Source organism: Castor canadensis, chromosome 3 (assembly GCF_047511655.1).
Source record: "Castor canadensis chromosome 3, mCasCan1.hap1v2, whole genome shotgun sequence".
In the NCBI taxonomy this organism is placed as follows: Eukaryota; Metazoa; Chordata; class Mammalia; order Rodentia; family Castoridae; genus Castor; species Castor canadensis.
Genome location: NC_133388.1, coordinates 175,277,430 through 175,565,787, shown reverse-complemented (window position 1 = coordinate 175,565,787; position 288,358 = coordinate 175,277,430). Strand labels below are relative to the sequence as shown.

Here is a 288,358-nt window from a genome sequence, read left to right as displayed (position 1 = left end):
CCATTTTGAGTTAATATTGGCATAGGGTGATATACATGGATCTAGTTTCAGGTTTTTGCAGACTGCTAACCAGTTTTCCCAGCAGTTTTTTTGTTGAAGAGGCTGCTATTTCTCCATTGTATATTTTTAGCTCCTTTGTCAAAGACAAGTTAGTTATAGTTGTGTGGCTTCATATCTGGGTCCTCTATTCTGTTCCACTGGTCTTCATGTCTGCTTTTGTGCCAGTACCATGCTGTTTTTATCATTATTGCTTTGTAATATAGTTTGAAGTCAGGTATTGTGATACCTCCTGCATTGTTCTTTTGACTGAGTATTGCCTTGGCTATTCGTGGCTTCCTGTGTTTCCATATAAATTTCACTGTAGATTTTTCGATCTCTTTAATGAATGTCATTGGAATTTTGATGGGAATTGCATTAAACATGTAGAATACTTTTGGGAGTATAGAAATTTTTACTATGTTGATTCTACCAATCCATGAGCATGGGAGATCTCTCCACTTTCTATAGTCTTCCTCAATCTCTTTCTTCAGAAGTTTATAGTTTTCCTTGTAGAGGTCATTCACATCTTTTGTTAGGTTTACACCTAGGTATTTGATTTTTTTTGAGGCTATTTAAATGGAATTGTTTTCACACATTCTTTTTCAGTTTGCTCACTGTTAGTGTGTAGAAGTGCTAATGATTTTTCTATGTTGATTTTATATCCTGCTACCTTGCTGTAACTATTGATGATGTCTAGGAGCTTCTGAGTTGAGTTTTTTGGGTCTTTAAGGTATAGGATCATGTCATCTGCAAATAGGGATATTTTGACAGTTTCTTTACCTATTTGTATTCCTTTTATTTCTTCTTCTTGCCTAATTGCTCTGGCTAGGAATTCCAGTACTATGTTGAATAGGAGTGGAGATAGTGGGCATCCTTGTCTGGTTCCTGATTTTAGAGGGAATGGTTTCAGTTTTTCTCCATTAAGTATAATGCTGACTGTAGGTTTGTTATATATAGGTTTTATAATGTTGAGGAACTTTCCTTCTATTCCTAGTTTTCTTAGAGCTTTTATCATGAAATGGTGTTGTATCTTATCAAAGGCTTTTTCTGCATCTATTGAGATGATCAAGTAGTTTTTGTCTTTGCTTCTGTTAATGTGGTTTATTACGTTTATTGATTTTCGTATGTTGAACCACCTCTGCATTCCTGGGATGAAGCCTACTTGGTTGTGGTGAATAATCTTTTTGATGTGTTGTTGAATTCGGTTTGCCATTATTTTGTTGAGGATTTTTGCGTCAATGTTCATTAAGGAGATTGGCCTATAGTTCTCCTTTTTGGAGGTGTCTTTGCCTGGTTTTGGGATAAGTGTAATACTGGCTTCATAAAATGTGTTCGGCAGTTTTCCTTCCCTTTCTATTTCATGGAACAGTTTAAGGAGTGTTGGTATCAGTTCTTCTTTAATAAAGGTCTGATAGAATTCAGCAGAGAATCCATCAGGTCCTGGACTTTTCTTTTTGGGGAGACTCTTGATTGCTGCTTCAATTTCATTTTGTGTTATAGATCTATTCAGGTGATGAATTTCCTCTTGGTTCAGTTTTGGATGATCATATGTATCTAGAAATCTGTCCATTTCTTTTAGATTTTCAAATTTATTTGAATATAGGTTCTTGAAGTAGTCTCTGATGATTTCCTGGACTTCCATGGTGTTTGTTATTATCTCCCCTTTTGCATTCCTGATTCTACTAATTTGGGTTTTTTTCTCTCCTCATTTTAGTCAGGTTTTCCAGGGGTCTATCGATCTTGTTTATTTTTTCAAAGAACCAACTTTTTGTTTCATTACTTCTTTGTATGGTTTTTTTTTGTTTCTATTTCATTGATTTTGGCTCTTATTTTTATTATTTCTCTCCTATTTGTTTTGGGATTTGCTTGTTCTTGTTTTTCTAGGAGTTTAAGATGTATCATTAGGTCATTGATTTGGGATCTTTCAGTCTTTTTAATATATGCACTCATGGCTATAAACTTTCCTCTCAGGACTGCCTTAGCTGTGTCCCATAGGTTCCAGTAGGTTGTGTTTTCATTTTCATTGACTTCCAGGAACTTCTTAATTTCCTCTTTTATTTCATCGATGATCCATTCTTCATTAAGTAATGAGTTATTTAGTTTCCAGCTGTTTGTATGTTTTTTGTCTTTACTTTTGTTGTTGAGTTCTACTTTTACTGCATTGTGGTCAGATAGTATGCACGGTATAATTTCTGTTTTCTTATATTTGCTGAGACTTATTTGTGCCCTAGGAGATGATCTATTTTGGAGAAGGTTCCATGCGCTGCTGAGAAGAATGTATATTGTGTAGAAGTTGGATGAAATGTTCTATAGACATCAACTAGGTCCACTTGATTTATTGTATATTTTAGATCTAGGATTTCTTTATTGATTTTTGTTTGGATGACCTAAGTATTGATGATAATGGGGTGTTAAAGTCTCCAACAACCACTGTGTTGGTGTTAATATATGCTTTTAGGTCTTTCAGGGTATGTTTGATGAAATTGGGTGCGTTGACATTGGGTGCATACAGGTTGATGATTATTATTTCCTTTTGGTCTATTTCTCCTTTTATTAGTATGGAATGTCCTTCTTTATCTCGTTTGATCAATGTAGGTTTGAAGTCTACTTTGTCAGAGATAAATATTGCTACTCCTGCCTGTTTTCGGGGGCCATTGGCTTGGTAAATCTTCTCCCAGCCTTTCATCCTAGGCCTATGCTTTTTTCTGTTGGTGAGATGGGTCTCCTGTAAGCCACAAATTGTTGGATCTTCCCTTTTAGTCCATTTCATCAAGCGGTGCCTTTTGATGGGTGAATTAAGTCCGTTAACCTTAAGCATTAGTACTGATAGGTATGTGGTGATTCCTGTCATTTAGTTGTCTTAGTTGTTTGAAGGTTTGATTGTATGTACCTAACTTGATGTTACTCTCTACTGTCTTGCTTTTTCTTTTCCTGTGGTTTGGTGCTGCCTGTCTTTTCATGGTTATGTTTGCTCTCACTTTCTGTGTGCAGAATCCCTTGAAGAATCTTTTGTAGTGGTGGCTTTGTGGTCACATATTGTTTTAGTTTCTGCTTATCATGGAAGACTTTTATTGCTCCATCTATTTTGAATGCTAGTTTTGCTGGGTAGAGTATCCTGGGGTTGAAGTTATTTTCATTCAGTGCCCGGAAGATCTCACCCCAGGCTCTTCTTGCTTTTTATGTTTCTGTTGAGAAGTCTGCTGTGATTTTGATGGGTTTACCTTTGTATGTTACTTGTTTTTTCTCTCTTACAGCCTTCAATATTCTTTCCCTAGTTTCTGAACTTGTTGTTTTAATGATAATATGTCGTGATGTAGTTCTATTTTGATCTGGTCTGTTTGGTGTCCTGGAGGCCTCTTGCATCTGTATGGGAATATCTTTTTCTAGATTTGGGAAATTTTCTGTTATTATTTTGTTGAAAATATTATGCATTCCCTTCGCTTGCACCTCTTCTCCTTCTTTGATGCCCATGATTCTCAAGTTTGGTCTTTTGATGGTCAGTGAGTTCTTGCATTTTCTTTTCACAGGTCTTGAGTTGTTTAATTAATAGTTCTTTGGTTTTTCCTTAATTACCATTTCATCTTCAAGTTCTGAGATTCTGTCTTCTGTTTGTTCTATTCTGGTGGATTGGCCTTCCGTTTTGTTTTGCAGTTCTGTTTCATTCTTTTTTCTGAGGTTTTCCATATCCTGGGTTGTTTCCTCTTTAATGTTGTCTATTTTTGTCCTGAGTTCATTTATCTGTTTATTCATCATGTTCTCTGTTTCACTTTGGTGTTTTTACAGTGCTTCTATGGTTTCCTTTATTTCTTCTTTTGCTTTTTCAAATTCTCTATTTTTGTTGTATTGGAATTTCTTGAGTGTCTCCTGTACATTTTGGTTGACCCTATCCAGTATCATCTCTATAAAATTCTCATTGAGTACCTGTAGTATGTCTTCTTTTAAATTATTCTTGTGGGCTTCATTGGGTTCTTTGGCATAGTTTATCTTCATTTTGTTGGAGTCTGGATCTGAATATCTGTTTTCTTCATTCGCCTCTGGTTCCTGTACTAATTTTTTGCTGTGGGGAAACTGGTTTCCCTGTTTTTTCTGTCTTCCCGTCATTGTCCTTGGTGTTGTTACTGTCCCTGTACTGTGTGCAATTAAGTATTTTCTAGCTTGTAATAATAACAATGGTGATATTTAGAATGGAAGCGTGAGAGGAGAGGGAAAGCAAGAGGTTGAAGAAAAGGGAAAAACAAATAAACAGACAAGAAGGAGAAAACAGAACAAGGAATCAGACAAGAAAGTTTCAAAGGTATAAACAGGGAGCATTAGTATACTAATCGACAGTAAGCTGAACAGACATTAGAGAGATAGAGAGAAGATTGAAAATAAAAAAAAAATAAAAAATAAGTAAATGAAAGAAATATATATATATATATAAAAATGAAATAAAATAAAATTAAAAATAGAAAATAAAAAAAACCTCAAAAAACCAAAAAACCTCCAAGTTCAAATGCAATGAAGTTTCAGTCGTAATAATTTGGGTGTCCATCTCAGTCTCCAATCCTGGAAATGGTGCCTCAGATGTTGTTCTGTAGTTGTCTCATCAAAGGGGATGCATAAAGTAGAAGAAAACTACACACACACACACACACACACACACACACACACACACACACGCACAAACCCCACCAAGTGTCCCAAGTTCAAATGCAATACAGTTTCAGTAAGTTTTTCTGCATGCAGGTGTAATTCGGTTTTTCTCTCATCAAAGGTAGGGAGAAAAAGAGAAAAAAAAAAAAAAGAGTCTGGAGACAGTTCTGAGAATGGTATCTGCGGCTGTGGCTTGCCTGCCCACTGCTGTCAGCCTGCTGTTGCTGGGGGCTTTATTTATGCAGATCTCTGGGTTGAGCTTAGCACTCACCTGGCACTGCAGGCTTTGTTTACTCAGAGTTCTCCTGTGTGTGAGCCTCTGCTACAAGCTTTCCCCTTTCTAAGCACACTGGGGAAGCTGACACTACACCCGTTTTCTCAGGCCTGCGTGTTTATTTACAGTTCATGTGGGAGGTGGGTCTTCCCCCCTCTCCTGTGCAGTTTTCCTCCCAGTGCCACTTTTACAAGCTTTCCTGCTCCTGATTACTGGGTGGTGCTGCTGCTCCTGCCAGTCGCCGTGTTTGTTTACAGTTCACGTGGGAAGTGGGTCTTCCCTCCTCTCCTGTGGAGTTTTCCTCCCTCCACCACTCTCACAAGCTTTCCCGCTCCTGGTTGCTGCGTGCATGCCCCAGCTCCTACCAGAGCCTCTCCAGCCCGCCCGGCTTGTTTATTTACAGTCCTGGGAAGGATTCCCTTCCCCCAATCTTTGGCGCTCAGTGTGCACCACCCTCTTTCCCGCATGTCTTTATTGTTCTTATTGCTAATAAGAACAATAAATAGTCAGTTTCTCTTTTTTTTCCCTGGGCAGAGGTTGGTCTGTCCAGGGGGCTATGCTGCTCTGGCCCAGGCTTGTCTGTGGGAGTACCGCGGTACCGCGAAGCTCACCTTGTCTGAGTCTTCCTAAGCCGTCTGGGCGTTGGCGACTGGCGGCCCGGGGGCCCTCCTTGTTTCTCCGTTTAACGCGAAGTGGAGATTCTTTGCGCTGGCTGGAGGTGTGGAGGGGTCAAAGTTTTGCCTCTTCTCATTGATTATGCCTGCAAAGTGTGTCTCCAGCGTCTCTCCAAGATTTCACTATAGGAGGCTCGCTTTCTGCTTCCTCCCTCTAGCCACCATCTTGGAATCCCCACTATATGCTTTCTAAAGAGTATATAAACTAGGATCCCAGGGCACGTAAACTCAAGAATGGTGGATAAATTCAATTGTACTTCTTAACTAGAGGGTGATAACTGAGAATAAAACAGGCTGGAAAGGAGAAGTGCAGTAAGAGTGTTTGTTTTTAAAACCATTTTTGGGAGGTAATTGTCTATTGGAGAAGATAGTCCAGTCAACTGCAATAGTGTAATTTGTACTACAATGGAGTTAATTTCAGGAAAAAGTAGAAGCTTAAAACAGTACTTGCTTTGTTGAAGAAGAAGAAGGTAAGGATGTAACCCCATTATGTCTCTGGCTCCATTTTGCACTCACTGTATAGGAGAGATACACATCACTACCCCACCTGACTCCAACTCCTGAGATGAGAGAGGAAGGACCTGTAATGGGATCTGCCTGTAAATCTGGATTGTCCCATAGCAGAACTAAATCCTCAGGTACCTGGAAGCAAGTAGTGAGAAAACCCCAAGAAGGATGAAATAAAAGGTTACCTCCCAAGTTTATAATCCTGTCTCAGGCAATGCTCACTACCCATAGCTGTAGGCTCACTCACTGGACCATCATAGTCTACGTGTGCTGCCTTTGGAGTGAGGCAAGGTTGCAATGACAGCTCTCATAGTATAGGGAAATCTGGGGTCAAACTCCTAACTCTTTTTCTCCTTAGCTGTGTGATCTTTGACTTTTCACTTAAACTCTCAGAGCTCAGTGAATAGTTTCCATGACATGCTTTATATATACATGTGTTTACGTTTCATAAATGTGGATCACTTAAGCCTCTATGATATTATCAATTTTAACTGTTGATATGAAAAAGACTACATGATAACAAATTCATATTATAACTTTGTTACCAAAATATCAATACACTTTATTAAAGCTGGAAATCCACAGAGTTTTTTTTTCCACAAAGAAAGACTTATTGGTCAATGCAAGAAAATTACTACCTCTGAAATATATTTAATAAAGCATGTATTAAAGAGCATGCTAATTACCATGTGCTGCAACTCTGAATAAGGCATACTTTGAATAAGAAAAATTGCTCAAATGCACTGTAGTGTCAAAGTCTTTTCTTCTTAAAGTAAACAACTCCTGGCTTCAGTGCAGCATTTGGGATGAATCACAAAAAAAAATCTTTGTTTATTTTTCTCTGCAGAGACACTATTAATGAGCATGCTGGGAATTGAGGCTTCACCATGGTCATATGATAACCCCATGAGGCTCATTTCTTTGGGTCTAGAATTTTAGGCATATGGCAGGGAGGAAGGTATCACTTTCAGAGCCAGATTTGATTCTCCCAGAAAACTGGCCTCAGGATGAGATTAGGTAGGAAGATTGTGCCTATTTCAGGGCAGACTCATGGGTCTTGTTTGATCTGAGAAATGAGGGAAATTTTTAGATTGAACCAGCTCATCTGGAGATAAACTAGGTGCCTCCTTTTCCAGACGTGTCCATACATAATGTCAATCTTCTTCTGTATTCTCTCCATAAACCAACTCTAGCTGCACATTCTCCATATCCAACCTACCTAACCATGGTGTTTAAGACCCTCTATGCATGTCCCTAATCTATGTTTTCTCCTTCTTACACCTCTGATTAGCTTCACAACACACAATCACTATCATACCACATGACATGCTTTTCCCTTGAGGAGCCATTTCTGTTTTCCCCTCCACACCTTTGCTTATGCTATGCTGTCTTCATGGAATTCCCCATCTTCCACTCCTACCTTAATTTCTCAGCATTTGAAGCACTGCTGTAACAGTATCATATTCTCTGAAGCTTTTTTGGGACTGCACTGAAAATTAATTACTCTTTCCACAGCACTTCCTTTATATATCACAGTACAAGAGGAAACTCAACCCCTCCCCACCTATGATTAGTTTATGGGCTTATTGAGGTCAGGAGTGTGAGGCCCACCGAGTTCAAGGAAGTACAGCCTGGGGACCATGCTGTTAAGGTGCACTCATTTGTTTTTGTTCATTGAAAGAGAGAATGAGGAGAATGAGAGAGGAAGAGAGAGAGAGAGAGAGAGAGAGAGAGTGCACAAATTGGAGATGTGCAGTTTGATTTGCACCATCCAAAAGAAGATATGCAGAACACTGTGAAAATCCAAACCATGATCCTCTGGACATTACCAGTGAATCACCTCCACTTGGGTTATCCACTATGCTGACTTCTATTACCTATTTTTGAACATTATATAGTATATACTCTTCTGTATATCACCTTTTTCACTCAACATTGTGTTTTTGAAATGCAGACTAATATAATAGAATGGAGAAGACCCAGAAAGAAGGCCACAGAACTACAGCCATCTCAGTTTTGACAAAGGTGCCAAAAGCAATACTTGGAGAAAAGTCAGCCTATTCAACAAATGGACTTAGGAAAACTGGATATCCACATGTAGAAGAATGCAACTTGATCCCAATCTCTCATCCTGTATAAAAATGAATTAAAAATGGATCAAAGATCTTAATGCAAGACCTGAAACTTTGAAACTTTTACAGGAAACCATGGGAAAATCACTTCAAGATACAGCAATAGGCAATGGCATAGCTCAGGAAATAAGATCAGGAAATGACAAATAGGATTGCATAAAATTAAAAAGTTTTTGCCCAACAAAGAAGAGGTAGTCCACAAAATGGTAGAAAAATCTTTGCTAGCTATTCATCAGACAAGGGATTAATAGATAAGGAGCTCAACTTAAACACCAAAAGAGCAAATAATTCAATTAATAAATGGGCAAATAAATTGAACAGTCATTTCTTAAAATAAGTACAAATGGAAAATAAAAACATAAATAAATGTTCAACATTCTTAATCATAAAGGAAATGCAAAAGGGCACTGAGATTCCATCTTATTCCGGTAAAAATGGCTGTCATCAAGAAACAACAATAAGTGTTGGCAAGTATGTGTGTGTGTTGGAAAGAAACCTTTATACACTATTGGAAGTGTAAATTAGTGTAGCCAGTATGAGAATCAGTATGAAGGTTCCTCAAAAAACTAAAGCTAGAACTACCATGTGATCCTGCTATACCATGCCTGTGCACATATCCAAGGGAATGTAAGTCAGTATACAATGGAAACACCTGCATCCCTGTGTTTATAGTAACAGTATGCACAATAGCCAAGATATGGAATCACATATCACCTGATGAACAGATAAAGAAAAAGTAGTATATATACAAAATGGAGGTATTACAGAGCCATAATGAAGAATGAAATTATATAATTTACAGGAAAATGGATGGAATTAGAGATCATCATGTTAAGTGAAATAAATCAGACTCAGAAAGACAGACATCACATTTTCTCTCATGTGAAATCTAGACTTAAGAAAATGACATGTGTGAAAATAGAATAATGAAATTCATTAAAACGTTTTTAAAAGGGGAGAAGAAGATAAAAAAGTAACAGAGGGAAGTGCATATGATCAAAGTGCATTAAATGCATGAACAGAAATATCACAATGAAACCTCTGTGTAGTTAATATGCTAATAGAAAAAGGAAATAGGGTATTCAGTCATGGATGGGATAATTGATGTTTTTTGTTGTTTTGGTGGTGGTACTGGGGCTTGAATTCAGGGTCTCATGCTTGCTAGGCAGGCACTCTACCACTTGAGGCACTCTGCCAGTCTCCCCTCTTCCTTTTTTTTTTTTTTTTAACCTATTGAGTATTTTCAGGACAGGGTCCCAGGAACTATTTGCCTTGGCTGGCCTGGACCCATGATCCTCCTGATCTCTGACTTCTGAGTAGCTAGAATTACAGAAGTGAGCCACTGGCACCTGGCTTATTATTATTATTTTTTTGGTGGTACTGGGGCTTGAACTCAGGGCTTTATGCTTGCTAGGCTGGCACTGTACCATTTGAGCCACACCTCCAGCATAATTTAGTTCTTAAGAAGAACAAAATATAAAACGTATGTGTTTTAAAAAGTAAAAAATATGACTAAGATTTGTCCATGTTGATCAATTTATCAATTGATTTATCAATTTTTATTGCTTAGTATTATTTCACTATGTGTCTATACTACAATTTATTTGCATTTTCCACTTTTTATGGACATTCAGGTTGCGTCTAAGTGTTGTCTTCTACGAAAAGTGGATATGAGCATCCTTCTTATGTATGTGTTTGATGGACACAAACACTCTTCTTTGGAGGAGCTAGATGAAGCAAAGAGTTCCTGGATAAGGGACATATGTATCCTTACCTTTAATTGGTTCTACAAATCATTTCCTAAAGTGATGATACTGATTTACACTCCTCTCACAAAATATGAGAGTTCTAGTTGTCACATTCTTGCTGTCCTTAGCTGTGGTTAGGGCTTTGCATTTTAACCATTCTGGTGAATGTGTTGCAGTATCTCATTGAGATCATTGTGGTTTTAATGGGTTTTCCCCTGATGACTGATGAAGCTCAGCATCTTTTCATATGGCTATTGGCTAGTCCAATATCCTCTCTTGTGAAGTCTCTTTTGTTCAAGTTTTTTTGGGTCTACAGTAGGCTGGTGTGTATACCTACTTCTGGATCTATCAATAGCACTACTTGGAAGGCTTCTTTAACATACCATCTTACACCATGTAGAGAAAGTATATGTAGTTTAATATACATTAAGCATAATTAAGTATAACAATTAGAGTGAGAACTTGATAAAAATTCCTAATCCCTTCTCACTATAAATCTGGTGAAAGCCTTTAGCCCAAGATACTCATCTATGAGTTGGATGTAACTTGTTTCAAGTTAAGATTTCTTTTCTTAGGGTTCAAATTCTACTGACCCTTCTGTGCATTTTAGCAAATGTATATCAGGCTCACTTTTTGTACTGATGTGTTAGTCACTGCTACTGGTCTTAGTCTTCTGGCCATCATTTTCCAAGTTGATGTTTTAAGGACTGGAGTTTTATCAAATGGATTCTGCTGAAAGAAGCTCTGTTCCTTAGGTTTTCATTGCATAATATTGCCATGAATTATTTCTTTTCTCTTGAGGCATTGAGTTTGTCATCATCTGTCTTTCTGGGCCTTGCCTGTTGCCACTATATTCTTTCTTGCTTCTCATATTCTGCTCAAATTAGAGCCATGGGAAATCTTATTTCACCCCTTATTTTGTCAGAATGTGTTTATGTTAAACTGGATCCAAGGTAATAATGCCATTTTCCCTATTTGGTGGAAAATTCTTTTTCCTGCCATATTGTTAAGCAATCTCCCTGACTATAGCTGAACAAAAGTTTTGCTCTTTAGCTACTTGACTTTCAATATCTTGTGGGCTTTGGCTTATAAGTGTTTGGTGCTCAATAATTGCTAACTAGCATTGAACTGAGATGTAAGTGATATGGAATGTGATCTGTACTGGCATTTGTCTAGAAGGTCTGCCTTCATGAGAGAGAAGCAGGGCCAGACATGGACCTCTGTGGCTGACTCAAACAGTGACAAGAGCTCTCTTATGCCAAATATGCACCTTTTTCGGATTCTCATTGGCCTAGAAGTTCTCTACCACTGGAATGCACTTTTGAAGAGACTGCCTTTAGACAGTCTTTATTAGATTCTTTTTATGGTACATAAAAGGAGGAGAATAGAGACTCAGTGGCACACATCAACATTTAGTAAGGTTTTGTGCTGGGCACCAGTGGCTCACACCTATAATCCTAGCTACTCAGGAGGCAGAGATCAGGAACATCCTGCTTGAAGCCAGCCTGGGCAAATAGTTTGCATGATCCTATCTTGAAAAAAAAACCATCAGAAAAAAAAAAAAAAAAAAAAAGGACTGGTGGAGTGGCTCAAGGTGAAGGCTCTGGGTTTAAACTCCAGTACTGCAAAATAAATAAATAAATAAATAATTAAAAAAAATGGATTTGTTGTGAAGCGTCACAGAGAAGGGTTATAAAGCACAGGACAAGGGAGGTGAGTGTGGACATGGAACCCATTTCTCACACCCAGGAGAAATATTGCCAGGACAGATGTACACAGTATTCAGCCAGGATTACTATAGGAACCGTGATCAAATTACAGATTGTTGCTTTACTGGGCAACTTCAGATAACTCACTTCTTTGCAAGTTGGCTTTTTATTGTGAACGTAAGGACAGCGCCTCCTCTGCTTAGCTCACAGGGTAGTTGTGAGGACCAAATGGAATGGTGTAGATGAAAGTGCCTAGAATGATTTTGAGAGCTGATCAGGTATGTTTTAGTTTTTGTAAGTATTATTGCAGTGTGGCAAAAAGTGGAGGGATGTTGGAGACAAAAATTACACTTTTGCTCTGGGCTATTGCTTATAAAAGTAAAGACTGGCTGATAAGCCTTTTTTATATAATATTTTGCAAATCAAAGCAGAAATGTTAAAATGCATGTGCATGGTGGGACAAGTGAGCCCATAGTGAAAGATTACTTTTATTAAAAACCAATTTAATCAATGAGGTAGCTTTATTTTTAAATATATACAAATAAACAACAGTAAGCTTTTTCCTCCTATGGAACTGATAATGCTCATCTCTTGGCATGGGTGGATTCTGAACAGAGCACATTTGCCTGAGGCTGGTGAATTGGTTCCATCTTATCCCTCTTCAATTTAGTTTGGACATTGTTGATCTCTGGAAGAGGGGGTACTTTGAACTAGGCTGGACCTAGCAGGCATTGCTGGCCTGGTTAATTTTATATCAATCCGATGAACTTTAACTGAGTGAAGGAAGCACATAAATTTCAATGGAAGACATCTGTGTTTTGGACTACTTGAAGGGTGTGTTCTTGCTTTTGTTAAGAAGAAAGACCTATGCTGATTTCCTAAGTGCTGGCAGGATTGTTGAATGTTGGAGTGTGAGACTGTACAAGACATCTAACCCAATGCCCTTGTTTTATATTTGGGGGAACCGAGATATAAAAAGATTTAATGACTTGCTGAAGTACATTGTCAGGGGGCGTTAAAGTTGAAACAGGAAGCCAGGTTTTCAGTCCTCAACCACGATACTTTGACAGCCTGATGGATCGAGGAGTGGAAAAGTGAGAAATATTTTTACTAAACAATTGCCACCTTGTAGACTTCCATACAAAAGATTAATTTTAAATATCATGGATGCTACTTTTAAAAAGCCAAGAGTCCTGTGAATTCTTTGTAACTGTTCAATCTGGGCCTGTAAAGCTGAGGGAAGTCACACTTAATATCAAGGCTTCTCACTGACGTCTTAGCTTGTGGTAATGCAGGCTGGAGTGATACCTGGACCAAACACTGTATCAGAATCCTGGGGGTGATGGTTAAAAATGCAGGCCCCTCGGTTGTAGCCAATGCGACTAAGTCAGTTTTAACAGCTCTAACCTCTGTATGTGCATAACTAACACAGTATTTAGGTTTCTTTTTGGTGTTCTAATGTTTGAAATTATTAGTCTAAGACCTTCTTCTTAAGTTCCTAAGGCTCTAGACCCATAGATTCTAGCTGGTCATGTGTAAAGAAATGTTTCAATTTCTGTGAAAACTATTAACCTAAAAAATTAAAGTAGGTGAACGTTCTCTAGGTTTAGCACTTAGATCGGCACTATGTGTTTAGGGCACACAGTCTTCCTTCATGGATCATGGACAGTAGTTACAGCATCTTGGATGACAGTGGCAACTTTTTAGTGCAGATGCTGACAATGGCGGCCTGCAGTTGTTTCTAGGGTATTGCTACACAGTGCCTTTTCAAGCAGTAAGATTTACTTTTATAAATTTTATAAAGCCACACACATGTTTATTTTTTTTAAAAAAAGGACCAGTGCATGCACAATAATTAATTGTATGTATCAACTTGGCCAGACTGTGGTGCCCAGCTGTTTGGTCAAACCTCAGTCTAATGTTAGGTGTAATTAATATTGACATTATTAGACTTTTAGTGAGGCAAATTGCCCTCCAAAATATGGATGGGTCTTATCTAATCAATTGAAAACCTTAAGAACAAAGACTGAAGGAACGCAAGAGTGTGACATAAAAATCCTGTACAAGTTTCAGTCTGCCATACTTGAGACTAAAATACCAACCCTTGCTGAATTTCTAGGCTGCTGGCCTGTTTCACAAGTGTCAGACTTGCCAGCCTTCACATAGTATTTAACACATACCTAACTATGTAAATTATAAAGAACAGACATTTATTTCCATAGTTATGGAGACCAGAAGCCCAAGATCAAGGTTGCAGAAGGTTCCACAAGTGGTGAAGGCCTTTCTCTGCTTCCAGGATGGAGCCTATTGCTGTGTCCTCTGCAGGGAGGAGTGTTGTATACTCACATGATGGAAGACAGATAAAAAAAAAACGGGGTAAATTGTCTTCAAAGTCTCATTTATAAGGGTGTTAATTCATACACAAGGTCAGAACCCTCATGACCTAATCATTCCCCAAAGATCCCATCACTTAATAGGACTACAATAGTGATTAAATTTCGGCATGAATTTTGGAGGAGACATATTTATTTATTTATTTATTTTATTTTTAAAACTAAGTCAGATTTTAATTTTTTTCCATAGACTACATCATTTAATAATAAAAAAAAATAAAAATTGAACAAAAGGAAAAGGTGGATATAAAGGGGAATCAGTGGGCAAGAGGCAAAGGCTGCAGGACAGAAGATTCTGGGAACTGCAGGGGCCCGGGGACTCAGGAGGAGATGCTGATTCAGCTCATAGGTGACCCAGTCCTGGCCCCGGCTGTTCCCAAGTGGCTGTTGGAGGAGACATATTTAAATGATAGCACTGCCTCATCAGATTAATGTGAAGCCTTGAAAATAAATAAAATGACTTTCTCTAAAGAAAATTCTTGTAGAGAAATAATTTTAACGATTTAAGTTTAGAAACCAGATTGTGCTTTTGTCTCCAAAATCAATTTCATGTCTTTGTTTATATTAAAAAAATGGAAACAGAATTTTTTAACCTGCTTGAAAGTCTAGAGTTTCATTGAGTTTTAACCCATATGTGAAAAATTTAAAGGCACAGCATCTTCCAATCAATTTGCAAACGAAAGTGAGTGGCAAAGGGAAGATGAACACTTGCCAGTTAAATTTCAACCAAAAACTTTGTACAATTAATACTTAACAAATAAGCAGGACACTAAAAGGGCAGCCAGTGATGCTTCTCTTGAGAGGTGTGCATCTGTGTGGGACATCCTTTTTAATTCTGATGCCAAAGATTGAATATTCAAATAAAAAGAATTGAAAAATGCACCAAATTGAATCATGGTATTGCTAAGATTTTCAAAAGTTATGCTAGATATTCAGTCACTTTGTTTGCACTAAAATATTTTTAATAATTATTTTGTTTTATTGTTAAAATATAACATGTTAAAGTTTATTTTAGTTTCTCTTTTTTGATTCTGTCTGATGAAGTTATGAACCAAGGATGTAGTTTGCAAATAAATATAGGTACATTGAAGACACATGCTCAACGTGTTTGTTTGGGGTGAGTAATTAAAGATGTTTGAAGTGCATGCTTAAATTGTTGATAGTAAATGACTGAAGTATGCCCTCATGTGGTGGGGGGAAGGTCACAGCCCTCAACTGTAAGCCTTAGGGCAATACTTTCACTACTTTAGAACAATCTGAGCCCAGTGGAAATCCCCGGGGGCATGAAGTGAAGCTAAGGGCAGCTGTGCCAACTGGACTCTGTCTAGGAGGCTAGTGCCCCTCTTCTTATAGCAATGCCATGGGACCTAGAGAGGCAGTGGGAAGGAGAATAACTTGGAAGTCTATCAGGAAATACAGGAAATTTAATTTTAAAATTAGAAAAAGTTTTCATTTAATGGGATTAAGGAGAGCATTGGGTAAGTACTGTTTAAAAATGTAAAAATGTGCACAGAATGGCAGCCTGCCAACTACCTATAGTAAGTCCTCTCCTCTCCTTTCCCTGTTATCTAGAATGGCTCTTTGTATTTATTTTTTTTTCTTTCTGAACTATTAAACTTCTTGGTTAGTTGGTGCATTTTAGCACATGCTTCCAAATGGAAGAGATAAAACATGATTGTGTGTTTATTCTTTTGTTTAGAGTATAACTTTGGTTCAAACTATTGAGATCTGGTTTAGGGTTTGGAGTAAAAGATTCTCTTTCTCAGTTAGCCAGAGTGTTTGCTAAGAGAAAAGAACCTATAAGGCTCAAACCAGGTAGGAATGGAGCCAATTCTTTTTTAAAATTTCTATTGTCAGAGTAATTACTGCCTATGAATAGACTTGGTTAAGGCACATGTGTGCAATGTGGCCTTGAGAGGAACACAGCAAGGGATGAAGTTTTCAAAGAGTATATTGCCTTTAGTTGCACAGTTCTCACCTTCCTTTTTGGTAAATATTTGATGATTATGCAGGGGTCTCAGGATGAGGAATAGGAAGAGATTAGACAGGGAACACATATAGCAGAATTCACATTTAGAGACTCTGTGGGTTTAAGTAATTGAAGAGCTTTTAATGCTCATCTTTCTGTTCAGAAGATGGTATTTTCCAAGTCCAAGTTTCTACTTCTTCAAGGATTTTTTTCTAAGCTTGTCTATGGCTCTCTTCTGAATGAGGGGCAGCTAGGCTTTGAATTCCAGAGGTCCATGGAAGGGTCTGGCCCTGCCAGAATGTTAGGAAAGGAGGTATGAATTTTAATCATGTCTGGGAGAAGTGGCTGGTGGAAACTTTCTGCCTCCAGAATACAGTCGTCCCTTGGTAGCCCTGGGGGATTGGTTCCAGGATGTTACTCCCAGCCAATTTGTATCTACCAAAATCCATAGATTCTCAAGCCCTCCTAAAATGGCTTAGTGATTGTATATCCTACACATATCCTTCCATACAGCTTAAATATTCTCGATTACTTATAATACCTGATAAAATGTAAATGCTATGTAAATATTGCTATACTGTATACTTAGAAAATAATAAGAAAAACGTCTGTATATGTTCAGTACAGTTGTGAATTTTTAAGAAACATTTTTATTCGAGGTAGATTGAATCCATGGATGTGGAACCCATGGATACAAAGGCCAACCGTGGATCCAGAATCCAATCACTTTTCAAACTTTCATATTATTTCCATGTCTGAGCCACCATCATTTTCTCCTGGACTATTGCAGTGTCCCTTAGCTGTTCTCTTTGCTCCCACCCTTGTCCCATTGGGCTCTGTTTTCAGAGCAATGTCACAGTGATCATTTGATGGGTTAGGTGAGGTCATGTCCCTCCTCATTTCTCTCAAAGTGAAAGCCAACGTCCTTGGACAGAGCTTAGGACTCTGCAGGGCTAACCTCCTGCACTTATCCCATCTCCCTTGTTCCCTTCCATCCTGCTGCTTTCTCAATAGCCTACGTACAGGCTTTGCTTTTGCTGCTCCTGCTGTCTGGAAAGTTCTTTCATCAGCTCTCCGTAAGAGTTGCTCTTGGCTCTCATCTTTTGTACACCTCTGCTGACCATATCACCAGATATAACATGGAAATACTCTGTTCTATTTGCCTTAAAAGGACTTAGGTGTACAGTGTTTATTTTTGTATTATGTAAAGATGTATATCAGAGAAACTATGCATGGTGTTCATGCCTGTTGGGACTGGAAGTGCAACTTCTTAACAACAGTTTATTTACTAGCTAATGTTAGGAATGTACTTGACTGTCATAAACCCAAATTTCCTTAATTTGGGCAGTTATATTGACTCATCGAGGAATTTCTGTATAGATTGTTGAAGTGGTATTGAATGATTGAGATTTGGCAAATATCTCCAGATTCCAGTTGCTGTGGACTGAATTGTATCCTCTCAGATGTCATAGGTTATAGACCTGACATCTAAATGAGATTATAAGGGTGAGTCCTAACCCAAAAGCATTGGTTGTCTTAAAGAAGAATTTTCTCTCTCCCCACTAGGGAAGGGCCAAGTAAGGACATAGTGAGAAGGTAACCATCTTCAAAACCAAGAAGATAGTCCGGGTTTAAAGAGAGTCCTACTGAATCTGTAGGCGTCTTTACTTCATACTTTCCAGTCTCTGAAACTGTGGGAAATAAATTTTCTATTAAGATACCCAAACTGTGTTATTTTGTAATGACAGCCTGAGCTAACACACCAGTACAGCACAGCAATGCAAAAAATTAGATTATCTTGAGGAAGTGGTAGATGTCATTTGGCAACCCAATATTGTCAACATAAATTCTTTATAATGTTTAATGGCTGTGTATCATTACATCAAATGGAATTGGGTTAGGCTTTTTTTTTTTTTTTGGTGGTACTGGGGATTAAACTTGGGACCTTGAACTTTCTATTATTGTAACAAAATATTCAAGATAATCAGAAGAAAGTTTTATTTTGGCCAAGTTTTGGAGGTTTCAGTCCATGGTTGGTTGCTGTTGTGCTTTGGGGCCTGTGGCAAGGCAGCATGTCATGACAAAAGTATGTGGTAAATGGAGCTGCTCACTTCATGGTGGCCAGGAAGCAAAGATAAAGGAAGAGGAAGGGCAGGAATACTAACATCCTCTTCAAGGGCATGCTTCCAAAGACTTGACTTCCTTCCATTAGGCTGTACCTCTTAAAAGTTCCATCATCTCTCAGAAGGTCCACAGGCTATAGACAAAGCATTTACTATACAGGCGTTTGGAGCACACTAAGGAACAAATACACCCTGTGACCTCTTTTGTGTTTTAGTCTGATGGAGGCAGTAAAATGGAATGATTTCAAAAGAGAAGTGTATCTACTTGTGTTTTAAATTCCCTAGGATAGGAGGATGCATTTAAGAGAGGCTTCCCAACCCACTGAAAGATATAAGTGGTTTCCATGGAATTTCATTTGGTTTCTGAATACAACATTAGGTCATATGTGCGGCAAAGATAGTTTTGACATTTTAAATGATTGTAACTTGAAACCAAAACCTTTTTCCATTGGAGGTAGGAAACAGACCGCAAACAAATGTCTGTTTACAGTGGTTAGCATTCAGGTTTTGATAGAACTTCCTTCTGAGATTTTAACAGGAAGCCCTTGAATGACCCTATTACCCCATCCTTACTGAAATTGACACAGAAAGTTGTTGCTTGGGTTCCGGAGAGCAACATGATAGTGTCTGTCTTAAAAATGTGCTGCTGGCCATTGTGCTCAACCAACTTCATAAAAAGACAAAAAGAATGAAGAGATAATCCATGAAGAGATATTACATCACAAGAGCATTTAATTGAGAGCCTCCCATTGGCTGAGAAAATAATTTTGATATCATTCATAGTAATATAAAAGTTAGGAGGGCTTTCACTATATTTAAATCAATTTTTATTTGATGCTTGAATCTCTTCAATAACATTCTTATGAAGTGGTCATTAAAAGTTGTCTGAAAACATTGCTTACAGTGGCAGTGTATTTTTTTTTTACAGGATAACCATAATTGTTAGAAAGTTCTTTATATGGAACAATAGACTATCTTTTCAGTTATTGTAATTTCTTGCCTGAAGCCATAGAATAAGTCTAGAATTTCTCCCATATGAATAACATTTTGATTATCTAAAGACATTTGGTGTGAACACCTTTTCTCCAGGTAGTACATCCCAGTTCTTCCAAACATTTCTCATATTCCTTTAATGTCAGCTGAAGGGGTGATCTTAAAATACAGTGGGAAGCCAGCCATGCAAGAGTCATACAAGGGCCAGTGAGTAAAAAAATAAAGTTCAAAACCCAAGGCCATTAACAAGGGAGGAGCTGATGCCAGGGAATTGCTGGAGAAGTCGGGTCATATCAAAAGGAAAACTTAGCAGAGGATTAGAGTTTGATATTTAAGGTGATGGCAAAGATTAGTAATGAGTTCCAGAAAAAGGGACTGGTTGAAGAAACAGGGTAAGAGTCAGAGTTCAAGAGAACTCTGGAGGCCAGGCAAGATATACCAGCTAAGAGAACAACTCTACCTTTTGTCAGTTCCCTGGCCTGTGTATTAGTGGAAAGAAGATATGGACTTTGATAATGTGAAGTGTCTTTGTAGTTCCTCATTATCCTATCCTTTCTCTAAAAGACAGCCTTGAGTCCAGCTCACTTTGATTTGCATGTAATATGCAGACTACAAAAGAGAAAATTTTGTCTTCTGCCAATAGCTGCTGAAAAATCTTATAACACAGACTGGCAGTTTATTGAAACACAGATAGATAACATTTTTATTGACAGATTCATGTCTATTAGCTCTTTCCACACTTACTTATAACACAAATAAAAGTCCTAGAGAGAGATGGCCTGAAGAAATTTGAAACATTATCTTTCTATTTTAAATAACATTCTCTCCATTTCTTCCAATTCAGTTCATCTTTCTCTCAGATTGTGCCCTATGGACTAAGGCTGGAATTAGGACTTCTCTCATTATCCATTTGGTTGGGTTGAGTTTTCTCAGCTCAGGAGCTGAGCATATGATTTGTGATTTTGCCAGTGAGCCTGATACTTTTGCTGAGAAATCAGGTAGATCTGAGCTGTACCACTTCTAGGGAATGGACAGGTCTCAGACAAATTTCCTAGTCTCTCTGAGTTTCAGTTTTCTCATTTGTGGTACATTTTTTTTTGGTGATGCTAGGGTTTGAACTCTGGGCTTCACATTTACTAGGCAGGTGCTCTACCACTTGAGCCATTACGCTAGCCCTCAGTTTGCTCATTTGTAAAACAGGGATAATCATGATTTATGTTATTTAAGTGAGATGATGTGTCTTGAGTGGGTTTGGGCAGCAATAACCAATTATCATGGACTTGATGGTTTAAACAACAGAAACTTATCTTTCACAATTCAAGAATGAAAGTCTGAGATCAGTATCCCAGCATCATTGGGTTCTGAAAAGGGACTATTGATTGACTTCTCCCTGTATCCTTACGTGGTGGAGAGTTAGAGAGCAATCTGATTTTCCTTTTATAATGGCACTAATCACACTTATATGGCCTTCATCCTCAGGACCCAATTACCTCCTTTTATGGTTTAGATATGACATGTTCCCCAATAAGGCTCATACAGTCAAGGCTTGCTCTCCATGCAATGTTCAGAGTTGGGGCTTTGGGCAAGTGATCGGATCATAAGATCTGTGACCTAATCAATTAATGAATCCATTGATGGGTTCATATTGGGAGGTTGTGGAAAATGTGAAAGATGGGGCTTAATTAGAAAAAGTAGTAGCAGGAAGTGTCCCTTTGAAGAGTGTATCTTGTTGTAAGGCCTCTTCCCCTGTCTCTGCTCTTTTAGTTTACTTGCTGCCATGAGTGAGAAGCCTCCTCTGTCATACTCTCCCACCATGATGTTTCTGCCTTGCCATAGGTCTCAGAGCAATGAAGACAGATGACTCTAAGCTAACACCTCTGAAACTATGCACCAAAATAAGCCTCCTTTAAGTTGTTTTCTCATGTATTTTTTCACAGTGATGGAAAGCTGCCTAGTAAACCATCCAAAGGCCTCATCTCTCAATACTATCACATTGGGAGTTAGGATTTTAACATATGAACGTTGGGAAGACACATTCAGTTTGCTGCATGAGGAATATAATGTGTTTACACAAAATTTGGCAGAGAATACATGCTTTATGCATCTAGATTTTGTGGATTCCAATTGAGTTGCTCTTATTTACACAGACAATCAGTATTTTTGAGATAACAGGTGAATGAATATCCTCAGTGGTCAGCATCCACAGTGAAATATGGACATCTATTGACCAAAGATGTTGTCCATAATATGGCGAGGGTTATGTATGTAGGTTAAAGGACATGGCAATACATGTGAACTGATCTGTTTATCTAATGTACATGTTAGTAATAACACCTTGAGAGAATTGTAAGAGATAGGAACTAGGTTTAGTGTATACTAATTCTGTTTCTCAAACACAAAATCTGTGAGGTTGATATTATTGCCCTATTTAAGAAGGAAGCACACTTAGTCAAGTTAAATAACTTACCCATAGGACTCACAGCTAGAAAGTGACTGAGTTGGCAGGTAAATCTCATTTCAAAATTTCCTTTAAACCCCATGGAGAGGGGCTGTGGGAAGGACTCGAGCTTGTGTTTACAAGTGTTTTGTGGAAGGCAGAGACTCCTCTGGGCCAACCAGAGTCTAACTAATGTTGGACTCCAGAAGAAGCAAACTGTAAGGGCCGGGAGGGGATGCACATGATTTGGAGGGGAAGTCAGGGGCTAGTGTTGGTATAAAATGTCCCCAAGGCAGCTGAGAAAAATCATTTGAATATTTAGGGTGCCTTTTTACTCCAGTATGAAAGGAGATCCATCAGTCAAGTTGCCTAGAAGAGCAGCATTCCCTGAAGAGATCTGAGCATGCAAAGGCCATAAGGACGTGGACCTCATCTCATTCATACCATGAACTGTGCTTGGTCTACAGTGGGTACCTAATAAACATTTTATTGTATGAATGACTAAATGGTTTAAAATATTTAAGACCTGAATTCTGACTTAGGGAAAGTAGTTGGCTCAGGAGAAAGGCCTCCATGTGCTGTTTGCCCTGCAAAGATCCTGCTTCATTAACACTATTGAGGAAGATAGGACAAAAAATAGTGTTTACTCTCTGACTTCAAAAAGGAACATGGCATAAATATGATGCTTACTGTCTCCTTTTAGGCTTAGGTTTGTAAGACAGACCCTTCTAAAGTTATTGATTTCTTGTTGGATCTTTGGCCTGTACAGTAGAAAAACCCAAACCAAAAAGCAACCCCTTAATGCAACATACAAATTAGACCTTTAAATGGAAGCGGAATGTTCTTTACCAAAGTTGGAAATGATTTCATCAAATTAGGGAGAAGAGGACATGAAACAGCTGAGCCTATTGAAATGCATTTTTTCACTGAGGGTTCCTGCATTTGTACAAACTATAGTTCAGAAACCTAGATATGTCTAATTGCATAAAGAAGAGTCAAATTCCATGCTAATTTCCAAGCCTCTCTTTTCCTTTAGGCTACTTAACATTGGCTACCATCTCTTATACAGTGTTTGTTTTTCATGTCTCCTTGGCTTGTCAACATTTCTTATTTATGTATCAGCCTGGTGGTTTTGGGGTGGGGTGGGAAGAGAAATGGAGAATAGAAAAGGTTGTTTTTGAATGACAGAACTTGTGGGTTTCATGTTGACCTTTTACCCTTTCACATTCATCTTTGGATCTTGTCTTTCATCTTGTGTCAAACGACTCCTTTATAGGTAGCATCTTAATACTTTACAAAAATGTATATTTCACATAGAAAAATCTTTAAAAATCTCTTTTATTGGGTTCTGTAGTAACAAAAACCTTTCTTTATTTTTTCATGCTCAACACACAGTCAATAGAGTAGACAATGTAAGACTTTTAAAAAAGTTGTCCCAAGACAACATGAGGCAGGGCAGCTTGTCACTGGTGTATATTTAACTAGAATATTAATGAAGGGAAAAGCCTCAGTATTATTGTGGTTACTGCAGTGTTTTAAAACTTCACAGCTTAAGACAACATGTTTTACATTACTGTTTACCTCCTCGAAGGAAACGGTTGTTTTAAGGCGACATTGTGAGACCAGTCTCATTATGCACCACCATGACGGTTCTCATATCTCCTAGAAATCTGAAATGCTTTAAACACATCCACATATTTCCACGGTGAGGATTTCTTTGTGCAGTGCTGCCAAGCATGGCTGTAGCCACAGTATGAGATTCATTATTTACCAGAAATCTCTGTTAATTTCTGAAACAATATACACTTTTTTGGGGGAGGGGGATATGTATGACAGTATACAACCAAGGATCATGAAAACCTTATTCTAATATCTACAATTTTAAAGGTTTCTTTTTTCTTCTGTAAGAGTTGGAAAATAAGCTTTTGCTGGCATCTTAGTCCTTCTTTTTTCACTGCAGGAGTAGGTAGGGTAGATGATATGCCTTGAGACTTGAACAGAAGAGTCAATTCTGTTGGATCCCACCCACACCCATGGCATTCAATTGTACCTGAGGCTACTTACTGGGAATACTGGGAATCTCCCCATAGGAGGAGATTCCTTTCTGATTGCAGAAACGCTCTTGATTTGTAGGACAAGTTGGAGGTTCTAGGGAACTGATGCCTAAGGGGTAGCCTCAACCAATGAAAGAAGGGAAATTGGGGAAAAAATAACACAGTTTCCTTGCTCTTTGGTGTGGCTCATCTTGAGGCAGGATCCTGAGGGTCTCCCTGTGTTTCTCAGAGGTATGGAGCACCAGGCACTAACTGGTTATATCTTCGCTGTTTCTTTGCCTTGCCTGTCCCAGTTCCTTAGTCAGTGTTTCTAGAGCACGCCTCTCAACTATTGCACTCATAGTTGAACCTCAGAATCTATTTCTGAAAGAATTCAGAACCCCCCAGGAAAGGTTTGTGAACTAAGCAGAATGTAAAACTTTATGCCACATTGTTTTCTTTTTTAAAAATAGACTTTATTTTTTAGAGCAATTTTAGATTCATAGCAAAATTGAGCTGCGAGTAGAAGAAATTCCCGTATGCCCCCTACCACTGCAGCAACACAGTCTCCTCCGCTGTCAACATCCAGCATCAGAATGGTGGATTTATTGTAACAGAAGACCCTATCCTGACACATCATTATCTCCAGAAGTCTGTAGTTTCTATCAAGGTTTATTCTTAGTGTTGTATATATGACGAGTTATGACAAATGTTGAATGCCCTGTCTCTACCTTCCCCTTTGCCTTTTCTTAATGATCAATTCCATGTTGTTGTTTATTTTTAAATCCTGAATCAATTTTTAAATCTCTTAGCCTTCCATCCCAAGCTGCTGCCAAGTTGAGTGCCTGGTGATAATTTGCTGTATGTCATCTGTGTTGCACGACGGGAAGGGCATTCCTAGGCCAGTTGTCAGGGGTAGTTCTGCATACCTAAATTGGTAAGTATTGTTATATGTCTTGGGAACCCTCGTTGAGACAGGCTATGTAAATATTATCTATTATTATTATTATTAATAATTACTGGCAGCTGTAATGGTGATAAAGCTAGAGTGCTGCAAGTCCCAGATGGGAACCTCTTGGGCCTCTGCGTTCACAGTGATGTGAACTTCAGTGAACTTGTCTTGTCAGACTGCATCTCCATGTAGAAAACAAAATCCCTGTTGCTCTGAGATGATGGCCTGTTGTGCTTTACTGCAACTCAATCCTCATTTGCACTTCCGAGAAGTTCTTCCCTCCTCCTTTTCTTTTTTAAAAATGTAGAATGCAATAATCAGCCATAGTTCTTGGTGGGAGGTCCCCTGTGTTCTGCCCTAGATTTTCAAGCTGGCTGTCAGACCAAGCCAGATTGTAGATGGAGAAGGTTTTTTTTGGGTTGTTGTTGGTGGTGTTTTTAGTTAGCAATTTTCTTTCCTTTCTTTTCGTTTTTTTTTTTTTTCTTTCCCTTTTTCCTTTTTCATCTCTTCTAAATCACAGTGTTCACAGCTGCACAGCTTTAAAAACCATACATCCTCCCTGCTGGGCCGAAAGCAGTGAATTATCTCCTTGGGAACAGTGATGGTCTAGGACGCAGTAACCCAAAGTGTGGCTGAGGTCCTTTTAAGTTTTATGCTCCAGTTCTATATACTGTCCATGAGTCTAGGAGCATATGTCTCTTTTTTTCTTAAAGAAGTCTCTATTTGTTTCATTTAAAGCAAATTTTATCTGGAATGCATTTATTGGCTAATTCACTTTGTCAGTGACTTGCCACCTTGCTGACTTTCAGTGCCATCACTGTCAACTCCACGTTCAGCACTATTCCTGGCACCCAGTGATGCAAACTAAAAAGTGTCCCAGTTGTCATGGGGTTCACTTGCTCTCATCCTTGGAGGAGAAAATCTGAGGTCCAGTGAGGAAAATGGTTTCTTAAAAGTTGTGGAGCTAAGTAAGGTCTAACTTCTAACAAAGGAAATGTTTGAAAATTACAATATGCTTTAGAAATAGAAAATCTGCCATTTTTCTTCAGGTGGTAAACTGGGCAAGGGTCAGCATGCTGATGTGAGAACAGACTGTGGAAACCTACTGAATGTATGACTCAGGCCATGCCACAGTGTTTACCAAGTCTGCCAGGCTGCCTAGACCAGCTTCAGGGTTTTTTAATGGGTTCATTTCCAGGGCAGATAAAGGCATTGCCAGTCTGTATTTCAGCCCAATTTCCATTTAAGCTCTCACTACTCAGCTGAATGTTCCATAGGCTGACTTTCAAATAACGATTTCTTTAAATTGCTGCTGATTTCCCAGGAAGTTGTATCTTTATTGACTCCTGCCCTACCTAAAAAGGCTAATGTGCTCTGTGCAAATATTGGTTTCTATGAAATATGGTGGGAGGACTGGTCAACAGTGTCTGGGGTAGGAGCTATGGGCATATAAGGATATTAAAAAAATGTCTGGGGGCTAGATGTGTACAAAATGGAGAAGTGGCTTCAGTAACACCACTTTATTGGAGTGAGGTGGGCTCTTGTGATTGAGATTAAGGACCAGGTGCCAAGGCTTAGAATGCCAATTAGAGAAAGAAAAATGCATTCGCTATTATTTCAGTCTGGCAGGCTCTAGACAGACACATAATAATGACATTGCTGTACTGTGAAGCCAGTTACATGCTGGGGACATAAGTTCAATTTTAAGAATCCATCCTTCTTCCCAGGTGGATTTATTTCCTCTTCTCCACTGTTTCCCGTTTATGAAATACTAATGTGTGCTTTTTAAAAAAAACCCTCAATATCCATGGTCAAATAAGTTTTGAAAAGGTAAGTTTCTGCCAAAGTTAAACAGGTTGAGTTAAGAAGGAACTTTTAGAAGTCTCTGCTATGGTACTATTCTTTGGGAATTTCTGAGCAACTATTCTCTGTTCCAAGCTTCTGTGACCAAGGCTTACATTTTGGCAGAGCATTTAGGAGGATTCTAGTTCCGAGAAGCGTATCTTTGGAAACAATCTTTTGATGTTCTCCCAGGGCTCAACCATTTGCGATTTGAATGTCTCCTTGACTCCCTTGGGTAAATTTGTCCTGTCTTGAGAACTGGAATTCTCATGGAAATTTTTTTACCACATTTGTTTTTTTTACATTTATCAGAATGGGCTGTTCCATAAGAGTTATCTGCTAGCATGTTAATTTTAGTACATCCAAATACTATTTGGAAGTTGAAGAACTGAATGTCTAAATAGGTCAAATAATTTAATCATGATCAAATAATCATCATTATTGTTATTGTTATTTTGCTGTCTGGGAATATATGAGTTCTTCCATGCCAGCCATGGTGCCACATACCTGTAATCCCAATATTCAGGAGGCTGAGGCAGGAGAATTGTGAGTTCAAGGACAGCCTGGGCTACATAGTAAGACCCTGTCTCAAAATAAACAAACAAACAAACAGATTTTCTCTATTCACCATCTTACCAATTTCCTCTCTGATGCCTATCAGGGCATCATCAGGTAAGAACTTCTTCTCATACTGAAACAGAGCAGAGCAGGTGTGGCCCAGGGGCCTGAGTGTCTTTGTTTAAACTCAGAGAAAGGGATGATCCTTTCTGAGAAATTTTTGATATTACAGTGGAGCTCAGAGAGGGTGATTTTTTTTTTCTTGATTGTTTGCTTCTTTAACCTCACTTGCTTTTGAATCTTGACTAATGCAGAAATAGAAATACCAAAGAGGAAGAGGGAGATTACAGAAATGTCCGGCTCTTCTGAATAATAAACCTATGTTTTCCACAGTCCAGTTAGTTGCTGGGACTTGTGGACTAGGAAAGCTTTCACCTGCCTGATGGAAAATGCAGGCTGAGAGGAGCTCTGTTCCACTTCTGCTTGGTGGGAGGTCCTCCTGGTGTATTCTTCTTTCCTGGCAAAGAGAGGATAATTTTGTTATCAGCAGTGGGGAGGCTATGGTGAATTTCGGTTTGGTTTTAAAAAGAGTGATTAGCATCTCTCTAAGAAGGTCAGAGAGGATGCTGCTTGATGGTGGTGGGGAGGGATGAGGGACAGATTTGACATAGATGTCCCTACCTCCCAAGGAGGCCCCAAAGGGCTTGGAAATCCATCAAAGCAGGAATTCCCCAAAGTGCGTGGTCAGGAAATTCTTGAGAACAAAGTTTTGTTTGGAGAATTGGATTATAAGACATCATTGACTGAACAATAAGATTCAGGTTGCCAGGAGTCTATTAGAAGCAGGGTTTCATTGAACTAGAATTGTCTTGTCAATGGCTTCTGCTATTGTCCAGAAAAGCTAAATGTCTCAGATGTGCAATATATAATTCAGAACCAGGCACCTGTGTTTCATGTGTGTGCCTTACACAGTAAGCAAGCTCACTTGTGAAACCCAAGTACTTACCACAGTCCTTTGCATGAACTAGGAACCTAATAAATATTTGCCGAATGAAAAAAAAAAAAAAAGTTCTGATGTTGCAACTTCCTGGTTTTGGGAGCCGGGTAAGTAACCCTAAGGCCTTTGAGCCTCTCCTTTCCTTTTTACCTCTTATAAGTCCTACTAGAAATCTTATAATTCACCAGAACATCCTTTTGTTCTTCAACAGAGGAATCTGGCAACTTAAACATCTTTGTAATTATAAAGATAAACTTGATGTTCCAGAGCTTTTGAGAACAATGGTGAGGCCATAATGGCCTCCTCTGTGTGACAGAGAAGGAAATTTAGGGAAGGACCCTGCTGGCCGAACTTGAGCAACTATTTGATAAACATGTTACTGTAGACACTATAGCTAGTTGCCTCAGGGAAGAAACTCATCTGTGATGTGGTTTTGAGAACATTCTGGTTTTTCATGGCATTTCCTCTTACGCATTCCAATAGCACCTTCTTTGTACTTTTCTTATGTCGCCTAAGTTGGGAAAATGCAAAGGGTTCAGAGATGGGATTCCTGAATTCAAGGCAGATTGTTGTTTCCTTGCTGATGGGCATCCTCAGGAAAGTCATTTGACTGGGCCAGCTTCAGAGCTTTTCCTGGTAAAATGGGAATGATAGGAATATTCTCTCATTTCTTAGCATTTTTCTAAGAATGAAACAAGATAATAAATGAGGACATACTTGTCAAGTCACAAGACAACTTGCAAATATTAGTTATTATGGTGGTATCTTATTTCATACTTAATTTTAGATAGTCCTGCTAGATTGCTCATACTTTGGAAGCAGGGGCTTATAGATGATAATTTTTGTAAAAAAAAAAAAATCAGCCAGGAGATTTACATTAAAAATTGCTTATTGAATTGGAACCCTGATGTGGTTGACATATTAACAAGACTTAATCAGGTACCAATCTTCCTTTGCCAGTTCAGAAAAAGTTATGGCAGTAAGGAGAAGACTTTAGGAGATTGGGAGGTTAGGGACATGTAGGGGAGAAGAGAGTGCTGTCAGAGGTTCAGTAAGGTCTCTGTCATTCCTTCCTATAGGGACAAAGAGGAAAAAAATGACTGGCAGGCCTGCTGAAGGGGCTCTTGAGAGTGTGAGTTCCTTCTGTTGTGGATGACCAGGTTTGCATTTAAGCTGATCATGAAGACAAGCAGGGCTTCAGAAACTGGGTTTAGAAGCCAGCAGTGGCCAATGAGAGGAATAATCTGAGGATTTGAAAGAAACAAATTGCCTCAATCACCATGGACGTTTGAAAGCAAATTAAAGGTTCATTTGCTAAGGGCAGATGTTATATTCTGTCCAGCCAGCAATCAGGGTGACAAGGGGAGAGCTGAGGCAGTTCCATTTATGTGGCTGAGTTCCATTTATATTTTACAAGTATGCATTTGGAAAACCTGATGATCTTAGAAATGCATTTGAAGGCCACTGAGTTGTGTTTCCAGTTTTAATGAAGGTCGGTGTGATCTATTAAAGAGCTCAAGTGCTCAAGTGCTTCTTCTGTCTTGCAAGGCAACTCAGGGATGGTTTAATCTTTGATGACAGTCATTCCCTGAAGCTCTGAACCAGGCATTACTTGGCCTCATTAATGACTGTCATAGCCCTGTCTGTCTGACCAGCTCTTTCTTCTTTTTCCAGAATCTTGTTTCTATATGTGTGCCATTATCCTTTGTGTCTGAGGTTGGCATCTCTGCCTGGGAGTTCTGTAGTTGTGGGTTCGGGTGTGGCTACAAAGACAAAGATGAACATCCCCCTGGCTGCCTCCCAACTGCCTGTCTTCTTCCAGTGCAGCAGAAGAACACCTGTGGGAAAGTCACTGACAACTAGACAGGGTTGGGAGGGAGGTGAGTTTGTCTCAACACCTCCCTGCCCAAACTTTCCCTTCCCTCTACACTCTGCATTCAATTATCTCACAAGATAATCACATCCGTTTGTTGGTCTCAAAGGCTGCTCCTTCCCTTGATATGAGTTCAGCCTATTTATTGAGTTGTTTCTGCTTTCTTTTGCACTTTTGTCTCTATTAATATCTTTCACCTGTGGTAAGCCCACAGCCACAAAAATCACCTTTGGCTTGACTGTTTTTATTGTAATGAGCATCTTGAGGGCAGGGAGGAGGCTTAGGTATGATGGCATCCGTGGATCCTAGCAATGAAGTTGCTGCTTTGAGACTATGCGTAGTTGTTGCTTAATAAAGATTTGGGGGATTGGAAATTGAATAATGCCAGGCTTATATGTGTGCCAGGAAAGTACAAAACAGAGTTCATGAATCATGAATGTGTTCATTAAAGACCCAGCTGGAAATTTAGAATGGTCACATGAGTGGAGGCCTGCTGACATCAGCTAAGACAAGTTTCTGCTTTGCTTTTGAGTCTCTTATCTTTGGCAGGACCCACATTTTGACTGGTAGCAAATGGAGGCTTGGGATCTATGATTTATTTTTGAAAGAAAGGACCTGAGCAGCCCAAACCAGATTGTGAATAGCTATGTCTTTGGGAGACCCAGAAAGCTGCCCAGGAGTCAATGTGAAGCCTTGGAATTGTGTTGGGCAATCTTTTCCATAGTTTCTTTGCTGGCTTAATAATTCCTCTTTAGTTGTGTATTTCCCTCTAATAAATCTGCCTTTCTCCCTAATAAATCTGCTCATTATGTTGTGTATGCATAGTTCTTTTAATTTCTGACTAGCTCAATTATTCCTTAGAACACTGTATAATTTCTATTGTGAATTGTTATTGCTTCAAGAGACAGACTGGAATGCATTTGCCTGCATATCCTCTCCAAGCTAATGCCACCCTGTCAACACACCACTAATTCATGACCTAGATTTTTTTTCTTTTCTTTCTTTTTTTTGGTCAGCAAATAAAGGTCTGCTTGACCCTACCTCGTGGACGCTGCTCTTTTTACACAGGAACTGAAGGATCACATCATTAGGGACGCTATAGGAGAAGGAAAGGCCTACTAATCCTGAATTTTCTCTCTATGTCCAGAGATGGCATTGATGGGGTGAGCCAAAGGTCATGTTTATAGTGATGGCCAAAGATAGAGATTTAAAAAGCAATAACTTAGGTAAATACTATCTAAGGTTATTCTAAGCACTGTCTACTCTATACCAACTTAATATCGAAGAAATAACAGCTCACAAATGCCCATACTTTGATCAGCCTGAAAGGTTGATTTACACCAGTTTATTTTAACATGTAGTAAATGAACAATTATTACAATCCCAGGCAATTTACTAGGCCATAAGCATACAGAGCTATGTGACACAGACTCAGTCTCCAAAGAACTCACCAGAAACTCTGTCACCAAAAAGGAAGACTTCTATATTTATCCCTTAAGTAGTTCTGAAAAAATCTAGGCTTCAGACCAAATGTACAGTATGGGCACTGTATTCCCTTATATTAATAATTGTCATTAATATATAATTTTCACTTTTGTGTTCTGGTAGTGCCCATTGGTATCTGCAAAACTGCTTACTAGCATTTGGTCCATCTTAATCTAATTGTTGCTTAATATAAAGGTTACTTCTTTTTGTAGGGGTATTCATAAATAAACATTTTTAAATAGTTTTCAATTAGAGTTAAGGAAAAGAAGAATATATGTAAGCTAATTATGATATTGTCAGATTTAACAAGAATCATTTTTACATGTTTATCTGTTGCCATGAAATTCTGTTTTCTTTTTGTCACTGGTATGAGTTTCTTCTTCTCAGGTTCAGTTCAAGTTTCATTTGTTTCTTTAGCTTTTCTTAACTAAGGGAAACCCTTCTCCAACTCCTAAAAAACTGATTTGTCTGACCATATTTTCACATTTAGTTTGTATTTTATTGTTATTACTTCCCATCTCTGCTCTTCTATTAGCCCAATAAGAAACTTAGGGTGAAACCATATTACCTAGACTTTTGTGTCCTTTGAGCATCTAGCCTGGTACTAGAACACCAGGAAGTACTGAATAAAAAGCTCTCTCTGCTAATAAACCTTACTTTATTCTACTTGAAGTGTTTGTTACCCATATTAATTGGGGGTAATTGTGTGATAACCCAAGGCAAAACATGTGAGAGTTACTTGTGCTGATTTAAGAAAAATAAAAATCAAAGCAAACCCTTGAAATCTGAGAGTTTAAAGCCTCATCTTGATAAGGGTAAGAACAGTTTTATGAGCTCAGTCTTCAGTAAGGATTTTGACCTCCCTTTCATGAACTGGCACTGCACCACACCACAGAGAAATTTGTTTAATTCCTAGGACCCTGGGCTGGGGTTATAGTGCTACCAATGGCTGCTTTTGTCGTTTTTCATGTTCGGCAACTGAAACTGTTCTAAATAAAATCTTATTTGCAAAAGAGTTAAAAATGACCACTGAAAAGAAATTCTGTTTTGAGTAGGGAGAATCTATTTATCTCTTGTTTGGTTTTCACACCCAGATTGGTAAGCTTGATGGTGTATTGGCACATGGCTGTGCACTATGCAGCTTCTCATTGGAATAATTAAAGTGGTAGAGAAAAGTCACAGTGGTGTTGCTGAGGCTGGGAGTTTCCTGGGAACCACTGAAGATTCTTGGCAGTTTGTATCAGACAGGCCTAGGCCATATGTAGGCAAATAACCATGCATTAAGCGAATTTTAAATCTCTACATAATCTCTCTTGGACATCTTTTTTCTCTTATTTTCAAAGACACAAAAAGAAAGAGTGTCACTGAACATCAATTATCTTCAATTGCTCGGGGATGAGATAATACAGGTCAAGAAAAGATGGGGTCTAGTAGTGTAGCAACTTCCCCCAATTTCCTCCATGTCTTCTAGTCCACACTTCCTTCTGATTCTGTTATGTGCTATAAGTTTGCAGCCTCTGCAACCGAAACTTGTGTATATACTTGACAACTTATAGCAAACTTTTTTGGAGGATGGTGGGGAGAGAAAGCAGTAGGTGAATCTTGTTGTCTCTTTTAGCACCAGACCTTCTTTCTATATCTTTACTTTGAGAATCCTTTTACGGTTGGAAATCAATGGAGAATTCTAGTATTGCTCCCTTTCCGAGGAACAAAGAGCTGTCATGGAATCAGAGCCCTTAGAATTTATTTGTGGCCACAGAGATAATCCTTCTCATAGGAAGAATGAACTTACAATTTCTAGCCATAGTATGTTATGTCTTACCTAATCCCCCCTTTTTCTAGTTATATATTATAGAGTACTCTTTTCTGAAAAATGAATTTGCTTTTCAAGTGACTCTCTCCTTGTAGCATTGTGCTTTGAATTTTTGAGGTTGTTAATTTGAATTAAGTCTGGCCTAATGCTTCAAAGTTCTTGTCTGGAGGAGACTTGGGTTATTACCAAGCTCACCCAAGCTATGGAGGAAAGATCTCAGTTCAGGTTAAACTGCTTATGTTTGCCCACAAATCCACATTTGCATTTCCATCTTAGCCAGTCTGCATTTCTTGGAAAGCATTTTTCACACATGCTGAGCCTTGGTGGGAAAATATAAACTCCTGGCTTTGAAGGGTGCCATGTATGCAAATGTAAAAACATGGTAAGATAAAATATATTTGCCTACTGGGCCAAGTTTGGCTTTATAAATCTCTCAGTTCAGTTGGCATTCATGGTTTTCACTATTCTGAAAAATGTAAGTAACTTGTGGGGTGAGGTTTATCTAGATAATTTTCCTGTGTAGATATCTAGACCATTGGACATCCATGTTAATATAAAAAGGGCTTTGAGACTTTGCCTTTCAGGAAGCAGCATTACTGTTTCCAATAGGATACCCCTGTAGTGGTCCAGCACCTTAAGAGTTTGTACAAGGCCAAAGGATAAAATCTATAAGTAAGAAGTAAAGTAGTAGAAGTGGTTTTGGGAACCTTATTTTCTCCTCCACTTTAATTGTACTATGGAAAGTATGAAAAATGAAAACAACTACTATTAAATGGTGTGATCTATTCAGGAATTTCATATGACAAAAATGGCCATTACAACTCAGTGAGTTGTAGCCAGTCCTCTAAGGATGTCCTAATGAGTGTCTGCATCTCAAGGGCATAGTCATGGAAAATCACAGTAAAGTAAAGAAGGGTCACAAAAGTTCACTCATATAACAAAACACACCAACAAAAATGGAGAACCAATTCTGAGATGAGAATATTTCCTTTCTACCAGAATAATATTTCTGACCTTTAACTATAATAGTCTGGAATGTCTAGATATGCAGGCCTTTTCTATGTTGCATTTGAATTATTTTCAAAATTGGGCACTAATTGTTGATGCAGGCAATGAAGCCCAGAGAATTTTGCTAACTGTTCCTTTTGCCAGACAATGTGTTAGCAAAGGTGATGTGTACCCCTGGAGCCAGAACTTAGGGAAGGTACCTAACATTGTGTCTGGCATACAGCAAGTGTTCAGTGTAGTAGTTACTGGCTCATTTGAGAATCCTGTCATCCAGAAGTAAAAAGTTTTTAAAAAATCAGAAAGTAGGCATGAAACTGTTATAAATGATACAAGGCAGCAGTGTCTGTCATTTTATTTGCAGTACGGTTAGTCAGACTGGGTTTTGGTGGCCCAGACAGGAGAGACACTGATACAGACTTTGGCAGTGGGAAAGGCCTCATGTAACAGAAAGGTTCTGAACTATAGCTGGGGTTACAGAGGACTTTGACAGGCAAAGCAAAGAGAAGGGAAATGAGAGGTTGAGAACTAGAAATTGATATGGCATGATGAAGGAAATTAAGATCAAATGGTAGTAGGGTAGTGGGCTAGAATTCAATGAGCTTTGAAGGTTATCAACTGAAGTTTGGTCTTTTCTTGTGGTTGGTGGGAAACAGCTGGTCACTTTTGAGCAGGAACATGACTGAATGAAATTGATTTTTGGGGAAAATTACTTTGGTTAGTGGTTGATTGCAAGGGTTGGTTGCTGGAGAGAGACTAGAAACAAAGGCAGATGAGCCCTTGAGAGGCTTCTGCAACATTATAGGCAGACAGAAAGAACCAGCACTGGAATGGCACAATGGGGAATAAGAGCAAGAACCAGATAAGAGCAAACATACTTTGTAGGAAGAGTTGGATAGGGTTTGGTGATTAGTATATGTATAAACTAAGAGGTTCTGAACTACAGGGAGATTTGGGGTATCTGTTACCATTAATTGGGAAAGGAGATAAAGGTTTTGAGCAAAAGACCGTGAATTCATTAAGGTTAACATTTTGATCTAGTTGTTTAACTTAGTTACCTAGACACTGTTCAATCACCCCTACACAATTTCCTCTTGCTCCGAATAGTTGCTGAATTAGCCATTTACTCAGCAAGAAAAAAGGTGTGTTATTCTGATTACCCAGTTTTTCTTTGAGGATAGAAGCTATAAATAGAGCCCTCATGGATACTGCTCAAATTTATGAATTATTTGCTACTGATGGTAGCAAGACATTCTTTTGCCTAGGAGACAGCTTTGGTGGGACATCCCTTTACAGAAAGAGGACCTGTTTTCTACATGTTTTTGTGTTAAACCTTAAAACTCAACAGTTTGCTATGTGCGGTATAGATTCTTTTAAGGATCTTTTGATATTGGCATTCTAGAATTTTCCTTTTCTTTTCCGCTGTAAGAAATTCTCAGAAGACAGCTAAACTTTGTGACAGAGAAATCCAATTATCTTTCTTCTGAGATATGCTCTATATGCACTAGGTTCCTGAAAGAAACAATATTTTTCTTTCTTGGCTAGTCACATTAACCTATTTTTTTTTCTCTTACAAGGAAAGAGGGCTTAATCTATTACCTTGGAGGAGGCTGTGTAAATTTACCTGAGAACAGTGATTGAAATGAGTGGCTTTCCTGGTCACACAAGCTAAGGTGAAATATCTGAGGAGATATTTTTTGTTTGCTTGTGTGTGTGTGTGTAGAGTTCCCAGGATATCTGTCCTTTGTCTAGGTAATAAAACTGACATTCCACGTTCGAGTTAGATTGTTTCCGTTTATGGGTCTAATGCTGCCCTTTTAGGTGGTTCTTTTGAAAAATACTGGTTTCCGAGCACATATTCTATATTTTATTGTGTAGGGCAAATGTTATGGGTCCACAGCCTAGGGTAGGATATCATAAAAGATACTTGTTCAGAGTTTAATTAATATACATAAGACTCCAGCAGAGTGATTTCAAAGCCTCTTTGAATGACTGAATATTCAGTTTTCTGTGCCCACAGCTGTCTATTCTTATGCTTTATAGTGGTCTTCCATTCTTCCATTTGCCGAAGATATAAAACCACATCTCAAAACCCATGTAGAAATACTATAAAAAGCATCCATGATTAATAGAACATTTTCAACATTAACTGTCTCAACCAATTCTATTAAAAGAAAACTTAAAGAATATCTCCCCCCCTTTTTTCTCCTTCCAAGTTTCAGGGGGTGTTCCAAATATGGAAGCCTTCTGTCAGATCTCTCTTGGATCAACAGGAGGTTTTGGAATTGTGATATAAAAAGACAGAGGTTTCTTGTTTTTACCCCCCGCATTGTTGTTTTAACCATTTTACAACTGAAATATGCTGAAGAGCTTGGTACACTTATGAAAATGGAGGTACCTACTTGCTCTAAGACCATTTCCATTTCAAAAGAGGCAGGAAAAAAATGAGTGCACCTTTGTTGCTATATTAACTGAGTTTCAGGTTCTCCCTTCTCAGTGGCTACCCTGTATCCCAGAACTTCCTCCCCTCTCTTCCCTGCACTATTCACCATGGTGACCCTTCCACAGGCTTCATTTCGCTGACTACAAATTGAAATGACAACATAACCGAGATGGTCAGGTCAGGTTTCAAAGCACAATACAGCACATTGATGAGAAACAATCACCAGAACACAAGTACTTGTAAGAAGCCCAAGATAAAAGGACCTTCTTTTCTTGGCAAGTCCCGTAGATGTTCTGCAATGACGAATGATATGACTGTTATCTTGACACCATACTCTCCCATGTTGAAACTGTTTATGAGAAACAAACATCATATGAAAAACAGATTGCCAGACACTAAAGTAAATCACTGTAAAGGGTAGTGAGTCAAGTATTGCCAGTTTTACCCACATTGTCATTGTTATGATGTAACACATTCCTTAAGACTGATATTGTATCCAAATTTGGGCACAAAAGCCTCCTCTTGATCAGTTGGCTGAAATTCTCTACCCCATAATATGTCACACACAGACACGCAGACCCAAACATTCGGATTAGACATACACCCAACCTGAATTAAGCACAAAGAACAATCTAGAAGGGATAGAATATTAAAAAGGTGTGCAGAGATTATACAAACTGTAAATTTCAGCTCTTGCCCAGGCAATAAACCCAGTAATCCTGTAAGCTCTGCTAGCAGTGATTAATAAACAGTGGGTGTGCTAAACATATGGAAAAATCATCCCATCTGGACCATTTAAAACTAGGACATAGACTTTATCTTTGTTTATTTCATCCTTAGCTAAAAGGCTTATTATGAATTGCAATAATCCAAGAAGCCAACCATGGAAGACAGACAAACTCTTTAGATAAAACCAAAAAAGCAAGTTCTGTAACCGAGGACCAGATGTATTTTTGGGTTTAGCCCTTGTACATATTTAGCCGAGCTTTTCAAGTGGTGAAGATTTGCATGTTTGTTTTGCAATACTAATGAATATGTTTTTGATTTACATTTTAGAAAATGGAAACTTTTATCTTCTTGGGGCTTTGTAACTTAATGACTTCCAGAGGGTGGTTTGGTGTCCTCTTTTAACCCTTCACCACGAGAAACGTATCTTGTTCAGAGGCTCAGCATGCTATCTTGCTGAACAAAACCCCTAAGATAATGTGGTTCTGCCTTTTGTTGCCGGGATAGTAAGGGTTGAAGAGCTTTTGACTTTCAATCTAGTGAAAACATATGTAAATGGCAAATTATTTTTAAACCAACTTTAATGTGAATCTTGGGGGTATAAAAACATGACTCCAGAGAATGATCTTTATGTTAGATGAATAAGGACAATTCTTGTGGACAGACATTGCTTTGGGAGGTTGGATTTTGAGTGTCGGTTCAATTTCCTCAGAGATAAAGATTGTTTTAGGAGGATGAGGGAAATTTTTTTTCTTATGGAAGATCTCCTTGGGATCAATTTTTTCCTTCCTTTAAATTTCTTTGAAGATGTTACGTGGAAAAACAAATAAACACATTTTCCCCCCAAGACTTCCTTTGCTTATAATTTGGGTTGGACAAGGACCTTATCAGAAATGGAAAAATTTATGCTCAAGGGATAGCAGTGTTTTAGAAGAGATAAGGAGAGCTTTGAACTCTCATTATTTGACAAGTTGGTCCAAAAAGATTGCTTTTCTTTCAGATTCTTCTAGTAGTATTCTTAAGAATAGCATATGATAGAAAAGTAAGTATGCCTTTAAAAGTCTGGGTTGGGGCCATGAAATCTCTTAAATGCTTAATTTTCTGGGACAAACAAGTGAAGGTGTAATATCACACTGAGCATGAAATGGGGACATTTTACATTAGTTCTACGATGATTTGCTGTGTTGGGTTTCAATAAAAATGTGCTAGTGAGGGCCAAGTGGTTGTATGATAAGGAACCCAATGGTGTTTTTATAGGTCACATCTGAAAGGCATATGATCAGAAGTCCCTAAGCTCTGTTCTTCTCATGGGAAATCATTTCACCCCTAGAGAATATTTTTCCCACCCAGAGTCTGTTAATAACTAGTTTTAACTTTCCAGAACAGTTTTATAGTGTTGTATTAAAATTGGATACATATTTGCTGTGAGTTCTTGGATAGCAAGAATTTTCTAACACAATTTCTTTAAATCAAGAAAGGGTTGAAATGTCGTGTAAGAATCCCTTATTTTCCCTTAAAAATTCCTCCAAACTTTCAGTTCTAGTCTATTTTAGACTGTCTAGAAAAACTACCTACATGTCTTTTAAAAATAGATATTTTTCTTATTAGTCTGAATCCAAGCCTAGAAAAACACTTTTTTAAGTGTGATTTTGTTAGATCTCAAATAGTTATTTACTCAATTTAGACCTTAATTTATCCTTTCTTTTCCTTTAAGATAAAGAAGAAGAGAATAGGTAATTAATTAATTCTATAAACACTATATGCCATGAATTTTATCCTTGTTATTTTATTATCACAAAAGCCTTACAAGTAGTTCTTGTTACAGGGGAGGAAATTGAAATACAGAGAAACACAGTTAGATAGATAAAAAGCTAACATTCAAAGTCAAGTCTTTCTGCTTTCCCAGGTCATTTTCTTAGTCCAACATCATGCTTTTTTTTATTCCTCTCTCTGAGTCATTAATCTCTCTCTCTCTCTTTTTTTTTTTTTTGGATAAAACTCCTTAAAATGAATATGTCTAGTATTCTAGGTACATGGAGTAATAGAAATCTGGTTGGGCAGAGAAAACCAATTGCTGGTAAGATAGCTGGATGAATGTCTCAAGAAAAGTTAGTGAGAGAGTGGAGAAGAAGAATGGAAGAAGAATAGTATAATTTACAGTAGAATGGTGGCAGCTTTGGCCTATTGTTCCTAATTTTGCATAGATTCTTTGAAACTCTGATAGGTGTTATGAGCCCTTTCCCTAGAAAATTCCATACGCATAAACATTTGCTTAAAATTTCAGGAATTTTCAAGTGTGATGAAGCTGCTTAGGTTGATGGATTCTGTGCTGAGTTCCTGCCCTAAGTCCTTATTATCCTAAAGTCTACCCCACAGACCAATAGCATCAGAAATCTGTCTGGAAGATCTTACAAGACCAGAAGCTCAGGTCCCATCCAGACCTACTAAATTAGAATCTGCATTTACAAAAGCCTCAGCTGATTCCTAAGCACATTAAAATCGAGGAACATTGATCTAGGTGAACAACAGCCAAGGGGGAGTGAGGATAGTCATTGTTGTGAGAGGTATTAAGGCACAGAGGAAAGGTAGTGCACATAGTGGTTGAGCAGGAAGAGTGGACAAGAGAGAACACATCTCAGATTTGTCAGGGTGAGATAAGAGGATTGTTTGCTGGTCATGGACTGCTAACTGTGGACATTGTTATCTTCAGTTGTGAGGTAGTAGACAAGATGTGCAAGCATGAGCTTTCTAATTCTTCTCACTCACAACCTATACTTGCTGAGTTTCAAATGACGGAAGTAGGATTCACATGGGCCGTCATAAATCCCTGATAGCAAGGCTGGAGGAGGGGTTAAGGTGGGAGAGCACCTGCCTAGCAAGCATGAGGCTCTGAGTTCAAACTCCAGTACCACCTAAATAAACAAATAAATAAGCAAACAAGTCCATGATAGCTGGAAAGTAGGAGAATGTAGGAAATGATGAAACTAAAGATTTGACTGCTACTCAGTCACAAATTTGAGTTTGATCCCCTTAAAACAGTAATATTTACAGATGCATTTTGTATTGTGTGAAAAAGTAGCTTCAGTGATTATCTTTTAATTAAGAGTCCTAAATTGACATCCACACACTTATTGAAGTTTCGGGGCTAAGTTATCCTTCTTAACCTTGGCAGGAAGCAACTGAGCAAGGTGTCTTGCATATTGTAGTCACTAAGAGCATTTTTTAGCAGGAGGGTGGAAAGTGCATGGGTTTACTTGTAAGGGTTGGCTCTGGCAAGATTCCTCTGGAGACTGGCATCACCAGGATGCTTTATGAGAACTCACTTCACCTAATCCAAATTGAGAACCTTGATATGTGAGTGGTGGCCAAAAGACAGTTTTGGTGTAAACGGACATGCCTGTTTTTAGTGGCCTCTTATGGAGGTACAACCTTGGTGAGTAGTACTTAATTGCTCTAGCCCTAAAAATCCCTTTGTGATAAGACAGCATATGAGTACATGAGCAATCCTTCAGCATGTGAGCATGCTCCCATTGGGAGCATGTGCTGAGTTAAAAAAGGACTTGAGATTCATAAAATCCTATGAGTAGGAAAAGTGATGTATCGCTGGTCAACCTGTTTCCAGGTGCAATGAATTTCTGAGGAAGCACAGCCGAGTTTTCATTAAGAAAGTAATTAACTCATTTAACACATTCATCGAGAACTGGCTAGGCTGCAAGCCTTGCATTCATGATGGATAAAGAATTTTGACAAAGACATAGACATGCTATTCCCTGCCCCTAAGGAGTTCATAGTCATGTAGAATAAGTATATATATATACTTAAACATGTAGGGATGTTCCCTTAGCGGAATTTATCAGGACAGTGAAGACTGAGAGGAAGTAAAGAAACTGAAGGGATTGTCATGTGAGCTCATATTTGAAGGGGCAAAGGGACAGAAGAGTGCCCAAGTGCGAGAATGATGTGTGCAAAGGTGAGAGAAAGGATAACACTGTCAGGAGCAAGAAATACACCAACACCAGGAGTATGCTCACCTGGGATCTGAAATAAACCTTAGAATTTGGAGAGGTTTTCCAGTGCAATCCACCCAACATGTCTTAACGCATGATTGGTTACTCATTGTCTCTTGAACACCCTTCTGGGAAGGAAAGCTTCCCAAAGTAAGTCTGTTGTTCTCTATTAGTCTCTCAAATCAAGTTTTTCCATATGTGGAAATGAAATCTGCCTCCTCCCCTTCAAAAAAATTTTTTAAATCACAGGTCCTAGTTCTGCCCTTTCTGCTCATCAGGACAATGTGAAGCTTCTCCCTTGGTAAGGAATCATCTGGTGAACATTTCCTTATTTTTCAGGAACTGCATGCTGTCAGACACAAGGTAGAGTCAAACTTGAATAAGTCACACATGTAACAAATACTTGTACTTTGTTCATTCAAATTCTACACTATTTCTGAAATGCAATTTCATATAAGCTCTCAGTCATTCACAGTATTGTGTGCAGGGAGGAAAGGCCAAATATTTGGCTGAAAGAGTTCACATTATTAAGATTACATTAAGGATTCAATTTTGTGCAAGAGTCTCACACCATGCCACGCTTGTGCTAGCTCGAATTGTCAGCACACCTGTACTTTTTTAATGATTGTGGCTAAACCTCAGTGCCAGCTAGAGAGAAAGGTCACATTTCACGGTGGTGTAACTGGAGAATGGTGTTTCTTAGGGGTAGAGGTGCCAGAGCCTTGTTGGAAAGTTTGAGAACATAGACCTATTCAAAAGCCACTTACCTTTGGTAGTGAATTATCTTTTAAATACCTGATTGCATTAGAAGTTTTATTGTGACTATTCCCTTATATACCTAGGGATTAAGTTAGTGGCCAGAATTAGATAGGTCCAAAAACCCAGGTAACAGAAGAAAGGGCTGCAGGTAATTTGGTCTGATGTGTAATATGGGGTCAATTACACACTTTTCACACCTCCTCCATATATGATTGAATGGATGGTTTTTCTCAGCAAGTGCCCCGAATCATCTGTCTTAGTTAAAGCCATGTTTGCTGTTCTAATAATAATAAAAAAGTAACTCATATTTGTGAAGTCAGTCTGTTCCCTGAAGCAGCCTGCTGATGGAATGCAGACATGGGAAAGTATTATCAGTGCCTTTCAACTTGAAAATAATGCTTTTAAAGAAAAAGACATCCATGTATGTATTCACAATGCTTAAATTGTAGAAATTAACTTGGTTTCAAAGGAGATGAAGGGACATCTAAATGTTGAAAAATGCATAGGACTCAAGTTTAGAAAATGTTAGTTTCAATTGCAGAAACAGTGAAAATATCCAAGATCTAATCTTAAAATAAAACTTGGCTCTAAGAGACATGTGTAATAAATTAACAGATTAAAGTTGTTTACACCTTTGGCATTTTTAATCTCATATTTCTGCTTTAAATAGCTTTCCTGGCAATTGTATGCTAGATTTTTTCACCATATAATTCCAAAAGTTACATGTTGCACATTTTTTTAATATTTATCTGTACCACTTCTTTTACAGCCCCCAGTCCCTATTATCATTAATGATAATAACCAATAAAATATTTTCATTTATGTTTGATTTAACATTTAGGTGAATAAATACAGTACTTGGTCAAACTATTTCCTGTCTCTTTGGAAAATATTTTTCTTAGATATTATTTTGATACTTTGAAATGATAAATATATGAATTAATTCAATAAATTTAAAGAAATATTTGTGTGGGCCTCAGTGAGTTAGGCACGATACCTACAAAGGATATGAAGCTGAGGGATTAAATTTTTATAATCTTACAGATAATTTAGGACAGAGACTCAAATAGTATGACAGAAAGGCATGAGTGATATTCAGAGAGAACACTGAATTCAAAGAAGAGAAAGAAATGTCATTTTGTGCTAAACATAAGATTTTCTTTTTATTCTAGGACCTTATCAGATAGTTTATTTATTTTGTTATTATATTATTGTTGTACTGGGGTTATGTTGTGATATTTTCAAAAGTTCTTACAATATATCATAGTTGAATTAACCCTCTTCATCATTCTCCTTTGTCCCCCCAGATAGTTTATTAAGGATATTTTTCTTGATAGCCGTCTCTAACCCCCAGGAAATGGGTCAAATTTCTTGCTTTTAAAGAGCTATGAATGTTTTCTATTTTTTAAAAACAGCTTCTATGTGGTATATTTCACATACTATAATGTCCCCCATTCACACATGTATGTTTTCTTGTGTGTGTGTATGTGCTCATGTGTATGAGACAGGTGTATATGTGCAAGTGTATTTGCATGTATATGTGCATATACATGTGTGTATGTGTGTGAGACAGGGTATGTTTATGTACAAGTGTGTTTGTGAGATACAGTTGTGTATGTGTAAGCATGCTTATATATGTATGTGCATGTACATATGTGTATGGGGAGACATACTGTGTATGTACAAGGGCACTTGTCTGTGTGTGCATGAATGTGTGTGTGTGTGATTGTGTGTGCACACACCAAGACTGACCTAAGTCTGTGCACACTATCCCTGCAGCTCTCTCCAGTGGTGGCTGTTCCCTCCTTGACTTCTCCTACCCCCAGGTCTGGAGCTGTGGTTTGGTGTCTTCCTAGTCATTATCTCCATTTCCAGACCATTCTATCTCCCTCTCCCCTAAAACCATGCAGATCTATCTCCCTTGTTACAGACAGCCCTGTCCATCACTTTCTTTGTTATAGGCTTCTATGGATTCCTAGCTCACTCCTCTTCATTTGATGGTTTTTACCTCCTGGCTTACAGCCATTCTCTACTTTCTTAATTCTTCCTCATTTGAATATATAGATGGTACCTCCAACATCCTGACTACTCAGTTCCTTGAACTCCTTTTCTCCAGGATCTCATGGAACACCACTCCTCCAACCAGCTTCCATTGTTCTCTTCCCTGTTATGCTCCAGGCTAGAATCTAGACTTTGTGCCACCTTTCCATCTGACCACCACTTCCTATTTCTTCAGCTTAATTCCTCTACCAGCTCCATGCTATCCCTCCTTGCACTTTCTAGGATGTTCAATCTATCAGTCCTATTGTGCTCCCCCTCTGCTTCTATCCAAATCCTAATTCCTCCTGCAACTCTTTGATCCTACTACCTTACCCCTCTCCCTACCTTCTAATCATCTGCCTTCCTTCCAAATAAATACCATGCTGAGTCGTTGTAGTCACATCACCTTGCATTCACCCTCGACGTCTTTGCCCCTCTTGTTTCCTTGTTCTCACTTGGCAACATCCTCACCTTGGTTAAATTAAATCTAATTCTCTGCCTACTCTGCACCTGTACCTGTGCATTGAATTTGTCTAGTACACAACACAAACATAATGACTTGCCTTACTGTCAAATTTCTGACCATAAACCTTATCAAAGTACTTATGCTCCCCAGGAATCATGCTACATTTTCTTCTTTCATTTACCCTGCTATTCTGGATAGCCATTTTATATTTCTTTTTTCTTTTTCAAACCTCCACTACCTTTGTGTCACTGGAGATGACTTTGCTTCCTCTCTTTACTAGAAACTCAGAAGCAATCAAAATATAACTTCTCACTGACTACCTGCTCCCCAGCCCCTGTCTTGTTATACTTTCCTTTCCCTACTGTGATCATATGGAGGAAATGTTCACGAGCCTATCTTAGGACAGCCACTCAATGTGTGTATGGTTCCAAGGACATTTCATCAGTAATTCTCTTTCTCATACCGTTAATTTTTCCTCTTCTAGATTTTTCCTATCAACATACAAGTATACTATATATGTCTCTAATAGAAGCCCATCACAGAAACTGTTGTTCTCACAGTTTCAATGACAACATATGGTTAATCCATTGGTCAGTTTTTAGTGCTTATCCCTGACCTATGGGAAGCATGAGATTCAGTGATCACTTCGTTCTCCTTGAATTTGTTTCTCTACTTAATTTCCAGAGTATTCTACATTCCTGTAATTTTCCACACTCCTGGCTCCTCCCAGTTTCTTTGCAGAATCTTCTTCATCTCCCCAGTTTCTAGTGGACTTGGTCTTCTTTGGTAACCTGCATTCATTGCCTTAGTATTCTCATGCAGTTTCATGACTTAAATGTTGTCAAGATGCTGACAGTTCCTAAATTTATGTCTTCAACTCAAGATTTGTATGTACAGCTGCTTTCTCACACTCCCCCACTTGGATGTCAAATAGACATCTTCAACAAAACATTCTCAAAGTGTGCTGCTGATCTTTGCTTCCAGAACTGCTGTCCCCTTGGTCTCTCTTATCTTAGATAAAGATAATTGGAAATAGATTTTGCCAATAGTTCAGGCCCAAATCTTGGCTATCATTGTCAACTTCTTTCCTTCTCTCATATTCTACATTTAATCTATCAGCAAATATTATTGGCTCCTCCATAAAAAATATTTTGTGGCTCAGAATACTTTTCTTACCTCCATCTCTTTTACATAGAATGTGGCAATGAACATCTAACTAAACTCGGCTCCACTCTCAATTCACCAGGGAGTTTCCTTCACATTCTTAGATGGTATTAATCTTATATTTTAAACAAAAATCACCATGGTTCTGCCTCTGATGCTAAAAAAGAAAAGTCAAGGTCCTTACATGATTCATGGGACTGTACCGAAGCTAACTCCATTCCCTGTTTACCTCTCTGAATGGTACTTCTTTCCCCTCACTTTCTCCATTTCAGTCACACTCCATATACCACCAAAATCCATTTAGCTCAAGGCCTTCATTTTTGCTATTCCATTTGTCTAGAGTATTCCTCTCTTAGCTGCCTTATAGCTTGTTTACCCGATTCCTTCAGGTTTTTTGTCAAATATCACTTCAATGAGGTCTCTCTTAAGACCTCATTGGGTTTAAAAACCCAACTTCTCTGGTCCCTACCCCAACTTCCTATTTTATTTCCTTCTGCACTATTTAGCTCATTCTCATATACAATATAATTTGTTTTATTTAGTTTGCATTTTTGAGTTTCCCCTGACTAAGATGTATACCCAATGAAGGCAGGAACTTACCTGTTTCGTTCACTGCTGTATCTATAGAAAAGTCCTGCCTGGATAACTAAATGCTCAGTGATGTTTACTTTTAAAAAATGAATGAATTCCATGCAAGCTTAGCTAAAATGAAGTGATGGGATTTCATGAAGCTATGATTACCTTCTTCAAGGGCATGAATTCCAAAGTCTGCCTCTACCTTTGAACTTCTCCTTTCCTTAAAGATTATTCAAAGGAATCCAGATAAAACTGAATGACTGATTTTCCTGAGTTGAAGGAAAAAGATGTGAAGCCTTAGAGGAGAGGATAAAGAGTTAAAGTGGCAGAGGGGGCAAAGAGACAGAACAGAGCAGGTCTAAAGGAGGTGATTCATTCCTTTGAAACACATGTGAACAGCTGCTGCTCACAAGATAGCCCAAGGCCTCCTTTCACGTCAGGATGCACCCCCATACCTTTGGGCATCGGAGGCTTGTCATACTTTCCCAGGCCTTTTCTTGAAGTTGTAAATTGAAGCTTCTGTACAAGTAGTGGGGAAAGGGAAGGAAGCATAATTCATTTTTATAAAGCACTCAGATTCTTGCATGAGAGGTGCTAAACATACAAACTGTTAGATTTTATTTTTAAATTGTTGAAGCTATATATTTTCCCCATTAAGTGTTCACTTGCCAGTTATCTTCTTTCTGCCTGAAAAATAAGAAAACCAAATCATATATTATTCAATTCCTAAGATATATTTGAAATATAAAAATATCATTCTTCTTTGTTAATGGGAGCAAATGCTCCAGTCACTTAAAGGATCACATTATCCTCGATGGCTTCTACACCTTCATTGCCAATGTCAGCACCAGCCAACCATAAACCACTATCTCTGAATCAAATAATAAAAGAATTGAGTTTTATGACATGAGAACTGCCTCTCTCTCTCTCTCTTTCTTTGTCTCAATCTGCCCTACTATGTTACTTGATGCTTTTCAAAGTCAAAATGTTCTTGTCTATTTTCTTTGTATGATTTAAATAAAAAATAATCCTCCATTGGTGGGGAAATTAGTTCCTCTTTTCAACACTTGTGTTACCTCCTTCCTATTGAGAAGACCTACTCCAATCTAATCCATATATTGTTTCTTGACAATTTTTCTTGCCCAGTCATCATTTGGATTCTACCCAGGGTGTTTATGATCACTCTTTAACTCTAAAATGAGATTGTGATATTTATGACTCTGGGCTTTCGTCTTCTGCCACTTACTACATGGAGAATCTTGGCCAAGTTACCTAGTCCTGCTGAAACTTATGATCCTCTGCTAGTCAGTAGAGATAATATGACATGCTGTACAGGATGTTTGACTAAATGAGAGGTGTCCATCTGCTTTAGCCAAAGATCACTAGGTATATAAACACCTGTAATTAGACAAGTTTAGTTTATCACTTGTCACATCAAGAATAACATAATCTATGGGCAACTGTAGGGTGTCTCAAGAAGAGGGTGTTAGGAAGAGCCTATGGTAGGATCTGGGCTTTGGGTGAATTATTCAGAGAAGCGTTGTTCTGTACTAGATGTTTTTAGAAAGCCAGGGACAATTCTATGGTGGTGTATCTCAATAAATCTGACAACATGGAATAGAGACTAGTAAATAATTGTTAAATTAGCAGCTGTCATTCATTTTGAAAAAGAAAGGAGGTGATTGGTATCGGTGACTCAATGACATCACTTTTGGCTTTGCTTATTTTATTCTGGTATCAGCAACCTGGTCTGAGGTTGGTATTCTGTGAGATGGCTTATATAGCATAGAACAGCACGGGCAGCCATGAGTGCCAGGTCAGCTTCTGAATGTTGGAGGCTGCTTTAAAAAATTTTTCTTTTTAAACATAAACCTTTGGCACAGCATGTAGTCCCTGAGGACTCCATACATTGTGGTATATTTTTTTTTCATCATGAAAATCTAAATTGTGCACTCTGCCATCTCAATTCCAGAATAAATAATTCCAGTTTCTTCAGCTGAGACTCTGGGTATAGAGGACAATATGGACATTTCATAGTTCTTTAAGCTTCATGCCGGCATCCTGCTAAACACTTTAAACAGATGATCATGTGTAATCTTTACTGTGATCTGATAAGAGAGCTAGTGTTATTTTCACATTGCTGCACACAGGAGAACACGGATTTTGAAGAGGTTAAGGTCACACAGAGGGAAGGACAGATCCCCTTCCAGGAAGTCTGTCTTTAGAGCCCCGCTTCTTCACCATCACACGATGATGTTTTCTATTTCCTGAGTCATTGTGGAAGCTCTAATCCAGGGCTCTCACATCGATTACATTTCTTTCCCTCAGATGAATTACAACTAACTTTCTATTCCTTGCATTCATTTTACAACCATCCTGCCATAGCATCCATTAGCTGATAGCAGCAAAGCAGGCAGCTTTAATTCAACCCAGCCGGATTGTGCCTTCTGCATTAATTGAAAGACAAATCTGGTATCATTTTAAATTAGAAATTTTAAAATCTTCTCTTTGGAAGGGAGGAGACTGGTGATCTTGGATTGTGAATTCAAAACACATTATGGTCCCAGTGCTACCTTTTAAAAAATGAGTTTACGATGTGTAGGCATAATAGTTTTTGGAGATTTAACAGAATGGTAACACAAAACAATATGTACCAGCCTGAAATTGGCATTTGCTCGGCCTTATTATAATGTTGCTGTATCAACATTCAGCCGATGAGAATTCAAGTTTTTGGCATCCACATTTACATGTGTTCTCTCTGCCTACTAGAGATCTCGTGGAAATAGAACTCCATGGCAGCACAGAGCTGAAAGAAGAGAATTAAAATATTTTGAGTATCTATTGTATGCCGGGAATTGTTCTAGATGCATTTATGTTATTTCACTTATTCTTTATAACAATTTGGAAAAGGAAAGAATGGATTGCAGGATCCTGTCCTGGATTACTGCATCATTAACTTTCTAATTGTGTTCATTTACTTTTGCTTTCTTATGGTAAGTCTGAAGTGAAATCATCTTTTAAAATGGTAAATCAAAGCCCATCCCTTCCCTGCTTAAAACTACATATTGACTTTCTTTTGCACTTGGAATCATATCCAAATTCTTTACCATTACCAATAAACCCACTTAATTCGGCTCCTACCTGCTTTTCTGACTTCATCTCAGCCACTCTCCAGCTTCCTGACTGCAGACACACTGTCTTCTTTCTTTTCTTTACACCCCTACCTTGTTCTGACCTCAGGGTCTTTGCAGTTGCTCTTTTCTGTTCATTTTTTTTCTTTAAGTTACTTCCTGTTGCCATTCAGTTTTTAGTACAAATGTCATTTTTCTCAGGAAAACTTGCTTTGATCATAGATTTTTCAGTAGTTTTCTGTTTCCTACCAGTTGTTCTTCAATACACTGCCATGTTTTTCTTCATAGTACCTCTCACCATCTGAAATTGTTTTACTCATTCACTTGATATTGTCTGTTCATTTTTGTTTTTGTTTTGCTTGTTTTTTGAGACAGAGTCTGACAAGGTAGTCTTGGATGGCTGCAAACTCTCAGTCCTCCTGCCTCTGCCTCCTGAGTACTGGAATTTCAGGTATGCACCACCACACCTGGCTTGTCTTTCCATTTTTGGAATTAAGTTCAATGAGAGCAAGAGCTTGTCTGTCTTTTTAAACACTGTATCCTCAAAGTCTACCTCAGTGTTGAATGAGCAAGTGAATGAATATCTTTTCAGATGATGAAACTGAACAACCACAACAATAGTCATGACAAGTACAACCACCCCATATTGAATGACTTCAATGTGCCAGGCTCTAATCACGGATCTTTAAAAACAATGTTTGACTCCCTTATTTCATCTTCAAAGTAACTTTCTAAAGTGGGTGCAGTTTTCTTCATGGAGAAAGACATGGAGTTATAAAGCTGGAACTGGTTGGGCTCATTTGGGAAGGATGGACCCAGGAGGGTGTGGTTTTACCGCTCACTATAGCTCACAAGACTGCAGGAATAAGCCAGGAGCCTTAATGCTGAAGATTTTTCCCTTTGCATGGAAAAGAAGGCAAAATTCCACTTTCCATATGATGGAAAGCCTGTAGCATGTAGGAATGCTAAATCTCAGATGGTATTTCATTTTAATTTTTTTTTGTAGTACTGGGATTTAAACTCAGGGCCTAGCATTTGCTAGGTAAGTATGCCCCTAGCCTTCAGAAAACATTTTATGAAAAGGAACCAAATGTACTCTAAGCCACATTGGCAGAGGCCTGGCAGAGGAGCAGGGCCTGTGGGTGAGGCCTGAGCAGGTTCTGTGCCAAGGATACAGGAGTGTGTGCAGGGAAGTGGTAGAGCAAGACCCTGACATGTGTGGGCTACTGAGAGCAATGGAAATCTGTCTTTTACTTTATCAAGGGCCAGCACCATAGGTATTTGCCTATTTCATTTTAATTGACACACAATAATTAGCATATTTATGTATATGGTGTTATGTTTCAATATATATACACATTCTATAATGACCAATTCAGTGTGTTTAGAATACCCTCACCTTGCACATTTATCATTTCTTTGGAGAGAGAATATTCAAAGTCCTGTCTTCTAGTGTTTTACTCTTAACTATAGTCACCCTCCTCTGCAATAGAACTCCAGAACTTATTCCTCTTAACTGTAATTTTGTACCCATTGACCCATCTCTTCCCATTCCTCTTCCTCTATCATCCCTAGCTCCTGGTAACCACTATTCTACTCTCTATTTCTATGAGATCATCTTTTTATGATTCTACAAGTAAGTATGATCAGGTGGTATATGTGTTTCTGTGCCTGGATCATTTCATTTCACACGTCCTCCAGGTTCTTCCATGTTGCCACAAATGACAAGATTTCATTCTTTTTTTATGGCTGAATACTATTCAATTTTGCATGTGGATCACATATTCTTTATTCATTTGTTTGTTAATGGACACTTCAGTTGATTCCGCATCTTGGCTACTGTGATAGACATGCAAGTGCAGCTGTCTCTTCAATATATTGATTCCATTTCCTTTGGCTATATACCCAGTAGTGGGATTGCTGGATCCTATGTAGCAAAGACTTGTCTGGGAAGACTATTTCAAAAGTTCTTCATAAGCAATTCCCAGATATTCTAGCTCCTTTTTCTCAGGAAAGTAGCACTATTTCAAGTTTCCAGGAAAAATAATTTGCTGTTGACCTTTTGGGCCTGGTGCAGCCTGGCATGCTCAGTACATTGGATTCTATCAGATCTTTAGGTAGGCTCAACCCCAGGACCCAATCCTATCCTACCCTTTGGACTAGGACTGACATGGGCCTGACTGAGCCCATCAGGACAGCTCTGTGTTCTTCTTGATTGGCTTCAGAGTCTCTTTGCTGATCTCCAAAGGTGCAGATCTTCTCCATAAGGGAAGTCTGACTCCTGGGCTGCAGAGAAGCACATGAGAAAGCATGAGATAGATGCTAGGAATGAAAATGGTAGGAAAAAAGGACAGGTAGAATCTTATCCTGAAAAGTATTTAGGAATATCAGTGTGTCCTCCAAAATTGTCAGCATGTTACCCTAGTTTATAAATCAAAGGGAGTGGTAGAATGGTAAGACTCAGGAATTGTGTAGTGGCCTAAAATAGAGAAGATAATTACCGAGACTATGGTGGAGACAAAGGCACGGTTTCTATTCTGGACTTGTCCAGGCATACAATGATTCATGCAGCAATCAGTTTGGGAGACCATACAGTGATTTGTTATGTCATTAAAACAATTGAAATAACCACATCATACTAAATCTAGTCCACCTATTTTAGTCACTTTGACAAGATCTGTAACTTAGAAAAGTGAAAGCTCGTCTCCAAAATGGCTACTTCTTTTAAGGTGCAGGTATGATTTATATATCTTCTCAATTGCTATCAGGTTACTACAGGGTCAGTATTTTAATTTCCAATTAGAGAAGAGGGCAAGAAGACGTAACCAAAGTTACATATTTAGTTCAAGGAAGATTTAGGATTAAATGCTGGTTTGTCCAATGACAAAGCTTCTGTTTTAATCCTTGGGTTTCAGAGCTTTTCTTTTTGAACCATTTTCCATGAACCATCAATTAGGGTGTCTAGAATAATGTGAAGCAGGACACAATGAGTGGGGAATCAGGATGCCTGGGATACAGATCAGAGTGTAATAGAGTTGAGAGTTTGGAATCATATGAACCTGCTTTAAATTCAGTGTCTTGCTCTAGGACCTTGGCCAATTCATGTAATCTCTGTGTATATGTATGTAATGGTAATGATAATAATACTGAATTCATGCAGGAGAAAGGCCTTCATTATGAACTATAGTCAGTACTCAAACCGTAGCCATTCTTTTTAGATGTGAAATAAACATCAGGCAAATATATTCATTATTCTGAACTTGTTTGTGCTATTGGCATGAGGGAGGTGGATTTGATTAATGTTGAAATCTTTTCCAAAGAGGCTGTTTTCTAGGTGATGGTAAGAATAATGAGATACTGTGCTAGTTGGGCCCCCTGTAAATAGTATATGCACGTGTCTGTGTGTACAGTGGAGACATGGACTTTCTAACCTGACCTCTTAATTTGGCAGAAAACCCATAAATTTGGGTTGTGTTATGTATTTCAGTAATCTTGCTGCTAATCTATGCATATTAGCAGTATTTTATGTGATTTTTATATCTCCCATAGCTTTAAAATTTGAATGAACATATGCACTTATAGATACATATGCAACTAATATTTACTAAACACTTTTGATGTGCTATACTGTGCTAAGAACCCTCTAGTGAAATATCTTTTAATCTGCACAAAAATACAGTGAAGGATATGCTGTTATTATCTCCATTTTATTACTGGACTGAGGCCTAGTAGATTTAAGTTGGTTACCCAATGTCACACAGATGATAAAGAATTTCTGTACAGATTTGGTAGACCTGAATCTGTATTTCTCTCTCTTCTTTTACCTAATTATGTGCACATCTACTGTTATATTGCTTTTCTCATCTTAAAATTCTGACTGGATTCAGTGCTTTTTTTTTTTCCCGAAAAATAAAATAAAAATGTTCTCTTTTCTAAACCTCATTCATAGTCAACTTGACTATTTTGGCTCAATATTGCTAGTTAAAGTTAGGTGGAGTTGATTTTTGAATTAGCGAAGCTATATGTTTACACCAGTTTTCTAGCATGAGCCAGTCACTTAGCAATATCGTCACAGAGTAAGTATTATCTGTCAGGCATTGGGCTTATGTAATAAAAGTGTGGGCTAGCGTGGAAACATGCTAGCTATAAAGTAATAGTTTCCAAACATTTTTTTAAGCAAGAAACTTTTTAAAAAATATAAATTCTTACATAGGACCCAATATATAAAATCAATGAATTTGGAGCTACAGGGTTGTGGAAGCAGAGCCAGAGGTCAAGGGCTCTGCCTTGCTACCATTGAGTTAGAGGAGACATCCTTGTGGAACCTCAGGACAATTTGGAACAAGATTTGAAACCCATAGACCTACAGCAAAACTTGGTCCTTCTATGTTCAGATGCCAGCTGCCATTGGCCACTTCTGTGTTTCCTGTGTCATCGCTTTCTCCTGGGTCTCTTCATGAACATGTCTGGTGACAAGACACAAACAAGTGATGGCAATATGTTGTCCTTTTCCCTGATGGGTTTGCTAACTTTATTAGCTAATTAAAAATAATCACCCTGACAATTAATTACTCCTGTGTCTGAATGAATGCCATTCATCACAATCCTGAACTAAGGTCAATTTTGCTGCTATTTTTCAAGACGTTCAAGGAATTGCCTTTGAAACCTTTGTTTTCTAAGAAACTCTGCCTTTTTATTTTATATTCACACCTTAAATTAATAATATTTTCTTAGTGTTGGCTATTTGCCACATAAGATCCATGTTGACATCAGTGTTCTGTTAAAGAAATAGGATTTCATGACTATCTGGACTTCTTTATTTCTAATGAATATGTAACCAAGACTAATGTCTCTCTCATTCATTAACATTTGTATTTGTGTAAGCTCTAAGTATGGACTCAATGGGGACCTACATAGTGAGTAATTTCAATTTGGGTCTTTAACAGATTTTTCTGATATTCAGAAAAATTGATGCTGTAGTATGGATGCTCAATGCCCCCAAAATCTATGTGTTACTATATGTTAAATGCTTGGTCCTCAAGGTGTTGCTATTGGGAATCGTTAGAAGGTGAGGCTTAGTAGGAGGTCTTTAGGTCATTGGAAGTGTGCTCTTAAAGTTATAATGGGACCCTTGTTCCTTCCTGTTCTCTTACTTCCTGCCTATAAGGTGAACACTGTGCTATACCATGTGCTCCCTGAGATTGCCAGCTGACAACCCCACAGAGATCTAGAAGCAGTGGTTCTATCTGATCATAGACAGGAACTTCTAAAACTGTGAGCAAAATAAATCTTTTTTTTTGCTTGTTACTTAATTATCTCAGGCACTTTGTTGTAGTATTAGATAAGCTGCTTAACACAGTTGGTTAACATGCTACTAATCAGGGGTGTAAGGGAATGTGACCTCAGGAAGGTTGGTTCCTGAACCTCATGCTCATCCATTCTGTGTCCTTTGCAATGTTCAAGAATTGTTCAGAGATTCCAAGATGGTGGCTAGAGGTAGGAAGCAGAAAGCGACCCTCCTATAGTGAAATCTTGAGGGAGGGATGAGGATAGGTAAGACACCTAAAAAACTAGCTAGCATTTGTTGCCCTTAATGCAGAGAAACTAAAGCAGATACCTTAAAGCAACTGAGGCCAATAGGAAAAGGGGAACAGGTACTAGAGAAAAGGTTAGATCAAAAAGAATTAACCTAGAAGATAACACCCACGCACAGGAAATCAATGTGAGTCAATGCCCTGTATAGCTATCCTTATCTCAACCAGCAAAAACCCTTGTTCCTTTCTATTATTGCTTATACTCACTCTACAACAAAATTAGAAATAAGGGCAAAATAGTTTCTGCTGGGTATTGAGGGGGGGAGAGGGAGGGGGTGGAGTGGGTGGTAAGGGAGGGGGTGGGGGCAGTGGGGAGAAATGAACCAATCCTTGTATGCACATATGAATAATAAAAGAAAAATGAAAAAAAAATGAATTAAAATAAAATGGAAAATAGAAAATTAAAAAAAAAAAACACCAAAAAACTTCCAAGTTTATATGCAATGCAGTTTCAGTCTTAATAATTTCGGTGTCCGTCTCAATCTTCAGTCCTGGAGTTGGTGCCTCAGATGTTGTTCTGTAGTTGTCTCATCAAAGGGTATGCATAAAGTAGAACAAAACTACACACTCACACACACACACACACACACACACACACACACACGCACACACACACAAAAAGCTCCACCAAGTGTCCCCAGTTCAAATGCAATATAGTTTCAGTAAGTTTTTCGGCTTGCAGGTGTAATTCGGTTGTTCTCTCATCAAAGGAAGGGAGAAAAAGAAAAAAAAGCGTCTGGAGACAGTTCTGAGGGTGGTATCTGCAACTGTGGCTTGCCTGCCTGCTGCTCTCAGCCTGTAGCTGGCGGCGTTATTTATGCAGATCTCTGGGGTGAGCTAGCACTCACCTGGTCCCACAGGCTTTGTTTGCTCAGAGTTCTCCTGTGTGGGAGCCTCTGCTACAGGCTTTCCCCTTTCCAAGCACTGGGAAAGGTGACACTGCCCGGCGTTGTCAGGCCTGCATGTTTATTTACAGTTCATGTGGGAGGTGGGTCTTCCCCCTCTCCTCTGAAGTTTTCCTCCCACTGCCACTTTCAGCAGCTTTCCTGCTCCTGCTTACTGGGCAGTGCTGCTGCTCCTGCCGGCAGCCATGTTTGTTTATAGTTCACGTGGGAAGTGGGTCTTCCCTCCTCTCACAAGCTTCCCCGCTCCTGGTTGCTGGGCGCGCGCCCCGCTCCCGCCAGAGGCTCTCCAGCCCGCCCGGCTTGTTTATTTACAGTCCCGGGAAGGATTCCCTTCCCCCAATCTTCAGCGCTCAGAGCGCCCCACCCTCTTTCCAGCGTGTCTTAACTGTTCTTATTGCTTATTACTCAGTTTCTCTTTTTTTCCCGGGTGGAGGTCAGTCTGTCCAGGGGGCTATGCTGCTCTGGCCCAGGCTTGTCTGTGGGGCTACCGTGGTACCACGAAGCTCACCTGGTCCGCCTCTTCCCAAGCCGTATGGGCGCCGGCCACTGGCGGCCCCGGGGGCCCTCCTCGTTTCTCCATTTAACGTGAAGTGGAGATTCTCTGCACCAGCTGGAGATGTGGAGGGGTCAAAGTTATGCCTTTTCTCAGTGATTATGCCTGCAAAGTGTGTCTCCAGCGTCTCTCCAAGATTTCACTATAGGAGGGTCGCTTTCTGCTTCCTCCCTCTAGCCACCATCTTGGAATCTCTGAACAATTCTTGAACATTGCAAAGGACACAGAATGGATGAGCATGAGGTTCAGGAACCAACCTTCCTGAGGTCACATTCCCTTACACCCCTGATTAGTAGCATGTTAACCAACTGTGTTAAGCAGCTTATCTAATACTACAACAAAGTGCCTGAGGTAATTAAGTAACAAGCAAAAAAAAAAAGGTTTATTTTGCTCACAGTTTTAGAAGTTCCTGTCTATGATCAGATAGAACCACTGCTTCTAGATCTCTGTGGGGTTGTCAGCTGGCAATCTCAGGGAGCACATGGTATAGCACAGTGTTCACCTTATAGGCAGGAAGTAAGAGAACAGGAAGGAACAAGGGTCCCATTATAACTTTAAGAGCACACTTCCAATGACCTAAAGACCTCCTACTAAGCCTCACCTTCTAATGATTCCCAATAGCAACACCTTGAGGACCAAGCATTTAACATATAGTAACACATAGACTTTGGGGGCATTGAGCATCCATACTACAGCATCAATTTTTCTGAATATCAGAAAAATCTGTTAAAGACCCAAATTGAAATTACTCACTATGTAGGTCCCCATTGAGTCCATACTTAGAGCTTACACAAATACAAATGTTAATGAATGAGAGAGACATTAGTCTTGGTTACATGTTCATTAGAAATAAAGAAGTCCAGATAGTCATGAAATCCTATTTCTTTAACAGAACACTGATGTCAACATGGATCTTCAGTACTAATGCTTAATGTTAACAAACTTAATTCACCCATCAAAAGGCACCACTTAATGAAATGGATTAAAAAGGAAGATTGAACAATTTGTTGCTTACAGGAGACACACCTCACTAACAGAAATAAGCATAGGCTAAGGAAGAAAGGCTGGAAGAAGATTTACCAAGCCAATAGCCCCTGAAAACAGGCAGGAGTAGCAATACTTATCTCTGACAAAGTAGACTTCAAACCTACATTGATCAAACGAGATAAAGAAGGACATTCCATACTAATAAAAGGGGAAATAGACCAAAAGGAAATAATAATCATCAACCTATATGCACCCAATGTCAACGCACCCAATTTCATCAAACATACCCTGAAAGACCTAAAAGCATATATAAATGCCAACACAGTGGTTGTGGGAGACTTTAACACCCCATTATCATCAATACATAGGTCATCCAAACAAAAAATCAATAAAGAAATTCAAGATCTAAAATATGCAATAGATCAAATGGACCTAGTAGATGTCTACAGAACATTTCATCCAACTTCTACCCAATATACATTCTTCTCAGCAACCCATGGAACCTTCTCCAAAATAGATCATCTCCTAGGGCACAAAGCAAGTCTCAGCAAATACAAGAAAATAGAAATTACACCGTGCATACTATCTGATCACAATGCAGTAAAAGTAGAACTCAACAACAAAAGTAAAGACAAAAAACATGCAAAGAGCTGGAAACTAAATAACTCATTACTTAATGAAGAGTGGATCATCGATGCAATAAAAGAGGAAATTAAAAAGTTCCTGGAAGTCAATGAAAATGAAAACACAACCTACCAGAACCTATGGGACACAACAAAGGCAGTCCTGAGAGGAAAGTTTATAGCCATGAGTGCATATATTAAAAAGACTGAAGATCCCAAATCAATGACCTAATGATACATCTCAAACTCCTAGAAAAACAAGAACAAGCAAATCCCAAAACAAATAGAAGGAGAGAAATAATAAAAATAAGAGCTGAAATCAATGAAATAGAAACAAAAAAAAAACCATACAAAGAATTAATGAAACAAAAAGTTGGTTCTTTGAAAAAATAGACAAGATCGATAGACCCCCTGGCAAACCTGACTAAAATGAGGAGAGAAAAAACCCAAATTAGTAGAATCAGGAATGCAAAAGGGGAGATAACAACAAACACCATGGAAGTCTAGGAAATCATCAGAGACTACTTCGAGAACCTATATTCAAATAAATTTGAAAATCTTAAAGAAATGGACAGATTTCTAGATACATATGATCATCCAAAACTGAACCAAGAGGATATTAATCACCTGAATAGATCTATAACACAAAATGAAATTGAAGCAGCAATCAAGAGTCTCCCCAAAAAGAAAAGTCCAGGACCTGATGGATTCTCTGCTGAATTCTATCAGACCTTTAAAGAACTGATACCAACCCTCCTTAAACTGTTCCATGAAATAGAAAGGGAAGGAAAACTGCCAAACACATTTTATGAAGCCAGTATTACACTTATCCCAAAACCAGGCAAAGACACATCCAAAAAGGAGAACTATAGGCCAATCTCCTTAATGAACATTGACGCAAAAATCCTCAACAAAATAATGGCAATCCAAATTCAATAACACATCAAAAAGATTATTCACCATGACCAAGTAGGCTTCATCCCAGGGATGCAGGGGTGATTCAACATATGAAAATCAATAAACGTAATAAACCACATTAACAGAAGCAAAGACAAAAACTACTTGATCATCTCAATAGATGCAGAAAAAGCCTTTGATAAGATACAACACCATTTCATGATAAAAGCTCTAAGAAAACTAGGAATAGAAGGAAAGTACCTCAACATTATAAAAGCTATATATGACAAACCTACAGCCAGCATTATACTTAATGGAGAAAAATTGAAACCATTCCCTCTAAAATCAGGAACCAGACAAGGATGCCCACTATCTCCACTCCTATTCAACATAGTACTGGAATTCCTAGCCAGAGCAATTAGGCAAGAAGAAGGAATAAAAGGAATACAAATAGGTAAAGAAACTGTCAAAATATCCCTATTTGCAGATGACATGATCCTATACCTTAAAGACCCAAAAAATTCTACTCAGAAGCTTCTAGACATCATCAATAGCTATAGCAAGGTAGCAGGATATAAAATCAACATAGAAAAATCATTAGCATTTCTATACACTAACAATGAGCAAACGGAAAAAGAATGTATGAAAACAATTCCATTTACAATAGCCTCAAAAAAAATCAAATACCTAGGTGTAAACCTAACAAAAGATGTGAAAGACCTCTACAAGGAAAACTATACACTTCTGAAGAAAGAGATTGAGGAAGACTATAGAAAGTGGAGAGATCTCCCATGCTCATGGATTGGTAGAATCAACATAGTAAAAATGTCTATACTCCCAAAAGTAATCTACATGTTTAATGCAATTCCCATCAAAATTCCAATGACATTCATCAAAGAGATTGAAAAATCTACTGTTAAATTTATATGGAAACACAAGAGGCCACGAATAGCCAAGGCAATACTCAGTCAAAAGAACAATGCAGGAGGTATCACAATACCTGACTTCAAACTATATTACAAAGCAATAATAATAAAAACAGCATGGTACTGGCACAAAAACAGACATGAAGACCAGTGGAACAGAATAGAGGATCCAGATATGAAGCCACACAACTATAAGCAACTTATCTTTGACAAAGGAGCTAAAAATATACGATGGAGAAATAGCAGCCTCTTCAACAAAAACTGCTGGGAAAACTGGTTAGCAGTCTGCAAAAAACTGAAACTAGATCCATGTATATCACCCTATACCAAGATTAACTCAAAATGGATCAAGGATCTTAATATCAGACCCCAAACTCTTAACTTGATACAAGAAAGAGTAGGAAATACTCTGGAGTTAGTAGGTATAGGTAAGAACTTTCTCAATGAAACCCCAGCAGCACAGCAACTAAGAGATAGCATAGATAAATGGGACCTCATAAAACTAAAAAGCTTCTGTTCATCAAAAGAAATGGTCTCTAAACTGAAGAGAACACCCACAGAGTGGGAGAAAATATTTGCCAATTATACATCAGACAAAGGACTGATAACCAGAATATACAGGGAACTTAAAAAACTAAATTCTCCCAAAACTAATGAACCAATAAAGAAATGGGCAAGTGAACTAAACAGAACTTTCTCAAAAGAAGAAATTCAAATGGCCAGAAAACACATGAAAAAATGCTCACCATCTCTAGCAATAAAGGAAATGCAAATTAAAACCACACTAAGATTCCACCTCACCCCTGTTAGAATAGCCATCATCAGCAACACCACCAACAACAGGTGTTGGCGAGGATGCGGGGAAAAAGGAACCCTCTTACACTGTTGGTGGGAATGTAGACTAGTACAACCACTCTGGAAAAATATTTGGAGGCTACTTAAAAAGCTGGACATCAATCTACCATTTGATCCAGCAATACCACTCTTGGGGATATACCCAAAAGACTGTTACTCCAGAGGCACCTGCACATCCATGTTTATTGCGGCACTATTCACAATAGCCAAGTTATGGAAACAGCCAAGATGCCCCACCACTGACGAATGGATTAAGAAAATGTGGTATCTATACACAATGGAATTTTATGCAGCCATGAAGAAGAACGAAATGTTATCATTCACTGGTAAATGGATGGAATTGGAGAACATCATTCTGAGTGAGGTTAGCCTGGTCCAAAAGACCAAAAATCGTATGTTCTCCCTCATATGTGGATATTAGATCAAGGGCAAACACAATAATGGGATTGGACTATGAGCACATGATAAAAGCGAGAGCACACAAGGAAGGTGTGAGGATAGAGGCAAGACACCTGAAAAACTAGCTAGCATTTGTTGCCCTTAACGCAGAGAAACTAAAGCAGATACCTTAAAAGCAACTGAGGCCAATAGGAAAGGGGGTCCAGGAACTAGAGAAAAGGTGAGATCAAAAAGAATTAACCTAGAAGTTAACACACACTCACAGGAAATCAATTTGAGTCAATGCCCTGTATAGCTATCCTTATCTCAACCAGCAAAAACCCTTGTTCCTTCCTATTATTGCTTATACTCTCTCTACAACAAAATTAGAGATAAGGGCAAAATAGTTTCTGCTGGGTATTGAGGGGGTGGGGGGGAGCGGGAGGGGGTGGAGTGGGTGGTAATGGAGGGAGTGGGGGCAGGGGGGAGAAATGACCCAAGCCTTGTATGCACATATGAATAATAAAATTTAAAAAAAAAGTTTTGACAAGTAGAAAAAAAAAACAAAACCTATCTTGTTTTATTTGTAATTTCAGTCTCTGACACTATTTGCTATCACATTTATATAGGCATCTTAAAGATATACTGCTAGGTTTATGTTTAAATGGCTTTGCAGGCACTCCCTTTAAAAGAGAGCACTTCCTTATTGGTCCTTAACTATGCCAGTCCTGCCATTGCCACCATTATTCTTTGAAAGCCCTTCCCCAGAGTGATGTTAACAACAGTCTTGAAACACAACAGTTTAAGGCCATCTATTCCTTAGAATCCAAGGAAATGCAATTGAATCTATTTACCCAGCTCTATGGGAGTTCATGGATTCCCTTCATTCATCTTAACAAAAGTAGAAAGGCTCATGAAGATGCCCAAACAAAACCACTTTCTTAGTTTCATCTCTACCCCAATCATTCTCCCCACCAAGTACAGTGCTCCTTAACTATCCTCTATAACTCACAACGAATTAGGGGCATTAGGCAATGAAAGGAACAGAAAGATTCATTTGAAACATGGGTCATTACGAGCCATTCTTCTTCATATCTTGTACACCATCGTATTCTGATCACTTTCTCTTGAGTTTCCAGTTTTCATACAAGTATTGAGAGCACAGTATGCATAAAAACCTGCTATTAAACGCAGCCTTAACCTGCACTAGCTGAGGAATAGTTTCTCACCACACACTCATTGCTAGCTCAGTCTCCACACCCCTGACACCCAAATGCACACCCCTCTGGCCCCTCAGGTTGTGTAAGCCCTCACCAAGCACCTGCAGTCCCCAGGCATCTATCAAACTGCCCTGAGGTTCCCAGGGCTCTGCACACTGATGTGGACTTGAGTCAAAGGGACAGGCTGGTGTGCCAAGCAGCCGGTTTTTATTCTGGCATTTGCCAGAAGGGAAATTGCTAAAATGTTTTAGGGCCCCCTCAGGAAAATAAAAATGTCACACTGCCTTTAGCTTTTATCCCTCACTAAAATCAATGTTTTCTAAAGGAGAGAAGCTTTTAATACTCATAAGAGGTTTGCTTCAGATCCAGCTTATATTAATTAGGCACATACTTTTGGCTAGAGTTTTTAATAACTTCATTCCCAGAACAATCGTCTGTGAATCATCCTTACCTCACAATTGTGAAAACTGGGGCTGGGGGATGAAGAGGCCTACCCAGATCACAGAGTGTAAGGGCAGAAGCAGAATATGAACCTAGCTCCTGGGACTCGAACTTGACTGCCTTCATCATTCTATGTTACTATTCTCTCCATATCATGTGTGTCTGCAGGGGAAAAGAGGTGAGGCCAACATTAAATACACCGTGCTTGAATCCTATGGTCACTCATTCCTTCTTTCAACATTTATTGAAAACCAAAATGTTGCAGGCACTCTTTCAGGTGCCAAAGATAGAGATCAGACAAAACCCCCTGCTTCACAGAGCTTACATCTACTTTGGATCATAGTCAGTAACCAAGATGCAAAATATATAGTATTTTAGCAAGCATTAAGTACTAAGAAGAAAGCACCAATTAGGAAACAGAGACAGAACTGTTAGGTGGGTTGAAATTTTTAGTAACATTGCCAGGAAGGGCCTCCCTAAAGAGGGAACTCTTTTGTACTTTTTGGTGTTTTAGTTGCATTCAACTATCATATTTGGTTTAGTTCTTTGGGGTTGTGTTACAGAATCCTATCACCTCATTTCTAAGAAATACATTGTAAGAATCAATTTGATGTTGTCAATCAACTATCCTCTTACCTCCAATAACTTTGCTTTAGCTAGTGATTTAGGATGCATCTAAAGATCAAATGCTGTGGATATGGTCTGAACAATTCTTTTTTTTTTTCTTTCATTTTTCTTTTATTATTCATATGTGCATACAAGGATTGGTTCATTTCTCCCCACTGCCCCCACCCCCTCCCTTACCACCCACTCCGCCCCCTCCCTCTCCCCCCCCCATTAATACCCAGCAGAAACTATTTTGCCCTTATTTCTAATTTTGTTGTAGAGAGAGTATAAGCAATAATAGGAAGGGACAAGGGTTTTTGCTGGTTGAGATAAGGATAGCTATACAGGGCATTGACTCACATTGATTTCCTGTGCGTGGGTGTTACCTTCTAGGTTAATTCTTTTTGATCTCACCTTTTCTCTAGTACCTGTTCCCCTTTTCCTATTGGCCTCAGTTGCTTTAAGGTATCTGCTTTAGTTTCTCTGCATTAAGGGCAACAAATGCTAGCTAATTTTTTAGGTGTCTTACCTATCCTCACCCCTCCCTTGTGTGCTCTCGCTTTTATCATGTGCTCATAGTCCAATCCCCTTGTTGTGTTTGCCCTTGATCTAATGTCCACATATGAGGGAGAACATATGATTTTTGGTTTTTTGAGCCAGGCTAACCTCACTCAGAATGATGTTCTCCAATTCCATCCATTTACCAGTGAATGATAACATTTCGTTCTTCTTCATGGCTGCATAAAATTCCATTGTGTATAGAGACCACATTCTCTTAATACATTCGTCAGTGGTGGGGCATCTTGGCTGTTTCCATAACTTGGCTACTGTGAGTAGTGCTGCAATAAACATGGGTGTGCAGGTGCCTCTGGAGTAACAGTCTTTTGGGTATATCCCCAAGAGTGGTATTGCTGGATCAAATGGTAGATCGATGTCCAGCTTTTTAAGTAGCCTCCAAATTTTTTTCCAGAGTGGTTGTACTAGTTTACATTCCCACCAACAGTGTAAGAGGGTTCCTTTTTCCCCACATCCTCGCCAACACCTGTTGTTGGTGGTGTTGCTGATGATGGCTATTTTAACAGGGGTGAGGTGGAATCTTAGCGTGGTTTTAATTGGCATTTCCTTTATTGCTAGAGATGGTGAGCATTTTTTCATGTGTTTTTTGGCCATTTGAATTTCTTCTTTTGAGAAAGTTCTGTTTAGTTCACTTGCCCATTTCTTTATTGGTTCATTAGTTTTGGGAGAATTTAGTTTTTTAAGTTCCCTGTATATTCTGGTTATCAGACCTTTGTCTGATGTATAGTTGGCAAATATTTTCTCCCACTCTGTGGGTGTTCTCTTCAGTTTAGAGACCATTTCTTTTGATGAACAGAAGCTTTGTAGTTTTATGAGGTCCCATTTATCTATGCTATCTCTTAGTTGCTGTGCTGCTGGGGTTTCATTGAGAAAGTTCTTACCTATACCTACTAACTCCAGAGTATTTCCTACTCTTTCTTGTATCAAGTTAAGAGTTTGGGGTCTGATATTAAGATCCTTGATCCATTTTGAGTTAACCTTGGTATAGGGTGATATACATGGATCTAGTTTCAGTTTTTTGCAGACTGCTAACCAGTTTTCCCAGCAGTTTTTGTTGAAGAGGCTGCTATTTCTCCATCGTATATTTTTAGCTCCTTTGACAAAAATAAGTTGCTTATAGTTGTGTGGCTTCATATCTGGGTCCTCTATTCTGTTCCACTGGTCTTCATGTCTGTTTTTGTGCCAGTACCATGCTGTTTTTATTGCTACTGCTTTGTAATATAGTTTGAAGTCAGGTACTGTGATACCTCCTGCATTGTTCTTTTGACTGAGTATTGCCTTGGCTATTCGTGGCTTCCTGTGTTTCCATATAAATTTCACTGTAGATTTTTCGATCTCTTTAATGAATGTCATTGGAATTTTGATGGGAATTGCATTAAACATGTAGATTATTTTAGGGAGTATCGACATTTTTACTATGTTGATTCTACCAATCCATGAGCATGGGAGATCTCTCCACTTTCTATAGTCTTCCTCAATCTCTTTCTTCAGAAGTGTATAGTTTTCCTTGTAGAGGTCTTTCACATCTTTTGTTAGGTTTACACCTAGGTATTTGATTTTTTTTGAGGCTATTGTAAATGGAATTGTTTTCATACATTCTTTTTCTGTTTGCTCATTGTTAGTGTATAGAAATGCTAATTATTTTTCTATGTTGATTTTATATCCTGCTACCTTGCTATAGCTATTGATGATGTCTAGAAGCTTCTGAGTAGAGTTTTTTGGGTCTTTAAGGTATAGGATCATGTCATCTGCAAATAGGGATATTTTGACAGTTTCTTTACCTATTTGTATTCCTTTTATTCCTTCTTCTTGCCTAATTGCTCTGGCTAGGAATTCCAGTACTATGTTGAATAGGAGTGGAGATAGTGGGCATCCTTGTCTGGTTCCTGATTTTAGAAGGAATGGTTTCAGTTTTTCTCCATTAAGTATAATGCTGACTGTAGGTTTGTTATATATAGGTTTTATAATGTTGAGGAACTTTCCTTCTATTCCTAGTTTTCTTAGAGCTTTTATCATGAAATGGTGTTGTATCTTATCAAAGGCTTTTTCTGCATCTATTGAGATGATCAAGTAGTTTTTGTCTTTGCTTCTGTTAATATGGTTTATTACGTTTATTGATTTTCGTATGTTGAACCACCTCTGCATTCCTGGGATGAAGCCTACTTGGTCGTGGTGGATAATCTTTTTGATGTGTTGCTGAATTCGGTTTGCCATTATTTTGTTGAGGATTTTTGCATCAATGTTCATTAAGGAGATTGGCCTATAGTTCTCCTTTTTGGAGGTGTCTTTGCCTGGTTTTGGGATAAGTGTAATACTGGCTTCATAAAATGTGTTTGGCAGTTTTCCTTCCCTTTCTATTTCATGGAACAGTTTAAGGAGGGTTGGTAACAGTTCTTCTTTAAAGGTCTGATAGAATTCAGCAGAGCATCCATCAGGTCCTGGACTTTTCTTTTTGGGGAGACTCTTGATTGCTGCTTCAATTTAATTTTGTGTTATAGGTCTATTCAGGTGATGAATTTCCTCTTGGTTCAGTTTTGGATGATCATATGTATCTAGAAATCTGTCCATTTCTTTAAGATTTTCAAATTTATTTGAATATAGGTTCTCGAAGTAGTCTCTGATGATTTCCTAGACTTCCATGGTGTTTGTTGTTATCTCCCCTTTTGCATTCCTGATTCTACTAATTTGGGTTTTTTCTCTCCTCATTTTAGTCAGGTTTGCCAGGGGTCTATCGATCTTGTTTATTTTTTCAAAGAACCAACTTTTTGTTTCATTACTTCTTTGTATGGTTTTTTTGGTTTCTATTTCATTGATTTCAGCTCTTATTTTTATTATTTCTCTCCTTCTATTTGTTTTAGGATTTGCTTGTTCTTGTTTTTCTAGGAGTTTGAGATGTATCATTAGGTCATTGATTTGGGATCTTTCAATCTTTTTAATATATGCACTCATGGCTATAAACTTTCCTCTCAAGACTGCCTTAGCTGTGTCCCATAGGTTCCGGTAGGTTGTGTTTTCATTTTCATTGACTTCCAGGAACTTTTTAATTTCCTCTTTTATTGCATCGATGATCCACTCTTCATTAAGTAATGAGTTATTTAGTTTCCAGCTGTTTGCATGTTTTTTGTCTTTACTTTTGTTGTTGAGTTCTACTTTTACTGCATTGTGGTCAGATAGTATGCACGGTATTATTTCTATTTTCTTATATTTGCTGAGGCTTGCTTTGTGCCCTAGGATATGATCTATTTTGGAGAAGGTTCCATGGGCTGCTGAGAAGAATGTATATTGTGTAGAGGTTGGATGAAATGTTCTGTAGACATCTACTAGGTCCACTTGATCTGTTGCATATTTTAGATCTTGGATTTCTTTATTGAGTTTTTGTTTGGATGACCTATGTATTGATGATAATGGAGTGTTAAAGTCTCCCACAACCACTGTGTTGGCGTTTTTATATGCTTTTAGGTCTTTCAGGGTATGTTTGATGAAATTGGGTGCGTTGACATTGGGTGCATACAGATTGATGATTATTATTTCCTTTTGGTCTATTTCCCCTTTTATTAGTATTGAATGTCCTTCTTTATCTCGTTTGATCAATGTAGGTTTGAAGTCTACTTTGTCAGAGATAAGTATTGCTACTCCTGCTTGTTTTCGGGGGCCATTGGCTTGGTAAATCTTCTTCCAGCTTTTCATCCTAAGCATATGCTTATTTCTGTTGGTGAGATGAGTCTCCTGTAAGCAACATATTGTTGGATCTTCTTTTTTAATCCATTTTGTCAAACGGTGTCTTTTGATGGGTGAATTAAGTCCATTAACATTAAGTGTTAGTACTGATAGGTATGTGGTGATTCCTGCTATTTAGTTGTCTTAGTTGTTTGAAGGTTTGATTGTGTGTATCTAAGTTGAGGTTACTCTCTACTTTCTTGCTGTTTCTTTTCCTGTGGTTTGGTGCTGCCTGTCTTTTCATGGTGAAGTTGGGTTTCACTTTCTGTGTGCATAATCCCTTGCAGAATCTTTTGTAGTGGTGGCTTTGTGGTCACATATTGTTTTAGTTTCTGCTTATCATGGAAGACTTTTATTGCTCCATCTATTTTGAATGCTAGTTTTGCTGGGTAGAGTATCCTGGGGTTGAAGTTATTTTCATTCAGTGCCCGGAAGATCTCACCCCACGCTGTTCTTGCTTTTAATGTTTCTGTTGAGAAGTCTGCTGTGATTTTGATGGGTTTACCTTTGTATGTTACTTGTTTTTTCTCTCTTACAGCCTTCAATATTCTTTCCTTAGTTTCTGAACGTGTTGTTTTAATGATGATATGTCGTGGAGGCCTCTTGCATCCATTTTGATCTGGTCTGTTTGGTGTCCTGGAGGCCTCTTGCATCTGTATGGGAATATCTTTCTTAGATTTGGGAAATTTTCCGTTATTATTTTGTTAAATATATTACGCATTCCCTTCGCTTGCACCTCTTCTCCTTCTTCGATGCCCATGATTCTCAAGTTTGGTCTTTTGATGGAGTCGGTGAGTTCTTGCATTTTCTTTTCACAGGTCTTGAGTTGTTTAATTAATAGTTCTTCAATTTTTCCTCTAATTACCATTTCATCTTCAAGTTCTGAGATTCTGTCTTCTGTTTGTTCTATTCTGCTGGATTGGCCTTCTGTTTTGTTTTGCAGTTCTGTTTCATTCTTTTTTCTGAGGTTTTCCATATCCTGGCTGTTTTCCTCTTTTATGTTGTCTATTTTTGTCCTGAGTTCATTTATCTGTTTATTCATCATGTTCTCTGTTTCACTTTGGTGTTTTTACAGTGCTTCTATGGTTTCCTTTATTTCTACTTTTGCTTTTTCAAATTCTCTATTTTTGTTGCCTTGGAATTTCTTGAGTGTCTCCTGTACATTTTGGTTGACCCTATCCAGTATCATCTCTATAAAATTCTCATTGAGTACCTGTAGTATGTCTTCTTTTAAATTATTCTTGTGGGCTTCATTGGGTTCTTTGGCATAGTTTATCCTCATTTTGTTGGAGTCTGGATCTGAGTACCTGTTTTCTTCATTCCCCTCTGGTTCCTGTACTAATGTTTTGCTGTGGGAAAACTGGTTTCCCTGTTTTTTCTGTCTTCCTGTCATTGTCTTTGGTGTTGTTACTGTCCCTGTACTGTGTGCAATTAAGTATTTTCTAGCTTGTAATAATAATAATAGTAATATTTAGAATGGAAGAGTGAGCTGAGATGGAAAGCAAGAAGTTATTGAAATGGGAAAAACAAATACACAGACTGGAGGGAGAAAACAGAACAAGGTGTCAGACAAGAAGATTTCAAAGGTATAAACAGGGAGCTTTAGTGTACTAATCGACAGTAAGCTGGTCCGTGTCTTCCCAAGCCGTCTGGGTGTTGGTGACTGGCAGCCTGAGGGCCCTCTTTGTTTCTCCATTTAACGTGAAGTGGAGATTCTCTGCACTGGCAGGAGGTGTGGAGGGGTCAAAGTTATGCCTTTTCTCAGTGATTATGCTGGCAAAGTGTGTCTCTGGTGTCTCTCCAAGATTTCACTATAGGAGGCTCGCTTTCTGCTTCCTCCCTCTAGCTGCCATCTTGGAATTCTTCACAAGATAGGTTTTTAAGATTGTTTTATCTCCATAGCTATTCTCTTTAAAATGCCCTGAGAAAAATGTCTAAGCAAGGATGGCAGAGAATTGTACATTATCTTGAAAATATGCAAATCCAACCTGCCACAGACAGGCTATTCATTGATTTCCATCTCTTGTTTGAGTGTGGGCCTGGAGAAGTTAGGAGGATAGAGTGGAAGGACAAGGACTGAGTTAGAAATTGGGAAGTCTGTGTCCCATTCACTCTTGACACCTTGTGAACTTGGTGCGGTTTCTTGACTGCTCTAAGTTTTAGTTTTGTCTTCTTCATCATATATATAATACGCACCAAAAAGCCTTTTGTAAAATCAAATAAAATATTGTCTATGAAGGATGTCGTGAGGTTGTAAAGTGAGATGAAAGCACACGGTAGAGTAATGTTTTTACATAGTTTAAACCCCAGTCACCTCTTGCCTTTTCCTACAATTCACAGACATCATTTAGCAGAACCATACATAGATAAGACAGAATGGGAATTTGAGCCATTGAAGTTACTTGGGCCTGGCTGGGACAGAGCTGATAACATCCAACAAGAAAAGAAACAGGGTTAGGACTGGTGTGGTAGCACATGAATGTGTGTGCACGCATCCACGTGCATACACATACAGAGCTCCATAGTGGGTCATTCTTTCTTTGAGCATTTGTTTGTATTATCTGGAATACTGTTCCATTTATGGATAATGAGTTTACTGTCATTTGGTTTGGATGTGGTTTGTCCTCCAAAGGTTAATACATTCGAAACTTAGTCCCCATTGTGGTGATGTTAAGGTGGTGAAACTTTAAGAGATGGGGTTTCATGTAAGTAACTCCTCAAAAGGAATTCATGCTTGTCTCACAGAGTGAGTTATTTCCTGTAAGTGGGTACTGTTTTAAAAAGACCAAGCCTGGCTGAAGAATCTCTCTTGCGTGTGGTATCGCCTTATTGCTCATACTCCTACCATGATGTTATCCAGCATATTGTGATGTGGTTAGAAGGCCCTCACCAGAGCCTAACAGATGCTAGTGCTCTTGAATCTCCAGAACTGTAAGATAATGAAATCTCTGCATTATGGGATATATATATATATGCCAAACCTCAGGTGTTTTGTTGTAGCAACAGAACTCGACTAATATAGAGTTATAATCTTTTTTCATTAGAAGACTAAAATTTTCATCTATGAAAACACTTCTCTATAACAATAATCTAAAAAAGGGAAAAGGTTTGGAATAATATTGATTGAGTGAATGCAATAATATACCTTATGTTTATATCCCAATAATAATTTGTCATCCACCTCAGAAGACCAACAGTGAGGGGTAGAGGGTTGTGTGCCCTCTGTGAAAAAATTCTGATTCCCATCATGCCTCTGGACCCAAGACTAAGGCTGCGGAACAGAAACAAGGGAATCATATAAAGTACAGAGTATTTTAATCCTCATAGGCCTGAACCTTCTGTTAGGTTCTGCCAGGTTACTGAACAAAGCTTAAATGCCATGTGTACATTGACCAAATCTCACTGAATATTTCAATAAAACAAAACGTGCATATTTTCTGTTATAAAAACATTAATACACATACTTTTGAACATGTATGAATGAAGATGTTGCTCATATGTACATAAATATGAGATAAAACTGAAAGCCAAAACAAGAGAATGGTAAATTTTGGATAGTGATTTCCTCACATGGGAGAAAAGAGGAAATAATAACTTATGTATAAATTATTGTCAGTGTTGCATTCTGTAGCTGGGTGTTGAGATCAAGAGAATTCATTACATTCTTAGAATAAACCAACAATAAAACAAAATGAAGATGAAATAGAGCCATACCTGAAACAAGGATGATGACACATTATCAACTCAGTAGTAGGATTAAGCCAATTACATATACTTGATTATTGTAAAAGTAAATGAAGAAACAAAGAAACGAATAGAAGAATAACCAATGGAATGAATGAGCCAATAGTTAAATTGGTGAATAAATGAATAGCGTATCTCTTTTAGCATAAGAGTCTTTTATTCTAGTGAAGGATCTGATGACCAGGATCTCTTGGGAACAGATAGAATCTAATTTAAGATATTGGAATGAGTAAGGATATCACAATTAGATAATAGAGCAGCCTCAACTGTTGTATAAAGGATGTCAAATGATGTCCAATCCTTTGCTCATCTCTCAAAGTCATGGAACTGTCACTGCTAAGAGCAATGAGTGATGGAAGTGTAACATGCCATCTGAAAATGTAGATGTTACTACATTTTCTTTTCTTTTTAAAGTATTAGCTTCTTCATGTAATAGGCATTTATTTAGCTATTTAGCGTTTTAAGTCTCATAAAGCTGAAAACAACCCAGATTTTACCTTTAGGAACTCATAGTCTTGTCAGGGCGATTCATTCATAAGCAGTTCATCTGCACCAGGAAGGGAAACAGATCACAAGCCAGGTGAGATTGGGTAATAACAGACTCAAGAAAAGATGAGAAGCAAAGACCAGGGAAGTTTTCAAGGAGTTATGTGGAGGATGAATGAATTTTTGGGGACTTAACCCAGCTATTTTCATTGTCATGTCTTATGTGAATGGCTGGGCATTAATTCCAAATTAACAAATTAGCTCCTCATTAATTAACTAATTGTTAGGTCAAATACAGTCTGTGTTATGAAGTTGGGAGTGCTTTAGAGAACCTAGAAAAATTGGTTGCTGATTCCTTGGTGAAAGAGGAGAACATGACTGCTAAGAAATAATTTCCTTTTACCATAAACTTACAGTGATTAATTTCTACTTTTTTTCTGGTAGCTGGTTTGTAAGATGAGATTGCTCATGATTCTTTTGAAATTCTTAAGAAAGTAAATCAACTTTTCATGGCGTTTAAAAGACATTTTTCAAGCAAAACTTGAAGAACTTGGCTGAATTTTCCAATTTTAATATTTTGACACATTACACAAGCAAATAAATTTCTAATTTTCATATACAGAGTCTCCCTCTATAGAAGTCTACTTGTCTGTATATAGACACACACATATATATATATCTATAAATGTATGTGTAATAACCAAAATTTTATTCTGGCAAGTAGTAGTATGCATAAGGTACTATAAGAGCAGTATTTCAATGTCAGTTAATGTTTATTTTTTAACAAATCTATACAAAAGCTTCCAATTATCTCTTTGGGTTAAAAGACATTGAAGTATATTTAGGATGACTATAGCAACATGCCTTGGAGAGAAAGGAACCCTAAGAATAAATATGAAAGTGATGGGACTAGGCACTTTAGATCTATAGTTTACAGTTTGGAATGCCTAGCAGGTTATAGTTTATTAACTTTGGGAAAAATTGTGGAGGAGTTTGGTTGTTATCTGATGGAGCAGCTCTTGTGACTTCCTACAAAGTGAAGAAACTTCCATTTGATATATTGCTCATTTCTTTGTTGATTTTACTGAAGCTGTTATCTAATCTTCACAGAATGGTTTCCATTTAAGCAGAGAAAATCTTGGGGGAATTTATTCACCATTTAATTGTCTCTCTCTTTTCCTTTCTCTTAGATGTTTCCTTGGTTAAAAATCACCATGAGTCTCCTTCATCAACTCTTTCTGAGAAAAATCTCTCTCACTCTCTTTTTTTTACCCCCTTACTGGGGCTCAAACCCATCACTTCCTGCATATAAGGCTCAAGTTATACCATGAATTACATAACCAACCCTCCCAAGCCTCCTCTTTATTCTAATGGACTCCTAACGAAATAAGCTCAATTAGAATTATTGATTGTGTAAAAATACTAATTAGTGTAATCTACTTTTGGTGATAAGCACTAGTTTCATTTTGACTTCTTTATACATGATGTTTAAATAACACAAGTAAGTTGCAAACAAGATGGTACTTTTGTAAGTCTGGAGTAAGGTATTTTCACCTCATGGGGAGATATCACCATATTTTTGAGGATTAAGGACTATTAACTCATGGACACCTAGTTGACATTTGTAATGGTTTGGATTGGGGGAGGACTGTTCTATAATGTTAGGTTTGTGAGAGCTTCCTGACTAAACAAGATTGAGAGTTAGGTATCCTCAGAGCATCTCTTTGATTGTGGGTCAATTTTCTCCCAGGTGTATAGTTTCTTGGGCAAAGGTGAATGGTCAGCAAGTAGTGGAAGGAGTTGACCACTTGCCTGTTCATCATTCTGAAGTGGCTTGCTCTGTGTCATGCCTCCCCTGTCTTTGAACTTACAAAGAGAAGTTTCTTGTAATGAATAAGGCTAGAATTGTGATAAAGGCAGAAGCATGTAAGGGAGTTACTTCTCCTCCTCTAGATCCGCTGCACACTGTACCTTGCAGAAATTATAAGGAGTAAAAGACTTAGGTTGAATGCTTTCATACAAGTTTTTAGTGCATTTGCAAAATCCCCTAAAGGACAGGGATCTTGCAGAAGGAAACTATGTTCCCGCAGTGAAGCCAGTGGACAATGGTGCACCTTCATTATGGTAAACAAATTGGATTACTTCTGCCATGGGACACACAGAAAATACGGAAGTTCCACTATCACTGTGGGGTTATAATATGCAAGCCTAAAATTGTGGTAAAGGCAGAAACTGATGTGAGCCTGAAAAGTCTCACCACAACTTGAAGTTTGCTGATGATAGCTTCATTTAGGGTTCAAAGCCAGAGATGAATTCTAGCCACAGCTGCCTGGCTTTGCTCCTGAGTCCTATAGAGTGAAAACAGTCCATATACCACTCTCACCAGTGGCCAAATTGCTCAAGATGAGGAAGGAGTTTTGGCAGTGATGAAATGTGCAGGGAGAAAGCGGTGAAGAAAGAGGACCACCACATAGATCTGTGGGAGGGTGGAAAAAGATGACGATAAGGAAAGGGGACAAGTCCTTCACTTACTCATGCAGCAAGTATTCATTAAGCTTTTCCTATGGTGTCAGGCTCAGGTTATGTTCTGGGGGTTCAGAGGCAAATGACACAGACTAGCACTTTGGGAGATCAGTCTGGTGGCATTAGTGGTAGAAACAAGGAGGTTGAGGAAAGAATAGCAATATCAAAGATGACAGTATAATGTGGATAGCGATGGTGCCAGTGCTTTTCAGGGTGGTATGGAAGATGATAGTTAGTGGGTGGATGGAGGCTGGTTTCCAAAAAGGATGATGTCTAAGCTTATTTCTGCCAAAGACAGATGAAGGGTGATAGTGGTTGAGTGCAGCACAAGGAAAAAATAAGTGGAGAGAATTTCAGAATGACAATCATGAAAAACAGGAGGCACATATTTGGGAGGGCAGAAGAAAGGAAAGGTTTAAGGCATGTGACTTCAGAAGGGAACACAGAGTGGGAATATTTGGAGGAGATTCAGGAAAAAGGGCACAATACAAGGGACATTAAAGTTATACTGTAATTACAGAGCTACACCCGTAATTACCTAGCAAATAAGCAGTCCTGGGAATTGATTCCTGAAAGGACTAGAACTTTGATTCTAAACATTGGCTGCCTGCCTGAAGACCTTCAAAAACCACAGAGCCTTGGGTCCCCTGTCTTGCCCCAGAGATCCTCATCCAAGCATCCTGGATACCACCTGGGCATTAATGTTTTATAAGGTGTTTCTACTACATAGCTAAGGTTAAGAGCTATTCACTGTTAACGGGAGGTGCTATTGTTAGCTAGTGGGCAGAGGTCAGCGATGCTGCTAAATGTCCCATAAAGCACAGGACAGCACCACAAAGAAGACTTATCTGGCTCTCCATGCCTTTTGTGCCAAGGTTGAGAAGTACTGGGTAGTAGTAAACACAAGGCTGTGGAGACAGTTTGCCAGTATTCAAATCCCAGCTGCCCCATGGAATACTGCATCCCCTTGAGTACTGGGTGAGTCAATACTCTACTTGTTGCCTTAGTTTTGAGATAAGTTAAATGAAGGAAATAATATTGTCCAATTCATAGGGCTTAAATGGTTAATACATGTAAAGACAGGGCAATCTCTGGCAAGCCCCTTAATAACTACATCCTACTCCTCAAAATTTGGAATTTGAAATTTTAGAATTTACTTTCCTAGATCTTTGGGTTTAGGTATATTTGAAGTAAGGATTAAATAGAAATTATGATGATCATTGTTTATTAAGAGGTCACTAACTCAAGCACTATGTTAAGTAACATTGCAAAGTGCCATGTAATGTGATTTTATAAAAGATCTCATTTAATCTTTGCAATAACCCAGATAGTGTAGGCGTTACTAATCCCACTGTACAGAAACAAAACAGAGGCTTGAAAAGTTAAAGATCTTGCCCAAATTCATATAGAAATTATGGACCTGTCTGGTTGTAAAACCTATGAACTTAACAGGAAGTTTTATGGAAGAACAACAATGCAGTTATAAAGAAAACATTAGGTAGGAAGTGGTCAGTATATCAGAACTTCTTACTCCTTCCTGCCTGGGTTTCACCTCCTGCTTTAGCTCCACCATTTTTTTTCTGGATCTCAAGTTGCCACGGAAACTGACAGGATACTGTTAATCTTTTTGGGCAGTGGTCTTCAAACTCTTTTCATCATACATTTCTCAGTGAAAAATTTCAATCAGGAACCCAATATATGGGTATTTGCTTTACAATACACACATATTTCAGTAGATTTTATATTACATGCATTTTAAAGCATACATGAAAGGTAAATGTTGTTTAAGAGGATAAGATTAAGCAAACATAAAAGTTCTAATGTTTTCTTACTGCACCATCCCCTGGGGAGAGTGAATCCATTGTGGAGACCACCAAACTTGAGGGTTCCTCCTGCTTTTGTTGTGTACCAGGAGATCCTTTCCCCTTTATTTTCACAAAGGTAAGTCACATTTATTCTTAAAGAAGTTATCAGCTTGGAAACTAAGAACAAAAACTACCAAAACATGTAATCTCTTCATCCGATTTAATTAAAGCCCAGCCATAGCTAGCTTGATGGGGGTGGCTTACAGGACTCTTGTATCCTGTTCCTTTTCTGCATCTCAGATGCTTGGGTAAATAGGGCAAAGCTCAGGAAAAAAAAATGCAGATGGATCACCAGCTGCACCTGTCTATGGTACACTTCCTTCAAAATAACAGTTGTGTGTTCTGTAAATGTTTGGGATGCCATAATTTTCTACTTTTTGTCTTTATTCTTGGTTTCCTAAAATACTTTCCTGGAAGGTTTTATTATAGTTTTGATAAATGAGTAGGAAAGAGGATTTCTTATATTGTCATTCATTAAGGATGTTATTGGTCAAAGATAACAGCTGTGTTGGTAGCTACAGTAATTCTGTTCAGGATCCCAAGAATTGTTGGAGCAGACTCAAACGATGAAAACCAGAGTCAAAGAGTTAAGCAAGCAGAGGTAACAACATAGCTTTTTGTTACAAGGTCACACTACTTTTTCAGAAGTCTGGATTCTCCCTTGTTCATCTAGTTGTATTTGACACTTTCAAATATCATATTCTATAATTCCTTTAAGCAGTGAAATGCAAGGATAGAAAATTTTATTTCAATTCTAAGAGAGCAGTTTTGTTATTGTTGATGTTGTAATTGAAGAAATTCACTTGATACTTTTGCATTCTTGGGAAGTTAAGAATATATAAACAAAGCTGAGGAATAGAAAATTCTAAAGCTTTTTATTAAAACTGAACTGTACAAAGATATTTATGCAATCAGACAAGCAGTTAGAGGCAGCAAAATGATTAGTTCTCTGCATATGTAGTCATCTTTTATATTTGAGGATGAAGAAGCAGATGGTCTTGTTATCAGTTTGCATATTTGTCTGCAAAAAAGCAAACAGCACAGGTGTAGGACCCACATTTGATTCCACATGGCACACTCATAAGAGCCTGGGTCTGGCTTTGTGATGATAGATGCTTCATATACAGCCTGACATCAATTCACTATACTCTGGGGTGCACTGAATCTTTGAACAAGAACCCACCTCATTTCTAGTAACCACACTCCAAATTCATTTGCCCCAGACCTTGTTGATGTTGTACTTGGAGGGTGTCCACCAATGGTTATTTGACTTCATTTATTCAGAAATAATTATCAAATAAGAACCATTGCCAGGTACCTTGCAAGGCACCTGCTCAGTAAAACATTTTTTGATCACACACCCTGAATGGGCTCTTTGTCTCCAAAGAAAAGAAACATAATGTTTGTATTGAGTGACTGATATCTGTGAATTTTAAGCACTACCTTTCCAGCATCCAAAGGAGGCAGTCACAGAATTCAAGTGGGTTTTCTTTTAGCCCATTCAGTATACACACAAAGTTTGCAATCATGAATGAGCTGGTTGGTCTGTTCTTTGATTCTTGTCATAAGTTTTATCTGTTGGAGTACACACAGGAGATAGACTTTCAGGAGTGGACTCACTGCTCTGCTCTACTGGACACATATCTGGTTTCTTGCAGTAGTACTTGCCCTCATCCCTCAACCTTATATTCCCTACTTGGCTAGCCTCTGGACTCAGCACCTGGCCTTCTGCTCTGTGGACCTTCCGTCTCTTTTTCTCCTTCTCTATAGCTACTGGGTCTTTCCATCTCATCAGAAACTTATCCCCAAAAGCTTGCATCTTGTGATGGCTTGCAGCCTTTGACTCTGTCTGTTCTCTGCTGGATGACTCCAGAGGTCTCTCCTGGAAGAGGGAAGAGATAATCCATATTGGATTGTCTGTTGTCAGTCTGTGGTATCCACATGATAATCATACTGGCTAGTTATAACCTAATGGGCTTCTGTTAATTTTATGCTAAAACAATGTTAATGCCTTTTGATTATTCTATTAGGTATTGAAACTCATGAGGAAGAAAATGGAAAAAAAATCTGGTTCCAAAAGTTGTGTGGCTACCTTAGTGTTAGGGATAGAGCACACATAATAATTTTGTTTATTATTATTTCTATTAGTCTACTAATAACAAGGAACCACAGTCTAGAATGGCTAAAATAGCAGAAATTTATTATTTCACAATTCTGGAGGCTGGAAGTCTGAAATCAAGGTGTTGGCAGGGTTGGTTTCTTCTGAGGCCTCTTACCTTGGCTATCTTCTTGTGTTTTCATGTGGTCTTCCCTCTGTGTGTCCAAATTTCCTCTGCTTATAAGGATACCAGTTATATTGGATTAGGGTCTATCCTAATTACCTTGTTTTAATTTAGTTATATCTTTAAAGATCTTATCTTAAACCATAGTCACTTTCTAAGGTATTCGGAATCAGGACTTTAGTAAATAAACTTTTTTGGGGGTGGGGGAGCAACAATTCAGCCCATACATTATTGTTACTTATAGTCCCACCTTTTCAAAGAGTGATATTCAAGATAAGGATACATACATACAAGCAGATAACTTAATTTAAGGTAACTTGTGTATTTACCCTACCAGTGGATGAGGCACTTTCATTCATTACTTAGAGTCTGACAAATGTTGCTCTTATCTGTCTCAGCCATGAGAACCAGTATATGAACAACATAGGATTAGTGTTTACTGGCTTGGTTTAGGGATATGAACTCATTGGAAATTCTTTTTTTGGCAGTATGGGGTGAACTGAGGGTCATTCTTTTGTTAGTCAGCACTCTATCACCTGAGCCACACCTCTAGTCCTGTTTTTGCTTTAGTTATTCTTCAGATAGGCTCTCATGCTTTTTGCCTGGTGCCAACCGTGGTCTTTGATCCTCCTACCTAAGCCTCCAGTGTAACTGAGATTACAGAAGTATACCACCACACTTGCTTATTTGTTGAGATGTGAATCTTGTAAACTTTTTGTCTGAACTGGCCTTGAACCACAGTCCTCCTGATCTCTGCCTCCCAAGTAGCTGGGATTATAGGCTTGCATTCTACTTAACTTTTTGGTATGAAGTGATTACTGTTGAAGAAGACACAGTGATTGAAGAATTTTTCATAGTAGAAGAGGAAGTTCAATTCCTTGACTGTTTTTAGGGCCCAGTTGAAGTCTGCACTAGGATAGCACTTGCCACTTACCCAGTGGCTCAGAGAATGCTGACATCCTATAGAGCAATCTGGAATTTGACACTGCAGAGCTACCTGGCATGTGTCTGCTTCTGTGAAGACTCTAAGCTTTCTTTCTCAACTAACACATGCTTATGTATACCTGGGAAAATCTTTGGCTTATCTACACCTTCTTTGATGGAAAAAAGGAAACACATAAATCTTGATTATTGCGTGTGTACATCTGCCATGTAGATGGTTGCAAAATAGTTTTATAAGAAAATTACTCATAATTCAAACTCAGGTGTCAGGGCACAATAATAACCGATATTTAGGAACAATACATCTGTTGGAAGGGTAGTTTACAAAATGGCTGTCCATAGCCAAATTCAACTTGCTGCTGTGTTTTGCTTGGCAAACAAAGTGTGTGTGTATTATGCTTCAGGTGTTTGTAGATAAGCCTTCTCTAGCTTTCCACAGTCTTTATCACATGCTGTTATCTTACTCTTGCTTGATTTACACATTTGCCTTACTGGGTCTTTGACTTTGAGAGCTCTGATAGACATGGGAGAGAAACAAAAGACCAAAAGGCAGCAGGAACACACAGAGTAAACAGGACTAGTACTGTGTTCAGGAGGTTAATCCTGCAAAATCCTGAGGGCATCAGACTGCTGGCTCTGGCCTGGAACAGGGGAGCCACCAAAAATAACACAGGGGTGTGAGTAGGGGGACAGAGGATGGAGTGGGAGGAGAAAGGTAATGATGTCGGCATTACATAGCAGGCATTTTCTGTACATTACAGCATTTAATAAACTCATGGACATCTCATCAAGGTGGTATTCTTTACCATTTATAGTTTAGGAAAAAAAGGTTAAGAGGTTAAAGAATTTTCTCAATATAATGAGTTCTGGCAACAGAGTGAGGTCTTAACACTCAGGGCTTTGTGGCTCCACAGCCAAAATTTTATATCTTCCCATTATACTCCTTGTTGCTACAAGTTTGTTTGTTTGTTTGTTTTTTGGTACCAAGACAAATCCTGGGGCAAATAAAATATTTTTGGCCACATTCATTTAAGCTGAAAATTAAATCAGCTCTCTCAGTTACCACAGAAGAAAATGTGTATCATTGCAATTTAAATTACCTCTTTCATTGAGTAGAAGATTGCAATGAGGAAATTGAAATTACTTTTAGCTACTAAGAATATTAACCACTCAGATGTAGAAATATAGGTCAACGAGCAGGTTTAGGTGCTCACATATACAATACCAGGCTGAAAATTATAGATAGAATCAACATTACATCCCTAAAGTCAAGTTAAAGATATAGAAGAGGAGGCACATCATTGCTTTGGTTGCAAATGGAACTTCTCAGTAAAGCCACTGAACAGCTATTTAAAGTAGAATACATGATCTAACCCAGGTTACTAAGGAAAAGGAAAGAGAGAGAGAAATAGAGAGAGAGAGAGAGAGAGGGAGAGAGAGAAAGAGAATGAGAGAGTTAATGATATACTAAGCATCATTTATGGTAGAGGTTGCATTACAAAGCAGGAGAGAAATGTTGAGATGGGAATATTCAAAATGAGAAAGTAAGAAAAAGATAGGTTCCAGCAATAAGTCTATAGAAATGACAAACTTAACTATGTCTGAAATCACAAAGATAGGGAATTTTCTTTTAATGTATGGCTATTAAGCCACTGTCATAAAGGAAAATGCAAACAATTAGGACATAATTAAGAGCCCGTAAAAGTGGCTCTTGATAAAAGATAATTTAAAGAACACTTAGAATGTTTGGACACACGTATGCCAGGAATGTGTGTTTCTAAAATGTTGGTGACAACCGCAGTTAACAGTAATTGTTGGTCTCTGAGGACTCTCATGAAAATGCGTAAGAAGTGAAAGTTATAACAATCTTGTTTTACTGGTGAGCTTTATAGTTGTATGGGAAACTCAGGAGAAGCCTGCTTTACATCAAGCATTTCTTTGCACAAGTTGAACATCTTGAGTAACCCACTTGTGCTGGGCAGGCTGTCTTTTCTGCTCCCCATTGACTTTCTATCTTCTCTACCATGATCTCTGCCCTGAGAGTACTCTAGTGAGTACAGCAGCAGGAGAGAAGAGAAAAGGAAGAGAGGGCGGTCAGAATGTTCATTTCCTTCTCTACCTTTCTATTTGTTTCTTTACTGAAGGCCATAGCTCCTGTGTGTGGACAGGAAGAGGGTACTTTCTAGATGGCTCATGATGGAGTTCATGAAGTTGCCCTAAGGGCGGGAAGAGCAACAGGCTGTTGTTAATTCCAGGAAGGCTTCACATTTATTCTCCCTGTGTCTTTTTCTCTCCTTCCTTTATAATGCTCTTCTCAAATCCTTTGTTGGAGGGTATCCTGTGTTTCTTGACTAAATCACTGAACTTCATCTTTAATCTCTGTATAGCAGGTTTTTAAAGGTCAGCCTACTTCCTACAGCTATGCTAAGGCTTACCGAAATAATTTAAAATAAAATTTTAAGTTAGAGTCAATTAGAGCAATAAAGGCATCATAAATATTATCAGACAGACAGACCAAATATGGGGAGTCTTTGCTCTCATTTCCAGCATGGGGGATAGGAAATGTTTCTCTCTGTTCCTTTCTCTGCTCCCCCTTGTCTATACTTTATCCTGTTATATTAAAGTAAATCCTTGCTAAAACTTAAAAAAAAAAAGGAAAACCAAATATGAAAACTACCTTGAATGAGAGGAAGAAAAAGCCATGAGGGTCACGACAGAGAGTCTGGAGAATGGGTAGTCACAGGAGAACGCCCAGCTGGTCTCCAGCAGCAGAATTATCTGGCCCCTTTCAAAGACTAATGCTGGGTTGGCCAAGGATAGGGTCAGTGTCAGGCTTTTAATCATGCATGGTGCAAGGCAAAAGTAAAGAAGATTCTGGTGGTAAAAGTTCTGGTTAGCACCAGCAGCTTTTGCTGCTTTTATGAATTGTAGTGAGGGCCTATATGCACAAAAGATCTTATTGTGGAAGTATTTTTTATTTGGAGATGGTATAGATGAATGCTTTTTGTCCTCTCCAAATTTCCTAAGCTGAAACCCTAAATCCCAATGTATTTGGAGGGAGGGCCTTTGGGAAATGATTGGGTCATTAGGGTGAAGTTCTCATGAATGGGATTAGTACCCTTACAAAAGAGACTTCAGTGAACTCCCTTGGCCTTTCTGACAGTCTTGCTATAAGGACACAGCAAACCAGGAAGCAAGTCCTTTCCAGACACTGGATTTGCTGGTGTTTTGACCTTAAACTACATAGGCTCCAGAAGTATGAACAATAAATGTTTGCTGTTTATAAGCCAGCTGATCTATAAACAGTACCGTATTATGTCTAAACAGTACAAATAGATGAACTCAAATCCCTAGACAAGGGACCTATCAATATCAGATCAACATACTCAATTCCTGTTTGAGATGCTGGTTGCAGAACAGTGTTGATTTTCACACACATTGTGACATTACATTGTCATTTGTTACTTTCATTCAGCAAGATTCCAAAATACTGTCCCCATTCAGCAGGCAAATGGGCAGCTATTGCAAGGGGGATCTCAGGCTCTTTGAGGTGAAACAGCTTGGGAGGTGAAATAAGGATAGCAACTTCAAGGGCACATTACAGCACTGCTCAGCAGGCAAGGAATGATGCTGGAAAGAAAGGCCCTCTTCTCCCCACCCTTCTGGAACCCCACAACGAATCAGAGGCAACATCTAATAAATGCTTCACTGGTCCTTAGCCAGAGTAGCAGGGTTAACACCTTTTCACTGCTTTTGGCCACCAGAGGAAACCACATGAATTGTTGCTGCCATTGCTCCTTCCTGGCATCTGTCAGCCCCAGGGAAGACCTCAATGCTCTCCGGTTCTATTCTATCGCAGGCTGCCCAGGTTTTGTTTTTACATACGGGCTTAGGGCAAAGCTATTATTAGGAATCATCACATACAAAAATATGAAGTTCCAAGTTAAAAAGCAGCCATAAGAAAAGAAAATTCAGTTGTGCTTTGGATATGCTGAGTGAGGCTGCTTCCCCAGGCAAAGAATTTCAACGTTTCAGAACCTCAACCTATATAGTTTAATTATTGCAATGCGTAGGAAGAAGGCTGTGGGACAACCAACACATCAGTGCTGGGAGATGGTCTGAGTCATTACCACCCTCTATTTTTCACGCAACAGGGAGGCCAGTGAGTAGACATTAAAATCCCAGGGCTCTTTTCAAAAGAATCATAAGACATATCCTATGTGGTCCTTGATTTCAACGCCTTCCTCAAGGGAAAAGTAGGTAGACAGCTGAGAATGTTTTTACATCTTAAAAATACAAACTGCATGAATGAAGGAATTAACACTGTGAGCCATATGACCCTGTGTATCCTCCTGCATTCTTCTGGAGAAACAGGGCATAAAAAGGCAGAGAAGCTGCTGGCTGTGGAACAGAAACAGTGCTAGACCCCGCGCTGCGTGTCTTCTTGGAGGCAGTCTTATCGTCACATCTTTTCACATTTTGCAGGCTTTGCAGAATGCTGCTCAGGTCTGAACAGCCCATATGCAGGCAACGCTCTTCCTGTAATCCCCTATTTAGTAAGAAAATAAGAAATTGCTTTTGCATGATTTGGTAGCCTCTGCCATAATATCAAATTACTGAAAAACATAGTATAGTTTCCTTTTCATAGTCCCAAATTGTCTTGCTTAACAATTTAAGGAGGAATTTAAACTAGCTCTTAACTCAAACTTAAAACAAATATTAGCCTAGTTAGGATTTAAAGCCAAATAATCTGTCTTAATGCATTTCCCTTGTGGGAAGGTACAGAACAATTTAAAGAGATTTTTACAAAAATAATAAATTCTACCTAAGAGAAACGGAAATCTAAATCCTTTTTCAAGCAATTTACATTTTCAGGGGACTGAAGGTGGGAGTCACAGAGGCAGACATGAACCACAGCATGACCTGGCACAAAGAGGCGATCCAAAAGTACATATGTCAAGTTTTGATGTATTCTGAGATTTTTTTTTTTTCTTTTTTGTGCCCTAAAACAATACTCGAATCAAGTCATGGCTGAATGGATGTATTACTCTGGTATTTTAATGTATTTCCAATTTATGGCAGTATTTACTTCAGTTCTTGGTTTGCTGACACTAAAATTATCTTAAACAGGAATTATAACATAAAATTAGATTAGATATACTTCAACAAGTTTATCTCTAACAATAAATATATACAAATTCTGAAATGAAGTACCCTGCAATTTTCAGCCAGTGCTTAAAGTAATTACACTTTCTGTGGTGATAACACATTGCGTTTTTTATTGTGCCACAAGCTGGTGAGGTACCTCCACCAGCATGTTAATGCTAATTAGCAGATAAAGTGTAAATCTGAGGAAGTCGTGGATTCTGTTGCTTTGCCAGTTTTCCCTTGATTGAAAATTGCAAGCCGAATTTCCTCTCATTCCGGCTTGGCCTCTTTAGGTCTGGCTTGAGATGTCTTTCCCCAATGCATTTTAATCCATCAGATCTGCGCCTTGCTGAATGCCTCACTGTTTTTAATTCAGCAGGCTCCGACAGTTCCCTCCACAACTGCCTTTTATAATCAATCATAGGAGAATTTAGACTCTGCAGAACAATAGGTAGGGATGACATGTTTACTCCACGCTCCCTCATCCCTGTCCAAGAGGTGTTTTTGTTTAGCTGTTAATAAAGTAGCATTTTGAAATATGTTCCTGTACCAAGAGGGAGGGAGCTGTGCTCTGGAGCGAGCTTTGTTTCTACTTAGGCAGCCAGTGCTGAGGAATTGTGCCTGCTTGTGCCCAGGGACTAAAATGAGCTCTCAGCGGAATGCCATTGCATCTTGTCCTGGGAGTCTCTTAGTCCAAGAGGCTCTGTGTGCTCAGTAACCTGCAGGGTTTCAGAACTCTGCAGTGGACCCTACGCAAGGGTTCAGGCACATTCCATACTCTCTATGCCTCTCTACCCAGTGGCCCAACCCTACCTTTGAAGTCAGTGAGAGATCATTTATGGGGAGGTTTTGCTTTGAGCTCTTGGGCTTGATTTAATTTGAATTTACATTTTAGGCCCCACAGCAAATAACTTTCATGAATTAAGATGTACTACTCATCAAGGCCCTTCCACATGCTTTTATTTCCACTTGCCTTTTTTTATTGTTGTTTTGTTCTGTTCTGTTCTTTTTTGAGACAGGGATCTCACTGTGCAGCCCAGGCTTTCCTTGAACCCAAGGCCCTCTTTTCTCAGCCTCCTGAGTGCTACAATTACAGGCATGCACCACCACACCCAGCTCCACCTTCTGTTTTGATATCTGCTTTTACATCAATTACCAAAAAAAAAAAAAAATTCCCTGCCCCCTCCCCCATGTATCCTGCTCTCTGTTCATGTTTACTAAATGCTTACTGCATTCTCCACCAACTGTGTGAACCACTAGCACCCCAAAGAGAAGCTGGCAGGGTCATCAGCAGAGTGGGGAGAAGAATCCAAAAGCTCTAGAAGGAAAAGTAGCTCTAGAAGATGTGGGACTTAAGTGATGCCTGTCTCTTCTGCCATCTTTTGATGGCAGTGGGCAAAGGTTATTGAATGTCGCTTCTGAGCTTAACTACTTATGCAAGCCAGCAAAGATAATTTTGTTGGACCACAATGTTTGTATTTATCAGCATGATTATCATAACAAAATATCTTTGAAATTAATTTTCCTAACAGTTCTGATGGTCAAGGTGCTGGCCAATTCAGTTTCTGGCGAGGGCCTGCTTCACGGCTTGTAGATGGCTACCTTTTCAAGGTGTCTGAGAGAGAAAGAAAGAGAGGTGGGGTGTCGGGAGGGAAAACTAAGCAAACTCTGATGTTTCTTCTACTAATTCCAGTGGATCAGGGCTCCTCCTCCATCACCTCACTTACCCTTATTCATCTCCATAAAGGCTGTGTTACCAAGTACAGTAAGGTTGGGGGCTGGGGTTCTGGGGGACAAAAATATCCAGTTCATAATGGTATTTTTATAAGCACCAAAGGTACAGAGTCAGTGTGGATCCTGAATGTAAAAAATTCATTTTTTCCTGGACATGCTTCCATTTTTATGACATTTTAAGAGAAACAAGTAACCTCTTAAGTTTTGTCTCTATTAAAGTTCTGATTTCACTAAACAATTTTTTTACATAATTTTATTTATTTATTTATTTATTTTGTGGCACTGGGGTTTGAATGCAGGGCCTCATACTTGCTAGGTAGGTGCTCTAACGCTTAAGCCACTCCGCCACCACAGAAAAAATATTTTAAGGTTAAAAATAAAGGGGGAAATATCTCCAGAGAACTTATCACCCAAAGAGAGACCAATGTCCTGGGGTTTCCCCATGCAAGTACAATGTACCCATGTAGGTACACATGCACACTGTATTCTCTATTTCCAAATATGAGCTCACATTGTGTTTGTGCTTTGGAAATCTGCTTTTACCCTCTACCAATATATCTTGAATATTTTTCCATGTCATTAAATGTTCCCTTTTATAACATGTGTTTCTATTTTTTTTTTTAATGAAGAAAAAAAGTGGTTTGTGCTGCAGAATTTCATGGCCAACTTGTTTAAATTTATGGCAAAAACACTTTTAATTGAAAGTGTATCAGAATGACATGCCCAGTTCTGGGAAGGAAGTAAAAGAGCAGTGAGCAAAGTGATATAATCCAAAGACCTGGAAACACTCTGGGAACAAATCACTAAACAAATCAATACTTGAAGAAGGGAGAAAGTGTGAGGGCCCCTGCTTCCAAGCAAAATTCACTCTGTTTCTTGGAGACATTATTTGCAACATGTCAGGGGCTCAATAAAGTTTGTGTTCACTGATATGATATGACATTGATTTAATAACCAAGGATCCTGCAATTTTTACTCAGCTGGCATAGAAAAGCTGGCCCTGTGATAGAGCAAATGTGTGAATCTGTTGGAGTAAGTAGCAATCAGCTGCTGTTTAAGTACTTATAGGGATCACTTGCCATCTCTTAAAATCAATTATCTAAAAACACCTTGTAAATTTACTTTCTGAACACCCCTCACAAGAATGTTAATTTGGTGATGGGCCAGAAGGTGGCTGGTAAGAATTTCAATAACAATGGGGACAGACAAATTGGGGCTAAAGATATCAGTTGGTTTAGGATGTGTGAATAAAGGAATGAAAATCTAGGAAGCAGAAGAAATCAAAGGTGAAGAAAGGACCGTGAGCCTGGTGAATATAATTTAGAAAAGCTAAATGGGATATCCAGTCATGTGTCTGGAATACTGTATTTATTTGGCAGGAGTCAGACATTTTTGGGACCATGATGCACTTGCAGTTGAGAAAAGACACGAAGGTGAAGTGCCTGCAAGCCATGGTGTATTAAGAGCATCTGAAGAGCAGTGGGCATTTAATGGGGAAAAGGAGAACGTGGTCAGTGACGTTTCCTTGGTTTAAAGTCTGTTGAGGTATGTGCATATATTTATTCTGTGTTATAACAGATGGCTTAACTGGGACCATGCAAAGGAAACTTTTCTAACAAAAGTTCCTCATGATGATCTGGCATTGGTGGGGTGGTTATTCTGGGTGTCTAAAGCATGTCTGCATTTGTAGCATGTTCCAGGAGAAGACGGCCAGGGTTTCAGTGAGGAGGAAATCATTTTGTGTGAATTAGAAAAAGCTCTTTGGTAGGGCAATCTACTCGAAGCTTATATTCTCCTCTGCATCATGTGTGTGCTGCCAGGAGGGAGTTGCCCAGCTAGGGACTCTGACTTCCATTCTCTCTTCTAGGTATATAGCCAGATGTCACTTGTCACCAGTGGAATAAATCCAGGGGGATATGACTGACTTTTGGGTTAGGATTTCAAAGATTCAAGCTAGGCTTCATCTTTCTCCATTTCTCTCTGTCTGTCACCAGGTGCTGAAATCTTTGAGGCTCAGGAGTTGGGGAGCCCCAGATGGAGGGAGCAAGTCCCTTAATCACATATATAGCTTTGGACTATTATGTGAGGAGTCAGCTTTCAAGGTGTTAAGTTGTAAAAACTTGGGGGTTTATTTGTCATAGCAGCTAACCTAATGCTGTCACTTGAGCTGATGGTGGGTGGCTCCCTGGAAGCTTTTGATGAGTTCTCTATATGGGAACAGGGAAGAATGGAGAAAACAGTTCAGTATTTCAAATAAAACAACTGTAGAACAAGCACATGGGGCCTGAGTAGGCAATTGGGCACAAAGAACCTCAATTTGCTTAGAATTAGAAAGAGGTAAAGAAGGTGAAGCAACAATAATAATTATCGGTTAACATGTGCCAGCTCTATACTCAGTAATTTAGATTCAGTCTTCATAATAAGTCTGAAGTAAGCAACAATTTCCCCATGATAAAGATGAGGTTAAGTAGCTTGCTCAAATTCACACAGTAATGTGTGGTTGGATCAAGACTTGAGGGGATTTATACAATGGCACCATTAAATTCTAAGCCTGTGGTTTGGAGAAGAGACACCCCTTCACACCTGGGGTCATTCTACCACCTGAGGAGGAACTGCCTGCACAGATCTTTCTGTTTTGCAGCCGTATTGGACTTTATGCCACAGTGAATTTACTGCTGAATCTCTTTTGAGGACATAAGAATATTTGCTTTGCAGCTGCAAGACAAACCCTGCAATGCATTGTGCAAGAAAACTCATCTGGACTCCCTGCAGAGGGTAAAAAGCGCAGCCTCGGCCTGAAACACTGCTTCTGGCTGCTTAGGAGCCCATACAGAATCCGGAACCTCCTGCCCACCCCACTCTCCACGGCTGATCTTCAGTCTGTAGGAATGGCTGTCTCTCTTCATACTGAATTGTACTGAACTATACAACTTTTTTCTGCCCTCAATCCTGTTCACATAGAACGCACCTTTGGCTTTAAGAGAAAAACTTCGATGAGAGATGAGAGGAGCCCCTTTTTACCTGCATTTAACTGGTGGCTGGAGGGTCTCCCAGAATATACAATTTAAGGAATGTTCCAGTTAAGGATTGTAAAAAGTTATCTTTCCTGTATGGATGTCTACAGAGAACTAAAAGTATGTAACTATAAAATAATTATTTTTGATCACAGTAACTTTATATTTGTGAGGAGAGAAGAACTAAATGCATTAAGTTAGTAGAAAGACATACTGATATGTACTCATCATTGTTAGCTCAATATCTACGCATTTGACAAATATCTATTGATTAAATGACAAAATGTATTAATTATGTGATTATAAAAAATTCTGCTAAAGGAGTGGTTGTTATATAAGCAATCTTTTCTGAGGTTTCTCAATCTTGCATCACCTGGAGAATAAACAAACAAAATCTGACCATGAGGCTGTACCCCAGACCTATTGATTGAATCAGCATCTCCAGAGATGGGATTCAGGCAGTGTTCCCTCCAGGTTTTAGTTTCGGTTTCAGTCTCCTTTCCGAGAAGCTGCACCTTGGGTGTTAGGAAGGTGTGTGTTTCCCAGAGACACCCATTAAACAGGCAGCAGGGTTTCCATTCAGATCTAATCCAAGGGCACATACTTGGCTTTCCATCTGGGATGCCAGGTCCAACTCTTTAATTAGGCTTCCCTCACGTCTGCTATTGTATCTCACTGTAATTATAGCAAGTTGGCATGACTTGCGTTGGGCAAGACTTTGAGTGATGTGAGCCTGTCCTCTGAAATTTAAATTACAAAAACCAAATTTACCAAAAGCAGAATGGAGGGGCTAGCAGAAAGCCCTGGACAAAATAGTCTATCTTCAGAAATATCATTTCCTATTTGCTTGCATGAAGCATTTCAGGAAGCATTAGGTGTTGGAATGATGAGAGAGGTGTCAAGTGGTTCTAACAGCCACCCACAGGTAAGATGTTAATTATGCCTGGTGAGAGCCCAAGGCCAGCTGAAAACTAGATCCATGAATCCTGAGACGGGTGAATTTCCACTGAAAACATATTTTTTCCATTCTGGGGATTACGCAGCTGACCTGAGACAGTTAGCTTATACTAGATTTCTTTCTTGCCCAGGACTTTCTCAGAGTCCAGGCTCAGCTTAGGGACAGAGGGCTGGCTTGGAACTGCAGGGCACTAGTGTTCTTTATTATTTGCACGTTGTCGTGCATGCCAGTCCACTTCGGCCTGGGTGGTCCTGGTCTCTGCTTGTGTTAGGGCAGCTGCAGAGGTTCCAGCAAGCTCAGAGCCTCTGACGCAACCCTTCCTCGTGAAGACTGATTGACCAAGAGCTGGCAGCTGGCCATGGCTATTTTTTTGATTTCCAGTGTTTGCACTTTTATGCCTAAGCTGCTACCTTTGCTGAGCTGAATGGAGGCAGTTTTTAGCTTTATTTTCAAACCCTGGAAGAGGCTGTGAGCAGAAGAAAGTGGTAGAGATCTTGACTTTTTTTTTTTGGTGAGCATTTATAGATTTCACATATCTAAGAGGTTTGTTATTTCTTTATTTCTTACTTTATTCTTCTAAAAAAATCACTGGTCAGAATAAATTAAAGGCTGAAATAAAGAGACAATGTGGTTTGCTCATCTTACGTATTCTTCCAAACTGCTCCCACAAAACTAGTAACCTATGTGGAGAGAGTCCCCCTCAATTTCAGAGACAAACCAAACTTGCTACTTCAGTATGTCTTGTCTTTATGTATTTTAATTATCACCAAAGAACTTAGGCAGGACAAGGGAATGGAAGAACTTGTTACTTTGTTGCATTTCCTGTATGTTGCAGGCATTTTCAACACTTTGTAGCATCTAATCCTCACAATAGTCATCTAAAGTGAGTAATGTCAGCATGCTGATCTTATAAGAGAGGAAACTGGAGCTCACAGAGGTTTAGCAAATTGGCTAAGGAGGCAATCTTGGGATGCCAGGAGCTGAGCCCTGGTTAATATGACACCAAAGTCCATCTGTTATCTTTGCTGTCAACTTGCCTCTTGTTCCTAATTGATTCATAAGACCAGTGCTCCAACCTAAATGTCATCTTCAGTACAGGGCTACTTTGAACCAGTAGCACTTATCACTTATTCTACTCATTCCTGTATTCTCAGAGCCTGGAACAAAACGTGATACAGAATGCCCAGTAAACACTTTTTAAATGATTGAATGCTTTTCTTTCAATCTGAGTTCTTCCAGCAATAGTGCTCCTGAAATGTGTTTGTTCATTATGATTTTATTTTTGGTGTTGAATTTAGAAAGGTCTCTGTAACTTTCTGAATTATGCTTTGGAGGGAAAGAGGGATCCCATTGCTTGGCTCTAACTAGTGTACTAGATTGTCAGCAACTTGAGCCCTTTCTGTTGCCCCCAAGGAAACCAAAGATTGAACAAATACCAGTGAGCTGGTGTCTTACCTGATTCAAAAGTCTTGTCTTGATATTCAGAGGCAAGCTGTTGTCGTCCTGCCACCACCACATTCAGTGAGCTCTGTTTAAGGTAAAACTTATTTAAAGAGACACTGCTTGCAATAGGAACGCCAACAGTCAACACGCATAATGCCAGCTTTGTCGGGAGGCAATATTTTCCTGACTTATTTTATGGAAAAGCAGCACAACATATGTCTCGAGGGTTGAGAATCTGTGATGGCATCGAATAGCAAACTAGATCAAGTTTGGCATCATCAAGCCCTTGTATAATAGAGCTCACTTATGCCAAAATAGATTTGCTTCATGGAAAATGGAAGGTGGGAGAGCAATTCACACGATCTTTTCTTTTCCTTTCTTTTTGCAATATGGGAATTTGAACTCAGGACCCTATGCTTGTTAGGCAAGAGCTCTACCACTTGAGGCATGCCTCAATCTTTTTTGCTTTAGTTGTTTTTTGGGTAGGGTCTTGAGTTTTTACCTGGGGCTGGCCTTGGACTGAGATGAAGACTTTGTTTCTGTGAAACAAAATAATTGGTCTTGCTACTAGTATTTTTCTTCTGTCTGTTCTCATGAAATATGAAATTGTTATGGTAAAGATATTTTTGCAATTTGTTATAACTTCTTCTAATCCCATCTTATAAACTTTTTTTTGCAAGAATATTTAAGATGTCATATGGAAAGAGTATGAGTAATAATTATAATAATAGTAACAATGTAACACAAAATTCTTTTGGTCCTAATCATTGATTGAAAAAGGAACTTTGTATTATCTCAGAATGCCAAGTTCTGTAAGATGTCAGATCACACAGACAGCAAGTAGTGTAAATGGGATTGGAATCCAGGTTTCTCTGAGAACCAAGTTCATGGTAAGTCCTTATTCATTGGGGATACTACCTCTTGGTGAAGAAGTAAAAGCTTTACTGAAGTTTCCTTGCTATTGTCCTTCCTAAAGTATAATCATGCATGTGATAGATACAAATTATGCTTCTCTAACTTAATTAGTTTGTGTACTTACTAATTAAATTACTTTGTCTCTGCGTAGTGGGGGAAGCCATTTAAGTGAGTATGCCCTATTGTATTTTGGCTGAGGACAAAAAAGAATTCGAATATCATTTTGATTAGATCTTGGGCCACTGAGGCCTGTATTTAGAGAAGGAGACTAAAGTAACCCACATAGGAAGATGTTCTACTTCATGACCAAAGATGTGACTTGAGAGTGCCACATCTTGGGAACATTCTTTTCTCCTTCCCTTCCTCCCTTCTGTTCTTCCTTCACATCTCTCTTCCTTCCCTCCCTCCTTCCTTCTCTCCCCTTTGGTCCAATTTGGAAATAAATTACAGTGAGGTATGGAAATAATGTGATAAAGAAGAATGTGGAGTCTAGGGTAAAACTGCCTGACTTTGAATTTCATTTCACAATTTAATAGCTGAGAATGTTCCTTTAACTCTCCTTGTCTCAGTTCCTCATCTGTAAAATGCTGATCATATCCACCTTATAGGGTGACTAGGAAGATAAAATGAGATGATCTTGGAGGTTATTTTTGCCTACCGCATAGTAAGTGGCTCAACAAAAAGAGATAATTGTTAAAATTATTTTCGTTTATAGTTTCAGGGAATAAGGCTGGTTCTATTCATATCGTGATTCTAAGTCAACTGCATATTTCTAAGAATTACCTTCAGCAGTCTTGGAAAACCTAGCTAGTGATTTTTCTTCACTATAGAGAAAAGATCAAAGGACTGGAAACCAGTGTCTGGCACAGAGTTCACACTTGTTTGGCCCAAGCTAAAAAAGCATACTCACACTCTCTTACTTGCACTTTGTGTTTTTCTGAGAGTTTTGGCCAGACTTTTTCCTCCCAATATCAGTAACAGACTGAAATTCAACATTTGTTTTCCAATTTTCCATTTTCTACCCCTGCCTCACATTCTTGTTGCTGAACTGTGGTGCCCCTGTTTATCTTATATGCATGGTAATTCTCAGTGGCATTTGATAATATTTGTTCCTTCCTGACATCCGCCTTGGCACACACTTTATTTTGGATCTGTAATAACTATAGTCACACCTTATAAAAGGCTTATTGCCCAATGAGGGAAGTTGCTTTAGCAGCTCAATTATTCCCTGGATTTTTCATCACCTGGTATGATACTGTAGAGTGATGCTTTTTTTCTCTACTACTTTAAGTCGTTTTCTTTCCTCTCTCCCCAGATTTCCATTTTAGAATTACTTGATGAATTTTTGGTCACAAATACTTTTTCATATGTACAGTAAAATTTCATTAATACCATTTTTCAAATATTGAGTGACAGTGAGATTTCTGCAGTTTCTAGACTTGATGCAGTAGTTTAAAACAATAAAGTATTTTTAAAGATTTCTTAAAATTTAGACCTTTTCTAGTTCAGACAAGACTCTTTTTCTTCATTTGAGTTAAAGTACTTTATTTTCTTTGTACTTTGATGACAGATAAAAATATGCTGAAAGAGATTACGTTATTACTTCAAATATTTAGTTAATTATTGTTGATAGTAATCACTGAAATTTATGTAAATTATATCATTTGACAGATTAGGAAATGACATTGAGTGGTGGCTAGTAAGTGTCAAAACTATAATGGCAAACGGGATCTTCCTAACTCTAGAATATATTTTTTTCCCACATACCACAATGGTTTTTTGAGAGCCAGACTGTATTTACACAAAAGTAAACATAGGAAAGTCTCATGGAGGGCTGTTAAACTGAGTCTAAGACTCTCTCTTTAACAAAAACCTAACATGTTTTGGGGCTCACGTTGCATATGGTGCTAGTACAGATATGGTTATCCTCTTGGAGTGATTATGCTTCTCTCTAAGATGAGCAGTTCTTAATTTCTTCCCCCATTTTGTTTTGATCTATTAAAAGAGCAGAAGAATTGTAGTCTGTGACTTCCTGTGATCTTATAAGCTTTCTAAACTTGTTTTCCTCATTAAATATAATATCACAGTGGCTGACTGTAGATTAGGAATGACATGTAAAATGTGATGTAAAGTACTGTAAAAATGTCATTTAATATTAATGTTGTATATTATTTATGGGATCAACTTATATGGGTTATGAGATTGACAATTCTTGTGTTATTCAGAAAGCAGTTCACTGTGTTACTGCATGTTCAAAGCATCATTCCAAAGATTTTGGTCTTTGGCTTAAAGAGAGCAGAGAGGTCCTTCAGTGAGCTGTTCAATTAGTTGACTAATATATTTAAAACTGTCAACTCTATTGTAGTTCAAATTAAGAAACTAAGCCCAGAGAAATATAAGTGAATTCACAAAGCAAGGTACATGACAGGGAAACAAAGTAGAAACTGGTCTTCTGATTTCAAATTAGTGGACAATATCTTCAGTGAAAAGAGCATGGGTATAAAAAAATCACAGAACATGTCCTGGCTCAGAGGTAACTCAATCAACATGTTTATTTTCAGGGATTTCACACCTATTCCCAAAGTGGGAACTTACAAGTATCCCATGTGAAAGGTTGTCTGTGCAGAGACGAAAACAACTTTTCAGAAGTCTATGCTAAATATTCTGGACCATTCTTAGCAGCTGTGAACATTTTCTGGTTGTTGTTAGTGGCAGACTTTCAGTTATCCCCTCTTTAGGGACCTCGTGGCGCAATGGTAGCGCGTCTGACTCCAGTTATCCCCTCTTCTCCAGGAAGGGAATGAGTTCCTGATAGCAAAGACTTCCCTACATCAAGACACCAACCATTTGAAGATGGTGTGAACTCTGTCAATAATTTTCCTTTAATTTTTAGGGTAGGAAAGTGGTTTGCATGAAATTAATGTTAAATACACATTTGGATTTATCCATCAGTATTCACCTGTGCACTGATGCAGTTTACATAGGCAACTGAGCAGTTTGATGCAAATAATGTTAGGATCACCACACAGAGACTCTCATGCATGATTAGCAGTCCTCAATGTTTTAGACAAATAAATAGAAAAGTATGCCAGTTTGCTTCTGTTTTTACCCTAAGGCTGAATTGATAAATTTCATGAGAAGAAAGTACTGATTTATTTTATTCCTCTCTGGAGATTGATCCTTTTTCATTAAAGTCGGGCATTCATTCTTCCTTGTTCTTGTATTTGTTTTTGGCAATCTTGGACACTGGTTCTCAGTTACTAGCACATCTGTCTTTAATAATAAAGAGTGATATTGATTCATGACAATTGTCCAGCATTGATTTTAGAATTTTCATAGTAGGTGCATTTAGTATCATTTGCTTTTAAGAGGATTGAAAGTAAGATGCACTCAGGAAGGGGGCAAGAGGATTTTTAAATGATTATTATGAGTGATTCCAGTCTTTGAGATAGTTTTATGAAGGGTTTGACTGTGACAGGTGAAATTCCAGTCAACTGAAAAGGTGATCTTTTAACTTGGATATAGTGGGAATATCTTAATGGTTTCTTTTCCCTCCATGAACCTTTGCAAAGTATGTGAGTCCGCATAGAGAAGAAACATCTCCATAGAAAACACGTTCAAATGACAGGTTTTTATGGTCTAGACATTCCAGAATTTCATAAGATTTACAAGGCTCCAATAAAATGTGGTAGAAAACCCATAAAACTCCAGTGGCTTGAAATGAAACATTTTCACAAAGTGAAAACCAACCTGCTTTGATTAAAACACAGTTCAAAAGGAAGTAAACTGATGTGATATAACAAATTCAGTTAACATGGTGCTTTCTCCCCATTCTCCATCACTCTCTTCCACTTCCTTTTCATCAGTGAAAAAATACTGAGACAGCATACAAAGGCATCAGTAATTATTTGTCTATGACCTGTGATGATCCTGAGATGACTGACCCAGATTGCGTATATTAAGAAAGAATATTGCCATTGTGAAACAGTGGTTCGGAAACACCAGGAAGGAAAGGGAGAGAGAGACTTGAGACTTTCTGTGGGAATAGAAGGTACACACACACACACACACACACACACACACACGTGTGTATATATGTATGTGTACATGCATGTGTATATAATTTTAGGGGGATGTTATTTTTCAATTTAAATGTAGTTTTAGTGTTGGATCATAGGCATGTTTTCAATTCAGTTGTATATTTTTCTATTGACTTTATTGTTCACTGTGACTTTAGAAACAGATGAAGAGGATAGAGTTAGCTTTGGTTCTTCTTGGTCTAAGACTTACAGAAGACTGTAGTTGAGTTGTGGCAGTGGTGTTGAGTCACAAATCTTTTTGCTCTGTTCCTGCTGCTTTAGTGATTTTTTTTTTTTAAAAACACTTTTACTAGCATATATTAGTTGTATGGGGGGGTGATTCATGATGACACTTCCATATATGCTTATAATGTGCCTTGGTTAGGTTCTCCCATACCATCACCCTCCTTCATCTCTCTCACCCTTAGTTAAACCTATTTCACCAGCTTTAATTGTTCAATTTTCATGTAAGTATATAAGTACATTGACCATATTCACCCTCCTTTATCCCCTTCATTCCCTCTCCCTCCTCCCACTAATATCCAGACCCTTACAGGACATGTTTTTTAAATATATATTCATTGTTCAAAGGTGTTCCACCATGGTACTTCACCTATGAATAAACTGTACTTTAATCAGATACTGATGTCTTAGGCCACAAATGGAGCCTGAGCATTTGTACTTCAATTTCCCAGGTGATGCTGATCCTGCTGCCTAGAGGCTCATCTTAAGGGTCACTGTTCTCTGTAAGTAATGTATTATCCAAGTTGTGTTAGAGCTTTGTGCATTAGTTCTTCTTTGTTAAAGAGTACCATTTCCTAATGACTATAATACTTGTGTCCATCAAAGGTCATCTTTTCCACTTTAAACAATGCTTGATAAGTACTAATAAACTATTTTTGACCAATACTTTTCCTACATCTGTACTTGGTAGCTAATGTTATAGCAGAGTTGAGATGATCATAACTTTTTATTATTACATACCAATTATACCTTTTTGAGCACATTCTTCAGGTTCCTTGCTTTGGTTGGTGTTATGGCATTATGGTTTGAATATGAAATGTGCCCCACAGGCACCAGCTGGTGGTGCTATTTTAGGAAGTTCTGGAACATTAGGAGGTGGGGCCTAGCTGCAGGAAGTAGGTCACTGGGGAGGGTCCTTGGGGATATCTTGTTACTGGCCCCTTCCTGTCTCTCTCCCTGTAGGTGAGGAACCTGTGCTACATACTTCTGCCATCATAATGTTCTTCCTCACTATGGCCCAGAACCAATGAAGCCAAGGACTACAGACTGAAAATTCTGAAACTGTGAGCTAAAATAATTCCTTTTTCCCTTGAGTTGAATTTCTCAGGTGTTTGGTCCCAGTGACAGTTAAGTATTCAACACAATTGGAAATTGGGAATAGGATTGATTTCCTAAGTAGAGTTCTGAGAATCTGAATTTTCTCATTAGAAAATAATTTACAAAAGAGATGGAGCTCTTTCTCTAGACAGAAAATATCTTCTACTACATGTTATTCCCACTTGCTTCAGTTCCAGAGGGTGCCATTTTCCCTGGTGGTGTTCTCCAAATTAAGTAGAATGTACACTTTGTAGTTTCTCCACCTACATTTATAATTTATATTTACTGGGAGCTTATTATGTCAGGAGTTACTCTATGCACCTTATATATACAAACTCACTTAATCTTCATAACCATATGAGAAATGCATTTCTATTACCCCTACATTAAAGATGAGGAAATGGAGACAAAGAAAGATGAAGCAGTTTGTCTTAGTTCATACTGATACTATGTGAACAAGCTAAAATTTGAACACCAAGGCTAGATGTTTGCTTGTCTGTTACTTTTGCTTCTCCCAATGTAGGTGGTGGAGACAGAGCTTTAGTCACATATTTGTAAAAGTTGGTAGGGCTTCCACTGCTGCTGTGCAAGTGAGATTAATAAAGAGGAACTGGGATGGGAGACTGAGAGCAGCTGAAATTCAACCATGCTCATTTAACTAGCTGTGCCTACACTAGTGTAGGCTGTGTCATATAAGCTGTGCTGTCTCCAACCTCTCTGTATAGCAGTAGGTAGAAGGGACTCTCTTGTTCTGATCCTTAGAGAGTGGAAAATATGGGGGAAATCTCTTGACTCTTTCTGATCTCCTTTTCTTCCTGGAAACCAGCAAATTCTTGCTGGTATCCAGCTGTTCCTGTGATTGAAGTTGTGGTCATGAGGTTAACTTCAAGGTGTTTGTATGGGTGGTCAAATAAAAAGCCTGATTATAGCATCCCATCTAACCAAACAGCATAAGTAAATTCTCTAGAAGAGCGTGAGGAAGGGATTCAAGTGTATGTGATTTATTAAGAGAGTGCTTTTCAGGAAAACTCACAGTGGGTAAAGGGGAACAGAATAGGGAAAGGAGAATCACTGGACAAACAAAGATTTGACCTGAGGCTAAGTGCATCTGACTTACAAGGGAAACTCCAGCACACACAGGTAACAGCATTATTTGCCCTTGAGCCAAGCATACAGTAGTCTGTGGGGGATGGGTGAGGGAGTTGATGGTAGACTTGTAACTTCCCAGGTACATTGTCCCTGTCAACTGAGGACATCCTTCAGATAAGAAGGACATCTATGACATGTTGGGTAATTAATACTCCTAGCAGCTGAATTGGGTAAACTGGCCTTAGAGGAAATCTGGGTGTGATATTAAGCTCTGCTTTCAAATTTGTCATTAACAGAAATAAAGCTTATATTTTTATCTTCTGCTACTTGACTCATATATCTACTCTTCACTTAGGGGAAGAGATTTGATTATCATTCTAAAACCCCAGCAGTAGGCTTCCAAGCTTTACTCTGCATCAATAGCAGATTGAGATGGCTTATTTATAGAATCATCACACATTTACTTAAGCTTTTCATCACAGCAATATATGAGTGAATTTGTTTGGAAGAAGGAAATGAAAATAATAAGTTGTTTGCTTTGTTTATTTTTCTTTCTAATAAATGAAGGGGTATACTTCCTAGTGCTATATTGTTTAAAAAAAGCAAAGAAAATAAGTAAAGAAAACAAATAAATGGCATTCTTGGTTAATATTGCTCTAGCTTTAAGGCTTTACAACATATTGGAGAATATCCAAAGCCAGGCTTTGAGAAAGGCAGAAATTGTTCAAATCGAGATTCTGACCTCTGTAACTTTAACAACTCAGAAGAGGAGATTCATTCTTCTCACTCATACAATTGTGGAAAGATTGAATAAAATACTTTTAAAATTTTTCTTATGATGCCTGATGTATAGTCTGTGTACAAAACATGGAGACCACTCATTCAGTAAAGATTAATCGCTCCTATTATTATAATATACCTTGAACTGGGCACTGGGCACTGGAGCTATCAGCATGAATCATGACCCAGTCATTTTCCCCAAGAATTCTTTAATCTACAAAGGGAGAAGACATATGAGCAAATAATTACAATATTAAGTGGGATAAAACCAGTGTAGCCTTGGTAGCTAGATGAGGAAGTAACTGGGTGTGAGGAGACTAGAAGGTATTTGATTGAATTGGAATTAATTGTGAAAAATCTTGCTAAAGGGTAAAGAAGGCCCAGGGAGAGGAAAGGGATGTGCTATTTAAACACTATGTAAAGGTCACCAACAAACAAATGTTCAATAAGGGTTGTCTTATTGATATTGGCAATTCTTGTTAAAAACCAGTACTCACTTTCTATTTTTGTCCTATAAACTTCTGAACTATGAATGACACTAAGTCCCACCCCTAAATCACAATTTCTATAGTTAAGCATGAACCCTCAATGAATGACGATGAGGATTATTGTGATACATCAACATGGGTATACAGGGTGCAGTGGCATTATGTTGAAAAATCAGTATGAATGTTTTAGTTTACTTCACTGAATTACAGTCAAATGAATTAGAGTCTCAATGTTTACATGAATATAATGTTGAACTTTTTAAATGAAAAGACATTATATATATTAAACAGTAGTTTCTTTTTTATGATTTAAATAGTGATTTCTATTAATCTATGTAAATCAACATTTTCTGTATGGGATAGTTTAACTGGAAAAAATTATTAATTTGGGACCTTTTAGCTACTAAGAGGGAACATCTATACTGAGCACTTACCATGTGCAAGATTTATTACAGTATTATTCAAGCTTCTCAATACCCTTGGGAGACATTTGGAACAGTCTCTAGTGCTTTCCTACCCACCTTGTACATTCCTTTTTATGAACATAGTTCTTTTTTTTGTGGTACTGGAATTTTAACTCAAGGCCTTGGCTTGCTAGACAGGCTCTCTACCACTTGAGCCACTCTGTCAGGCCTTCATTGGGTTGAGTATTTTTCAAGATGGGGGTCTCACCAACTATTTGCCCAGGTTGGCTTTGAATGGCAATCCTGTTGAGTTCTGCCTCCGGAGTAGCTAGGATGACAGGTTGGTCACCAGTGCTCAGCCTAACAGAGCTGTAGATTTGTTGGGATATGTGGTGATGTGAGCCCTTTTCCAGACCCCTAGCCTAGGCTTGGAGAATAAACAATGACTCAGCCATGGTATCATGCCCCTTCACCAGTGATTGGTTTAGGGTAGTCATGTGACTCAATGCTGGCCAATGGGACTGATGGAGACATTTATGGGCTTCTGAAGACTTACTTTGTAAAAAGGCAACTGCACAAGAGGAAGCCTTTCCTAATTCTTTGTGTCTTTGGGTATTCTGACGTGAGAATACAATTCTTGGAATCATTGTAGCTATCTCATGGACATGAGGGGAGAACTGTAGTGAACCAGATCAATTTGTGAGAGATTAAGCTGCAGAACCAAACCTGCAAGTGACTATCTCTGGACTACCTGACATCTTAGAAAAATGAACCACAATTGCTTGAGCAAGTTGTAGCCAGGTGTTCAGCTACTTGCAGCCAAAAAAAATTCTAACTGACTTTATATCCACATTTTACCAAAGTGTAGGGTAGCCAAACCATTTGTTCAAGATCTTACAGATACTGAGTAGGGAAGGAAAACCAAGTCTGTCAGAATCCAAAGCCCAGGCTCTGTGTTCTGTGAAAAACAACCTAAGTTTTAAAAAGTATCTTTTCCCTTTCTCACATATTAGACTCTTTTTCATTGATTTCCTGCCTCTCAATCCCTAGGAATCTTCAGTAATTGCCTTTGGTCAAGCATCAGGGTAACACAGCAGCTAAAATCACCTCACGTTTCACCAGCCAACCTTACTCTATGACAGCTAATGGTTACCACTTATTGGCAATGTTAAGCACTTTGTGTGCATTATTTTATTCTCACATAACCTGTGAGGTAGATTTTTTCAGATGAGTGAATAAGCTTTAGAAAGTTTAAACAAAATCATATAACTCCTAAGAGGCAGAGCCATTATTACCAGCATTTTTAACTTTGTGTATCCCTACAACCCTGTCCCACCATAAGCCATATCTGAAAATCCTGAGGTGAAAATAAAGTTTTCCCAGATTCTTTGCCTTTTTTTTCACAAAGCAACTGCACTGCCAATGGAAGTTTCTGCAAGAATACAATTTACTTTTGCCAAGACAAAAAAGAAATTAACTTAATATGGTGCCCAGCTGTTTGCCAATAAATTATAATATCTTAGGTTGGAAGAGATTATAGAAGTCATGTTTCCAGCTTTTCCTTCCCAGAATGGCCACCCCAAGGAGAGTTTATTCAACCTTTGCGTGGAAACTTCCACTAATTTTGGAATGTCTCACATTGGCATAGTTCCAGTTACTAGAGAACTCCTTTTTTAATGGATTTTCTTTTTTGCAACACCATTTTAGAGAGTCTAGGTCTATCTTCTCTACAAGTATAGTCTTTGATGCTACAGTAATCCAGGTACACATCTCCCTAATAAGGAATATAATTTGTCCCTGCTCAGCTCCCATTTCCTCATTATTAAAGTGGGGAAGATAGTCTCTAGTACTTTCAGTTCAAAATAGGGACTGGAGGAGAAACTCATGTCTCTACTAAAAATTCAGGAGGGAATCTGAGCAGTCGGTTTAATTACTACTTTAAGGATAGAACTTTCTAGTCAAGGTGTCCTCATAGGCCAATGGACAGGAAGTAGTTTGTCTATGTATCACCTGGTACATTATAGGATATACTATTTTTGCATGAATGTACCTCATCAGGGACTACATGTATACAAGGCCACAGGCATAGCAATAACTTATAGAATAATGAGTTCTGTCTGGTAGTCACACTGAATTTAGCATATAAATGCTGAGTAAATGGTAGTTTATTTCATCATTTCCTTATTTTGCTTGAAAAACCCTTCAAATTCTCATCCATTTAATTCAGGAGATACCCACTGAACACTTCATGTATTACATGTTTCCTACCTCTGCTATAACTATCCCAATGCAGGAATTTGATCTTCTATTTTTTTTGTCTTATCTTAGAGTTCTTAGATAACTGTGGATACCAAAGTGGGAAAGTCTTCAAAGTTTGATAGTCATCTCAATTGATTAAGATACTGCTACATGAAATTTTTATTCTAAAATGAAAGATGCAGAATTATTTCAGCCAAGTTATTTCTAGTCCCCATCTTCATTTGATGGTGAATGGTTGAAAAATATATATGTGTGTGTATATATATATATATATATATACACACACACACACACACACACACACACACACACACATATATAAAAAGTAAAGGTTGAGGTTAGAGGTCAAAAATCAACTGACTCCCCATCTTTCTGCAGTTTCTGTTGCCACAGTGGAGTCCTCATGACATAGGCTGATGTAGCCTTTACTCTAGTTGTCCCCAAAGTTTAATGTTTGCTAAGAACCTCCTGGGGAACATTTTCCAGATTCTTAAACCTTATCTTCAACTATTTTGATTCATATGAAGCCTCAGAATTGACTTTAAAAAATAATAACCCCCAGGTGAAATGATCATTTTGAGAAATATGCAGAAGGGGAAACCAACAGCTGGCCATAGTGTTGTGTGCCTGTGGTCCAGCTAGGCAGCAGCCATAGGTAGGAGGAGAACTCTTCCAGGCCGGCTCTGGGCCAAAACACAAGAACCTATCCAGAAAAGTACCTAAAAAAGAAAAAAGAATTGCTGAGCAGTGGCTCAAGTGGTACAGCACCTGCATAGCAAGCACAAGGCCCTGAGATCAAACCTTAGTACTGCCAAAAAGAATCCTTGGGTCATGAACTCTGAGGCTTTCCTTGAAAATAAACTTGTCATGAATTCTGCAGTGGCCATCTTCTGGAATTCAGATGCTGGACTCTTATCTGATCCTTATGAGAAAATACTGCCCTTTGCCCCAGTGTGGCCCTTGTCTTATAACCATTCCCTTGCCTTATCCCTTAGAACTGGAGACTTGCCACTGAATCCTGGTCCATTATGGTTGGGTCTGTACTCTCTATTCTCACTGAAAACAGATTTCTGGACCCACAATCAGGTAAGGGGCAGGTAATTAATTCTGTAACCATCTCTGGTGATAAGGTTGAACCAAAAACAAAACAGCTGAACTAAGGTACCTCTGGAAAGTGGTCATCCCTAGAATTTTCTTCATTGCTTAAGTTGCCGTTTGTGTTCCTAGCTTATATTATACTTGTTTTTGGTTTTCTGTCTCTGGTTTTTGAACATGTAAACTACCATTTCTGACTCTCTTGCCTGACCTTGCACCATTTCTAGGCTATTACCTAACATTGTATCATATATTCCTGTTGATAACATAATGATAATAATAATAATAATAAACATCTACAGAGCACAATGTATTATTTTTTATTATGCCATTAATCATTATAGCAAACATATGAAGTCAGTCTTACTCTTATCCCCTTTCCCTTCCCTCCCCTCCCCTCCCCTTCCCTTCCCTTCCTTCCCTTCTTGTAGTATTGGAGTTTGAACTCAGGGCTTTGCTTTTGTGAAGGAGGCACTCTATAGCTTCCTTTTTGTTCTGGTTATTTTGGTCTTGCTTTTCCCCCAGTCTGGCCTGTGCTACAATTCTCTTATTTCAAGCTTCTTTGAAATCACAGGCACATGCCACCACTTCCAGCTTTTTTCCATTGTGACTGGGTCTCACAAACATTTTTGTCTGGGTTGACCTTGAACCTTGATCTGCTTGATCTTATCTTTGTGCATAGTTTGGGATGACAGGCACATGCCACCATGCTGAGTTATGGGGTCTCTTGAACTTTTTGCCCAGGCTGGCCTTGAACTGCAAGCCTCCAAATCTCAGCCTCCCAAGTAGCTAGGATTATAGGCATGAGCCACTGGCCTTTGACTTATTTTATTTTTAAATTTATCATGGAATAGGTGTTACCATGTTAATATTCATATGGCAAAATATTAAGGCTATCAAATTATACACACTTATTACCAGCTTTAAATAAAGAAACTGAGGCACAGAGAGGTGAGAGTTACACAGCTGTTAAGTGGGAAAGCCAGAATTAAGATGCAGGGAGTCTGGCTCATGGTGCTGAGCTCTTGAACTCATCCTACTGCTATATTCCATCTCCATGGAACCTTCCATTGCCCACAGAGTGACAACAAAGCCTCTGGGAAAGTCTCCTTTTTCTTTAATGCTTGTAATATCATATGGAGGTGGGAGGAGGGGCTAAACGTCCCAGTAATTCCTCTTTGGAACTCCTTGAGCAACATTTAATTTCAACAATCTTCCCCCCAAAAGAACATTTTTGATGCTATGACATTCCCTGTTATCTCCCCTAAATGATGAGGTCATCTCAGTGATTCTGGGGGGGCTAGTTGTATTTTATCAGTGGTGCCTTTGTTGCACAATTTACATTTTTGCTCTTGAAGATACAATAAAAGATTTATGTCTGATGGGCTGTGATGTGGTTTGCATCTAAGAGAAAAACAATTCCTTCCAAAAAATACCATATCCCCAAATGAATCCATAATTGCAAACAGTGTTGACGAGCTCTTTGGCTTAAATAAGTTTATAACATATTTGCTGTGTTTTTGTGTAGATATGTTTTGATGTGCTTGCTAAGGAAAAATAATTAAAACCCCTCTGCCATTTCTAATTGAGAAGAAAGAAATGCAACCCATTAGTTGATGTCTACCATCGTAAGATTTTTTTTTTTTTTACTCCCTCATTTCATTCCAGATTTGTTTCAAGGATTAACTTGCGTTAAATAGTTTCAGGTCTGAACATCAGCCATGTTTCTCATTATTGGAGATCAAAATGGTTTAATTCCCTTTGTGTGTTGGTGCCACTAAAACACAAGGGAATCTTAAAACTACAAACTTCTGATAGAAGCACCACATTTTCTTAGTCAGTATGCCCAGCAGAGCTTGTATGTTTTTCTGTATTTACTGATGAAACAGTGCTTTGTACTGACAAATTTAAAGGTTTTGGTATCTTGCACAACTAAGCAAGGCTTTTTTTTTAAATTGTTTTATTATTCATATGTGCATACAAGGCTTGGGTCATTTCTCCCCCCTGCCCCCACCCCCTCCCTTACAACCCACTCCCCCCCACCCCCTCAATATCCAGCATAAACTATTTTGCCCTTATCTCTAATTTTGTTGAAGAGAGAGTATAGGCAATAATAGGAAGGAACAAGTGTTCCTGGTTGAGATAAGGATAGCTATACAGGGAGTTGACTCACATTAATTTCCTGTATGTGTGTGTTGCCTTCTAGATTAATTCTTTTTGCTCTAACCTTTTCTCTAGTTCCTGGTCCCCTTTTCCTATTGGCCTCAGTTGCTTTTAAGGTATCTGCTTTAGTTTCTCTGTGTTGAGGGCAACAAATGCTAGCTAATTTTTTAGGTGTCTTACCTATCCTCACCCCTCCTTTGTGTGCTCTCGCTTTTATCATGTGCTCAAAGTCCAATCCCATTGTTGTGTTTGCCCTTGATCTAATGTCCACATATGAGGGAGAACATATGATTTTTGGTCTTTTGGACCAGGCTAACCTCACTCAGAATGATGTTCTCCAATTCCATCCATTTACCAGCAAATGATAACATTTTGTTCTTCTTCATGGCTGCATAAAATTCCATTGTGTATAGATACCACATTTTCTTAATCCATTCGTCACTGGTGGGGCATCTTGGCTGTTTCCATAACTTGGCTATTGTGAATAGTGCCGCAATAAACATGGGTGTGCAGGTGCCTCTGGAGTAACCTGTGTCACAGTCTTTTGGGTATATCCCCAAGAGTGGTATTGCTGGATCAAATGGTAGATCAATGTCTAGCTTTTTAAGTAGCCTCCAAATTTTTTTCCAGAGTGGTTGTACTAGTTTACATTCCCACCAACAGTGTAAGAGGGTTCCTTTTTCCCCCGCATCCTCACCAACACCTATTGTTCGTGGTGTTAAGCAAGGCTTTTAAGAGAGATATTTTGGCTCAAAAATCTTGCTACCCTTTTACCTGCAAATAGGTCATTGTTGAATTTTGCATTTTAATACTTCTTAAATCAACTATTGTGTTTTGCATTTAAGCAGGATGTGGCCATTGGTTAGATAGGATAAGAACTCATCATCTAAAATAACCCAGGGTCTCTGGATTCAAACAACCCGGTTTTAAATTGGGATTCTACTACTAGCTATATGATTTGGGTGTAGTGTGAAAATGTTCCTATCTGCCAAATGGGATTAATGGTAGTGCAAATTTACTGGCTATAGAAAAGCTGTAAGAGTTGATACACATTAAGCAGCTACTGACAGCAGCAAAGTGCCCGGTTAGTGCTATTGTGTGTTACCCTGTGGTGCTGAAGGACAAGTGATTTTGTTCAAAGGCTTCGGGAGAGTCTTTCCACCTCTAGCATTTCAGTACTACACTTTTAGACTAGTAGATCTAAATGGTTAATACTGAAGGACAGTTGGGGAGCATAAGGGCATGGGGTAAGAAGTAGTACTTCTCTTCCCTTAAGATCTGAACCAATTGAGAGAGAAGACCAAAATAGTACTTTCATGACTAAAGAAACCAAGAGTGAAGACTAAAGCCTGTGTCAATGACTTCCTCATGGGGAACCCCAGGAGGAGTGAGGCTTATCTGTTCAGTGGGCCTGGGGCCTTGGCCTGCCTCCTGGGGGGCAGAGAGCATGTGTTCTCACCTGATAGCTTGTCCCCAAGAGGAGATGAAGAGGTCTTCATGATCATCCTAATCTTACCCATCAAGCAGAGGAAGTGAGGGATGCTGAGGAGGCACAAGCATTATGCCAATGACTGCCCTCTACCTAGAAGGAAGCATCAGGATGGAAATGAGTATTTCCCTCACAGGACTGTCTGCCTCGCCTCTGTATAGATCAAGAAATAAGTGATCCGCATTTGTCACTTGGTGAAGACAGTTTGTGGGAGACAGGGTCAGACAGGCATTTTACTTTTTTTTTTTATTGTTTTATTATTCATATGTGCATACAACACTTGAGTCATTTCTCCCCCCTGCCCCCACCCCCTCCCTTACCACCCACTCTGCTCCCTCCCTCTCCCCCCCCTCAATACCCGGCAGAAACTATTTTGCTCTTATCTCTAATTTTGTTGTAGAGAGAGTATAAGCAATAATAGGAAGGACCAAGGGTTTTTGCTAGTTGAGATAAGGATAGCTATACAGGGCATTGACTCACATTGATTTCCTGTGAGTGTGTGTTACCTTCTAGGTTAATTCTTTTTGATCTCACCTTTTCTCTAGTACCTGTTCCCCTTTTCCTATTGGCCTCAGTTGCTTTTAAGGTATCTGCTTTAGTTTCTCTGCGTTGAGGCCAACAAATGCTAGCTAATTTTTTAGGTGTCTTACCTATCCTCACCCCTTACTTGTGTGCTCTCGCTTTTATCATGTGCTCAAAGTCCAATCCCATTGTTGTGTTTGCCCTTGATCTAATGTCCGCATATAAGGGAGAACATATGATTTTTGGTCTTTTGGGCCAGGCTAACCTCACTCAGAATGATGTTCTCCAATTCCATCCATTTACCAGCGAATGATAACATTTCGTTCTTCTTCATGGCTGCATAAAATTCCATTGTGTATAGATACCACATTTTCTTGATCCATTCATCAGTAGTGGGGCATCTTGACTGTTCCATAACTTGGCTATTGCGAATAGTGCCGCAATAAACATGGGTGTGCAGGTTCCTCTGGAGTAACCTGAGTCACATTCTTTTGGGTATATCCCCAAGAGTGGTATTGCTGGATCAAATGGTAGATCAATGTTTAGCTTTTTCAGTAGCCTCCAAATATTTTTCCAGAGTGGTTGTAGTGGTTGTACTAGTTTACATTCCCACCAACAGTGTAAGAGGGTTCCTTTTTCCCTGCATCCTCAACAACACCTGTTGTTGGCGGTGTTGCTAATGATGGCTATTCTAACAGGGGTGAGGTGGAATCTTATTGTGGTTTTAATTTGCATTTCCTTTATGGCTAGAGATGGTAAGCATTTTTTCATGTGTTTTTTGGCCATTTGAATTTCTTCTTTTGAGAAAGTTCTGTTTATTTATTTCACTTGCCCATTTCTTTATTGGTTCATTAGTTTTGGGAGAATTTAGCTTTTTAAGTTCCTTATATATTCTGGTTATCAGTCCTTTGTCTGATGTGTAGCTGGCAAATATTTTCTCCCACTCTATGGGTGTTCTCTTCAGGTTAGAGACCATTTCTTTTGATGAACAGAAGCTTTTTAGCTTTATGAGGTCCCATTTATCTATGCTATCTCTTAGTTGCTGTGCTGCTGGGGTTTCGTTGAGAAAGTTCTTACCTATACCTACTAACTCCAGAGTATTTCCTACTCTTTCCTGTATCAAATTTAGAATTTGGGGTCTGATATTAAGATCCTTGATCCATTTTGAGTTAATATTGGCATAGGGTGATATACATGGATCTAGTTTCAGTTTTTTGCATCTAGAAGGAAGCATCAGGAATGGAAATGAGTATTTTCCTTACAGGACTGTCTACCTCAGCCTCTGTATAGATCAAGAAATAAGTGATGCACATTTGTCACTTGGTGAAGACAGTTTGTGGGAGACAGGGTCAGACAGGCATTTTACTTGTAGGTTAAACTAGGTCATATCAATAAACTCAGTCTTCTTATTAAATCTAGAGAGTCCTAGTGATATAATCTTTCATGCACAATGGTGAGAATTCAGCAAGTCTTCCCTCAACCACCTTCCTTCCTTCTCCCCCAGATCTTTTTCATTTATGACTCCACCACTAGTCTTACATAAACTGGTTCAAAGTCTTCACCCTAAAATAACTGACGGGATAGTATTGGCAGCCAGACTGGCGATAATGAAAATGATGATGAAGGTTTGATTTCTAATATGTTTTAGCTTTGAACAGAGGTATATTGTTTTATTACAGTGTTGGCACTCCTGCTGTTGTCCAGCTGTTGAACAAATGTGTGTCCTTGGTCACCGATGGAACAAGACTAGAGGGTGTAGATAGCTGAATGTGAGCCATAATTACTACTGTGAAAACAACTGGAAGCACATGTCCTACTGACAGGGGTGTGGGCACAGGAGGCAGTACATGCACCACACAGACACTTGGGGGTATGTTTTCAAGTTGTGCTTTGCAGGAGGTCTGACCCCCTCCCCCCCCCACACTTTCAGAATCTTAGAATCCCAGCTCATGCATGAGGAGAGGGGTCCCAAATGTCCCAATTCCTTCTTGTCTGAGCTGTCACTTGGAGGGTTGTCTTAAGATCAAAAGTTCTTGCCTCTGTGCTGGAGCTCTTCTAAAGCTACTTTTATTATAGTACCTATGTCATTGCTTTTTAACTTTTTAAGATGTTTTGAATTTTCCACAAAGCTGTGAATTTGGTGGCACTGGGATTGAGGCTGTCTTGTTCATGGTTGTATCAGTAGTACCAGGCACATTGTCTGACCATGGAGATGCTCAGGGATGCTCAGTGGTTACCTCCTTGAACTGATCTAAATGGTAGTTGGCTTCCAAAAGTCAGGTACACAGGCACTGTGCATTGAGGCTCTGGTTTTGTTTAGAGGGCTCCTCCTAAGTCATGTGACCTTGAAAACTTGGGTGGTTTTCTAGCACTTACAAGATTCATAAGAAATTAATCTTGCTTGTGATAGCTCCACTGCCAATACATGGGGATACCTGTAGGTGCCAGAGTTCTCATACCCTAGTATGAAGAGTTGCACTTCTTCTAGACCTTGGGCTCTGCTGTGCCAGCCTGTGCAATGGGTTCTGTGTTCTGCAAGAAGGATCAAGAGTGGGGACAAAATTTAAGGGGTAACAAAAAAGTTAGTAATCATGATAAATAATAATTTAATGCAATATTTTGAAAATTCAAAATTAATGCAAACTTTTCATGAGGAACCAAATATTAAACTTTCAAATAAAGATAGTTTCAGTACTTTTGATTTTCTTTTTACCCCTGAGTGGTTCTTTACTGACTCATTTGCTTCATCCTAGTCTTGGCCCTGGGGAAGACAGAACCAAGCAGAAATCTCCTTGGCTGGGACTTTCCTGATTTTACCCCTTGATTTACTTATGTAGTCTCTACATTGGGGGTGAAGGGTGAGTTAGTACAGGCTTCAGGTAGAACTGACAGTAAATGGATAAGCATAATCATAAAAAATGGAAGAAGTTGTCAAATATGAAGTGCCTATATCAGAAAAGATTCAGCAGGGAAAAATGTTGCATTTTTAATAACTGAATAACAAAAGACTGAAATAAAAAAATTAATAACATTCAGCAATATGGCTGCAATATTTATTTCTCAGATGAATATGCATGGCTGCATTTTTATTTGCTTTGTCTTTTATTGGAATTGATTTTTTAAAGGGCTTTTTCTTAAATTGTTCTGGATTTCCTTTAAGCAGTACAGAATGCTGCTGTATGCAAAGTTAAATGGGAGCAAATGTGTATGAAATCAGCCAGTGCTTCAAATGCGCCATTTTTTCCTACTGGAAGAGCTTCCTTCATTTACATAGGAGAACTAGAAGCCAGCAAAAGGAGAAAACACAAACATGAAATCTTCAAGAGCCTTTTGGAAACACAGCAGAAAAACACAACACTAAAGCACCAATGCCAAGTGGTTTTTGAATTTCTTGCAAAGCAGCCACTACATGGGGACGTTCCCCCTGGGGACTGTCCAGTTGCTCTGGCTAGAAAATAAGGTGCTGCTGTTTCACAGGCTTTGGATGAGGAGGGAGGGGAAAGATTGTGTAATTGTAGAAGAGCATCTTGAAACTTTTTCACTTTCATTTGTTTCCAAACAGGAAAACAAAGTGCTGAAGAAGCCTAAAGAGAAGGGAAGCCTCAGGCAGTTTTTTTTCCCCAGTTGAGGCACAGCTGTGACTATATCACAATATTTCCCCAGTGTTTTCTTTGGATCTCCTTACCTGGTGCCAACGGTACACAACAATAGTAGCAGAGAGCTGGTGGTGGGAACAAAATCCCAGTCAGAATGCTGAGTTTTCTCCCGGCCCATTTCTGTAGCACAGGGTGTGTCTGATTGGCTTATATGTGCAAGTGTCCATCACAACCCCAATACACACACACACACACACACACACACACACACACACACACACATTCTGGAGGTACAGGCTACAGATAACCTCTTCTGCCATGGTGACTATGGGAAGATGCAAAATCTTGGCTCATAGCATGTGAAATGAGATGCAAGTGGACCCAGTACCAAAGACCAGATTTCTAGTTTTGGGTCCCTTAGACACAGAGCTATAGATACAGAGGAAGTAACCTTTTTTTTTTTTCCTGGACAAGTTGTCTCATGGTTGATTGCACATTAAAAACACCTAGGGAGCTTTAAAAAATATGGATGCCAAGGCCCTACTTTGGTTCTATTAAATTAAATATCCTAAGGGTGGGAAACATGTATCCAAAAATTTTTAGAGCTCCCCAGGTGATTGTAATATGCAACCAAAGTTGAGAAGTCCTGACCCAGACCTGGGGCCACAGACAACCCTTTCTTTTCTCAGGGCTGATTCTTTACTCAAACAGCTCCATAATCTTCAACAATGAAAGCTAAGGCTATCTTTCAGTTTAATTCAGTTAAATGGCATAAAATTCAACTCAATAAATATTTATTCAACTGCCTTTCTACCTTCATTTCTAACTGTGTTTCCCACGAGAGTGGTGAAGACCCTGTCTCTCAAACAGGAGAGCAGAGAGACTCATTTTTTAGAGGCACATTAAAAAAATTATCTGTATTATAAATATAGATTGCAAGTTGCTAAAAATTAGGCATTGAATTCAGATATCAGCGTTTTTCTCACACTGAAAGCTCTGAGCAGATATTTGTATGTATGTAAGACATCCATCTTTAAATTTGTTCATTTATTCAGAATGTGTTATTAAGCATTGATGAGGTCAGATAACGAAGACAGATTATTTAGTTTGTGACAACTGCCTGGACTAGTAGGGGGACATGGTCTATAAACAAGAAATTGAAGTACTGTGAACTGTGAAAGCTGGAAGAGGTCTGTAGAAAAGGATGCTTCAGATTTACTCAGGAGAAACATTGCCTGGCAAGGTGGGAAGGCTTACAGGGAAGGAAAAGAGAACGAATTACCCTCCATGGAGCATTTCAGGCAAAAAGAGGAGTGCATGCATTCATCTTTCAGAGGGAAGAGTTGAATGTGGTGCTGAAGGCTGCACAGAGCTCAGGAGGAGGCAGGAGGAGCAGCCAACCGCCTTTGAGCTTTCTCTGTCAGACCAGTGTTTCTAACCCATTGTTGCCTCATTGCTAAGTTTCAAAATCCTGAATTTGCAGCTACCCTTGGGCTTGCCATGGTTGAGAGGATACTAGGTGGGGAGCAACTGGGGCTGCCTGTTTTGAAAACTGATGGAGAAGCCATTGAGAAAGAGCTAAGAAATGAGGCTTTCAAATTGGACTGACTTGGGATTTTATGCACTAACTTAGAGTCTTGGGCAAGCAGCTCTGCTTTTTTTTCTTTTTTTTTTCTTTTTGCAGTCATAGGGATTGAACTCAGGGCCCAGTGCTTGCTAGGCAAGTGCTCTACCGCTTGAACCACATTCCCAGCCCTTTTGTTTTTGCTTTCAGTTTGTTTTTCAGATAGGGTCTTGCACTTTACCATTATTGTCTTATCTTGGCTTCCTGACCTGGTGACATTGAAGAAGACCTTGAAGAATGCATGGACTCTCCTATGGCAGATGATAGGCATTTCAGCCAGAGAGATTAATTTAAGTTAAGACACAGAAATACACTTATTAACAAATAGTAAATAGTTGTTTTGTTGGGTCACAGGTCTTGTGTCCAAGAAAGTTAGGGAAATAACCTAAAAATTTTGGCCAGTGCTACAGATTGTGACTTAAGAATGAAAACTCACATAGTTCTGCACATCTTATAATATAAATGACTCCTTTTAGAACCTGATTCCAAAATTCTTTTAAAAATAATTTTGCCTCTTCTTTCATTGTTATTTTTCTTTTTCTTTGTGTTTCTTTCTTCCCTTGTGTCTTCTTGAGTACATTTGTGGCAAGGTCCTAATCTTGGCTCACTAATAGTTCATTTGCTTCTTACGGCTATTCTTTCTCTACCTGAAGTCACAATGTGTTCTTGGGAGGATAGTTCACTTACACAATAACTGATTGTGATGTTAAGAAGGAAAACTGTAACATCAGTTGTGGTATGAGTAGCTGGCATAGAAGAAGTTTGACAAGGCATGATCTTGTTTCTATACATGTGTCCTTAAAAATAATGGTAGGGTAGGGGGTAAAGTATGCTATAAGGAAGCAGACGCTTTTCAGAATAGCTAGATTTCTGAGGGAGTACTTATGATGTCAGCAATTAATTCAGGCCTTACATTCTGTTTTCCTATAAAAATCCAATTTTACTTGCAGTATCTTTGACGCATCTGCTGGCATAAGCAGGATATATGCCACAAATAAAAATTCAAAAATATCTCTTTCTTGTAGAACTTGGAAACAGAAGTTCTGAAATGGAAGGAAACCTACATAGTATCCAGAAGGTTGCCAGGCCCTTCCTCACACAGAGAGCAGTGAAGTCTTAAACCTGAACAACTCTAGCAAATAGGCCTGGGAGGTTGTCATGGAAGAAAAGACAACTCTGACAGGAATCAGGTCAAGGTTCATAACTGGAAAACTCCAAACCAATACTGAGTGATTTCCCAATAAGGACACTTCTAGAAGAAATGTTAGTGGCAAAAAGTGAGGTAAGAGTGATGAGTTTACTTCGATCCCAATAATGGAAATGAAAACTTTAAAGCTTCAAGATACTGCTAACAGTGGGTAAAAAGTTGATCACCAGGCATTACAGAGTTGTTTGGTGAATTATTCTGGCATGGGTAAAAGGAAGACCTATGGGTTTTCTAATTATGCATTGTATAACAATGTTTAGGTCAATGACCATGAGTATGATGACAGTCTCTTACTATTACATTTCCTAGTGACTTTGTAGCCATCTTAGTTTGTATAAGTACATTCTGATCTTCCCACAACAATGGAATTGCCTAACGATACATTTCTCAGAAAGTATCCCTGTTGTTAAGTGACATATGACTATAATTAAAACCCAGATGGCTTCTTTTTAAAACAAACTGAGATAGATCTACAATGATAGATTATTTGAGCTGAGAGGGACTTCATTGCTCATTGAAGCCAACCTCTTCATTTTATTGAGGAAGTTAGTTCCTTTCACAGTTACTTCCTGACACAGCTAGGGGCAGAATTCTGGTCTTGCAAGGGCTTTGTTTGTTATTTTAATGCCCAGCACTCTCTTCATACATAATCCCAAGAGCCTTCTAAAATTTTTCTGGGTGAGTCCCAAAGTAAGTGTAAGGAGGAATGGGTATGTTATATGACCACTGTGGAAAATCTGACAGGTCAGTATAAACTACTGGGAAGACAAGTGGCCAAAAATCACAAAGAGAGTCCAAATAGTGGTATTGGCCAATTCAGTCTAGTTTTTCCAGTTAGCTTCAAGATTTGGGGGAAACAAATAGGAACTTTGTTTACAAATATAGGAAGGAGAATTTCCTCAAAAGTAGAACAGGAAATTTTTCTAAGTCAATGCAATAGGAATGAAGGAAGAAGGACCTAGATGCCCAGGAAGTGATGACACCAGGGAAAAAACAGGGTAGTGGGTCCTAGGCCAGATAGGTGCTGTGGTAGGAAAGGGGTGACTGTAGTGATGGTGGTCACAGTAGGACAGCCTGTAGGAAAACTGAGGTTCCTTTGCATCTCAGGAAAAAGCAGGGAAGACAGAGACGTCTGGGAGGGGAAGCTGTCTCTGATAATGCTGACAAAGCTTGAAAAATGTCAGTTCTTAGGTTCACTGATGGGATGTGAACTTTAATTCCTTGGTGATATATAAGAAGCAAACACACCGATGGGCTAGGAATCCAGTGATTTCTTAGCAATTCCAGGGGAGGATAAAAATGAGATTATTAAGGTATGGAATTAATTTTATAGGATAATACGAAAAATGTCCATAAGTGACTTCTCTTTAATAGAGGAACCCACATTGAAAAAGTATAGAACTGGGAGATTTCTTTCTCACTATTAAGAAATAGCATTTTTCACTTTGTCTTCCTTATTATGCTTGTCTCTTTTCTCCAACAAAATTAGTGATAAAGGCAGAACAGGATGTGCCTGGAATTGAGGGGGGAAGAGGGAGAGGGTGGGAGAGGAGGGCAGGGGGGAGAAATGACCCAAACAATGTATGCACATGTGAATAAATGAATAATAAAAAAAAGAAATAGCATTTTTAATATTTTTTATCTCTTCACTCTATCATTTTAACAAAAGGTGTAAAAGGAATCTTTAGGCATCTACATTTCAAAACATTTCTCAAAAAAACATAGAGATTGACAGAGTCTCTGCAAAATATTTGAGAATCAAAGAGCTTGAGTTCTGGAATGATGACTTATGAAGATACAATCTACTTCAGTTTCTTCCTCTGCACAATAGCAAAGACAACTTCTCAACAGTTAGGGTCCAGAACACGAAGCAGTGGCAAGAATAATATTGGTCATCATGGGACATAGATAAAATTGAGGCATAAAAGGTGATCAGTAGACAACACAGCTCAAAGATGGAGAGACAGTTCCTCTTCCTCATAACAAAGGGATTATCCAGTATTTTAGTGAGGGCTAACTTTAAGATAAAAGGAAATTTATGCTGTATTTTTTTCTCTGAAGTATTTGTAGATTTGTAAGGTGGAACACATATACATATGATACAGTTAATAACTAATTTATTTCTTAAAATATGTTCATTCCTCCCTTCCCCAAGAAACACTTTGGTTGTCTACACAAACCCTGATTTATAAGTACCTCCCAAAGACATGCTGGATGGAGCTTTGAAACCAGGTGGTTCTGATGAGTGCCTGTAGTGTGTATGAAGCTGCTCACTGTGGGCAGCCTGAGGGACTCACCTCTCAGCCAGAATGTGCTTGAACAAAGCCAGGGACAAGAAGGAAAAAATCCTGCAATTACATTTCTCTACCACTAGATGATATGCATGTATAAGCAAGATAAAAATCCTCCGACATTTCCTTTCCTCCTCAGTGGCCACTGTGATGAATGAGTAAGTTCAAGTATCTAAAATTCAATTATAGACATTAGTAGAAAAGAGTAGCAAAAGGTGAAAATGAAGAACTGTCAATATTGACTAGATTAAGAGATATAATGACAAATTTCTTGAACACTTACTGTTTAAGCCAGGGGTCATTAAACCACAGTCTGTAGGTGAAATCCAGCTTACTGCCTGTTTTTATAAATAAAGTTTTATTGGAACATGGCCACACTCATTCATCTGTAGTTGATTTTACACAGCTATGACAGAGGTGAGTAGTTGAGACAGAAACTGTATGACCTGCAATGTCTAAAATAATTCTTTTGGTCCTTAATAAAAAAAGTTTGCCAGTTTTAGGTCTAAGCACATAAAGTCATACTAACTCATTTAATCCTTACCATTCAATGGTTATGGGTATGTATTATTCTTTACAGATAAAGGAATTGATTAAGAACATAGAATGAATCCTGGCATGAATGTTAAATGACTCTCGCAGGCATATGTGACAAGTGCTATAACTACTGATGTAGGGCATGCTTACTGCCATTGAGCTTGTGAACCAAGATGAATGACTATTGCTTCCAAGTAGGTTGTTGAGAACCTAGAAAGATTAAAATTAAAATTACTGCAGGGCTGAAGTCAGCCTATGTGTGATACATAGGTAGAGATGCAGCACCTCATGAGTACTTTCTACCAAAGTAACTTGTTCAGAATATATTTTGAGACACCATTTTGACACAGTAATGTATAAGACTTAAGTGAGGATGGTGTATCAAGGGAGGCAGTGTTTACATTGTGATCAGATGGAGGGCACAGAGAAGACAGTCAAAAGAGGGCTTCTCTTTTCTGTCTTGGTTTTCCGTAATCCAAAGTGGTCTTCACTTCTCCAGCACTAGAGTCTGGGTATATCTGACCCTCAGACTATCTTCTGGAAAGGGGTGAGTAGGTGAGTATGGTATGGGGTTGGAGGGCAGGGTGGCATTTAACTTTATAGTTTCCTAGACACCTAGCCACCTTCATGGATATCTTTCTCCATAGGATTTTTTTTTTCTAGTACTGGGGTTTGAACTTAGGTCCTTACACTATCACTTGAGTCATTACCACCCTGCCAGCCCTTTTCTACTTTAGTTATTTTTCAGATAGAGTCTCATGTTCTTGCCCAGGCTGTCTTCAGATCACAATCCTCCTATCTATATCTCCCACATAGCTAGGATGACAGGTGTGCTACCAGGTTCAGCTTATTTGTTGAGATGGGGTTTGAGGGGTGTCTCACTAACTTTTTGCCCCGTTCTCCTGGAAGGAAGAGCCTCCTGAATCTCTGCCTCCTGAATAGTTAAATTACAGGCATGCATCACCATGACTGGCCCTTTTCCTATAGTTTACAATGAGCAATGATATACTAGGATTATTCCTGTCTGCTCATTCCACATGGGTAATTGTTGATCTTTATTGTTATTATCACTATTATTTATTGAGGAGTTTGAGTAACTAATTGACCCCGAGTCACACGTTGTAAGGAAAAGAGAGGAGAATCAGGAATTGTGTCAGTATCTGGTCATCTTAATCTTTTACACTATTTGATAAGATGGAGCTGTATTGCCTCAGCCTTCTGAGGGTTTTCCACATGGGACCCCCACTCACTCCTACTCTCCCTTGCTTTGCTTCAGGGAGACCCCGTCCCTCCACTACATTCCTCAACATTTGATGTTCCCTCCTCAGGACACCCTGGGACAGGTGTCCTTCTACTCAGTCTTTGTTGACTCTACAAAAGGAGGAGATACTAAGGTGTTTCCTTGGGGTAAGGTGGAGGAGTGAGTAGGGTTAAGATGAGAGAACAGGAAAGGAAAACTCTGGGTCTTTGTAGGCAAGGTGAAGAAACTGAGGACTTCCATTCCAGGGAGCCCTCTTTTCTCAAAGAGTCGAACTAAACAAGGCTCCCCACAATAATAATTCATTTTCTTTTAAAGATCATCCCATTTGGGGTTATATGAGCATTTTCTATTCCTCCTAATAACATGACATTGATCTTTTGTGGGGGGAGATGATTAAATAACAATCTCAGCCTCTTTAAACTTATGGAGCATTTGCCTCTAGCTACATTGTAGAATGGGTGTCCTAATGTCAACACAACTCATGCAAGGAAGTGATATTTTAGGAAATGAATCTGAGGACCAGGTATGGGATGAACTGGGAAGGAAAGACAGAAGAGAGAAAAACTAGAGGCAAATGTGAAGACATACACACATCATTTTCCCTTTTACTAAACCTTCCATGTAAAATGATTAAAATTTAAATCTTACTGCTGTGACCACAACTGTAGTGGGAAATAGCTGACCACGAATCAGTCACTAAAACAGTGACTCTCGCCAGAGACAGGAAGTATTTCCGAAAATGTCTGCTTACTTCACGTCTGACTATGAGTCTTGTCTTGTGGTGTGAAGTTTGGGACCATCCACAAATGCAGCATAATGACAGAAGTAATCATCAAAAAAGTAGATTTTGTGTCTACCTTAATCACAATTTTTTTTTCTGATTGAAGAGTAGCTTATTTAATAAATACTTCCTTTTTACTCATAGTATGAGTACCTTTACATGGGAGCCATGTAAAGGTTAAAATGGAGTTATCAAAACAGGATTTCTTTAATTCTTAATCCTTTATTCTGCCCCTGGTACTTGGGGGAATGTGGTTAGCCAGGAGGGCTCACTTTCAAAATCTCTGTGTTATTGGGTGGAGAAATGAGGGCTAAAGTCCATCTCTGGTTACGTCAAGGGGTGTCAAATTTGGCCTGCTCTTCTTGCTTCCTGTTGACTCCAAGGGAAAGGCTGCAGTTGGCGTCTCACAGTGAAAACCATGAAGCTCTGAGACCAGTCTGAATTACTAATCACTACATGTCTTGTTCAGTCTAACTGCTTTCCAAGTGATGAAACAAACCGGCCAGGTCCATGACTCAGCTTCCAAGCGGGGAACTATAGCCCTTGCTGATCGCACGTCCTGGCTTTCGTGCCCAAGGTTTGATCCAGCACTGTGCCAGCAGGGTGATCTCTGCCTTGGATCTGGACTGTCCAGGGACAGAAAGACAGACAAAGATGATGAAGTGTATGGTCTACTGGAGAAGGGCCACCTCACCATGAGTCTTTGAGGGAAAGGGTTGCAAAAATGTCATCTTTCATCAGTTGGTGTCATTCTTTGGAACCAGTCACAAGTAGCTGGGTGTGGTAGGGTGAAGCTGTCTAAAGTTTGAAAGGAGAAAATATATTGAGTAGGACACACTAACTTTTCCCTTTTTTGGCTTCCCTGTCAGTAGATACAGTATTCCCTTGTTTGTTTCAGTTATTATCGAAGGCTCTGGAAAGAGATGTCACCATTTTAAAGTAGTGTATCCACCCGGTTTTCTAAGTGATTAGATGAATTCTGCTGCTTTTACTAAGCTCACCATCCAGTCACCATAAAAAAGGCAATATGTAGTCAGTAGTGGAAATACGGGTGGGAGTATAGGAACCACATGGGAATGTGATTCCGGGAACTCCCAGTCTCATATGCAAATTAGATTAAGCTGCACTACAGCCAGGGCTCCCAGGGCAGATAATTCCCATTCCCGCCTTTTGTCTTAGTATTATCTCTTGTGGGAATAAAGAAGTCACTTCCAATTTATTTCAGCTACTGCCTTGTTTTTTAAAAAGTACATTATCTGCTTGTTTATCCACCTTGATTAAGAAAAGCCTTGGCCCTGTGACTTTTTGAATCCTTAAAACAAGAGAGGTTGAGGTCTTGAAACAAAAACTATAAGCAAATCAAAATCTCATTGTCTCTGAAAGAAGCTGAGTCTTTTGAATGGCTGGTGCCACCACATCCTTCAGGCGGTTTTCATACTTGGCATGATACTTTTAGTCATTTCTCATATTCCCTTTGTTTTGATTAGTCAATGCATGATAACTTGACAACATTCAAATGTGAAAGCTTGAGAAGGGAGGATGATGGGGAGGGAAGAAATCTTCCAGCCAGCAATATTTGCTTTTTAATTATAGCAAAAATTTTTAATGTGAATATTTCTCCAGCACAGGGACTGAAGGTGAACTCAAAGATCACATCCCAAACCACAACCAGGAATCTCTGAATGCTGCCATTTCAGAGCTCTCTGGAAAGAACCTGTGAGCCACGTACAGCAGAGAGCATGCATGCAAATCACTCCTTTCCCAGGATGCTCAAGTCGCTGCTCCATCCACACAGATGTGCTGTGGGCCTTGCAGATAGCATCTGTTTGTTCTATTTGAGGCCTGGAGGGTAGGGGAGTGGGGCGCATGTATCTGTTCGCTTAGCATGCTCACAACTTTCTTTTTGTACCTTTTATTTTATTATTTAAAAAAATTTTTTTGCATTGCAGAACAAGAGAATGCTAGTTAGTGATTCTAGATGTCATGTCATTATCTTCATTCCTTACTAGCTCTGCTACCTCTAAATTCTGAGGTTAAAATGAGGCCTGGAGAGATGAAGGGATTTGCACAAGTGTGTCTGTCACATCATTCTTTGTTTCATTCATCACTTACTGTTTTTTAAGTTGTTAAGCAGATATTTTTTGAGGACCTACTATGCTATAGACTCTAAGCAAAAATACTACTGTTCCTACCCCCATGTGTTTTATAGTTTACTGGGGAAATACAAATAATCACATGCAAATGCAGAAGTTTACTTGTGACTCTTGCTCTGTGGTGCCTCAAATGTATAAAATAGGTACATATGGGCAGGTTAGAGAAGTAATAGAAAGTTTCCCTTGGGAAATGGAGCAGTGGCCTGAAGGACATGTAAGATGTAAAGGAAGCCTAAAAAGGAAAGAAGATGCTTCCTTGGCACAGGGAACAGCTTGGAAGAGAATCCCCTGTGCTATATGGAAGAATGAGAGTGTGAGAAAAGGAAAGAAAATCAGTATGGTTGGAGTGAGGAGTGAGAGAGCAGGAAAGAGATCATGCTTAGAACTGAGTGACTGCAGCACCTAGTGACTCATGTTGGAGCTTTGTTTTGAGGGTGATGGGAAATTCATCTAGTGAGCCATAAGAAGAGGAAAGGAGTGGATGAGGAAGACCATTGGAGATGCTTGTTGTAGCACAGGCCATACATAATGGAATATTGGTCTAAGATACTCAGTGGTGGAAGAGAGAAAAAGGAATGGAGATAGTGAAGATAAATTTGGGACATAAAAGTCACAGGATATGAAGAGGCTAAACAAGTTCAAGGCCAAGGAGAATGGATAGATGCTGATGCCCAGAAGATGGGGTGAAGGGCAGATGGTATGTTTATTTTAGAAAGTGTTCCTTCAAGATGGTAGATTATATAGGTTGAGTATATGGTCTTGCTCTCAAAAGCAAGCTCTGGGCTGGAGATGAAATATTTGTGAATGAGTTGTATTTAGTTTTCATAGCTAGTGGGAATTACTCATCTTCATTATCTTTCCAGAACTATGTCTCCACATGTAGAATAATTCAAATATTATTGAGAGGCTTATAGGGGCTTTTTGTGGGTGAATTAAGAAGTTATATGATTTGATGTTACCTCTGTGACCCAATATTTTTCTTCTTCCCCTTGATGTGCCAGGGGGTCTAATATTGTTGGAAGTTATATTACTCTTTAACTGATTGTCATTTTATTTGGCTTAGTATGGTAAAATTTTAGTGTTTGAAGGGAATGTAAAGGTTGTGTCCTCCAAACTCTTACTCAAAGTAGGAGCTGGCTTTATATGGCTTCTAGACATATAGCCCCAACTTGAATATTACTGTGGTTGGGAATTCAGTATTTAACAAAGTAGTGCAGATTTCTAGTTCTGATCCAAAAATTCTTGTTGATGCTGGATTTCCCACCTAGGACAACAAAGAGCAATTTTCTCTTTCTTTGTTAACCCACAAATCATCACTACTCTTATCTAAGCTGCAACAAGAATGAATGACTTACAATCAATAGTCATTGAAGTCATTGAAAACCTTAGACAAGCATCGCATCACTTAAATGTTACAACACTCCTTAAAATGTATATTGTTATTACATAAAGATATGAGAAAACCAAATCTCAGGGTTGAATTACTTATTCAATGATTTGCCACATGAGGAATGAGCAGAACCAGGATTTGAACCCAGGTTCCCAGTATACAGTCCAACTCAAGCTGCCTTGCTCACCTTGGTTAGGGCTCTGAACTGACTTCTAAAGGTTGTTTTAACACATCAGCACGGTTCACTGATGAAACTGGGAGGAGGGAGCTGACTCACTTGTCCACTGTGGGCTGAATGATGCTCCCACCTTGGCTTGCTAAGCAAGTTTCTATAAAAAATGGTACAGGGGTTCAAACTGTTTTTGATTTTGAGCACCTGTAGGCAGGGCACATCTCTCTAGTCCTGGGCACTTGAGCTCATAACCTGTGTCCCTTTAGGATTAGGATAGAACTCTAATCTTCATATTTTTACCTTTTTAGTTAATAATTTTTTGAGCATGGATCTCAAATGTGTTTACATGTGTATTCACAGGTTAAATACAAATGTTAATGTAACAGAATATTATCTTCATTTTAAACTATATTAAATCTAAGTTTAAAAGAATATAAAATATAAATGAAAGTCTTTTCTTTCCCAACAAACTACCTTCATGAATCATCGAGAGCTCCCATTGGAAGGAGCCCTGAGTTGGAGGAAGGGAGCCAGGGCAGGAGAGGAGCCCGGTGTGACAGGCCATAGCTAGTTGGAGTGCACACTTGAGGAATACAAGGAGACATTTCAAATGTGCTGACAAAGAGTTTTCCTCTCAGTGTTGCCCAGTGTCAGCTCTGTTTGGAGGCACGCATGTTGCTAAGATCTCTCTAGAGGTTCAGAGAGTAAAGGGCTTGTTGTTTTGGTCTGTGTTGTTGGTCCTTGGTTTTAATTGCTGCTTGTGTCCTGAGCTATGTGGTAATAACACTAATAGCTAACATTTGTTGACTGCTTACTATTTGCCACTGTGCTAAAGAGATTTATACACATTACCTCATTGCCCCTGTTCCAACCCTGTGAAGTATTGTTATCCTCAATTTAGAAACGGGGACATGAAGGTGTAGAAAGCTGTGACTTACCCATGGGTGTAGGGCTCATTAATGGAACAGCTGGGATTTGAACTCAAGTCTGTCTTCCAACAAATCACTCAATGTTAACTGCTGTGCTGTAGTGCCAGTAGGATAAGTGGTTAGATTAGTCATACTGACTGGGTGTTTTCCATCACTAGAAGTAACTCAAATGGGAAGCTCACTAGCTGTATAGACCAAAAGGTTAGGTACACATCAGGTGTGGATAAATGAGGAAACAGCCAAGTTTATGGTACAGTTGAAAATGAACTTCTCCAACCAAATCTAAGCACTTCTTTATTTCTAGCTTATTTGGATCTTGTTGTAACCCATAGGTCTAAGCAGCAAATACATCCTGAGTATTTCTGGATAAGACTGGTGGAGGTTATTGTCATTGCATAGGGCACCTGAGCTCTACTGCAGGCTATAGATGGTTCAACTGTGCATGTAAGTGTTCGAAAACATGGGAAGAGGGAGAGAGAGAGAAAAAAAAGAGGATAGAGAGAGAAGGAGAGGAGTGGAGAAGAGAGAAGAGGAGAAGAGGAGAGGGAAAGAAAGAGGGAAGAGAGAGAGAGAGAGAGAGAGAGAGATATTAAGGGATCCAAAAATGTTCTTCATTATCTATCAGAGTACTTCAGACTGGGGAAGTCAGACAGACCTGGGTTTGAATCCTGATTTTGCTGTCTATTGGCTGAGAGTACTTTGGCAAGTTATCTGAACTCTTTCAGTCTTAATTCTTTTACCTTTACAAAGCAGATAATAATACCCACTTCAAAGTGGTGTAGTTAGGATAAATGATAAACCATATGTAGAGTACATTATGAAGTGTTGGCATGTAGTTAGTGCCCATAGATTGGTAGCAGTTAGTGTTCCTCTGACTGTGCTTTCTCTAAGAAGAGGCACTGATGGTTTCTCTGTGGCATTAAGCCTACATCCTCTGCTGTGTTGATTATATCCTATTTGAAGACAAGAAGGAAATGTCTTCTGGATTTCCTTGATATTTTGCTACCAGCAAAAGAAATTTATTCTCACAAAAGAAAAGCAAAAAGTGGAGACTTTGGAACTTTATGGGCTGGAGAATGCAGTTCCAAGAAGAAGAAAAGAATTCTGGTGATCAGCGGCATCCTCCAGAGGGGGTCCAGATGTAGACCAGATGCTGGGAATCTGTAGAGACACAGACTCCACGACTGTTATGCCATGACTTTCATCCATGTGGGCATGAAGAATATTGACTGATCTTACTGAGAATATTAAGAGTGACTTAGGGTTCTGGAAACATGGGTGTAGGAAGCTGAGACTCAAGGGGTGGTCTTGACAGTCCTTCCAGTTGAGCAAAAGAGTTCCTGTAGATGACAGCCCTGCTCCAGTGATGAATACCTACTTCACATACTCTGCTGCGTGCCACCTGCAGAAGGGTGTTCAGCCAAAAGTGTTCAACAGACTTCAATGGGAAGCAATTGAAGCTTTCTGCCTCTGAAGAGACCATCTCTAGCAATCTTATTGCATTGTTATTAAAGTTGATTTTTGAAGTGATTGTAGCTGTAGTGATCATTCCCATCACTTCCTGTTAGGGTCAGCCTGGATGAACTCCTTGTGAGTTGGAATTTCCCCATATTGCTTCAGCCTTCCACTCTACATTTTGATAAGCATAGTTTGTTTTAAATTTTTAAGGATGGTGAAAGTTTCTCTTTTTTATAATTGGCATGAGTAGAGACACATTAGATAGCTATTCTAAAATTAGAGTTAAATCCAAGAACTGACCCCTAGACACAAGGAAAGACAATCTCTTCCCTACTTTCAGAGTTGCCCTTTTTCTTCTCCATTTCTTTCTTTCCTTGGTAGCCCATGTGATATTCCTCTGTTCCTGTCTCCTATATTAACTTTCCGTTGCTGCTGTGATGGTACCACAAATGTTGCCCCAGAGATGAGGCTGTGCTCATTCTTTAGTTTCTTGTAGTCTCTTCCTCTGTCTCTTCAGCCAACAATGCTGCATTTCTCTGACCTTCTGGAGTCACATGTCCCTCTGCCACAGATGGGGAAGGGGCTTTGTTTTTAAGCACCCATGTGACTAGAATGGACCTATTCAGGATAAGCTCCCTATCTCAAGGCACTTAATTTAATCACATTTGCAACGTTACTTCAGCTAGGTAAGGTGATGTACTCATGGGTTCCTGGAATTAGGATGTGGATATCTTAGGGGGCCGTTAATCTATCTCCTACATTTACCATCCTGCTCCAAGCCCATCATCTTTTCCCTGGATGAATGCATCTGCTTCCTAAAAGGTTTTCTTTGTGTGTCCTTGTTCTGCCCTTTACCCTTTACCCCCTTCATTAATCCTCCTCTCATTCACTGGCATAACCACACTGACCTCCTTGTTGGTCCTTGAACCTAGGGACTTTGCACTTGCTTTCCCCTCTCCCTGGATATTGCTTTCACTCAGATAACTTCATGACCACCTTACTTAGAACTATTCAAGTGTCACCTCTTGAGAAGGGAGATATCTCTGAACAATTTACATAAATGAGCATCCTCTCCTCCCACTTCAATCAGTGTGCTCCTGTGGCTCATGTTCTTATCTATTGACTTACAATATAAGTTATTCACTTGTTTTTTGTCTCTTTTCCTCAATTCTTTATCTCACTTTCATTTTGAAAGATAGTTTCATTGATTATGGAAATCTAGGCCAACAGTTTTTTCTTTCAGCACTTTAAAGATAGAACTGTACTGTTTTTAGAATTGCATTGTTTCTGATAAGAAGTTGTTTATTCTTAGTCTTCTTTATATAATTTGATGCTTCTATGATTTTCTTTTTGTCATTTGCTTTCAGAGCTTTAATTGTCATATGCTTTGCTGTGGTTTTCCTTATGTTTCTTTTGCTTGGAGACCATTCAGCTTCCTGGATGTGTGGCTTCATGGTTTTTCTTAAATTTAGAAAAATTCAGTCAACATTTCTTCAGATATTTCTGCTGTTCCACCCTTTTCTGTAACTCCAGTTACACATGTGTTGATTTACTCAATATTGCCCCGTGGTTCAGTGAATTTGTTTATTTCTTTTTACTTGTGTTTTTGTGCTCTGTGTTTCCAGTTGTATGGTTCAATCATCTGTCTGTATCTACTACCTCTGCTGTGTCATATCTGTTGTTAATTGTATACAACACACACACGCACACACACATTTATCTCAGATAGGATGCTCTTTCTGTCTTCTTTTTGTTTTTGGCAGTTCTGGGGATTGAACTCAAGACTTTGAGCTTGCCATGCAAGTGCTCAACCTCTTGAGCACCACATCTGAGTCCTTAGATATTACTCTTTTAATGTCTGTGAGTTTAATTTGTGTCTTCTCAGACTTTCCCCTTCATCCTGATCATATTTAAACTTTTCTCTTTCCTGAAACATATGAACTTGATAATACTTTAGTATTATCATAGCTGGTTAGCTTCCTTATCTACTATTCTATCACTTGTGCCATTTCTGGGTCTCTTGCTGATAATTGGCATTTCTCCTTATAGATGGTACTTTCTTGCTTCTTTGCATGCATAGTAATTTTTTATTTTTTTTATTGTTGTGCTGGGTGAGGGTACATTATGGCATTTACAAAAGTTCTTACAATATATTAAATATATCATACTTGAATTCACCCCCTCCATCATTCTTTTTTATCTCCCCTGCCCCCCATTCCTGGAATTGTTTCAACAGGTATCATTTTTTCCATTTACATATATGGGTACACAGTATTTGCCCTATACTGTAATTTTTGACTGTATGTAAGTATTATGAATTTCAAATAGTTGTTATTGGGATTTTTATTCTTTAAATTAATTTGGTCCTTTTTTCTTTCTCTCTCTCTCTCTCTTTTTTTTTTCAGTACTGGGGTTTGAACTCAGGGCCTACACCTTGAGCCACTCCAACAGCTCTTTTTTGTGATGGGTTTCTTTGAGATAGGGTCTTGCAAACTATTTGCCCAGGCTGGCTTTGAATCGTGATCCTCCTGATCTCTCTGCCTCCTGAGCAGCTAGGATTGTAGGCGTGAGCCACCAGTGCCCAGCCCTTTTCATTTTTTTTTAGGACATCCTTATCTGTGGATGGTTTTGTTAAAGGAACTTGAGAGCAGCCTTCAGTCTAGGTTAACTGGCCATAGTCTGAGGTCTGTTCAATGTTCTATGTATTATGAGTTCCTTCTACTCTCCCTCATTCTGTTTATACTGTACATTGTTCTGCCAGCTCTTTTCCAGTGGTTCCTTCTTTGGCTTTTATAGTTCTCTCACATGCATATGATAATTAATAGTTAACAAAAGACTTCAGGGGAAACTTCTGGAAATAAAAAAGAACCTTTTCTCTTCAAAGCTTCCTCCACTCCACTTCTCTCTGCCTCTCAAGTTGTATGCATCTTGGGCTCTGAATGCAAAACTTTATCTCCTCAACTCAGGGAGATGACTGAGTTTTGCTTGAGTCCCTCCTCCCAGTGCTGTGGTCTGGAAATGCTCTCTAGTTATTAAGCTGGATCTCTTGTTTATTTCTCTTCTCCAAAAAATTGACTATTCTACAATGCCAGTTGTCCAATTTCTGAAAACTCTTGTTTCATGATATTTTGTCCAGATTTTTAGTTGTTTAAGATGAGAGGTGAAATCTGGTCCCAGTTACTCCCTTTTGCCTGGGAGCAGAACTGTGTTCACTGAAATTTGAGGCTTGTTTATACCAGGCCTGCATTTGCTCAAATCCCTGGCTCTATGCTCTGGCTTTGGTGCCACCTCTGGCCCTTCATTCTTTGGCTATTTGCATTTGGGTTTTCTGCTGAATCCTCACTTATTTATTTTGCTCTCTGACCCTTTATCTCTGATCATCTCAGCTGAGGGGTCCATACTCACACTCTGGATCCTGGATCTTCCACTAACTTATCAAACCCTGCTTCTTTGTTATATGTGGAAATCAGACAATTATCCATTCAAAAATTCTACAAAAATTTGATGTGGGAAAATGAAAACTCATTTTGATTTTTGTTTCTTTGACTAATATGGGGTGTGAAATTTCCCCATATATATCCTATTTCTATTTCTTTTTTCATGAGTAAACACAATTCATTTTCAATTTTCAATTGCTTTTTCTATGTCTCAGAGGCCCTGTATCAAAAACTTTAGTTTCTATTATAGTTTGTATAGATTTATAGGACAATTGGTCATGCCAAAATCCCAGTGTGCCCACTTTCTCTCTAGCAAGCACAGATATCCTTTCATCTAAAAAATTTTCTGCCCTGAAATCACTATAAAGATGGTTTTTAATTTACGATCATATTAGGGTTGGTCACTAACTTCTTGTTTTGACTTGAAACAATGGAAGATTTTGATCATGTGTACAGCACACGATTTAACTGTACAGGGGATAAGTCCAGGAGATGATATTTTCTCTTCCCAATATTTCTGAAAAAAGAAATTATTTTCTGAGATAGCAATTAAGGGAACATAACCTTTGTAGGTTACCTGCTGGCTTCATATCAATGGCAAGCCTTAGTGAGTTGCAATTTTCTCCATCGACTTAAGTGAGCATAGTTCCCTAGTGATGCCTTGTTTTTATAGACGATTTATGTGCTGGCATTTTTTTGGGAGGAGGACAAGGTGTCAGTAGATAACCTTTTGTACCCTTCCAATTGGAGTGTCAGATCCAGTAGAGTAGATGGAGATCAATGGATTGTTTCAGTTCTCATTTGGAACATATGGAATTCATTCCTTGGCCAATGGAGTTTGCTGATACTTCAAACTGAGTACACAGGTTTCACATCCATTGCCCTTTGGTCTCTGACACTGTGGGAAAAACACAGATCTTCCCCAGATGAGAACCCCTTACATTTGGTCAGGGAGGCAATTAGGAAAAGAGGAAGTAGAAAAGGTTTGAGAAAAGCATGTTCAGTTTCTTCTCTCAAATTCAACAAGCAGGTCCTTCACCCTCCCTGTGACATGGAAAGACTGGGCAGAAGAGTGCTGGACCCCTGAGCATGTTGATTCAATGGTGGGAATGACATTTCCTCTGCTGAAAGTCCATGCTGGTATTTGAGAGTCGGTCATGACTCCTGAGCCTTGCCTGTCCTTTCTTGTGAAGGACGCAGTATGACTGGTGTCCAGTGGAGCAGTAGAAGGCCTGAGACCAAGTCCTAGACCTTTACAGCAATTGCACCATCCTCATATGTGATATGCAAGAAGCAATCACATATAGCCTCAGTTATGTGTGAAAAACATGTAGCGCTACTTGTCCACCTTACCTGACTCATGAACATTTAGTAAGATAATATATAGGAAAGGGATTTATAAAAGAGTAAGTTATTTCTAAAGGTGTTTCTAAGTTGCTGACTGACAAAAATCTTCTTGGGGAATGTAATAATAGTGTTAATAATAGTAGTTGCTCTTTTGTGTGCCTGTTCATGTCTTACCACTGTGCTGGGGTTATATAAGTATTTTCTCCTTATTCTCTCTCTGTCTCTTCCACCCTTCTTCTCTCCTTCTCTCTCTTCCTCCCTCCCTCCTTCCTTACCTCCTTCTTTTGAAGTAGGTTCTTGCTATATAGTTCAGGCTGGTCTTGAACTCACAATTCCCCTCTCAGCCACCCAAGTGATGGGATTAATACATGTGCACTACCAAGCCCAGCTTCTCCATATCCTCTTCACATATACTCTCTTTCTGCTTTTCTACCCCCCTTTTCTGGATAACCTCCTGCAATAATTATAACAATTGCAAGTTGTCTTAATCCTCAGTGTACAAGCTGAGACAACTGTTCATCTTTCCCTCAAGTTAATGCAAATTTTTTACTTTAACTTTAGCAAAACTTTGCAAGTTTATTGCTTTTGCTTTTTGGAAAAGAAAATCATAAGAACCCAGGACACCTTCAGAAGAGAAAAGGGTGATGGGATCTGAAGTCTTCTTATCACTAGAGCTCCCACTGCAAACAAAAGTTCTCAGACAGTGTGCCCAGGCTGCAGGCAGGTTGCAGGGAGATAGGTTGGGTCTCGTGGGTCATTGTAGAGCAGGAATGCTTTCCCTTTCTTTTAACTGTTTTGCTGTTTCTTTTGCCCCTCTCCTCTTGGGTTTGCGTGTACAATGATCCCAGGTCCTAGGACACCAAAGGTAGGTGAAAGCATGAATCCTGACTGGGTCTAGTTCTGTATACTTTCTCTGCCAGTCTCTGTGCCTTACTCTGCTCCGCATTTTTCAGGGACCCAGCCCTTGGTACAATGCACATGGAAGGACAGGGCGACCTCTTCCTTCTCCAATGGGCTTGGGGGAATTAAATACAGTAGTTGCACTCCATTCTGGCTTTGCCTCATTAAGAGGTCTCTATGGATTAATTCCCAAGAGATCGAATCTTGTTACTTTACTGTGGCAAAGTGAAATTAGTGTAAAGTAACAAGGAGCCAGATTAATACGACCCCAGGAAATAATCCATAAAAAACTTATGAGGCCTTTAGCAGGCTGTAAATTGGATTTTAGACAGGGCAGGGGAGAGGGGGGGAGAATCATGTTAAAAACAATCAGTTTGTAATGAATAGGGCTAATATTTTAGTACTTTGAAATAGAAGAAAACACCAGAGTAAATAACTTGGAGAACCCAATGGCACTATTTTCTGACATGTGTAAATAATTGAAATTGTGATTATAATCCTAACTGAATTTTTCTTGCTTTATAGCTGCCGGGAAACATATTGTTCATTAAGCATACCAGAACTCTAAATCAAAAGAACAAAGAAGAATGGGAAGGCAAAAGGAAGAGATGGAAAGAAAAATATCTTGTCTAGGATGATCAGTTGTTCAACAGAGTCTACAGGCAGAAGGTCAGGGGTCCTGGGCTGTTTGCTACAATGTAAGCAGGTTGTTGCAAAAATATGTCATGCACAGTTAGGACTGTTGTAGCAGAGCCTAAAAAACAAACAACTCACTAGGTCTAAATAGTATTTTTCTGGATAAAGAAACTAACTTCTGAGAGAGGGGAGAAATGGTTTGGAGGTTAATAGAGCACTATTTTAAAAAGGATTAATAATTGCAGAGATAGAGACATGACAGTTACTTGGTAGTTGTATCCAGCAGTCCTATCATCACATTAAGAAAGAATACCATGATAAACCCTGCTGTGTCATATTTCCTGAGATCGTTGGGTCTGTACAACTTATTGCATCTCTTCATTTTCCTGGGGCTTGTTCTTATAACTTAGTTGTATGCTGACTTTGCCCTGCACAAGGAAATGGCCTGGGTTGTGTCCAGCACCCTCTAGGACAAGAAAGGATATGGCAAGGGGAAGGTTGGTGGACTGGCTCGGTGACCAGGAAACCAGCCCCATTTTAAGAAGGATGTGGATGGTCTAGGATAAAGGACATAGTACAGAGAGTTTGAAGTCTAGAAGGCACTGGGGCCCAAATGCAGAGGATGAAGGATTAGCCTGGCTGGCTCCCTAGAGCCTGGTTAAATTCTAACTAGGAGCTGTTGAGGCCATCTGTTGATTCTGTAAGATTCTGGGATAAAGGGCAGGAATTGAGTTTCCTGAGTCTAAAGGTACTGAAAAGCTCAGACTCAGTTGCTCAGCTGGGCTTGCCTCCATGGTCTTTGCAGCTAAACTGAAAATTTGTGTCTTTCCTAGATTAGTGTATTAGCTTAGTGCAAATTACCAGCATCACAACTTTTGGTAGAACTCAAGAAAATATTTCTTAAATTACCTGGAACAATAAATTGGTAAAAATAGTTAGGCTGCTGGAGTGATTCAAAAGGTAGAGTGCCTATTTAGCAAGCATGAGGCCCTGAGTTCAAACCCCCAGTGCCACCAAAAAGAGAAAATATTTAAGGCAATATTGAAAAACAAGAGTAAGGAGGAGTACTTATCCTAAAAGTTAACAGAACTATAAAATTAGTTTTTATGGCTTACATGTAGATTGATTTTTTAATTGATAAAAATTATGAAGATGGTGACTAGAGGGAGGAAGCAGAAAGTGTGCTTCTTAAAGTAAAATCTTGGAGAGATGCTGGAGAACACCTTGCAGGAAAAACCACAAGAAGAGGCAAAACTCCGACACCTCCACACCCCCAGCCCATGCATAGCATCCCCACTCCATGTTAAATGGAGAAACCAGGAGGGCTCCCGTGCCACCAGATGCCAGCTCCTATTGGCTTGAGAGAAGCAGATCACCAGGTGAGTTAAGCGGCATGCAGTACACCCACAAACAACCATGGGCCAGATCAGCAACCCTGGACAACAACCCTGGACAGACTGACCCCCACCCAGGGGGAAAAAAAGAGGAAAAAACAAAACTGAATAAACAACAGCAACAAAAGACACATAGCAAAGAGGGTGGGGCACCCTGAGCACCGAAGAGGGGGGAAGGGGCAATCGCTCACAGAACTTTAAATAAACAAGCTGGCTGGAGAAGGCAGGAGTGGCAGCACCGGCCCAGCAACCTTGGAGTGGGAAAGCTTGTAAAAGTGGCTGTCGTGAGGAAAGCTCCACTGGAAAGTGAGGAAGGGGCACTTCCCATGTAAACTGTAAATAAACAAGCCAGCTGGAGAAGTCGGGTGTAGCGCCACCTCCCCCAGTGTGCTTGGAGAGGCAAAAGCTTGTAACGATGGCTGTCATGCCTAGGAGAACTCTAAATAAACAAAAGCCTGAGGGGCTAGATATCACCATTGTTATTATTACAAGCTAGAAAATACTTAATTGCACACAGTACAGGAACAGTAACAATAGCAAGGGCAATAATGGGAAGATGGAAAAAAGAGGGAAACCAGTTTCCCTCCAGTAATAAATTAGTACAGGAACCAGAGGGAAATGAAGAAAACAGATACTCAGATCCAGACTCCAACAAAACAAGATAAACTATGCCAAAGAACCAAATGAAGCCCACAAGAACACTCTGAAAGAAGAAATCCTGCAAGTAATCAATGAGAATTTTAAAGAGATGCTACTGGATAGGGTCAACCAAAATGTACAGGAGACACTCAAGAAATTCCTAGACAACAAAAATAGAGAATTTGAGAAAGCAAAAGAAGAAATAAAAGAAACTATAGAAGCACTGTATAAACACCAATGTGAAACAAAGACACGATAAATGAAGAGATAAATGAACTCAGGGTGAAAATAGACAATATTAAAGAGGAAGTGACTCAGGATTTGGAAAACCTCAGAAAAAAAGAATGAAACAGAAATGCAAAACAAAATGGAAGGCCAATCCAGCTGAATAGAACAAGCAGAAGACAGAATGTCAGAACTTGAAGATGAAATGGTAATTGAAGGAAAAACTGAAGAACTATTAGTTAAACAACTCAAGACCTGTGAAAAGAAAATGCAAGAATTTACTGACTCCATCAAAAGACCAAACCTGAGAATCATGGGCATTGAAGAAGGAGAAGAGGTGCAAGCAAAGGGAATGTGTGATATATTTAACAAAATAATTACAGAAAATTTCCCAAATCTAGAGAAATCTATGCTCATACAGGTGCAAGAGGCCTCCAGAACACCAAACAGACCTGACCAAAATAGAACTACCCCATAGCATATTATCATTAAGAGAATAAGTACAGAGACTCGAGAAAGAATATTGAAGGCTATAAGAGAGAAAAAACAAGTAACATACAAAGGTAAACCCATCAAAATCACAGCAGACTTCTCAACAGAAACATTAAAAGCAAGAAGAGCTTGGAGTGAGGTCTTCCAGGCACTGAATGAAAATAACTTCAACCCCAGGATACTCTACCCAGCAAAACTATCATTCAAAATAGATGGAGCAATAAAAGTCTTCCATGATAAGCAGAAACTAAAACAATATGTGACCACAAAGCCACCACTACAAAAGATTCTGCAAGGGATTCTGCACACAGAAAGTGAAAGCAAACATAACCATGAAAGGGCAGGCAGCACCAAACTACAGGAAAAGAAAAAGCAAGAAAGTAGAGAGTAACATCGATTTAGGTACACATAATCAAACCTTCAAACAACTAAGATACCTAAATGACAGGAATCACCACATCCCTATCAGTATTGACACTTAATGTTAGTGGACTTAATTCCCCCATCAAAAGGCACTGTTTGATGAACTGGATTAAAAAGGAAGATCCAACAATTTGTTGCTTACAGGAGACCCATCTCACTGATAGAAATAAGCATGGGCTTAGGATGAAAGGCTGGAAGAAGATTTACCAAGCCAATGGCCCCCGAAAACAGGCAGGAGTAGCAATACTTATCTCTGACAAAGTAGACTTCAAACCTACATTGATCAAATGAGATAAAGAAGGACATTCCATACTAATAAAAGGGGAAATAGACTAAAAGGAAATAACAATTATCAACCTATATGCACCCAATGTCAAAACAACCAATTTCATCAAACATACCCTGAAACCTAAAAAGCATATATTAACTCCAACACAGTGGTCGTGGGAGACTTTAACACCCCATTATCATCAATAGATAGATCATCCAAACAAAAAAAATCAATAAAGAAATCCTAGATCTAAACCATACCATAGATCAAATGGACCTACTTGACGTCTACAGAACATTTCATCCAACTTCTACACAATATACATTCTTCTCAGCAGCCCATGGAACCTTCTCCAAAATAGATCATATCCTAGGGCACAAAGCAAGCCTCATCAAATATAAGAAAATAGAAATTATACCATGCATTCTATCTGATCACAATGCAATAAAACTAGAACTCAACAACAAAAATAAAGACAAAAAGCATGCAAAGAGCTGGAAACTGAATAACTCATTGCTTAATGAAAAATGGGTCATTGATGAAATAAAAGAGGAAATTAAAAAGTTCCTGGAAGTCAATGAAAATGAAAACACAACCTACTGGAACCTATGGGACACAACAAAGGCAGTCCTGAGAGGAAAGTTTATAGCCATGAGTGCATATATTAAAAAGACTGAAAGATCCCAAATCAATGACCTAATGATACATCTCAAATTCCTAGAAAAACAAGAACAAGCAAATACCAAAACAAATAGAAGGAGAGAGATAATAAAAATAAGAGCTGAAATCAATGAAATACAAACCAAAAAAACCATACAAAGAATTAATGAAACAAAAAGTTGGTTTTTTGAAAAAATAAAGAAGACTGATAGACCCCTGGAAAACCTGACTAAAATGAGGAGAGAAAAAAACCCAAATTAGTAGAATCAGGAATGCAAAAGGGGAGATAACAACAAACACCATGGAAGTCCAGGAAATCATCAGAGACTACTTTGAGAACCTATATTCAAATAAATTCAAAAATCTTAAAGAAACAGACAGATTTCTAGATACTTATGATCATCGAAAACTGAACCAAGAGGACATTAATCACCTGACTAGATCTGTAACACAAAATGAAATTGAAGGAATAATCAAGAGTCTCCCTAAAAAGAAAAGTCCAGGAACTGATGGATTCTCTGCTGAATTCTATCAGACCTTTAAAGAAGAACTGATACCAACCCTCCTTAAACTGTTCCACAAAACAGAAAGGGAAGGAAAACTGCCAAACACATTTTATGAAGCCAGTATTACACTTATGTCAAAACTAGGCAAAGACATCTCCAAAAAGGAGAACGATAGGCCAATCTCCTTAATGAACATTGATGCAAAAATCCTCAATAAAATAATGGCAAACCGAATTCAACAACACATAAAACGGATCATTCACCATGACCAAGTAGGCTTCATCCTAGGAATGCAGGGGTGGTTCAACATACAAAAATCAATAAACGTAATAAACCACATTAACAGAAGCAAAGACAAAAACCACTTGATCATCTCAATAGATGCAGAAAAAGCCTTTGATAAGATCCAACACCATTTCATGATAAAAGCTCTAAGAAAACTAGGAATAGAAGGAAAGTTCCTCAACATTATAAGAGCTATATATGACAAACCTACAGCATTATACTTAGGGGAGAAAAACTGAAACCATTCCCTCTAAAATCAGGAATGAGACAAGGATGCCCACTATCTCCACTCCTATTCAACATAGTACTGGAATTCCTAGCCAGAGCAATTAGGCAAGAAGAAGGAATAAAAGGAATACAAATAGGTAAAGAAATTGTCAAAATATCCCTATTTGCAGATGACATGATCCTATGCCTTAAAGACCCAAAAAATTCTACTCAAAAGCTCCTAGACACCATCAACAAGTATACCAAGGTAGCAGGATATAAAATCAACATAGAAAAATCATTAGTATTTCTATACACTAATAATGAACAAACTGAGAAAGAATATATGAAAACAATTCCATTTATAATAGCCTCAAAAAAAATCAAATACATAGGTGTAAATTTAACAAAGGATGTGAAAGACCTCTACAAGGAAAACTATACACTTCTGAAGAAAGAGATTGAGGACGACTATAGAAAGTGGAGAGATCTCCCATGCTCATGGATTGGTAGAATCAACATAGTAAAAATGTTGATACTCCCAAAAGTAATCTACACGTTTAATGCAATTCCCATCAAAATTCCAATGACATTCATTAAAGAGATTGAAAAACCTACCATTAAATTTATATGGAAACACAAGAGGCCACGAATAGCCAAGGCAATACTCAGTCAAAAGAACAATGCTCGAGGTATTACAATACCTGACTTCAAACTATATTACAAAGCAATAACAATAAAAACAGCATGGTACTGGCACAAAAACAGACATGAAGACCAGTGGAACAGAATAGAGGACCCAGATATGAATCCACACAACTATAACCAGTTTATCTTTGACAAAGGCACTAAAAATATACGATGGAGAAATAGCAGCCTCTTCAACAAAAACTGCTGGGAAAACTGGTTAGCAGTCTGCAAAAAACTGAAACTAGATCCATGTATATCACCCTATACCAAGATTAACTCAAAATGGATCAAGGATCTTAATATCAGACCCCAAACTCTAAAGTTGGTACAGGAAAGAGTAGGAAATACTCTGGAATTAATAGGTATGTGCAAGAACTTTCTCAATGGAACCCCAGCATCTCAGCAACTAAGAGATAGCATAGATAAATTGGACTTCATAAAACTAAAAAGCTTCTGCTCAACAAAAGAAATGGTCTCTAAAATGAAGAGAACAACTACAGAGTGGGAGAAAATATTTGCCAGGTGTACATCAGACAAAGGACTGATAACCAGAATATATAGGGAACTCAAAAAACTAAATTCTCCCAAAATTAATGAACCAATAAAGAAATGGGCAAGTGAACTAAACAGAACTTTCTCAAAAGAAGAAATTCAAATGGCCAAAAGACACATGAAAAAATGCTCACCATCCCTAGCAATAAAGGAAATGCAAATTAAAACCACACTAAGATTCTACCTCACCCCTACTAGAATAGCCATCATCAGCAACACCACCAACAACAGGTGTTGGCGAGAATGTGGGGGAAAAAGGAACCCTCTTACACTGCTGGTGGGAATGTAAACTAGTACAACCTCTCTGCAAAAAAATTTGGAGGCTTCTTAAAAATCTAAACATAGATCTACCGTATGATCCAGCAATACCACTCTTGGGGATATACCCAAAAGAATGTGACTCAGGTTATTCCAGAGGTACCTGCACACCCATGTTTATTGCAGCACTATTCACAAAAGCCAAATTATGGAAACAGCCAAGATGCCCCACTACTGACTAATGGATTAAGGAAATGTGGTATTTATACACAATGGAATTGTATGCAGCCATGAAGAAGAATGAAATATTATCATTTGCAGGTAAGTGGATGGAACTGGAGAACATCATTCTGAGTGAGGTTAGCCTGGCCCAAAAGACCAAAAATCATATGTTCTCCCTTATATGTGGACATTAGATCAAGGGCAAACACAACAAGGTGATTGGACTTTGATCACAAGATAAAAGCGAGAGCACACAAGGGAGATATGAGGATAGGTAAGACACCTAAAAAACTAGATAGCATTTGGTGCCCTCAACACAGAGAAACTAATGCAGATACTTTAAAGTGACTGAGGCCAATAGGAGAAGGGGACCAGGAACTAGGGAAAAGGTTAGTTCAAGAATAATTAATTTAGAAGGTAACACACATATACAGGAATTCAATGTGAGTCAACTCCCTGTATCGCTATCCTTATTTCAACTAGCAAAAACCCTTGGTCCTTCCTATTATGGCTTATACTTGCTCTTCAACAAAATTAGAGATAAGGGCAAAATAGTTTCTGTGTGGCAGCAAGGGGTTGAGGGGTAAGGGAGGGGATGGGGGGTAAGGGAGAGGGTGGGGGGAAGGGGGGAGAAATGACCCAAACATTGTATCCACATATGAGTAAAATAAAGTTAAATTGAAATAATTACACATATTTGTAGTGTGCAGAATAGATATATGCATGGAATGGCTACATGAAGCTAATTAATATAGAATTTTATCCCCATATTTACTTTTTTGTGGTGGGGACACTAAAATATACACTTTTGATTGTTCTAAGTCTATAATTCCTGTTATTAAATGTAGTCACTGACAACAGCTTTCTTAAATGCATTCTTCTTATCTAATTTGATATCCTTAATTTTAATTTTTTTAGTGGATGATTTGGATATTGAAGGCAGCTAATTTGACGAAGAAGCTTGAGTGACAACTTTCCTTAGCAGATATGAAATATTTCATAAACAACACGATGGAAACAAAAAAACCCAATACATCATTAGAGAACAGAATGTGGAATTTGATACACTAAACAAATACAGGAGGAGAGTAAGAGGTGAGAAGTAACCTGGTTCTTCCCACTTGGACCTTTAGTGGTGGGTTTGGGTTTTCTCAGAACACAGTGTCTCCATTTCAAGGGTGAGCAGGCTCTGAGGACAAGGTAGGTATGGGTAGCATTTGCATGACCCATCCTCAGAAGGCACACAGCCTTGCTTTTGATATGCGTAACCAGTTTAAAGGGAGAGGACACACACTTCCTCTTGTCTGGAAAATGGCAGGATACTAAGAAAGCACATGTAATGAAAAAAACGTTGTCACTGTCCTAAGAAAATACCCTGTCACATTGGGGACTTGGGAAATCCTAGCTTCCTCTGTGAATTGTTTGGGCTCTGCTTCCCAGGTTGCTTGGGTAGGGAGAAATGTTCTACATTTGCATCTTTCTGAACCCTATGTCACCTTCCTTTACTACCTCATCATTATTTTGGCACAAAAGACTTGAACACTGACGGTAATATTATTTTGTGAGGTCTTTTGGGAAAAAATTCTGAACATGCTTTCCATCAAGTTAAAAGTAATTGCAGAATTAGTTTGAAGCATAATAAGATAAAGACTCAAATGTAAAACACAAAGAGTACTTTTTAAATAGTTTTAAGTGATATAAATTTGAGGAATGGTAAAAGTAATTGTGAATATGCCACATATCCACATATGCAATCTTCTAGAGCTCTCCAGATTTGGAATGTCCACAAGAATTTTGAAGTCTTTCTACATGGTTTTGGGGGCTCAAAACAAGCCCCACCCTACAAAACCTAAGGCATAGCCATGTTAAATTGGAAATTCATGTGGATTGGAAATTCTGTATTGACAGTTATATGACTTTAGCTTTGAGAAATTCTTTTTTGTTCCCTGTATCAGGACTCTACTTTCCTCCTCCAACCTCACTTTCTCCATCCAGCCAGTTATAACTTTGCCATATTCTGGAGTCATGGGATATGTAGAAGAATAAAACAGAAGTATGGCTCACAGAGTCTGAAGAAACTCTACTGACTTCGAAACTCAGCTCTGTATCATGAGACTCACCTGTGCTATATTATGCATCCAGTTAAATTGAAAGGAGCCAATGTTGGCAAAAATTTATGGGAAGTAAGAACTTTCATCCCCATATCACCATAGCAACTATATCCTATAACAAGCAGCTGGTTTTATCAGAAATGAATTTACAAAAGTAACCTTTGCTCCTAGATGGGATTCTGATGGCTTTATACAAGTGATTTCATAGCCTGTGACACCCATGGACTAATTAGCATTTGAAAGGAGCCATTTGAATCAAGGTCAGCAAAATCAAGGTCAACACCAGTAAATAATCTCAACATAGAAAATATGCAGAGGGCATATTTTTCCACTCAAATAGGAATGAAAATAAGGAGACCAAAGCCCCTTAAGTAATGAAAGGGCAAGGCTATACATGGCCAGGTAGATGCTAAGCTCCTTGTCTTGGGCCAAACACAGGGCCTGCACACAACATAGATTTGTTGAATAATAAAATGAAAGAAAGAAAGAAAGAAAGAAGGAATTGGGATGATGTTTTAAAAAACGAAGCTAGAAAAAGCTATGTAGAAGAATAGATGTCTTACTACTAAGATATTGCCAAATTAAGCCATAAAGTATCCATTACCACTGCACTATGGTTTTCCTACTACTGGCTCTTCCTACCAGGTCATTGACATTTTGGGGACAGGGCCAGTTGGAAATCCTTTGCTTGGGTTCATTACATTGAGTAGAAAAATGAGTTCTAAAAAGACCATGAACTTTATTTGTGGTTTAGCTTCTAATAATTTTTCCTTTTCGGTGTCATGACATCTGGACATTTTAAATTTTGTTCTTTTTACATCTGATAGCTCAGTGATTATTCAGGTAGGCTTAGTAAATGCATTTTGGAATGAAGTGAATGAAGCTGTTAAGATTGTGTTTCAACTCATTCTCAACAGAGGGTGGGGAAGTGAAAAAATCCTTATACAGTTTTTCCCAAGGCACTTGGGGCACTTTGAAGATATTAATTAAAACTTGTTAAAGTCCTATGGGATTGGAGGGGGGCAAGGATTATTAACTTGTTTTATAGGGGAAATGAAGCAAGAGAGCTTTAATAAACTCCCTTGTATCAAGCAGTAATTATGGAGAAGAATAAAGTGTCAGGTCCCCAACCCCTTTTCTCAGGGCTTTGCTTAGTAATACAGAACTCAAATGGCCCCCGAATTATAGACTTGAGAAATTCAGCAAACCTCGTACTTACCTCTCCTACTTTCACATCTTGTTCCTCAGAGCAGGTATTCTAAGGCCTTTTTGCACTGTTCAACCCTCCACTTCCCTCCCTCTCAGCACATGAAATTACCTCCTATTTCACAGAGATCCTTGAAGCCATATACGGTGAACTCTCAACCTCCCTTCTCTCTGATTCAAAATTTATTTTTATCTTCACCCGTGTTCTTTCTGCTTGTTCCTTTTTCCTGTTCCAGAATCTTATCGCCTTTAAAAGTCAAGTGTGTCTATCCCTCTTTAGGATGGCATGTATTACAGCTCTCTGGCAGAGTCCAGGGGGCTTTTTGCACTCCTGCCACCCTCATCCCTTACATCTTTAATCTATCTCTCCTCCCTTAGCTCTTTCTCATCAGGTTAAAATGAGGCTCAAAACTCTCCTTCCCTAAAAATACTTTTTCTTGGCCTGGCTTTTCTTTTATGCAATATCCCTATCTCTCTCTCTTCCTGTGATTGCTAAATTTCTGAAAAGAGCAGCCTGTATTCTATCCCTCCAGGCTCTTTGCAAAGATCATCTGGACTGTTCTTGTTTTCTGGTGAGGCAGCAGGAGCTGGGAACCAGACTGCCTGAGTTCAGTCCCAATGTGGGCAAGACTGACCTTATCACCACTCTGCTCTTCACTGGAACAAAGTGACCACTGCCAGTTTATAGCAGCTCATAAACTCATCTTTCTCATGGAGTTTAGTTGAGTTTTGTACCTTGCTAAAGAGAATGGCTCACATTTTGGAAATTTAAATTCTTATTCTAATTGGAGAGGAGGAAAAGAAAAAGAACCACCACAAAGTGAAAAATATATCCTTGCACAGTGGGCTGGCTACCATTCATAGCTCTTCAGTCACTTCTGTCAACATCGCTATACCTGCAGGATAGCATAATCACTTAGGCCTCTGGGAAAGCAATTTCTGTTAGACTTAAAGTAGAGATAAGGCAAAAATTACTTTGCCAGTTGCCTGGAGGTCTTATAGCATTTCTTTTCTACACTTGGTTTAAATCACTGATCGGGTAGATAAGAGAAGTCTTGATATAGCATAAAGATTGCTGTACAATGAGGGAGTTGTTTTGCGTATGGGGAAAGAAGAGTGAGCAAGGGGCTATTTACAGTTATTTGGGTAACAAATAAGATATTATTATATTAAAAATGGAATTTGGTGACATTTGTAACAAGAGACTGTCAACTTAAACATTCAATAACAGCAGGAAGGTGTCAACTGCTACCTGTAGCTGGTGGTCACCAGGCAGATAATCATTAATTCAACAAATATTTATAGAGACCCTTCTAAACAAGGCACTAGAGAGACAGGAAGGCATACTCCAGCTCTTGTCCTGATGGAGCACATGATCTAGGGCCCAAGGTAAGTAAGCAGACAGCTTGTGATCAATGTGATTTGGGTTTCCCTGGAGGTGAGATGAAATGATCCAGGCTCAGAGGAAAAGGGTGAGCATCTAGGTGGAGGTCATTCTGGAGCAGCCCTTGGGAGGAGTAAGCTCCATGTGGAGGAGTGGGAGTGTAGAGATGCGTGGAGAAACTTGGGGAGCGGGGTCAGAAGAGAGGAGGGTGTAAAATAAGCCAAGAAAAATAACCCAAGTCTGGATCAAAAATTAAATGGCATTAAAATATTACCAGTGGCAATAAAAATGGGAGTGAGAAAATATAAATAGTGAATTAAACATCACAAATAAAAGGTTCTGGCTGGTAATGAGAAATGTAAACCGTGTCTTAAAAACGCGCGGGACAATGATTATAAACCAGACTTTGTGTGGGTCTGAGTGACCCTGACACAAGCACAATAATTTCAAGAGCCCAACATTCTTTAAATGGTCTCTATGGCTCCAGATCACAGTCCTGATCTCAAATATGCCATGTTCTTCTGTTTCAAACACTAGTTTCTAACTGTGTGACAAGGAAGACTGGCTAGAAGTTTGGTTTGGTCTGGAGACATACTTTCTGGTCATGATCATAGGCAGTGATGCTCTGGGCTGCATTTGTTTTGTGGGTAGCTGCACAAGTGGTTTGGTTTCTATCCTGCTCCTTGACTTTTTGTGAAAAATGTTATAGCTCTCCTGATCTCAAGTGGTTCACCTCTGTCGAAAGGATTTTCACAATGAAACTGGCAGTTTTATAAAGAAATAAGCAGTGCTTATAAAGAAACAAAAAAAGTTACTTCTTTACCCATTTTTTCAGGGTGTGGAGCAACTTCTATAAAGCTTGGCAAATATTTTTAAACATGGCACTGAAAATGAAAAAGAAATACGGCTTCTGAGATCATTCTTTTCTTTGGTGTATTTTCTCTATTGGAACACAAACTTAAGAGCAAAACTGAGAGAAGGTAGCATTTATTTATGCCTTGCTATATTCCATTTGTTTTCACTATGTTACATCACAACAACACAGCAAGGAAGTGGTATTGCACCCCCTCTGTTTTTTAGAAGAGGAAAGTGAGGGCCCAAAAGATTAAGATGTCGAAAATCACAGAATGAATAATAGAGCTATGATTTTAAGTCTTGCCTGTCTGGTTCTAGAGCTTTTATTTTTTCTTATGACACCAATTTACAACATGTGGGGGGCGGCTTTATACTGCCCTTTCCAATAAAAATTTTATGATATAAAATGCACACATACCCTAACATATTTGATGGACTTTTCAGAATGAACACACCCATGAATCAAATCTCAGATCGAGAGAGAGATAAAGCACTGTCAGCTTCCCTAAAAGTTTCCTCAGGCTGTGCCCTTTCCCACTTGGGGGATAACTGTCCTGACTTTTCCACCGTATTGGCTTCGCTGCTTTCTGAACTTTATGCATATGGATCCATATTTCATTCGTAATACTGCTTGTAATCAAAGGTGTTCATTCTCATTATTGTATAGTATTCTGGTGTACGTAACAATTTTTCATTCTTTTGTTGTGACATTGAGTAGTTTCTTATTTGAGGTTTGTAATGGATAGATGTCTATATCCTAACTCCTGTTTTGTTTAAGCAGACTTTGCAAATGGGATTAAGTTAAGGATCTTGAAATGGGGGAAATTTCCTGGATTATCCAGGTCTGGAAATATAATCTCAAGGGTCCTTATGAGAAGGAGGCAAGAGAGTAAAAGTCAGTGAGGAGATATGGCAGAAGCAGAGGTGAGAGTAGTGATGTGTTTTGAAGCTGGAGAAAGGGCTGCAACATAAGGACAGTACCTGGTCCCCAGAAGCAGGAAAGGGCAAGCAATCAGATTGAGCCTTGGCTTCCTTGGAGGGACTAAGCTCTGCTAAACCCTGATTTTAGTCCATAAGACCCATTTTAGATTTCTGACCTAAAAATACAAGAAAATGTATTTGTGTTGTTTGAAGCCATGAAATTTGTGGTAACTTGTTACAGCAACAATAGGAAACTAATATAAGCCTCTTATGTGTAGTGCTTCTAAAAACATCCTAGCACCTGTATTTTGGTGAATGCACAACTGTATCCCTCTCAGAAGGGAGATTACTGAGTCATAGGATATGCATATTTCATCCCTAGTTTACAAAACCAAATAAGTTTCCAATAAATACTCCCATGTGAAGTGATGAGAATTCTGGTTATTTTACATTTGCCAACATTTGAAATTTGTCTTTTTTCATTTTAGAAATTCTAGGAGTGTGTGGTATCACTTTGTGGTTTTAATTTGCATTTCCTGATGACTAATGAGGCTGGGTACTCTTTCAAATATTTATTGGCTAGTTAAAATTTTTTTGGTGATGTATTTATTCAAGTTTCCTGCCCTGCTTTTTCCTCCTCTTGGTGATCTGATTGTCCCGATTATTTTGGCGATAGAATTCTACTTAGATCTGCTCTCTTGAAACTGTACCCCATGCATCAAAGTTACTTTTTCCTTTTCTTTAGGTTCTTCTAACTCCCATTTCTTCATTTGCTCCAAGGGAAGCACATCCTAGGTGTGACTCACTATTAGAAGTTTACAATTTTGAAGGAGGCTTTTTTGGCTAACTTCTTGACTATGTCAGCTGCTGTGTAGCCTCCCCTTACTGGGCTTCCATGGCAACTCCCCATTTACAGCCCTTGGAGCTTTCTACCTTCAGCCTCTCTTCTCTGCAGCCATCTTTGACTGTTAGCAAGGAGTTAGAAGACTCAGTGGATTCTGGACTTCAGATTTTGTGGGAGAACACTAACAGAATTGTAAACCTTTGATTTATTTCAATGGATATACTATTCCTTGCATTGCCTTTCAAGAAGGAAATCTTAAAACACAAAAACAGAATCTGTATCTATCTCTCTGTCTATATATATATCTCCACTGTTCTGTAAAATCTGACGTATGTATAGGTTCATTAAGCATTCTTCAATTAGGATATAGAATAATTCTATCAATTCAAACAATTCTCTTTTGGTGTTCCTCTAAAATGATGCTCCCTACCTATAACGCTTGGCAACCACTAATCTATTTCTCTAGTTTTTATCTTTTTGAAATTTTCATATAAATGGCAGTATGTAATCTTTTGAAACTAGTATATTTCACTCAGTAAAAAGCCTTTGAAAGTCACCCAAGTTGCATGTCTCAATAGTTTCTTTTTTGTTGTTCCTTTTATCATTTTTTAAAAATGATTTCATTTGATTGTATGGATGTATCAACAGTCATTCTAATTTCTCATTGTAGAACTTTGGATTCTCTCTAGTTTTACATGATTGTGAATAAAGCTGCTATAAACTTTTGTATACAAAGTTTTTGATGTAAACTTAAGTTTCTGTTTTTCTGGGAGCAATACCCAGGAATAGGATTGTTAGCTCATGTGCAAAATATAAATTTAATGTTATAAGAAATTGTGAAACTACTTTCCACAGAGGTTTTACCATTTTCGCCTGACCAGTAATTCAAGGGAGCTCCAGGTATTCAGTCCATGGTATTGTCAGCATTTTTCATTTTAGCAAGTGAGTAAGGGTATCTGGATTTAATGTGAATTTTCATGAAGGTTAACATGTTAAACATTTCTTGTGTGATTTTTACATCTTCTTTGGTGAAGTTTTTGTTTATTTTGCCTGTTTTGAGAGTTCTTTATGTATTCTGGTGGTACTGGGATTTGAACTAGGGGCCTTACACTTGCTAGGCAGGCACTCTACCACTTGAGCCACCTGCTCGCCCAAAAGTTCCTTATGCATTCTGAGCACAAGTCTTTTGTTAGATAGATGACTTTCAAATATTTTCTTCCAATCCATTGCTTGTCTTTTAATTCTCTTAAAGTTGACTTGCATTGAGAAGACTTTTTCAACATCAGTTTGTTTTCTTTTATGGATAGTGTTTTTTGTCATGTTTATCAAGTCTTTGCTTATCCCTCAGACATGAAAGCTTTCTCCTGGCACTTCTATAGTTCTACCTTTTATTTAGAGCTACCTTTTATAGATCTTTATTCTATAGGTCTACCTTTTATTTAGAATTGTGATCCATTTTAGTTATTTTCTGGATGTCATGTGAGGTGGGGTTTGGGTGATAGTTTATTTATTTTATGATTATGAACGTCTAGTTGTTTCAAGATCATTGTGTTCTCTCTTGTTTACTGTGACCTTATAGTAAGGCTTAAAATTGTGTAGCACAATTCCTATATCTTTTCTTTTCTGTTTTTGTTTGCAGTACTGGAATTTGAATTCAAGACTTCACATTTGTTAGGCAGGCACTCTACCACTAAAGCCACACCTCCAGCCATTTTTGTTCTGGTGAACTTGGAGATAGGGTCTTCATATTGCCTAGGCCGGCCTAGATGGCGAGCCTCCTGTTTCAGGCTTCCTGTTGCTGCTGGGATGATAGGTGTGCTACCATGCCCAGGTTTTTTACATTGAGACGGACTGGGTGGACTATTTTTAACCAGTGTGGCCTCCAACTGTGATCCTCCAGATCTCAGTCTCTCAAGTAGCTAAGATTGTAGGTGTGAGGCACCAGTGCCTACCTTATCCTTTTTTTTCTTTTTGAGAGTTTTGCTATGTAACCCAGATTGGCCTCAAAGTCATGATCCTCTGTCTCAGCCTCCCAAGTGCTGGGATTACAAGTGTGCACTGCTGTGCCCTGCTTCTCTAACTTTATTCTTTCAAAATCATTTTAGTTCATTTACATTGCCATATAAAATTTAAAATCTACATGTAAAAAAACATACTGCTGAGCTTTTGATTAGACTTTAAAGAATTGTCATCTTTACTATGTGGGAGTTTCCCAAACCCTGAAGGCAATATTTTTTATTTAGGTCTTTTCTAATTTGTCAGCATTTTGCAGTTTCTAGGATAGGAATCCTGTACATGTGTTGTAAGATTTGTTCTTCAGTATTTCAGTTTTTGGAATTTAATTATAAGTGGCATTTTTGTTAAATCTTGGTTTCTAATTTTACATTGCTAATATAAGAAAATAGGATTAATGTTTGAGTATTGACCTGGCCCTCTGTGACCTTGATAAACTCACTTATTAACTTTAGAAATTTTTTTCTTATATATTTATTTAGATTTTTCTATTTATATACTCTGTATTTCATCTTTGAGTAGGTGAAGTTCAATATGCTTTTTAGTTCCTTTTCTTACATTATTGCGCTCGCTAAGACTTCTAGTACCATGTGGACGAAGAATGGTAGAAATGAAAATCGTTGTTGAATTCCTGATCTAAGTTGGAAAGTGATTATACTCTCATTAAATATGATGTTAGCTACTAAGGATCCTGTTATAAGACTGAGGGAATACTTTCTGTTCCTATCTGTTGATTCTTTTTTTGTCATGAATTGTTAAGTTTTGTCAAACACCTTTGCTGCATTAATGTACATAATCAGTTACCCTGTTTAGACAAGTAGATTACATTGAGTTTTAAATATTGAGCCAGCTTTGCATTGCTAGGATAAACTATGCTTGATTACTGCATATTATTCATATATATATATATATTCCATGCATTCGTTTTGCTAACATTTGTTGTAGATTTTTACATTCATGTCCTTGAGGAATATAACTCTGTAGTCTTCTTTCTCACTGTTCTTGTTTAGTTTCACTATTGGAGTAATAATGGCCTCATAAAATGTATTGGGAAGTGTTCACTCTGTTTTATGAGACAGTCTGAGATGCAGCTCACAAGTGAGTAGAATCCACCAGTGAAAAAAGCTGGTCCTGAAGATTTCTTTGTTGAAGATTTTTAAAAATTACAAACTAAACTACTTTTATAATTATAGGAGTACATTTTTGCTATTTATTTCATCTTAGGTAAACTTCAGTAGTTCATGGATTTTGAGGAATCAGTCCCTTTTATATGTCAGTTAGCAAATTTATGTCCATGGCGGTTTTCATAACATGTCCTGCTTTTCTTTTTGAATGGCCATGGTGTCTCTACTGGTATCTTTTCTTTTATTACTACTTTTTTTGGGTAACTTCTCTTTTTTTCTTTTCTAGCCTTGGTAGAGGTTGATCAATCTTATCGCTCTTTCAAATTATCATGGTTTCAGTCATTTCTTTTATTAGCCTTCTGTTTTCAATCCTATTGATATACCGTTATTTTTTATTTCTCTCATTCAACTTTGCCTATATTATTTACTTGTTGTTTTTCTTCTTTCTCAACATAGTATTTAATGCTAAAAATTTCTCCCTAAACTCTGCTTTAGGTACATTACACCAACTTTGATATGTTCATTTTCATTTGTGTTCAGTTCAAAATATTTTCTGATCTTTCAAAAAAAAAGTATTAGACTTCCCTTTTTGACCCATGGTTTCTTTAAAAGTGTGTTGTTTAGTTTCTAAACAATAATTATTTTCTAAGTGTTTAGAGATTTTCTTGTTATGTTTCTGTAATTAATTTTAGTTTAATTCAGTTATGGCTTAAGTACATAAATTTCTGCTATTTAATGTCTATAAAGGTTTGTTTCATAACCCATGGTATTTTCTATCTAGGTGAATGTTCTATGTGACTTGAAAATTCTTTTTCTTTTAGTTCTGTACAAAATTAGATCATAATTATTATTGTTTAGTTCTATATCCTTGAGGAGGTTAAAAAAGATAAGCAGAGACAAGAGGACACTTATGGCAGTGAGGGGTACCAAGTCTTTAAAAATATTCTACCCCTTTCCCAGCAGTCTTAAGTTTGGTCATTCAGGCCACTGCACTTCTGGTAGACTAGTGGTCTGATGGGATGTGGCAAGTACGGTAGTCACTGCTTTACTTAAGTCTATGCTTCAGCAGTAGAAATGACACAGTACCACCTGTCTCTGAAACAACATTTTCTTGTTCCCAGTCTGCATCTGAAGCAGGAAATGATTATTCTGGAGAGCAACATGGAGAAACAAGACATCAGGAAGGTAGGAAAAAGGCAAAAGTCCCTGAAAATATTTCCCTTGCTTCTTCTTATATATGTCGTTAATTATGCTTCAACAAAAATAACAGTCACCAAATTGAAGACCACCCTGAAATTCATTCTCAGCATTAAACTACCACAGATTAACTGCTTAAGTCTGAGCTTTAGTTTATAGCATCAGCATTGCTCTTGAATGAATTATGGCCTTGTATTCACTCCAGAACAATCTATTACCCACCACATAACAGAAAATGCCATTTATTGCAATTTGTGCAAACTATAAATCAATACATTATTACTTAGAGGCATGTAAACTGTGGCTATATTGCACTCTTGCCTTTGATAGTGGTACATATATGTTAGGGCTTGGGGAAGGAATAGATATAAATTTCTTTTTAGTCTCCATTTGAGTACTTGCAAAAATTACCAGTAATGTTAAGGGTGGCTGGTATTTCCTGATATTGCAGCTCTGTTCACTTGTTCTTTGGGCTCTCAAATACACACTCAAATAACCTTTGAATGTGATTTAAAATTAGAGGAATTGATTGAGCACAGTTTACAAAGTATTGGAATCTTCTTACAGAGGTTCCAACTCTGGCTGTATACTGGAATTGCCTAAGAGATAGGGCAGACTTTTGGAAAACACTGATATTGACGCCAAGCCCTAAACCATTCTAATCAAAACTTTAGGGTGACATGCAGACACCAGAAATTTAACAAAGTCATCCAGATAATTTTAATGTGCAGTCTGAGTTAATTATCTCTGCTGTGCAGAATAAAAAGTGGAAGAAAACAGGAAACGTAAAGGGAGGATAGTTGTGAGTTATAATTTTCTCAAATCAAAGTGGAAGTGCATCTTGAGAATTTCAGATATGAGTTAATCTATGGGATGTTGCACACTCTGAATATTTCTGTGCACACTCTGCAGAATGCAAAAAGATAAATTTAAGTCGACCTGACCTAACATAAGTGCTTAATAAATCTTTCTATGCCTCAGTTATGCAGATAACTAATAGGGACTGAAAATGTGCCAATAAGCATATTCCAGCTTTGCATAAAACTTTTTTCCCTTGGCTTGGTCCTTCATGCCATGTTGCATGGTTTTTTCCCATCACGACACACCAAGAAAATAATGTTTGAACTTTACACTGACATGAATATCTAAGGCTGCTCTGATATCTGAGCAGTCCATGTGTGGTGGAAAACTGATCTGATTTCTTATCCCTGGAAGACTGAAGCATTTTCTAGAGTTACTAGGTATTTCTTGGCTAGGTGTATATCTCAGGACTGTTTTCATTTTATGCACAATACCAAGGAGGCACAAAACCACCAAGATGGCTGTCAGCATCATAAGGTAATAAAAAGAACTGCAATTTGTTAAGTGAATATTATGTGCTACCTACTGTGTCAAAGTGCTTTCCATACATCAGCTCCTTTTATTGTTGTTGCTATCTTGTATGGTAGTCATAGTTATTCCCAATTTCCCATTTCCCATATAAGGAACTTGAAATATAAGGGCATAATTGATTTGCTTCATCTATATCCCTAATCATGATATCATCATGATATCATCATGATATCATCATGCCACCTCAAGGTACTTCAGGTACCTCACCATTTCCAATTTACTCGTTGTCAGTCTTTCCTGGATTTGCCAGAAGTAAGGACCTATAAGGTATATTCTACCTCAGCTCTCAACTGCCCAGAACCCTCCTCTTTTTTTATTTAGATTCAAGTCCTACCTTCTCTCAGTGAACTTCTCTGACCACCTTGGAATCTCGCAGCATTTGCCTATTGAGTTGAGGCTTTTGGGGTTATGTTGTTAGTACAAGTGTGTATGTGTGTGTGTGTGTTTTCTTTCCCTCAAAATACTTTAAGTATCTTGACTTGAAGTCTGTGTCTTATACAGACTTCTGTGGAGAAATATACATATATTTCTCTACAGATGTCTTAATCATAAAAGGGCTTAATAGGGACTGACAATTAACTGATTTTCAGGAGTTTTCAAGAAGTTTTCCCCTTGAGAAGTCGGATAAAATAGAGGTAGCAATGCACTGTAGTAAAAAAAAGGGGCAGTTTGAGACAAGAGAGACCTGGGTTTGAGGTGTGGCTCTGCCATTTGCCAGCTGTATGTCAGTGGGCAAATCATATAGTTCTCAGAACCTTTGTTTTCTGTAAAAAAGGTACAACAATATCACCTTGCTGAATAATCACGAGAATTACAGTATCTAACCCAATGCCTGTTAGATACTCTGATCCTTAGGATATGGTAGCTCTTTTATAACTGCTATTACGTATCAAAATTGGTTGCCATTAGAATTTTTTCTCAGATAGCTTTCGTAAGGACAATGTCAAGGTAGGTTGTGTTAAAGTGAGTTACCTTTGTACACTCTTGTTTTCTGTCATAGCTGGGAGGAGTGTTAGGAGATGGGCAGTGGGTAGGGGCAAAGCTGGTGAGTGAGCTGCATAGGGTAGAGGCTGCAGTGTATGGAGTTAGGTGAGCTCCACTCAGACACAAATCCCCATCCTGGGTAGTCAGTTTGATGTAGTGTAAGAGCACTGTACAGGGAGTCAAGGTGGCTAGATCTACTGCCTGGCTCTGTTGCAAACCAGCTACATGACCATGAACAATAGTCAACTCCAATGTCATATTGGTCCAGTCAGTTTAGGAACTTCTTTACTCTTCAGCATGCTTAAAAGGGCTTTCCTCCTTCATTCTCAAAGACAACAGAGAAGACTCACTGAGAATGAGGGAATTCTTCCCCATGGACCAATGGTAATACAAGGTTTACAGACCTACCCAACAAAATTCTGTTTTTTGTCTCTCTAATTCACATTGTTCTTACTTATAACTGTAACTGGAGTGGCTTTATCATCTGAACCAAGACACTTTTGAGAATGAGAAGGGGTGCTACTGACAATGAGCTACAATAACAGGTGCCAACTGGAACTTTCCTAGGCTAACCATGAAGTGAGGCCATATTTCCTCTGGTACTTTATTGACTTTCCTTAATTACCTGCCTAACTTTCCACTGGGTCATTCCCTCCCCAGGGCAAGAAAGTATCATACTTATCTCTAGATCTCCAGTATCCTGAACAGGTCTGGGAAACAGTCTATGCTCAATATATGTTTGGCAAATGAAAGAATTCAAGAATTAACTCATGGGAGATCCTTTGGGTAACCTTGAGCCCATCATGTAAGGGTTTTGTGCCTCTAGAAGATGAGCAGAATACTGATATCTCCATGGTCCTTCCAATGGAAAACCAGCAGTTTCTCTTCCCATGAATCCTGTCAGATGACTGAGATGTATCCTGTGGGCATCAAGGAAAGCTTTGACTCTCAGCTGGAGTGAATGGTGAGAAGACTGTCAATGCCTGCCCCTGTCTGAGCCCTTGGAAAGATTTATTCACATCTCCAGGGACCTAAAATGCAGAAAGGAGAATGAAAGAAAGATGGGCATGTTTGTGCCTTTCTAATTTATGGTTACTTAAGAAAATTAGGCATGCAGAAGAGGCTCAACAGTGTCAAGAATACAGAATAACTTTGTGTCCAGGATAGGAAGAGCATCATTATAGCTCTTAGGAAACTTTTTCAACCTGGTCTGGAGAGCTGAGCTCTAAGGAGTTCCTCTGCCTAAGCACTGAACAACGTTTTGTCAGCAGCAGTCCTTTTGGGGAGCCATAACTGCAGTCATATTGAATCATGAACTAGACTAGCCACATTAGAGGTTTAGCTACAATATATTTCAAAGTTAAAACACAGACTGTGACAGTGGGATCAAAACCTGTAATTTCTGATGCAAATGAATGGAATGAAAAATGGCCCCTGGCTACAGGGACAGACAGAAGACTATGTGAGTGAAATAACATGGCAGTTATGTCAAAATTGGAAGAATAACTATATTCCAGAATAGTAAATTATTGTCATGGCCTTACTGGTAGAGTCACCCATAAGGCAAGAGATTGTGTTTTTTTTATACCTGGATAAAATTACATTGTCAATTTTGTTTAGTCCCTCTTTAAAACCTGAACATTCATTTTTTGAAAATATGTGTGGAACATAAGGTGACATTTGGAAAAAAGCATAATTTTCAAAGAATACTGATTCCATTAGTTCTTATATTACAGATGCCAATGAATTTAACTTTTATAGTGCTGCTAACACATGGAAGGTATAAATGGACGTTCAGCTACCCAGGGTTTTCAACATCTCAGGGAAGTGCCTGAGCTTTATAAAATATTTTGTGGGGGTACAGTGCGGCATTGGGTTTCATGGGCACAAGCCCTGCAAGCAGAGTAGGAATCAGAGTCTTTAGCTTCAAGTCATAGGGACATTTCCCTTTTGCTCTCTCTCTCTCTCTCTCTCTCTCTTCATAAGACTGGGATTTGAACTCAGGGCTTAAAGCTTACAAAGCAGGAGCTTTGCCACACCTCCAGTCCATTTGCTGTGGTTATTTTGGAGATGGGGTGTCATGAACTATTTGCCTGGGTTGGCCTTGAACCACGATCCTCCTGATCTCAGCCTCCCAAGTAACTGGGATTATGGACGTGAGTCACCAGCGTCCAGCAGGGATGTTTCTTATTGGCTGACTAACCTAGGTAACCTGTATAGTTGTACTGAGCCTAACTTTTAATTTTCTTTAGAATGTTGATAATGATAGCTTTTTCAGATGGCTTCAGGAACATTAAAAATGATAACATAGGTAAAACATTCAGTTTCATCCTTTATAAAGCCAGATGCTTTACAATGGACAGCTGATGTTATGATTAGTAAAATTTCCCTTATATGATATGCATTTTTAAAAATTCACAGTTTAAGAATTGACTTGGAGGTTAAAGCAAATACCGTGATGTCAATACTTTGTTTCCATATTTAACACTGCATATTTGAACTGACACTGTGATTGTGTGAGTATAGTGAGCTAGCTAGCTCCTCTAAAAATATCACTTTTAAAAAAGTTTTCAACCAACTAAATGTGATGGAAAGTATTAAATATCATAATCTCATTAAAGAATCATCAGTTATTAACATATAAAATAATAAAAAATAAAAATAACTTGTTAAAGCTTTTTATTCTATGTTAGCTAGCTTTAACATCAATTTTCATTTTTCTTTGTTTGGTGCTGGGGACTGAACCCAGAGCCTTGTGCATGGTCAATGTGTACTCTAGACTATGAGTTTTATCCTCAGCCCTTTTTAAACTTTAATTAGACAGACAGACAGACAGACACACACACACACAGGCATGAAATGAATGTATGAATTTGAGAATTTGTACATCCCTAGAAAGTCACAAACTCAAAGTAGGCAGTAATGTGGCTAAAGCAGAACTTTGGAGAGATAAACTTGGGTTTGATTCCTGGCTTTTCTCCTGGTTAGTTGTGTGACCTTAGACTAACCCTCTATGGGCCTCAGTTTCCTTGTCTTGGAAAGTAAGGTAGTATTTACTGCAAAATTATTGTATGGATTAAGCATGATGATATAGATGCTTGGCACGATGTCTGTGGCTATTATTTAAAAAGTTATGCAGAGCCTGAAACTGTAATTTTGTCAGAAAGTAGAAATGTTTACAGGGTTGTGTCACACATGGGAATCATATTAAATATCCAAATAGAGCTTACACGGTCATTATAAGAATGGATGTAATTTCTGTGTAGACCATGGGATTATTTACTTATTGTTCTAATACATTTCTTACCCAAAACCATGGTAGAAAGAAAAGCAAAATTGAACACTGTAAGTGATTAACTGTATTATCTGTAATTGAAGTGAGACCAGCTATTTTTTAAAAGAAAGCTTAATATTTTGCTATCAACAAGTAGATAATGTCCTGGATTAACACTATAAGCAACCTTAGTTTGACATAGCACATTATAATGCTCCAAGCACTTTTCATAACTGTTATTTCAGTAGGAAAGTGTGGGTATGGTATAGAAGTGGGACTGGTATTGTTAAATGTGAGGAAAGCTAGTAAAAATGTTATGGTTTGAGTGAAAATTTTTATAGACCAATATATGTGTATAGGTATGGTTTCCTATCTGAGGATTTGAAAATAGCCTACTTTGTCATCCAATAATTTTGGTTGTGGGTCTCATTTCTTTTGTTAAAAACCCTCAAATTCAACAATTTGCACTGGGTTTCCCCATAGTGAATATAATGCATTGCCATAATTCAAGTCATACTCAGTTGAGTCTGTGGTTTCAAGGAGGCCATACATTTCAAATTTTATTTCCAAGGTCATGAAGCCGTCCCCTATGGCAAGTGCAAAATGCCTTTGATGTGGCAGGCACAACATCTGTGCAGACAGACATAGTTAATTCATGCAGTGCTTTGATTCCACATTTTGGTTGAGAGGTAAGGTCTTTTGAACCTACATACATTTAACCTTAAGTCCTATTAAACAACTGGAAAAATGTGCCTCGGCAGTGGAGTAGATGGCACCCTGGCTATGAGTTCTTTCCTGGAACACTTGATAAGGAAAAGGAAAGGTTCCTGTACTGTTGCCATTTCATAACCTTGGTTTACATGCTGGCAGTTAGTCAGAATTAGCTCTGGAATATGCTGTAGCATATTCAATACTGACATGCATAATCCTGAATCTACTCTTCTTTTAGTTTGCTACTTCTATTCTGGTGACCATGTCAAATCCCTAGTGTCATTTTTAATTGATTTCTTACCTTCATCCCTATCTCAAGATGGTTACTGAGACTGGTTAATCCTAAAGTTGCTCAAATTTATCTATCACTGCTTTGTCCTCAACTGTTGCTTGGATAACTGCTACAGCCTCCCAGATTTTCTTTCTGTCTTCCAGGCATATTCAGTTTCAATAATTCTCCATTTCATAGCTATGATGGTCCTTAACTGCTTCCTGTGGTTTCCTGCTGTTCCTGGATAAAGAAAGTCCAAATTCTTTTATCTGGCCTTCAAGACTCTTCTTAGACCTCAAAAAACCTCTGATACTATATCATTCTCCATATTGCATTCTGGGTCTTTGCCATTCATTTTAAATGGAACACACTCTTTAGCTTCCTGTCTTGGATAAACTCCATCCTTCTTTCAGGGCTCAGTTGAGATACAATTATCACTGGAAAGTCTTCCCTGACTGAATTTTAAGCTATCCTGAGTTATCAGGCCTTCCTTTGTACCCTGCATTCACTTCCTGTATAGGGTTCCTCATGCTGCATTCTAGTTCTGTTTTTTTGCCCAAATCTACAGACTGTGAACTCCTCTGAGCAGGGGAAAATTCCAGGACCTCATAGAGTAGGGCATTTTCAGGGTTCAGAGAATATCTGCTAATCAAAATATTGTTTAAAAGCTCTCACCCTCTCTCCCTACAACTAAACACCAGATCTTGATACAGGTTTATCTATACATCTGAGTCTGTGTTGGGCATAGGAAGGGCTATTTCTTTATAGAAATGCCACTGGAAATAATTTTAATATAATGAAATATTGCTAAAAAGACATTTTATCACGATGTTCTCTCTGGTCTGCAGGTAGTAGAAGTGGAGCAGAACTGACATACAGCTTCTTATAGAGAAGTAACAGTGAAAAGAAGTACTGGGAATGCAGGCACAGTGGAAGGGTGTTTTATGCTTACATCCCCTTCCTTTGTCCAGTGTATAGATCTTTTCTGAAATGTGACCCTAAGTTGGGTGATAAGGGATTTCATTTGTCAGGTACGCTAGTAATTTTAAGTGTTGCCATTTATGCAAGACTGGGTAGGCACTACTGGGAATATAAAAGAAGATGTTTCTTGCTTAAAAGACTTGGAAAATTGGAAAAATGAAATTGGAACAGAAGTATCATTTAGAAAAGTCAGGATGGGGCTTCTTTACAGGACTGTGACACTTGAGGTAAGGACTGCCAGACAGAGGAGGTGCTACTTGCTGTCAGGGAAAAAAAAATTATACGTTTCTTACCTACTTCTCACCCACTGCTTTCCATGGAGTGGAAGGAAATGAGCACTGTCAGATGTGTGAACTCAGAACCACGTGCATTTGCAACTCTGTCACTTCTTTGAGCACAACCATAGGACATTGGGAAAGCATCTTAATCAAATTATTCCTAAATTTTCTTATTAAAATGGGTTTAAACCATACCTTATTAGGTAATCATTATATAAAATCATATGTAAGTTAACATGAGCCACATAAAATTTTCTAACATTATGACAATATATTTAAACATCAGGGATTCACAAGAGACAGAAATTATTACATGTCAGAAACAGGAGAAAGCTTAGAGGAAAGCCAGGTTTTAAAAGTAATATTCAAGTATGAACTAGATTTTACGCAGGATATAGGAGGCAACATTGTGTATTAAAAAGGTAAACAAGATGGAGACATCACATATAAGGGTTTGGTGAGCATTTCTAGGGACAGACATTTGATGACCAAGGGTGGTGCCAAGATAGGCACAACAGGGACTGTTTGAGAATGTAGGAAGAGAGCAAGTTTATATATTCTGTACTATTTACTATTGCCGGCGAAATTCTAAGGTAACCCCCATCATCACACACCTTTATGTGATCCTTTCTGCTTAAGTGCAAGTAGGACTTGAAAGTATTATGGGATTTTTTTTTCCTGTAGTGACTTTATGTTATATAGTTAAAGAGATTTTGCAGGCATAATTATGGACAACTAGTCAGTTGACTTTGAGTTGATCAGAAAGAGAATATTTGGGTGGGTCTGACTCAACTAGGTGGGTTCTTGAGAAAACAGAAGCCAAGAAAGAATCTCTCTTGTTGGTCTTGAAGAAGTAGTTACCACATTTTTACATGAATGGGCCACAGAACAAAGACTTTAGGGTGGCCTTAGGATCTGGGAATGAACCCTGGATAACTCCCACCATGAAAATGGGGACCTTGGTCATATAACAAGAAAATAAATTCTTTCAACAAGTGAGCTTGGAAGGGTTCCAGAGTTGTAGATGAAATCACAGCTCTGGGAAACATCTTGCTTTCAGGCTACTGACACCCTGAAGATCTGGCTAATCCACACCCGGACTCCCAACCCAAGCAATCTGTGAAATAATAAATCTGTGTTGGTTTTAGCTACTAGGTTTGTGGCGATTTATTCTGTGGGAATAGAAAATGAATACACTTACTCTCCCTTGTCTACTCCAGACAGACTATCCTTTTGACTCCATAGTTTTCTGGTCACTCCTTAGAGCTCCTTTCACATTATTTTGTAATGTTGGTTTGTGGTTCTGTCTTTCCCTCTAGGATGCAAACTCTTTCATATAAATCTGGGTGTGGTGGAGAAATGTGGCCTTTGGAATCAAGGATATCTATGCTCTATACTTGGCTCCATCAATTCGTAGTTATATGAATTTTGGCTGCCTAGTCAACCTTTCCAAATATCAGTGCTTATTTTCAGAATGACAACAATACTACTAGACCAGTGGTTTTCAGCTAGGGATTTTGCACTTCCCAGGGTTACACATGATAATCCTAGAAATATTTTCTATTATCCCACCTATGCAGGGGATGCTATTCTCATCTAGTAAGTGGAAGCCAGGATGCTGCTATATGTCCTGTAATGCACAGACACCTCCCTATTACAAAGATTTATCTGGTCAAGGTGTCACTAGGACCAAGGTTGAGAAATCCTTTCCTAGACTAATAAAATTATTATACAGAATATAATATGACTTTGACAGTGTCTCATATTGTGAGAGACTGATTATAACTTCTTATGAGAAGACTCAAAATTATTGAGGGAGAATGTTCATGAATTTTAACATGTGCTTCCTCTCTTACAAGATCATTAATTTGTTTTCTTGTTTCTTATTAACTCTCCAAAACCATTGCCTGCATTTAGAGATGTTACTAATGGGAGTTTCTTATGCAGGAAAGGGTAGTATTAGAATCATTGGCTTTAAATATATATTTTTGGTACTGAGTGTTTCTGTTTCCGAGTTTTATGATTTTTATGTTATCTTTAATATATATCTGAATGCCTAACATATATCAGGAATTTGCTATTGCTTACTCAATGACTGAATAGATGAATGCCCTTTAAGGGGGGAGTAGTGGGAAAATGGGGTAAAAGAGTGAATATGGTGCAAAAAACATGTATACACACATGCAAATGCAAAAGTGATACCTGTTGAAACTGTTACATGAGGGAGGGGGGATAAAGGAGAGTGGTGGAGGGGTGAATTCAAGTATAATATAGTTGATACATTGTAAGAACGTTTGTAAATGCCACAATGTATGCCCAGCATAGCAATAAAGGGGAAAAAAGAAAAAAAAAAGAGGGGAAGAAGAAGAAAAAAATGATATTTTTGGTTGTTTAAGATAGCTACACAGGGAGTTTCCTTGTGGCACTTCCATGTTTATATGTATTAAAGTCATATATGAGACAGGGAGGGTACATGGTTGATGCCCTCTCTATGCAAGAAGAAATATAGAATTTTTAAACTGGGAAAAAAATAGTATTTTTGTGTAATTTATTACTTTCCTAGTATTTTGCTTCCATTATGTGGTATTTTAATTATTTTAATAACTGTAAAGAAAATGAGGTTACAATAGAGGACTGTTCCATATTGGGCCATTGAATTAATGTTCCTGAAACTTCTCTAAAAGACACATTATAAAGATGAAAGGAAGCTGGTAAACTGCTCCCATCTTTCAAGGCTCAGTTCAAACCCAGCTCTTTTGGAAAGCTCTTGACAACAATGCTGTTCTCATGAAGGAATGGTATCCCCACGTCAATTATTACATGTGTCATATTATGTTATACATGTTTGTTTGCACTTGTCTTTCTCCATTCGAGACATGTAAGAAATTTTTTTGCTCTGAAATCATTATAAATTCAAATGTTGTTGCAAGTAATTACAGAATGATCCCAGTTCTCTCAAAGGTATCTAGCAAAATCACAAATTATGAGACTTAGTTTCACATTCCCTTTTTGCTTTATGAAAAAAGACTATTTCCTCCATTGAATTTCTTTTGCACCTTTAATAAAAATCAGTTAGTCATATTTGTGTGTCTATTTCTGAGTTTGAATTCTGTTTTATTTAATCTGTTTTCACCTGTCAATATCAACCTTGATTACTTTAGGTATGTAGTAAGTGTTAAAATTGGATAGACTGAACTATTCAATATTGTTCATTTACAAAATTTTTGAAGAATTTTAATTTCTTTGAATTGCCGTATAAATCATGAGAAAAATCCTGTCTATACTTATAAAACATCTTGCTATGATATTGATGGGAATTGCATGCATTTTTGGGAGAAAATCATGTCCTTTCTCTGTTGAGTGTTCCGATAAATGAATATGTTTGTATTTCTATTTACTTAGAACTTCCTTGCTTTATTTTACTAGCTAAATTATAGAAATAAAATTAATTTTTGTATGTTTATGTTGTATCCTGCCACATTGTTGAAATAATGTTAATTTTAGGGATAGATTCTTTGGGGTTTTCTATGTGGACAATTATGTCATCTGCAAATAAGGTCAGTATTATCTTTTTCTGCTACTCTGCGTGTATTTTATTACCTTTTCTTATCTCATTGCACTGGCTGGAGCTTAGAGCACTATGCTGAATAACAGCAGTAATAGCAAGTATACTTGCTAATTCCTTATCTTAAGGAAAAAAGAATTTAATATGTTAGCATTGGCTATGATGTTAGTTGCAAGATTTTGTAGAAATTCCCCTCTATTCCTACTTTTATATGAGAGTTTTTAAACTGAATGACTTGAATTTTGTCAAATGCATTTTCTACACATCAATACAGCCATTATTTTCCTCTTTACCCTCCTGATATGGTAGATGCTATTGATAGATTTTTCAAATATATAAATAGATATAATAAACCCTACTTGTTCAACGTGTATAATAATTTTTATGCATTGCTATATTTGTTAATATTCTGTTAAGAATTTTTGTATCTGTATTCATTAGGTATATTTTTATTGTTTTTGACTAATTTTGGTATCAGAGTAATACTAACTTCATAAAAGGAATTGTGATGTGTTTCCAATTCTTTAAATCTTTTAAAATATATTTGTTAAAATATCCCAGTGAAACTATCTGAACCTGAATACTTTCTTTTCTTTCTTGTTTTAAAATTATGAATGTAATTTTCTTAGTTACAGGTCATTCGAATTATCAATTTCATATTAGGTGAACTCTAGTAGCTTCTATTTTTCAAGAATTGCTCTATTTTATCTGAGTTGTCAAATTTATGTGATCAGAATTGTTTGTAGTATTCCCCTGCTATCCTTTTCATGTCAGCAGTGTTTGCAGTGAAATCTCCTGACTTTCTCTTGATTGCTAATTTGTGTTTATCTCTTTCTTTCTTTGTCAGTTTTTGAGGTTTAAGAATTTTATTGATAATTTGAAAGAAATATCTCTTTGCTTTTTTAACTATAATTTTCTGTTTTTAATTTCATTGATTTCTGCTCTTTATTATTTACTTACTTCTACTTGCTTTTGGTTTATTTTGCTCTTCTTTTGCCGTTATTGTGGTTGGGAGCTAAGTTTATTGATTTGTGATGTTTCTTGTTTTTCCCTGGCATATGCATTTAGTCTTATAAAATCCCTCTCAGTACTACTTTTATTTTTGTTTATACACAATTCATGCATTTTAAAATTTCCCTTGATACCTAGTTTTTGACCTGTAGATTATTTAGAAATGTGTTGTTTAGTTTCCAAATATTTGGAGGTTATCTTATTATCTTTCACTTATTGATTTCTGGTTTGATTCCATTGTGACTGGAGCATACATTGTATATGATTGAAATTCTTTCATATTTGTTCAGTTTTGTTTCATGGCTTAGGATATAACCTTTCTTGATACATTATTCACAGATACTTAAAAAGAAGGTGTATTCTGTTGCTGTTAGCTAAAGTATTCAATACATGCAATACATGATTAGATCCTGTTGGTGTTAGTGATGAACTCAATCTCCCTGGTGATTTTCTTACTAGCTGTTCCATCAATGGCTGAGAGGAGTTTTAAAGTCTTGAACTATAATTTTGAATTCTATCATTTTTGCTTCATATTTTTCTTTCCTTTTCGGCCCTGAGATTAGGCATGTAACCATTTAGAACTGCTGTATCTTCATGGTAACTTAGCCCTGCTGTCAGCTTATAATACTTCTTTCTGGCTTTGGTAATTTTCTTTGCTCTGACTATCTGACTATACTTTATGTCTGCTTTATTTCAATTAATATGGGCAAGATAAATCTTTTTTCCATCTGATTGCTTTTGGCTTGCTAAACTTTATATTTGAATTGAGCATGTATTTGGTTCATATTTTTAAATCTACTCTATGAATGTCTTTTAATTGCTATACTTAGGCCATCACATTTAATGTAATTTTTGTATGTTAAGACTTAAGCTTATAATTTTCTTGTTTTTATTTCCCCCTACTTTTAATTTCTCTTTATTCCTTCCCTTCTATAGTTTTTGTGCACATTTTTTAAAAATGCCACTTTGATTTTGAGTATATATTCTGCATAGCATTGCTAATGGCTATACTAGGTTTGTTGTAGGATTGAGTTGCTTCATTGAAGCCAAGTGAGTGTGAAAATCTAAGTTCCCTGCTTGGTCATTGTTGCCTTGGGTGGGGGTGGAGCTACTGTTTATTTATTTGTTTATTTTTGTAGGGTTTTTTAACTGGAGTGGAACAGTTATTGCCCAAAAGTTTTCTGTCTTACTAAGATGATCTGTCTTAGTCCTTTAATGAGAGAGAGCAGATTTTTATTTTTGTCTGAGGTCATTGTATTTCCAGGATGACACCTGCTTCAGGTGTAAGTCTGAGATATATGAGGCCAAACCAAAACCCAGGGAACTTACTTCTGTGCCCTTCCTTGTGTTCTGAGGTCCCTAGCTGGTTTTCCATGTCTTTCAGGGTCCTCTTTTGTTTGCTCTCTCTCTATTGTCCAGGGTTTTGATTGTACTTGGTGGGAGGAATGGGGAAAAGAACATCTACTACACCTTCCTGAGAGCAGAAATTCATGATCAATTGTATTATTTTCCTTTTACCTCTCAGCACATACAGGGGGTGTTTAATGACGGCTGAAAGAAACAATGATGGAGAAGTTGTTAAACTCTAAGAAAGAAAATGAAGGTGCTATTTTTCTACTATTTTAGTTTTTATTATTATAGAAAACAGGAAACCTATTTGTAGGGAAAAATAGTGGATTTTTTTGGTGGGACTGGTGTTTGAACTCAGGGCTTCATGCTTGCAAATCAGCACTCTACAGCTTGAGCCACAGCTCCAGTCCTTAGGATTTTTTTTTGCTACATTCATTTTCTTTGGTGTTTACTCTACCAAAGCAGAGTGCACATGATGGGGATGGCACAAAAGGAAACAAAAACCCATTAACATAAATGAGGTAAGGCTAAGAAGACCTTACATTTCGAATCACCTGTTAAACAGGAAGTGTGGGAAAACATGCTTAAGTGAGTGCTGTTTCTTTAGAATTAAGACAAGCAATCATTGTTTGCTTATTAATTTACATTGACTCTTCATTTCATCATGGCATCTCTCAGAGACTAGATTATTGTAAAGACAGGATGTCACAGGGCTGTGCCATCACATAACCCAGGAGCTGCCACAGCTTGTCACATTTCAGCAGAGAAAATGATTGAGAATTGCTATCTCATCTAGAAAATAAACAGCAAGTTTTTTGGGGGGCATAATTAATACTTACTTGAAATTCAGGTGGATTGCATTTTTCATTTAGATCCAGTTGACCCCCTCAGCAGGAGTGTAACTCTGTGGCAGAGCACTCTCCTAGCATGCTCAAGACTCTGGGTTCCATCCCTAGCACTCGTTGTAAATAAAACAGAACAAAATCTCAGCCAATATAGTAGTCCGGTCACAGCTTAAAAGTCACTTGCTCTAAGAATCTTTCTCTCACTATACATTCTACATTCCCCTCTTAAAACATCCATCCCACAGAATCCAAAGAATATCTGCTTTCATAGCCTTGTTGCTATTCCAAGGTAAATATTACCTTTGTTTCAGTATTTATTTTCGTGCCACGCACTCTCTTTTTGTAGTGCTTTTTTGATGGGCTGCTTGCTGTCCTTGAATTAAATTATTTAAAGTGCTGAAAAATGATTATTGTAAAATATTTTGTTTTAATGTTGATGTCTCTATTTTTGATGTTTCTATATCATAGAATAATATAGAATTGCCACTCAAGACTAGCATCTTCCTTCAGTTCTTTCTTGCCTTTCATTGTCTATGTCTTCTGCTTTCTCTTTTCTTGGTAAGTCAGTGAACTTATTTTGGGAAAATACATTAACACTGCTCCCTTACACATACTGTGCATTTTATTATTCACCAATGAGACTTCCCTCTAAGAAAGATGTCACAGGTTCATTGATTATCATTCTTTCCTCAAGGTGTAGTCCTGGATCTTCTAGGGGTCCACTGAAACTAACTACAAGGTCATGATTCAGAGCATTGTGTAGTAATGCAAATCCGGCAGCATAAAGTAAAGGCAGCCATATTCAGAAGTTCTTGATACATAATCAAGCTGGCTAATTACTGTTGTTCTCCCTGTCTAGAATTTTCTTCCACATCTAGTTCATCATAGGGAAGCCATTGCCTATGTTGCATAACTTTTCTTCTACCTGCTCGTAGCATTTATTGCTTCATTTGTTCAATTAACAAATCCTTTTGTGCATTTATTATGCACTAGGAATGATTCTAAGCCCTGTGTACTCTAGCAGTCTGTATGTCCCTCCATTTGTAATTATTCAAAATCATATTCACCTAAAAACTATTGAGCATGAGTTCGGCAGGCTTTGTGTTATATACATTCCTGTGTGCTGTAGGTACTTTTGATTTTAGTTGCTTATTTTTATTGATTGTGATGTTCTGACCAGAGTTTTAAACCATGGAGGTGTGTTGTTCTCTTTTTATGACCTTGCATCTAGCACAATGTCTGGCACCTAGCAGGGGATCACAATATTTGATGAGTGAATAAATGGGTAAAGACGCAGGCAGGACTGATATTAGTGGTAGAGAAAGGACTGTGTGTGATTGCACGCTAAGGTGAGGTTGTCTCTGCCTGTGGTGTGTGTGACACAGTTGATTCCATCACAAGCAGATTCAGCCAAATTGACTCTCCTCAGGCATGGAGATGTTTTCCTTCAATCAGATTATGTGCCATTTACCATACACTACTTGATGCCAAGGTATGCTCTCCTGATGAGCACAACATTTTATTTGCATGCACATAAGCAAGTTCATAGTGTCTAATTTGAAAGTGCAACCCCACTAAGAATGTGTTTGCTTATATTTATTTAGACGCTTTGTTTAGATGGGCACATGGGGGTGATCTGGGACTTGGAAGCCTGGAAAAGCTGATGAAAGCCAGTTCCCCCTTGAAGGCATTTGGGATGAAGAAATGTGACCTTTAATCACCTCAGACCTCTTTTTGTTCTTGTTCCAGAACATTCTATGAGTAGTAACTCCTAGGCTGCCTCAGTTCTTTGGTCTTGGTTTTATATGCCTTTGGTGTTGGAAATGAGTTTCCTGGTATTTAGAAAGAGTGTGTTTGAGGATAGTTTGCAATGACTGACCTTCTAAGGCACTAACAGTTGAAGAACAACTGTCATATTCCTGCAAGTGAACTTTAGCTATTACCATCATCATCAAGGTAATCTGGTGTCATCTTAAAGAACTGGGTTAGTTTTTTTTTTTCCAGATTTTCTCAAAAATGTCATAAATGTTGTGGATGCAAGAAGCAGTCCAGTTTTACTTTGATGTAGAGTTGTCTTCACCCAGACTGTGAGGCAACCTGTTCTTAGTTGGATTACAAGTATTCTCTTTGTTAGGGGAAGTAAGAATAATAAGAAGGAGAAGAAGAAAAAGAAGGAAAGGGAGAAAATTTTTTCTTCTCAATCTGCTACTTTTCATGGTGCTTTTATTTAATGGATAGGTATGGGTATAAACCTCACAGGCTTCATATGTGGACAGACTTAACATAGGCAATGAAACAGAAAACCCAAAGCAAACACCAGGGGAAGGAAATGGTTCATTTAACACAGTCCAAGCACCACCCAAATATCACTCTCACTTCAAGGCAATGTCAGCATAGAAGGCAGCCTCCTCCTTTGGGATATTTGTTTGTTTTGCAATTAATCAGTAAGAAGGAAATTTTTATGAAGCTCTCTGATTGAGGGTTTGCAATTTAAATGAAAGCCAGTGTTTTCAGGATTAAGGGCATTACAAAGAAATTTCTCACAGGTTTTAGTTCTATAAAGTTTGTAATGGCTTATAGTTACCCCAAAGATTAACCTACATCCTTTTAGGTTTGTGGTGTTTCCTTTTTTATGCCAACTTGAACATCACACAGAAACACCTGAATTCTGCTACAATACTGGGGGACAGAGCAGGCATGTATTCACACATACCCATGTACCCCTGAGAGTGTTCTTCTCCCTTCATTCCTATGAGAAGTGATTTATAACCAAACCAAGGAAAACCTCAAGTGAGGTTTATCGTTACTACCCAAAGTCAAGTAGGTTGGAAGGATTATATTTGATTCTAAGGTTCATCCAAATCACTGTGGTTTGGAAATCACCTTAAACTTGAATTTTTTCTGTTTTTTTTTTCCACTTAAACCAATGTCTTGATCTGATCTGTAGAAAGTAGGGTAATTTCAATACAGCATTTGGTTTATAATTTTGTAGGCTACTTAGATTGGCTCCTTTGCAGCCCCTTGAGATTGGCTTACATAACTTGCTGTGTACTGTTGTTATAGTTTTCTCTTTTCCCACCCTGCTACTAAAATGTATATATTTTGATATGCAATTACTTTGTTACATCCAGTGCTTGTTCTCTAGGAAATCTGAATAAAGTTGGTCAATTACATTTACTATGTGGAAGACAATAATTATGATACCTTACCTTTGTCTAGTGCTCTGTTTGCAAAGCACTTTCACATAATTTAAGGATCAAAATCATTTGATCCTTAAAGCAGTCCTTTGAAGTTAGCAAGGAGGATATTTTTATCTCTATATAATAGAGGAAACAGGTTCAGAGGGGTTAATTGGCTTTTTGAGGAATAGCCAGAATTAGAGTGTGAGATCTCAGACAACTGCTACCCAGTAAACTGTAGCACCTCTCAAATCTGCTTTGCACCAGGACCCAAGGAATTACTCTTAATGAACTGAAAAAAAAGTTCTTGTTTCATAGTACCAAAGACAAAATATGTACTCTTGAAACTACCTTGCAAATAGTTGTACAGCAATAAAACATCAAGTTGCTCTGAATGGTGTACTGGAAGTGTGAGGGTCACACCTTTTGGTGGCATTTAAGTGGGGAAGTTCATTGAAGAAGGCAAGCTTGACAATGCTTGTTGCTGGAATGCTCTGAGAATCAGATAGCAAAACCAGATTAGATACACGAGAGATTTATGGGGAAGTTCTCATGAGGGGAAAGAACCAGAAAGTCAGAGAAAGTGGGTAGAGCCTCCAGGATGCAGATGTGACCCCTGGAAGGGAGAGAGGGCGAGTACAGGGGATAGAAGAAGAGTCATACATTGCAGCCTAACTGCAAAAAAGTTTGCAATCAAGCAGGATGGGAGCCCTTGAGCCAAAACCTCCTGCACCTCACAGAGTGGGGGTCTCTGTCAGTTCCTTTGAAGAGCTAGTCACCGGCTGAGAGTAGTCTGTTGGAAATGTGGCCTCAGTCTGAATGTGGTGGTAGATTCAGAGCACAGCAACTGGCAATATTCAATAAATTATATTCTGTACAACAAAAGACCGAAGTTGAGCATTTTTATGGCTACTACATATGCGACATGGCCCAACATTCATTTTCTACTTCTTCAAGATTAAGGAGTAAAGCAAGCAACAGAAATATTCTTAGAAAGTTGCAGGAATACTGGGAATAAAATTAGATGTTCCATTATCACCATTAACAGACTTGGTTTTAATATAAGGGAGGTGCTGGAAGAATTCTGGAAGGCTTTAATTTCTGTTTTTCAAAGGTTTTATTTCTAATCCTTTTTGACAACAAAATTGTGTGCTCTCCGAGAAGAATGACAAACCCTGTTTGCATTCCTAACACAAGCACAGCGCCTGGTCCATAACAAGTGCTTATTAAGTTACTATTGAACAAATGGGTGATTAGCGTTAAAGGATAAAAAAGGAGTATACTGTTATTTCTGAGTGTTTTTCTTTTCTCCAGTATTTGAATGACTTCCAAGGGTGTTTCCTTGTTAAACTTATTAACAACAAACCCTGTGAAGCACTTAGGATTGGGGGAAACTTGGACCCCCCCTCATAAGAAATCATCGAAACTCATCCTCTCTAGCTCTCTCAATTCTCAAGACCTGAGGACTTGGGTAGAAGGCTCTTCCTTGTGTAGTTCTTCCCTGTGCAGACTGTAGATGGGCAGGTTTGTTATTTTTCCAAAGCAGATGCTTTCTCTTTTTCTTGCCTTCTTGTTTAGGAAGTTACAGAAGCAATAAGCTGCCAAGAAGAAGAAGCTGGAAAGTAGATGCATAGATGAAACCTTTCCACATTTATAAAATTTATCAAAATTTAATACATTAATACTTTATTCAAGAGTTTCAGGTTATGTCAAAGATTATTTGTGTGGCATTCCAGGGCACGTTTTTGTCAATGGGACTCTGAATTTCCCAGGTCTTCAAATAACTTTGATTCTTCTTTTCTCTAATACACGTGATAAAATTCACCCTTTGTAAGCATACTATTTTTGTGTGTTTGGACATGTGCATATCAGCTAATCATCACCTTGTGAAGAAAGGGAGCATCCCCTCCCCACCCCAGATCCTTCTGTGGTCCTTTGTAGCCAACCTCTCCCTCCACAGTTAGCCCCTGGTAACCATATTCCCTATCCCTATCTTTTACCTTTTTCAGAATGCCATTCAAATGGACTCATACAGTACATTGGCTTTTTAGTCTGGCTTCCTTTCTTTAGCATAAAGCACCTGAGATCTCTCCACATTGCTGTGTAATGCTACCTTGCTCCTTTTTATTGCTGAGTAGTAGTCCATTGTGTGGATGCAGTGGTTTGTTTATTCATTTCCCAGTTAAAGGGTATTTGCCTTGTCTTTACTTGGGCCACCATGACTGAAGCTGCTATGAATATTTGTGTATGTATTTGTGTGTGATCACAAGGTTTCATTTCACTTGTGTAAAAATAACCAAGAATGGTATGTCTGGTTCACATGATGATGATAAATGGTATGGTTAAGTGCATAGGGAACTGCTGAAAACAGTTTCATAAAGACTTTGCTGTTTTCCCTTCCACCAGCAGCTTATGAGAGTTTAGTTACTCTGCATCCTTGCCAGCATTCAGTATGAAGAAAGCACTGCTCACGTCATAAGCACTGAATTTTGCACAGTAATTTTATCTATGTTGCTTACATTAATTCCATTGCTCTTGCTACAACAGTCTCTCTTGAGAATTAACTAACTCCTCAGTGTGACTCAATTTATTCCTGGAAGCCAGAGTGCACTCAGGCACACGTTATACACACACACACACACACACACACACACACACACACACACACACACACACATCTACCTAACCATATCTCTATCCATCTATCATCTAACTATTTGGTTTGGCAGTTGAAGAGGGCATAGGTTTTATGCTTCATTAAAAGCAAAACTCAAAAACCAAACAATAGATTTTGCATGTGTGTGTGTGTGTGTGTGTGTGTGTGTGTGTGTGTGTGTGTGTAGTGTATATAGGAGGGGAAAGAGAGAGATAAATAATTTAGTTTCTAGGGAGTAGGGAAAAAAATCCTCTGGTATTACTTTAGTTAAACAGAGCCTGCCTAATTCACTCTCCCCAAGCCATGTGTTTTCCTGGTTGCTTGAGTGGAGCATTCAGAGTTTCCTGTGAGCAAGTTTTTTTTGTTGTTGTTGTTTGTTTTTCGCTTTTTTCCTGAAGCTTGGTAACTGCAGGGAGAGGAAGTGTGGGCAGAGAGGTATAAGTAGTGAGGCACTAAGTAGGTGCTAACAAAGGGCTATAGCTAAGCAGAGAAAATGTGGAAATGTGATAATGAAGAACTTCTAATTAGGTTTTACGGGAAATGGAATTTTCAAGAAGCCCTACTCTGAAGCAGACGTTAGAAGTTGTAGAGCTTCCTATACACGAGAGCTAATAGCAAGCTGCTGGAGTGGATTGGGAAAGGCCAGACACAGAGAGCTTGGTGATTTACCTTCACTTCTAGTTATGAGGTAAACACAAACAAATTCATGGAAACCAGAAACAAACTCATTCAGAAGGGCTGATAGTTTGGACCAAATTATGGATAGAAAATTAAAACCAAAGCCAAAGCAAAAATAAAAAGCATCTTTTCTGTCTTTATTGTAAACTCCTTGAATAATCCTAAGCAATTTTCACTAAGTTTTTTTTTTTTCCTGCCAATCATGCATCCATGAAAAGAGATGGGAAATATTTGAGCAAAATATGCTGAAAAGAGATTCTTTTAAAGACTATAATTATGATAAATACGATTGGAATTGAAGACGTCTCATGGATTAGCAGACAGAAATTCTGAATAGGGATTAAGGAACTCAGTGACTGGTCCTGAATCGTGGCCCACCATGTCTGCCGCCTTGGGAAACCACGTACTAATTTTCCTGCACCTGAGTTTCGTTATGAATAAAATCCAAGTATTTGAGTGGGTGACTTTTGTGATCCTTTATAGCTCTTAGATCTTAGTATTCTAAAGCGTAAAGAGGGAGCAAATGACCAATTATCTTTTTGCAAGTGTTTTGCTATGGTTTGGAGGGTGCAGTTATGAATAGGTAGCCCAATTTTCTAAGCGCTAGGGAGCGAGGAATCCACATGTGAGAGCTGTCTCTCTAAATTGTTTTAAAATTCTGACATGTATTTCATGGTTATTCAAATTGTAATTCTTTGTAATTATTTTCTAAAGAAATTTCAGGTCTCTATTGCTGTCTGTGGACAGATCAGCCAAGTAAAACTACAACACAACTATCTTGAGACTGTAGCTGGAATGATAGGCTGAAACTGCTTTCCATTTTCATTGTAACTGTCCTAACGTAGAAGTATATAACAGCAACTTTATAGTTTCTCCCATTCTTCATTGCTTTATGTATTATTTGAATTCCACGAGTATGTGGTATTTCCTATGTACTCCGATTTGATTGACAGTTGAGTTTTTACTAACCTACGAAGGGGGAGGGTGCAGAACAAACTGAAACGCATGATATGAGAAAGGTGAAAATAGTGGCCAGTTCAGGAGGAACTGATGACAGAGTTTGCACTAATTATCGTTGCTCTTGGAGACCTCCCTCCTGCTTTTGTATAGACATTAGTCGTATGAGGAGCAGATGAACAGTGCAGAGGTTAACCCTTGCAAGTGGAGCCTCATTGAATGGCACTTTGATAATCAAGTGGTGAGATTCTCATTTATTAAGGAAAGTACTGTACTGCCAGGGATTATACTCTGCTATGTTGACATCACAGATACCAGTAGTGGAAAGGGAGATAGGCAACAATTCATTTCCATTTAGAGAGTGCTTAAAGTATAAGGTTCACACCATGACATGATCAACAAGTTATAGAGATCAAATATGTTTTTACTTATAACACATTGGATGCCATTTTAGCATAGGTAGATTAATCAAATCAATAGCCAATCAAGTATTAAATCCTTTTACTAAACAACATTGGCAAAACCAAATGAGTCAGACTGCACGAGAACAGTGTAAATAGTCTTTTTCACCTTGAATCATTAAATAATGCAGTGGTAGACAAATTACTATAATGAAGCCATTATTACATCTTTTGTATGTGGTCTTGAGTTTCAAACCAAGGGTTTAACATGTGCCAGGCAAGTGCTTTACCACTGAACTTCATCCCCAGCCTATAACAGAGGTACTGACTGAGATTGTGCTAGACGCGGTACTACTTATAGGCTATGCCTTCATGAAACACTTACTGAATAGAAACTTTTCTGATATTGTCCCCTACCCTTTCAAAGATATGATATTTTGTAAATTTTTGTTTTTCTTGATCTGGTAGCAGTGTAGTCTCATAGATATCTCTAACTACCTGATTAGGGATTTGGGTTAGCCAGTTACCATATCCAGAACTCATTTTATCATCTACAAACTATAGTCTATAGGCCACATCCAGCTGCCATGTTTACAGAAATAGCATTTTATTGGAACATGGCTGTGCTAATCTATATCTGTGTCTCTCTATATATTGTTTATGGTTGCTTTCACCTACAATTATCAAGTTGAGAATTGTGATAAGCTAAGCCTAAAATATTCATTACTTTTAAGAATTGCTAAGAGTAGATTTTAAATGTTCTCACTACAAAATGATAACTTTGTGAGGTAATACATATGTTAATGAACTGGATTTACCCATTTCATGATATATGTGTGTGTGTGTGTGTGTGTGTGTGTGTGTATGTGTATGTGTATGAATTGGATATAATTTTATCTGTCAATAAAAATAGAATAAAATAAATATTGCTCTCTGGTCCTTTATAGAACAAGTTTGTGGATGCTTGACTTACAATACAAGACAGATTAGTCACTAGCTCTCAATCTTTATTTATTGGTGAAACTCATTTTCAAAACTAAATCTTATGCAACATTCCAATATAAAAACAAACAAAATTTGTTTTGTGGTTCAAGAAATGCTTGAAGTTGGAGAAATATATCCAATTTTGCTCTGCCTGTCTCTTAAGTTATTGGCAAAGACACCCTTAGGGCTACAGTGTGAAAAGTCTTTGACGAATCATCTAGAAAGCATTTTACAGCTTTGGAACTATACATTTAGGTTCTAAGTTTTTAACATATATGGAAGAAATAGAATTTAGTGATACATTAACCTCATTTCTGAGCTTTCATGCTTAGGTTGTAGGAAGGTTTCATTTGTTCTCTTGCCAATTTCAATGGCAGTATTGTCTGGTGATTACACAGCATGATGTATGCCGTATAGCAAGTCTTAAAAAAGTCTTTTGTTTTGTAGAAAACTTTTGTATACTGACAAAAGAGAAACTGAAGCTACATTTTTAAAACAGACTTCAAGGGTAGAATCTATCAAACCATAATGTCTCAGTGGCTACATGCAAGTTTTCTTTTCAAAGCATGGACCAATGGATAAATTGTTTATTTCCATACACTTTGAGCTGGATTTTCTGATGATGGGGGCAGCAAAGGAATTGGATGTGGATTAACAGTATAATAAAATCCAATTCAGTTAGTGTTTATGGCATGCCACAGGGCGTGGACTATTGTGTTAGAGAAGATAAAGACCTCTGCGATGCTCCCTTTCTCATTAGTGTATTTCTAAACTTGTTTTGCTTTCCCAAATAGCATGGAAACTTTCAGTTCATTGAATAAAGTACCCAGTGAAGGATAAGCCCCAGTTCCTTGACTTTTTAGTGCATAAAGGAGCAAAAATGGTAATGAGATGGATTGAGGGTAAAGGAAAGAAATAAACAGTTATGGACTGTTTACTAAGTGTCTGGTGCCATACTCTTCATAAAATTTTCTCTTTCATTCCTCACAACAATTAGGTGGCAGGTCTTAATTTACATAAATGTGAAAACAGTAGTCTCCCAAAGTCACACAAGTTAAGTGGCAGAATAAGGTTTGTAAGTCAGTGTGCTAAAACATCAAATTGTAGTGTTAAATTGTGACTCTGGTTCAAATTCTTAAATCACATGACATATACTTATGTAAATGCCTATATGAATAAATATATCTAAAAGCACAGGAACATTGGAACTGTCAGGCTAGTGCATAAGACAGCACTGCTTTGCACAGTAAATAACCTACATATTTTGGAAATGATCCTGGTCTTCAGGCTGAATAGATAATAAGCAGTTGTCTCAGCAAGGGATCAAGAGTAGGAATATATTTTTCCCCTAAGACCAGGGATTAATAAACATATACTGTAAAGAGCCAGAGTCTGTGCAGTCCGCACAATCCCTGTTTCAACTTCTCAACTCTGCCATTGTAGCACCAAAGCAGCCATAGCCAAATGTAAAAATATGAACATGGCTATGTTCCAGTAAAACCTTAATCATGGACAGAATTTCACGTAATGTTAACACATCATCAACTTCTTCAGATTTTAACCATTTAAAAATTAAAAAAACATTATTAGCTCCCTGGCCATATCAAAACAGAGGGAAGGTTGGATTTGGCCTGTTTTCTTGGATTTGGCCCATTGATTGTCAATCTCTGATTTAGGCCAGTGGTTCCCAAACATTGCATAAAAATCAAATGAAGGGTAGGCATGGTGGTTCACATTTGTAATCACAGCTTCTTGCCAGGCCAAGTTTGGGAGGATCATAGTTTGAAGCCACCCAGGGCAAAAAGTTAGTAAAGACTCCATCTCAACAAATTGTGATGGTACATGTGCTTGTCTGTAATCCCAGCTAAGCGGAAGGCACAGGTGGGAGGATCATGGTCCTAGGCTTCCCCAGGAAAAAATGCAGGATCCTATCCAAAAAAATAACTAATATATAGAAGAGCTGGGATGTGAGTCAAGTAGTAGAGCACCTGCCTAGCAAGTGAGAGGCTCTGAGTTCAATGCCTCCACCCGCCACACAAAATCAATGGAAAATGATTTCCTAGGCTTGATTTCTAATGTTTCTGAGTCAGTAGGTGTGGGGTGAGGTCTGAAATTTGTATATTTCAAAACCCCTATGGATGATTCTTTGGCTACATCAGTCAGGGTTCCAAATGGACACAGGAAGCACTGTAAAGTTAGGAGAGTTTATAGAGTTGTATTCACATGAACACTAACTAGAAAGATGTGGGTGGGGTACAGGTGAGTCACAGTGGATAATAAAGGAGTCTATAGGTAGCAGCAGAAGACTTACACTGCTAGGCCAGAGGTAATAAGGGGCAGGATGTTCATTGGGATTTGGAAGGAGAGAGAAGTATAGATGTCTTCTTAGAGGACATGTTTCTATGAAATTAAAGGAACCATCCATCCAGTGTGTTATGGGGAGAGGGGACCAGAATAAATATACTGATTTCACTTTGTTCCCTCTCTCAGTCTCCTAGTAGGACTCTATTGACCAAACCCAATCAGAAACCAGGGAGCATGGTGTTCTACTGATGTGGTCCATATTAGTCAGCCTCTTGGGAGGGCTGGGTAGAGAAAACTGGAGAGTAAGTATGAAGAGAAAAAAAAAAAGGTAATTTGAAGAGAAGCAAAGGAAAAAGTTTTTAGGAAATTTGTCCTTAGTCCCTCTTCCTATCTCTTGGATCATACTTATAATGCTGACTGCCTATTATTACTCAAAGCAGTAATATCACCCACACTATTGCTAACAGCATGTGGAGGTACACTTTAGTCACATGTTCTAATGAACACATGAGACTTCTGTTGCCATTCAGAGTGTCTTTTAGATTTGTATTTGTTTAGTGGACTTAAAAGAAAGACACATGTGGGTTTATTTACTTTGTAGAAAATCTTTTTTCTTAATTCTTTTATCATCCCTACGTATACCCATATATAATAGGATTGTCCGATCTATTTTAGTCTAATAAGAAGGTGGGAATAAATATAAGGGGAGGCATGAAAGCTAAATCTCTTGAGCTGATTTTGGTTCTTAAGGGTTGTGGGACTCAGAGGCAAGAGTAAAGAGAACATTTCTTTGAGAAGACGCCACTGTGGTCTAAGACATTCAACATATCCATTTGGCTTTCACTATTTGCATAATAACCACCCATTTATTTTCCCATTTGTCTAAATTTACACATTCATATGGTTTACTTTATACATAAGAAGACATCACTCCCTCTTACCCCCCATCAGTATGAAGCAATGAAGAAAATCTGTTTGCCAAATGAAAAATGTAAGAGATTTTTCAAAAGGAGTATTAATGAATTAGTGGTAGTTCAGGGGAAAAAAGAATGGCAATAATTTTCAAATTAGTTAACTTTTCTCTTTGTTCTCTGTAAGATTTTGAATGGATTCTCTTAACCTCAAGCCAGAAAGTCCACTTTTCCTCATTAATATCCTGATTATCCAATAAAACCTGGCTTTGTTGCTCAATCTGTTCTTCTAGCCTTATCTTTTGAGACAGTCACTTCTCTGGGAATTTCAGAATAGGATTCCAGAATTTCAAAAGAAATTTATATATAAAGTTTGGAAAACCAGTTTTTCAAAGTTCTTTTCTCCTATTATCCCCTTCACTGCATTTAAACAGGGCATGAGAAATTATTAGGTATTTTTCACTTCAAGATTCTAGATAATAGGATAAAATATATAGTCAGAATTGGCAGTGAACAGAAAAAAATAAAGTAACTAACTGATCAATCACCAGAGTATCTAATTGCACAAAAATAAGTTTCCATTTTCTTTGATGAATTCTCCTTGGCTCTGACAGTCTGATTAATTACAGCATATAAATTGAAACTAGCTCCTCAGAGGTGGGAAGCCACTAGAAATGCTCTTATAAAATGTTCAATGAATTCTATCAGTTTCTTATAACATGAATTGCAACTTAACCATAGGTTCCTTTTATTCAGCAGCATAGAAAGAAATGACATAATAACCTCTTGGAAATTGCTGAGACTGCTTATTTTAAAATATACATATAAAACAAAATGTCCTTACTGAAGATGTCTTTAAAACAAAGACCTTGCTGGCTATCCTTGATTCATTTTTAGGAGCTCCCTTGCCTCCTTCCACCATGTTAGTGTTGGTTATCTTTTTATTAAAACTATCATTATATAATTTTTAACGTTCAAGATTACTTTCCATGCTCATAATCTGGTTCTTTAACAACCTGTTTTGTTCTTTTCTGATCATTTGTTCTGTAAGTCATTATTAAAATATCACACTTTCTTATCTGATCACTTCATAACTATAATTGTCTCTTGAAGGAATAAGGGTGGGCAGACATGGGTGTTACGGGAAAAAGCAATTGAAATGCTTTTCAATTCTTCATTCTTTCTTCATTTTTTAAATATGTATTTTTAAAGCAGTTGAGATAGAAAAGGGGGCAGATGTGGATGGAATTTTTATGTATTTCTCACCTTCAAAATAAAGCATGTTAGTGAACAACTTCAAACACATACACAAAACAAAACAAAATGAAAAATGGAATGATGTTCAGAGTTTCCAGATTCCATTCTTCCTCTGTTCTTCATTGTGTTTTTCTGTTCACAAATGCTTTTCAAAACTCTGATCACCTCAGAGGGATGGAGGTTGTGGAATGAAAGACCCAGAAAAGTGCTTGAATGGAAGATAGGAAGGACTGGGTCTGTAGGGAGGTAGATAGCTCACTCCTATCCAGAGATCTGCCAGAGATTTGGGGAACTTAGGGGATTGTTGCAATTCAATGTTCCCAGCTTTCTATCTTTCCCAAGCAAATCTGGAAATGTGGGTTTTAATGTGAAATTTCTTGATTTTTGAATATTGGAGACTAATTCAGTTAAAGCCAAAACACTGCTATGGCTGATGACACACACATGCAGACCAGATTGAAGCTTCAGTCCACCACTTTGAGTCTCTGACAAACACAGTCTTCTAGACTTGGCTAGATCCCTGCTCTAGGGACTCTAGTATTACCAAAAAAGAGAAACTTCTGTTCATGTGCTTTGATTTTAGTAAAAGGAGGGAATGAAACAGTCATAAATTCATTACTACGTACATCTGCACGAAAGAGACCAAACTCTGGCTGGTTGCATTAGTGAGGAGAAAATGACAGAATTTCATAATTGTTTATGTTTGTCTCCTAGAAGTTATGTTTTAAAAATCTTCTTTGGACTACAGAAATATTTTCTGATTTCATAGAGACATTCAATTCATACACTTTAGTTTTATTTGAGTAGCTAGGATCTGCCAAATATGCTTTCATCTTTTTTAGCATATACATTTAGGTGAGATATAAATACTTAAATATATATTTGCTTTTGAAAAATGCACAATGTATACATTTTGGCTAATATCATTTCTTAGCCTGAGCAGAGTTAAGACTAATTAATTTTTAGTAAGACATCCATTATTTTGGTTAATAAGAAAGAAAGGGCAGAGGAGTTATCAGCACCAGCTTTTGGGTGAAAAAGACTGAAATACCAGTGGTTGAGGCCAATTTGGAAGTAAGAGAGACTAGAGTCTGAAACCTATGTTTCTTTGCTTAAAGAATATGCTTAGTTCAGGTACCTAACATCTTTAAAATTTGGAAATACTCAGTCACAGTGTTAGCAGTGTGACTTATATGTTTCAAAGCTACTAGATGGATGGAGATTTGGTGAACTGGTAGGGATGGAGACTTGGTTTTAGGAGCAACTAACAATGCGGTGTTAGCAGACAGAGCCAGGTTTTAAATACATGTGAGAAGTTTAGAGTCTATTTTGTAGACGACAGTGACCCATGAAAAAATTTGAGCAGAGACATCTCCAGACAGTTTTAAGAAAAATGATTTAGCCACAGTGTTTGGGATGGCTCAGACGTGGATAGCCATTGCAGTAATCCATATGAGAGGTGATTTCAGTCTGGATTAGATCTCAATTGTGGAAACAAGAAGGGAGAGATAGGTTTAGAAGATATCATTAGATATGACTTGCAAATGAATGGGCTCAAACTGAAATTCTTATGTTTGTGTGAAAGCTGTTGTTGTGTTTTGAATATGAAATGGGGACTTGGTTGCCAGTTAATGAGCTTTTGGGAAGAGATTTGACCTTGAAGGCTCTGATCTAGTCAATGGGTGAATCCCTTGATGGATTATTAATATGATGACATTACTAGGAGGTACTAAAAAGTGGGAGGTGGGACCTACTGGAAAGAAGTATTCACTGAGGAGTGTCCTTGGAGGACATTTTTTTTCCCTCACCTCTTCCTACGCTCCCTTTTCTCCCTGGCTATCATGATGTGAACTGCTCTGCTCAGACACGCCTTCCCCACCATGACGGGTAACAGTATGAAACAATGAGCCAAAATAAAAATCCTTTCTCATTTAAGTTGTTTAGGTCAGGTATTTGATCACAGCAATGAGTAAAGTAACTAATACAGCCACACAGAAACAAATTTGAGAATTTTAGGATTATTTTCAAGATAATTTATAATTGGCGAAGAACAAAAGAGCAGAAGCTAATCCTGAGAATTGAGCAAAGTAGATCAATTAGAAATTGAAGAAAGGAAAATAATATACTGGAGGAAATGGAAAAGAAATAAAGAATTCGAAGTGTTTATGTCACTGTATCTTTCATGCTATTGCTATGATAATTTATATCTGACTTTTCTTAGAATGAAGTCTTCCTCTCCTTGTCACCTTTCTCTTTTTTATACCACCTCTAGTATGTGTCCCCGAAGGGGATTTCTATCCTAAGTTCCGCTGTTACTTGCCTGCCTTTGTTGGTCTGGGGTTATGCAGGTAAATATGGTTAGGAACATCACACTCTGTTGGGTGATACTTAATTTCTCTGTCCATATTGTATGTATCCAATATCTGCAAGGAATCAGAGCCACTTTCGTTTTCTTCCTCATGATTTGGATGTTTTTCACTGTGCTAAAAATAATGCAGTCTGTTCTTACAGGGCTGAGGCCTTCTGGTGTTACTTCTGCCCAGTGAAATCTTCTATTATGCCTTGTGACCTTGTCTCGTGAAATGTTCAGTTGAATTGTGAATAGGGTTTTGCTAAATTTTAAATAGTATGCTTTATTTTCCAGAGAAAAGCAAGTCATTATCATCCTTACTGTTATCTCTTGCCATACCTCACAGAAACTATAGTTGAGATGAGAAGTCAAATTGTGCAAAGGATTGTGGATTAATACCTTTCAAAACATTTAAATTTATGGTTTACATTAATTAGTTAATGTATTTGTTCATTAATTCAATCTTCTTTTTGGTCATATTTCAGGTCACATCTTCCTCTGGCATCCTTCCACATGAAATTGTCATTATCACTCATTTGAGAGTTTGGGAAAAAAGCATTAATAGCACCCCCTTCCTTCTATGTCTTCTCTCATCTCCTCTAATTTCATGTTTCTCCCACTGTTTTCTCAAGATTTCTTTCTTTCTTTCTTTTTCTTTCTTTCTTTCTTCCTTCCTTCCTTCCTTCCTTCCTTCCTTCCTTCCTTCCTTTCTTCCTCTCCCTTTCCCTCGATACTAGGGTTTAAACCCACCATGTCCTGCTTGCTAGGCAAACACTCTACACTTGAACCATGCCCCCAGCTCCTGTCTCATTTTAAAATCCAATATTTTTGTGCTATTTTGATGTCCTTTCTAGTTTTTTGAGGTTTGTATTTTTTCCTTCTTCCCCATGTTATGACACCTATTTTATAACTCCATCCAGTGTTTACCAGATTGAGTAACACATACTTTACACAAAAAAATGAACAACAAATGTATAGACACACAAATGTACAGAAACTTTTTGAGTATAAGGCACTGTGTTAGATGCTGAGAAATAAATTTAAATAAGATGTTGTCCTTGTTCTTCCACAACTTAAACTTCAGTAGAGATGGATAAGTCAACAATAGTATAGAGGATGGCAAGAGTTATTCTATAGACCACAGAGGTTGGGATTTATGGAAGGTATCCTGGTATAGATGGCATGTTCACTGAGTTTTAAAGTATAAGTGGTAAGACCTGACCTCAGGTTGTATTAGTGGATAGTTAGATGAGAGAATGGAGATGGGGAACTGCTAAGAGGACAGACTCTATAGGACTTAATGAATGATTAAATGTTGGATAATGGAGGAAGAGGTCAAGGGTAATGCCTAAATTTTTGCCATGGGTGACTGGGAAGAAGGTGGGACCTGTTCAGTGATATGAGGATTAACGGAAAACAACTGAGTTTAGCAGAAAGAGGGATAATAATGATAACAGGAGTCATTGATGATAACAGGTCATTGCAGGAAACCACCTTACTTGCATTTGGTGACTGAGCCAGATGGGGATATAAACAGTCTTGGAAAAAGAAACATTGCTGCAGACCACTCTACTAGGTGACTGAGGCTTTGTGAAATCTAGAATGGAACTCAGTATCCAATCTAACCCCATCTTGTTTCCTCTCTTTCCCTTTCCAAGTGTGATTTCTAACAAAAATTCTGCATCTCCAAGCTCTTTCTTAGTGACTACTTCTGCAGACTCCAATCTAAAACAGAGAAGATGGATACTTTTTTTTTTTCAGATCTCTCAGCAACCCTGGGATAACACAGTCTCTCTTACCTCTGATTCTCCTCTGGTTTGAATAAGTTTCCCATAGAGGTCTATGTGTTAAAGGTGTGATTCACAGGGAGCACTAATAGGAGGAGGTGAGGCCATGTGAGAGATCCATAGGTCATTAGGGTCATGGCCTTAAAGGGGATTGTTGGATCCCAGTCCCTTCCTGTCTCTACTTTTTGGTTGATGAAGTGTGCAGTTTTGCTGTGCCATGTGCTCCTTCAGCATTGCATCACTTTGCCAGAGGCCCAAAACAATGGGACCATTGGATCATGGACTGGAGTTTTCAAAACTGTGTGCCAAAATAAGCCTTTTATCTTATAAGTTAATTATCTCAGGTATTTTGTTTTAATGATGAGAAGATGGTTAACACGGGGTATTTGCAGGAAAGGGCTCAGAGAGTGATTCCTAGGGTATAGTGAGTAAGGGGCCACAGTTACAGACTAATCGTTACTGGCCTAATAAGATGAGGTGAGGTTGCCTTGGCTTGAGAAGAAACAAATCTGATAAAACAAGTGGGCAATTAATTTTATGAATGGATTAAAGGTACTTCCGATTTCCAAGAGCACTTTAGTTTAAAACAACATATTGTAGCAATTGTTCTGAATGGAAGCCTACTCTGAATAAAGGATATCAAAGAAAATGTGGGAAAGTTTGAAGCAAGTCTAGATGCTGTGAACCGGAACTCTTTAATCTCTTATTAAATGAATGCAGTATGATAATAATATAATGATACCTTGCATTTAGATTGCATATTTATTTTCCTCAAGACATTTCTAAAGCACTTTAATGTAATGTCATTTTTCCCCTCACTCCTGACTTTTCTCAAGTGGGGAAAGGAAGAATAGCTAATAGTTAATGTTCCATTTTTTTATTCAAGTACCTCCCCAATCCACCTGTATTATAGCTATGAAATAGTACTAAAATGATTTTACTTCCTGTCTCCTTGACAGCCTAGGGGAGAGGTTGTCAAAGTGAGGAATGAAATTACTTGTATGAATAGAGCAATGAAGCATTGTGGGGATAAGGAATAATTCTACTGGTGACTGAATAATCTGCAAACAGAATTATTTACCCCTTTGATCATTTAAAATTGATAGTTTTCTATATTCTTAGCATAATCATTAAAGAGCTACCCTTACTTATATTTATATATCTTAGTAGTGTTCTCTGAGGATACCATTTTTTTTTTATTTCTTACAGTGATCCTGGGTGGTATTCCCTCCCCTGTTATTTATTAGAAACTAAATCCCTGGCTCTAAGGAATTGAATAAGAGGACCAAGGACATGTGTTTAGGAAAGACCTTGCTGGGATTTGAATTCAGAAGGTGTTTTACTCCCAAGATGGAACTTCTAACCACATTGCTGCAAACTCTTTTATGTGGAACTCTGTTATCTGCAGGTGTGCTGATTCTGCTTTTGAAACAATGGAATATGTGTATGTTTGCAAGTGTGTGTGTGTGTACTGAAATAGTCCCTAAGAGAATAGTCTACTGAGTATGCTTAAAACAAAACAGCTTCATCAGTAAAGCCCTAGGCTTCTATCAAATATTCCATCTTCCCAAATTCCCCTTTCATGGAAATCTTTGGCTTTTCTAGTACAACTCAAGGAAGAAGGTTTGACATCTTCAAGGATGACATCAAAAATAAAGGAATAATAAACACTAAGCATTGCACAACTATGCTAATTCATGCCCTACAGGGAAGACAACAGGAAAAACACAGAGTTTGCCAAATGGAAAAACAACTAAACTGGTACAGGCAGAAATGTTAATTCAGACTTCGAAATGATAAAAGACTTGGTACAAACAATGGGAATTGGAAAAAAAAAGTCATACTCAGCCAAATCTCTCTGATATATGTAAGCAACTAATTCCCACTGAGATAGATGGATGTGTCAGTTTTTTCAATTTAATGAAGACTATTAAACTTTGCATGCTCTCAGTGTTCTTTCTGTGCTCAAGTCCTTTTGTAGTTGGTACTGATTAACCAACTCAAATGCTTATATAGCAATTGGGGCAAGAGCAGCCTCCAAAAAGAAAATGCATGCCTCAGTTTGCCTTGGGTTCAATACGTCTTTCCCAGGTGGAGGCAAGCATGCATAGAATAGCTGACCCTGTTTTTGGATTCACAGTATCCCATTATTAGTATATGTTTGTTCAATATTGTTTTCCTAGGGGCAATCTTCCCTAAATTGCTACCTTCTCCATCTGATATTTTTTTAGAACAATGCACAATTAGCCACATTTCTTCATGGAGAACTTTTCTTCAAAGCAAAATGATAAACTTTGCTAGCATCGTACCCCTACAAATAATGCTTGATTGAGACTGCTTAATTTAGTAATTTATTTATCAGCTCAATGATCCCAGTCATCTCTGCATATGTCAACATCCATTTGTTTTGTGAGTATATTGGGGTCAAAATCAGCGTTTCATTCATAGGAATATTTATCTGTACCCACAGATGCATCTGGATCTGCATTTGATATTGCTTCATGCTAATCCATAAGGAACTTTTTCCTCCCTAATTAAATTGCTTTTATATTCTTACAGGGAGATATGTTAATTTGTATTGTTTTGATGTAATTGCTTTTGTTTATTTTTGTCTCTCTGACCAGATTTTAAACTCATAAAGGGAAAAGAAAAAAAGGCTTCAATTTTTTTATAGCCTGGTCTCTTTCCCTTATCCCAATCTCTAATAAATGCTTTTTAAATTTTGCAGTCTTTAGAGCCTGGTTTTAGATAACTATTTGTTAGGTGACTTGCATATTTGTGTATTTTGACAAATAGGGAAATGGTATTAAAAGGGAGCCTAATTCCAGCAGATTAAGTTATACAATCAATAAAAATGAAAGAAGCAGTTCTGAACCTTTACTGTTTGCCTCCAACAATTCCACAGGATCAATGAGTTCCTGCTATCAGAGGTATAGTTAAGAGCTAACATCAGAAGAACAAGCTCAGTGGCTAGGGTAGAAGTGGGGACTAACACCGGTGAGTCCATAGATACTGTCCTGAGACCCTCTCCTGTACACATTTGATGGTTTCACTACTGATATTTCAGTTATGCATATTTGCCATTACTTCATCCATTGCCTTTTCATCACATCTTTTTTTAAAATCTGTCATGTAATCCTATTACTTTGAATTTGTTGAAAGAGTGCCATATTTGTTGGCTGCACCTTAGGTAGAAAGTGTTTTCTTCTAGTCCCGTCTCAGAGGTCCCTATAGTTTTACCTTTCCCTTGGTACTATGAAAAGTGTACTTTAAGGGTGATCTTTTACACATTAGATTGCATAGACAGCCCATCTTCCATTCCTTGTTACAGTAACTCACCTCTATCCCCTTCCCTCGTTCTTGTTCCAAAGTGACTTTTGCACTGCTCCACTGGAAACTAGTAGAGAAAGAAAACATTGAGTACAGCCAGACTTTGCTGATTGATTATTTCATACTTGTGCAACAATTTTCTGTACCAATTATGTCTTTGCAGATGACAGAAACCATTTAGTCTAATGATCATAATAATTAATTTTCATTGTGAAGCAGATTGGTTAATGATGCTGAAGCCTAGATTTCATCATGGAACTAAAACACAAAAACTTGCCCACATTCCCAGAACGTAACTTTTGAGTTTGTTAAACTAGGGAGTGAATGCACCCATTACTTCTCTTATAGAGTCATCTGAGGCAAAGTCAGGGTGAACATGTGAAGAACTGTAGCAGAGCTTTTATATTTTATTGTGAAATCAGATGAGACTCTCAGTGATCTCTGAATAGCAGCATGTGTATCACTTGTGACTTGTTAGAAATGCAAATTTGTGGGCCTCACTGTAGGATTACTGAACCAGAAGCTCAAAGAGTTAAGCTCAATTATCTCAGTTTTCATCAAGCTTCCAGGTATTTCTGATGCAGGTTAAAGTTTGAGAACCATTGGTCCAGATAACAAAGGAGAGATGGTAGACAGGTTTTCTGGACTCTTTAGTGTTTCTAACTTAAGGCTTTTAGGAACTGTGGGGCTTCCCATATTAAAACTCAAGAATAGTATTTGATATACAAGTTAATTATCTAATATTTGGAATGGTAGATGAGTAGGGTAGGGTTTAGGTAGATTCATAACTCGGGATCAAGGGATTCCCCTAATTACCAATATATCCAAAGGCGGAATGGAATAGATCTGATTCTAATGAATTTGTCAGCAATTTTTCATGCATTTATTCATTTTTAAAGAAAATATTTGTAAGGCAGCACTTTGCTTTTGTTTGTTTTGTTTGATTGTTTTTGTAGTGCTGGGAATGGAACCCAGGGCTTTGTTCATGCTAGGCAAGCGTTCTGTGGTACATCCCCAGTCCTTACAGAGCAGCATCTTAGCACAAGACCTCCTCTAGACGTTAAGGTGCCTGCAGTAATCAGAAAGACAAAATCTAGTTAACATTCTAGACTTCAGAGGCAAGGAGGAAGTGAAAAATACAAGTCTGCATCACCATGTGGCATTGCATGCTGTGAAGATAAATGGAAGGTGGAAGGTGGACAGAGCGCAGCTAGAATGTGAATGTTACTATGTTATATAGTTCATAGGAACATTATCTGAGACGAGTAGACACTAAATAGTGTGAGAGAAAGCTAGAGGATATTTTGGGGGAAATATTTCAGGCAGATAGAATGAAATGGGATGATATTGATAGATTTACAAGCTGCAAAGAGAGAACCATGACAAGGTCATGAAACTAATCATGAACTATACTTGGCTGATTCTACTTTATTGTTCTTTCTGTTGTTATATGTCTCTAGAGGATAGTTATCTGAAAAAAAACCTGTGTCTACATATGCTTAATGGCAAGACCTGTGGCCTCCATGCACTTGGTGGCAAAGATACTTTAGCATAATCCTGGCTAGGGATCATGATGGAACTAGCGAGTGATGGATGTTTTTTTGAGAATATGACTGACTTGATCACATCATACAAAAAGCATGGCTATGTAACTCTTGATGCTGTTTGGAGGGAAGACACAGAACTTCCTTGTTTTAACTATTGTCCTTATTGACATAATTTTTAAATAGCCATTGATTGAGTACTTGCTATGTTCCAAGCTTTGAGATAAGTAAATTCTCCACACTTCATCCATCCAGAACTTATTTTTGTTGGTTATGGTGATCTGGAACATACAAGGACATGAGCTGCAGAAGGGCAGCAATTTTACCATCATTTTCCTCTTGAACAACCTGGAGTTGGATCACAGTAGGTACACAGTTGTTTAATGAAGAATGAAAAAATGAAGGAATGAGGTAATTTCTGCAAGTCACACAGCTAGCAGGTGATAAAACTGTATTTGAATCCAGTCAATGCATTTCCAAAGTACTATGTTGCACTGTGAATAAAGCTGGAATGGAATGAGGAGGAAAGAATGGAAATGTGAAGGGTGAACCTAAGAGAAACTATAGAAGAAGCAACTCATCCAATGCTACTAATGAAGCAAAATTAGTGGACTTCCTTTTCATGGCTGATCCTGCCTTAAACTTTCTGTGGATAAACAGAAGACTAACAATGCTAGTTTCTTCCTCTAAAACAACATACTGAGCTCTACGTCAATGGAGCTAGAAAAAATAAAATATAAGAATTAGATGGCAAAACTAACTCTCATGGAATAATGTTTGCAATGCAATAGGTTAAGTGAGATGGCATCTCATTTCATACTGTCTACTCTAGGATTTGCTGTCTTTAGAATTACAAACACAAAACTCATGTCTATGTCTTAAGAAAATCATATCAGTATGAGAATGACTTTCATGCTAATTTTAATGTTTTACTTACTCCAAATTGCCAACATTTCTAACTTGTTGAACTGTACCATCCAAACACAATGTAATACTTTGAATGTATAGAGTCATCTTTCATTTTTCATTTTCTCCCCTTCCCACCATTGAAAACCTCCTCTGCTCTACCCTGCCATCTTCTGTTTTCTCCTTTCTTCCTTTGCCCTTTCCTCTTCTCCTCTCCCCTCTCCCCCTCCTCTTCTCTCTTCCTTTCTCTTAATTTTATTTTTCTCACTCTTTGGTTCCTTTCTCTTTTCTTTTCCCATCTTCTCCCTTTCCATTTTCCCTATTTTTGGTTTTTACATTTTCAAGTATGTGATTATAACTTTATACATCTTCTGTGGCTTTGGTAGACATAACTACCCACTTTACACATGAGAAAACTAAGTCATTGGAGACATGTAATTTGTAAATTTGTGGTGAAGATGGAAAGAAACCCACATTTCCTGACATCAAGTACCTTGTGTTTTATGACTTGTCCACAGGTCTTAAGGCAAAATCTCAGATTCAACCATGGGTACTGATTACCACGTGTGATGGATAATAGTACACTCATTAAGGAAAGTTGAAAGAGAATACAGTCTTGCTTGGAACTCCTTGCTGACTTAATGTTTTAACTTAGGTAGGTGACTTTTCATCTATATTATGGAAATAATAGTGGATCTTCATCTATGAGGGCTTAAAAAGCCCTTCATAAAAACAGAATTTTATTTAGAAAACATATATTTGTGGAATTAAATGAACTTGAGTTCCACTGCTGTTGATATTCAAGACATCAAGCATCAGGAGTGTCAATCTTTAGATAGCATTTCCTGCCTTGCCTTGAGCAAGAGTGATGAGATTGGTGCTGTATTTTTGCCAGTAGGTAGTACTAACAATTTGTATAGTGTTCCCAAATTTATCCAGAAAGGGGGAAAAAGGCATGTGTGGATTATTTGTGGGAGAGAAATAAGCTCTTCAGATTCTGTGGTCAACCAGGAGTCTTTAACTAGAGGCATGTTTTCAGGCTCTATGATCTGCCTATCAACATAGTCTGTAAACAGTTAAAATGTAATGATATGAAGAGCTTTGGTCTGAGAAAAGAAGAAGAAAAAAAGAGGAGTTCATGTCATATCATATGATTCCCCAGAATAATTAGATTACCAACAACTTCAGATCATACAATAGCTAGTTCTAGGCCATTTTCTGAGGAACATGCTTTTATATCAGATAACTTTTTCCAAAAGATACTGTAATAGTGAAGCTATGTTTGGGAGAAGAGCAGCAAATCACGCTCATTACTTCTCATGTTGTAAGTGTTGTCATTATCCTGGTTCTAGTAGGCTAAACGTTTTATAAGCAGTTAGTTCTTATTGGAACAATGTCCCTGTATAATTTTAGGAATTGAAAAAAAGAAAACTAATACCTGGGATACCTAAAGTGGAATATTTCGTGTGCAGAGTAGTTACTTTCCAAACCTGTTCTAATAGGAAGCATCTGAGTTGTAAAAGAACCTTGTTAATTTATAAGAAAGTGGTTACAATGCCCACTCCAATTAAAATGATTGGTTCCATTAATGGGAAGTAGAGTCAGCATCATCATCATTATCTGCTTTCCCCAACTGCCACCCTTTAAAAAACAAAATAAGTGAAACACGACTCACTATTGTAATCTGGAGGCAGGGATGGCAAAGTGAGGGAATTCTGATAGACATTGTTGTAGTTCCCAACTCTTGTGATGCAAGGGGTTGAGCTGGAAGCAATCATTTGGCCATAAGGACTGTCATTCAAGTCTAGTACAAATGCTAGGCATAAAAGCCAGGCTGAGATAGGAATGCAGAGATCTACTAGAGTTTTTGCTAGTTACTCTTTAAACCTTGCGTTATTTCAACTGTATTATGTGTTTTTCTTCTTCATGCATTAATAGAGTTAAGTATTATTTGCTCAGTGTTTATAGAATTTTCAATCTTGGTCCAGATGAGGATAGTACTTCTCTTCTCCTTTTCTCCTGCTGGTGGGTGGGCAGGGAGTCATCCTCATTTGCCTATCTGGCAGTACTATTGTGAGTTATATTTATTGACTGGAAACTTGGCAAGTCTAATATTTTTTCTTGGTAACAAGACACTACCCTCAATTTTTACTTCCAAGGTTCCACAGCAGCCAGGTGGAACATAAATCATTAGCTTACTGAATAATGAATATATTATAAACCATGACTTAAAGCTGTTCATTTACAGTATATTAAACCAGAGAAATGGTTTAATGAAATCCCAGCTTTCTACAGTAGAATTAACTAAATCAAAATGAGACTTGTTTTTGGTCAATTTCATTGACCAAAACTCATTCAACTTTCCAAGATCTAAAAATTAGCTTCCTGTCTTGACTGTTTGGAATTACTTACTGTCATCTGTTTCAGACGTTAAAGGATGTGATTTAATATCAGCAATGAGGCCCCTCTTCCTCATTTGGCAGGTGTTAATTATTTAAACACTACTCATTTTAATTTGCTTCCAATCACTCTTCTGAGTGATTTGCTTTGCAGGTTTCATTATGTGCATTTATTGAAGAGAAAAAAACCAAAATAAAACAAAGTCTCTCAAGGAAGGGAGACTGAAACCCTGGAATGGCACTAAGAAATTCATTGATAAGTGGGGCGAGGCAAGGCTGTAATTCATGTGTTATGATCTTCATGATCTCTGCTGATGGAATATGATATACAATACATCATTTTTATCTTCTTTGTAATAAAAAGTTGCTCTAGGCACAAAGCCTTAGGTTTCTGCATGCTAATGATACTGGCTGCCTGGAGAAAGCTGTTGCATTTCCTCTTCTGTCAATTAGAAATGAGCCCCAGACATCCAGAGGAATTGAAAATATAGGAGGGACATTTCTGTCAAGGAAATGACTTCTTCCTTACATTCTAGGCATCATACTTTTTGTCAATTCTTGCTGCTTCATTCCCTTCAGCTAAACGAGCTTCTGCTCATGATGACTCTTGTTATAAACAGCCCTGGGCTTTCCTTCCCCCTCACTCAGAAGCTTCTCAGAGCTTCTGTGCTAAGATGGTGTGGCCCTGTGTGTGCTCATATGGAAAATCGGGTTAGCACTAGACAGAAATGCTGAAGTCATGTAAGTTGGGCACTAGTCTAAGTGTTTGATACAAAACTTCTTCAAGAAGTCTAAAATCTAAACTTGAAAAGCAGAGGATAAGGAGGAGAAAGAGGTTTCATAACCCCCATGGGAGAGGAGAAACTGACAAGGGAGGAGGTTTTTTGGGTTTTTTTTGAGTGGTACATAGAAAAGTAATTTCATCTCAGTGCGAAATGGAAAAGGTGGGTGTTTGTTTAGATTGAGGCCATTCGGTAATGATTTTAACACTCATTGGAATCTCCTAGCCAAAGTATTCCAGGGACAAAGTCTGTAATGAACACTTATCCTCCCAATTAAAGTTTCAGTCCCAATGAAAATGTTACCTGATATCTTACTTCTCCTGTGTTCTGTGTTTCAGTCTTCACTCTGTTTTTGCCTTCATGATTGGTGGCCTAGTTCATCATTTTCTCAGTGAAATTATTCTCACTTTAGAAGCCAGCAACACAGCCAAGAAGGCTGATCTTCTCAGTAGGAATCTAGATCTAAAAGATCACAGCAAAACAAAAAAAATAAGGACATTAATGTGAAATGGGTACTGTTTTGGAAGGAGTGTGGAGAGCAAAAGGAGAGGGTGATGGGATAGTAAGTGTAATCAAAGTACATTATATTCATGCATGAGAATAGAATAATGAAATAGACTTAAAGATGTAAGAAAAGGGGGAAGAAAGAATAAGAAAGAGTAATAGAGAAGGTGAGTATAATCAAAATACATTATGTGAATGTATGGAAAGATCATAATAAACCCCATTATACAATTAAAAATAAATAAATGAGTAAGTGAAAAAAGACTCAGTTTTATCAAATTTATCTATACTGTAGTTCAGATTTACAGGCCAGAAGAAACAACTGAATTTCTGGGGAAAGATAAAAACCAAACCTTTATTTTCTTGACTGAGTAGAATAGGGAATCATGAAGTCTTCACAAATAAAATGTTAATAAACAAAAGATCATAAATGTTTCATGATCCATTTATTTCAGTTAGTTGTTTCCTAACTCTGAGACAAATTTTATTTTAGTGATGGAGGGATGACATTAGGTAACGTAGTGGCAGAGGCACGTAACATGGATTGTGCTTTGTGATGAAAAGGATAAAAGCTTTGCCTGTCATATCTGCCCACAGGTCTATGAGCCTGTGAACAGAGCATGGGAGTCTTCATTGGAAATCATCACAAGATTTGGCATGGGTGGGGCTCATGTTGATGAAGAGAAAAAGGAAGAGAACCAAGGCCTTTGGGAATATTTCCACTTTCTGTCTTTTGCTCATTTATTCAATAAATGCTAACCAAACTCACATGCTGTATTACATGGGGCGGTACTTGTTGAAATGAGACACCTCACAGTCTGGTGAATCAGACAAATGTGTGAGCAAAGAATTAATGAAGGTGTGCCACATGAACTGTCACTACAGTTTTCTAGAAATGTTTCTAGAAGAGAGCAGCAAACTCTCTGGGATGTTTAGAAGCTTCTTTGAGTTGGATATAGAAGTAATGAGTAGGTGTTCATGCTGTAGTTATGGAGATAGGTTGGGGTAACTGATGCTTAAGGGTATCCTAGGCATTCTAGGGACAGAAAGCTTGGGATAGCACTGATGAAAGGAACAGACAGTGCTCACATTTTGGAGTAGGGTCAAGATGCACCCATATTGTGTAAAGCTATGGTTTAAGAACTTTTCCCAAAGCTTGTTTGATCCTGTGGAAGATCTGATAATGGGAAGGGTTGGCATTGGAATTGAGTATTAAAAGATAACTTGGAAGACAGAAGGTGAATGAAATGGGAGACAGTGAAGAGACTTAAAGCAAACCAGCTGAGGAGATAATTGTATCTAATCTAAGGCATAGGCAGTTAGTATTCCATCTGAAACCATGAAAGATCCAAGATTTTTCCTACTTGCAACCTAACAAGTCAGTCTGCCCCAGTTTTGTATATAAATACTGACAGCAGACATAAGATCCCTGGGTTAGAGATACAGATGTTTTATTACTCACAGCAAAAACAGCAGCCAGATACATGCCATTTACCAGTTTCCCATGTACCTGTCACCCCACAGAGTGACTTGATGAGGGATGTGTGTTACCTGACTGTGAAGTGAGGTGTACCACAGAAGAAGACCCCAAATAAGGTTATTGGCCTATCTTTCCATCCTCCTGTCAAGAACAAGAGATTACTCATCACACTAAATATAAGCCTGTCTAAGAGACAGGAGAGATCATTTCCAGGTTTACTCCTTGGGATGTAATCCAATGTCTCTGAAGAAATGCATCTCTAAGTGTCTGGAAATATATGCCATCACTACCTGTTTGTTGCATAAAGATGTTCTTTGCTTTGGAACCCCACTTTGTAGGAACATGAAAAATCCATATAATATTTGTTTCTAACATGAAAATGGAGGAAGGGCTAAACAACTGAAGTTTGTGAAGAGTATCTGTTTGGTTGGGGTGGCAAACCTACAAGCTGGTTACTTGGGGAGAAGTTGGAGAGGGATGTTGAGGGAGGCTCAGCTATGACTGAGGTTTCTAATTTGATAGACCTGGACTGGGGGGTATGGCTCAAGTGGTAGGGCACTTGCCTAGCATTCGAGAGGCCCTGGGTCCAGTTCCTGGAATTGTAACAACCTAGATCTTATTAATCAAGGAATAAAAAAGAAGTAATTCACTGAAGCTCACAAAGATGCTATTTGATCATTCAATGTGTCTTAATGTCAATTGATATGAATTTCACATAAAAATAAAATGTAAATTTGGAAAAAATGATTTGCCATAGACCTGCTGGTAGTGGGTAGTAATAAGTGGAATATCTTTCTTCTTATTTTTTTGATAGTAGTGGTGGGAAGTGGGTGTAGACCCAGGTGTGAGTTAAAGGGTTCGAGTTAGTTTGTAACAAAATTGACTCTGCCTGAAGATATTATGAATTTCTTTAAGTCACCACTTTTTAGGGTCTGCTATTACACAAATAGAAAGTAGAGGCACAAGGAGTAAAAGTTCTATATGTTTTGTAGACTCAGGTTTTTTTTCTAGTGGGTGTTGTGGGATCCTAATAGAAAGAACTAAGAGTTACCTATTCACTTAATTCTTCTTTTGGGAATTGGGCTTCAAAGGAAACATGAACTTGCCTAGAGCCGAGTTCTGAAAACATCTTCCATCTCCCAAATTTCAATAGTAGCCTCAGTTCTTACTTCCTCAAAGAGACTTTGACAGGCACCTCATATGTGAGAAATGGCACAGGGTGAGAATTGACCTGTCCTGTAAGAGTTTCTGAGGAGCTGGGGAGCTGGTTTCCTTTTGGCAGATGTAGGGGCTGGAAATACGGGGTTGTGTCATACATTTCTATGAGGTAGGTACAGCAATGTGTGGTTAAAAAGAACCCTGGATCAGAGTTAGAAGGTCAGAGTGACAGTTCAGCTGCATAGTTGACCAGCCATGAAGGACTGAGATACTGCTAGGTTTCTTGAGCCTTTGCTCATGTTTATCATGGGGACAAAACTGCGCGCTCTGTAGTACTTTGATGATCAAGTGACAAGCACTTGATACACTGTAAAGATCCTACACTTACGTATTATTATTAGTATGACTACTATTGCCATTTCATTTGTATCTGAGTTCTACAAATATTCAGTGAAGGTGTTTAATATTGTGCATTGAAATAGGAAATGTTGAAGCAGTTTTGTGAAATGAATGTCATGAATTCTTTGTTGAGGTTCCTCTATTGTATATAGAAAATTCCAGAAATCTTATACCTAAATCAGTAGAAGGCAAATAGAAAATAACCTTGTAAATAAGTAGGAAAGTCACGTAGTTTAAAACATGAGTTCTTTTTTGGAAAAATTAGGTTTTTTTCCCCCTGGTTCACATTTACTTTTAAGTGGAAGGCTTCTTTTCTTTGGGATGTACGGTATTTAAAATACTATTTTATTACTCATGGTATCAAATGACTGTATATTATCCAATGTGCAAAAAGTACTCTGTCTGAATTGTTGTTAAAATGTCAATTATGATTGCATCACTTTAAAAGTTAGATATTTAATCTGAGAAAATAAACTAAGTATGTCGCCTCCTCCTGTGTTACAGGGATTTGAGAGTTCTGACTTCCTTTTTGATATACAACTACTGGCTGCTGAAACCACGAGACTATACTTGATTCTAATGTAATAAATCAAACCCTTGTTACAACTTGTCTTCAAAAGTTCACATGCTTTTCCTCTTTAGTCAGTTTAAAACATTACAAGCCACCCTTTATCTTTAATTATTGCTCTTTTATATACTAATTGCATAGGCCAGCATTGGGTGAGTTTATGCTTTTGATATTGCTTGACCTTCTGAGTCTGCACATTTAATATCATGCCAGTACATGGAGTGAAGTTTGGGAGCACAGTGCCATTTGGCTTCCCAGGTATAAGAGATGAGGGCTAAGACAACTCCATTCTGGTGTTTGGAGATCCTAAGAAGAAAGGGGAGGAAGGCTAAATAATAGAGAAAGCGCGCTTCTTGGAGAAGGATGGAGGTACATAATGTTAGCAGTGCAAAGGATCAAAGTGATCTTTTAACCTGAAGCGACAAAGAAATTGATCAACTGTAGTCATGCAATCAGCTTGTTTATTGTTGGATGAGAACCCTGCCCTGAGTTGAATCTTGACCATTTTTGTGTCCTAGGTTGTGTTCTTCCTACTTGAAGCTACAGAAAGAGCTCCAAAGAGGAGAGACCCAAATGGCATGAGAAATGTCGACTTAGAGGTGTTAATGGAATTTAGCTCATATTTCATTTCATGGAAAGGAGATCAGTCAATGTTATGAACTACTAAATGCGACTAGATTGCTTAAGAACTAGCGAAGATTTACAAACTCCTTGGGTTATTTCCTCTGAATTGCAGAAGATTTTTATACAGTCCTTGTAGTTCAAGGCATGCTGGGTTGAATAATGGATCAGATAGGTGATTTTATACTTTTTCTGGTTCCCACCTGTTAAAACTTCATAAGATGCAGCTCCTTTCTTTGCAAACAAAGTATTTTCCTAATAATTTAGATAGTACCTTTCCTTGGATATTATAAATTCTTTCTGCTTGGGACTTAAAAATAGCAACTTGGCTAGTTGCTGGAGTTGTGAGAATAATCACGTGAGTTCTAAACACCTGGAATCCTCATCAGTTCTTGGGAAACACTGCCACCATTGTCCACTGGCAGTGTGAGCTAATTGTAGAGTTACTGTGCAATAACCTTTTATTTGGGTCTAGTAAAATCATAGCTCCATTGGAAAGTATGGTGCTTGCACATTGGATTCTTGCATCTGCTCAGTAATTTCTGCATTAAAAAAAGAAGAGAAATAGAAACTTTTTTCTACTGCTAACAGAAGAAAATGTATCTATTTATACTTAAAGGGTATGGGTAGAAAATTTTTAAGTAAGGTTAGGTAGTGTATGTCCATATGTATAGAGGTATGAGGGCATATAGTTCTACAAAGAAAAAATGAAGCTTGGAGGGCCTAGAACCCAGAGTGTGGAGGGAAGGAGATGCACAGGAAATGTGTTTGCTTCTAATAAGGAAGGCTTGCCTCCATCTGATTTCAACATCATAGGCAGGAACAGGGCAACATCTGAATTTCCTCACAGCTGATACCATAGTCTCTTTTTCAATGTCACCGGATTGATTGGTCATTAAGATGTCTTCTCATGTTCGAAAAAATATACAGCCTATTGACAAGCAGACTTGGCACTTAAAAAAAAAAACTTCATAGGGAAAGAAGACAGAATAAAAGAAAACTTTAAAATTTTGTTTTGGAAAACATTTCACGTATTACTACTCAATTCTGGTAAGTGGCAATGGTTTCAAAGGTGGACAAATCTCATTTTCTTGATGAAGCTGTCCTGAACCCCTCGCTGGGCCCTCTCTGGCTGTGATGTCCAGTTGCATCAGTTATCAGTGTTATCACTTGCCAATGAATCTCATGTTTTGATCTGATTTTTGCTCAGTATTTAAATCTTTTCTGCATGTGACTTTGTTAGAAGTTCACATTCTCCTGGAGGGGAAGAAGCTCTCTTATGTGTCTTATTTTTTTCTTAGCATAGAGACTTACATATGTCTCAAAAATATGTCTGTTGATTTGATTTGTTAAAGAATAACTTCAGTAGAGTTAAAGAAGTAATTTTCCTCCTTTCCCTAGCAGTAAACAGCCATTAGTTTGTTATTGTAAGGTTGCCTAAGGCCAGGTTTTCATACTAAAAGTGTGAGCCATCTATCAAGGAAACAGAATTACTTAGCACAATAAACATTTTAGTGTACATTTGGCCTAGAGGAAATTTTTTGTCTATCTATATGGCCGAAATTCTTCAAATAATGACTTATTCTTTGTGTTTATGTTCCTGGTTATCAGAGAAATCTAAGTCTAATCTAAAAAGGCAGAAAATGCACTCTAAATGTGATCTAATGGTGAGTAAAATGGAAGGGTAATTTTGAGAGTGTCTCTTTAGAATAATGTCAATAAACATTCCAATATGAGACCAGGGCTCTAAGACTTAGATCTTGGGGTGGCTCTGCAAATGATTAAGATTACAGGTTGCTGGAAGTGTCCACCTCCTGTGTACAGAAATGTTTCTGCTCACAATGACTGTACAGCAAGGAGAGAGCGAGCAGAGGTGCTGCCTCCTGACCCTGGGAAGCTTCAAGAGTTCTTCATCAGTTGATTTCATGTTTTTAGGCTAATTCCATTTCCTATTCTGAAGACTGAAAGAAAAACACATCAGTGCTTTAAAAAACAGCTTGGGATTCTTGCTTTTATCTTAGAGAATGTGATTATTAATGGCTATTTTAGAAGCACTTTTAAATTTGAAGGCATTTCCCCCCCTCCTTTTTTATTCATGAATCCTGGAGCTGCAACCAGTCTGCCTTCTTCTCTTTCTTCCAGATTCTTCCCTCTTGCTGTTTTAGACCCTCAGGCAAGTCTTTCATTCTCTTTCTGGATGCTACAAAATAGAGGAACTAGTTTGAGCCCTATAGCTGTGTGTGTGTGTGTGTGTGTGTGTGTGTGTGTGTATGAGAGAGAGAGAGAGAGAGAGAGAGAGAGAGAAAGAGAGAGAGAAAGGAAAAAGGAAGGGGTCCAGACTTCTTTAATCCTGCAGCACCCACTGGTCAATCCATGTCATTCCTTTCTGTAACCATCAGTCATCCTCCACCAAAGTCCCTTGGCACCCCTTTTCTTGAAACCTGGGCCGAAGGAGGTTGGAGAGCTTCTCTTGTTTTGCCAAGCTTCACTCAGTCTCAGCTGAAGTAATGTTTACATATATGATCTTTCCATGCCATTTAAAATATGTAATGGATACTGTGAAAACAATAGGCATATTCAAGCTCCAATGCTGTGCACAAATGAGAGAAATATTCCAATCCTCATATCAAAGCCTAATAAGTATAATTTTGCTCATGATCGAGTAATGTGCAGCAGCTTTCCCCAGACTGCCTGGTAAAACAAAGAAGTGGTTGTCAACCTTTTCAGAATCAGATGTTAATGATATTTCGTGTCTTTGTTGAGTCTGTGGAAAGCAGCTACTGCACCTAGAAGGGAAATGACTTCCATACCAACCGCCCTCAGCCAAAGTCATTCGGACTGGGAAAGCTGGACCGAGTCCATATTTACATTTCAGAAAGAGGTGTGAAAGAAGATTTCAAGACAGAATTGACTAAGCTGCCTCCCATTTGCCTTACCCACTGTTCAATCTTATCAATGCAGCAAAGGTCTTACTTTTCCCAACATATAGAAGGGGAAAATGTAATGTCAACAAAGGGCTGATGTGTTTTGGCAAAAGAGGGAAGTGTTTTCTGTGTTTTGTGTATTTTTGGAAACCTCTGAAATCCTAAAGTCCTACATCTTCCAAGGTTTGGAAGAGGATTTATTCAAGCGTCGTCTGAACTCAGCAGCTTGGAGAACCATTAACTTTGCTGCATCTTCTGCAGCAAGGTACTGTGAGTTCTTTTTTAATGAGCTCTTTGTAAAGATTGGTTATGGTCCTGTAATAGTTTGCTTTTCATTTCTTAAACTCTCTTTTTGTATCACTACCTTTATGCTTTCATTTCAATAAAATTATTTTTTCTTTGCTTTAAAGAAACATCTTAATTACAATATTAAATCTATTGAAAAACTAGAGCTCCTAAAGAATATGGTCCAACTGCTGGATTTAAGCCCCACTTTTGGATGGATGCATATCATTTTAATCAAATCTTTAGACATTGTACAACCAGTTCTCAAAATCTGATAGAACCAGTTCTAAGGGCTGGATCCGTACCTTTTCATAGTTATTTGGAAGTCTGTTTCAGATTGCCACAGCTTAGTGTTTTGCTCCTCAAAGTATGAATCAACAGCTCACTAAGGCTTGTAGAAATTGAGAATCTTCAGCCCAAATAAGATTCATAAGTCAAATGCCAGTGCTCCTGGTATACCATCTACATTTGAAATACAAGGACTAATGAACCCTAAGTTAGGTATTCAGATCATCTCATATTTCACAGCTTTGGAAATATTTATGCATTTTTCATGGTCAGGAGGGAATAATTGGTTCATCTCTACGAGACCTCGTCACTAATCCCTAGTCCCTCTCCTGTAGTGACCTCAGCCACTTTAAGATTACTATATTGGTTCCTCTACAGTGAACACATCAACCACATTCAAGTTTTTGGTTTCCTTCTCTTCACCTATCCCTCCTGGAAGCAGTCTCCCCTTAGTGTCCATATCCAATAATATTACTGCATTTGTTTCAGGTCTATCATCTGCACATGAGGGAGAACATGTGATTTTTGGCCTTCTGAGTCTAACTTCGCTTAAGATGTTCTCCAGTTCCATCCATTTATGAGAATAACTAAATTTCATTCTTCTTTATGGCTGATTAAAATTCCATTGTGTATAGATACATCATTTTCTTAACCCATTTGTCAGTAGTGGGGAATCTTGGCTGTTTCCATAGCTTGGCTAATTGTAAATAGTGCTACAATAAACATGGGTGTGCAGGTGCCTTTCTAGTAACCTGACTCACATTCCTTCGGATATATCCTTAGGAGTGGTATTAATGGATCATATGGCAGTTTTATTTTTAGTTTTTTAAGAAAACTCCACAATGTTTTCTATAGTGGTTGTACTAGCTTATATTTCCACTAGCAGTACATGATGGTTCCTTTTTACCCACATCCTTGCCAACATTTATTGGTGGTGGTATTCTAACAGGAGTGAGGTGGAATCTTAGTGTGGTTTTGATTTGCATTTTTTTATAGCCAGGGATGGTGAGCCTTTTTTCATGTGCTTTTTGGTCATTTGGACTTCTTCTTTTGAAAAAGTTCCGTTTAGTTCAGTTGCCCATTTCAATAATTGGGTCATTGATTTTTTGGGAGTTTAGTGTTTTTGAGCTCTGTGTATATTCTGGTTTTCAGTCCTTTGACTGATGTATAGCTAGCAAAGATTTTCTCCCATTCTGTGGGTGGTTTCCTCTGTTTAGAGACCATTTCTTTTGTTGTGCAGAAGCTTTTTAGTACTATTTGTCAGTTCTTCCTCTTAGTTGCTGAGTCGCTTGAGTTCTACTGAGGAAATCCTTGCTTATGCCTATTGCTTCCAGTGTATTCCCTGCTCTTTCCTGGACTTAGCTTCAAGGTTTCAGGTCTGTTATAGAGGCCCTTAATACACTTTGAGTTGATACTTGTACACGGAGGCAGGCATGGATCTAGATATCAGTTTTCCTAGTGACATTTGTTGAAGGGCAGTCTTTTCTCCATCATATGTTTTTGGCAACTTTGTTGGAAATTAGGTGAGTGTAGCTGTGTGGATTCATATCCAGGGCCTCTATTCTATTACAGTGGTCTTCATATCTGTTTTTGTGCCAGTATCACGCTGTTTTTATTGCTATGGCTCTATAGTATAGTTTGAAGTTGGGTATTGTGATACCTCCAGTGTTGCTCTTTTTGCTCGGTATTGCCTTGGCTATTTGCGGTCTTTTGTGTTTCCAAATGAACTCTAGGGTAGATTTTTCAATCTCTGTGATGAATGTCATTAGGATGTTGTTGGGAATTGTGTTGAACAGGTAGATTGCTTTTGGTAGTATAGTCATTTTTACTATTTTGATTCTGTCAATCCATGAGCATGGGCTATCTTTCCACCTTATGTAGTCTTCTTCAACGGTTTATGGTTCTCCTAGTAGAGGTATTTTGCATGCTTTGTTGAGTTTATTCCTAGGTACTTGATTTTTTTGAGGCTATTGTAATTGGAATTGTTTTCCTATATTCTTTCTCAATCTGCTCATTATTGGCATATAGAAAGACTACTGATTTTTGTAAGTTGATTTTGTATCCTGCTACATTGCTGAAGCTGTTTATGGTATCTAGGAGTTTTTGGGTAGAGTTTTTCAGGTCTTTAACGTATAAGATCATGTCATTGGCAAACAGGGATAGTTTGACTACTTCTTTACCTATTTGTATTCCTTTTATTTCTTCTTCTTGCCTTATTGCTCTGGCTAGGAATTCCATGAGTATTTGAATAGGAATGGGGAGAGTGGGCACCTTTGTCTCATTTCTGACTTTAGTGGAAATGGTTTCAGTTTTTCCCTGTTAAGTATGATGTTGGCTACAGGTTTGTCATATATAGCCTTTATATTGTTGAGGTACATTCTTTCTATTCCTAGTTTCCTCAGAGCTTATCATGAAATGGTGCTGAATCTTATCAGAGGCCTTTTTTCATCGTATGTTGAACCTCCCTGCATCCCAGGGATGAAGCCAAGTTGGTCATGGTGAATAATCTTTCTGATATGTTGTTAGATTCAGTTTGCCATTATTTTATTGAGAATTTTTATATTAAGGTTCATTAAGGAGATTGGCCTATGGTTCTCCTTTTTGAATGTGTCCTTATCCAATTTTGGGATGAGTGCAATACTGGCTTCATAAAATGAGTTAGGCAGTGTTCCTTCCCTTTCTACTTCATGGAAAAGTTTAAGGAGTATTAGTATTAGTCCTTCTTTAAAGGTCTGGTAGAATTCACCAGAAAATCAGTCAGGTCCTGGACTTTTTCTTTGGTGGGGGGAGACTCTTTATCACTGCTTCAATTTCATTGCATGTTATAGATCTGTCCAGGTGATTAATATCCTATTGGTTCAGTTTGGATGCTAATATGTATCCAGAAATTTGTCTTTTGGTGGAGAAATTGCATCCATTGACATTCAGTGTTAATACTGATAGGTATGTGGTGACTCCTGACATTTACTTGTTTTTGTTGTTTAAGGATTTGAGTGTGTGCAGCCTAATTGATTTTACTCCTTGATTACTTATCTTTTCTTCTCCTGCAGTTTAATACTTCCCATCCTCTTGTGGTTTGTTTAATTTCATCTTCTGGTTATAGAATCTGTTGCAGAATCTTCTGTAGCAGTGGCTTGGTGGTCATACATTTTTTTTAGTTTTTGTTTATTATGGAAGACTTTTACTCCTTCATTAATATTGAATGATAGCTTTTGCTGGGTAGAGTATCCTAGGGCTGAGATTGTTGTCTTTCAGAGCTCAATATACCTCACTCTATGCCCTTCTTGCTTTTAAGGTTTCCATGGAGAAATCTGCTGTTATTTTGATGGGTTTCCTATATATGTTATTCTGTCTCTGTTTTCTGTGCTTGTCTTAATAATGTGCCATGGAGAGGTTCTATTTTGGTCAAGTCTGTTTGATGTCCTGGAGGCTTCCTGTTCCTGAATGGGCAACTCTTTCTTGAGATTTGGGAAATTTTCTACTATTATTTTGTTGTATATATTATGCATCCCTTTGGCTTATACTTCTTCTCTTTCAATTTCCACTATTCTCAGGTTTGGTCTTTTGATGGAGTCATGAGCTCTTGCATATTCCTTTCATAGCTCTTGAGTTACTTGACTAAGAGTTCTTTTTTTTTTCTTTAATTTCTATTTTATTTTCATGCTCTGAGATTCTGTCTTTCACTTTTTGTAGTCTGTTGGAATGGCCTTCCACTGTGTTTTTGTTTGACTGAAGGACATTTTTATTTCTAGGATTTCTGTTTGATTCTTTTTTTCTGAGATTTTCCTCTTTCATATCATCTTCTGTATTCTTTATTTCATATATCTCTTTTTTATAGTTTCCTTTGTTTAACGTTGGTGTTTGTTGAAGTCCTGTCTGAGATTATTTAGCTGTTTCTGTGTCTTTTCAAGTTTTTTTACTTGTGGTGTGTTTATATTTCTTGAGTACATATTGTAATTCTGGTTAACTATGTCTGGTAGCTTCTCCATGAGTTTCTCAGTGACTTCATCCATGATTTACTCTTTGAGAGATTTTTTTTTTGTGGGCATCACTGAGCTCATTAGTGACATTTATCTGTTTTGTTGGGGTCAGAAACTGGGTATTCATTTTCTTCATTTTCTACTAAATCCTCTATTGAATTGTTTTGTTGAGGAGTGCAGTTTCCTAGCCTTCTTCTTCTACCCATCCTTATAGTTGGTGCTGTGCAACTATGTTCTTGATTGGCTAGGTAGTGGTGTTAATTGACTGTTTTCTTTCCCTTGTATTAATTTTTTACTGTGACTGGCTTAGTTGTCAGCTAGGTTGATGTGCTATTTCTATCCCTGGCCTGGAAGTGTAAATTAGTAATAACAAATTTACAGGTTCAATGCCAGACCATTGTTTACATATTATATAGAAAACTCCGTGATGATAATATTTATAAACAGTGGGAGTTAGGGGGGTAATGGTTGTTTGGCTAGAGATAGAAATGTGGGTAATTGGTAAATGTGGTGCTAAAAGGGAGATGAAAAGGGGTGGGTTGGGGACCCCAACCCACAGAAGTGTGAGGCTGCTGTGTTTTGGGGACCTTGTGTGTGTTTGGGTATAATTTGGCTGTTGTAGTGGAGGGTGCATGTGTCAGGCATTGCAGGGGACTGGGGTTGTGTACAGTTGGTAGAATAGCTAGTCAGTGAGTGGTAAATGTGTAGGAGGGAGGAATAGTGTGATGACAGGTTGGGGAAAGTGAAGAGAGGGAGGCAAAGATGGGGAGAGACAGTGGATGAGAAGGGGCAGAAAGAACTGTTAGGGGGAGAACAATGGATTGTAGCACCAAAAAAGTAGAGGAAGTGAAGGGCATAAGAATAGGGATAAGAAAATAGTAACAGTAAAATTAATAATACTAGAAAAAGGGACTGGGACAACTAAGAAAAATGAAGGAAAAACCCCAGCTACAACAATAGCAAAAAATTCAGTAAGTTTGGCAAAATTTCTGGACTTATTCCTTTGGTGTCTAATCTTGGTATTGGCCCATGGTATTCTGGGCTATGTGGTGAAGAGTGCTGCCCCTTTTGTCAGACAGCTTGCAGGGGAGATGTCTGCTTTCATTGGTGTTGTGGGCCATCTGTTACAAGCAGGAGCATTGAGGTGGTCTCATCAGATGGCTGGCTTTTGAATAGCATTTGGTTCCTTATGTCTGCAGGGCACCTTGCAATTGAGACCTGTGGTAATTCACTTCCAGTGTGTGCAAGGTGGTCTGATTTGCTGTTCTCGCCAGGTGGCAGCTGCATTGCCCTGCCACTGCAGCTCCGGCTGGTGAGCTCCTTCCCCAGGAGGGTGGGGCAACTCAGTTTAGTTTTGAATGCTGCCCTCTGTCCCACAAAACCAGCTCTAGGATCCACCACCTGCCCTGCTTTGGGAGGTTGGCTTGTCACCCCACTCCTGCTCTCAGCACTTGTTCTTCACCCCACCTTCACTTGCTGAAAGTTTAGCTCCTTGCCCCACCCCTGTTCTCTGAGGTTGGTTTGGCATTCCATGCCACCCCCACTGTCAGTGGTAGATTACAATTCCCTATTTATGTTTCTCAATTTTGTTCAGGGATGGGGGGGTTCAATCTGCCCAGGAGCTGCACAGGATTATGCTCTCAGGGTGGGGGTGGGGAGACACATGTGGTGTGTGGCAGACACCTGTTGGGTCTACAGATTTACACAGGTATCTTTGAAACCAGCCAGCAGGGAGAAATGGCATTCTACTTTTCTCAAGGCACTTACTGGGACTGGGTTCAGCCCAGTGGGGTGTAGGCAGGCTTTCCATGGTTTAGGGGTCCATTATGTCACAGGGTTCAGTTCTGTTTGACGCTTTATCTTCTGCTTTTTGAAAAAAGAAAGAAAGAAAAGGGAGAAATGGGTAAGGGGCTTTTTCTCAGGGCAGGTGTTTCCTATTGGCTTTGCCATGCAGGGATTTCTTGGACTGTTAGGTCTAACTAAAGCTGTTTCAGCAGATCCAAGATGGTGGCCAGGATAGGAAATAAGAAATCCTAAGCTCCATAACTCCAGAAACAACCTTGAAATGTTGGAACTATACTTGGGTAATTCTGATTGCTTCTAGACAAAATAATTACCCCTATCACATTAGGTACAGATAACATTCAAAGACTGACCCTTATATCAGCCTTCAATTTCACCTAACAGCCATGAAAATTCCTCCAGCAAGGCATGTCTGGCCCTGGGATAAAAAGTTCCCTGGGCCATTTCTCTCATTTTTTTTTTATTCCCAACAACCAGAAGACAGACCATCAATCAGAATCAAACTCTGTGACATCCTGGACCACTAGCCTGTGGAAAGCCTACCTACAACATGCCACACTGAGAAATGCAGCACCATTTCTCCCTGCCTGCCTGGCTCCAAAGCTGCTTGCATGAATCTGCAGAATGAATGGATGAGCATCATGCACAATGGCTGACTCCCCTATCCACCCCCCCCCCAGGAACATAATACAGCACAGCCCATGGACAGACTGACCTCACCCCTAACAAAACTGAAAAACATAAACAGCAAACTGTAATCTAACACCGACAGTGGAGGTGGGGGTGGAACACTAAACCTGCCCCAGAGAACAGGGGTGGGGCAAGGAGCTGAACTCTCAGTGAACTAATGTGGGTAAAGCAGCAAAATTGAGAGCAGGAGTTGGGGGACAAGCCAACCTCCCAGAGGACCTGCAAGCGTCCAGCAAAAGTTGGGAAAGGCTGAAAGGCTAAAAGGCTGAGAGCAGGGTGGGGCAACAGGCCAACCTCCCAAAGCAGGGCAGGTGGTGGATCTTAGAGCTGATCTTGTGGGACAGAAGACAGCATTGAAAACTAAATTGCCCCACCTTCTATGGGGAGGAGCTGACCAAACAGAGCTGCAGCTAAATGAAGCTACCACTGGTGAAAACAACAACAGCTCTGAACAACCTACAAGAACTGAGAGACTTACCTCATCTCACAATTGCAACTAACCATATGGACAGAAGGACCAAATACTACTCACAAGCCAGTCACCTGGTGAGACCACATCAGAGCTTCCACTTGTATGCCAAACCAAGACTGGACAAAAAGATTGAACTTTTTGTTGTTCCTGAACCTGGTGTTATTTATTGTGTTTTGTGTTTGTATGTGTGTGTGTGTGTGTGTGTATGTGTGTGTGTATTATTAACTTCACCATTGTTACTTTCTTACCCCCTTCACTTTCCCTCCTCCTCTGCTATAATACATTGTTCTCCTCCCAACTATTCTTTCTGCCCCGTCCTCTCTTCCCCCTTCTATCTTCCTCCAACCTCCACTGTCCCTCCCTCCTACACATTCACCTGCTGACTAGCCTACTGTACCAACTGTATACAACCCCAGCTCTCTGCAATCCCTGAAACAAGCACCCTCCACTAAAACAACATAAATATACCCAAACACATACAAGGGTCACAAAACTCAGCAGACACCATACCTCTTCCCCCAACCACCCACTCCTTTTTTACCCCCCCTTTTAGTTCCACCTTTACCAATTTCCCAAGTTTCTATCTCTAGCTAAACAGCCTTTACCCCCCAAGTCCCACTGTATATAGATATTATCACTAAGGAGTTTTCTATATAATATGTAAACAACTGTTCTGGCATTGAACCTGTAAATTTGTTATTGCTAAATAATACCTCCAGGCCAGGGATAGAAAGAGAGCATCAACTTAGCTAACAACCAAGTCAGTCACAACACAAAAGTTAAACCAAGGGAAAGAAAGCAGGCAATTAAAACTACCAACTAGCCTATCAAGAACATAGTTGTACAGCACTAAGTTGAGCTATGAGAAGAAGGGATGGAAACCACTCTCCTCAAAAAAACAATTCAATACAGGATTAAGTGGGAAATGAAGAAAATGGATACCCAGTTCCTGACTCCAACAAAACAATGATAAATGTCACTACAGAGCCCAGTGACATCCACAAAAAAAAAATGCAAGAAATCTCTGAGAAATTCATGGGAAAGATAGTAGACATGGTTAACCAGAATGTATAAGATGTACTCAAGAAATTCAAGACACCAAAAATAAAGAACATGAGAATCCAGAGAAACAAATGAACTCAGAGAGGACTTCAACAAAAACCAAAGCGAAACAAAGGACAGTAGGAAAAAAAGAGACATATGAATTAAAGATGACAACACAGTAGCTAAAAGAGGATTTGAACACAGATATGAAAAAAATCTCAGAAAAAAGAATCAAACAGAAATCCTAGAAATAAAAAGTGTCTTTAGTCAAACAGAAAACACAGTGGAAGGCCACTCCAACCAACTAGAACAAGTGGAAGACAGAATCTCAGAGCTTGAAGATGAAAAACAAATTAAAGAAAAAACAAAGAAATCTTAGTCAAACAACTCAAGAGCTGTGAAAGGAATATGCAAGAACTCAATTACTCTGTCAAAATGCCAAACATGAGAATCAGGGGCATTGGAGAAGGAGAAGAGGTACAAGCCAAAGGGATACATTATACATTCAATAAAATAATAACAGAAAAATTTCCAAATCTTGAGAACGTTTTGCCTATTCAGGTACATGAAACCACCAGGACTTGACTATATATGGATCCTCCCCACAGCATATTGTCATTAAAACAACAAGCACAGAGAACAGAGAAAGAATATTGAAGGCTCTAAGAGAGAAAAAACAAATAACATATAAAGGTAAGCCCATATAACATATAACAGCAGATTTTCAATGGAAAACTTAAAACAAGAAGGCATGTAGTGAGGTATTTCAGGCACTGAATAAAAATAATTTCAGCTCTAGAATACTCTACCTAGCAAAACTGTCATTCAAAATTGACAGAGCAATAAAAATCTTTCATGATAAATAGAAACTAAAACAATGTATGATCATCAAGCCACCACTACAAAGATTCTACAAGGAATTCTGCACACAGAAAATGAAAGCAAACAAAACCATGAGAGGATAGGAAGTATCAAACCACAAGAGAAGAAAAGACAAGGAATCAGAGAGAAGAACTGACTTGGCTGCACACAAACAAATCCTTAAACAACCAAAACAACTGAATGGCAGGAATCACCACATACTTATCAACATTAACACTGAATGCCAATGGATTAAATTCCCCCATCAAAAGACACTGTTTGGTAATCTGGATTAAAAAGGAAGTTCTGACAATCTGTTGTTTACAAGAGACCCATCCTATTGACAGAAATTAACACTGATTTAGGAAGTCAGTGGAAGAAGATTTACCAAGCCAATGGCCCCCAAGAACAGGCAAGGGCAGCAGTAGATATATCAGACAAAGTAGACATCAAACTCACATTGGTCAAATGAGATAAAGAAGGACACTTCATACTAATAAAATGGGCAATACACCAAAAGGAAATAACAATTATCAACCTATATGCACCCAATGTCGGTGCAACCAATTTCATTAAACATATACTAAAGGTTTTAAAAACTCATATAGACTCCAACACACTGATAGTGTGACCAGTAGATAAGTCATCCAAACAAAAAAAAATCAACAAAGAAATCCTAGAACTAAATGAAACTATAGATCAAATGGACCTAACTGATGTCTTCAGAATATTTCATCTGGCATCAGCATAATATACATTTTTTTCAGCAGCCCATGGAACTTTCTCCAAAACAGATCATATCTTAGGGCACAAAGCAAGCTTCAGCAAATATAAGAAAATAGAAATAATCCCTTGTGTTCTATCTGATCACAATGCACTAAAACTAGAACTCAACAACAAAATCAACAGCAGAAAATACACAAATAACTGGAGGTTGAATAACACATTGCTCAAACATCAGTGGGTCATAGAGGAAATAAGAGAGGAAATCAAAAGGTTCCTGGAAGTTAATGAAACTCAAAACACTACCTACCAGAAACTATGGGACACACCAAAAGCAGTACTAAGAGGAAAGTTTAAAGCCATGAGTGCATATATTAAAAGAATAGAAAGATCTCAAAATAAATGACTTACTGCTACATCTCAAACTCCTACAAAAACAAGAACAAGCAAATACCAAAACAAGCAGAAGGAGAGAAGTAGTAAAAATAAGAGCTGAGATTAATGAAATAGAGACAAAAAAAAAATAGAATCAACAAAACAAAAAGCTGGTTCTCTGAAAAAATAAACAAGATTGATAAGATACTGGCAAATCTGACTAAAAGGAGGAGGAATGAGACGCAAATTTGTAAAATCAGAAATGAAATAGGGGAGATAGCAATAAACACCAAGGAAATCCAGGAAATCATCAGAGACTACTTTGAGAAACAATATTCCAAATAAACTAGAAAATCTTGTAGAAATGGAAAAAATTCTAGATACTTATGACCTTCTAAAACTGAACAAAGAGGATATCAACCACCTAAACAGATCTATTACACACAATGAAATTGAAGCAGCAATAAAGAGTGTCTCATAAAAGAAAAGTCTAGAACCTGACACATTCTCTGATGAATTCTACCAGATTTGAGAAGAGCTAGTACCAACACTCCTTAAAATTTTCCATGAAATAGAAAGGGAAGGGACACTGCCTAACTCATTCAATGAAGCCAGTATTACACTCATCCCAAAATTGAACGAGGACACATCCAAAAAGGAGAACTATGGCCAATCTTCTTAATGAATATTGATGCAAAAATCCTCAATAAAATAATGGCAAACCAAAACCAACAACATATCAGAAAGATTATTCACCATGAACAAGTGGGCTTCATCCCAGGGATGCAGGGATTGTTCCACATGTGCAAGTCAATAAATGTAATACAGCACATTAACTGAAGCAAAGACAAAAACTATTTGGTTCTCTCAATAGATGCAGAAAAAGCCTTTGATAAGATTCAACATCACTTCATGATAAAAGCTCTAAGAAAACTAGGAATAGAAGAAATGTACCTCAACATTATAAGGGCCATATATGATAAACCTATAGTCAACATCATTCTTAATGAGGAGAAACTGAAATCATTTTCCTTGAAGTCAGGAATGAGACAAGGATGCCCATCTCCCTACTCTTATTCAACATAGTTCTGGAATTCCTAGCCAGAGCAATAAGGCAAGAAGAAGAAATAAAAGAAATACGAATAGATAAAAAAAATTGTCAAAGTATACCTTTTTGCAGATGACATGATCCTATACCTCAAAGACCCAAAAAAACTCCAACCAAAGACTCCTAGACACCATAAGCAACTTTAGCAATCTAGCAGGATACAAAATCAACTTACAAAAATCAATAGCCTTTCTGTATACCAACAATGAACAAATTGAGAAAGAATATAGGAAAACAATTCCATTTACAATAGCCTCAAAAAAATCAAATACCTAGGAATAAACTTAACAAAGCCTGGAAAAGAGTTCTACAAGGAGAACTACAAACCACTCAAGAAAGACTTTGTGGAAGACTACATAAGGTGGAAAGATCTTCCATGTTCATGGATTGAGAAATCAACATAGTAAAAATGGCTATACTACCAAAAGCGGTCTATATGTTCAATGCAATTCCCATCAAAATCCCAACGACATTCATCACAGAGATTGAAAAATCCACCCTAAAGTTCATTTGGAAACACAAAAGATCATGAATAGACAAGACAATACTGAGCAAAAAGAGCCATGCTGCAGGTATCACAATACCCAACTTCAAACTATACTACAGAGTCACAGCAATAAAAATAGCATAATACTGGCACAAAAACAGGTATGAAGACCAGTGGAACAGAACAGAGGACCCAGATATGAATCAACACAGCTATTTTTGACAAAGTTGCCAAAAATATATGGTGGAGAAAAGACAGCTTCTTCAACAAATGTTGCTGGGAAGGTGGTTATCTGCCTGCAAGAAAATGGAAACTAGATCCATGCCTGTCACTATGTACTAGTATCAACTCAAAGTGGATTAAGGACCTTTATATCAGACCTGAAATCTTTCAGTTAGTACAGGAAAGAGCAGGGAATACTCTGGAAACAATAGGTATAGGCAAGGACTTCCTCAGTAGAACTCCAGCAGCCCAGCAACTAAAAGAAAGGATGGAAAAATGAGACTACAGGAATTTAAAAAGCTTTGTACATCAAAATAATCAGTCTCTAAATTGAAGAGATCACCCATAGAGTGAGAGAAAATCTTTGCTAGCTATACATCAGACAAAGGACTGATAACCAGAATATACTGGGAGTTCAAAAACTAAACTCTCCCCAAATCAATGAACCAATAAAAAAGTGGGCAACTGAATTAAACAGAGCTTTTCCAAAGGAAGAAGTCCAAATGGCAAAAAACACATGAAAAAAATGCTTACCATCCATAACCATAAAGGAAATGCAAATCAAAACCACACTAAGATTTCACCTCACTCTTATTAGAATAGCTACCATCAAGAACACCACCACCAGAAATGTTTTTTGACAATGCAAAAAAAGGAACCCTCATGTACTTCTGGTAGGAATGTAAGCTAGTACAACTACTTCAGAAAACAATATGTAGGCTTCTTTAAAAACTAAACATAGATCTGCTGTATGATCCAGCAATACCACTCCTAGGGATATACCTAAAGGAATGCCACTCAAATTATTCCAAAGGCACCTGCACACCCATGTTTATTGCAGCACTATTCACAAAAGCCAAGCTATGGAAACAGCCAAGATGCCCCACTACTGATGAATGGATTAAGAAAATGTGGTATTTATAAACAATGGAATTTTACTCAGCCATGAAGAAGAATGAAATTTTGTCATTCACAGATAAATGAATGGAACTGGAGAATATCATCTTAAGCAAAGTTAGCCAGGTTCGGAATGCCAAAATCACATGTTCTCTCTCATATGTGGATTATAGATCTAAAACAAATGCAGTAATATTATTAGACATGGGTCACACACTAAGGGGAGAATGCACACAGGAGGAACAGGGAAAGGGAAGGAAACCTAAAACTTGAATGTGGTTGCTACACTCACTGCAGAGGAGGGAATATAGATATTGTAATCTGACAGAGGTCCGTATGTGAAGAGGAGTAGGAAGTAGTGAAGAGGTCTGGTAGAGATGAACCAATCTGGGTTGCAATACACATGTGCATGGATGCAACACTAGGAATCTCTCTGTAAAGCTATCTTTATCTCAAACTAGCAAAAACACTATGTCTTTCTTATTATCTCTTCTGTTTTCACTTCAATAAAATCAGAGAACAAGAGGGTGGAAGAGGTTCTACCTGGAAGCTGGTGGTGGGGGAGACCTGGCCCAAACAATGTATACACATGTGAATATATGTGAAAATGATTTTAAAAAGCTGTTTTAAGGGTCAGTCCTTGAATTTTATGTGCACCTAATGTTTTGGTGGTTATTATATTGGCTAGAATTGGTCAATATAATAGAATTGGTTATTATATTGGCGAATATTGGTTATTATATTGGCTAATCAGAATTAGCCACGTGTGGTTCCTTCATCTCGAAGTGGTTTCTAAAATCACGGTGCTCAGAAATTCTGATTTCCTATCCTATCTGCCATCTTGGATCCCAAATTATTTTATATATGATTAAATAATGTACTAATATCCTCTATGTTGTTATGTGGTTTCCCCAGAAACCCTCTTTGTTTTTAGGAATCTGCTTTTGTTGTAATCTGATTCACTAATTTATTAATTTGTAAATTCTCAGTGGTGACTATTATGAAGATTATACATTTGCAATCAAATGTCTCAGAATTTTAAAAGAAATATTTAAATACCACTGGAAATCTGAAATAACAAAAATGGTGATTGATAATATTTGCATAACACTCAGTATGTACTACTCACTCTTCAGAGCACTTTATATTTAGTAACTCATTGAACCTTACTGATAATGCTGTGTGATGCCTTATTATTGTAATATGCCCACCTTCCAGGTGAGGAAATTGAGGCATAGAGAGGTAGAGACTTGCCCAAATTCATGGGGCTAGAAATGAAAGAGCCAGAGTTATTTTGATTGCCCTTTAGATTGTGTTTAAGCAATGACTTTGAGTTGGATAGCCTTTTAGAGGTATGTGTACTCTCTTATTTTATGTCTGAGAAAATGAGACCCAGGAAAGCTGTGAGCCTTAAATAGCATTGCAGATAAACTAGTGGCAATTAGGAAAGTAGCTTAGCTCCCTTAAACATTTGGGTCTTCTAACCTCTGTAGGAAATAGGCAAATGACCCGATGTCACATCAACAACAGCCCCATTTTGTCTTGTTATTCCAAGGAAAGAGGCTGGTGTAGGTTCAGAGAGTAATGTTTGTTATAGGATGCTCTTTGTGTGGTATAACTGCTCCTTTTCCTTATGTGTCTCTACTCGACCTTGTTTGGTTGTGTATTGTACTAATCACTCTCTTTGTGTTATTTAGTGACTTGTCTGCTGCATCCCAAAGCTTGAGAGCTGAAGCAGTCTTTTATTCTTTCTCCTGACTGTGATAATTATCATGGAAGTGGACACACAATAAGCCCTTAGGAAATCATTGTTGTGTGGGTAAGAGAGTATTCCTCACCACTGCTTCAGGTATGCTATCCAGATTGGGCGAGAGGCCAGATGGCTTAGGTAGGAACAGAGAGATGAAGACTAGAATTTGGTGGACCATTAATGGTGCTGGCAGTGATTGGTGCATATCAGTGAACAGCTCATTGTTTAGGTGGTTGCCTGTTTCTTTTCTGTGTCTTTTCATATAATTATTTTTTTTTGTTTTGGTTGTAAATTTTCAAATGCACCAACTCTTTTTATTTCTTTCTTTTGTATAGAATCTGGCTTCATATCTCACACAGGAAGAATTAGTAAATGCTTATAGGAGTAACAATGAAACTATTAATCTGCACCTCAAAGGATTTATAATACAGATTGAGTAGTCCTAATCTGAAAATTCAAAACTTAAAATGATGTAAAACCTGAGTATTGACATGATGCCACAAGTAGAAAATTTCATACCTAACTTCATGTGACAGACTGGAGTCAAAACACAGGTGCACTAAAAAGAATGTATAAAATTGCCTTCATGATATATATTAAATATATATTTTATATAGATATGTATTTATATAGATATATACATCATAATGAATTTTGAATTTAGACTTGGGTCTCATCCTGATGATACCTCATTATGTATATGCAAATATTAAAAATCCTAACAATTACAGTACAAAACAGTTCTGGTCCCTAGCATTGTGGATAAGAGGTACTCAATCTATATTACTTTTTTCTAGAAAGGTTCTTTATGAAGAATTTTATTTATTTAACAAGGTAAATAAATAAGTTCTAGATGAGCATCTGCTCAAGGTCATAGGGAATAGTGAAAACAGTTCTTACGAGTCCAGGGTTTGGGCGGAGTGGGTGGTAAGGGAAGGGGTGGGGGCAGGGGGGAGAAATGACCCAAGCCTTGTATGTGCATATGAATAATAAGAAAAAATTTAAAAAATTAATAAAATGAAAGCACTGTACATGAGTTATACATACTCTTTTTTACAGGGTATACATCATGATGACCTTGGCTCCAGGATGACCTATGACTGACCATGAGGGGAGATGCTTACAGGGTGGTCGAGATTACAAAACAAACAAACAAACACACAAGAAGAAAAGTGAGGGGCTCTGGAGCTGGACCACTGGTGGTTTGTGAATCAAGGCTCTGCTGCCCACTCACTGTGGGACCCGGGAACATTGCTTGGTGTTTCTCCAACTTAGTGACTTTATTTGTAAATCGTACCCTAATTTTATATACCGATAGATGAGATTTCACTGAAAGAATAGTACAAATATTTATAGTAATTACAGTTACAGAGTTCTTTCTTAAATACCTGTGTACTACAAGTTCACATTAATAAACCAGGTATCTCTTTGTGGTTAGTAATGACAATATATATAATCCAACAGTTTTTGTTTTGTTTTGTTCTGTTTTATTTTGAGACAGGGTATTGTTACATAACCCAGCCTGGCCTCAAATCCCCACTGTTGGAATTACAGCTGTGTGCCACCACACCTGGCTTTTTGATAGTCTTAACAGTAACTAATTAAGACAAACCATAGGTTGTTAGATGGATCTTTGGGATAAGAAGAGTTTTCATAATTAACTAATGCTGACTTACCAAGGAACTGAATTATCAAGATTGCCTCTCAGGAGCAAGCAATTTTCAGGCTTTGGTTTGCTACTTGTCCTATCTGTAGTAAGGATTCATAATTGTGAATTTTCACTGAGGCATCAGGCAATACATTGTTCTTTGGATAATGTCACACCAGAGGTTGCAAAGCAGTGACCTACTGACTGCATTCGTACTATGGAGTACTAAAATTTTTGAAGACATATTTAACTAAGTAGTTTTTGCATAATAGCAACAATTTCTATTTTATTCTGAAAAAATAGAATTATCTATTAATGACTGACTTACCAAATGTACATTTGAGCTGAGGTCCAGGTAAAACCAACTAGTCTCATATATTTATATTACACTTCAATTCTGAAATTAATGAATAATTCTGAAAATTTTTCACAGAATCCTTTGAGGTAGGTGCATTCTGGTAGAGAGAGTAATGCAAGAAAAAAAATGCTAAAAAATTTCCAGAATTTTATTCAAAGCTGCTTTCTTATTAAAAATAAAAATTTTACCTGCTATGATTCAGACCTATAGGTATAAAAACTGAAACCTAGCGTCGTTTTTTGTCTAGTTGGAAGACTTCGTAATTATCTTAATATTATCTAATATTTTTAGTACATTTTAAGTTTTGGCTATGTTTTGAGTGGAAAATATGTGTAACGTGCTATGTTTCTTTAGTTGAGGTTATAGGTTAGACTCATATCATAAAAAGTTAATATTTCTTGGCCAATATATGCTAAATACCATGCTAAGATATTGTCAAAACTTACTTCACATGTCCTGCTAAATAACCGAATTGTCACACTGGTAAGTAGATGTCTAATGAAGATGAAGTAATTTGTGCAAAATCCCATAAAAAACCTGATAAAGTTTGTGTCCACATAGACCTGGCTACTCAGAAATATAAGCTTTCCTTTAAACCTTGTTTTCTTTAACTCTCATAATTTCTCCCATTTTAGTTTTTCTTAGAAGGCAAATTACAGAGAAGTTGAAGGTATCTTTTGACAGATCTTACATTCCTTTTTTTGTCTTCCCCAAAGCACCCTATACATTTCATTCCTTAAAATCCTGTGAGTTTGAGTAGTTGTGTTCTCTCTGTCATCACTGCAATGTCTCAGAAAAGAATCTCAATCCATATGCTTCAGGCACTCAAGGAACCAAGACATGAAAACCCAGGACTTGTCATTACCCATTTGGCTTCTGCTCCATCAAATCCAGTAGCTTGCCTCCAGGAGAGATCAGTCCTTGAGTCCTCAAAGGATCTCTTTGGTTAATTGGAAAATGCTGCTTTTTAGGTAAAAGATCTGCTTCACTTGGACAACAACCAAGTCAGCCATATGGGAAGAAAAATAATATGGTGACTGACAAAATAAGAAATCATGGTCCTTGTCTTCCTTTGGGTAGCTTTTATGGGCCATACGGCATTGCATCTTTGAGCTTCAATTGGTAGCTCTTACAATGAGAATATCCTTGGCTCTATTATAAGATTTGAGAATGCAGTGAATACACACATGATAATCAAATCCTTTTATGGATACAAGGAGTTCCTTTGGAGTATTCCCATTTCCTGACAATTAAGGACTGTTACTGACTGATATGGCACTCATCACAAAATTAGTGATTTCATCTCTTTTCACTTCATCTAGTAGTCCATTTCTGAAAAACATGTTGAGGACTTTAAAGTTTTGGGTCATGGCCTCTCTGTAGAAACAAATTGGTCAGCAAAAGCCAATGACATTGATGCCTGCCCTCCTATTCTTAGGGAATTAATTTAGACTCATTGTCTCACTTCAGCACAAAACACACTATTCTTAATATTTCTTAAATATGGTACAGCCCCTGAAAGAGGCTGAATGGAAATGTCAGCCAAATAAGAAATAAGAACCTTATTAGTCTATGCCTTTCTGAGGTACCTCTTTCTCTAGAGAACACAGTACTCAAAAAGATTATTTATCTGTGTATCTATCTATCTGTCTATTTATCTACCTATCATCTATGTAAATATAGATATATATTCTCTGCCTAACATGGGGCCAGAGGAAGGGGAAATATTTCTAATATCAAAGTGTTGAAGGATCCAAGATGGCAATTAGAGGGAGGAAGCAGACAGCATGAGCTCTGTAAATCAAAAATCTTGCTGAGACGCCAGAGCCACACTTGGCAGAAAAAAAAAAAAAACACCAAGAAGAAGCAAAACTCCAATACCCCAAACACCCAGCCTGTACAAAGCTTCTCCACACCACGTTACACTAAGAAAACAGGAGGGCTCCCATGCCGCCAGATGCCAGCTCCAAACCTGCTTGGAAGACAAAGACCAAAAGGTGAGCAAATAAGTGGCATGCAGTATTCCCACAGCTACCCATGGGATAAACCAGCATAGCCCCCTGAACAATCTGACCCCTACCCCACAAAAAAAAAAAACCAAACAAACCTGGATAATAAACAAGGAACTGAAATGGACAAGCAGTAGAGAGGACAGGGTGCTCTGAGTGCCCAGAGAAGGAGGGAGGTGCAAGGAGATGATCTCTGTGTGAACTTTCAGTAAACAAAACCTGGAAAAGTAGACTGCTGACAAACCACTGCACCAGAGAGACAGTGAGGGGCAAGGAGCTGAACTCTGTGAACTTTCAGTAAACAAAGTCTAAAAAGGCAGATGGGCTGACATAGGTGGGTGATGAGCTGCTGTCTGAAATAGGGCAGAGAGTGGTCCACTAAGTTCATCTCCTGACCCAACCAACTGGCAAGACTATGACAGAGCTACTACTTAAATACCAACACCAGGACTGGATTATGAAGGAGTAACACCAGAGCTACTGAGACTGAAATTCTATTGTTCCTGAAACTGGGATTTTTATTCTTTCTCTCTAAGTGTTTGGCTTGTTCACTGTTTGTTTGTCCTCTGTCTCTCCCTGTTGATTTCTTTGGTTCTCCATTTTTTTTCTCTTTCTTTTTCTTTTTTCTCTTTCTTTCTTGGTTACATTAGTTTTACTCTTGTAAGTTAGCTAATACTAAATTACACACAGAACAGGGACAGAAACAGCACCAAGTGGAACAAGGGAAGATGAAAAAGGGATGGAAACCATTCTCCCCCCAAAATAAATTAGTACAAGATTCAGAGGGAAATGAAGAAAACGGATACCAGTTCGAGACTCCAACAAAACAAAGATAAACTCTACCAAGGACCCAATGAAGCCCACAAGAACACCCTGAAAGAAGGCATCCTGCAAGAAATCATGGAGAATTTCATGGAGATGTTACTAGACAAGGTCAACAAGGTTACTAGACAGGAAGCACTCAAGAAATTCCATGACAAAAAAATAATATGAGAAGACACAAAAACAAATAAATGAACTCATAGAAGCCCTAAATAAATACCAAAGTGAAACAGAGAACACCATAAATAGATAAATGAATTAAGGGAGAAAATTGACAATATTAAAGAGAAAGTGACCCATGATATGGAAAACCTCAGAAAAAGAAGGAAACATAAATACAAAACAAAATGGAAGGACACTTCAGCAGACTAGAACAAGCAAAACACAGAATCTCAGGACTTGAAGATGAAATGGATTAAAGGAAAAACTGAAGAACTGTTACTCAAACAACTCAAAATCCATGAAGGAATATGCAGGGACTCACAAACTCCATCAAAAGAACAAACCTGAGAATCATGGTCATTGAAGAAGGACAAGAGGTGGAAGCAAAAGGAATTCATAATATATTCAACAAAATAATAACAGAAAATTTCCCAAATCTAGAGAAAACTATGCCCATTCAGGTTCAGGAAGCCTACAGGACACCAAAGAGACTTGACCAAAATAGAACTACCCTATGACATATTACCATTAGAACAACAAGCACAGAGAATAGAGAAAGAATATTGGAGGCTGTAAGAGAGAAAAACAAATAACAAACAAAGGTAAACCCATCAAAATCACAGCAGATTTTTCAATGGAAACCTTAAAAGCAAGAAGAGCATGGAGTGAGGTATTCCGGACAGTGAATGAACATAACTTCAATCCTAGGATACTCTACCCAGCAAAACTATCATTCAAAAAAGATGGAGCAATAAAAGTCTTCCATGATAAGCAGAAACTAAAACAATATATGACCACAAAGTCACCACTACAAAAGATTCTTCAAGGAATTCTGCACACAGAAAATGAAAGCAAATAAAACCATGAAAGGACAGGCAGTACCAGAACACTGGAGAAGAAAAGGCAAGAAAGTAGAGAGTAACATTGATTCAGCTGCACACAATCCAACCCTTAAACAACAAAGACAACTAAATGACAGGGATCACCATGTACCTAACACTGAATGTTAACAGAATTAATTCCCCCATCAAAAGACACCATTTGGCAAACTGAATTAAAAAGGAAGAATCAACAAACTGTTGCTTACATGAGACCCATCTCATCAAGAGAAACAAGCACTGGCTGAGGGTGAAAGGCTGGAATAAGATTTACCAAGTCAATGGCCCCCCAAAATAGGCAGGAGTAGCAATACCTCTCTTGGACAAAGTAGACTTCAAATATACATTGATCAAACGAGATAATGAAGGACATTCCATACTAATAAAAGGGGAAATACACCAACAGGAAATAACAATAATCAATCTATATGCACCCAATGACAATCCACCCAATTTCATCAAACATACTCTGAAGGACCTAAAAACATACATAAACTCCAACACAGTGGTAGTGGGAGACCTTAAGACCCCCATATCACCAATAGATAAGTCATCCAAACAGAAAATCAGTAAAGAAATCCTAGCTCAAAATCACACCACAGATCAAATGGACCTAGCTGATGTCTACAGAATATTTCATTCAACTTCTGCACAATATATATTATTCACAGCAGCCCATGGAAACATCTCCAAAATTGATCATATCTTGGGGCACAAACCAAGCCTAAGCAAAAATAAGAAAATAGAAATAATCCCATGTATCCTATCTGATCACAATGAATTAAAACTAGAACTCAACAACAAAAACTACAGTAAAATACATACAAACAGTTGGAAGATGAACAACACATTGCTCAATGATCAATGGGTCATTGATGAAATAAAAGAGAAAATTAAAAAGTTCCTGGAAGTTAATGAAAATGAAATCATGACCTACCAGAACCTATGGGACACAGCAAAGGCAGTCCTAAGAGGAAAGTTCATAGTCATGAGTACACATATTAAAAGGACAAAAAGATTGCAAATCAATGACCTAATGCTACATCTCAAACTCCTAGAAAAACAAGAACAAGCAAATCTCAAAACAGCAGAAGGAGAGAAGTAATAAAAATAAGGGCTGAAATCAATGAAATAGAAACAAACAAACAAAGAACTATACAAAGAATCAATGAAACAAAAAGCTGATTCTTTGAAAAAATAAATAAGATTGACAGACCCCTGGCAAACCTGACTAAAATTAGGAGAGAAAAAAACCCAAATCAGTAAAATCAGAATGCAAATGGGGAGATAAAAACAAACACCAAGGAAATCATCAGAGACTACTTTGAGAACTTACATTCTAATAAATTTGAAAATCTTCAAGAAATGGACAGATTTCTAGATACTTACGAACATCGAAAACAAATCAAGAGGATATTAATCACCTGAATAGATGAAACTGAAGCAGCAATCAAGAGTCTCCCAAAAAAGAAAAGTCCAGGACTTGATGGATTCTCTGCTGACATCTATCAGACATTTAAAGAAGAACTAATACCAACTCTCCTTAAACTGTTCCACAAAATAGAAAGGGAAGGAATACTGCCTAACTCATATTTTGAAGCCAATATTGCACTCATCCCAAAACCAGACAAAGACACCTCCAAAAAGGAGAACTACAGGCCAATTTCCTTTGAACATTGATGCAAAAATCCTCAATAAAATCATGGTAAACCAAATCCAACAACACATCAGAAAGATCATCCACGACAACCAAGTTGGCTTCATCCCAGGGATGCAGGGATGATTCAACATACACAATTCTATAAATGTAATACAGCACATTAATAGAGGCAAAGACAAAAACCAATTGATCAGCTCAATAGATGCGGAAAAAGCCTTTGACAAGATCCAACACCACTTTATGATAAAAGTTGTATGAAAACTAGGAATAGTTTTCAACATTGTGAAGGCTATGTATGACAAACGTACAGCCAACATCATAATTAATGGTGAAAAACTGAAGCCATTTCCCCTAAAATCAGGAATGAGACAAGGGTGCCCACTAATCCCACTCCTATTCAACATAGTCCTGGAATTCCTAGCCAGAGCAACTAGGCAAGAAGAAGAAATAAAAGGAATACAAATAGGTAAAGAAACTGTCAAAATATTCCTATTTGCAGATGATATGATCCTATACCTTAAAGACCCCAAAAAACACTACCCAAAAACTCCTAAACACCATAAACAGCTACAGCAAGGTGGCAGGATACAAAATCAATTTACAGAAATTGTTAGCTTTTCTATACACCAATAAAGATCAAACTGAGAAAGAATATATGGAAACAATTCCATTTACAATAGCCTCAAAAAAAATCAAATACCTAGGAGTAAACTTAACACAGGATGTGAATGATCTCTACAAGGAGAACTACAAACCCCTGAAGAAATAGATCAAGGAAGACTATAGATGGTGGAGAGATCTCCCGTGCTTATGGATTGGTAGAATCAACATAGTAAAAATGGCTATACTACCAAAAGAAATCTACATGTTTAATGCAATTCCCATCAAAATCTCAATGACCTTCATCACAGAAATCAAAAACGCTATCCTAAAATTCATTTGGAAACACAAGAGACCATGAATAGCAAAGGCAATACTCTGCAAAAAGAGCAATGCTGGAGGTATCACAATACCTAACTTCAAACTATATTACAAAGCAATAGCAATAAAAACAGCATGATACTGGCACAAAAACAGACATGAAGACCAGTGGAACAGAATAGAGGATCTGGATATGAATCCATACAACTACACTCACCTCATTTTTGACAAAGTTGTCAAAAATATACGATGGAGAAAAGACAGCCTCGTCAACAAATGTTGCTGGGAAAAGTGGTTATCTGTCTGCAAGAAACTAAAACTAGATCCATGTTTATCACCCTGTAATAGTATCAACTCAAAATGAATTAAGGACCTTAATATCAGACCCAAAACTCTGAAGTTGGTATAGGAAAGAACAGGAAACCCTCTGGAAGTAGCAAGTATAGGCAAGGACTTCCTCAATAGGACCCTAGCAGCCCAGAAACTAAGAGAAAGAACGGGCAAATGAGACTTCATAAAACTAAAATGCTTCTGCACAACAAAAGAAATGGTCTCTAAACTGAAGAGACCACCCACAGAATGAGAGAAAATATTTGCCAGCTATACATCAAACAAAGGACTGATAACCAGAATATACAGGGAACTTATGAAACTAAACTCTCCCCAAATCAATGAACCAATAAACAAATGGGCAACTGAACTAAACAGAACTTTCTCAAAAGAAGAAATTCAAATGGCCAAAAAACACATGAAAAAATGTTCACCACCTCTAGCCATAAAGGAAATGTAAATCAAAACCACACTAAGATTCTACCTCACCCCTGTTAGAATAGCCATCACAAAAAACATCACCAACAACAGGTGTTGGGGAGGATGTGGGGAAAAAGGAACCCTCCTACACTGCTGGTGAGAATGCAAGCTAGTTCAACCACTCTGGAAAAAAATTTGGAGGCTTCTTAAAAATCTAAATATAGATCTGCTATATGATCCAGCAATCCCACTCCTGGGGATATTCCCAAAGGAATGTGACTCAGGTTACTCGAGAGGCACTTGCACACCCATATTTATTGCAGTGCTATTCACAATAGCCAAGTTATGGAAACAGTCACAATGCCCCACAACTGACGAATGGATTTAGAAAATGTGGTGTTTATACACAACGGAATTTTACTCAACCACGAAGAAGAATGATATTTAATCATTCACAAGTAAATGGATGGAACTGGAGAACATCTTTTTGAGTGAGGTTAGCCAGGCTCAGAAGACTAAAAATCGTTATGTTCTCCCTCATATGCGGACTTTAGATCTAGGGCAAATGCAGCAATGTTGTTGGACTTGGGTCACATGATAAGGGGAGAGCACATGTGGGAGATACGGGGATAGGTAAGAAATTCAAAACATGAAAATGTTTGATATCCCCACTGCACAGGAACTAATATAGAAACCTTAAAGTGACAGAGGTCAATATGAGAAGGGGATCAGGAACCAGTGTAAATATCAGTTAGAGATGAATCAACTTGGGTTGTAACACATTTGTACATGGAAGCAATGCTAGGAATCTCTCTGCATAGCTAGCCTTACCTCAATTAGCAAAAACACTTTGTCTTTCTTATTATTGCTTATGTTTTCTCTTCAACAAAATTAGAGATAAGGGCAGAACAGTTTCTGCCTGGAAGTCGGGGATGTGGGGGGAGAGGAAGGGGGTGTGGGGTAGGGGGAGAGAAATGGCCCAAACAATATATGCACATGTGAATAAATGAATTAAAGAAATGTCAAATCAGATGACCAATTGAACTATTCAATGTATTTTATATTTTGTTAAGAAAGGGATGCAAAGAAAATATATTTAGTCTTTTGTGAGAATGAGAGCAATGCTTGGCTGGCTAAATTGAAGACTGTTACATGTGTAAATAAATCACAATTATTGAGTTTCAAACTGTGTATTGCTTTTTAGAAACTACAGGAATTTCATAAATTGTAGGTATTATTCAAATGCTGAAACTGTGTAGGTAATTCAGAGTGGTGATGCCCATGAGTTTAAGTAATTGTTCCATGGAATGACTGAACTTTAAGAAGTGTCAGGTGCCACAGATTTCATAATCCTCGAAAAGTGATTTTTGTAAACTCATTTTGTTACTTATATGAGAGGCTTGAATTCTTCTTAACACTGTTTAATTCACTTCCCTGGATTATAGGACAAAACTCTCTACAATGCCTTAACATAGATCATGTCAAGAAAAAGGGAATAAATTGATTATTTAGCTCCCTTGGGCCTTTGTGTTTCTGTGAAACCCAGAGAAAATATCACAGATGATGAGTGGACACAGAATGCTGTGGTTTTGTGACAATCTTTTCTTTGTGTGCATACATCTTCAGAGAACCATCATCACTAAATGTAGGAATTTGACCAGAAATAGATAAAAAAAATGTTAAAAACATTCTCGGAAAGAATTGTTACTAAGAAGTGTAACAGAACCTGGGATTCTAAAGTACCTCATGGACAAAGGACCCATAAAGTCTGTGTAGCCCCATTTCACAATAGAACGTCATAGCAGTTCTAAAACTAATTATTAATTAGCAATCTATCATTATTTATTATTCATAGCTTTGCTATTTTGACAAAGTCCAAAATTTGGTCATAATAGAGCAATCGGTAAAAATATATAAAAAAGTTTGCATAAATTTTTTGGTTATGAAGTAGCAGCGAGAAGTTCAATGTTAGTTACAAAAAGATAAATAGCTATAAGAAGCTGAAGAGAAATGATCTTTAGTCTCTTGCACAAACAAGTGGTGGTGGATTCTTTGCGTCTTCTTTCTCTGGTGCTCGGAGAGTGTTAATTTGGTCAGTTATCTTCATTTCAAATTATGCGATAATTCTTAAATAAAAACCACTCAAAAGAAAAAATTCGTCAACATTGTGAGCAAAGTAAAACCTCCACCTCTCTTCTGAAATATCTGTGACACAATCAATGGAAATCAACAGGCTTGTTAATGCCTGTGATAAAAATACATAGCACCTCTGTCACTTTTAAAGGAATCTCTCCAACATACTTTTTTATTTCGAGGGGTGGATATAGGGAGATACAGGAAATGAATTTTGGTACTTTGGTTGAGATACTGCTGTGAGATTACAGATAGAGCATGAATGCCATTGGTGGCTGGTTCTTCCTAGTACTAGTCATGTTGCTAGCTAGTAAGTGACCACTAGAGGGGTTAATGAGTGACCACAATTTTAAACATCACATTTATGTCATTTAATCACTTTTAAATGTCTATAGAACAATTAAGAGATCCATCTAGTGTCTTGAGGTGTTTCATGTAATAAAACATTATGTCAGACTTAAGGATATTGGATTTTATAGTGTCTTTACACTAAACACACCACATTGGTCATCTCTAAATGATAAAGCTTTAATTAATCAAGTTATTTAAATGTGAAATGGTGACCTAATGGAGCTTTACCCTTGATAATAGCCAGGTAGAAAAGATGATATGATTATCAAGATTCTGACTCTATATGCAGGTGATAAGCAAGTCCACATCTTTAATTTTTAATTTTTTCAGCAATACTTTATTTGTCCTTATCTCTTTTCTTTGGCTTTATTACTTTACTCAGTTATGGTAAACACTCTGAAGATGAGTTTATGAGGTAAAGAAATTAGCATGCTCAAAGTTTGAAATTGCATTAGATTGACATTTTAGCTAACATCTACGGGGTGCAATATTAATATATTAAACTAGCATTAGAAATGAATACATTTTGTGCTTATGAGGTTATGTCCTCACACAATGGCAGCAAAATCATACAACTTTTGGAAGATGATTGGGAAATATGTATCTCCAATCAACTAATTTCATTATTAACTTGGGAAAATATATTAGAAAATAGTACCAATTTGAGAGGAAAAGCTGTGTCTACTAAGATACACATTGCCACATTATTATAATAGCAATACTTGAAAATGAAGTAAATGTCCAATGAAGATAATTTAAATTATAGAATGTCACATAGCTTTTAAAGTAATGCTTAAAATGCTTATAGCAATTGAAAAAAATATAGAAATTATATACTTACTATTATTATAAGTGTGTGTTCATTATTATTGATACTACTTATTAATTATACATGTTTGCTTAAGAAAGATTTTAATCAGAGTTATAACTAAGTAAAAATACCGATATATAAAAAAACAAACATGAAGGAAACACACATAATTGTGTGTAGGGGTAAGATTTTTCCAGTTTTTCATCTTTAGTAATGTGTTATAGTTATTTTTAGAATGAAAAATTATAATTAAAAAATAAATCCTACTGCATACAGTCATTTCATCCTGCACTCCACAGGTAGAAATTTATAATGAGGAAATTATAGAGTGATGAGAAGAAGAAAGTAAAAAGAGGTCAAACTGAAACTTTAATGGAACATTGGTGGATGTGGAAATGTATAGGAGGAGGGGAACATTCTAGTGAGATGCCAGACGAATATGAGCAGATACTTAGATGGCCCTGAAATTCACTTCAGATACCTGAAATTTGGTGGCTAGTTACATGGTGAAATTATAATAAAAACAAAGACAAAATTTACCATAGCTAAAAATTATGGTGGAAACATGAAGTGAAAAAAAAAAAGCAATGTGGCAAGTGGAGAGATGAGGGATAACACATGACCTGCAGCACATCCAGCTTCTTGACCAATTCACATAGCATCATCACCTGTGAATTTTGGTGAATGCTGAGTAGCAGGACAGGTTATCAGCAGTAAGGTCTTGGGTCAGAGCCAGAAGTCATCCTAAGCAAACTTGACTGAGCAGAAGTCTATTCAAGAAATTGAAGTTCAAAAGTTGTTTAAGTAAGTTATAAAATATTTAGCTGAAGTAGTGGCCATTTATGAATGTCACATTCATATTCCATCATTACAACTTTGAAAGAGGACTGGTATCCATCAAATAGCATGCTACCTTTGAGTTGAACTTGAATGTTATCAAGACACATGGCTATAATAAAATATGCCCTTGTTGAGACTTTATGTAAGGGTGTACTTAGTATGGGGTTGCACCTATCTATATAGTTGTCTTTCTCTAATTAATAAATGGTATACATGTGCTATGTATATGAATAGAGGGAAGAGTTCGTTGAAGTAGGAAGGTTAGTTGTTATAAATCTTATAACAACTATTAATGTTATTATTCACTTGGTTATAATCATTTGGTCACTTGATAGACTGTCAACCCTGATGATATAATGTATTGTCATTCTATTCTTGTTTGTTTTTTGCACTATAAACTCAAGAGTAATCTATACTTGCCTCCATTTTCTTATTCCATGTTTATTATACTATTTAGTTGCTTAGAATTTGGATTCCATTTTCACACTTCATTAATGTCTGTAAATTCACTCATCGATTGTGTCTTTGTTCCTCTACTTTTTCTCCATATGCACAAGCCTTAGGTCTTATTTAGTATTGCTATGGTCTAGAAGTGTCCCCTAAGGCCCATGTGTTAAAGATTTTGTTGCTAGCTTGTGGTGCTTTTGGGAGGCTTTGGAAACTATAATAGTGGGCCTAGCTGAGGAAGTGAGGTCATTAGGGGTGTGGACACAAGGGACATACTGGAACTCTGGCTCTTTCCTTTCTCTCTTTTACTTTCTGGCTGCCATAAGGTGCTCAGCCTCCTCTCAACAAACTCTTGTCATGATGCCCTGTGCCATCACAGGCCCAAAGTAATAAGGCAAAGTGACCATGGACTGAAAACTTTGAACCACAAGTCCAAATAAAATTTCCTCCTTTTAAGTTGGTTATTTTTGGGTACTTGTCACAATAATAGAGAGCTGACTAACACTAGTACAAGCTGGTTTTTTCTCTGGATTAGACAAAAACAGCTAACGTTTAGTGAACATTTACTATGTATGGATACTACACCAAGAGCACCATTGGATGCTACTTTGAGATTTTTGGCAGCTCAGACTGTAGCAAGGAGCCCTCCAAGGTTGAGCTGAGGCAGTTTACTCTGATTCTCTTTCTCTTGAAACCAATTGCAGATTGTGTGTGTGTGTGTGTGTGTGTGTGTGTGTGTGTGTGTATGTGTATACATATATACATACATAAGTGCATATACCAACAAACCAAAAACCCAAAGCAGAAATCATTGCTTTTGTGAAGAAAATCATTTCACTTAAGCATTTTGGATATATTATTGATTAGAAACACATTTTTAAATTATATAAGGAAGGAGCATCTTTTGTAGCAAAAAATATGCATTTCACTATTAATTTACTTGTTTCTTTCCAAGTTCAATATGAAGTGGACTTTTGGTCATCTAGAAAAAGAAATGTTTTTTGTTCTTGAGTTACCTACTAATCTGTCAAACTGGTAATATTAGCCAAGCAATTATATCTGTGTTATATTTTAAACTGAGTTAAAAATGCTTTAAAAAGTGCCACAAAGAATTTTTGGTACTCCATTGATAAGAAGAAGTTTATTATAGGAATTCAAAGACCATAAATATGGAATGTTTGGAAGTTATAATAAAAAGTTTTTCTTTGTATCCAATTCAGAGTCTAAGGTTTGAATTCTGAAGTAGAGGCAGAAAAGATGAAATGGCATTCTACCCAGAGACCTATACACTCAACATATCATTATGTGCCCTTATTTGCTTCATAGTTTATGTATTCTTTCCTGCATCTTTTACCCATCTTTAGAGATTACTGTTGAAGCCAGGACATAGCTGGGATGGTATAAAAATAGGCTGGAAAGAGGGAAGGCAGGCATATCTCTCTAAATTTTTGCTCATTCTTCTAGTAAGCATTGCATGTTAACTATGGAGAACACACACACACACACACACACACACACACACACACACACACACACACACAGAGTCTTATTCAGAGCCCCTGAAAATTGCTGCCAGGTGGCTATCACCCAACAGACTGCAGAATTCCTGGCACCAGGCAGAATCTATGACTGGAGCCAAGTGATTGTTGCTGAACGTACCTGTGTGGAAAGGTCAGCCTTGCACAGTACTAAAGGCAAATTGGATGGTGAATGGAGGCCCTGAGGCATGTTCTGCACTTTGTAACTGGTCTGGCAGGCTCTGCTCCTCTACCTCCTAAGTCTGCCACAGGCTTGGGAAACACCTGGGCAGCAACAAAGGCAGTTAAGGCAGTTTCGCCAAGGTACAGTATCAACTACTTTTGCTCTGCCCACAAAACATACAGTAATGGCCATATTCTTAGCAGGTGATTTTTCTAACACAATTTCATGATGAAAAAGTCCTACATCTTTACATGACACATTTACTTCAAAACTTTAACATTAAAGTTGTGTGTTATTTCAGCCAATCCTATACTGATTTGTACCATAAATATAGATGTTCCAACTCAAGAAAATACTAATGAAAAAGAGCACAGCTTAAAAATTGTTTTGTGTGTAAATGTTCCTCTCTCTGTGTGGATATGTTTGTGCTCATACATTATGGGTGAGTTTGTAGATTTAAAAGAAGAACCTTGCATTATCAAAAGAACACACAGAACCAAAGTTACTTAATCATTTTTGTCACTCTATTTTCCAAGTGAAAATGGAAAAAGAAAAACATGCTAATTTATAAGAGCAGCAGAAAGATGGGTGACATATTAACTTCTTCATGAATCAAATGGAAGTCATCGGATAGGAACACCTTCAATGTCCTGCGACTGACTCACTGCCCAGATACCCACCCTGTCCTCCTTCCCACTTGTTTCTATGAATAATAAATCCATTCTCTTCAGTCTATGCCCTAAGCCTAATCCCTCCCTCCTTTCTTCTAGATCACCCACTCTTTTACCTGTTTTAGAAGCTATATTCTATTGTAGTCTTCTTATTCGTCCCTTAAGTTTTTAAATGTGATGGAGTCTGGCAGAATTTTTAGGAAAATTTCTTTCAATTCATAACACCTTGCAACTCCCTTTTATAGTCCACTGCCAAAGTCATTTGAAGGTTATCTGTACATGCCATTTCCATTGGCTTTCTATTCCCTCCTCAGAATACTGAGGCATGGTGGTCACCATCCTCACCATCACCATCACATGAAATTATTCTTGTCAACCAGTAATTACACTTGCTCTTATCAATGGCTTCCATGGCTCTTGATCCATCCCTTGAAAATCCAACAGCACTTTATCTTGTTGACTATTTGCTGTTTGAATCATTTTTTTCTCTTGGCTTTCATGACACTATACTCCTGAAGGGAGTTATGTATTTATTTTTTTACCATTCTCACCTTTTCTTCTTGTGTCTGTTGCATATACAAAGGTATCACAGGTGGATTCTCAAAATGTTATTATTTTAATCTCTTTTTGTAATAGAAGGCTAAAATGATATCAAGATTAATGCTATATAACTAAACTTGGGTGATCAAATTTAAAGTCATTCTTTTATTACCATTAATTAATAGTGGTATTTGTACCAAGAAGGGCCTATTGTTTGACTCTAAGTTTATTCTTGTCCCTCTTTTTTTCTAGAAAATGCTGAATACTTCCAAATCATTGTTGTTTTTGTCTCAATGGAATTCCTCATAGAACTTTTATAATATTGCTACTAACTTTATTTTACAGCTATCACAACAGCATTAGTACGACATGTTCATGTTTTTATTTGCTCACATTTATTAAGTACCTGCCATGTGCCACACATTTCATAATTTGAATTGCCTCAACTTCTTTCTGGTAAAAGATAGGATAAAAAATAACAATTCATTAGTCTACTCCTTAAAACAAGTTTACAGAGTTAAATATTGTTATCTTCCAATACCATATTATCAAAGGTGGGATTCACCTCAGGTATACCAAATACCTTAAAACCATGTTCATTCCATTGTTTATACTTACATTTTTTGCTAACCCAATGTCCTTCGGAAAACCACATTTAAAGACTATCTTAATTAAATAATAACTTATCTTGTTACTTCTATTACAATTTATGATTCTAAGCTCTTAGAGATGAAATCAACAATGAAGTTCTCAGATTCTACACTGCTTAAAAATCTACTTAGGACTTCAAAGTCACCAGAAACATTCCTCAGATTTCTTTATTAAATTTTTCCCCCTGTACTGGTTGTTGAGTTTGTTTATATCTCAAAAACATACTCCAAAAGGACAACACACACTCTGATTGTTCACATTGGGATTTGGTTGGCACAATAATGAAATAGAAAAGATAAGTGTGAGGAAGCTATAAAAGAAGAGTAGGTAGCGTTCAACTGGCTGTAGGCAACTAATTTCCTGGAGGTGGAGGGTGATTTTTATCCCTCTCCCCCTGGGAATTTGAAAATATCTAGAGACATTTTTAGGTATTATTGTTATTATTTGGGAAGTGGGTACAGGTACTACTACTGGCAACTGGTAGAGGCCAGGAATGCTGCCGAACACTGTAGGTGCTCAGAACAACTCTAAACCCTGTTACTCAGGACAAAGAATTTTCAGGCCCAAAATGTTCATAAAACAGAGGTCAAGAACTTGGGAAATGGCAGAGAAAGTTTGACTGTGTAGTTCTGAGTTTCTATGGCTCCAAACGTGGAAATTTCATTGAGACCAATCTGAAGTCTAAAAGTGGGTCAGGCATGAATTATTTCAGCTAGCTTGAGCTTGAGGTCAATGTGAGATGCAGTTGGCAGAACCAGTGAGCGGAAACACTGTTAAACTGGAGTTAGTGGGAGAAGAAACATGAAGATAGAAGCATTTACCTTGGAGTGATAGCTGTGACCCTGCAAGTGGTCGAAATGCTTAAGGACATGTGGGGAAAGAGGAATAAAAGCATTTTACTAGTACTTTAGAAACATAAATCCTTTGCAAAAATAGTGAGTTTGTGATACACTGCAAGAATCATGCCTGTTATGCCCATCTGTTTCAACATGAGGAATCAAAATTTGAATACTAACCTTTCTAAAATAAAGGCTCCTGGACAGATTCGGTTTTGCTTGTGTAGTTAATACTGTACTTTGTGCTTTTACCTGGATATCACTCTTTTCTTTTTATTTGAAGTAGAGGTTATCAAATTTAGTATTTATTTTTGTTTAGGGTTTCCAGGTAGAGATAATAATGTGTCAGTGCAAGAGGGATTGAAGATATTTTTGTTGTAAGTCAAGATCAGAAAAAAGGATGTCCATAAAGAGGGGTGTAGCCTATTTTAAGTTTGTCTGCTTTCTGGATTGGTTTCAAAGCACTTAGTAGTTTCAGCTTATAATTGCTAAATATGGACACGTTGAAATACCACACCCCCGTGTTACATATAATGCATAGTGTCTTTAGCATGAACAAATTTTTTTTTATCAAAGCACCTAGGGATAACCAGCCACACCCAAAACGTTATTAATCAGCCACATTCTTGGGCTTCCCAGGCTTACTTTGGAGGTGTTGTAGGGTAGAGGTTTCCTTAGTTAAGCAGCTTGCAGCTGAATGATTTTAATGGCCCACTCTGAGGTTCACTGCCCTGCATCCCTTCCTCCCTTCAAAGCAAGACCCACAGCCATATTAAGAAGTGCTTATTTATGGATGCCTGTAGCTTCATTTATCTGATCCTAGAAAACTAGTAGGTTGTTTGGAAATGTTTCCACTGAGGAATTCAGTGTAGACACAGAGGACACCCACCAGTTTATAGAAGGATGAGTTGGCAAGAACTGGGGCCCTCTAAGGCCTTCAGGCATAGTGAGGTTTGGAGTTTCCCAGATTGGAGGAACCAGTTTGATTCCTCTTAGCTTCCTTATAAAAACTTGACTTTTTTCCTTGTGTCTTGTGAATTCTCATGGCTTTGTCTGCTCTGTCTTTTGAATGATTTTTACAGCTCTGTTAGGATGGCCTTAGATTTAGTCTTAATGTTATTATTCAAATAGATGTCTCATAGTGCTGAATAATGCATGACCCATACATGCCAAAAATAAACTGAATGGTGACATGAAATCTTCCACCCACGCCACTATAAATGCATGGAATTTAAAACTGGATCTTAGCCGCAATGTTGTCTGGAGAAATGGCTCTTCATATTGATAGAGGAAGCTACCTACTCACAATTCAATAGAGGGGGCCAAACGTGTGTGTGTGCAGAAATTTATCCCCCAAGCCTGCCACTGTATTTGAGACTCTGACCATTACTTCTAATTCTCCTCCCCTTCCTTGGAAAATAGTTCATAGAAAATAGGAGTTAGGAGAATATTATATCAAAGTAACAAGTCAGCAATCTTCAGACATAATGGACACTGTTAGTGGGTCCATTGTGATGGTGGCAGGTGGACAAAGGTGGAAGAGAGTTTCCTTGGGACGAGAGCATCACCTGTTCATAGGGATATTGCATTTAGAAGTTGATCCTTGGACATACTAGCACGAGTCATTTCTAATAATAACACAGGCAATAATATCATTAACAATAATTTTATGTACTGTTTATTGGGTATCAGGACTTAAATTTCATGTTTCACATTCTCTATCTTATTTAATTTTCACAACAACTACAGATGGGTAAGCTCAGACAGGGTAAAACCTACCTGGTATGAAATTCTAAGTTGTGTAATTGGAATTTGGTGGGATTCCAAATTCATGACGTTAGCCCTACTCATGGTGCCTCTTTACTGTGCATCTGCTTCATTCTTTTCCTATTGTCGCCTTTCAAATTTGTGCTTCACCCATATGCTCTGTTCTTTGCCCACACTATCTTAACCTTTTTTTATATCTATGAGAACTTTTTTTGAGAATCAGCTAAAATGGTGAATTATCACTTCTCTAAAAAGTTTTTCTTTAATGTGTGATCTATTGTGTTCATCATTTCAGGTAACTAGAGACATATTGCTCTGTTTTCTGCCATCTTGTGAGACATTATGTAAAGAAAGAACTCTTTTCTTTATAATGTTTGTAGCACAGTCATTCAAACATTGTAAATAATCAGTAGACAGTATAGAATGGATAAATCTGGTCATAAGTATCCTATAAAATTGAGGAATAAGCAACCTTCATCTTAAATTTAACCAACAGGAGATTAAATTATGACTGCCAAAATCTGTTTTGGCAAGTGGGGAGATTACAAAGTACTTACAGAAATTTCTTTAATCTAAAATTTTCATTAGTTGTCCAATTTTCATAGAGGTCGCTGATTTTCTTGTGATTGTAGAACTGAATTTTATTCTGTATCTTCAAATGACAACAGGATATATTTAAATACAGATGCATATATGTGTATATATTCTTCTTTTTCTGTTTATACCTTTGAGACCTGGAATTGTTAAACCTTTGCTAAAGGGGAAATTATACTAGCATTGTAAGAATGAGGAAAACAAAATGCTTGCCAGCTTATTATCTAAGACATCTAAGGATAAATAATATGGATGGGTGTAGGAAATACAAATATGTATCCTGCAGATAGAAAACACCTTCTACATAACTATGAGGAGACGTGCTGTAAGCACGGGAAACATATCAGCACACTGTCCTAGTGATACTAAATCGCTGATCCTGAGTTTGTGTCTGGGCAAGGTTGATGACAAAAGATACCAGACCAGGAGTTAATAGTAAAGCAAGTGCAAAGTTTACTGAAAAGAAAGCAAAGCTGTACATGGGAGGGGTTTAGGGAGACTAAGCAGTAGTATAGCTAAAGTCTAGGAGTGATATAGGGCTCTGCCTGGCTTAGGTCCAGTTATTCTATGTCTAAACTCACTACATTTGTGATTGGTTGACTCCTAGTCAACATCCTGCTGAACCTGGCCACCTGTCTGTCCTTATGGAATAGAACATCTGGAGAAGGTTTGGTCAGCTTATCTTGGCCTTGAGGCCTGCCATCCACATCTTGTAGCTGCATTCTGTTATCTTGATGAAAAGGCCTGTTATTTCTCTGTGAAACCTGCCGTTTCTCATGCCCCTTCAGATGTCTGCTTCTAAATGTCTCCCTTATCCAAAATGGAGTGGTCATTGTTATTAATTCCCCTAGTGTGAGACATCAGAGAAGTTGATGACTGTTCTTGGTGGTCCTGGAATCCCAGAGATGTGCATGCATTTCTCCACATTTAAATTGTATTTTGTTCCTTAATGGTAAGAATATATTCTTTTACCTAGTTATATGTTTTAAAACAAGAAATTATGCAAATACTTCTGAAATGGAGAAAAATTTATCAAGGTGTCATTTTGTCTTTACAGCTTCTCCTTTCTTTTAGCCTGTGGAATGTGTCTTAGTAACTTTGCTTAATCAAATTACCTACACTATGAATCTACGAATGTGTGTGCGTGTGCACATGTGCATGTATATGCATGCACATATCTTATAGCTTAGTTAAAAAGCAAAAATAACTGATAGCTTTATGGAACGATTAGCATAAAATCACTGATGTTCTGCATTTATTTAGCCTGTTTTTTTTTTTGGCGGTACTGGAGTTTGAACTCAGGGCCTCATACTTGCTAGGCAGGTGCTCTACCATTTGAACCACTCTGCCAGCCCAACAGCTTATCTTTTGATTATAGACACAACATTATCCATTTATCTGTTTATTCATTGTATGTACAATAGTTGGGAATCAACCACTCATCAGATATATCACCAGGTGGCTGATACAGATGAGAACGTGTCACAGACACAGCCTTGGGGATTTCATAGTGGGATAGGCGTAATTGTAAACCAGAAGTGCCAAAATATTCTAAGAAGTGTTCTGTAAGCAGCTCTGGTGAAATTTCAAACTCAGATCCTAGACGAATGGTCTATTGAAACATTGATCTAAGAAGAGACACCAATGCTGATGACTATGTACCACAATTCTTTGCTGAATGTGTGAAAATTTAGGTATTAAAAACTGCTAGCAACTGCAATTGACCTGAGCTTAGTGGCTACTGTCAAGAGACATATCACCTGCCTTTCTCATCTAAATGACATTCTAGTCACTGGAAGAGACTTTGTTTCTGATCCAGGTGTTAGGCTAACAGATAACTTCATAAATTATAAGAAATGCTTGAGATCCATTTCTCCATTTGGAGGTCCTCATTAGGCCCATTGTATCCAATTGTCTCTTTTATTCTGCTTGTTTGCTTAATAGTTATTCACACAGACAAAGGACAGTTAGACTTGTCCTTTGAGCCATCATTTACTTGCTGTGTGACCTCAGGCAACTTCCTTACCCAGTGTCCATTTCCTCAATGTAAATGTAAAATAATAATATATCTAAGGTTATTTTGTGAGTTTAATTAATGTGCCTGGCACATAGGGGTACTATTACCTTACCAGGTTTTACTAGCACCTGTTTCTGCTGGGCCCAAAGACAGCTTTAGACTTCTTCCTAATATAGCACCCTAGACATCCATTGTCACTAGATTGGAGTTGGCACATGAGGCAAAATTAGTCATTTTATTATACATAGAAATGTAATCCTTCTTTTTACTATTATGAACCTGGAAGAGCAGTCCTCAGAATAGTCAGCTCCAAGCATCTTGTAGAACATTGCTTTTATTAATCTATCTACAGATTATTTTTTTGTAAGCACCTCAGAACTCAAGGGAAGTATCCTTCTTGAAAGTATTTGCTGTTCAACAGAGACTTATTGAAAATATACATGGTTTCACAATCCTTAGGTGTAGTTTTCTGATGGTGTCTTTCCAACCATCATAATAAGTAGTCAGAAAGAGTGAATCTCCCAGAATGTGCTGAGACACTCAGAGGGGCTGAAATGAATCCAAGTTATGTTTAAGAACAAATATTTTTTGCAGAAAACTGTCCCCAATTCTGATGTAGTACAAGACTCCTAAAATTAAGATCAAGAAATGAGCTCTATTCAGAGATCCTTCAATGCATTAGTATGCATTTAATATGATGGAAAACAGATTGAGATGTATCTCAATCATATATAACGTATATATATGAGTTTTCAGACATTTACACTAGACTATTACATAAGATATTGCATGTAGCAAGCAACTTTTTTCAGTGCATTTTTATTAGTGAATATTAATATATAGAATGGGTTTCATTGTGCCTTTTTATATGTGCATGCAGCATAGTTTGATTATATCCATCCTTACCATTTTCCTCCCTTCCTCTCCCCTCCCTTGTCCCCCATCACCTTTCTCTTCTCTAATAGTCTCCTTTCTTACATGTTAGCAACTCTTTAAGTAATAATTAAAGATCCAAAGGATGCTAAAAGTTTAGCAATCAATAGATACTGTCAGGAAAGAACAAATAAAATAAAAAAGGAAAAATTCCATGTGTGAAAAATATTGTTGAAATAACAATAAAATAAAACTCAAGAGATTGTTAAGAGAATGTCAGAACCAAGGCCACAATGAAAAGATAAAGAAAGAGCATTAACAATGGTTGTGAATAAGCTGGTAAAAAAGTACTGATAAAAACCCATGAATTTTCAGATTTTGAAATCATGGTATACCCTAAGCAGGATATATTATAATAAGAAAAAATAAGAAATTCATACCTAGATATATTTTTGTGAAATTACAGATCATTAAAGACTCAAAAGACCTTGAAAGTCACCAGAGAGAAAAGATTATCAAACTGAAGCAGCAGTGGAGATGGATGTCAAAAGACCGTGGAATTAAGAGGAAATAATAACTTTCAACTTAATTTTACACTTAAAAAAACTATCATTCAGACATGAGGATAAAATAAAAACATTTTTGTAAAATTAAGTTTACTACCCAAGCCCAATAAAAGTTCTGTTTTAAGGAAATTTAAAATAACCTTTCCTAAACTTTATCATCTTTGGCCCCTTTCATGCTCTTGAAAATCATCAAGGGAACTGAATGAGCTTTTATTTATATAGATTATATTTATCTATATTTACCCTGTGAGAATTAAAAACTAGAGAATTAAAAATAAAATTTATCAGTTCATTTTAAAATAACGGTAATAAATGTATTATATGGTTAATTAAATCTAAGATATTTTATGGAAATAATAATATTTAGGAAAAAATAGTAGCAAAATCCTGTCATTTGCAGCAGCATGGATGAGCCTGGATGACTTTATGTTAAGTGAAATGAGCCAACACAGACGGTATCCATGTTCTCACTCCTTCATGAAAGCTAAAAATTTGATTTAATTTAAGTGAGAGTAGAACACTGGTTACCAGAGGCTGGGGAGGGTAAAGCAGAGAGGGAAGTAGGAAATGTTGGCTAACAGATACAAAAATTATAGTTTCACGGAAGGCATCAATTTTAGCACCCTCTGTAGCACAGAGGGTGACTGTAGTGAACAGTGATTTCTTATGTATTTCAAAATAGTGAGAATTTTGAATGTTCTTACTACTAAAAAATATATTTGATGGATAGCACCTTAATTTGATCATTGCACAACAGACACATTTATTGGAATATCATACTGTATCTCATAACTAAGTACAATTATTGTATTAATTTAAAATGAGATAAAAATACTTTGAGAACAACATTGTTTAGTGTTTTTGCAAAATGCCCTTAATTTCTGACTTAACAGTAGACAACTGAATCATCATATGTTCTCATTCAAGCTCTTTTTATATCCTACGCCACATAGCTTCTAGAAGACTCCATTGACAGAGTGAGAGTTAAAAAAGGCGAATAATTTTTATTGTTCTCATGAAAATACTTTTGATTTTACAGATCTTAGGTAGGCTCCTGAGAATTCAGAGACCTCTATATCACAATTTAACAACTGCTATGTTTAATATGTGTGTTGCAGAAAGAAAGAACATGATACTAGAAGGAGATGTGAGATACAAAATTAATGCCAGTAAGAATAAAGTATGAATTTATGCAAACTTTCATAAATATAATTATAATGTTTAATTGACGAAGTACTTATGAGCATAGATGATGTGTGTTTATTTATTTATTTTTGTGTTATTGATGTACTGTGGGAGCATCGTGGCATTTATAAAAGTTCCTATATCATAGTTGAATTTACCCCTCCATCGTTCTCGTTTACCCCTCCTCCCCCATTCCTTGAATAGTTTCAACAGGTCTCATTTTTCCATTTTCATTCAAGAGTACGTAATATTTCCACTGCACTCAGCATCTTTCACCCGTTCCTTGTATTCCTCCTCCCATTAGTATCCACTCCCAGATAGGACCCAGTTTACCTTCCTGTCCTCTGTTTTTGAAGAAGACATTTTTGTTTGTTTAAGATAGCTCTACAGGGAGTTTTCTTGTGACATTTCCATGTATATATGCATTATAACTTGAATTGATTTATGCCCTCGATTTTTCTCCTTTCTACCTTAGTCCCCTTCTTATGGTGATTTTCAATAGGTTGAAAAAATTCCGTATTCATTCTTGTATATAAAGTACATCACCCATATTCACCTTCTTTGATCCTCCCTCTCCTGTTAGTGACCGTCCCCCTTAAGTATAACTTGTTTTTCATAATATTGCTTGTATTTATATTGTGTCTATCTCCCACATATGAGAGAAAACATGTGGCCTTTGTCTGAGCCTGTCTTACTTCACTTAACATGATGTCCTCCAATTGAGATGTATGTTTAGAATGAGGAACAGACAGCAATGACAAAAACAATATTCATAATAGCAAACAACTTTATTGAAAAGTACAATGTGCCAGGTACTATGCTAACCACAGTTATTTCATCCTGATACTAACCTTGTAACGTAGATTCTCTTATTCTTTTGTAGTCAGGAAAATTGGGACCCACAAAAGTAAAGTAACACCTCTAAGGTAACAGAGTCAATCAACAATAAGGGGTGAGGTTTTGTACCTTGGAACCTGGCCACAGAGATGGCAATGGAATAAAATGGTATTAAAAGTTAGAAAATAGAAAAGGGGTACAAGGTAACTTTGATAATTCATACCTAATATGTGCCTAGTATATGCTCAGTTCAAGGTTAGATATTATGGAGGAATTAAAAAGTCCCAATTCTTATGAGGCTTACTATCGGTGGCAATAAAAAGTCTTAGGCACATAGAAATGTATACAATACAACAACAAAAATCCTAATGTCAGAGCTATGGGCACTTTGGGCAATGACTTTGAGGAGTAATGTGACACACATCGATGAAAGGATTTGTGGTGATCTTTAATGATAAATGACTTTGGATTAGCAAACAGATCGTAGTAGGAGGTTTCAGTACACATTTGGGCAATGGGGAAAAAATCAGAATAATGACTTAAAGGGAGATCATAATAAAATTTATTTTCCCTCAAATAAAGCTTGTTTAGAGAGGCTTGAGTCAGGTAGCACTAAATTTGTACCAGACCTGTGGATACCATTGAATACAAAGATGCAATTGGCCTTGAGATACAGAGAGAGAAACCAGAACTAACACAAAATTCAGGGCTGTAAAAATGGCGAGTCATCTAAAGGAAGAATCATTAGAGCATGCTAAGTGGTTTAATGTTATAGAGATCACATTTGAAACATGATCGGTCTGTCAAATGTCACGTGTGATATACAAAGTGAGAGTTATTGTAGACACACTCACACTTCATGTTGGTTGTGTTCTGTGATCTCCATGCCCTTGGTCTTTGGATGGATAACAGAATAGTTATAACAACCTCCTGCCTGTGTGATCTTCTGCAGGTTTTTTCTTCTTTTATTTAATATCAATTCTCTATATTCATCTGGTCACCAAATTTTCCTGTGAGTCTCTGAGTTGAGTTTTATGTGAGGGAAAAATGCTTGATGTCACCGTCTCCAGGAAATAAATCCAGTCTGGTGAGGGAACAAACACTCCCAAGACCTGGAATAACAAGACCTTTTTTTGGCTTCTCTATTGATTACACATGACCCAAATCCTCTCTTTATTCTTCCATCTTTTCATCTCTGAAGTGGGGAGAGCAGTCACACTACTGCTTGATAATGTTGAAAAAAAATCTATGCTTTTTGATTATGGAGGATTGTTTGAAATCACTGACAAAAATCTTAGAGCTTTTCATTGCTTTTTAATTTAAACAACACTGTGCCATATGTTGTATTTTAATTACTAACTAGGTTTCTAAATGTAGACTGTAATTTGATAAAATATCTGTAATGTGGGCAAGCTACTATAGCCAAATACTCTTGCCATTTTCTTTTACATAATGTATGTATAGCTAGGTATCATATGCACACATATGATAACTTGCTATAGGGCTGGAAAACTTGGGCCTGATTTTCAGTGGTTCAATTTGGGAAAGTTTAGAACAGCATTTGTAGTAATAAGAAAGAAAAGAATAAGAATGGTTTTGGGAAGAATCAAAATTTATAACTTTTCTACATCAACCAACCTAATCTCATGTGTCCTCTTGCTGACTCTGAAAGTAATAGCTAACATGGATGCAGTGTTTTGCAGTTTATGAAACACTGTTGTGTACTTTTCATTGGGGTAGCAGAACACTTAATTGTTGGAACAGATCAGTGTACGAACAGTGTGAGTTATGGGGGGCTGGGAGGAATGAGGGGAAATGTAGGAAAAGTCAGTGAGCTGGGCAGAGTTGTTTGCAGTACAAGTATTTGGTGAGAAGGAGTTTGGACTTTGCTTTATATACAATGGGAAGACACTGAAAGGTTTTAAGCAGGAGAGTGACATAAATTAGCAAACATATTTAGAAGTCTCCCAGGCTGCAGCATGGAAATGGATTGGAGGATAAGGGAAGAACAGAGCAATCAGGAAGCTACTGAAGTAGCTCCCTGAGAGGTGCTGGTGACCTGGAGGGACTTACCTTGAAGGTACTGAAGCTTCAGCACCAAGGCTACTTGAGTACACAGGCCCCTTTTTAGGATGGAGGAAGAGTCCTAGTGATGTGTTGATGTGTTATATGTTTTTGCAATATTTGCAAAAAAAAAAATACATTTCAGCTGCTGTTAAGATGGCACTTTCTTTACATTTTAACTTTCCCTATGCCATACTTCCCCTTGGGTGGGGTGGTATTGGCAAAGTGGGCATTTTTAAGATCTGGTTAAGGGCAGTTGAGTTGGGCATATGTCATTTTAACTACTACTTGGAAATATGTTTTGGAAATGTTCCATTAAACAAATGAAGAGTACCATATTTGATAATCTTTTATCTTTTTGGAGCACAAAGAAACATAGATTACAAACTAATAAGGTATGAAAAAATGATGAAGATTAACAATAAAATCATTGGACAATATTCTGACACAAGAAGTGAATTTTATAACCTCCAAATTTCATTTCATTAATTCATTAAGAGTAAGAGACAAATTTTGAGTAGACGTAAGTTGATAGCTCATGGATTGTTTTATTATCCAATTAATGAAGAGGAGTGAGTCATATGAATACATGAGGAAAGATTTAAAGTTCTTTCTGTTGGCTAGAGGAAAATAACATAAAACTCACAATACACTATTCTCCATGGGAACATCAACAACCAATTACTCAATGAGTTTTGCTGATTCAAAGAATAAGATTATTCATTACATAGGAAAGCTGAAATGCTCTGAAATCTTATAGCTTATTTACAGAAGAAAGTAGAAAGTGATCTTTCTAAAGTTAACAAAATCTCACACACATAATACTACAATAACATGTTATAAAGATGAAATAAACATTTTAAGCTATAAGTTATAATCTTGAACTTTTTGGAGGAAAGGTTGAATTATCTACTGTCTTTACCTAAAACTATTTTGCAAAATTACTGTCATATGAAGAAGTGAGCAAACGGTATGCAGCCAAAGCACATAGAAAAAATTATGGAGGTATGTGAATATATTAATGAATAAAAATAACATGCCTTGAGTTTTGTGAAGTTTGCAATAATGTTAACATTTAAAAGGTTTTTCAAGTGGGCGATTTCTTTCTCCCCTCCTCTTCCTCCTCTCCTCCCCCCTCTTCATCCTCCCCTTGGTCTTCCTTCTCCCTCTTTCTTCCCCCTCCTCCCTCTTCCTTCCTTCTTCCCCCTCCTCATCCCCCCCTCATTAGAAACCTAATATTGTATTCATTGCTTAGCATGCCCTTTCTTTAAATGTGGCTTTCAAAGCTTCACAGGCCTGTGACCCTGAAAAATTTGGATGCTCCCCTTGGACTTGGGTTGGAGCTGTGTACAAGGAGATAAGAGGACATGTTTATCTTGAATTTTGGGGGAAGATGCCTGCTTGTATCTTATTGAAGGGCTAGAGCAATTCCTAAAGGATGAATGAGTTAAAATTGTGAAATAAATCCTCCAAAGTTGTACAGCTTGGAACTGACTAACTGGGATTTAAACCTGGATGTTAGGCTCAAATGCCTCTGCTCAATGGTCACAGGCGAAGCTCCAGTTTCCTTAGGGTAGTTTTGAGGATTTAATCAGATGAGACTTACAGGGGGCTTCACTTTAAGTCTGGTATATTGTTGAGTGTTCTTATAAATTGTTGCCATTATAAAGATGATTCTAGGTTTATTATTTTCATGTGCATGGTTTTTTAAAATTGGGAAAATAGCTTCTGACCCTTTGCCAATCTTTCTGCTGGAGTCAGCCCACTTTGCTATAGGTTTTCAGTTTTTCAGAGAATAAAGAAATCTCTTCATTGCTCCTTTTCAGCTGGCCAGTGCCCAGTGTTCAGAGTGGCTGCTTGCAAAATTGAGCCCTTTGACTGACTGGCTTAGGGAACATGACAATGGCAGAGGTTATTGGTGGATCCTGCATGCAGAAACAGTGTGTGCTGCTGGAGGCAGGTTGTGGCACCCTCACGATTAAGAGTGATAGGAGAAGAAATCACACATTGTCCAAAGATGCAAGTCCAGGGCAAAACTTTAGGACTCCACAGAAATTCTCAGTTAATCCTATGGAGGTTGTTGGGATTATTTCAGGCAGATTTAGAGGAAGAGTAAAATGGGATGAGTCTAACTTCTAATGATTTTACCCAGCAGGAACCTTCTCTCAGTGATTTGTTATTGAAACTTGTTTCAACATCTGACAACTCTAAGGTCTTTTGGATTTCTTCACTACTTCTGTAAAACGTATTTAAATCATCTAAGTAAGAATAGTTACATTTTTCTCTTTGGGATTTTATTGATGGTTTTTAACATTATTTTTATTAATGTTTTTATTTTCCAAGTGTTATCATAAGTTAATTCCTGCCTTATCACCTCATAAACTCTCAGTCCTCTCTTTTTTATTCTTATTTTTAATTCTGAGAGGATAGAATTGAAGACTTTTGGATATGAAACAGAAGCTTACAAGCATGCATAGTTGTTTTTGCTAGGGAAAAATAAGAACTCTAAAAATGGCGTGTTTTTGAAATGTTCCATTCTATCTCTACAGCCAGGATGACTGCTTCTGTTCTCCCAGGCCACCACGCCCTTAATTGGTCATAATAAATCCTGAGGGCTCCCAGTGCCAGTGGTTTGCAGAAGAGATAGCACTTAACTCTTGCCTGTTCTCTCATTTTCTTGGATTCTACTTTGGGGCTTCTAAATTAGGATAGTGCCTGACATATACTTTGATTACAACTCCAATTCTGTCTCCTTTTATTACTCTTTTCCTCCTCCTCTTTAAAGAATTTAGCACCTTAAACAAGTAGGGAAGGAAGTACTTCCTTTTCTCTTCTTCAATGACTCCACATTCCTCCACCACATCTCACATTTTTTCCCTGGGAAGTAATGCAAATCCACCATGATTTCTTTCTTTTTGTGTTTTCCCAATGTAGCACTGGCTACCATGAGAAGATGGTCAATGAAAGTAAGAGGAAGGGTTGTGTATAGTGGTGTATACTTGTAATCCTAGCTACTCAGGAAGTAGAGGTAAGAAGATTAAGGTCCAAGGCTGGCCTGGAAAAGCATGAATCCCTATATGAAAAACAAATTAAAAGCAAAAGGGCTAGGGGTGCAGCTCAAGTGATGTAGAGTATCTTAAATTCAAACCCTAGTTTAAAAAATAAAAGAAGAAAAGTGAAAGGAAGACTGAAAGAAAAGCGAGGTGACATAGAATTGAAAAAAGTTTCCAACAGGATAAAAGTGTTTGTTTTTCTTTTTGTGACAAACCCTTATTTCTTGAGTTGTCTTACGAATTGAGTTGTAAACTGGGTGCTGGTGGCTCATGCCTGTAATTCTAGCAACTCAGGAGGTAGAGATCAGGAGGCTCATGGTTCAAAGTCAGCCTGGGAAAATAGTGTGTGAGACCCTATCTTGAAAAACCCTTCACAAAAATAGGACTGGTGGAGTGGCTCAAGGTGAAGGTCCTGAGTTCAAGCCCCAGTACCACAAAAGAAAAAAAAAATGGGGGGGGGAAAATTGCTGTTCTTTAGGCTCAGGAACTATTCAGTATGAACCCACTTTTGTGTGGTTCAGTATAAAAGTAAAAAATAATTCAATACAAACTACAACAATTTTTGTATTGAAATCTTTATTTCTTGTATCTGAATGGCACTGAATTTCCAGTGAGATTGTGTTTTTTCTTCATCCCATGCCCTTTCTAAAAAAGGCAAACCCAGAGAGAGAGAGAGAGGTTTATGTTAATATATTCCTCAAAATTCTTACAAGTGTGCTTATATTTATATAATAAAATATTTGGCTTTTCTCCCTTTGGTCTTATATCAGTATTTTAAAGTTACAGTTAAATAATAATCCTAACAAAAATGAAAAGGGATATCCGTTTTCTTTTTTAATACAAAATGTACAGATCACCCAGTAGTGCTATCTGAAATCTCCATTCAGTTTTGTGGAGAAATTAAGGAAGCCTGGGGTCTAGATCCCAAAGACAAATGCCTTCTCTTTTACTGTGACAGTCTTGGTTGAAGTGTGATCACTGTAGGTGAACTGGGAAGTGACACCAGGGTACCCTGGAGCCAACTTCTCAAACTTTGCCTCACTTCTTCCATAGAAGACAGTAGTTTTCTTTTTCCTTGCTCTTCATTTGATAAAATGCCTAGTGCTAGGTTAATATGGTAATCTCTTAACCCCAATAGGAAAAAGGAAGGAATAGCCTGATAACTGCATAATTACTCACTCATTGTGCCTTTGGCTCTTTCCCTCTTTCCCTTCCTAACAACCTCCTGGGGACCAGTTCCTCCGCCTTAATTACAATATCCAAACATTGGAGTCTGACCTACTTAGTGAAGAACATGCTCAGAAATTTGATGCTATGATTACTCCAGAATTAGCAAACAAACAAACAAAAACAGCTAACTCCACCCTCTTAAAGTAGCTGTGCAAAATAGAATCAGTGGCCGGCTTTTGATGAAGTGTTACGCTGTTTTGTTTAAGTAAATAAGTACTTGCCACATCACAGGCAGCTTGGTGTGGTTTCAGAGTGAATGCAGCTACATGCTGAGTGACTGCTTTTAAACAATTAAGTCCTGACTCCACCTTAACATTCATTAGTCACTGTTGAACCTTTGTCCTTACTTGTCAGCATGTGAGAAAATGTATGTTTTAGCTCAAGATGTCTATACATTTTCTCCATCTCTATGATAAAGTTTCCTCACTAACAGCCAGACTGTCCGAATGGAAATTCTGAAAACACAGGTGGGATTGAGAAATTGCACTCAGTCCAGCTGACTCCAGCCAAGGGATGAACTGGAAGGCAGAAATCTGAATGGCTATCAATAAGGGATACACATATTTGTAAAGATCTGGATATTTAAAAACTTTAAATTCTTAAAATCGGGGCACATAAAAGTAAAACCTTTGACATCTCTGTCAACTGCTTATATTTATTTATTTTGATTAAGTAAAAAAAAAGTAAGACTGTCAACTTTTGCAACCATTTCGCAAAAGAAAGAACATTTAAATAAAAGAAAAGGTAGGAAAGTCATAATCTTTGATTAAAAGAGAAGATGCATTGACTGTTTCCTCACTTTACCTCAGAGTTGTGAGAACTTTGCGATGGAATGGAGATGTGTCAGTGTTAGAGTTTTACCTCTGCGCTTTTCCCTCTTATTGGCAAGTTGGATGGTCACTCTGTGTCCCTAGTTTTAACAAGTCTGTGGACTCCTGTGCTTGCTTAGAACTCTCTGCTGTTTCTCTGGTAAGATAACTGTACTTGTGGGCTTAGTGCAGATTACTTATTTTGAAACAAGATCAGCCTTACACTTATGAGGAATAGGCAGTGGCTCATGGGCGATGATTTGTGGGATGCTGAGAGAGCTTGATAATAATTTTTCCACTCACTTGCCACACAGTCTGAAATCCAAAACATGGGTGCTATATCTTTAGTTCCCTAAGGGGATGTGGCTTTTATGTGATGCCCTTTATTTTAAAAGCGTTAAACACCATTGTTAATGTTGACAGCCTGTTTTAAAATGTAGGGGGGGTGTGTGTGTTTATTGCCTTTACCTACATTTTAAGAGATTATTACTATTGAAAGACTTCCCTAGGAAGAGCATGTCACACCACACTGAGACAAAGGGGGAAGCACTAGGGTCAGTCACGTGCAGTTTTCATGAGAAACAATGAGCAAGGCAGTGTAAACTAAGTAGGTTTGGGACAGGGTAGTGTGAACAATTTGGTGGCCTCTGGGCTATAGAGTGGCCAGTGTTTGTCTGCTGCATGGCCTTGCTTGACTGGGGCAAGGGAACATTGACTGGACTCTGAGGGCTTGAGAAAGGAGGTGTTTGGGCTGTGGGATCTGGATTAGGTGGTTTACATATGAAACACATGCTAAGAGGCATCCTTCCGTATTTCTAGGAATTAGCTGACCCTGGAGTTCCCATGGACAGTGAGGGCCCCAAAACCAGAACATTGGGGCTACCAAAAATAGAAAATATAGATCCAGTTACTACACAATTCCCACACTAGAATCTGCTGTCCACACAGTTCCTTCCTGCAGAGTCATCTCTCTGGCTGTCCACTCAGCTTGCCACTTAGCAGCTTAAGGCATTTCAACATGAACCTGCCTATCATTTCCACCTCCAGAATACATCTCACGTTTATATGCTACTTCCCATAGCCATTGCCTCCACACTGGTCCAAGTCCACACTTCCTGCCTGATCTCCAGATTCCAGCTTCTCAGTGTGAAGAAGACACAATAAACAACAAATGAGCAATTGTTAAAACAACCTCCAGATCAACAACTGATTCTAAATGCTACTAAAGCATATGTAAGCTTCTAATCTTAAATCCTTCTCGATCCCCCACCATCACCATCCTATACGAAATATAACGTATAATAATTATCTAGTCACCTGCTAGAGGGACTAAATAATAAACGTTTAATATTGTTAAATACAGCATGTAACCCTCGTCCTTAAAAGTCTATAGAACTCTAAGATTTCCAACTTGTTCAGAATCAAGCTTACCTCTCCACCACCGCCTAGAATCTCCGTGTAACGAGAACTGTGTTTAGCTCTCTGACCTCATTTCATTCCATCTTCACCTCACTTATTATGCTTCACAGCCTATTTGTGTTTCTAGAACATTCTAAACTCTTTCATGCCCAAAGAACTTGGCAGTTACTGGTCCCTCTACGTGAAAGTTTTCTCCTACACTTTGTGTGTGGTTTCACTTTTATCTTCTAGGTGTGTGCTAAACAGTTACCTTTTTAAAAAAGATTTCTCTCTAACCTCTCTCCTCTATTGTGGGCTTGTTGCTTATGGTGGCTTCTCTGCATCCGAAAGTGAGCTCCATGAAGGGCGGGCCTGGTTTGCTTTTTACCGTTACAGTCTCGTTGCCTAGCATAGCCCCTTGCACAGGTTGGTTAAATGCCTCCTATCCAAAATGCTTGGGACCAGAATGGTTTCAGATTTTGGATTTTTAAAAATTTTGAAAGATTTGCCTATATGTAATGAGATATCTTGGTGATAAGATTGAACCTAAACACAAAAATTTCATTTATATTTCACCTATACCTGACACATGTAGTCTGAAGTGAGTGTTATACAATAGTTTTAATAATTTTGTACATGAAATACAGTTTCATGATGTGGAATTTTCCATTTGTGGCATCAAGTCAGTGCTAAAATATATTCAGATTTCAGAGGTATTTCAAATTTTGGAGTTGCAGACTAGGAATATTGAACTTGTTATATAAATATTTCCTGAAAGAATGAATACCATTGTCTCTCACAATTCCTTTAATGTTCAGAAGACAGGAAGGCCTTAGTGAAACTTAGTTCATCAATTTACTTTTCTCCTGTGTGCACAAAACAGTACAAACTCAGAGTAAGGGAGGTAGAAAAAAGGATGATTTACAGATTTATTTAAAAAGTATGAAGAAAAATTCGTGATGGAATGGTTGATTTGTAGGTTTAGCCTCTAGTGTGTTTTGATTTTTTTACGTTATGATTTCTTCAGAGTTTACTGTGTGCCAGATTGTGCTAGATGCTCTTTAAAATTATCTTATTTTCTCATCATAATAATTTTCTAAAGTAGTATCATGATAAGTGTTTTAAAAATTATTTACTCATCACAATAATTCTACAAAGTAGGGATTCTTCTGATACCACAGAAGATAAAGTTTATGAAAGGGATTTGTAAGATGACAATTTTTATTGGGTTTCTAGTTTTGTGGAGGCCATAAAAACAGGAGGGAAATGGCTAGTTCTGGGGCCGTATATGGTTGTTTTTGTTTTTTAAATTTCTTATTGAACCATTACTAGTTGTGTGATCTTGAATATATTACCTAACCTCTTTAAAAATTGTTTCCTTCATATGAATAATGAGAAAGACATTAGTGCCTCTTTGTAGGATTGTGCTGATCACTAATTTAGATTAGATAATGGATGGAAATTATTGTAACACAGTGTTTGGCACATAGAAAATAGTCCAAAAATATTAGCTATTATTGTCATTCCTCATTTTGTAGTGTTTGGGAGCACTACACAGAAAAGGAAACTGTCCTTGGTTTCAGGGAACAAGATGTCCCTGTTAAAGAATGTTATAAAACTACAGCTGAAATTTCTATGCTTACATATCTTTGCAGATGCTAGTCATGCATGTAATAACTATATTTGTATTAAAATAAAATAAAGGGAGAAGTTGATAAAGCAGTACATAGAACATACCTGAAATATGACTCCAAATGTATTTCTAAACACGTAATGAATACGTTAATAAGAACTAGTGGATCGACAATCATCTGCCATCACATTTAAAGAGAAAAATTCATGTCAATTTCTGTTTTCTTTGAACTTTTTATAGTATTGTTTTGGTGGCAGAGTTGAAAAGTCTTTGAGTTATTCTTTCTCCTCCCTTCAGCTGCCTCTCCCTCCTGCCATTGTCCAGGTCATACAGAATTGCCCGTAATAATCTATTTCCTAAGTGTTTGCCCAAACTTGTTTAATAGAAACTCAACGATGTGGCTGCTGCCTCTCTTTGGAGCCAGCTCTGCAGCTCATTAGCTCATCTGGTCAGCAAAGATTAGCCGACAGTGTGCCTTCATTTTCTCTTTCATAATACCATCTTATTACTCCTGGTTAACACCCTTTGTATTACCCAAAGTAATTCATTCCTTTCCTTGAAGTTTGCACCCTTCAGGTATTAACGACTGTTATCATGATCCCTCCACCTTAATCTTCACTTATTCAGGTTCACGAATTTAATTCTTTTCATCTTTCCCCACAAGTTCATCCCCCCCAGGCCTATAATCATTTTGTTACTCTTCTTTGAGCCCTTTCCAGTTGGTCTGCCTCTTTCTGGAAATAAGCCTCTCAGAAATGACTGCATTGCTACAAATATATTCTCCACAGAGCTCCCTGGAGTCAGAGAGCTGCTGGCTTAGAGAAAAGATACTGTGTCAAGCCAACCTCAAAATGAGATGGTGCATTTGAAGTGTGTGTTACATTCTGCTATATATTTGCCTATGTACATCACTAATAGTTTCAACTAGATTTCATGCTCCTTAAAAGAATACAGCATGCATGATTTACTTTTGGGGGATGGATAAGTGGCTTAAACCTTAGCTGTGCATTGGAATCTCCTGGTGATCTTTAGCAGTGTTTATGCCTGGCTCCCATCTCCAGGCGTTCTGAAAGAATTGATATGGGGATATGACCTGTGCATCAGAATACTTTTAAACTCTCCAGATGATTTGAAGATGCAGCAAAGTTTGAAATCTACTCCTTAAATAATAGGTGCTTAGCAAGTATTTGTCGGTGACTAAAAAAATGAATACTCTTCTACTTAGCTATTATTTTGCTTTAGCTAACATCTTCAAAGCATTTCCAGTGGAAACTGTCTCCCAGTTTCTTGCTATTAACATTTACCTATGATTTATATTGACAATCCAAATTTATCCAAGTCACTATTCGTTGCATTTTTTGGGGGGGATGGGGGGTGGGTCACAATTTCTAAAAGCCTTACAGGGATTTTGTCACATGACTGGCCGGCCTTTCTTTTTCTGACAGTCTTATATCATTCCAGATCCTTTCATGTGTCTGTGAATGAAATATCAGGATTGCCACTCCTTTTCCTATTCATGCATTTCTATAGCACTTTATTTAAATGGCTACAAGATTCTGCAATTATTTTCCTTGGCAAATTTTAATTCAAGAGTAGCATGTTTATCCAGATGACATTAAGTAATTCATATTAGGTAAAATTTCAAGATGCAGTTTAGCATATTCATAAATATTATGTCAATTCAGTAATGGACTTTTTAAAAAGTCAAACTATTTTGAGAGCAGTTTTAAGTTTAGAGATACAAAAACACTGAATAGAAAGTGAGAGAATATGCACAAATTTTTCTTTTTGAATATGCTGTCTGAGATTGGAATTCTAGCATCACATTCAAGGAAATGCCCTTTTGATCTTTGCTGCTGCTTTAAATAGTTGAAGAAATTAATGATGCACCATTTCAAAATATGGCCCTTGGTATATCCATTATTTTAAGCTGAAATTACTTGAGAAAATGTAACTTCAGAAAGTGCTATTTGGCCTACATTTTCCTATATGCTGTAAGTCATAAAGATTCTTTTTGGAGGAACATCCTTTCCAAGGCTAGGAAATAGTCTTGATCGTCAGTGACTGGTAATTGGGGCTGCAGAGAATCTGAGCAGACAAACTCCAAGTTAACTGTTAGCTTCCACTAGTTTCTACCATCCCCATGCTTCTCCCGGTTATGTCCCTAGAATTTACTGCTGTATTCCAGAGATCTATTTGTCCTGTCATTCCTTCACAAATTTATTCTTTTTTTAAAAAGTATAAAAGCACCATGCTTTGGTCTTTTCTTTGGGCCTCATTTTCTAATAAAGATCTCCAATGAACTTGTAAAATTAACAAAAATGTTATGCTTTTCCTCTGTTAATCGGCTCTTATATTAACTGGGTCCCTAGATCCATCCAAAAAATCCACATAAGAGCTAAGGGATATAGGGGACCTGTACGCTCCTACAAAGTGAATGTTACATAGGAAGCTAAGAAAGATGACAAGGACATGAAATTGCATGTGTAGAAGTTTTAATCATAATGATAAAAAGAATAGGGTTTATCTGGCATGGTGTGGCCTTTTTCTCATTTGCATGAATCTTTCAAATATTTCCATATTTAGTATAATCAAAAGGAAAACAGCCAAAATGCAACTCCTACAAGACCATGCCAAGAGAGCATTCTTACCCCAGAGGCTTCCTCTTTGTGATAGGCAGGACGCTGAAAGACGAGTTTTGGAGTGTGGGGCACAGGAGCAGCACAGTGGGGCAGCTTGTCAGAACAAGCCACTGACCCTCAGCACCTATGCATTCTTGCCTGTAACACTCAGAAATCCTTCACTTGAGGCTTGCACAAGACTGAAAGGCCTGCAGGTAGCTCCTCGTCATTATTTCTTTATCTTCTACATCCTGCTTTTATCAAACACTGACAGCCTGGAAAATCAAAGAAAACAGTAGTATACTTATCAATTTTCTTAGGCAGTCATGATGATATGTTTGAGGTCAGAGGAAGCTCTGGGTTTTCATGAAACCTAGTAATGAGCAGAAAAGAGAGAAGTAAGTCTGAAGAGATTTTTCATTCGGCAGCTGTAGCACCAGATAAATGCTTTTCCAAGTTAGGACTCTAAGTTAGCAGTTGTCCAATTACCTTCATTTCATAAAAGAGGAATGATAAAATATGTGAGAATGACATGTTTATTCAAACCTATGAAGCCATGTTTAGTAACTTTCCCGTGGCTAAAATTCTCTTTTCTTAACATTTCCATTCCTCTTCCAGGTGTTTCTCTACATGCTTTTAAAACCACAAAAGAGACTGGAAGCATCATCTATTTCTAGACTTAGAATAATTGTTGAACTCTGTCATCATCATGGTAAAGAGTAGATAATAAAAGACATTTCCAAAGTGTTGGCAAAGAAAAATGAGAATAGCTTCCCAGACAGAGGTGTTTAATTAATATCAAATTAATCAACAATCAGAACGAGCCCATTCTGAAGTTTTTTATTATTATGTTTTCAAAAGGCAACGGAAGAGAGTGCGGCCAAATCTTGCGTACTGTTAATTAGGATATGGAGGTTAACTGTGATATTTTTGAGAATTACTTGTGAAGAATTTATGGGTTGCATTCAGCTAGGAAGTTACCTACTTGACAAAACTAAGAAGAGTCAATTAAACTTTGTGTATTAACCCAGTGTAAAGAGAAGAATGTTATATTCTGCATGATTCAAAGGGTTGTTCAGGAATTTTGCTTGGAGTGGAAAGTGCCTATGCCCAACTCTAAACACACTGCATAGGATCTCAGGGCACGGTGCGTGGAGTGGGAGAAGCAGAATTTCAAACACAATCTCTAACTGATTCTTATATATGCCAGAATTAATCTGTTTGCCAAACACAGAATGGGATGGGTCAAGAAGGTGTTGAGCACTGTTCTTCTCATTCTGCTTTGCTAGTTGTAGCAAAACAAAAATGTAAGAACAATAGAAATTGTTGGTGACAACAGAATAAAAGGCTCCAAATTCATTGTCTTGATATTTTAGCTCTTGAACCAGCATGGTTCTTAGACAATGAGAAGGGAACAAGAAACAAAGGAAGCATAATGTGGATGCAATCAGTTCCCTAATGGGAAAACAGAATAGGATTAAGATAATATCAACATTGTAGTTAAAGCTCCTTGTTAAGCGTAATTTTTGTACCTGCTTATACTTAGGCTAATAATTCACTTCTATTTAACTTTGGTCCTTTTTAGTTAATGTTATTCTATTCCCAATTTTAAAGATGTGGTTTTTAAAAGTTTGAGGTAGTAACAATACCTTAATCAATTGGGCCTGTATGAATTGTTTTCTCCCTCAGTTCTGGTTCCTAGAGTTGTCAGAACAAGAAACAGAATTTGCTATCAAATTTGCCTAAATGGTACCCATTCCTGCCTGAGTGTGTCATATAGCACACTCAAAAAACAAAGAATGCAGGTACAATTATATATTATTTATTCTCATTTTAGAGACAAAAAGGTTGTAAGCAATTCAAATGTGCCTACCATATGAGGCCATATATATTCCTTTTAACTATTCTGCATTGATTAAGGCACTTCTGAAATTCCAGTTTTGGAATTGTTTTCAAAGAACAAATATATATATATATATATATATATATATATATATATATATATATATATATATATATATTGAACAATCTCTAGGCTGGCAAATCTTTATAATTTTAAAGTGGCTATTATTTGGGAGAATAAAGTGATGATGTTGTCATGCATTTATGCACTGTTTTAAGTAGTTAAAAAATAAATTGCAACCATGAAACAATGATACTAATTTTGCTTTGTGGTTCACAAACAGGCTCCAAAAGTGATTCCAAAGACAAAATTCTACTAATATTTTGGACTTTAACATAAATGACAATGAATTTTTTGGTCAAATAACCCTGGTCGTAGGGTGTAAGAAATTATTGAAGAGCTGGGGGTGTGGCCTAAGTGGTTGAGCATCTGCCTAGCAAGTGAGAGGCTCTGAGTTCAAATCCCAGTCCTGTCAAAAAAAGTATTTATTTAAGTAGCAGCTCTAAGTGATTGCCTGTGAAGTTGTAAGTAATAGAGGTTCATTTTCTTTATCTTTAAAAATGAAGGTGAATGGGACTGAGGATATAGCTCAGTGGAAGAGCTCATACTTAGTATGCACAAGACCATGGGTTTAATCCTCAGTACCATATTTAAAAAAAAAAAGTGAAAACAACCTTTCTTATAGAGTTACAGTAAGAAATAAGACAATATATGAGAAAATGCCTTATAAAATGTAAATAAAAGCACATTATTGATAAGCATATCTATTTTAAGTCATTCATTTTGAAGAACAATTTCATTTGCATGCATACAGTGTTTATTTTTCTTAAAGGGACTCATATTTTTGTGGTTGCTATTCAGTTACTAATTAGTAATTATGTTTATTGAAACAATCATTTATTCTTTATAACAGATTTCCACAAATTTTCTATTTGTCAACACATTGATCTCTCCTGGAAGATACTGAAAAGTAAGGAAACTGTATTTTAAAATGTAGAGATTTCACTCTTCCATATTTGTTTTGATCCAAGCAAATTGAAATTATTTCAATGTTTCAGAGAACCAGTGTTTATAAGAATTGGTAAGTTTAAATGATATGAGCATGCATTTTTTTTATTGTTTTATTATTCATATGTGCATACAAGGCTTGGGTCATTTCTCCCCCCTGACCCCACCCCCTCCCTTACCACCCACTCTGCCCCCTCCCTCTCCCCCCCACCCCCTCAATACCCAGCAGAAACTATTTTGCCCTTATCTCTAATTTTGTTGTAGAGAGAGTATAAGCAATAATAGGAAGGAACAAGGGTTTTTGCTGGTTGACATAAGGATAGCTATACAGGGAGTTGACTCACATTAATTTCCTGTATGTGTGTGTTGCCTTCTAGGTTAATTCTTTTTGCTCTAACCTTTTCTCTAGTTCCTGGTCCCCTTTTCCTATTGGCCTCAGTTGCTTTTAAGGTATCTGCTTTAGTTTCTCTGCGTTGAGGGCAACAAATGCTAGCTAATTTTTTAGGTGTCTTACCTATCCTCACCCCTCCTTTGTGTACTCTCGCTTTTATCATGTGCTCAAAGTCCAATCCCATTGTTGTGTTTGTCCTTGATCTAATGTCCACATATGAGGGAGAACATACGATTTTTGGTCTTTTGGGCCAGGCTAACCTCACTCAGAATGATGTTCTCCAATTCCATCCATTTACCAGCGAATGATAACATTTCATTCTTCTTCATGGCTGCATAAAATTCCATTGTGTATAGATACCACATTCTCTTAATCCATTTGTCAGTAGTGGGGCACCTTGGCTGTTTCCGTAACTTAGCTATTGTGAATAGTGCCGCAATAAACATGGGTGTGAGCACGCATTTTTAATGAAAATACTGGCCATATTTATACCATCATTCCAAATTTTCAAAATAATTCTTAAGACAAATTTTAATGATCTTAACTTTCATTTAAAAAATATTTCCTATGTGTGATAGAGACTTGCATTGTTAGAAATCATAATGCATAAAATATTTAAAACACTTCAGACAACTTTCTCCCATAAGCTTATTTTTATCAGTGGGGAAAAACCAATGGGATGATTTGATGTGTATCTGTTTCCTGTTCTCTTCTCCAACACACCAAAGTTGTCAAACCCAAGTGAAAGGTTTGTTATCTCCCCAGATAAAAGGCTTAGCCTTGAATTATTTCAGAGGCTTCTTCATGATGTTGAAAAAGTTTTGGTAATGTTACTATAACATACTATACTATAACTGAGGCTGAAGCCTCAGTGCATTCTTTTAATTTTTTCCTCATTTCATCCTTCCATTATATGTCCTGTTAGGCTCGAGCTTCTGGTGAGGGATGAAGAGATTTGGTTCCCAATAAAGTGAACCAAAGTGACACCATGGTAACACTCCTTATGCACTTGATCAAAGTAATGACAAAAGTCACAGGATGGAGGGGGAAGAAACTCAGACAACAGGTGAGGATCATGTTATACAACATACTCTACATGTGTGTACACACTTGCCTTATGAAGATTAATTCTTTTATCAAATCTGTTTTTCAGCCTTGGACTCAAAGCTTTGTGTTCTTGAGAATTCATAGTCTTGCAGTCTCCTGTGTTTTTTTTTTTTTAACAAGAAAACAAAAGACTTCTATCACAAGTCAATCTAAATTGTATCCAAAATATTATTACTTAACTTTAAAGGAAGGAAATAATCATTTTTACCAGACATTTAAAGAGATGCATTTTTTCTATCTAATCTAAAACCAGGAACAAGACAACGGAATGTATTAGTTAAAGAAATTACTTCAAAAATAAGTAAATGGGTCAGAAAAGGCCAGCTATGTTAAACCTTAAGGTATAATTTTCCAAGATACATGTTTAGTTCTTTTCAGGTAGAAAAGGATTATTTCATAACCCTGTTAACCTGTGCTCTTTACTTTTTTATGTTTTTCTTAAGAAAAGGAGCCGTATGGTCAGTCCTCATATCTATGGGTTCCATATCCATAGAGATAACTAATGTCAGATTGAAAATATTTAAAAAATTACATCTGTGTTGTACATGTACAACCTTTTTTTCGTTGTCAGTATTCCCTAAACCATATAACTACTATTTATGCATCATTTACATTGTATGCATAAATACATACATGAGAAGTAGACCAGAGAATATTAAAAGTCTACAGGAGGATGTGTGAGGGTCTTATGCAAGCATCATACCATTTTATGTAAAGAACTTGAACATGTACAGATTTTGACATGTTAGGTAAGGGGGTCCTGAAACCAGTCTCCCATGGATATCACAGGATCAATGCATTTTGTCATCTTTTTGACTGCTACTAGCATGGTACCTTGTCTAAATAGACACAATAAATGTTGGTTCTTGCATTATACTCGCCTGTGTGGTGAGATTTGAGAAGACACCAGCAAAATTTCCCTGTGCCTGAACAATAGTCCAAACATCTCAAACAGCAGTCTGTGACCTCCATGATGCAGGTTCTTCTTTTTCTTTATTCCTTAGGGGAAAAGGGTAAGAAAGGTTGCTGGTAACTGAACCCAAAATCTCTTGAGTGATAGGCAAGCACTTTGCCACTTGAATGAAGTCTTTAGCCCTTTTGTTTGTATTTTGTTTTTGAGATAGGGTCACTCTAACTTTGCCTGGGCTGGCCTTGAACAAATGATTCCTTTGCATCTGTCTTCTGAGAAGTTGAGACTATAGACATGCACTACTACACTCAGCTTGAGCTTTTCCTTTAGACCCTGTCACTCTGCATTTTAGTAATCAGTTAAGAATCATCTTGATAATAGCTGTGAATGAATATTTCTTGGGTAGTTTTGTGCCAGATGCTAAGCTAAGTTGTACAATCATACTATCTTAGTAGTGTCACTAGTACCGTTATTCAGAAGAGAAAATGAAAATTTGCTATCATGATCAAGACAACTCAGTTAGGAAGTTGCAGAGTCTGTGAATGTCGTTCTTCCAACTTCCTTCCAACTTCAGCATTGGCAGACACAGGATGCAAGTGAAAGCCAGTATGCTGATAAGTGACTTAAGGAAAAGTGCTGAAGATGTGACTCTTCACCATTTTGCTTTAGCTACTCCCAAATCTCTACCCACCCCACACCAAGGATGAGAAGCATTGGTGGGAATCAACTGACTCCTCCTTTCTGGCACACCCCTCTCCTTCCTCTGCAAGCCCATCTGCTACTTCCCTGCTCCAGTGCTTTGGTGTCTGACCCTGCATCTTTGCTCAGCCACTTCACCAAGACAACTCTGCACAACGGTGGAGCCAGAGACTCAGGGTGATCATGCCAGCCTGCATAGAAAACTCATAGGTCCCATACTTTGAACTCTGCCTAGGTCTAGTGAGTGGTGTGGACTCCTCCTGTCTCTCCCTGCTGTGTTAAAAGCATTTCTCACCTTGGCTCTTCTCTCTATAGACATCTTCCTTCTCCTTCTCTTCTTGAAGTCCAGGGCCACACCAGCAACTTCTCTGCACATGGTCCCAATCATCAACAGGTAGCTTTTCTGTCTGTTCATACTTTTGGGCAGCTTAACCCCAGAGGAATTTTCAGGTTGGAAACTGTTTAGATGTGACCCATTGAGGGGACAGAGTCACATGTACTGCACAGCTGATTGCCTGCCCCTGTACTTGCTCTGTAGATGAAGTGGCAGAGTCTGCCTTCATTTCCCTTGCAGAAAAGCCAGGGCTTCCCCAGGAGCTTAGAAATATAAATTCCTACCATCCTGAACCCTTGGAAGTGAACCCAGATTTACACACCCGATTAGTAAATGATTCGGTTTGACTGCTTATCGTGCACATTCTAAACAGAGACCTTTCAGGAAAATAAACTTCATGAACATTCACTACCCTTTTGTTGATTCAAATGTCCCATTGAGCTGCTATGAATTTCACTTTTGGAGAAAACAAATGGTAGTTGGTGGATGCATTTTGTTAGGTTAGACTACTTCTTTTACTTTTATATATTTCTTTCAGACTTCTTGTCCTCCACCATCTCCAGCTCTTTTTATTTCTTGTTCTCTCTGGCATTCTTCCTGGAATCAGAGACAGTTTTGAAATGATTCTAAAAGCTTGTCATACTCAGCCAAGCTAGATACTGTATTTTTGCATATATGAAGTACAATACGTCTCAGAAAGTTACCTCTGAGTAAGTACTATCCCCTTTAAAGCCCACAGTCAGGTCCACAGTAACCTCTGTCCTTGACATATTGCCTGCCGGGGCTACTTGTAAACTGCCTTTAGACTAGCTCTCAGGGCAGAGGATTGGGGAGGAGGCTTTTTGTGATGGTTCTTGCTCTGTTTTGCAACCTGGATTATACTTCAGTTCATTTTTCTAGAAAGGATGGGACCAAAACAAACACTATTCACCAGAATTAGTAGCTGTGTGAAAGGTGGGCACATGGAAAGTTCCCCTCTACACTGGTGGTGGGAGGCTGGGATGCGGGGGGTTATGAGTGAATGGTATGACTTCTGTTGGTCAGGACTTGCCAGGCACAGGCCTCACTGAGTTGCTGTGGGGTGGGAAGGCTCTTCCAGTCACAGGCAACATGGGTGCTCTCTGTTCTTCACCCTGTCCTAAATCACCTCTTGCTATTCTGTCACCCCTGTAGCAGAAATCCAAGTGCTGAGGGATTGTCTGGGTGAAGAATTGCAAATTGGGATCTTGTACTGTTGCCCTTCAGCTTTCGCATGGGCTTGACTGGCTCAATTTATAACTTCAGTCAGATCGTATCACTGCCCAGTTTTGAATCTAATGCTGTTCCCACATTCCTAAAGTCCTGCATGCTTTGGTCCCTGGCTCCTTCTTTCATTCTTCTGTGTGTTCACTTAACTCCAGCCTTCTGCAAACTTTCAAACTTGCCAAGCATGTTCCTGTGACAGGGCCTTTGCATGAGCTTTTAGCTCTTTCTAAAACCTCATCTTTCTCTTTGCACTGAGGTCTTTTCTGAAATTCTGTTTCCTCGATCACTGCATCTAGCATAAGAACTACTCACTCCTCTTTGTCCTCTTACCTCAGTGGCTTTCAAACTCATTTGCTTGCTAACCACAGGAAGAAAAAACATTTCACATAATGTACATAGATCACTGCAGCAAAGATTTCATAAAATAGTACCTATGTTTACCATGGACAATGCACTTGTTACATTCCATTTCATTCTTGATTGCCTCACATTCCATTCTAATTCTTTTATTTCATTAAAAATCATCCATTTATGTTGATTTCATCCCCAACTGAATGTGGACAATCCATTACTGTGTGAGAAATACTGTCTTACTCTGCCGTATTTTTATGTTACAACAATTGTGTTTTACATTTTCTTCTAGTTTGTTAGCTGTCATTTTCTGCTAAAGTGTATGCTCCATAAGAGCAAAAGTTGCTTATTTTAAGAAGTTTATCACTATTGTATTCATAGTGGTGAGAATCATGCAATAGGAATTCAGTAAGTGTTTGTTGAATGACTGAGTAAATGTATCAAGTGTTTATGGAAAAGAGATTTTCCTTTGTAATAATTTTGGGGAAATCCTGTGTTTTCTGTATGACTAGTGAAGATTCATAATGCCCATCAAAATATTAGAAACTGAGATGTCCCCTAGTGAAGAAACTTCTTTGGCTTTGTTAACTACAGGACTTAGAAATGTAACAGCTCAGGACAAACAACAACTGGGCAAATATTAGCAGAAGTATGTGCTGGGCACAGGCTCCAGGGGAGTCTGGAGGCATTTCTTTCTGCCCAAGTGTGAGGCAATGACTATTTGGTTACTGCATGGTGGGAAGGCCTAGGGGCCATTGAGGAGGTCCTGGGTTGACTGTGCAGCAGAAATGGGGACTCTTGGATGAATTGGAACAGCAGTGACCATATTCCAGTCTAAAGGAGAAGCATAAATATTTTCACAAGTGGGATGGCTGCTGACTACACACCTGAAGATGATGGAGCAGATGACTGGCTTTCTTCTTCTAAGGCATTAGTGATAGACCTGTGTATAAAGGCCCCCAGCAAGGGGGTCAGGGGACCAGGGAAGGCAGCAAAGGCGGGCATCACTTCTTCCTTCCATTGGTCAAGAGGAAACCAACAAGAAGACTCTCCTCAGCATGAGAGGAAGAGGCAGGTGGTCGTGGCAGGGGAGGGAGGCTGTTTTGACTGCTGTTCTTCACAGCATCTGGTGTTCGGGGTGGGGTGGGGGGACTCATTGCCAGGGGGTGATGAGAAGCGAGGCCCTGAGTAAACATTAGCTGTCATTGTTATTATTATCATTATTATTGTTGCTTCTTTTTAAAATTCACTTTACCCACAGCTTGGGAGAGTATATGGCTTATCTCAGAGGCACCTAAATCTTATGGAGCGTGAGTTTTAATTTTTTCCTAATTAACCCCTACTTTCTTCCCTGGTCTCTACTTTCTTCCCTGCTTGCCTGAAGACATAAATTACACAGCAGAGCTGCCTGTTCACTGTCCTTATTTTCCCATTCCGTGGGCCATGAGGAAGGGCTCCATTTCCCTCTGACTTTGGCCTCCCTTTCCTTGCTGTGTTTCTGCAATCACATGTTATTATAAAAGTGTCACCTCCCAGGTTATGCTCCTATCCGAGAAGGGGATTGGGGCAGTAATATAAAGCATTAGATAATATTTTTAAATAAGCACATTTCATCAATTATTAAGAAAGATGATGTCTAAAGGTTTGGCAAAGCTGGGAAGTGAAAGGCAAAGGAGTGACTGTTAACAAGCTGGTGCAGTCTGTGATCAGAATCCCACCAGGAAGAATCCATGGCAGGACACATGCATGTAATGGAATTTATTGAAAGTTAGGGAAGGGAAATACAAAGAGCACATAGTGGGGCCCAAGTGGAAGCCAGAGCTGAGAGAGAGTGTGTTTCTGCAATTCAGGTGCTTTTAAACCCTACAATAACCTATGGGAAGGGAAGAACAAAGTGATTCCTAGGCAATAATCAATGAGTATGAGGGGCATGGGTGGTGTCCAGCCAGGTGAGGGTGCTTCCTGAGCCAAAGCGTGGTTAATCTAAAATGTGGTATTTTTCTATGAGTCTCAAACTTTCCCTAATTTTATCCTACCTCATGACAGTTACATCCAGAACATCCCACGAGATTCTAGAAATGTGGGAGTTGTGCTGCCTTTATGGACAGCAACACCATCTCTGTGGTGACCAGGGTGAAGGGAAGTATGAGCCATGGCTGGAGAAGACCTTGCATAGTTTTGCTTCAAACAAACCTGAGGGAATGCAAGGGTGCTCCAGAAATACAGCAAGCACTTGGAGTCTGCCTATGGAAGATACCTCAAAGGCCTCCAGGAGCCACCAGGAAGCCCCTCTTTCATAAACCCCAAAGGAAAACAGCATGCATGGATCAATAAACTGAGAACCAAAGTAAGGACACCCCCATGGCATCCTTTGGTGATTGATTTCCGTGATGCTTTCTTTTCTGAGGTGGACTATAAATTAGAAAGAATTCTTTGGACAAAGACCCTGTTTTTCCCATGCCTGTATAACTGACTTTTGATATGGAACAAATCTGACTTCATTTTCATTTTGTCACCTGCTGGCTGTGCATCTTTGAAAGGGTTCCTTAAATTTTCTATGCTACTGTTCCCACACCTGTAAAGTGAGATCGAAGATTCCTATGTACCAGGCTTATTGTGATCATTAAGTCACAGGGAGAGACAGTTTGTGTTCACACCTCAGTAAAGCCTCTTGTCAGCTGTGTATGAGTTTGGCAGGCAGTCTCTAATAGCTGGTCTCTTTGTGTTCAGAAAGGGATAAAGACCATATCCACATTATGGGGTCATTATGAGGACAAAATTTAATAATGCATATGAAAATTTGAGTCCTGGAACAACTTCAAAGTGAATCCTCCATAACCAACAGCCACCATTGACACAAACAATATTATGGTCTAGATTCCTAAAAGGTGTTTGATAAATCATCCATCTCCTGTCTCAACAATTTTCCCATGCAGGGGCTTATTCACTTATTTGTTGCCAGCTAGTGAAAATGTTTCTGACTTAGGAACTTCTGATGGATGCTAATTTTGCCATTCTTTAAGAGGATATGTACTTTTCCATTTGAGACTTTGTGACCCTTTTGCTGTGATAGTCTCCTAGGTCAGAGTCATTTGGGGACAAGAGACCTTTTGTCTCAGATAATCTTGCTCAAAAGAGAGGACATCCATGACTGATTTTACCAGCAGTTAAAAAATTGTTACAAAGATTTGGGAGGTGTGACAGGAAGGAAAGAGTACAGACTGCAATCACAAGAGAGGGATGAATTCCAGCCCCGCCCTTTCTCAGCTTGCGGCCTTAAGCTAGTTGTTTGCTCCTTTGGTTCTGTTTTTCTTTTTCTAACCATCCTGGTCCTCCATCTCTCCATCTGGGAAACATAATGAAAATAATGCCTGTATGAAAGGCTGATGGTTGTTGTGAAAAGTACCTGTAGTTTGCAAACTATAAAGAACCATCTACAGTCATTTGAGGACAAAAAAAAAAATCAAAGGCAGTTACTTCTATTGCTTTAAGTTTCCAAAACGGATGCTTTTGGAGATAAATCAGTAAACCAGCAACATTGTTTTAATGAGTCTTGGTGGCACAGCAAAGGATGTGCTTATTTAAAAGATTCTTTTTCAGAAAATAAGGGCCAAGATTAGAAAGTAATAGGATTCGAATTTGGTGACCTCTAAAACTGCTTCTATATTTAAACCTTACACTATGATTTATTGCCTTTTACAGACAGATTGTGGGCAGGTATATGGAATTTAGTGCTATTTGAACATCCCAGATAGGTCATAACATAAAACTTGAGGTACACAGAACCAGACGGGAAGGAATGATGTCTGGCATGGATTATTCCCTATATAATCATTGCATGGTGGTCATGGAAAAACACAGCTAAATTTCATTTCTTAGGTTGAAGGTATATAGAGATTTTGTTAGTGTCATGGACTTTGGGATTGTGGTAGACATTTTGATGTTTGTCAGATATTTTTCATATCCTCAGTATATGGTAAGATGGTGTATGGTAAGATTGCAGTTTCTGTTCCCTTTCCACTTTGCTCATGTGATTTGTTCTGGCCAATGAAATGTGAGTGAAAGTGACATCTTTTTCTGGCTACAGCTTTTTTTTTTTTTTTTTTTTTTTTTTTTGTGGTTTTCAGGGCTACATACTTGCTAGGCAGGTCCTCTACTAGTTGAGCTACATCCCAGCCCTTTTAACTTCAGTTTTTTTTTTTTTCCCTGATGTATTCCATTTTTGTCCAGGGCTGACCTGGATCACCATCTTCCTACCTCTGCCTTCCTCATAGCTGGAATTATAGGTATAAACCACGATACCTTACTTGGTCTCTTTTTTTTTTTTTTTTTTTGGTGGTACTAGGGTTTCAACTCAGGGTTTCTAGCTTGCAGCAGGTACTCTACTACTTAAGCCATACCTCCAGTCCTCTGGCTTATGTTTGAAACAGGGTCTTGCTAACTTTTTGCCAGGGCTGACCTGGAACCACAACCTATCTCTACCTCCCATGTAGCTGGGATTACAGGTGTGTACTGGGCCACAGCATTTTAATTGCCTTTTTGAAATCCTCAGAACCCCACTTTCTCTCATGTAAGGTGACTGACAGCATTGGAAATGGCTGCTCTTCAGCTGAGCCCCTTGTTGGTGCACTCTCAGTGTTAGGGGTACACATTTTCCCCTGTGGAGCCACTGGGGTTTTGAGAGTTGTAACCTTTCTCTCTCTAGATACAGAGACACAGTTAAATGATTTGATCTTAACTCTCCCATTTACTGTGTGAGACTGGATGCCACCTCACTTAATCTTTTCAAGTCAAGTTTTCTCATTTGTGTTACTATCTTATTGATGGGATTTTAATAATTCCAAATTGATAGACTTGTTGTAAAAATTAAGTAAAGGAATGTCAACAAAATACTTAGGAGAGAGCCCAGCAAATGGCAAGAATTAATAAATTTATTTCTTCTTGTTAATATTTTATTAGAATTATAGTATATTCGCATTTGAATGCCATTGACCTTAACGTACTTTATTTTTAATCATTGGCAAAGGATAACAGATAAGGAAGTTGGCCACTGAAAAGGGGTCTTTGCTATGCAGTACCTGGTCTTCTGAAATTGTATAAGTTTGGGTGAACAGGAAAACTGGCTTCCTTCAGCTGATCAATGGAATTCACTTCAAATCAAATGTGGAACATTACTTCTGTAGGTTCTCTGTTAATTTGAAGATTTTATTATTCTAAATGCCTTGTTTAAATCAAGACACATCCATGCTATTCTTCTGAAATCACTAATTAGAAAAAGAAGTTGATTTGGCCTGACCTGTAGCATATTGCCTTTTCCTTTCCCCAGTGGCACTAGCTGTGACTTCTCTATGTCAGGAGACATGTGTCCCTTAAGAGATGAGCTATGTTACTGCTGCTGGGTGGCATTACCTCCTGAGTGTCTTCCAGCATGAGCTGTGACAGCATGCTGGACAACTTGGCTAACAGTCTCTGTAATAAATAAGAAACAGAGATCGAAACAGTCTCAACAAGAGATGGTGTTGGGGGAGGGTAGACAACCATGAGGAATATCCCAGTGGGGGCTGTGGTTTAGTTCTAGACTGGCACAGACATCAAGGTGAGTAACAAAAACCCTAGGGAGAGGTGCACTTGGTGGCGATGAGGAATACCAGGTGCGGACAGGGCTAGGAAGACCCTAACAGTGGTCCACCCACCTCTGTGAAGTGGGGAAAGAAGGAGCAGTGGAGTATAGAATGTGTACAATTGGTGTTCTCCAAGATGACAAACAAACAAACGTGCTGACTTGGCCTTGTTGGCTTTGGAGGGGGAGGTGGATGGCCTCTAAGTTGCTGGATGAAGGAGAGAGCAGAGATGGAGACAGTCACATAGCAATGCTCTCTTAACTAGGCTCATCAGCTCTTTAGTCCATGAGTGGTTACTAAGCATAACTTAGTACTAAGCATGTGCTTGTTACTCTAGATACAAAGAAGGGAGCAAATGATACCTCACCTAAAGGAACTCATATTCTAGTTGGAGAATAAAGCAAACCAATAGTGCTATTTTGTTTCACAGGGCAGATAATAGAATGGAATAATTGTGTTTTATAACTGATATCAGGTAGCATTTTCTGTTTTTTTCTGCCTCCAAATAAAAACTTTGCGTTATTCCCCAGGCTTGCAGGATAGCTGCTAAAATCTTTTATATTTGCATATGCATGTTTCACCAAACTTAGTTATTTCTTACTTTATTCTCCCTAGTTGAAGCCACTCTTTTGGAGTTTGCCTATGGCTTCCTGCTCCCATTTTTTTTTTTTTTTTTAAAACCTGGTCTTGCTCTGTAACCCAAGCTGGTCTCATGCCATCTCTGTCTCTTCAGTGTTAGGATTACAGGTAGGTGGCAGGCAACACTGTCTTTTTTGGGGGGTGGGGGTGGGGGGCAGTAGTAGGCTTTGAACTCAGGGTCTTGCCTTTGCTAGGCAAGTGCTCTGTCACTTGAGCCACACCCTCAGTTCTTTTTTGCTATAGTTATTTTTCAGATAGAGTCCTATATTTTTTGCCTGGGCCAGCCTTGGACTGTGATTTCTTGCATTGCCTCCCAAGTAGCTGGAATTCCAGTTGTGCACCACCATACCTGGCTTATTCTTTGAGGTAAGGTCTCACTAACTGTTTTTTCCCAGGCTGGCTTCGAACCACAACTTTTCAATCTCTGCCTCTCTAGTACCTGGGATTACAAGCATGAGCCATCATGCTCAGTCCAACACTGTGCTCCTTAGATGTCTCGGACCTTGCTTCCGGTTGAAAACATAAGTAATCATGTTGACAGGATCTTTTTTTAAGAGTCGCATATTTATGTGCCTTGGGCCCTCTTTCCTTTGAGAATATCAACCCAGAAAATTATATCTAAGTTTTCTCTGGCTCTTTGAGAAGGCCCACATTGGTTGCTATTCACATTTAAACTCTCAGTCAGAATAACCTCATTACTTCTTACCCTTTCAGAGTGCTTTCTTGAGTTTTATTATTTTTCTGACGTTAGGTAGGCCGTGTTACCAAACAAGAACTTGAGAGCTAAGATTCTCTCTCAACTTTTTTATGGGCAACATATATAGAATTGCTTGAAGATATTAACACACAGCACCAGTGACCTTTCTCAGTTTCAGTTTCTGGTCATAGGTATTTGTAAATATCCACTTCTGTGACACTTTGGAGGATAGTGTTTTCAAAAACTGATAGGTGTAACGTTGAGCAATGGAGATGGGAAAAGACAATTGAAACACTGGTAGTGCCAACTTTGGTGATAGAAGAAAAGTAAACAAGATGCGAGCTAGAACCATCTGCTTGAGTAAACAGGCACATCTAAATAATTAGTAACACATTCTTCTAATTGCTTCCCAAATGGCCAAAGCATTTGGTTTCCTACAACAAAAATGTTGGTATTCTAAAATCTCTGATATATGTACTCCATAACATATATTTGCACACATTTTCTTTTTTCTTGCCCCATCTTTGAACTTCTGTACACAAAAAATTGATCCATTTATTCTCTTTGTGCATCTGGTGTGTGATTTATAACTTCCTCTATGTCTCCACCAACCTTTGCATGTACCTCCCTTTTTGATGTTTTAATTATCCTTGCCTTGCAGTTTTCCTGGTCAGACCTCCATCCTTGTGTAACTGTGTGTCTCTTTGACAAAAGCTCTGAGATTTCCACAGGCATGGAAGCCACATCAGATCCAGCAAGGAATCATTGGAACCTTGTGGGATCTTGAGGTTTGAAATAACTTCGAACTTTTTGGGGATCAATTTTTGTGTGTGTGTGACTTGCTCAAAGAGAGTTTCTATTTCTAAAGGGGGAAAACATTTCTTGACAAAAAGCTCAAAAGACTGGGACATCAAATAACTCTTACAAAACAACATTTTGATGAGTTAAGTGTAAATGAATCAGAAACATATGGATTGAATTTCCCTTAAAATACACATGGGTTTAAAAATTAAGGGGAAAAGCGCTTGGCAAAGGTCTCTTTGGGTTTGGCCAAGTCTGATTCCTTTGAAAACTAGTTCAAGACGTGATGCCAATCTCAAAATGCTTCGAGTTCACACATCTCTGGTTCAAAGTGCTCTCTTCTTCAGAACCCTCTCTGTTCCCCCTTTGTTCACTGGTGTCAGGACTGTGTTCTCTCAATAGTCCTAATCAGAGTGACATCTAAGACCAGAAAATTCATGTGAAAATCTTCTATCCAGAAGCTGCCAATGACCAGATTTTGATGGAGAGCATTGAATATGTGTGTCATGATTGACTTACTCCCCAATTATTTATTGAATATCTATTACCCCCCAGGTCCCTAGTTAACAAAACTAAATCCAGTTCATTCACCCCACTCAGAAAGGCCAAAGGCTCTGGACAAAGCAGATAGGGATATAGTATAATAGAAGGCAATGAGAAAAAAGATGAATGTCATATGGGCCAAAGTCCTGGTGGGCTACAGAATTCACTCCAGATGGCTCATCTTGCTTGCTTTCCTAGTGGCATTTTTATAGTTGCTTTCTATTTCACTTATCCCTGAATTTAATGATGAATCTGTTTTACAGAGATGCTGATATGGTTAAGGAAGAATTAAATCAAGAGACTACAGCAATAGTCCCCAGGACTGAAAGAACAAGTGAAAAATGGAGTTAGCAGAACCCAGGGAGAACTGGAACCATGAAGATAGGCCACTGTTTGGGTACTGTTTGGGCTGCAGCTACTATCAAAGACACAGTCTTAGAGCAGGAAAGGAACAAGAAAAACTTATAGGCAAAACCTGGGTACAACCTCTGAGCAGGGGAGAGAACTAACCAGAAGGTGTGAGGTGCAAAGAGAAAAACTGTCAGTAAACCATAGGTGGAGAAATCTCTTCTACCTCTGTGTCTGAGAATGACAATTTAGAGAGAGCCTGTGGCATCTTAGCAGCCCTCTAAAGACTGGGATAGGATTTTGATAAGTGAATTTGGAGGAGGTGGAAACATTTTATGTGCAAGGAATGATACAGAGAAAGCACAAAACACAAAGCATGCTGGGTAAAGATAACCAATCTGCATTTCCTGTTTTAAAAAAGGACTGACTGAAGAAATCTTTTTGAAACATGCATAGAAAGGAGTTAGAAGAGAAGCCCAGTAAGTGTTTGAATGGTATACTAAGGAGATTGTACCTTATTCACTAGATGCAATGAAGCCATGCATGATTTTTAAATAGGGGCAAGTGGTGTTTTCTGAAAGTTAATCTGGTAACTCTGTGTAAAACAGATTGGGAAAGTTTAGAGATCAGGCAACTAGTATGTACTTTTTATAGTAGAGATATGAGATGATAAGGCCTGGATGAAGGTAGGAAAATGAGAAGACTAAGAGCTCTGGCATGGTGACCAACATCTGTAATCCCAGCTATACAGGAAGCAGAGATAGGAGAATGATGGTTCAAGGCCAGCCTGAACAAAAACATGAGACCCTATCTGAAAAGCAAGCTAAAAGCCAAGTATGAGAGATGTGTGTCAAGTGGTACAGTGCTTGCTTAGCAAGTGTGAGGCCCTGAGTTCAATCAATCCCTAGTACAGCCAAAAAAAAATATAAAACAATCTAAACCCCCTAAATCAAAACTAAAACTAAACCAAAACAAAAAACTCCCACATTCTGTTTTATTTTATACTTAGAGAGCACATAGAACAGGGCTTACCCAACAGAAGCACTCAGTTAATATTTGTTATTATTATAAACATTACTATTAAAAATTAGAACTTTGTAATTTTTTTAAAAAGTCATCACATCCTCTGTCCTGATACCTGGTGTAACTTTGACACCAAAAGGACATTCTAACAATTTTTAGTTGTTAACTTTTATCAGAGTAATATACTTATATTTAAAAATCAAGCCATGTGAACAAATTTCTATTGAAACAGTGTGGTTGCTGACCCTGACCTTTTTTACTTATCAGTGACTCCTTTAACCCTTTCCTTCTTTTTTTGAGCATTTTTATTAGGATAAAATGTATATGATGGTATATGAGAGTTGTACAGGGGATTTCCTCATGACGTTTTCATATGTATGTTATTATACCACTGTTTGTTTCATGCCCTCCTTTATTCTCCCTCCTACTGCATTCCCCTTCTTAAAATAACTTCAACTGGTTTTCTTCTCAGTAGCTCCGCACATAACTTGATGTCTTTGACATACTTGCTTTGCACAATGCTATTGATTTATGAATGATGCATGACATTTTAATTGTGTTAAGTCATAATCAATGATTTTCATGTCATGATTTGTAAATACTGTTTTCGCTGTAGCCAAATGGTGCACCGGGATTTCCTATTTTTCTTATTAAGATTTTGTTTTTCCTGGAGGTTCTAATTGGGTCAGTTATGTTCCTTCCTTCCTTCCTTGCCACAAAATTTTAATTATTTTCAAATGTTCATCATCTTAATTGTTCTATCAAATTTCTCTTTCTCCTAAATTCTTCCCTTCTAGAGTCCTCAGTTCTCCTTTTCTAATTGGGATTTTTTTTTTTTTATGGCTTCATCCTAAGATTTGGATAGATTCTGGGAAAGATTCTTTGTCTTCTTCTTTTTTTTTTTTTAAAGTGAATCCTTCCTTCATCTTTTATTTCATTGCTGGAGCACATTTCTGAATAAGATTATTTAAAAAGGAGAACATATTAGGTTAATTTTCTGCTTATTTGCATCTATTTATTCAAATCTACATTTAACTAATAGCTGACTGGCTTTAGGATACTGGGGCAGTAACTTCCCTTTCCCTCTGAATTTCATGGACTGCATTGGTGATGTGTCATTTTGGTTCCGACTTTGGGGTATGAAGTCTAATTTATTTTCCTCTTAGGAGATTCTCAGGTGCTGGAAGGTTACAAAAGACTTGAACAAATAACCCTGCCTTGAGGTTACCTCAAAATTCCTCCCCTCCCCTGAACCATTGCATGACTTGCAACACCACATATTTCACCTACCCAGACATGTGTTCTCCCTTCCTGGAACCAACTACCCGGTGACCTTTTATTTTCCTCCTCCCTCCCTACTTAAGGACTGTGATTGACCACAACCATGCGCCACTTACTTTCAGATTTGTTCCCCTCTCTGTCTTTTAATAAAGGTCTGTCCAGTCTGTTGAGGTCTGTTTTCTTTCTCATCTATCCTTGCTTTGTTAAGTAGTTTGAACCTAACATTTGGTGCCAAAACCAAGAAGGAGGGCCCCTGGCTTTAGGTTTGGGGCCTCCTTCCCTCCTTTTTTTTCACCCTTTATCTCTCTCTCTCTCTCTCTCTTTCTAGTTGGATAGGTAGATAAGTAGATAGATAGATAGACTGATGTTGATGGTGTTTTTGATGATAGCTATTCTAACAGGGGTGAGGTGGAATCTTAGTGTGGTTTTGATTTGCATTTCCTTTATGGCTAGAGACGGTGAGCATTTTTTCATGTGTGTTTTTGGCCATTTGAATTTCTTCTTTTGAGAAAGTTCTGTTTAGTTCAGTTGCCCATTTCTTAATTGGTTCATTGATTTGGGGAGAGTTTAGTTTCTTAAGTTCCCTGTATATTCTGGTTGCGAGTCCTTCGATATATAGCTAGCAAATATTTTCTCCCACTCTGTGGGTGGTTGCTTCAGTTTAAAGACCATTTCTCTAAGCTAAAAAGCAGAAGCTAGAGAGCAGAAGCTTTTTAATTTTATGAAGTCCCCTTTGTCCATTCTTTCTCTTAATTGCTGGGCTGCTGGGGTTCTATTGACAAAGACCTTGCCTATACCTATTATTTCTAGAGTGTTTCCTGCTCTTTCCTGTACTAACTTCAAGTTTTGGGTCTGATATTAAGGTCCTTGATTCATTTTGAGTTGATACTAGTACAGGGTGATAAACATGGATCTAGTTTTAGTTTATTGCAGGTGGATAACCACTTTTCCCAGCAACATTTGTAGAAAAGTCTGTCTTTTCTCCATCGTATATTTTTGACAACTTTGTCAAAAGTAAGGTGACTATAGTTGCGTGGATTCATATCCAGTTCCTCTCTTGTGTTCCACTGGTCTTCATGTCTGTTTTTGTGCCAGTACCATGCTGTTTTTATTGCTATTGCTTTGTAATGTAGTTTGAAGTCAGGTATTGTGATACCTCCAGCATTGCTCTTTTTGCTGAGTATTGCCTTAGCTATTTGCGGTCTCTTGTGTTTCCAAATGAATTTTTGGGTAGATTTTTTGATCTCTGTGATAAAGGTCATTGGGATTTTGATGGGAATTGCATTAAACATGTAGATTTCTTTTGGTAGTATAGCCATTTTTACTATGTTGATTCTACCAATCCATGAGCACGGGAGATTTCTCCACCATCTATACTCTTCCTTGATCTCTTTCTTCAGGGGTTTGTAGTTCTCCTTGTAGAGGTCATTCACATAGTTTGTTAAGTTTACTCCTAGGTATTTGATTTTTTTTGAGGCTATTGTAAATGGAATTGTTTCCATATGTTCTTTCTCAGTTTGATCTTTATTGATGTATAGAAAAGCTAACAATTTCTGTAAATTGATTTTGTATCCTGCCACCTTGCTGTAGCTGTTTATGGTGTCTAGGAGTTTTTGGGTAGTGTTTTTGAGTCTTTAAGGTATAGGATCATATCGTCTGCAAATAGGGATATTTTGACAGTTTCTTTACCTATTTTTATTCATTTTATTTCTTCTTCTTGCATAGTTGCTCTGGCTAGGAATTCCAGTATTATGTTGAATAGGAGTGTGGACAGTGGACACCCTTGTCTCATTCCTGATTTTAGGGGAAATGGTTTCAGTTTTTAACCATTAAGTATGATGTTGGCTGTAGGTTTGTCATATATAGCCTTTACAATGTTGAAAACTATTCCTCGTTTTCTTAGAGCATGAAGTGGTGTTGGATCTTTTTCTGCATCTATTGAGATGATCAATTGGTTTTTGTCTTTGCCTCTATTAATGTGCTGTATTACATTTATAGATTTGTGTATGTTGAATCTTCCCTGCATCCCTTGGTCATGGTGGATGATCTTTCTGATGTGTTGTTGGATTTGGTTTACCATGATTTCATTGAGGATTTTTGCATCAATGTTCATTAAGGAAATTGGCCTGTAGTTCTCCTTTTTGGAGGTGTCTTTGTCTGGTTTTGGGATGAGAGTAATATTGGCTTCATAAGATGAGTTAGGCAGTATTCCTTCCCTTTCTATTTTGTGGAACAGTTTAAGGAGAGTTGATTCTTTAAACATCTGATAGATTTCAGCAGAGAATCCATAAGGTACTAGACTTTTCTTTTTTTAGGAGACTATTAAGTGCTGCTTCAATTTCATTTTGTGTTATGTATCTATTCAGATGATCAATATCCTCTTGATTCATTTTTCGATGGTCGTATCTAGAAATCCGTCCATTTCTTTAAGATTTTCAAATTTATTAGAATATGAATTCTCAAAGTAGTCTCTGATGATTTCCTGGATTTATGTGGTATTTATTGTTATTCCCCTTTTGCATTTCTGGTTTTACTGATTTGGGTTTTTTCTCTCCTCATTTTAGTCAGGTTTGCCAAGGGTCTGTCAATCTTATTTATTTTTTCAGAGAACTAGCTATTTGTTTCATTGATTCTTTGTATGGTTTTTTTGTTTGTTTCTGTTTCATTGATTTCAGCCCTTATTTTTGTTACTTCTCTCCTTCTGCTGTTTTGGGATTTGCTTGTTCTTGTTTTTCTAGGAGTTTGAGATGTAGCATTAGGTCATTGATTTGAGATCTTTCTGTCCTTTTAATATATGCACTCATGACTATGAACTTTCCTCTTAGGACTGCCTTTGCTGTGTCCCATAGGTTCTGGTATGTCGTGTTCTCATTTTCATTAACTTCCAAAAACATTTTAATTTCATCTTTCATTTCATCAATGACCCATTGATCATTGAGCAATGTGTTGTTCAGCTTCCAATTGCTTACATGTGTTTTACTGTTGATTTTTTTGTAATTTCTAGTTTTAATACAATGTGATCGGATAGGATGCATGGGATTATTTCTATTTTCTTATATTTGCTGTGGCTTGCTTTGTGCCCTAAGATATGATCAATTTTGGAAAAGATTCTGTGGGCTGTGAGAAGAATGTATATTGTGCAGAAGTTGGATGGAATATTCTGTAGACATCAGCTAGGTCCATTTGATCTATGGTGTGATTTAGTTTTAGAATTTCTTTATTGATTTTTTGTTTGGATGACCTATCTATTGGTGACAAGCGGGTCTTAAAGTCTCCCAATACCACTGTGTTGAAGTTTATATATGTTTTTAGGTCCTTCATAGTATGTTTGATGAAATTGGGCAGATTGATGTTAAGTGCATAAGGTTGATAACTGTTATTTCCTTTTGGTGTATTTCCCCTTTTATTAGTACGAAATGTCATTTATCTTGTTTGATCAATGTAGGTTTGAAGTCTACTTTGTCCGAGATAGGTATTGCTACTCTTGCCTGTTTTCAGGGGTCATTGACTTGGTAAATCTTTTTCCAGCCTTTCACCCTCAGCCAGTGCTTGTTTCTCTTGATGAGATGGGTCTCATGTAAGCAACAGTTTGTTGATTCTTCCTTTTTAATTCAGTTTGCCAAATGGTGTCTTTTGTTGTGGGAATTAAGTCCGTTAACATTCAGTGTTAGGTACATGGTGATCCCTGTCATTTAGTTGTCTTTGTTGTTTAAGGGTTGGATTGTGTGCAGCTGAATCAATGTTACTCTCTACTTTCTTGCCTTTTCTTCTCCAGTGTTCTGGTACTGCCTGTCCTTTCATGGTTTTGTTTGCTTTCATTTTCTGTGTGCAGAATTCCTTGAAGAATTTTTTGTAGTGGTGGCTTGATGGTCATATATTGTTTTAGTTTCTGCTTATCATGGAAGACTTTTATTTCTCCATCTCTTTTGAATGATAGTTTTGCTGGGTAGAGTAACCTAGGGTTGAAGTTATTTTCATTCAATACCCAGAAGACCTCACTCCATGCTCTTCTTGCTTTTAATGTTTCTGTTGAGAAATCTGCTGTGATTTTGATGGGTTTACCTTTGTATGTTATTAGTTTTTTCTCTCTTATAGCCTCCAATATTCTTTCTCTATTCTCTGTGCTTGTTATTTTAATGATAATATGTCATGGGTTAGTTTGATTTTGGTCAAGTCTGTTTGTTGTCCTGGAGGCTTCCTGTACCTGAATGGGCATAGTTTTCTCTAGATTTGGGAAATTTTCTGTTATTAGCTTGTTGAATATATTATGAATTCCTTTTGCTTGTATCTCTTCTCCTTCTTCAATACCCATGATTCTCAGGTTTGGTCTTTTGATGGAGTTGGTGAGTTCTTGCATATTCCTTTCATAGGTCTTGAATTGTCTGACTAATAGTTCTTCAGTTTTTCCTTTAATTTTCATTTCATCTTCAAGTTCTAAAGTTCTGTCTTCTGCTTGTTCTAGTCTGTTGGAGTGGCATTCCATTTGTTTTGCATTTGTTTTATTCTTTTTTCTGAGGTTTTTCATATCATGGGTCACTTCTTCTTTAATATTGTTAATTTTCACTCTTAATTCATTTATCTCTGTATTTATAGTGTTTATTTAGGGCTCCTATGTGTTCATTTATTTGTTTTTGTGTTTTCTCATATTCTTTATTTTTTTTTTGTCTTGGAATTTCTTAAGTGCCTCCTGTACATTTTGGTTGACCATGTCTAGTAACATCTCTATGAAATTCTCATTGATTACTTGGAGGATTTCTTCACCACTCCTCTTCACCCAACCACCTCCTTCCTGATTTACCCCCCAGCTCATCCCTCACTCCTTCAGCTCCTCCCCCCTAAAGTCCAGCCCAAACCCCACCATATTTTCCCCCTCAGAGAAGTGGTGAGAGTAGAGGGTACTGTCAGAGTCCATGTCCCTTTTTCTAATTGCACAAGGACCAGATGAAAACCCTCCCTTTTTATGGCCCACCTAACAGAGGCCATCACCAAGTACACCAACTTAGACCTCACTATTCCCATGTGGACTGTCTTTTTGTATGTTCAATTTATTACTCAATCAGCCCTAGATATTTGAAAAAAAGCTAGAACAGGGACCCCAAACACCCCAGCAGGACCTCCTAAACACTGCCTTCAGAGTCTTAAATAACAGGGAGGACGAGGCCAAATGGGAGAAGGAAAAAAATTTAAAGGTCAAATATCAACTGTCAGCCTCAGCTTTAAATCCCCCAGGCCCCTAGACCATATAAAGATCCCAGAACAAGTTCATCCTGCTGAGCCCCTACTTAAGGCTCCCCAAGTGCATGCTTCTGCTGTGACAATCCAGGGCATTGGGCCAAGGTGCACCCTAACCCCAGACCTGCCTCCAAGCCATGTCCAACCTACAGACAATGGGGGCACTGGAAAATGGTCTGCCCCCAAGGCTGGACACCCCAGCCCTTGGTTCAGCCTGTGGAACCAGTAACCTCCCCTACACCCAGCTTCTGGAATGAGGAGGCCTGGACTCTCTTGCCCCTACTGCTCACAGCAGTGCATCTGAGGAGCCTAGGATCATGGAGAAGATGGCCAGCCAATCATTCACCTTTGTGGTTGACTCCTGGTGAAATTTTCCCTTCTCACTGGCCTCTCAACTAAAGGATACCAACCTATTATGGGAATCTCAAAAAAATCAAATATCCTTGTGTAACTCCATCTGTTCCATGCACATTTGGGGACCTCACACTGTCCCACTCCTTTCTTGTCATGCCTCAGTGCCCTATATCTCTTCTAGGGAGAGACCTCCCCCATAAATTAGGAGCTTTCCTTTACATTCCCAACCCCCCCACTGTTGCCCCTGCCACCATGTTTCTTTTACAAGAAGTCTCTGATAATGACCACCCACTCCCTAAGCCTCTCTCTGATTCCCCAAGTGCTCTTGAACCAGACCACCCACTCATCAATCCTATTGTGTGGGAGACAACCAAACCCCAGGTAGCTTCTCATCATAAAACTATAGTAATCTCCCTCAAAAATCCAGCTTCCTACATTAACAGCCCCCAATATCTAAATATCCCTTGGAAATTCTACATTCCCTACCATCCACAATCTTCAGGTAAGGTGGAACACACCAATCAGAACTTTAAAACCACCCTAACCAAACTGGCCATTGGATTAAGCTACTACCCTTATCCCTCCTCAAAATAAGGGCCATGCCTAAGAAACCCCTCCAAGTCAGCCACTTTGACATTCTCCCACCCAAGTACTAACCAGGCCCGACTCTGCTTAGCTTCCGAGATCAGACGAGATCGGGCGTGTTCAGGGTGGTATGGCCGTAGACACTTTGACATTCTCTATGGGTGACCTCTCTTCATACCAGGGCTTTTACCTTCTCCCCCAGTCACTCTTCCCTCACCACTGCTTCAACAGCTCCTGTCTCACCTCAGAGCTGCCCTTTGGGCCCCCTCAGATTCTCGCCTTCCCCAGCCTCTGTCCTCCACTGAGACCCCTTCCTCTATCAAAATAGGTGACAAGGTCTATCTCTCCATATCTCACTCTAGCACTTCCCTAAAACCCAAATGGAATGGACAGGACCATACAAAATATCTTAGCCATATCCACAGCAGCCAAATTGAAAGGATACCCAGCCTGGGTCCACATATCTAGACTTAAACTATACCCTCTCATTCATATCACTCCACTCTTACAGGTCCTTCCTCCCTGAAGATCTCCCTGCCTTCTAACTGGACAGAAACCTATACTCTGACACACCTACTTCCCCCCTTTATTCTATACCACTGATGCCTCAATGGTCCCCAGGCTTGTCACTCATTTTTTTGAGACAATGAAGCACCAACTCCCTATTTTTGGTAACCTCCCCACATGGCTCCTGCCCGTTATCACCCCCTCATTATAATCTTGTTACTATTAACTTCTTTGCTTTATTAGCCTTCTGTAAAGATTTTTGGTTGATCAAGTAACCACCATATCTCAGACCATGACATGCGAACAAGTCAAGACCATGCTCCTCCTCTAGACTTTAAGGGATCTCCATGTGTCATCTGCCCCCCTTGGTCAGCAGGATAACTGCAAATGAAAAATACTCTTTGTTTTAATCTCAGGCAGCTCCAGGGTATGATCTCAATGAGAACTTCTACCCAGTCTGCATTGATCTCTTGGCGGTAGGAGGTAGTGCTCAGATGTGCCACTGTGAGGGGTTGTACCTGTGGTGAGCTGGTGAAGGTTACTGGCTTTTCTGATGTCAGTCTTCCAGGGTTTTTTGGTTTTTGGTGGAAGAAAACACAGGAGTTGGAGGGGGTGGTGGGAAGCAACCTACAGTCTTGGAGTGAGAATGGATCCAGAAAGGAGAGTGCAAACAGGGAGGTGGTCCAGACATCAGGGGGTACAGGAGTAAAGAGCTATTGGGTGGTTGAGACCCAGTGCAAATCCAGCTCGCTGACCAGAATGGGTTAGTTTCAAACAATAATGATGTAGAGGAATTCAGGATAGGAAGCAATGGGTGCTGGGTTGTGCATTGCTTGGTGAAAGTGAGGCACTTAGCGAGAAAACAACAGAAGTATAAGGCAAAGGGAATAGAAGGTTACTTGGTCTGCGATGCGGTAGAGAAAAGTTCCCTGGAGCCATAAGTCCTCAAGCAAATCAAGAGTCTGTGAGATAGAAAATTCCTCTCCTCCCCTGAACCGTTGCCTGACTTGCAACATATTTCACCCACGCAGACACCTGTTCTCCCTTCCCGGAACCAGCTACCTGGTGATCTTTTTCTTCCTCCTCCCTCCCTACTTAAGGATCAAGCTTTACTACAACCACACGCCACTTACTTTCCAATTCGTCTGGGCATATTTGGTGCCTCTCTCTGGCTTTTAATAAAGGTCCACACTAACAGGTTATCTCTTTTATCCCCCGTGTTCTGAATTCTGTACCAGTGCTCTATGTGCTGGTGTTTGTTCAGTCGTTTTCCTGGGCAGTCAATTTGTCTTTTTCAATATAGACATGTTGTGCCCTTTGGTTCTATGACATTTACTTGTAATTTTGCTTTCTTTTTTTTCCCATTCTCTCCTTCTAGAATTCATATTAATTGACTATTTGATCTCCTTAATTGCTCCTTAGGTATTTTTCGCTCCTAGATCTCTCTGTATTTTTATTTCTTGGAAATAGCTTTCACTTTATCTAATATTTTTGTCTTTCAATTTTTTTTACAATGACATTTTAAATTTCAAAAGTGCTTCCTTTTTGTTCCTTTTTCATACTATTCTCTTTTTGTGTTAGAAAGGAAAAAAATTCTAATATCTCTCTGATGTTATTCATTACAATATATTAAAAGTTTCTTCCTATCCATCGAGTTGTGTCTTCCATGGTGTTTTTTTCTTCCTCTTTCACTCACTATGGCAAACCCCCTTTTTAATATGTAAGATTTTCTTAAGTGTTAGCTGATCCATTTTATATTTAAGCCTAAAATATTTTATGTTATAGTAAAGCTAGACAATGGAATACTCCTCAGAAATAAAAAGGAATAAATTACTGAAAAATGGCATAATGTCACTAAATCTCAAAATTGTTGTGCTAAATGAAAGAAGAACTTCTTCTCCCCAAAATCTTGACACTGGGAATGGTTTGCACACTTGTAATCCCAGCTACTCAAGAGATGGTGATCAGGAGTATTAAAGTTTGAGGCCAGCTAGGGCAAAAGTTAGTGAGAGCTGTTCATCTCAATAATTAAGCCAGGTGTGATGGTTAGTGTCTGTAATCTCAACTATGCAGCAATTATAGGTACGAGGATGATAGTTCATGGCTACCCCCAGGTGTTAGACCTCTACCTGAAAAATAACTAAAGCATGAAGGTGTGGGGGTATGGCTCAAGGGGTAGAACATTTATAAGCAAATTTTGAAAAGCAAATCTCTAGTGACAAAAGCAGAGGCAGATTAGTAGTTGCCAGGAGCCAGATCCTGTAGTAAACTCTGACTGCAAAGAGGTATGATAGCACTTTTAGAGTTCATGGAAAAGTTCTATATTTTTATCATGGTGGGAGTTCCAGGACCATGCACACCGGTCTAAACCCATCAAATTTTACACATAAAATTGATGAGTTTACTATTTAGGCATTTCAATTAAGACAACGCAACAAAAAGTCAATCATAAATTCTTTTTTTTTTAATTATTCATATGTGCATACAAGGCTTGGGTCATTTCTCCCCCCTGCCCCCACCCCCTCCCTTACCATCCACTCCGCCCCTTCCCTTCCCCCCCATTCCCTCAATACCCAGCAGAAACTATTTTGCCCTTATTTCTAATTTTGTTGTAGAGAGAGTATAAGCAATAATAGGAAGGAACAAGGGTTTTTGCTGGTTGAGATAGGATAGCTATACAGGGCATTGACTCACATTGATTTTCTGTGCGTGTGTGTTACCTTCTAGGTTAATTCTTTTTGATCTAACCTTTTCTCTAGTTCCTGGTCCCCTTTTCCTATTGGCCTCAGTTGCTTTTAAGGTATCTGCTTTAGTTTCTCTGCGTTAAGGGCAACAAATGCTAGCTAGTTTTTTAGGTGTCTTACCTATCCTCACCCCTCTCTTGTGTGCTAAAGCTTTTATCATGTGCTCAAAGTCCAATCCCATTGTTGTGTTTGTCCTTGATCTAATGTCCACATATGAGGGAGAACATACGATTTTTGGTCTTTTGGGCCAGGCTAACCTCACTCAGAATGATGTTCTCCAATTCCATCCATTTACCAGCGAATGATAACATTTCATTCTTCTTCATGGCTGCATAAAATTCCATTGTGTATAGAGACCACATTTTCTTAATCCATTCGTCAGTGGTGGGGCATCTTGGCTGTTTCCATAACTTGGCTATTGTGAATAGTGCCGCAATAAACATGGGTGTGCAGGTGCCTCTGGAGTAACCTGTGTCACAGTCTTTTGGGTATGGCCCCAAGAGTGGTATTGCTGGATCAAATGGTAGATCAATGTCTAGCTTTTTAAGTAGCCTCCAAATTTTTTTCCAGAGTGGTTGTACTAGTTTACATTCCCACCAACAGTGTAAGAGGGTTCCTTTTTCTCTGCATCCTCGCCAACACCTGTTGTTTGTGGTGTTGCTAATGATGGCTATTCTAACAGGGGTGAGGTGGAATCTTAGTGTGGTTTTAATTTACATTTCCTTTATTGCTAGAGATATAAATTCTTTATTGATGAGTGGAGCTTGTTGATTTGATGTTTGAAAGGGAGCTCACTGTAGGGGAAGCCATCCTTTTCATTAAAAGTAAGGAGCAAATGTCAGTACATGGACGGCTCTCTCAGATCTTGCGACTGGTTTTGGAGCAAGAAATGATTGACATTCTGCATGTGAACTGGTGTCCTGAGGGTCTATATATAAACTTATTTTAATTATTGCCACTTTTCACTTTGTCCATTGTATTCAAGGCTCCAGATTTTTTCCTTTAAATTTCTTAAATAAATAATTCAGAAGTATGCTTAAGCTGAGCCTGTAGATATCTATCTAAGTCTACTTGCAGGAATCAAAAAGAGAAAGAAGTTAAAAGAAGAAGCTGTGTATATATATCCTTTTACTTACAATTTCTACAGCTGTGGGATTGGAATTGTTTTCATTCTCAGATTGTAGAGGCCTCTACCGACTTTTAAGACTCATGGAATGCACAACAAGGCACTTGGCAGAAACTAAGAAAACACTTGCTTTGTCACTATCTTGCTTGTTTATTTTTCTCTTTTCTGGCCTATTACAATCTTTAAGACATCCATAAAAATTATAAAATATTCCCAAAGTAAAAAAAAATTTAGCAGAATTAGATTAATCCTTTACTTGATTTTAAATGATGCTGTCATTTACCGTGTTTTCTTTGGAATTTTCATAAGAAATCAAAATGATTCAGATATAGCTAAACTTCTACTCTGTTCATTAATCCCTTTGCTTCCTTCTTTCTGTTTTCCTTCCAGAAATAACCATCCTCCTAATGCTGGTTTGATAATAAATTACTAAGGATACAAGTAATATATTCATTCTTTTCAGTTTTAAAATTTATGTAAGTACCATCATGAGGTATATTGCCACTTGATTCTTTTCCTTCAACTTTGAGTTTTATCCATATTAATGGAGTCTAGTTCATTTATCCAAATGGCCGTAAAGCATTTTGTAAAACAAATAGAGTTTATGCATCTTTTCCTGTGACAGGGCCAGCTGGGTGTCACACCATTTTTGTGGTAGTGTAAAAGGCTTCCATGAACCTTCTCTCAGGCCCTCAGGAGTACACTGCAGTTTGTGTGATAGAACCAGCTAGAGTGACTGTGACAACAGATAGCTGAGTCCCGCCCCTTAAGTTCTGATTTAGGAGAGATATATGAACCCAAGAATCTGAATTTCAAACAAAGTCCCAAAGGGTGCTGACAATGACTGCTCCAGGGTTGATATCTATTGGATGAGAATTTTGGCCATACATATGTACATACTGGGGATCTCCAAACTGCTTTCTAGAGTTTTTCTACCAAAATATAGCCACCATCAATGTTTACCTGTTTATCACAATCTTGCCCAAAAATGGCATTATTAAACTTCTTTTAATCTCCTATTTGGCAATATTTTCATTTTCTTTATGACATTTTTGATGGGAAGTTTGAAATGTTAATAGAGTCAACATCCACATTTTTCTCTGTGGTCTGTGCTTTCTTGTTTTTTTCTTTTGGTGTACTGGGGTTTGATCTTAGGGCTTCGCACTTGCTTGGCAGGCTTGCTACCACTTGAGCCACTCCTCTGATTTGTGCTTTTATGGTATCTTGTTTAAGAAAAATTTCCTTGCCTTGATTTTGTAAAGATACATGTATATACTTAAACTTTTGTGTTTTTATTTTCCCACATTTAGTTTTGAATCTCTTTGGAATTAATTTTGTGTATTGTATAAGGTAAGAACCCTACATTTTTTCTTTCCATTTGGGGAGTCAATTACTGCCTCTGTTATAACCAAGTTCCCATTCATTTTTACATCTGCTTGTAGGCATCTTTGTCCATTCTGCTGGTCATTTGTCTATTCCATAAAAAAGCATAACCAACACTATACATTCCAATTGCTTAAAATTTGTAGAAATTTCATTATATAATAGGGACAGTCTCCTCATCTTCTTCTTCTTCAAAATAATTTCGTCTTTTCTTGACTCAACTTGGTGAGGGAGGTAGAAAATCAAATCTGCATTTTTTAGTTGGTTTTATATCTTTTTGTAGTTTCATACATGTTTCCTTAATTATAAAAAAACCATTAATGAAATCCCCAAAAAACAAACCAAAAAAGATCAGTGTATTAGAAATGAGAAAGAGAGAGAGAGATTAAAGGCACAGAAAAGTATGAGAATCATAAAAATGATACAATTGTTGGGATTAAGCATAAAACTTTATTAAAACTTTTTCAGTGATGGAAAGGTATGTGAAAAAATATTTGAAAATATTTAAGTTTTATTGTGGTGAAATTGTATTCTCATAAAAATTGTATTCTAATAACACTTCAGAGATTCCTAAAAGGAACATTTCATAGGAAATATTGAAAAACAATACCCTTAATAATTTATTAGTAGCTAAGAAGTACATTTCTTATGGTGGTGGTGAATAAACCCTTTGATGGTCCAACTTGATTCAAGCATAGAGATGAGAATACCTAAGGCTTTACGTAGATATCATCTTGCTCCAACTCAGCATTTGGCAAACTTGCACTTTTGGGTCAAACCCACCCCACACCCTGTTTTGTAAATAAAGTTTTATTGGAATGCAGCCACACCCATTTGTCTACATATTTTCTATGGCTGCTTTCCTGTAGCTAATGGCAGAGTTGAGTAACTAAGTTGTGAGGAAAATCATGTTGGCCCACAAAATGAAAACATTTACTATCTGGCCCTTTCTAGAAAAAGTATGTCATTCTGTATTCTAAATTAGCAACCTTGAGAGTCCAAACCAAAGACATAGGGTGAACAATGGTCAAAATGAGGCACTTGGCCAACATGACACATTAATGTTGTCATTCAGCAAGAGAACTCACTTTCATTCCATGAGCTCTATCCAGGAACTGCATCAAACAAAACAAAAATGAACAATCAAAGTAAGTGTACAAGAAGCCCTGAGTTCTAAATTATAGAGATCCCCTCTTAGTCTCGGCAACAATCCTTTTACTCTTCTGAGAAGCCAGTCTCCCTCATCCCTTCCATCTGCCCTTATACACCAAGCCTTGACTAGATCTTCCTGAGCTCTCACTGAGCAAGTCATTGCCTCCTGAGATGGCATGGTCAGTCCAGATTCCTGATCAGTCCTGTGATTTTTGCAACTTCTTTTCCTGAAGTACTGAATTCCTCTTAGCTCCCTGAAGTTAAGACAGCTTTGTTAAAATATTTTTTTCTTAAGGACTGGTTAACTGAACTGTCACAACTCCAAACTGGCAATATGTTCCAGTGGAAAAAGCAAAGAATTTAGAGCCAGAAGTTCTGTTTTTGAGTTCCTAACTATGATGCTTACCAGATGAATGACCTTGGGCAGGTTACTTAAATTCTGAGACTTGGTTTTCTCATCTGCAAAATGAGGCTACAAATAGTCCTTGTCATATCTACTTACTAGAATTATTGTGAGAAACAAATGAGATATGTAAACATTATTTATAAACTACAAAACAATACACAGATGTTCATCACCATCAATTCTCAAAGATTCTCTAAAGCATTTCACCTGTGTTCAGGAACCAGCCACAAATTATCTATTTCCGCCTTCTTGCCAAAGGGCCTCACTGTTGTTTCAGCATTGTCTTTTTGGGAATGTCCTGTGCCTCTAGGTCAGCCTGTCTGTATGAATCACTGCTCTAGGTTCTGAACATCTCAAAGCTGAGGTTTTTACCATTTGAGGTAGGTTTGGTACAGGGTAGATAAGAATGTTCTTTTGTCTCCTCCTAATTCTATGTTATCTTATAGTTCCAGATCCCAGTGTAGTCCTCCACCAAGCACCATTGTTTTTTCTTTTGCCCAACTCTTCTATCTAAGGTGATGCAAGAACAATTGTATCCCCCCAAATATCTTCCCATTATTCTCATCTCTCTCATTTCTCTCCTTAAGGCACACATTGTGCCTGGAATTCTTTTCTTCATGAGTGTTTGCCCTTTTCCAGAATCTCTTTGTCCCACCTCTTTTCTAATTCCTCCAATGACTTAGGAGAAGGAATTGGTAATCAAATTTATCCCATTTCAAGACATGGGCAGTCTCTACCTAAGAGTAGATAGGGTCACTCTTTATTAAAAGGTATGTGATCTCCTTTATTCTTTGTTTTCCCTTTTGTCATGTCATCTTAAGCACGTACATTGTTTTTTCTTCTATCTTCAACATCATGGGTTCAGCTGAAGAATGGTCAGATCGCAAGATTTGGACTTGAGATCAGGGAATGGTATGGACCTTCACTGGCTTTTAGGGCAAGCTTTCTTAATCCATTTTTATTAGAGCTCCACATTGGATGTTGGATTAAGATAAAATTAAGTAAATAAATAAAACTCATTTGCCCTTCATAGTTTCTCCTTCTATGGATAATTCACCCAGATCCTTCACAGAGGAGGATCAACTCGAATGTCTTTGTACCATTAACAGCTTGCTTAGCTTTCATTTGTGCACTCACATGAACAAGCGTTGGATGTGCCACTGACCCACCAGTTTCTACAAATGGTTAGTTTCTATTCCCAGATTAAGCTCAACTGGGGCACTGTGTTATACACTGTAATCTAAATTTTCTTCAATTTTTCCTTCTACAGAAAGGAAAAATGAGGATTACCAAAAAAAGACATCTTTGCCAGATAAAACATAATTTCCTTTATTTCTGCCTCTTTGCACCATTAAGAGACTTATTCTCTTCTATTTATTTTCAGCACTTTTCTTCATTTCTGGGAAGTCTGACCTGCCTAAATCATTATTGCATCTGAATAGAGTTTTGCAGACAGATTTCCAGTAATGGGCTCAAATAATGGCCTCTACTTGGCATTTCATAATGGGCCTTTATGGCACATAGAGGGACAATGTGTCTTGCATGTTTCCTGAGAAGCAAACATGAGTGACCCCAGGGGCGTAGTGGCATTGTCAGAATCAGCTCACCACACATTCTGAATTTCTCTATAATCATATAGTATGGAAAATTTGCATTCCAAATCATAATATATTTGTGCTTTGTTATGCATAAAATGTCTTATTAATATTTTAATTGATGCTCCACACAGGCAGACATACCGTTTTTACCTTGCACACTTGTGCTGGTTAATGTTTGTTTAGATGCATTCCTGTTTGAGATTATGTGCCTTGGAAGCAGGGAAAAGGGATTTAAACCTTCTTTTTTCATTTGTGTGTTTATTTTGTGGTGCTGGGATTAGAGCCCATGTCCTTGCATATGCTAGGCAATTGCTGTACCTGAGCCACACCCCAAGTCCTATGAGTGCCATTTGTGGCAAACATCTGCCTTCATGTTAAGTGACATCCTCTGTGGGTATACCTTTTTTGCACAGCTGTCAAGTGGCTCCACAAAGCCTTGGACTTTGGTCACTGGTCAGTGTGACTGCTACTCTACTCTAGTTCCCAGAAAGATCCTCAAGCCTGGGGGGGGGCAGCCCAAAAGAGTACAGGCTATCCCACTGGAGCTTATGGCCTTTCCAGCTCAAACTTCCCACACCTCCCAACACCCATAGGGTCTTAGACCAAGAGGTACTGATCTCTAGGCCTAACTGTGGTCCCAGGTCTCATGTACACTGCGGGGAAAAGTCTTTGCTGGGTGCTGGCCTCCTGAGATTAAACAGGAACTTTGAGTCCCAATGGCCACAAGAAAGTCCTCAGTGAGGCAGCTGGAGCTCCTGTGAACTGCATGCCAGCAGCTAACTGCAGGTACTAGCCTTGGATTTCTTAAGCATTGAGCACCCAGGCTGAATCCAAGCCCATTATCAGAGCAGCAGCACCACTGATGTCCATCCTTCTGCTGGTCAGAAGATGGAATCACCTACTACTGACCTCAGAGCTGTGCCTAGGACACACACCTGCTATGCTCCCCAGACACAAGAGTTGTGGCAGGACTAGGTCCCAGTGGCAGAACCAGAGGGAGGAGGAAATTCTAGCAGCTTGCAAACCACACCCCTGTGGTTATGGTTTTGAAAATGTTTCACCAGAA

The 288,358-nt window shown here is 38.1% G+C and overlaps 1 long non-coding RNA gene across 1 annotated transcript; it reads left to right on the top strand.

Annotated features, from left to right (window-relative positions):
* The first annotated feature begins 113,861 nt into the window (after nucleotides 1-113,861).
* On the top strand, nucleotides 113,862-224,567 carry LOC141421721 (uncharacterized). The gene is made up of 6 exons (XR_012446393.1): nucleotides 113,862-115,046; nucleotides 132,153-132,325; nucleotides 140,006-140,182; nucleotides 150,667-150,730; nucleotides 214,416-214,567; nucleotides 215,528-224,567. It is a non-coding gene; the product is annotated as an uncharacterized lncRNA (long non-coding RNA).
* Nucleotides 224,568-288,358: the final 63,791 nt, after the last annotated feature.